Raw genomic sequence first — 288,358 nt, forward strand, 5'->3', positions numbered from 1 at the left:
TCAATTTCTTTTTCTGAGATGGGATTATTTTAGTATTCTATTACCTCTTTTGTTAATATGAGCAATTTATATTTTTGCAAATATCCATTTCATCTAGATTGTCAGAGTTATTGGCATATAATTAGGCAAAATAGCTCCTAATGACTGCTTTAATTTCCTCTTCATTGGTGGTGAATTCACCCTTTTCATTTTTGATACTGGTTATTTTATGTTCTTCTTTCCTTTTTTTTTTAAATCAAATTAACCACACTCTATTTTATTTGTGTTTTTTTCATAAAACCAACTCCTTGACTTATTTATTAGTTCAATGGTTCTCTTACTTTCAGTGTTATTAATTTCTCCTCTGATTTTTAGGATTTGCAATTTAGTTTTAATTAAGGATTTAAAATTTTTCTTTTTCTAGTTTTTCTTAGTTGCATGCTCAATTCACCAATCTGCTTTTTATCTATTTTATTGATGTTTCCCCTAAGTATTGCTTTTGCTATGTCCCATAATAAAACTTTATTCAGAGATATAAAGTTTCCCCTAAGTATTGCTTTTGCTATGTCCCATAAATTTTGATAGGTTGTCTCCCCATTGCCATTTTCTTTAATGAAATTATTGTTTCTATAATTTGTTCTTTGACCTACCCCTTTTTGTAGAATTAGATTATTTAGTTTCCATTAATTTTTGTCTTTCTATGCACCATTATTGATAATAATTTTTATTGCATTATGATATTAAAAGGATGTATTCATTATTTCTTTTTTCTATATTTGGATGGTTTTTATGCCTTAGTACTTGGTCAATTTTTGTGTATGTACCATGTGCTGCTGAAAAGAAGGTATTTTCCTTTTTAGCTCCATTCAATTTTCTCCAGACATCTATCTATTAATTCCAACTTTTCTAAAATTTCATTCACTTCTTTTACTTCTTTCTTGTTAATTTTTTGTTAGATTTATCTAGTTCTGAAAGGGATGGATTTGAGAGGACTCTTAGATAGATTCCAGCTTTCCATGCTGCTACTCTGCCATCTTGCCCCCCTCCTGTCAAATTTGAACCCAAGTCCTCTTGTCTCCAGGCCTAGTGTTTTATTCACTGTGCTACCTAGACTGCCAGTTCCTCTTTATGGGTTTGTGTCTCTCTGAGTTCTTGATCTTGGGAAAGTGCCCCCTGATAAAACCCACAGTCACATAGATACTTCCCAGCTTGTCCATTTACAGAGACATCATCTCTCATGGTCCTCTAGAAAGGTGTTGCAGATGTGGCAGACATCAGCTGCTGGATGGCTGCTTCCATGAGATAGCTGCAGCATCTCCCTTCTTCCCTCCTTGTTCTCATTCCTACTCCTCACACTCCCAAAGCCATAACCATGCTTTAGTTTCTTCTCTTCCCAATCCAAAAAGAACTACAAATCCCAGGGAGGAGGGAAAGTTCAGACCAGCCAACCACTCTCCAGGGATTGTTACCCTTAAATTATCTCTCCTTCACCCATTTTCTAGATTAGTTCCTTTTTATACAAAACATTAAATTTTCCTCTATTTTTTCAATCCTTTTATTTTTCTTTTACTATTTCTTGCTGTCTTACAGAGTCAGTGATTTATACTGTGACCTCCATTGGATGAGGGTACCTAGGGCAGCTCTATCTTCATTTCCCACCTGGCTATTCTCCTTTGGGTTCCTCTAAAATGTCCCTGTAGGAGGCAGCTGGGTGGCTCAGTGGATTGAGACCCAGGACTAGAGATGGGTGGTCCTGGGTTCAAATCTGACTTCAGATACTTCCTAGTTGTGTGACCCTTGATAAGTCACTTAACACCCATCACTCAGCCCTTACCACTCTTCTGTCTTGGAACACAAGAGTGATTCTAAGATGGAAGGCATGGGTTAAAAAATAAAATAAAATAAAATGCTCCTGTGCCAGGTATAGGGCTGTGCTGAGGCAGTTAGTATCACTGTAGATAGACCACAGAGCTTGGAATCAGGATAGATCTGAGTTCAAATCTGGTTTCAACCTACTAGCTATGTGTACCTGGGCTGGGGTTAAAAACATGGTGAGGTAACTATAGAAGGATAGACAGGAAGGTGCTTCTGCAAGCTGGGCCTGTAAAGCTGGCCCAAAATCCCCAGGTGGTAAAGGGATTTAGGTTGAGTGGGACAGTGGTGCCTGTGTAGCCACCAAAATGTGCTGGTGACCACCAGGGCTTATGGACAATCAACTCAACTAAGCACCTGACCCCACTAACAGTGCCCAAACCAAAGTTATTGAGGGAGAAGCTGTATATGTTGTTCAGTAGCTCCTCTGGTTCCTTGGCTTGGAGTTAGGTTAATTGATAAAGATTGGTAATGGGCTAGTTATTGGCTAACTGACTGGGATGCTGGTAATCCCTTTCCCCTTCTGCTGTGGCTATTCTCTTGCCCCTGGGAATGAATGCCAGCCTTCACTTGTATCAAGTTTGAAATAGGGTTTAATGCTTTGGCTCAAAGGGGTTAGGAATCAGGATGAGAAAGAGGTGTTGGGAATGGCTATGCTATATCTATAGAGAGTTAAAGAAATCTAAATCAATGAGCATCAGGTTGGTGTTTGGCTAGAGTTTCTTCTCCCCCTCACAGACTCTGGTCAGACCCGGCCGTGGTCTAGACCAAAGGAAAGGAAGGGGTCGGTGATGTTCTTCTTGGCGGCTGTGCTGCTGTTATCTCTCAGCTCTATTAGTAATAGATGAATGAACTTCTAATGGCAATAGGTATGGATGCTGGACCTGCGGGTCTATTGGCCTACCCACCCATCACCACCCACTGCTCCCAGAAATTCCCTTCTCAAGACTGAGGCCAAGAATGGCTGAGTCCCTGGGCTTTTATAGAGGTGGTCCCAACTGTCTTTTGTCCTTGGCTCATGCCATCTGGGTAAATTCCAAGTTCTATAACCAATGATCTGTCACTCAAGCTGTTCTCCATCTTTGTCCAGAAGTTATGGATATCACTAGTCACTTATTTGTTGCTTGCCTCCATTTCCTCAACTATAAAATGAGGATAATAAGAGTATCTAACTCTGAGAATTGTAAGAATCAAATGAGATATATAGGCCTGGTACATAGTAGGTACTAAATAAATGCTTATTCTTTCCCTCACCCCAGTCTTTTTTAGCTTCCTTTTGTGTGTTATCTTCTCCCATTAATTTATAAGCTCCATGAGGGCAGCAACCATTTTTCTAGTATTTGTATTTCCAGCACAGTATATGTATTAATTACTTAATAAATGTTTATTGACTATTTAGTCTGTATATATATATATATATGTGTGTGTGTGTGTGTGTGTGTGTGTGTGTGTGTGTGTGTGTGTGTGTGTGTTTATGCCTATTTGTTTGTTGTCTCTCTCAATTGATCATTATTAGTTTTTTGGGGGCAGGGACTGTTTGTTTGTTTTAAAACTCTTACCTACCTACCATCTTAAAATCAGTACCAAATATTGGTTCCAAGGCAGAAGAGTATTAAGGTCTAGGCAGTGGGTGGGGGAGGTTAAGTGACTTGCCCAGGGTCACACATCTAGGAAGTGTCTGAGGTCAAATTTGAACCCAGGACCTCCCATCTCTAGGCCTGCCTTTCTATCCAGTGAACCACCTAGCCATCTTCCCAGGGCCTGTTGTTTGCCTTATTTTTATGTTCTATTATATATATGGAAAATGTTTAATTTAATATCTGTTAAATTCAGAATGAAAATAAAATAAAATTTAAAAGTCTGCAAACAGAGAAAAAAGGGGGGAAAGAGAGAGACAAGAGAGAGAGAGAGAGAGAGAGAGAGAATGAGAATGCTTTCCTCTTGGCTTTATTTGTGCCCAAGTGAATCACCAGATGAGTGTAGCATCACTTTGGGAAGTTCTCTGCCATGTGTTGGGTGGATGTCCTAGGAAGTTAACAAACTTCTGTATTGTTGCTGTCAGATCTGCAAAAACTTGCCTAGGTAGCTCTCAGCAAGGAATCACATCAACCAGGTGTCACCTTCTCTTTAAGAATCTCATATCTGCCTTAGAACCAATACACAGTATTTGATTCTTAGATGGAAGAATCAAATAATAAAAAAAAAAATAAATAAAATAAATAGATGGAAGGTAAGGGGTTTTAAAAAAATCTCATATCTGTTATTTGCCTCCAAACACTTAGGAATCATTCTTCCCTTTCTTCTCTGTGTCATATTCTTCTTCCCTCCAACTTCCTACATGGGTTAGCATTGTCTCTTAGATCATTTTTCTTTTTTGTTTTCCCCTTGAAAGCTGCCGCCCTGGGGGCAGCTGGGTAGCGCAGTGGATTGAAAGCCAGGCCTAGAGATGGGAGGTCCTAGGTTCAAATCTGGCCTCAGACACATCCTAGCTGTGTGACCCTGGGCAAGTCACTTGACCCCCATTGCCTACCCTTACCACTCTTCTGCCTTGGAGCCAATACACAGTATTGACTCCAAGATTGACTCCAAGATGGAAGGTAAGGGTTTAAAAAAAAAAAAAGCTGCCGCCTCTTGAGTATATTTTTCCTCTAAAGTAACACTTTATTCTTCCCTATAACTGGAGAGTAGAGAACTATTCTGTGAGCCCCTTTTACATTCTTTTCTCAGAGAGAGACCAGCCATTGTTCTGAGCATAGTTGACTTTTGGAAGAATATGATGAACAGAGAATACATGATCTTTTCCAAGACCTTTTGGAGCTTCTTTTTAGAAAATTTTGTCCAGAGGGATGTCCAATTATCACCTCGAACCAGATATATTTGACACGAAATTGCTCTCCAGTTCACTTCCCTCCTTAATCTACCTGCCCCCCTTTTCCCTTCAAAAGTGCTGTTGTTGATCCAGGACAATGTTGAGGGGCTTATGACAAAGAATATGCTATCTACCTCTAGAGAAAGAACTGTTGGAGTCAGAATGCAGATCAAAGCACACTATTTTCACTTTAGTTTATTTGAGTTTTATTTTGGATTTTGGTTTTATATGAGTATTCACTTACCATAATGGATATAGAAAAATGTTTTGCATGATAATACATAAATAACTCAGATCAAATTGCTACCATCTCCTGGAAGGGGGAGAAGAGAGAGGGAGATGATTTGGATCTTATAATTTCAGAAAACTTAGGTGGAAAATTATCACATATAATTGGTAAAATAAAATATCTTTACCAAAAAAGTGTTATTGTTCTCCCAGTCATAGAGGACCCTTTAAAACATTTCCGCCTCTCCCCATTTCTTGTACCCAATTGTCAACAAAGGTTGTCAGATTTTTGAAGAGTCTGGTCCTTTCCTCTCCATTTTTGTTTTGCCATTTCTCAGTTTAAGCCCTTATCACCCAATGTTACAGCAATTAATTCTTGTCTCCTCTCTCCACCTGACCCAACAAAATTCCACCAAATTAATATTTTTTCTACTCTGTGCAGTGGGGGAAGGAGTAGCCTCTCCCAATGTAATTAAAGAAAGTAAGGGATGGGGAAAAGAGGGGAAAAAAATCTGTTAATGTGTTAACGACTTCTTCCCCCCCAAGGGTCTTATAATTTCTTGAAGTCTTTCTTCAAAATTCTTTTCAACTTACTTATCTGTCATCTCCATGTCATTTCCTCTCCACTTAGGCCATCATCTCATCCCTAGTAGAAATATGAATTGTCAGATGCTGACCTTATTTTGGCAGGATCCAACCCTCTACCTCACTTCCCAGACATCTGTACCTCCTCCTGTTCCATCCAGTTTCCTTTTCTGTATTATCCTTCCCCATATGAATGTAACCTAATTGAAGCTAGATATGGACTTGTTTGTTTGCAGTATATGGATTCTTAGCACTTAGAACATTTCCTGTCACAAAGTAAGTACTTGAGAAATTCTTTTCCTGTCTCCATCTCTATCTCTCCTTAACCCCCATCATTCCCTTATAATACTTGTTGATTTTCCTTCTTTTAGAAGTTCTTGGGCCTTCCACCACTGGTGAAGGTGTAGAAAGACTGATGCATTTTTTTCCCCTTTGATTTTCTTCTTTTTTTTTCTGGAAAATAGCTAATTATGTAGATATGTTTTATATGATTTCACATGCATAATTGATATCACATTTCTTGCCTTTTTAATAGTTTGAGGAGGGGCAGGAAGAAGGGTGAGAATTTGGAACTGGAAAATGTTTTTAAAAAAAGAATGCTAAAAATAAATACACAATAAACTTATGGGGGAAAGAGAATAAGTCTGGAAACTAATCATGGAAAAGATAATGAAGTGTTAAATCAACTATAAAATTATGACCACAATAAATGATCCATTTAGGAGGTGCAAATAAAATTCCCTGAGTAAATCATCTCTAATGGCTTTAGAAGACACAATATAATTAGTCTGAGGCAGAAGTCAGGTTTCATGAGGAACTGGGACCTTGAGGCAGTGAGTGAGGTGCTCAGAAGATGGATAGAGCTGAAGGAGAGGCCAAAGGAAAAGGCATATAGAGCTAAGAGAGTGAGAAAGCATGGGTAAATGTGGCTGTCACAAAAGGGGCCAGAATTCTGGAACTGTGAGGACTGATAGATAGGACAGGAAGAATGCTGGGTCTGATGCATTGTTGCTAAAACTTCCTCTGGGACCCAAGTTGGTGGTCCTGTGTTGCCTTTTTCCCCTTGTTGGGCTCTCTTGTTGAAGCCTGAAGTCTTTCCTTCAAGGCACTGGAGAGTCTATTTGCCTTTCTTTTGTTTTGAATGTTTACTTTGTCTTTATAAGCAGTGTTAACCACAGACCTTTGCCAGACATAGCGTACTTATTGGAAATAAGAGGCAATTGAATTGGGAGTTTCCTCAGAGAGAAGAGAGAACCAGATCTTCTACTGAAGAGTTTTGGCAGATTGTTGTCTCTTACTGAGGACTAAAAAAAGATGGTATTGTTGATCTTTCCATAGAACTTCCCAGAACAGATGAGACATACTTCTATTAATTTGTACAATAAATCAATGTTAGCCTGAAGGGGGTAACTAGGAGTGGTTGAAGACCCTTCTCACCCATCCATACCATCACTGCTACAAAAGCATAGATTTTGAGCTAAAAAGGACTTCATAAATTATCTTCTATAATACCTTCATTTTGCAGAAGAGGAAGAGGAGGCTCTAAAAGGTAAGATAACTACAAGTAGCAGACCTAGGACTTAAACCTTTAGCATGTTGTAATTTCTCCTTTTCTGAATTCATATCTATCCTATTAAATTTGCAAATAATCATGTTGTAATTGAACTAATAATTGCTTTGTGGTTAATTGCTTCTAATATTTTAATTTTTTTAAAAATTCTGTTATTAACTGATTGTTGAGAGGCAACATGGGTTAGTGGATGGAAAGAACATTAGATCTAGATCCAGAAAACCTCTACTCAGATCCTGCCTCTGATACATCTTACCTTGGAATTTTACTCAAGTCATTTGACATCTCTAAGCTTCAGTTTCTTCACATAGGAAATAAGGATAGAGCCAATGAGATTAAAGATAGAAGGGAAAGTCCCAGGAAAACCAAAATAGTCATAGTAGCACTTTTTGTTGTAGGGAAGAACTGGAAGTAAAGTAGATATTGAGCAACTGGGGAATTAATCAATGAATCAATATTTATTAAGCACCTATTTTGTGTTGGGCACTATGCTAAGCACTGGGAATAGAAGCTTATAATCTAGTCAGGGAGAAAACATGCAAATATATTGAAAGCAAACTAGGGGCAGCTGGGTAGCTCAGTGGATTGAGAGTCAGGCCTAGAGATGGGAGGTCCTAGGTTCAAATCTGGCCTCAGACACTTCCCAGCTGTGTGACTCTGGGCAAGTCACTTGACCCCCATTGCCTACCCTTACCATTCTTCCACCTAGGAGCCAATACACAGAAGTTAAGGGTTTTTTTAAAAAAAGAAAGCAAACTATATATGGGAGAAATAGCAAATTATTAACAGAGGGAAGACACTAGAATTACAAAGGGTTGGGGAAGGCTTCCTATGGAAGGTGGGGTTTTAGTTTAGTTTGCCTGTCACTGGTGTAGTTGGTATAAAACAATCCCCTAAAGTTTGTGATACTTTGAAAAGTAATCCCATAAATTCATATTGTCTTGAGGAAAGTAGGTCCAAACCTAGAGCTCATGTGGCAAAGGATATAACTCATAGCTCCTTGAAGTCCTTATGATGGAGTCTCCAAGAAATTCTCCTAAGGTACGATTTTGTTTTTCTGATATAGAATCTTAAACTTGTCATTTCTTATTTCATTCATTTTGTCTTTGGCCCCTGTTGGAGACACCATTGTCACCTGCTGCTGTCTTAGGGACACTGCTAAGGATGCTGATGAAAAAGCCAAGTCTTCTAGTTCTTCAAAATTCATGAGGTCCTCCTCAAGCCAAAGGGAGAAGGAGAGAGAGAGAAGATTGGGACTGAGACCAAGGCTGAGTCCAGGCCTAGATCCTTCTCCTTCTCAGTGACTCGGCTGGAAGTCTTCCACCCTAAGATACCAAATGCTCAAAGTCCGTGGTTCCGAACTAGCTCAATAGTGTAATTCATAAAGTGTGACCAAGCTTCCTTAACCAATCTGATTATACTTCCTGTGCAATATCACTCCAATTTACCTAGTGGTTTTCAAAGACATTTAAAACTGATCTAAGAATTTTTTGTGCTTAGCCTGAAGACTGCAACTGATTTATTCAAGGAGATTTCTAGCTTTTCTTTCTTAGCTAGTTCATACCCAAAACAGTCATTGATTCAACTGAGATAAATTTTCAACAGATAAAAGTTTGACTCAATCCATTTACCCTCAAATATATTTGAAAATGAAAGTGATTAAAAAACCAAAGACATTCATAATTTTTTAATTAAAAATTCAGTAATTGGTCTAGGAAGACTCTAGATTATCTTTCTCTGCTAAATCTTATGATGTTTTGCCTCCCTAAATAGATTATATCCTCCATGCTGGAAGGATCCTGTATTGTACTTCTTTCTATGTATTTTCCATGGCAGCTAGTACAGTACTTTGCATTTAGTGGCACTCAACAAAATTAATTTTATTTGAGTGGATAATATTTGTTAAATATATTATAGCACTTAATTTGAGATTCTTTACTGAGATTGTTAGTTATGGATTCAAAAGTTTTGAATTCACAATAGATCTAGGTATTTGTAAAATTTAGGGATGGTAAGGGGAAAAGTTCCTTATCTTTGTCATTCCTTTAAAAAATCAATTTAATATAATTAAACAGATATTTAGAGGTTGTTTGGAATGTTCCATATCCCAGTTCAAACAGAATTTTACAATGGGCTCAATTATTGGCCCAGGACTGTCACTAGAGGAAAATGTTTACATTTATAAACATGAATGTTGTTATTGAATGTTACCATTGTTCACACTGAAAGTCACTGTAATTTTAAACTGGGGCATAGTTGAAACCCATGTTTACTTAGAAAATGGAAGAACTAGTCCTTTTAAAACCAGTGCCCTCTAAAAACAAACATTAATTATTTATAAATTCCCTTTCAATCAAAAGCAGGACATCACTGTATTCATTCCAACTTTAGGATTTTACTAAAAACTGTATTTCTGCCCTCTTAGTGATTTACAACTTTTTGGTGGTTGTAATACTACCAAACCGTCTGCCCAGTTTTTTAGTCCTTGTTTCTTTCCTACTGCTGTGGCAAATTTACTTTTTTTGCATGGAATTAAATTAGGTTTTGCATTGTGACTTTTGTGAGAATTTCATAGCAGCCCTTGAAATAACCAGAGATATTCTAGGACATTTCAAAACGAGGATTGGGAATAACATTTTCTGGTCAGCAGAAAAGGACAAAAGAGAACATTGTTAACTACTCCTTTTAAAGATTTATATAAATAGTTCTCAACATAGGAATGAAATTTTCTTTATATCACTCAATATTTATATTGTAGAACTGGCGCCTGAGTATGCCTCTTGATGTATGAGTTTTATTTTAAGAGCACCTTATAGAAAATCTCTTTAGCTTGTGTTCCCTTCAAGGGAAACCTTGGAACCTTCAGCTCCTGGATGATGTTGCTCTTCACAAGAGTTTTTAGTTTCCTTATGAACAGACTAACAAAGGCATTTAAATAAACAAAGGATTTAATTATTCAAAAAAATGTAGAAAGTTCTCAAACTCAAGCCCACCAATAGTCAAGCAAATCCTCATCTTTCCATAGGATAAAGTCCTTCTGATTTCTAATACTGCCTTCATGGTTCTAGAGTACTAGACCCTCTATTGCACTGCCTCCACTATCTGTAGGTCAGAGCCTGCACAATCCACACCACACTTTATGGTAGTAGCTCCTTCTCTTCCCTGTTAAGGGGCTGTGTGGATACAACAGCCTTTGTTTGATGCATGCTTCTTTCTAGGTTCACATGGCACAATTCTCTTCACCTATGTCTTGATCAGCTCTCCTCTTATCTCCAGGTTCATCTGATTTGTCCTTGTTAGTATTTATGAAAGACATGGAGATGAGGATGATATGTGTAAGGTGTGGCAAGAAGGCCAATTTGGTTTGATCACAGAGTATAGGAAGGGTAGTATGTATTTTAAATTTGGAAAAATACACAATTTTTTAGGGTTTGGGGGGCTTTTTAGCCATAATGACACATTCAGTGTATTGTCCCATCTAGGTTTAGCATTAGAGAACTAGAAATGTTGATGTGTGACAAAGAGGATCATACAAGATGAAATGGATAACTTTGATTTTGCAAACTTAAATGGTTTTATATAAACAAAATTTAGGGGAAAAATCTTTGCCACAAGTTTCTCTGACAGATACATAAGGATAAATACAGAAAAATAAAGAACTGACTCAAATTTGTAAGGAATAAGTCATTCCCCAATAGATAAATGGTCAAAGGATATAAACAGGCAGTTCTTGAAGGAAGTATTTCAAGATATGAACAATCATATTAAAAATGCTCTAAATTGTTAATTATTAGAGAAATGTAAATTCCAGCAACTTTGAGGTTCTGCCTGACACCTAACAAACTGGCAAAGATTACTAAAGAGGAAAAGGATAAATGCTAGAAGGACTATGGGAAAATAGATACACTGGTGGAGTATTGGTTAAGCTATGAATTTGTCCAGCAATCACTTGGAACTATGCTTAGACAGTTACTAAACTGTAACCAAAGAAAGAGAAAAAGAATCTAAATACAAAAATATATTTTTAGTAATTCTTTTTTGTGGTAGTCAAAAATTGGAAATGAATAGGCCCCAAACTAGAAACCAACAGAATGTGTTATCAGGAATAATCAAACCAATTGTGGCATATAAATGTAATGGAATATTATTTTACCATAAGAAATGATGAAATGGACAATGTAACAGGAAATTGGCAGGAACTTTGTAAACTAATTAGAAGAAAGTTAACGGGCTTAGGACAAGAAATTATATAAAAAGAACAATATTATAGAGGAAAAAAAAAGAAAGACTTTAGGACTCTGATCAATGCAATGATAAACCATAAATTTAGAAGATAAAACATGTCACTCACCTTCTGACAGAGAGGCAACAAATGTAAAATTCAAAAAAAAGAGATATTCATTTTTGGACATGGATAATGTGGGAATTTGTTCAGACTATAGTTAGTTACTAAAAGATTTATTTTTTGATCTTGTTTGTTTTTAAATTTTCTTGGGGGTGGAAGGAAAGAGGAATTGAGAAGGACAGATTAATTTTTTTAAAAGCATTTTATTTCTTGAAGAACAAAAATAATTAAATTTTTTAAAGATAAGAAAAATGATAGTATTAAGAAAAAAGGAACTGCTGACCTGCAGAGGGCAGTGGATAGAAGGAGATCTGGATGGCAAGGAGAGCAGAGCACAGCTCCAGCAGTGAAATGACAGGTAACACTGAATGAAGGCTGAAATGTTACAATTGAAATTTGGAAAAGGAGAGCAATCAAGAATAGTCTCACCAGCTCTCTCTGCTTATAGCAAGGGTAAACAAAAGCTTCTGGAAACGAGCAACACTGAAGTCTGAGGGAGAAAGAAGGTGAGCACTGATACAGGAGAATAGACTCTGACAGTCCCCAGCTAGAGGACTAACCTATTTTTTTTTTTTTTTTTTTTTGCTGTTTATAATTCATCTCTTTTTCCTTTCATTTATTTTGCTTTTCGGTTAACAAGCATTTCTTTTCTCTCCCTCCCACTCATTCTTAGTTTCAAAGGAAAAAAGCCCCAGAAACAAATATACATAAACAAAACAAATTTCTGCATTGTCTATGTTGAAAAATGTGTCTCTTGGGGCAGCTGGGTAGCTCAGTGGATTGAGAGTCAGGCCTAGAGATGGGAGGTCTTAGGTTGAAATCTGGCCTTGGACACTTCCCAGCTGTGTGACCCTGGGCAAGTCACTTGACCCCCATTGCCCACCCTTACCACTCTTCCACCTAAGAGCCAATACACAGAAGTTAAGGGTTTAAAAAAAATGTGTCTCTTTCTGCATCTTGGATCCATTACCTTTCTGTCAAAGAAGTAGGTAGTCTATATCACTAGTTCTCTGGTGTGGAATCATAGTTGGTCATTGCAATGATTAGAGTTCTTAAGTCTTTAAAAATATGTTATTGTTATTATTGTATAAATTGTCCTCTGGTTCTGTTCATGCTTTCTGCCTCTGCTCATAGAAGTCTTCTTTGGTTTCTCTGAAGCCATCAGACTCAAAACCTAGGGGTCATACCCAAGTCTTCTCTCACTCATCCTCTCCCATATCCAAGTGTTGCCAAGTCCTATTAATGGTACCTTTGTAGCATCATATATATATATATATATATATATCCTTTTTTTTAGGTCTATCCCTTTTTTTCAGTTATATATAGAAATAATTTTCAACAATTGTTTTCTGACATTTTGTGATCCAAATTCTCTCCCTCCCTCCCTTTTCTCCTCCCTGACACAATAAATAATCTGATATAGGTTATACCAGTGCTATCATGCAATATATATTTCCATACACACACACACACACACACACACACACACACACACTGTGAACTGAAAGATTTGGCATCACCCACTATATGGATCAGACTCTTGAGACTTAAGACTTGATTCTTTTAAAGTTAGGGGCAAGGGGAGAATTAAAAGCTTGGACTCTCTGGCTTTAGTTCTCCATATTTTCTCTTTCTCTTCCTCCTTCTTCCTCTTATTATGGAATAATAATAATGATACTACTAGTCTACTTTCACCCACAACATGAGGAAGCCTAGTTTCCACCTCCTGCAGTAATCTTTAGAAATGGGCTTTCCCTAAAAGTAGACAAAATTGTCCCCAGAACTGAACTGGCTCAGGCTCCCATCAAGATCAATACAGATAGCAAAGCCCTGTGCTGATTCTTGTGGCCTAAAAATCGGGCCACAGGATGGATGGTTTACCCAATCTGATCCCTCTGTGTGATTCCCTTCTGATCAACACTTTTTATTATTGAAAGTATTATAATCTAGATTTTTAGGATAGCCTTAAGTCCTATAGAAATCTTCTAAGTACTCTATAGTAAACCCCTTTCCCTCAGCAGAAAATAGCAGAAGCTGCTTGTATCTTTTTCTCTCTGCTTCAAATGTCCCAAGGACACTGCATGGCAGGTCCAAGCAAATTCCACTCTCACTTAGTACCTTCCCACACCAAGCTGCACACCATAATCTTAGAGTCTCATTCTTTAACATACCTTTTGAAGTATGGGAAAGATTTTACTAAAATAAAACTTAGATAAAAAAAGGCTTTGGTAACCTTGAGCACTGTCTGATCTGAGTATAATCTACATGAGAAAAAAATTTGTGTGTTATATTGCCAACTACTATATAATCCTTATATCCTTGAGTTTCTATACAGCTTTGATTTCAAATGTACTTTGTAGAAAAAAACTGCTCTTGAAAAAAGTATAAAATAAAGCACAAGCTCAGGGGCTGGTGGAACAGTCATGAGCTAATGTGTGAGACTGACAGTTTCCAGTTTCTGCTTCGTTCTTTTTCACCTAAACCGTACATCTTTCCAGACCCCTGGAGCTGCTGGCTGGCTTCCAGCATCCTTATCCTAACAGTGCCTAGCATAGAGTAAAAGTTTGTTGACTTGGCCTGACTTTATCACTTCTTATGTCACAGTAGTATTCCATGGCATTCCTATATTTGTTTAGCCATTTCTCAAGTGATAGTTATCTCCTTAGTTTCCTTCTACAAGAGGGCAATGACCTACATCATGGAGATTATACAGATCTTGGAGGGGAGGCATTGTCTACTAAAGGCAATTGCTCATTTCTATGGATTTGGATTTATTAACTTGATTTTTAAAAATTAATCTTTAAATGTATATTTTATTTTTGAAACATTGCCAAAAAGCTGTAAAACCTTTCTCCCTGAAGATTCTTCTCATAAAAAACCAATTATTCCAATAGTCTGCATTAGACTGATTACAATAGAAAATACGTGCTTTAGTTCATTTGGAAAGAAAACTACTTATACTTTGAGCCTTGTGAACCGAATTGCTTGTAAAGGGAATGTCAAATGCTCCACTTTACTAGTCATATGGTTAGGGACAATGGAACAGAAAAGTTAGAGGTCCACAGAATAGGCATGGGCTATTTTATGCAAGGGAGGAACTTTTATGTAAGGGCTACAGTCTTTATAGTTCTTTGACCTACTCATTCTTTAGAATAAGTTTAGTTTCCAATTAATTTTTAGACTTCCTGTTGCCCTTTGTTGAATTTAATTTTTATTGCTTTATGGTCTGAAAAGGATTCATTTAATATTTCTCCTTTTCTACATTTGGTGGTGAGGTTTTTATGCCCTGTTATATTTTTGTGAAGGTGCCATATACTGCTGAGAAAAAGGTAAATTCCTTTCTATTCTCATTCAGTTTTCTACAGAGGTCTATCATTTCAAACTTTTCTAAAGTTCTATTTACTTCCTTAACTTCTTTCTTACTAATTTTTTGGTTGCATTTATCTAATCTAATTCCAAAAGGGAAAGGGAAAGGTCTCCCACTAGTATAGTTTTACTGTTTCCATGTGTAACTTATATAACTTCTCCTTTGTGAATTTGGATATTATACCATTTGGTGCATATATATTTAATATTGATATTGCTTCATTGTCTGTGGTGCCTTTTATCAAGATGTAATTTCCTTCCTTATGTATTTTGATTAGATCAATGTTTATTTTTACTTTGTCTGACATCATGATTGCTATCCTTGTGTTTTTGTTTTGTTTTGTTTTTGTTTTTTTACTTTAGGTGAAGCACAATATATTTTAGTCCAGCCCCTATTTTTACTCTGTGTGTGTCTCCCTGCTTTAAATGTGTTTCTTGGAGAGAGCATCTTGTGTGATTCTGGTTTTTAATCCACTCTGCTATCCTCTTCCATTTTTTATGGATGAGTTCATCCCTTTCACACCCTCAGTTATGACTACTAATTGTATGTTTCCCTCAATCTTATTTTACCTCTGTTTATCCCTCTCTCTTTCTCCTTCAGCTGTTTTGCTTCTGACCACTGCCTTCCCTAATTCACTCTCCCTTATGTCTGCCCCCCTCTTCTATTATTCCTCCTCCCATCCTACTTCTCTATAAGGTAAAGCAGGTTTCTATAGCTCAGTATGGGTATTATTCCTGCGTTGAGCTAATTCTGATGAGAGTAAGGTTTAAGCATTATCTGCCATCCTCTCCCAACTTCTCCACTGTACTGACTATTATGAGCATCTTCAGGTGAGATAATTTATCTCCTTCTTTCTTTCTTTTTCTCTTCTCTCAGTGTGTTCCTGTTATTCATCCTTTGCTTTTTTTTTGGATATCATCCCATCCTACTTAACTTATTCTTTTCCATCTTTCTATGTATACTCCTTCTTACTGCCTTGATAGTAACAAAGTATCTCAAATATCTTGAGTATTTTAAGTATGATAAATATCTTTAGTATTTTGTCACCTTTCTATGTAGGAATGTAATCAGTTGAACTTTATTGAAACCGTTATGTTTTCATTTTTTATGTTTTACCTTTCACTTTACCTTTTTATACTTCTTTTGTGTGTTGAATTTATTGAAATTTCTCATCTTTGTTGTTGTTTTGGTTGTTGTTTTGGTCAGGAATGCCTGGATGTTCTTTATTCTGTTAAACATCAATTTTTCCCCCTGAAGGATTAGACTCAGTTTCTCTGAGTAGGTGAGTTTTGGTTGTAATCCTAGATCCTTCACCTTTTGGAATATCATATTCCATGCCCCAAATATAGAAGCTGCTTCATCCTGTACACACTTGTTTGTGGCTCTGTGATATTTGAATTATTTCCTTCTGGCTGCTTGCAGTACTTTTTCCTTTGCTGGGAGTTCTGGAATTTATATCAGACTTTTTCCTTTGCTGGGAGTTCTGGAATTTATATCATAGACCTAGGATGTTTTATTTTGAGGTCTTTTTCAGGTGGTGATCAATGAATTCTTTCAATTTCTATTTTCTTCTCTTGTTCAAGGATATCAGTATAGTTTTCCTTGATGATTTCTTATAATATGGTGGTGTCCAGGCTTATTTTTTTTATGATCATGTTTTTCAGGAATTTCAATGATTCTTAAATGATCTCTCCAAATCTATTTTCCATGTCAGTTGTTTTCCCAGTGAAGAATTTCATATTTTTTTCTATTTTTTTCATTCTTTTGATTTTGTATTATTTTTTCTTGATGTCCTGTGGAGTCATTAGCTTCCACTTACCCTCTAATTTTTTGGAAGTTATTTTCCTCCTTGACCATTTGTGTTTCTGTTTTTCCTTGGCTCCTTATAGTCTTAAGGGAATTGTTTTCTTCAGTGAGAATTGTTCCCAAGCTGTTAACTCTTTCTATCAATTCTCTTGCTATTTGATTTTTTAAACTTCTTTTCAAGCTTTTCCAGTTCTATTTGGGGGTCTCACAGTCTTTCACACTTTCCTTTCAGGCTTTACCTGTTCCTTTTTTGGCACTGTTATTCTCTTCTGAATTTGTATTTTGATCTTTTCTGTTACTGAATTAATTTTCTAAGGTCAGTTTTTCTTTTTCTTTTGCTTACTTTTCTAGGTCCCCCTGCACCATTACCTTGCCTATCTGTTGAGGTTCTACTTTATTCCTGGAAAAGAGGGAGTACTGTTCCAAGTTTGTAGTGTATTCTTCTGTGGTGCTTGGGGTAGGCTCAGTTACCTTTGGACCCCACAATGTACACTTTGAGGGGGATGCCCTGGCTGGCTTGCTGTGGGAAGGCTTATAGCTGTTTTATCCAGCTGGATTCCACTCCCATGCTGCCAGTTCCCCTGTTGTCTTGTGGGCTGGGCTGGTCCCTGTTCGGGGACCAAAATTTAAAACTATGTCATTATTATGGAAATTTTGTCACTTTTGACAATGGCCAGTCATTCAGTCAAAAAACATTTTTTAAAGTGCTTCCTAAGTGAAAGGCACTGTGCCAAGGGCAGGGAGTACAACTACAAGCAAAACAGAAAAACAGCCCCTGCCCTTAAAGAGCTTACATTCTAGTGAAGGAAGACAACATATAAAAGCAGGTAAGACAGAGGTGGCATGGAGGAGTCTAGATTGCAGCCTGGTGAAAAATGAGGAGACCCTTGGCTGAAGAGCTTTCCAGCAATAGAAGAACAGATGATACTTCTGGTCAAGGGTTCTTCAGAGCTGTGAATTCTAGGGCTGAAGAGTTTCTTCCATGATGAAGAGGTTTCTGGGGCATTGTGGAGAAGTCCAGAGTTTAGTCCAGTGAGAAATGAGGAGATAGTTGGACTGGTGTCCCTCCTTAATCCTTAAATGATGACATGAAGGAGAAGTAAAATTTGCTAATTAAGTAAAAGTATTTAATGGCTCTCCTTTGCCTATAGGATTAAGTATATTTTCCTAGTCTCATATTCAAGATCTCCCATCAATTTCTTTATAACCTTATCTTCCATCATGGCCTAATACAAACTCTCCAGTATGAGTGGCCCCATATAACCCGGTTATAATTCCTTACAACTATATGGGTAAGGAGAGGCATGCTAGGTGCTTAGATGGCAGAGTAAAATGCTACAACACTATCTTCCTACTGTCCATTAAATAAATCATACTTGGAGTCATTTTAGTGATCTTTAGTCTCCTGCACCAATTAAGTCTGGAGAATGGCTTTGATATCTTTTTTCTTTTTGAAACCCTTACCTTCTATCCTAGAATCAATACTAAGAATCAGTTCTAGGGCAGAAGGGAGATAAGGGTTAGACAATTGGGGTTAAGTGACTTATCTAGGGTCCTACAACTAGGAAGCTTCTGGGGCCAGACTCTGATGTCTTTCAAGGAAAAATTAGCCTATGTGGCAAGGTATTAGGATATATTATTTCCATTATAACTGTTAGGATTAAAATTAATATTCAAATACTCCAAGTATTATATTTAATAAGATTTATTACTAATAACTCAAAGTAAAATAAACAAGCCTGAGTAAAACCAGCCTCCCCAGCCGCGCAGGGGGGAAAAGAGAGAGAGAGGCAGAGTTACACATAACTATATACAAAAAGTGACCACACAAGGTGATGGAGAGATTAAGAGGAATTCTGGGGAATACTAAAGGAATTATGGGAAATGTAGTTCAAAGGTACAAAATTTCCACTTATATACATTATACTTAATTAGGTGTTACTTGGTAATATTAATTTTTAATATGTATCTTTCTTGATTGACTAACTAGATTATTAGGGCATGGGGGTAGGGAGATCAGAATCATAAGACTATAGATTTCTAATGGGATTATAGATTTCTATTAGGAAGAATTTTATTTTATTTTTTAAAAGGAGGGGAGAGTAAGAACATGAATCATGTAACCATGGAAAATTTTTCTAAAAAATATTCAAAATCATAAAGGCAAAAAAATTTCTTTATTTTATTACAGTAACAAATCTACACATAAGTTTTCCAAGGTTACATAATTCATGTTTTCTCCCTCCCCCCCCCTTCCCCTCCTCTCTCTTTTAGGAAGAATTTTAGAGATCACCTAGTCTGACACTCTCAATTTACAGGAAATGAAAGAACCAATTTAACCAAGAAAGGTTAAGTGATTTCTCCATAGATAACAAGGGGCAAAGTCAAGACTCAAAAACAGGTCCTCTGTTAGCATTCTTTGCCCTATAACAATGGTTTACATCTTGTGTTTCTTGGCATTGACTATATTGCATCTCTAATTATTTGCTGAATAAAGCATAAGGGTTCAGGGTTTTTTTAATTAATTTTTTTTTACTGATTAATGTAATAAAAAATTTCCACAAGTTTTCCAAAGTTATATGATCCAAATTGTTTCCCTCTCTTCTTCCCTCCCCTCTCCCAAAGCTAGCAAGCAATTCAATCTGGGTCATAATATAATATCATGCAAAAGGGTTCAGGATTCTAGGGAGTGAGATAGTTAAAATAGAGTCAGGGCACAGTTTATGAAGGGAGCACCATCAATCTATCCTGGCCCTTCTCCACATACTATTCCTTCCTTAGCTCTCAATGCTGTCCATCTACCTTAAAGTTACTAAATATTTGTCTTCTTCCATTTTGGGATCAGAGCTGTGATTTTAACAGCTGGGAAGTGATGGTAGTTAAAGTGCTGTTGTGGACAAATCTCTCAGCCTTATTTTCCTTATCTATAAAGGGGGGGGGACAATAATAACACCCACCTGATAGGGCTGTCGTGAGACAAGCTAGGTGGCACAATGGATAGGGTGCTGTACCCAGAGTCTGGAGGACCCGAGTTCAAATTCAGTCTGAGATGCTTACTAACTGTGTAGTCCCTGGGCAAGCCATTTAACCCTGTTTGCCTCAGTTTCCTCACCTGTCAAATGAGCTAGAGCAGGAAATGGCAAACCACTCCAGTATCTTTGCCAAGAAAACCAAATTGGGCCATAAAGAGTGGGATATGATCAAACTGACAAACAACGAAAAGACTCACAAGAAAATCGATATGTATATTCACATGTGTATATCTATAATGGCACAATAGTATTCCATTCTATTTACATGACATTATTTGTTTAGCCATTCCTCCATTGATGGCCTATTCCTTTCGGCAAGAGGACAAGAATCATGTGTATGTGTATTTGTGTATCTATAGCTCTCTCTGTATATATGAATAATAACACTGCAAATCCTGCAGGCACCATATAAACAGTAACTATTATTATCAGTACCTACTTTCCAACTTCTATCTTAGAGTTGCTGAGAGCACACGGAGTTTAAGTGACTTGCCACAGTTTGTGCCAAAGGAAGCTTTTGGCATCCATCTCTATACCTGCAATTCCCCATTCTCCATCCATCCTTCCCAAACCTAATGGATTTGAAATACATTTGTCTTCCAAGCACTTTGTCCCGGGTCTCCGAGAGTATACACTTCACCTGGGTGAAGCCAAAGAGGCTACAGTGACATCTTCTGGCCACCGCCGGCCCTGGACAAGTCGGAAAACCTGACTCATCTCCCGCCTCTTCTTCCCCTCACTCTCCTGGCCTCCTTTCAAGGGAAGCTTTTCTTTTTAAGACAGTTTGATGTTCCTCCAGTAATTATTAAATAAGTTGTAATAATAACCATTTCGATTTTTGTGGATTTAAAGGTATAAAAAACAAGCAGATCCTTATGTCTTGTCAACCTAGTGTTTTTCTCAGTCTTTTCTCCTGCTTAAAAAAACAAAAACAAAACAGCATCAAACCCCCAAAGTCCTTCAGGGAGTATGCCTATGAATATCATATAACAAAGATGTGCTTGAGACACATTAAAGGCAAATATAATGTTATATGAGCCATGTTTTCCCAGTGTATAAATTCTATGGGAATAAGTTTGGCTTGGTTGGAATCTACCTTATATCCTTGGGCACCTCTTAAAACACTAAATGGTACTCTAGTGGTCCCAAAGTATTACTGCAGCACCTTTCCAGAAAGCGCCTAATTTACTCCTCGGGATTACTTTAAATGCACAGAGAAGAATCTGGCTCACAGAGCATTTCCACTCGCAGTGTGCTTTTCAGTCATTAATCACAGCTTTGTTATTTGATATCCATGTGAATACTCCTAAGTAAAAGCAGTTCTTGCTCAAAGTATATTGAAATAAAGCACCGATTATCTGATTGAGTGATTCTTAGCCCTGGGTCTGTGCCACTCCAGTATGTCTCTAGTCATCCAAAGGATATCAAAGAACTGTAAAAGTAACAAAAAGTCAATACGAAATTATTTTTTGTCAACTCTAATTTTTTTTTTTGTAAAGTAGGCTATTTATATAGCACTTTTTGGAGTGTGTGTGTGTGTGTGTGTGTGTGTGTGTGTGTGTAATGGACTCAATGAGATGTTGCAGCTCCAGGAAGACTGTGAACCACAGGTTTATTTAAAAGGCTCTCACGTTGTCAGGTGTATAATCATTGAATTATGATTATTTAAAACGTATTATTTACCTTTGCTCCATAAAGCCCAGTCATTTAGGAAATCTTAGCTTGAGGTTTTACATTACAAACAGCAGCGGTTTGAGAAGTTTGTACAGGTTACCCCATGTGAGAATTCGAACAGGAAACTAACATGTTTGGGTGTATGTTTGAGAAACTTACATTTTAGACTTGGCTACCCTATGTTGTACGGTGTGTTTTCTTAAACTTCCTTTGAGTTAATGAGCCGACAGAAAATCCCCTGGGAAAACAGGAATGGTTTTGAGGATGAGGTAAGGAAGAGATTTATGGAACAGCCATCCATCCATCCTATCAAGATCTGTTATGGGGGAAGAGCAGGGGAGGGAAGAAGGGCTACGGGGCTAAGAAGAGTGCCGGGATGGAAAGAAGGAGAGGAAAGAGGGAGTGGAGAGAGGAAGAGAGGGAGGAGGGAAGAAAAAAAAAGAAAGAAAGAGGCGGGAACTAGAGGGAGAAAGAAGGAAGGAGTGAGGAGCGACTTATTTGAATAGCGCCTCATTGTGCAGCCAAGCTCCTCCCAGTTGCCGCTTCGGAACCTACTTGTGAATCAGTCGAATGCAAGGAGGGAGAACGTAATTCTATGCCTGGCGCAGATGACAGAGAGGAGAAGAAACACTGTACTATTAAGCACGGAACATTAGACCTAATAAAAGCCGGGTTCGGGTCACTGGGATGGAGGAGCTGGAGCCGCTGTCTCCTCACCCTGGCTCTCTTCTCTCCCACTCTGCTCTCTTCCTCTGCCTGTCTCCTCCTTTCCCCGGGGCTCTGCTGAGTTCATTCACTGGGATTGGTTTCAAATGACGCCATCGCTTTATTTTTAAACCAATGACCTCATCCTAGCTTGAAGTTTCCTGACCAGCGACTCTTTCTCTTTTCCCCCCCGACCTTCCCCCCTCCCCCCTGTCTTTCCCCCTACTTCTGTCTATCTGTTGTGTTTTTTTTTTGAGGGGGGGGGAGATTTAATTATTTTAGAAAAACAACTTTATTATTCACACACATATATACACCGCCCCCCCTCCACTTTCTCTACTAGTCCCCTCTTTTCTTCCCGAAGTTTTTCATCCTTTTTGACTTTTTTTTTTTTAACTCAAGGCAGGTTGGGGGTGGGAGAAGAAGAGTTGCAAATTTCCTCTCTTCCTAACCCTCCCATCGCCAACCCTTGAAGAAGGAGAAGATAATAGAGAAGAGAAAGAGGAGGAGGAGGAAGAGGGGAGGAGGAGGAGGAGAGAAGCCGGGCCAGCGTTGGCGGCGGCGGCTCCTCGGAAGGGGAAGAGCCCCCGGGAGACGGACGCGGGTGACAACTTTCGTTTCTTCCCGAGAGAGCGAGGGAAGCGCAAGAGAGAGATTGGGGGAAAGTAAGTGGGGTGCTGAGTCGGGTTGGCTTTTCCATGAAGCGGGCGGCTGAGGGGGTGAGCGAAGGCGCCGCAGGGGGCCCTGGCCCAGGGACGGCACCCCGCTAGGACAGGGGACCCCGGGAACCGCGGTGCGCCCCGGCTCGCTGCGCGGGCCCAACCTACGCAGCGCAGGGCAGCGCAGCGTGGACACCTCGGGGCTGGCGGGCTGCGCGGCTGCGCCTCTCGGGGTTTTCATTCACTTTTTCCCTCCCCCCGCCCCCGCTTTTAAAAGGGAGGGGGTGGGGATGTTGGGCCGGGGGTGGTCTCGGGACCGGGAGGGATCTGTAGGCCTCGCTGGGGGGTCCGCGGGGAGCTCCGGTCGGGGGGAGAAGTAGCTCCCGGAGTTGGGGCAGGGGCCGACGCGCGGGGCAAGGAGGAACCGAGGGGCGCACCCGCGATCCCCTCGGAACCCGCTGCTCGCGCCTAGCCGGGAGGCGCCGCTACCCCTCGGGGGGCGGCCGGGGCGGCGCTGCTCATTTCCAGGCACGCCTGTTTGCCCCGCGCTCCTGCCTGGAGAACGTGCTCTGGCTGCCGGGAGGATCCTGGTGTTGTAAACGCGTCTCTGGTCCACAGGCGAGTCACGCGCGGGTTTGGCGGGTGTGAGGATAGGAGGCAGGGCAGTGTCATTGCCAATTCTGGAGAGGTGGTCGCGACGGTCGCGCTTTGGAGGGGCCGGAGCTTCAGGTGGCGAGCCTCCTGGGCTCCGTTGATCTGCTTGGGGTTTATGTAACAATAACAGTGACTCACATTTCTATAACCCTCCGGAGATCCACCGAGCTCCTTACCCCCCCCCCCCCCAAACTAATCCAGACTTTAACCAATCCGTCAACCAGCCTAGATTGAGGGCCTACTGTGCGCCAGGCACCAGACTAGACTCTGGGGGGCGCCACGACCCAAAACAAGCCGAGCCACCCTCGTGGATTTCGTGTTCCTAGGGGGTGGGGGACACTATGAATACCTGAAAGAAAATCACAAAATATTTACAAAGTAAACACAAAGTAATGGGCGGGTGGGGGCAGGAACAGCTGCGGAAATCCAGGTAAGAGGCCTGTAATGGGGGGTGGGGGGTAGCAGTAGCGGCTTGTGGGCATCACAGGCCGTTGGAGGAGGTGGCATTTAAAGATTTAAAGTTAAACTTTGAAGGAAAGGGGGGAGGGACTCCGAGGCAGCAAGAGTGCTTTTCAGCTTATAGGGGTCAGAGAGCGTGTGCAAAGGCACGGAGATGGGAAACAGTATTTTGGTCGGAGCAAAGACTGCCGGAAAAGAAGTAACGTACTCATTCAGGAAAAATATCCTGGACCCAGGTGTTTGGAAGAACTTTAGATGCTAAGAAGAGAAATTTGTATTGTAGAGGTCTTTTTGTATCCGGAGCAATGAAGAAGCAAAGGAGTGTAGCTTTAGGCGTTTGGTTTCTTTCTAAAGGAAACTAGAAACTCCGGGAAAATAAAATTGAGTATTTTTAAAAGGATAAACGTAATCGGTTGTACCAAAATGAATGGCTAATGTAAAATCTTAATTAAAAAAAAATCTCTCTAGCCTAGTCTTGTGAGTTAGTCGGGGTATTATTCCATTAAAATTTTTTTTTAATTGCTAGGGGCTAACATCTTTGTGTTGTGAACTTATCAGATGTGACACCCCCTCCCCCAATTTTTTCTTTTTAAGAAATATCAAAGAAGTGGAGAAAAGATGGGAACAACCTGTTGTATAACCTGGTTTGAAGAGAGTTAGTTCTGGACCACTCTTTACAACAGAGATCTCTTGAACCCAAAGGGGAGAAGAAAATGCAGGACATAACTTTTGAAACCTTTTATTTCTCCAAGATTCATCCCTCAACCACTTTTTCTCCCTGGGCCCTTAAGAATGTAGAAAACTCTTTGAAAAAAATGGTCAGACATTTTGTCCGAGTAGAACTTCATTTTTCTAAAGGCACTTGGGCTTGGAGGACATTCTGGGAGAAGAATACTCCATTATGTGGGAATTTATAGGGCTAATTTTATGTATCCTGTTAATATAACCATTTCTTTGAAAGTATGTACCAGTGCCTCATCTCTGCTCAAGAAAACAATCATTTTTTCCTTATTTCAAGTTTTAACTGAATTAACCACATCAGCAAATGGACACAGATCCAGATAGATAAATCACTGGGTTACCTATGTTTGTTTGTTTCTTTGTTTTTTAATCTCCCAAGAGGTGTGTGGATGCACAATTTAGCCCCAATTAAGAAAAATTTGCTGACTTTGTAAATGGCAGCGGTGGCTGTGAGAAGGCAATTAAATTTCTTTGTAAAGAGACTGTTTGGTAGGATGGTGAATATACATTTTTATATTTTTCATAAAAAACATTTTTCCAAATGGGCAAAAATGCTCACGTACAAGGATTTTTAAATATGGAATAACCGTATTTTTAAATTTCAATATAATTTTGAGTTGTTGCAAACTTAAAATATTAATCCTAAATAGGGTTTACTGTTTTCTCCACTTCTTTGATATTTCTTAAAAAGAAAAAATTGGGGGAGGGGGTGTCACATCTGATAAGTACACAATACAAGTACTGTAACACAGATAAACTATGGTTAGTGCTTACTGCATTAACTAAAAGTTCATAAAGCAACAAATAATTTGAAACTGAGGTCTGTGTTTCTGTCAGGAATAATATGACTACTGTACATTGAAAAAAAATCAATCCAAGTACTATCTATGTAAATTCAGAGCTTAACTTGCAATCATCTTAATAATATAACATAGAAAAATCTTCAAACTGTGGATTTATGGGACAGTAACCGAAAGGTAAGTATGTGTTATCTGTGATCTTGAAAATATACATCTTTTATTTGAGTGTTTCTATTCTGATTATTGGGATGTTACATATTATTGTGTAGAAAAGAGATCATGAAAAGTTAAAGTTTCACAGTTCCATCCTCCTGACCTGAACCTTTGCAGATCCTTGTCTTTTGGTATCAAGAATCAATTGGATTCAATTATGGCATATTAAACATCTGTTAAGTCATTATGCTAAGTGATTGGGGTTCCCTGGACAAAACCGAAGTAGACCTTGTCTTCAGGGAGTTTATATTCTTGATAGGGGGCTCAGAATATAGAGATAAGTCCAGATAAGTAAATGCCAGATAATTTCAGGTAGTACCTGACCTGAGGCTTGAAGGAATTCTAGGAATTCTAAGAGTTGGAGGTCAGGAGTGAGTGCATTTTAGACATGGAGTCTAGCTGGTAGGAAGAATGGAGTCATAATGCCTATTAAATTTATCTTGCGTAAAACCAGAAGTTTGAGACTTTGTCCTTTCATAGTCTTCCTGGAAGTAACTGGGGAAAGGATCTAGAGCCTTCTTGGCCATTAACTTTCTCTCCTTGGTCATTTTGACTCTCCTTTTTTCCTACCTATTAAATTCTAAAACTGTGTCTAAACTACAATATTGGGTTTGAGTTGATGCCAAGGTCAGGGTTTAAGAACAGGACTCAGAGTTGCTGCTGGCCTTGGTTAGTCACTGGGAGCAGAGCCAGGACTGGTGTTGTGGGTTTGTTTTGCTTTGGTGATATCTTCCTCTTCTCTCCTCCCAATTTTTTTAAATTGCTTATGCTGAGAATTTAATTGAGCTGAGCAGGTGTGTGATATGGGATGGTCTTGATCAAATAAACTAAAGGGGATATCCAGCATTCAACTTATTCAACCAGTAATGATTTTAGCTCAGGGTTATATAATTGATCATTGATAAAGTATAATAAAACCACATTTTCCTGGGTTATTTGGTAAAATTGTTTTTCCCCCCTAATTCAAGTTAGCCAGACTATTTCATTGTAGACCAGATATTCCAGAAATATAATTTTTAGGCTTGGATGAAAGGTTATTGACAATAAAACTATAAACCAATATGGCATAAAATGATTATGATAAAAACGCCCAGAAAAGGAGTTTAAAATGTCAAGCCAAGAAAAATGCCACTTTAAAAGAGATTTATAAAATGACAAGATTGTCTTCCGTTTCTTCCACTCAGGCTTCCTCTGATTATATAAAACAGATGGTGAGAACTAGCAGGAAGACTCTTTATGATGTAAAGATTATAGTCGGCTCTTCTTTTCCACTTATTTGATTATGTAGAAGAAAGTCTTAATCTTGTGATATGTTCTCTCACCGAACAGGCTTCTGGACAGCCTGCTTCTTTTGTTAACTTGAACACCTGTTAATGGTAACTTAATTAAAGGAATAGGTAAATATTTTATGGCGAAAAATACTCAACTTCAAATCCATTCCATGAGTAAGGAGATTGTAAGAGAGCCTCTAGCTGCCTTTTATGAATTCAAGACTGTCCAGGCCCAGATGAACTACAGACAGTTCTTGCTTTATGTACGTGAACTCTTTTACACAATGTGAATTTACCCTCCCACTTGAGAAAGGGAGGAAGGGGGAGTTTGGTTCAAGGACACCTGGAGGAGAAAGAACAGGCAGGGCCTGGAGGAAGAAGGATGGGGAGACACCCAGGCACAGACTGGAGAGGATGGGTGATCCTTGGGGACTGAGGATGGACGTGTGAAGGGGACTGCCTGGAGATAGACGCCAAACTATAGGGTGGGTGAGCAGAGCAGGTTGAGGGAGGTCTCAAAGCCAAGCCCTCCATCCTGGCACGGGGACAGCTCTTCCTCTCTGTCTCCTTTCTTCCCGCTTTTTTTTTTTTTTTGATGGATTATATTTTTTAGAGGTTTTTTTTGTTTTGTTTTGTTTTGGTGGAGGGAGAGAGCGAGCACCATCTTGTACAGTGAAGTTAACATGGGTGTTTTTTGGGAAGGCAGATTTCTTTCAGAATTCTTTATGTGAAATCAAATTTGTGTAATATGAACTTATGTAAAGAGAACTGTACATCCCAGTGTGCTGAAGGAACTGATACATGTAATGTCCTAGCCATTGTCAGTGATCTTTGAAAGCTCCTGGAGAAGGAGGAAGAAAAGAGTTGAACATGGATCAACAATATAGCATGATGACCAGAACAGCTAATGTGATTGTTGGCTCCATTTGGAGGGAAAATGATGATAGCTCAGTAGTTAGTTACTAGTAGACAGGTGGGTTCTTGGGAACTGAACTGTCTCTTACCTTTTTTTTTTTTTTAAGTATTAAATCAATCAGTTAATATTGTTAAATTCATACTAAGTGCCAGGCCCTGTGCTAGGCACACAAAAAGAGGCAAATGTAGTCTCTGCCCTCAAGGAGCTCACAATCTAATGGGGGAAACAACATTCAGACAAATAGGTATAAAGCAAGCTAGATATAGGATTAAAAGGAAATTATTCTTTTTTCCCAATTCCCTCATTTTATTTTATTATTTTAATTCTTATTTTTTTAAATATTAAAAAAGAAAATTATTAACAGAAGGAAGTCACTAGAATTAAGAGAGATTGGTAGAGACTTCCAGGAAAAGTTAGGATTTTGGTTGAGACTTTAAGGAACTGGAGAGGTCAGAAGATGGAAGGAAGGAGGGAGGATGTTCCAGGCATGGGAGGCAGCCAGAGAAGATAATCATCTTGTTCATGGAATGTCCAGGAGGCCAGGCAGTCCAGCACTTAGCATAGAGCCTGGCACACAGTAGGGGCTTAATAAATTCTTGTTGAATTGACTGAACAATATCCCGTATTTAGAGTACTGTAAATGAATGAATGAATGAGTGAGTGAGTGAATGAATGAATGGATAAGTATGAATTAAGTGCTTATCCCATGCCAGGCACTCCTTAGAGGTACAAATACAACAGTGAGCCAGGCCCTACCCTCCAGGAGCTTATCTTCTAATAGAGTAGATACTCTATCTAGTGGAGTGATGGCCAGGAAAGAGTGCTTTGGGCTGGGAAGACACAGGAATGGTAAGTGGATTAATTGGGCAGTCAGGTGTTACTCTATCCGTAGAGCCCAGCACCGGGGCAGGATTTCCGCAGCCCAGTCTGGGACTGTCCGGTGGGACGGTGCAGTAGAGAAATGCCTACAGTGGAGGAGTGTGGCCACCTCTGGGCTCAGCAGAGGAGTTAATGTTTACAGGCAGACTCAAAAACAGTGTCATTTTTAAGAGCCTTTGCCCCCCCTTTCGGCTATCTGTCACCATCATGGCAGAATCAGAAAGAGACTCCTGAGGGCAGAGACCTTTTCTGTTTTTCTTTGTTTCCTGAATTTCCCTGTTCAAAGAATTCATCACTAAGTGACCAGCCTGCTTGGGATGAGCCTCTGGGTACTCAGCCAGGCTGGTCCTTGGAAAGCAGACACGCTCTGTTGCCAGGGCCATACTTGAAATTTTTCCTTTGAGGACTATTGCAATAGCCTAATTGGCCTCTTTCCTTCAAGTTTCTCCCTGCTCTGAGCAAGCCTTTACATAGATGTCAAAGAGATTTTCCTAAAGCACAGGTCTCCCATTTCCTTCCCCCCCAACACCGTACTTCATGCTACCTCCAGGATCAAAGGGAAACTCTTCTTTGGGCCTTTTTGGCTCTTTGTGGCTCAATGTAGCTTATTCCACTCCTCGTGCTATACTGTACAGTTTGTTCAGGGTGTCTTATTGGCTGTAACTCACCCACAGAGCTCCTTCTACTATTTCACTGCCTTTGCATTGTCTGTGCCCCTTGTCTGGAATGCTTTCCCTCTCTCCCTTTGCTTTTTAGAGTCTCTGTTTTCCTTTAAGAATCAACTCAAGGGAGGCAGCTCAGTGGATGGAGAGTCAGGCCCAGAGACGGTAGGGCCTGGTTTCAAATCTGGCCTCAGACACTTCCCAGATGTGTGACTCTGGGCAAGTCACTTGACCCCCATTGTCTAGCCCTTACCACTCTTCTGCCTTGGAACCAATACACAGTATTGATATTAAGGTGGAAGGTGAGGGTTTTTAAAAAAAGAATCAATTCAAGTGTCACTTTCTGCAAGAGGCCTTTTCTAGTCTTCTACCTCCTGCCCTTAGTGTTTTCTTTTTACCAATATCTACTTTATATGTCTCTCGAATATACCAATTTCTGTACAGATTGTTTCTTCCCTTAGAAAGTAAGCTTGAGGGCAGGGATTCCCCCCCCCCAACTTTATCTTTGTATCCTCAAAATTTAGTTCAATGCCTGGCACATAGTAAGTTTCTAAATACTTGCTTGTTTGAGAACTCAAGGCCAAACACTTGACATAATAAAGCACTGGAGACTAAGACTTTGTAGAGAATCTGTAGCTAAATGGAAGGATGGTTCACTTCCTCTTGGAAAGGGGAGTTGGCTTTATCACACATCCAAATGCAACAAGAAATAATATTTTCTGGAACACTCAGTCATCTCATACTGCAGTGCTTGTTATATGCTTTTTCAAAGTGATCACAATGAAGATAATTAAAGCTGATAGATCAGCACAAGTGTCGGAGGATGATGAGGTAGAGAAATTTTTTTTAAAGCTCTAGAAGACCTTAAAGATTAAATCATCTTATTCTTTTATACTTAATGGACATAGGGCAATGTAGACATAGGAGAGGATGATTAAAATATATTGTTCAAGCGTGGTTAAAGAATAAGAAACAAGAGATTCTTTCATCCTGTGTCTTGTGATACAAGAGATTAGAGGGCTTAGAGATAACATACAGAAACTTTCTTCCTATTATGAATGATTTCTTCTAGAAGAATTGGGAGTTGTTAGACTAGCCAAAATGATTGATTACTAATGGAGTCTTGTCTGAGTCAGCTGTCTGTATATAGGAAGGACACCAGCCTGTTAGAGAAAAGAAGAAAATACTAAATTAGGAGAAAGAATAAAAAATGAGAAAATATTCTATGCAATTGAGGTTTTCCCATCCTGACCTATTTAAATGAGTGGTTGATATTGAAGAATAGGAAGTAGATAAATGAACAGGTATTGACAAACTCAGTATTTCATAAGGAAGTTTATTTAATGTAAATTAAATGCCATAGTAAGGAGAGCAAAAGAACTGAGAAACTACCTTAATCAACAAACACTTGATCTCTTTGCTAAACAGAGAGAGTTGTCAGTCAAGGGCAAGAATAGTTTAGAATGTAAACTCATTGGTAAAATATCATGGATAGGGATAAGGGAAAGATTATAACCTATGGAAGGAGGAAAGTTTGCTGACATTGTGACAAGATCCAGTTAATTCAGATCATCTCCAAGATGTTTAAGGATAGAATTATTAGAGATATTGACAAAAAGTGGAAAAGTTTTAATAATAATTTTTGTAACTAACTCTTTTCTCCATCGGTGACAGTAGAACTAGTACATTTGGATACTCAGCATCCCCCACATGAGAAATCAATGAATATGGATTGAGATTGCATCTGGACTAGACTAATATGTGTATTGAAGTGTGTATGGAAGCAAAATGTTGAGAGTATTGAGGAACATATTCTCAAGACATCTGAAAGAGGAGAGGATGCTAAGTGTGGGAAAAACATTGAACTTTATTATTAAAAATTATTACCAAAAAATACACCAGACAAAATAAGTTTTTACTAATGAGCCATGGCTGCTTTGCTGTCTCAACAAGATTTTAATTAGCATAATCAAGCAATCAATTAAGAAGTATTTATTAAGCCTTCTATTTACCAGGCATTATGCTAGGACATACATGTAAGTCAAGTCATGTCATGTCAACAAGATTAATGGAAAAAGTAATTAATAAGACCCAATTTTTTTTTTTTACTATATATTTTTTTTAAATCCTTGTACTTCGGTGTATTGTCTCATAGGTGGAAGATTGGTAAGGGTGGGCAATGGGGGTCAAGTGACTTGCCCAGGGTCACACAGCTGGGAAGTGGCTGAGGCCGGGTTTGAACCTAGGACCTCCTGTCTCTAGGTCTGACTCTCAGTCCACTGAGCTACCCAGCTGCCCCCAGACCCAATTTTTAAAAAGTGTCTACTATGTGCTAGGCACCAAAGAGATTTTTTTTTTTCATATATAGAGGGGGTGGGAAATCAGACCTACTCCCAAGCAGATCAGAGTTTAATGGTGGAGACAAGATGCAAACAATTTTGTAACAAAATAAGATCAATTGTAGATATTCTTAGACGGAAGACACTAATATAAGGAGCATTGGTAAGGGCTTCTTGTAGAAGGTGGGATTTTAAATGGGACTTTAAGGAAGATAAAGGAGTTTAGGAGACTGATAAAGAGGGAGAGAATCTGATAGGTAGGGAGCAATCTATGAAAATGTAGTGAGGGAAGATAGAATATCTTATACAAGGAACAGTAAGGAGGTCAGTAGAAAATATGTAGGAATAAAGTATAAGACTGGAAAGGTAGGAAAGAGGAGACCAGGTTATGAAGGACTTAAAACACTGCACAGAAGTGATAGAGAGTCATTGGAATTTATTGAGTGGGATAGTGTGTAGAAGATCACTTTGACAGCAAAATGGCAGACAGACTGGAGGGAGGAGAGATGCGAGTCAGGAAGATCAGTCTTGAAGACTACTGACTACTGCAATTTATAGTCTAGGTGCGAAGTGATGGGGACCTGCACCAGGGTTGAAGCTGTGTCAGAGGGTAGAAGAGGATGTATAAGAGAGATGTTGCTGAGAATGAAGCCCCAGATTGGATACAGGGAATGAGTGAGCATGACAAGGAGAGAATGACACCTAGTTTGTGAGCCTAGATGTCTGGGGGGCTGGCAGTGCCCTCGGGAAGTTTGGAAGAGAGACGAGTTTGGATGGAGAAAGATAATGAGTTCAGTTTTGGACAAGTTCAGTTTAAGATATCTCTGAGACATCCAGTTCAAGATGTCCAGTAGACCATTGGACTGGAGATCAGGAGAGAGATCATGGCTGGACAAATAGAGATGAGAATCATCTGCTTTCCTGGGAGCTGTTGAGATCACCAAGTGAGATAGTTGAGAGGGAGAAGTCAAGAGGGTCCATCACCTACCCTTAGAGGACATCTAGTGTGAGCTGGAGGAGAGTCTTCCTGAACAGGAAGAGGTCAGCAGGTAAGAGAGAGAGAGAGAGAACTAGGAAGACATAGAGAGAAGACAAAATTGAGAAGAGAATGATTGAGTGTGTCCCAGATTGCAGAGAAGCCAAGGAGGTTGGGAACTGAGAAAAGGCTGTCAGTCTGGCCTTTAAGAAATCATTTCAACTTTGGAGAGAGCAAGTTTAGGTGGATGGGATTGGAAGCCAAATGGCACTGCTGACACTTTCTGGTCCCTCTCCCTCCATCTATTGCTGTACAGCTATCCTCAGGCTCTTCCGACATGGTGAGATTTGGGGACTTGGTCCAGGTCTCCGCCTTGGGAAAGCACTAGGGGGAAAGGTCTGGTGCCAGCTGGGTGTAAGTCCTTTTCTTTGGGCATGATCATGCCTCCCTGAGGGTTTTTCATTATTCTTTTTCTATTCTTTATTGCCCTCTTCCCTGCCTTTTTTTTTCCCCACATGGCTTTGTAGAATTAGTATCGATGCTGCCTCTTGTGGAATGTGGTGGTGGGAGTCAGCCTGATGTACTGCCATGGGAGTACTAAAAAGGAGTCCCCGCAGCTGGACCTAAAGCTTGGACTATTGAGGCTGCTTGCATTAGCTGTACCCACTGGTGCAGCATGGTTTGGAGGTTAGGGATGCTGAGTGGGAGATGGACTTATTACTGTTAATTGTCTCATGATGCTTTGTGAGATTCCTACCCTGTGTGGTACTTTTGTCTTGTGAACTATTTACATCTTCTTATCTTGTGGATTTAGCTTTAGTTGCCCCTATACCTGGTACTTAATGACCTTTTCTGAGGTTTCTGGGTTGGAGACATTTGCAGAAAACAGCTTGAATTCAGGCAGTTCCTAATCCCTGATTTTATAAGAAATGGCACCTAGAAACCCACGATACAAATGAACTCATTGTTCAGTTATTTCCAATTATGCTTCTTCATGCATTTAGACCTCAACAAGTCTTTGTTAACTGCTCAGTGTATTCATAGTACTGTAGTAGACTATGGGAATACAAAGAAAAATAATCTGTTCCCTCAACTAGGTGTTATCCTGGAGTCAGAAATACTGGAGTTCAAATCCAGCCTCTGACACTTATTTACCTCAAACAGCTCACTTAACTTCTGTTTGCCTTGGTTCCTCATCTGTAAAGTGGGAATAATAATAGCACCTTCCTCTCACAGTTGTTGTGTGGATCAAATGAGATAATAATTGTAAAGTGCTTAGCATAGTGCCTGGGGCAAAATAGATATTTAATAAATGATGATTCCCTCTCCTCTCTCCTCAAGTAGTAGATACCTTCTATTGGTGGGATTCCACTTGTATACACTTGAGTAAATGCAAGGTAATCTGAGGGGAGGAAAAGGGAACAGAGAGAGAGAGAGAGATGGAGACGGAGATGGAGAGAGAAAGAGAGAGAGATGGAGGCGGAGATGGAGAGAGAGAGATGGAGGCGGAGAGAGAGAGAAGGAGAGGGGGAGAGAGACAAGAGACAGAAAGGGAAGGAATCAGAGAGAGGTAGGAGGGGAGGCAGAGACAGAGAGAGAGGTGGGAGAGGGAAAGACAGAGAAAGGAGGGAGAGAAAGCTTACATTCTGGGCATTCTGAGATTCTGAGACTTGAGTGAATACCCAGAGACAAGAGATGGCATGTCGGGTTTGGAGAACAGTTAGTTGTCTGTTTGACTACAATGCAGAGCTCTTGTGAAATAAGGCTGGAAAGGTAGATTGGAGCCAGATTGTAGAGGGCCTTCAATGCCAGGCTGAGGAATCTATTTTATCTCAGAGGCAATAGGAAGCCACTTAAAGTTTTGACCTGGTTAAGCTTGCGCCTTAGGAATATCATGTCGGTGGTTGTGCGGAGGCTGGATTGGGGGAGGACAGGGATCCTAGGAGGGGACGCGGGGGCTGAAAACTTGAATTCTGTTGACAGGACAGATGTGAGATGTTGCAGAAATGGTCCCGAGAGGAGCCTCGGCCGCCTCGTGGCTTGCTCTGTGGGGTGAGAGTGAATTCGGGAGGATGAGTCTGAGGCTCTGAGCCTGGACGGTCGGGAGGGACCGTGGTGCCTTGAAAAGACAGAGGGAGATTCAGGGGTTGGACAGGTTTAGAGGCAAAGATGACGAATCCTGTTTGGCTAGGTTGAGTTGACATAAAAAGAGAATGAATGTGGAATCGGAGGATGTGGGTTCAAATCCAGCCTCCGTGATTAACAGTTTCTTAATCTGTCAAATGAGTGTGGGAAGCAGTTATACAAAGACAGTGCTTGATGTCTCCGGATCTGTTCTGTGAACCTGCGATTTATTTCATACACACATGCATGTGTAAACCCTTACTTCTTAGTATCGATACCATGTATTGGTTCCAAGGCAGAAGAGTTATAAGGGCTAGGCAAGGGAGAGTTACATGACTTGCCCAGGGTCACACAGTTAGGAAGTGTCTGAGGCCGGATGGGAGCTTAGGACCTCCCATCTGTAGGCCTGACTCTCAGTGTTCCGGCTGCCCCAGACTTATTTCATATTAATACTCTTCATGATCTCCTTGGAGGCAGCATTTACTAAGTCAGGCACTTCTGGGGTCTGGCCATAGAAACACAAAAACCAAAAAGCTTTTGACCTTAATAATCTTAACATTTTGTCAGAAGAAACAATGTGTACACCCCGAAGGAAATGCAAAATGTATTTTTAAAAATGGAACCTGCCAGAGCGGGGTAGAGGATGGCCTCAGAGTCAAGAAGACAGAGGTCCAAAGTCTGCCTCCCACTTCATCCTGGCTTTGTGACCCTGGGTAAGTCATTGAACTTCGAAGGGCTCTCAGTGACTGTCTCCGGATAAATGGAAGAGAAACGTGACCTGTGTTGGTAGGAGGGAGCTCCCAGGCCTAGCCCGCAGACTTCCTATTCCAGCGGCCCTGGTCTGCTGACTCTTCCAGAACACTTCCTTTGCTCGGGTTATCTCCTCTCCAAGCCTACCCTGGGCTCCCTCCCAAACTCCCCTCCAGCCCCCTGTGGCTCCCCTCCCCACTCCCCAAATGGCCACGTCCTTAAAAAAGAGAGAAGTGGAACAGAACAAACGGGCACTGGGCCCTCCTCCACTTGGGGAGTCCCTGGTGAGGAACTCTCAGAGATGGGACACCGTCTATAACTTCAGTCCGAGAGGTTTGCCCACTGCTACCGGCAAGTTCAGTGACTTGCCCAGGGTCACCAGGACTTCATACTCTGTGTGTGTGTGTCTGTCCTGGAAATAAATAAGTGCCCATCAGTTGGAGAGAAATAGAAAGAACAAGAAAAACAGAATGCTGTGTAATTATAAGGGTCTTGGCCTCAAAGAAGAGATGAGAATGAATTATCATATTATAATATGTAATATATTATTTTATAATATATAAGTTAATATGCTATAACACATCAAATTAATGTAGGAACGTATTATTATACTATTGATAACATAATTGATGTATTAATTATATTATAGAATATATCATATAGTTACATGAATTAAAATGAATAATATTAATAGGTTACTAGGTCTCTATCCCAAAGAGAGCCAAAAAAAGAGAAAAAGACCTATTTGTAATATATATATATATATATATATACACATATATATATATGTACTTATTGCAGCTCTTTTTGTTGTGGCAAAGTACTGGGAATGGAAAGGTTATTCATCAATTGAAGAATGGCTGAACAAATTGTGATATATGATAGCTATAGAATACTATTGTGCTATTAAGAAATGATAAGCAGAGTGATTGGAGAAAATCTGGAAGGAGTTACATGAACTGATGCAAAGGGAACTAAACATAACCAAAAGAACATTTCTTTTTTAACCCTTACCTTCTGTTTTAGAATTGATACTGTGTATTGGTTCCAGGCAGAAGAGTGATAAGGGCTAGGCAATGGGGGTTAAGTGACTTGTCCAGGATCACATAGCTAGGAAGTGTCTGAGGCCAGATTTGAACTCTGGAGGAAGAATCTTCCCAACTCCAGGCCTGGCTCTCTTATCTGTTGCTTCCCTCCTTCAATATTGCCATCATTTTTTTAGTCATCTAGCACATATTTTGCTTTTGGCTTTCTGTTACCATGAATAATGCCATTATGAACATTTTCCTACATATTAGATCAGTTAAGTTCCTTGGGATACAGTCCCAGTAGTGGAATCTCTGGGTCAAAGAATATAAACAATTTTACCAACTTTTTAATATAATTGCAAATTACTTTCCACAGTGGTTGAAAGAATTCACAGCTCTATCAAAAAAAAATTTCATGTCTATTTTCCTATCTATAGCTAGCTCAATGGGTATCGAGTGTTTTTTGTGGGTTTTGTTAGGATTGTTTTAATTTTCATTATTCTGTTAATTAGTGCTTTTGAGAATCTTTTCTTAGGTCAGTCCCCTCATTTTGCTGATGTGGTAATTGAAGAGTCTGTTGCTCTCCCAATGTCAGGTAGACACATCAGTAATAGTCAGAATTTGAACCCAGGTCCACTTTCTCCATCTTTAGGGGGTGTCTTTCCACTTTTTAATTTCAGCATTCATCATGGCTGTGATTACTTCATCTTCGTGGTATAATTAATAGAAGACACTGGCTCTGATTCTTTGTTCTCGATTCAGGGTGTTGTCCCAAAGTAAGCCACTCTTAGGAGAATTGTAAGGAATAAAATTTAGGTATTATAGATATATTTTAAAAATATGTGGCCGCCAGGAATCAACAATTTAGGTTGATTCCGTAATTAAATCAGACCCAAGTCAGCATCGGGTTGAAGAGTTTATTTACAATCGGTAGGTAAAAGTAGGAATAAAGAGAAAAGTAGAGGCTAGTCCAGCCTGGACTGAGAGAGAAGAAGGTTACAAAGCTTAATAATGAAGCTGTAAGCCACAAGGCCCAACAGCCAGATAGGCAGAGTTTAGAATTGGCCCAGCTAGGCCAAGGAAGCCAGCCTAACTTACCCACGTGACAATACAGAGTGTAAGCTGTCTGTGGTCTCAGGAGATGCTTCTTCCTCTAGTTCCAGACGGCAACTGCCCTCACAGGAAGTTCACTAACTTACTTAAAGAGATCGTGTCTTTCATCACTTCCTGTGGTCCACCTCTAATTCAAATGGACAAATGGCAGTTTCTACATTGATTTGGACTGCCCAAAGGGCAGTCCCTTATTCTTGATTTGTTACTTATTGTCACGTGTGGGTAACTCGTCTCCCCTCCCCACTAAGGGAGGTGGGAGTGACATCATTAGCACGCCTGGGTTGAGTAGATTTTTGACTATTAATGGGATCTGGCTAATTCTATTTACACAATCCCCCCTGATGATCATATTGGGTGCCTAGTCACCCCAAGTGATCATGTTACACAAACATCTTCTACCACAAAGGTCCTTCTAACTACAATAGTTAGAGATAAGAGGGAAGTGGAAAAGAGAGAAAGCAAAACCAATGTTTTGCTAAGCGCGTTGACAAGAAACCAATTGGGGGCAGTCCCCAATCGGCATATCATGTACAATTAAAGTAGCTGTTCAGAACCCCAGTCCATTCATTAGTACCCAAAGTTCGTTCTGGATCACTTGATGCAACAAAACCCCATCAGTTCAATCAATTGCAACCCAAAGTTCATTCTGGATCTCTTGATTAAATGTAGGTTCTTCAGGCATCTCTCTGCAAACAGTTCATTCTCTGGATTAAGGAATTAGCAAGTTTCTTTCCCTGAGAATTTTTCTCAAACAAAACCAAAATTAAATCTTGAATATAATAAAATACCCAAGACGTGGCAGCAAGAGGTGGTGCTGGCCTTTAAGCAACCACCAGGAGAGTTCTAGACCCGGAGATGTTCCTGGAGAGGCGGCGCCATAATGGCTCAGTCCAAGAGACCTCTCCGCTACAAAGAGGGGAACCAGGGAGCAAAGGGGTAGGAGTTTTTGAGCCCCAGCTTTCTAGAGGAATTTTCCAGGATCTCCCATAATGTCCACGTGCTGCTCAGTTTCAGGTCACGGAGTTTTAGAGCTCTTGACCCTGGTCCTGTAGAGTGAGGTGGGATAGTTCCTGGCTAATGGCAGCTGGCGATGGAGGCAGAGGGCCATGGGGCCCCAGAGGCGAAGGGCTGCCATGCTGTGTAAGAGCAAAGACTTGATTCACCTTTTACTACTGCGGTGAGTTATTTGGATGATGTACATTGAGTAGGTAAGAGAGTCACTCCTCTCACAAGTTCATTTTCTTCTGTGAGGAGTCTAAACCATCTGGAAAATCCTAAATCCAAATCAATTGTTTTGGGGTTGTCTTCCCCACACCTCTGATGATTCTGTTCTGAGATAAGTCCAAACCACAGGGTGGCACTACGAGTCTGGATAATTATGTGAGTCCTGGGGGGGAGGGTTGGAGAGGGAAGAGACTTGTATTGATTATTTATGGGTTCCATTCTCTTTATTCTGTCTGGAGGGTAAAATAAAGGCAATCTTCTACTTGATATGAATTGTTGCTTTGAGGGCTTACACTGGCAACCTCTTTATCCACGTCTTGGGGACCTGTAATCTGAGTGTCCCCGAGGAAACTGCCTGGGGTCAAAATGAGCCAGAGAACCCCTGCTATTGAACCTGGACTGTGTAAAGCCAGAGCGTTTGAGGAGCTAGGAAGTAGGTTTTAAAAAATATTGATTCAGGATTGGATAGAGCCTTAGGGCTTACCTAGGCTAATGTCCTTATTGTACAGGTGAGGAAATGGCACAAGGAGAGTTAAAGTGATATCCCAGAAATCTTTCCAATTTAACTTGATTCAATTCAACAAATATTTATTAATCATTTAACATGTATGGGCAGGTAGTGTAGGATACAAATATAAAACCAGAAACTGTCCCTAACTTGAGGCAGTTTCTTTTATGTATGTATTTATTTATTTATTAAACCCATACCTTCTGAATGAGAATCTATAGTAAGTCTTTGCTCCAAGGCAGAAGAGTGGTATGGGCCAGTCATTTGAGGTTAAATGACTTGTCCAGGAAGTGTCTGAGGCTAGACTTAAACCCAAATCCTCCTGATTCCAGGCCTGGCTCTCTGTCCATTGAGCCACCTGGCGGCCCCTGGCCTACCAGCTTTAGTCAAATTCACCTACTTGCCATTCCATCAGTAGTTTCTTTGCCTTTCACAGACTCCGATGTTTGGGGTGAATTTCCTTCTTACCGTGCTAAGGAACCATTCCTGATGCTCCTTGTGGTTAGTACTTTCTCCCTTAGATACAAATGCATTCCATCCTCCCTTTTGGGTCCCCTGCCTTTGAGGTCAAGAACTTTAGCTTGTACCCTTTCATACATAATGTTGGCTTGTTAGATTGCATTGAATTGATGTCAAGAAGGGAATCTACCAACTGTCTTATTCTTACTTTTTATTTAGGCAGTAATTTTCCAGTTGTGTTCAACTCTTCATGACTCCATTTGGGGTTTTCTTGGCAAAGATGTTGGCGTAATTTGCCATTTCCAGCTCTTTTTACTGAGGAGGAAACTGAGGATCACATAGCTAGTAAGTGTCTGAGATCAGATTTTGAACTCAGACCTTCCTGACTCCATGCCCAGCAATCTAGCTGCTGCCCACCTCGTGGAAGGTGTATTCTTCAGACACCTCTAGCTAAAAGTGAAGTCCTATAGTTGGAAGACTAAATATGGTGCATGCTGTCAGGGTGTTTTTGTTCAGTTCTGCTTAACAGTTTTTCTTTGTTCCACGGAGGGGTTTGATGATGGGGTGTTTATCTGGAAATGAGTGTGATGTAAAAAACAAAAGGCATCAATAAAAAACTTATTTTAAGTGGTTCAGGAAGCAACCACTGCTTTGGAGACAGGAAGACCAAGCAGAGCTGCTATTGCAGAAAGACTCTTGGGAAATGGAATTAGCCATGATATCTCTGATTTTCCTACAGCTGCCAGAAAAGATAGGCAGGTGTATCAGGAAAGAAGAGATTGCAGGTGCCTGGAGTTGAGAAGTGCCATTGTAAGTTCCATGGGCAGGACAGTGAGGAAGGAAGGGTAGTGGAGTGGTACCTTTATTGGATGTAAAATCAGAGGGCCTACAGTACATTCCCAGCCCTGAAACTTATTCTGAATGACCTTGGATAAGTAATTTATCCTTTCTAAGCCTCATCAGTTTCCTCATAGATAAAATGAATAGTTTAGACTAGATAATCTCTAAGATTCCTTCATGCTATAAATTCCATGCCCCCTCAGTCCTTTCCAGTTCTTAAATGATAACTTTGTTGGTTGTTTTTTCCCTTCAACCTCTTTCCTTGAATCTTGGTATCAATTCTAAAACAGAAGAGCATTTAGAGCTAGGTGACCAGAGTGAAATGACTTGCCCAGGATCACCCAGCTAGGAAGTATCTGAACAGATAGTCAGATTTGAACCCTGGGTCTCTTGACTTCCTAGCTGCCTCAGTGATAATGTTTTACAGACCTTTATTTTTGTCATCTTTATCACTGTTTAGGCCTGGACCAGAGCAAGGTCTCATCAAATCTCATGGTATTTCTGTAATCTCTGATTCAGAAATTGGAGTAAGGTATTATTTTAATTATCTGTTGGGTTTTTAAATTCTCCTGTAGTACAATATAGTAATGTGACCTCACCTTGAGCACACAGTTCATTTGTTTTAACTCTTGTTAGAGATGAGTCACTTTGGAAGGTGTGCTGTAAAGCTAAAGAGCCCTGTACTTTACCCCAGAGATGAACAGATTGATTTTTTTTTCTTTTGGCCTACTTACAGGCTGATGAAGTAAAAGCCAAAGTCCATCATGTTGTGTTAGACAGGTTGGTGTGCTGGTTTTCATTTGATTTTAAAAAGTAATGTAGAACAATTGGTTTAGAGTTTATAGTCCTCTTAAACTAACCATTTTATGTTCCTAATTCTTAAAATAAACTTTTAAAGACAATTTTAAAATTTTCATTGATTCTTTAAAAATTTGGTTTCACCGGTTCCTGATATAGTTCCTCCCCTACTTTGTCCCAGGTGAGCCAGACCTTGATACAGTAAGTGAAAAAAGAAAAGAAAAATACTGGTATTTATCCAATATTCTATACCCATTATCCCCCACCCCTGTGAAGAAGTGAAGAAGAATACATTTTCACATCTTTGGGACTAGTTTTGGTTATTATAATTACAGAGCACGTTGCTTTGGGGTTTTGTTTGTCTGTTCTTGCTGCAGACGTTGTTTAGTCATTGTGTATATTGTTTTCCTGGTATTGTTGACTCACTCTACATTGGTTCACATAGTAAGCTTTCCCATGATTCTCTTAATTCTTCATTTTCTTCATATTGTTTCTTATGATACAGTAATATTCTATTACATTCACGTACCATAATTTGTTCAGTTATTCCCCAGTCAATGAACATCTCCTTAGTTTCCAATTCTTTGCTGCCATATTGGATTTACGTGGTGCCTTTCTGTGTTTGAATTCCTTGAGACAGACAGCTAACTGTTGGATTTCTAGATTAAAGTATAGACATTTTGGGCTTATTTTTAGTACAATTCCAAATTGCTTTGGAAAATTATTGAACCAGTTCACAGTGAGACCAACAATATATTACTTAAAATCAACTTTTAAGTATTTCTAAACAAGTTTATCTCTTTTCTATGACATTTTTCTAGACACACACACATATAGTGCCTAGAGAAAATGCTGAATACTCTGGAATGATTTAAGTACTTTAGTACATCAAAGTACACTTAGAATGATTTTTAATTATTGAGATTTAGAATTTAGTTTTACTTTTTCAATGGAATTTCTACCCCAGATCTCTCCAAGGAACCCAGACTAACATGGACCAGGTCCAGTCTAGGGGGATGACCCCAAGTGGTTCCATTTTCTTTTCCTGAGCTCATTGTCCCCACTTGGAGTTAAACTTCAGGAAAATCTCCTAATATACTTAATGTTACTCTTCTTGAGGTTTTCCTCAATGTGAATAAAATGGTCCTTAGCTCCTAGGCCAGCATTCAAGGTCCAGCATAGGTATTGGGTATGACACAGCCTTTATTTCACTGCTATAGAAAATATCCTTAAGGAGCAGAGGACATAAACACAGAACACCAAGCACCCGGCTCTCCTTAAAATGGAACTAAACCTGGAGTTGCTCTCAGGCAGCCCTTCCTGAGATCCTGGTGAGTCTCTTTCCCAGAAAGCCCTACACAGCCTCCCTCAGACTCATAGTATCTCTGTGTGGTTTAGCCTCCTCCCGGAAGGTAAACATGCTTTGAGGGCTGCTAAATAAGCAATTCCCTTCCCATGAGGCTCATGTTCTTTAAATAATTCACTGGCTTTCATCTCCAAGTAGGATGACACTATAGTTACTATATGGACTGTCGGGTTCTTATCTCTCCTATCAGGAAATTCCTTTCCTCCCCCACTAGGTGCGATCCCTGGCCTGGACCTTGGATACAGGTGTATCTGCCTCAGCAGAATTCCGCCATGGCTTAGATTGGAAAGTCTCTTCTCATTTCTCCTTTCTCAGCCTTGTATTCTTATAAAGATGAGCCCTTTCTAAATTTCAAGAAAGTCAAAGGTTGAACTCGCATCATTTTTTTTTAACTCTTTCCCTCTGTGGATGTTAAGTGGCAATTGCAAAGCAGAAGAGAGATAAGGGTTAGACAACTGGGGTTCAGTGACTTGCCCAGAGTCACACAGCTAGGAAGTGTCTGAGGCTAGATTTGAAACCAGGTCCTCCTGACACCAGCTCTGGCGTTCTTCCATGGTGCTTGAATTTTCATCATTTTAAAAAGCTACCCTGTATTCTCGGCATTCCCCATCTCGTCGCCCTCAACTTCGTAGAGAGGTAACAGCTCTTTAGGTAGGGGATGTCTAGTAGAATGTGTCACGGTATAGATATCCAGAAAGTCTCCAGTGCCCATAATATCCAGCATGTCTACACAGAGGAGGAAGAAGGGGGGAGGCCCCTCTCTGTCAAGTGCCCCTGAGTGCAGATCAGTGGGGGGACAGAACAGTTTGACTATTTTGGCTACCCATATGGTAGAGAGGGAAAGCAACTCCTCTCTCCAAGTTCAGAAGCCAGAGAAAATCCATGCTAGCTAAAAAGGCATCAGGCAGTGGGTATATCAGTGATTCCAACTTTGGTTTCACTCATGGCCACAAAATTATAAAGAAGAAAAAAGAATTGTAGAACTAGAAGGGACCTTAGTGGTCATCTAGGCTAACCCTTTCACAAAATGGGGATAATAATAATTAACACCTTACAGGCAGGATAAAATTATTGAGAGGCAAAAATGAATGAACACATGAAGTTTTTTGAAAATCTTAAAGCATCATATAAATAAATGCTAACCATCATCATTGTTATCACCATCCACAAACATTTCTTTAGTGGCTTCTAGGATGGATGTCTTTTTCTTTGACTTCTTTGTCATTAAATCGTCTTAGTGATTCTTCTGTTGATGACTTTGAGAGCAGGGACTGTCTTTTTGCACACCGAGATAGTGCGGCATAATAGATAGAGTATTGCTTTAGATACAGCAAAATCTGGGTTCATATCCCATCTCCAGTATATACTTGTGTGGTAACCCTGGACCTCCATGACCCAATGTAATGGGAGGAACCAATGGAGGAACCAGTGTACTTCTGTGTGGACTAAAATCATAGATTGTCCCTGCTTTGGTAAAGGGAATCCCTGTATCAGTAATGTCAGCTCCTTTGCGTGTTCATCTAGCATCTCTTATCCTTGTCTTTTTATCAGAATGAAGATGGTGAATTTTATTCAAGCACAGAATAGTGTTGGTTTGGGGATGAGATTCCCAATGTGTGGGAGGAAAGAGAAGAGAGGCAGGACTATAGATCTGAGCGCCTCTATGACTAAACACTCATTCTATGATAGCTTGGGAGCACTGGGCAGTTATTACCACTTGGACAAAAGAAATAATCAAGTTGGTTTCTCCCCCTTACCCACTCCCAAACCTATTTCTCTTCTCCTGTGCTGGATCTGGTAGCTAAGACTGTTGTGAATCAAAGCTCATTGATCTGAAAGACCTTAAGAGGAGAGGTGTTTTGCTCTAGTGAAATGACTGATGATCAGGAAACTTTGAGAACCATGCAGACCCCAAAGCTGGCCATCTTCCCCACTTATCTGTAATTTCCTTTTGCCTTCTTTACTGGGATTTCTGTTTAGGAAGTGTCTTGGTTATTAGTTTTGTCGAGCTGGAAAATTAATTCGGAAATATGAGTTCTCTGAACTGATCGCTATATTTGGGTTGATGGTGCCATTACTCAGTTTTGTTTTCTCTTTTGTTTGGGGGAATATTTGTTAACCTGGCCACAGAGGGATGATAAACTTACTTTCTCCCTTGGAGATTCTCATGGATGTTGGACAGGTGAAGAAACAAATGAGCTCACTGTTTCCTGAAACTTTGCTGTATTTTTCCTGATAGGAGATGGTCTTAAGTGATTGCCTTGATTTAGTAGGTATGCTCCCAATTCAGTTCAATTCAACAGGCATTAAAAGTGCCCACCCTATGCAGTAGGTCCTTGGCATACAAATATGGAAAGACAGGAAGATAGATAGTTCTTTCCCTCAAGGAACCTACATTCTAATAAAGAGGATATATAAATCATGAACAATTATACATAATAAAAGGTGGAATAGAATTATAGTTGAGAAGATTGTGGGAGGGGGGCAGCTAGGTAGCTCAGTGGATAGAGAGCCAAGCCTACAGATGAGAGGTCCTGGGTTCAAATCAGACATTTCCTGGCTGGGTGACCATGTAATCCCCATTGCCTAGCCCTTACTTCTTTTCAGCCTTGAAATACACTGTATTGATTCTAAGATGGAAAGTAAGGGATTTTGTTATTGTTGTGGGGGGGGGGGTGTTGTTTGTTTGTTTTGAGAGGGAGAGTGAAGATTGAAGGAAAGTGCTACAGGAAAATTTGAAAAGGGAGCTAACATTTTTTAAATACTTACTTTCTATCCTAGTAACAACACTAAGACAGAAGGGCAAGGGCTAGGGAATTGGGATTAAGTGACTTGCTCAGGGTCACAAGCTAGGAAGTGTCTGAAGCCAGATTTGAAAGTAGGACCTCCCAACTCCAGAGCTGGTGCTCCTTCCTCTGAGCCTACTAGCTACACCAGGAAGATAACATTTCCAAGTGCAATTATTTCCACAAGGTTCTGAAAAGTTTTGTGGAGGATTTTGGACCTAAGCTGGTTCCTTAAAAGAAGACTTGTTTCTAAAACAAAACAATACCTTAGATTTAACACTTTGAGCTTTACGATTCTCTGCAACTACCCTCTGGGATAGAAGGTGCAAGTACTGAGTGAAGGTCCCAGGATCCTAGGTGAGGGTCTGAGCCTCAGACAGGGGTCTCAAGTCACCATGAAGAGCTAGGAATTAAATCTAGGTTTTCTGACCCCAAGCCCAACCCTTTCTTCGATTTACCAGTCTCCTGTCTTCAAGTGCTTTTCAGACATCTCCCACTGGATGTCCTGTAGACATCTTAAACTCAAAATGTACAAAACCAAACTCATTCTCTTGGCCCCGACACCCTTCCCTCATCCTCCCCACTTCCTAGACCTGGGGGACAGCCACCCTGCTCCCCGTCTCTCCAGTCTGATCCCTTAGGCATCTTCTTCCCCTCTCTCGCTCCTCACTCCTTTCACTCCTCACGTCTAGTCTGTTGTCAGGGTCTGGGGATTTGGCTTTAGTAACACCTCTTTTTTTTTATTTATTTAAAGGTATTTTATTAATTATGTGTAATAACAATTTTTAACATACATTTTCTAGTTATAGGATCCAAATTGTCTCCCTTACTCCTTCCTCCCTCCCCTTCCCGAGCTGGCAAACAATTCATTCTGAGTTATTCATGTATTAGCACGCAAAAACCATTCCATATTGTTCAATTTGTAAGAGACTAATCCTACAAAACCAACCCCCACCCCCCAAAATCCCCAGTAAATGAACATGAAAGATCGCAGGCTTTCCTCTGCATTCCGACTCCCCCAGTTCTTTCTCTGGAGGGGGCTGGCCTTCTTTGTCCCAAGTCCCTCAGCCCAGGCTCTCACAGCGGACCGTTGCACAGTATTGCAGTCACCGTGTACCATGCTCTCTTGGTTCTGCCTCTTCCACTCTGTATCAGTTCCCACAGGTCTCCCCAGCTCTTTCTGAAATCCTCCTGCACCCTTTCCTCAGAGCACAATAGCATCCCATCACCACCTTCTAGGAGACGACTTTTCCACCTCCTCTTAATTCTTGTGTTGTCCCTCCTTTAATGATTGCCTTTTCATCCTGTAGCTAGCTTGTTTGTACATATTTATTGACCTTGTATCTTCCCCCATTAGATCCTGAACTCCTCCAGGGCAGAGACTTGTCTTTTGCCTTTCTGTATCCCTGGCATGGAGTACATATTGTTGTTCTAACGGGTTTCCCGTCCTAGGAAAGTACAGTGGCCTGTGCAAATGCACAAAGGTGGGATGGGATACAGAAAGCACTCAGGGACCAATCCAACATCCCACCGGTGCCGCTGGAAGTGTGTGCTGGCCCGCTTCTCGCCTCCTATCCAGGGCCTTTTCTATGGCCTGAAAGTATTTATTCCCTTCAGATTTAGCACGAGAGTGAATCTTAGGGATCATGTGCTGCGACCTCTTCATGTTTCACTTGGGGGAAAAGGAGGCCTTCATGCAGTGAAATGATTTTCACAAGCTCGGAGGGTACAGAGGTAGGATTCAAATCAAGGGCTTTTTCCATCCTGCCCCTCTGTTTGGAAATGAAGAGACCCGATGACCAGACCAGGAATAGAAGTGAAGTGATTGTCTCTGTCACAGATATTAGAACTGTTATATATAAATATAAATTATTAGTAATACAATTATATTATGCATATCTATAAATGTATTTTTATATATTCAGCCTGCCCCTCTATTTGGGGATGAAGAGACCAGATTACCATGAATAAATATATTGGAACTGTTATTTAGAAATATAAATGCATTTTTACATGTTTATATAACAGTTTGTATATTTTACATAATTATGCATCATTAGATATCAAGATTTTTTATTTATATGTATATAAAATATATTAGAACTGTTTTCTGACATCAAACCTTTCCTGATGATTCTCCACTAGCCAGAATTGATTTCTTTCCCCTAATTTCCTAGAGCACTTGGTAGCTAGTCTTGTTGGGATATTGACTTCTTGTTATTATAGTTATTTCCGCAAATGTCTTCCCTCTGCTTAGAGATGTGAGATCCTCAAGCTTAGCGACTGTCTTTTATATGCTTTATTATCCTGGCAGGTCTTGGGGCCAGCTTCAGTTGGCTCATTTGTTATGTTTTCAATATGAGTAGTTACTACTCGGAAATCAGCAGACCCAACAAATCAGGGCTTGATTTATTGCTTTGCTGATTGTCTAGTCTTAAAAAAAGGGATGAGGAAAATGTTAATAATGCTGATTGAATTTAGAAGTGTCTCACAAATGCAAGTTCTCCACCCAGAGCTGGTTGTTATTAGACATTTACCCTGTTATTATTTCTTACACATAGCAGGCACTCAACAAATTTTTGCATAAATGAGACACAAACACACATACACACATTCTCATGTATTGGAACAATTGAGCTTAATAAGCATTTTCTATTTTGATGCTTCTAAATAAATCTTCAAGATGAGAAAATGCTTGGCTCTTAGAATGCTATCTTTTATATTTATAGCCCTAAGATTGGCCTGAGGCCCAGTTTTATTTTCCATTACTACCTATCTTTGAGGTTTTAGACAATTGGTTTTGAGGGAGAAATTCTAAAGGAACTGTATGCTGTTTGGATGGTAATTCATCCTTACAAAAATTAAATCCTTGGCCAGTGGCTTGCTTTTGCTATACCCTAATCTAAAATCTATAATAATAATAAGGTTAATAAAATAAACGTAATATGATAACAAGGATCATTTATTCACGAGGTGAATGATTAGTTCTCTGTCTTGAATTTGCCCAACATTTTCCTCTCTGTACAGTTTCATCTTCCTCCTAGATTCTGTTTTTGGCAATAATAGACACGAATTGGTATAGAACCTTAAAGAATCTTACAATAAGTACTTTCAAGGTTCGTGACCTTGGATTGTTGAAGAAGGAAATTCTGATATTTTCAGGTTTTTTTTTCATCCCTGACTATTCTTGGATTATATTATGGCCAAGATTCATAGTATTACACTTGCATATTTTTAGGAACTAGAGGTTAAGGGTACAACGAATAAAAGTTATTTAGATGTTTGTTATATCCACTTAAAAAAGAAAAAGGTTTCTCAAGAACTCTCCTGTTCTATTAAACAGCAATAAAAAAAAAATGAATCCCTATTAGTACATTCTGGCTGTGAGCAGTTGTCCAAAGAATTTTCCAATGCTTTCTTCTACCTGAAATGAAAATTCTGACAGGAATTTTTCTTTTATCCGCTCTTTCAAAAATGTTACCCTGTTGGCTGACAGGTATAGGGCTACAAGATTTTTGACTAAGTAATACAAATGCTACAGTGTGTGAATTTTTATCATTGTCTAAAATGCTTTTAGACTTGGAGTCTGTTTTGTACACTTGGCAGCAAGGTCAAATGTATGGAATCCTCAGAATAATGTGTTGGGATTTTTTGTGGTACATTTTTAATGAAAGAAAAAGAGGAATTTCAGTGAGAGTTCAATGAAAATAAATATGTAATTTGCCCTTTTTAAGTTCATGGACCCTTGGTGATTTGTGGACCTCAAGCAAAGAACCTCTGGTTTAGAATTTTATAATAGTGGGTGCTCGGTATAGGGAAAGGTAGAAACTCACTATTTTCAGATATTCTTGGAATATATTTGAAGGAAGGAAGGAAATGGGCTTTTATTTGACAGTTGTTCTATGGCCAGCACATTCAACTACGAGCAAAAAGAAAGGCATCCCCTACCCTCGATGGAGGAAGATGAAAAGGAGCGGAAATGGGAGGGAGGAAGGATAAAGGTTACAGAGTTATGAGGAAGTCTGACTTGGGCCTCTCTACAAGATGGAAACCTGGGGAGGGACTCCCCAGAGGGAGAAGGGAGCAGGTTTTGCAGAGGGATATTCCAGGGGCAGAAGACCCCTGGGAGTAACTGGACATTCCTGCTGCTGGGGAAGGTTCTAGAACGAGGCTGTCTTTGGTGGCCTGGAGTAGATGAAGGGGCTGATTTCCATGTCTCTTGGCATCAGCTTCAGATTTGTTCAGATAATTCTTTTCTCCTCCCCTCCCCTCCCCATAGATGGGGCTTCTCCTCTTCTTTCCTTTTGTTTTTATTTTGTACAACTGAAATGGAGATAATTTTTCATTTTCGTGGTTGGTTTTGGCCATCTTTTCTTCACACCAATTCATAGTAGCCTCTTGGTTCAGTATCTGTGATGGGTTTCTAAATGTTAAGGTTTGCTTTCTGCTCTTTTGTTTTTATGTGTGGCTCAGCCTCCCAATACAGTTGCTAGTGTTTCTGCTCAAGAAATACAAACTCTTTTAAAAAAAATATAGCGCCATTTAGGAATGTAATGCTTTTCCTTCCAAAGTCATAGGATGTAGGCCCCATCTATGGATGACATATCAGACGACCACACACACACACACACAATAGCTGTCCCACTACTCATCTTGAAAAGTGATATTTGGGGAAAGTATGAATAGACCCACATTTGTAGGGAAGAAAGTTTATATTTACAAAATGACAGATCATCCAGGGAGCTTTCATCCATTTTACATGATATCTTTATGACTAACTATATAACATTTTCTTTAAATGATGCTTCTTTGGGTCCCCCCGGAAGCCCTTGCCTCCTCCTTCCTATCTTGTCCCTTCCTGGCTTCAATGCTTGCCATACTCTGACTTCACTTGTTATTTTTTCATCTGGTTTGAAAATACTGTCAGGCTCTTTATCCAGCTTCCTTTCTTATCTCTAAACATTCTCAAAAGAGAGAGCCAATACTCCAGCAATGCAGTGATCTGAAAGGCTCGTGACAGGGAACGCTATCCACGTCCAGAGCAAGGACTGTTAGAGTTGGATGGATGCGGATCAAAGCACGGTCTCTTTCTCAAAATCAATGTATTTACCATTTCCTTTTGGGGTTCTGGTTTTGTGTGAGTGTGCTCTCACAGCACTGACCAATATGGAAATGTGTTTTGCATGATAATAAAAATAATTTTTTAAAAAAAAGAGAGAGCCAAGACTGCCAGTCCTTCATACTCTTCTTGTTTTTATCTTTTTTTTTTTTTTAATACTTCTTAGAATCCTTTCTGAGCATTCAGAATTTTTATCTATCTGTCCTTCCATTCATCTGCTGGCTTGTAATGGCAGCGTCATATTCAGTTCTTCATTCCCAATCACCCTACATATCTAATCTATTGACAAATATTGTCATTCCTACCTTTTCCACTTACAGAATCCATTCCCTAGTCCAAGCCCACTCACCTCTCAACTAGACAAAGAAGCCTTTTTTTTAAGTTCCTGCCAATAGCTCTTCCTTCTTTCATTTTTTTTTTTAACCCTTAACTTCTGTGTATTGGCTCCTTGGTGGAAGAGTGGTAAGGGTGGGCAATGGGGATCAAGTGACTTGCCCAGGGTCACACAGCTGGGAAGTGGCTGAGGCCGGGTTTGAACCTAGGACCTCCCGTCTCTAGGCCTGACTCTCAATCCACTGAGCTACCCAGTTGCCCCCCCCCTTCTTTCATTCTTGCACAATCTTTGCTGCTTTCTTTTTCTTTCTTTTTTTTTTTTTTTTTGTCTCCTCCACTGTACACTCGAAAAATCATCTTTGGACCCCACCACTACCACAACAAATGCCACCTCTGCTCAGAATCTGACGAAAGCCATCCAGGTTAGGGCAACCACAAGTACTGAAGACCCAAAAGGGAGAATTCTTACCACAAGAACTGGCACTATCCAGTGGTTTAACATTAGAAAATAACATTTTCTTCCAGTGGAAATGACATCAAAGAAGAGGCATTAATATCTGTTTTGCTGATGTGTCCTAAGGCCTAAGAAACCTGTCCATCTGATTTTCAGCTAAAATCTTCCATCTCTATTGTCTCCCCATTAGAATGTGAGCTGCTGGAGAGCCGGGGGTCTCCTGCCTTTCAGTCTGTGTTCCCAGCACTTAGCATAGGGCTTTGCACATAGAGTGCAATAAATGCTTCATTCATTCACTCAGTTTGGTGACATTTTTAGTCAGCAAACACAAAGTTGGGTCAATTTTCATTCCAATTCAGACAAGGTCTCTAGGAGCGGCAATCTGAAGATCCTCCTACGATATAAAAAGGGGTATGATCATGGAGGGAAAATGGGCTCACTGGTGAGTTTCCCTTTGTTATTTTTGGAGACAATTCCAGGTCTATCCTCCTAACTCCTGACCATCTTCATCGCTCCTTTTAGAATATTAGTACCAGCTCTTCAAAGATGATTAATTTTGCAACTAGACTTGTTGACACCAAGGCCTTCATAGAATAATTCGAGTTCTAAAGTAAAATCCTGAAGTTCTCTTTACTATACACTCACAAATAATTTCAGTATTACTATTTAGGCTGAATAGAAATTGGGATAAGAGTTCTCTCTGCATCTGTACATTGCAAAGAGCTGTTCATTCTGTTTCTTATCCTGACTCTCTTCCACCAAATCCTTCGTATTCTCTAACATCAGAATACTCCATATTCGTGATTTCTGTGGAAGTAAGTAATCGGTAGGCCAAGACTGAGGACAAGGCACATAGCTTAGTCTCAGGCATGACTGCTGCGCCGATCAGCATGGCAGCCCTCAAAATAGCTTTTCAAGAACAAGCCACAAAAAGGCACCTGTTTGACTCATTTGAACATTTCTGTAGTTCTTGGAATGTCTGTAGGAAATTCATCTATCATGCTGCTTTCACAAAATCTTTAATGTTCTTGCTGAGAACAAGTTTGTAAATCTTGGCATCGGCACACCAAACTGATAATAGCCTTCCTTTCCAATTCATTTTTGGATGGGATGACACCAACTCCAGGAATAGTTTTTACTACCGTTGACTTTGCATGCACTCCCCGAACAATACACATATTGTATGTGGTTCATTTGCTGATAACTTCATATAAAATAAAAACACTTCGTATAAAATCTGAGGCAACCGGGTATCATAAGTTGATGAGATCTCATAAAGACAGATTTAGCTTGGAGTCACTCATCCTACAATGATTTTTATTTCCAACCCCCATACAATTCAGATTTCAGTTTTAATTTTGTTTGGCTTCTCTTCCCTTTCTTCTCCCTCAGTTGTTCTCCTTTTCAACCTCTTCTCAGTTTAATGTTCTTAAATTCATTACTGATGCTTTGAATTACTTGTCCTTTAGGTGCGATCTGTTTCTTTTTTCCTGTTAGGCGTCCTTTGCTTTCATGTATATCTCATTCATGGCAGGTACTCATTAAATATCTCTCTTTTGAATGAGTGAGCAAAAGAATGCCTGTTTCCTTTTACTAGCTTAATTTTATTTTTCTTGTTATGCAAGTTAGTAAGGTCCTGTATTTCTAGGGCTTGGAAGAATAAACACCCCAGCACTTAAAAACCAAATGTTTCCCATTAAATGAATTCTGTAGGTACTTTCTGTTATGATAGGGTCAAAAGAAATCTGCCATGCTTTCCTGTATTAAAAACCTGTGCTATATTGCTGGAGAACTTTGCTACGGCAGCCTTGAGTGTTGAAGGGACCATCATCTTTCTAGAGGCCCACTTTGGCCACCTCGGAATCATCTTCAACACTTCATTCTCCTTGTCCCCAGGCTCTGTAGTCAGTCATCAGATCTTGTTGCTTCTTCCTTCTCAGTATCCCCTGTCCATCTCCACCTCTACACATCCATGGTCGTCATCCAGAATGTGGTCTCCCTCTGTCCAATCTCCCCCTCCAGATCATTCTTCTGTGAAACTGCCTGAACAGCTCCTTTCAGGCCCCTGTCGGGCCTTCTCACTCTCTTCTTTGTCCTCAGCTTACACTTCCAGATTTCCTGAGCATCCTTCTCCTCTCCTGGCATAGCTTCTCTCCACCTCGGCCTCATACAGTCCTGAGCATCCTTCAAAACAGAAAGCAAAGACCAAAGCTTGTCCTGACCCACCTAGGAGCCAGGCTCCATTTTGTGTTTTTATTTTATTTTCTAACTGCTTGTTCCTCAAATAAAAAGCTCCTGGAGGGGTGGATGATTTGCTTCTTGTTTTGGGGATTTTTTTGGTTCCCCCAGCACCTGAGAGACAGTGTGGTACTGGATAGAAAGCTGCCCTTAGAGTCAGGAAGATCCAGCTCCTGGGCCTGCCTCTAACACAGAATACCGGAGGCAGGAAGACCAAGCTGAGGACCTGCTGGAGGCGAAGGTGCTCCTTAAGTCAACAAACTTGTGTGAAGTGGCTGTTGTTTACAGAGGACCGAGGGTTAGGCTTCAAGATGAAAAGATGTGTGTTTGAGGCAGCTGAATGGCTCAATGGATAGAGAGCCCCAGGCCTGGAGATGGGAGGCTCTGGATTCAAATGTGGCCTCAGATGCTTTCTAGCTGGGTGACCCTGGTCAAGTCACTTAAGCCCCATTGCCCAGCCTTTATGATCCTTCTTCCTTGGAATCAATACTTAGGATTGATTCTAAAATGGAAGGTATGGGTTTAAAAAAGAAAAGAAAAGAACGATATATGTTCAAATCAAGCTCCTGACTAGATGCTAGTTGTGTGACTGACTCTGGGTAACTCGTCAATGTCTCTATGCCAGATTTGATAAGAATCCAAGTTATCTAGGAATTGTAGATTTATAAAGGGAGCTCCCCCTCCAGGAGTTCTCCATACAAATGAAGTCAGAGGACTGGACCAAGGACAGCGGGGAGAGGGAGGGAGGGAGGTAGAGACTGGAGACAGAGAGAGGAGGAGAGAGAGAGAAAGAGAGACACGCAGACAGACAGAGACAGCGAGCGAGCGACAGACAGAGAGAACTAGGGGGCCCAGTTATAGCAAAATTATGATATGTTATAAAAAAGAAAATACTTGGAATAGGAGAATAACTAGATACCAGGCAAACTGGGGACACTCTCACACCTCACAAGGGAAGGACTGACAGCACAGGGAAACCAAATGGGGACATGAGGTTTGGGAATGACCGCTGGTCAGCTAACTGCCAACCTGCCAACCAGGGAAAGCCAGTGAAGTAGGAAACTTCAAGACGTGGATTCTTAATGGCTTAGAGGAGACAGGAAGTCCAGACAAACTGGGTTTATTGGTATTAAATGAGGGAAGTGGGAGTGAGGGGTTTTCTAGACTAAGGAATGGCCCTAATGATTTAATAAGTTCTACACGAAGCCAAACCTCTGCCTAGAATCGGAGGGGCTGGCGAGGAGGGCTTCTCGCTGCACTGGTTCATAGATGTCCCAGTGTAAGAATTAAAATTTAGTTATTATAGCTATATATTAAAAATATGTGGCCGCCAGGAATCAACAATTCAGGTTGATTCCGTAATTAAATCAGACCCAAGTCAGCATCGGGTTGAGGAGTTTATTTACAATCAGGTAGGTAAAGTTAGGGATAAAGAGAAAAGGGAGGTTAGAAGTCTAAATAAATGAAGCTGTAAGCCACAGGGCCCAACAGCCAGATAGGCAGAGTTTAGAATTGGCCCAGCTAGGCCAAGGAAGCCAGCCTAACTTACCCACGTGACAATACAGAGTGTAAGCTGTCTGTGGTCTCAGGAGATGCTTCTTCCTCCAGTTCCAGACAGCAACTGCCCCTCACAGGAAGTTCACTAACTTACTTAAAGAGATCCTGTCTTTCATCACTTCCTGTGGTCCACCTCTAATTCAAATGGACAAATGGCAGTTTCTACATTGATTTGGACTGCCCAAAGGGCAGTCCCTTATTCTTGATTTGTTACTTATTGTCACGTGTGGGTAACTCGTCTCCCCTCCCCACTAAGGGAGGTGGGAGTGACATCATTAGCACGCCTGGGTTGAGTAGATTTTTGACTATTAATGGGATCTGGCTAATTCTATTTACACACCAGGAACCAGGAACCAGTCCAGTATACAGCCAGTCAATCCAAAAACTGCTCTAGGGAGCGAGGTAGGTAAATCTGCTGCCCGCCCACAGGTCATCCAGACCTTTCCTCAAGGGAGGCCACCAGAGATGCTTGACACTGTCAGCTCCTTGGATATTTGGCAAAGCTGGACCCCACAGCCAAGACGCCCTTCCCTTCAGCCTGGCCAAACAAGCCGCCCCTTTCAAACCCCGGCTTCATTCCATGATAGAATGTCCAGGACGTCCAAGATTTGCTCGAGCTGTCATCTGTGCTCCTCCTTAGAACAGTGCTGAGCCCAGACCTTCCATTTTTATCGCTGGGCAGGTACTATATGGTAGACAGAAAGCTCTCCTTGGGTCAGCCGTAGCAGTGACAGGAGTTGGTAAAAAGAGAGAGGAACACACAAGAGGGCTAGTTCAAGAGCACGCTTAAAATCAGTAAATAAGATTTTCTAATACACTCTTCACCTTCTGTCTTATGAGTGATACTGTGTATGTTTGCAAGGCAGAAGAGCAGGAAGGGATGGGCGTTAAGTGACTTATGCAGGGTCACCCAGCTAGGAAGTGTCTGAGGCCACATTTGAACCCAGGTCTCAATTCGATTTTTGCCGGCCATCTTTTCCCGGGTGCAGCCACTCACTCTAATGTGGCTGCTGCAGAGCTGGGTTGTAAGGCGGTTGGATTCATCGGGCGCCTCCCCTTGTGCTGGGTGACGTCACACTCCCGGTGAGCTGTGGCTGCTGTTTTGACGCGCCCCGCACCCCGGGGGTTCGGGCTGCTCTTCGCGGGCAGCGTGCTTTGTTTAGCCGGTCTTAAGAGGAGAGGCCAGGCGATGCCCACCCCGCCTGACGCCTGGATCGCGTGAATAGCGCGGGAAGGGGAGGCCGGTTCAGGAACGTGCTTGGGAGTCGGGGCCCTCCGCCATTCTCCAAGCCTCGGATTCCTTCATCCTCTTCAGATATCACCTCCATTGAGACGGTCCCTAGACAGCCGGAGCCATCTATGGCCTAAGGCCTGTTTTCTTAACTCTTCTTTTCCTTTTATAATTTGTCTTTAAAAATACTTATCTTCCAACTTGGTATCAACGCTAAGACAAGAAAGAGGATTAAGGGGGGGGAGGATTGTCAAGTGACTTGCCCAGGGTCACCCAAGTAGGAAGTGGCTTCGGTCACATTTGGAACCCAGGACCTCCGGTCTCTAGGCCTATCTACGGAGCCACCCAGCTGCCCCCTAGTTCTTTTTCTGTAGAACCAGTAGTATATTTTGCCTCCAACATGGCTTTTCTGTTTATCTTCTGGGCAGGAACCTGCAGGGCCTCCCTTAGCTTCCTTACCTGACACTTATCAGCCCCTCTGCAGCCTGCCCCACCCCCCCGCCGAGCCCCACCCCCGCCGGCCCCCTCCTCTGCGCTTCCCTCCAGCTGCCCAGTCAGGCCTTCCATTAGCAGCACCCAGGAATCGGCTGCTCTTTGCACTGGCTGTGTTTGGTGTTCTGCAAACAAAAATAAAATCAAACAATCTCGGCACTTAAGAAATATAGATTCTCTCAGAATTTCCGAAGAGGCAGTAGATGGAGAGTCGGGTCCAGAGATGGGAGGTCCTGGGTTCAAATAGGACATCAGACACTTCCCAGCTATGTGACCCTGGACAAGTCACTTGACCCCCATTGCCCAGCTCTTACCACTCCTCTACCTTAGAACCAATGTACAGTTTTGATTCTTAAGATGGAAGGTAAGGGTAAAAAAAAAAAAAGATTTTCTGAGGAGGTGTATGGTATAACATATACATACACACATACATGCATGTATACATATAGTCTTTTTAAAACCCTGAAACTCCTTTTTATGGAAATCTTCCATAGTAACCTGTCTAATCCTTTTTTTAACCCATTTTGTTCATTTTGCTTATTATTATTTTTAGGTAGTATATAATACAAAATATATAAGTACATAACAGATTTAAATTTCATCTAATCAAAATATGTATTATTTCTATTATATAGTGCATCGTATCAATATAAGTAAGTATATACTATAAATAGATATTATATCTATCTTTGGAATATATATATATTTTTAAACCCTTAACTTTTGTGTATTGATTTATAGACAGAAGAGTGGTAAGGGTAGGCAATGGGGGTCAAGTGACTTGCTCAGGGTCACACAGCTGGGAAGTGTCTGAGGCCGGATTTGAACCTAGGACCTCCCATCTCTAGGACTGGCTCTCAATCCACTGAGCTACCCAGCTGCCCCCTGGAATATATTTTTATTCCTTCCTAATTGAGTCTCTAATTTATTTTCCATAATAACTGTTCCAGATCTTTTCTTCTTTCCTTAAACGCAATGTAGTAGAGCTCCCCCTCCCATTCTCTTAGCTCTGGACTCCTTGTTTTATACCTTACTGGACAAAAAAGAAATTGTTGCCATTGGATAAGAACTTGCCCTTCCCTCCTCATCTCCCCTTGATGTGACCCTTCCCCATGTCCTCCTTTATTCAGACTCTGTCTGAAGGAACCTGTCCCTTTCCATGTAGCCTTGATTCCATCCTGAACTTCCCCTGGTACATGCTCTGGCAGCTTACCTCCACTATCATCCTCTCTTTCTAATCCCCAGTTTCTTTCTTTTCTTCTTTTATGAAACTTTTGCCTTCTATCTTAGAATCAATATTATGTATTAGTTCCAAAGCAGAAGAGAGGTAAGGGCTAGGCAATGGGGGTTATGTGACTTACCCAGGGTCACTCAGCTAGGAAATGTCTGAAGCCAGATTTGAATTGAAGACCTCCTGCCTCTCAATCCACAGATCCACCCAGCTGCTCCCTAATCACCAATTTCTACCTATCTACTGGCTCCTTCCTTGGCATTTACAAATGTGTCCAAGTTTCCCCCTCTTTAAAAAATCCTGACTATATTCCTCAGTCCCTAATTGCTAGAATTTTATATTTATTTTTCCATCAGTAAAACTTGGAAAAAACAAATGTCCACATGATGCTTCCCAAAAAGCAGGCACATTGGTGTTAGAGTGGATGGAATGTTGGACTTAGAAAGTCTCAGATAAAGTACTAGAATTGTGCCACCCCGGACAAGTCACTCTACCACTATCTGCCTCAGTTTCCTCAGAATTTTCCATCTTTGTAAAATTAGAGCCACCTAGAATACAAGCTAGAAGCTTGTATCTCCCAGGACTTTTGTAAAGATAACATGAGATGATATTTGCAAGATGCTATATAAATTCTAGCTATTATTTCCCTTCCCTTCTTGTTCTCTTCTGGACCCAACGGAAGCTGCTCTCTCCAAAGATACAAATGATTTTTTTTAATGGCCAACTCTAATCACTCAGTACAGTTTGACCAGAAATGTCAAAATTACCATGTTCCTTGGTAAATGCTCCCTCGTTTTTTTAATTATAAAAAGGTAGCCTTTTGTCTCCCCCCCTTTTCTCACACCCCTTCATTCTCTTTGTCTCCCCCTCAAAAACTCCCACAACTTCTTATGGCAGAGGAAATAGTCTTTGGGGAATGATAATTTCCACCTATCTTAACTGCCTATAAATTAAGCAGTGGATTAACTTTAAAAGATCTTTCTCCCCACCCCCTCTAATTTCCTTTTGATGTTTCTGGTTTGATCTTATTCTCAGCTAAGGAGGTAAATAATAACCCCGGGAGCCCCAAGGGTGGAAGGATGAACATTGTAAAAGCTGTTGAGCTTCTTGCTTCCCTTCCTTCTTGGCCTGGGTGGAATTTTCAGCTCTCCAAAATACTTAGAGGGAAGAAATCAGATTTTTGATGAAGCCAGCTTTCGCCACATCCATCCTTTCTGTTTCAGAAAATCTGTACATTCAAATGTAAGCTTCTCAGCAAAAGGAAATAGCATGAAAAAGATTGAAAAATTATTCCTTTGCCCATGGAGGCGAAAAGCTGAGGAGGAGCCTGGTAAGACAGGTCTGCAATCCTTCTGATGTTTGAGATTCAGGTTAATTACTTGTTAATAAGGTCATCCTGATCTTAAAGATGTCTCTTTTAAAGTGTTATCCTTGATTTTTTTTAAATAATTTTTTATTGATATCTTTTGGTTTTATTTCGTCTGAATTTCATAATGTGGTCCTCCCCATTCACCTCCCTAGAGAATCTTTCTTTATAAGAAATAATAAAGGAAGGAGGGGGGAAAAAAGTTTAGCAAAACCAAATTAACATCCAAGGCTGCTGGGTGGCTCAGTGAATCGAGAGCCAGGCCCCAAAATGGGAGGTCTGGGGTTCAGATGTGGCTTCAGTCACTTAAACCCTGTTGCCAACCCCTTACCAGTATTCCACCTGGGAACCAATACATAATATTGATTCTAAGACAGAAGTAGAGTTGTTGGGTTCTTTTGTTGTTTGTTTGTTTGTTTTTTTCCAACAGTTGATTCAACAATGTTTTATTAAAATGCTTCCTATGTGCCAGGCAGTGGGAATATGTATACAAAGATGAAGACTGTCCCTGCCTTCAAAGAGCTGACATTATAACAGAGGAAGGCAACAAGGAAAAGTAGCTGAAAAGTTGGAGACTGTGACATGAGGTCCTTGGAGCAGAAGTCTGGAGAGTAGGAATAATCATAGGACTGCCTTTCAAAATGGCGGGTCCAGGAGAAACTCCCCTTTAAAATGGTAGATCCAGGAGAAACCATCCCCTTCAAAATGGCAGGTCCAGTGAAAGCGGGGGTGGATCTGGTGAGTCCAGAGGAAAGCTGGGAGAGGAGAGGCCTGGTCTGTAAATAACTCCTTGGGGAAGGATTGGGGAGTTCAAAGTGGGTGTAGAGCCGAAGACTCGGGATTCTTCAGTAAGGAACACACCACCTCCTGGGTGTTTGTGAGCGCTGAGGGCTGGTTTTTAGCCAGCAGGAGCTCAGAGTCTGGAACGGGAATGAGGGTTGGGGTGAAGCCGGAGATCACTGGTAGTTTCCTGACTTTTTTTACAAGTGTAAAGACTTGTTGCTTTTACATGTCCGTGTAGTAGAGGGAAAGCCTGTTGCCACCTTCCTGGCTGGCCGGGGCCCACGGCTTAAACCCAGGGCTATTGTGGGCTCCCTGGCCTTGGAAGCAGCTGTGGTCCTCACATGTAGGCCACAGTGGATGGGATTCAGGTCTTGCTGTTGCACGTTTGGGTTGGAGTTAGAATGAGAGGAGTCCCTTGCATATATGCTTTTTAAAAGCCCCACAAAACTCCCTAATAACAACTCTAAAACAGAAGGACAAGGGCGAGGCACACAGAGTTAAGTGACATCCGATGTTTGATTTGAACCCAGATCCTCCTGATTCTGGGCCTGGTGCTCTGTCCACCAAGCCACCTAGCTGCACCTCTTGCATATGTACTTGAAACAACTTGGTCTCTTCCTCTGTTTGGGCCTGGGACAGGGGAACTGAGGCAGGGCCCAAGTGCTCCACAGAGAGCATTACTTTTATTTGCTGAACACACTCTTTTTTGCTTTTTGTAGCAGATATATTTCTGAAAAGTTGTAACTTGAGTTTTAAAAAATTGAAATCTTATTTTAAATGTAGTAGTAATTTCCTTCTAAAGAAATATAGCCACTTGGCACTGGATCTTTTTTTCTTTTTTAAGGATTCCTTTGCAGTATGAATAGTCACACCTTCATTGATCTGTTTTGTAAGTGTACACATAGATAGCCAGGTGTGCCTTTCTATGGCAGGACACACCTTTCTATAGTGGCACACACGTTATCAACACTGGACTGGGAGAAGGCTAATGTTTGTAAATATAATCACACTTCACCCTCGCTAGGATACCTTATACTTAAAGGAGTACAGCTATCAGCTTTTTTGTGATTGCTAGAATTTAGGTAGCATTTTAAGATCTTATATATCTGTAAAACAAACATTTATGTATACATACATTCATTTAGCTATTTGTAAATATATATTAATATATGAATACGTATTCATATTTATGTATATATTTATATTATTTATAAGCATGTGATGTACAAATATATAGATGGCTATATAAAATATATTTAGATTTAGATAGATTTCATACATTTATACATAATATTATATATTTATATTATACATATTCATATATCCATATATTTATAAATATATTATGCATGAATGTATTTCTGTATTTATATTATAAACAAATATATTTATGTAGATATATTTCTATATACATATTTTTTCTATTTAGAGATACATTTTCATATTTATATATAATATTTTATATATTTATAAATATAGTATATACAGATATATGTCTGTATGAATATATATTTATATTTATACAAATTTTACATATTTATATGCTTATAAATTTGTATTGTACATAAATAGATTTCTATATTTATAAGCATATATAAATAGATTTCTGTATAGATATAGGTCAATAGAAATATATTTTATATAAATATTTCATATATTTATACATAATATTTTACGCATTTATATATAAACACTTAATATATTTGTATATAAATTTTTATATATATAAATAAAATATATTTGTGTGTATATTATATAATATAGAAAATATTTACATGTTATATATTTTATAATGTGTATATTATAGAATAGATTTAAATATATTTCAGATTTTTAAAGCACTTTCCATGGATTATCTCATTGGACCCTCACAACAACCTTGAGAAATTAGTGCTGTTGTTATCCCTATCCCTGAGATGAGGAAATGAGGCTGAGAGAACTTAAATCTCTTGTCCAGGGTCACCCAGCCAATTAAGAATCTGAGGTGGGATTCCAACCCAGCTGCCTCTGAACCAAAATGACCTTCTGTATAATTTCAGGATAAATCTAGATGTTTAGCCAACCAGAATTTGCCTAAAGTATACCCACACTAGATTTCCTGTCAAGGCGTAGGCCTGCCTTTATTGGGGAATTTCTGTCTGTGCTTCTTAAAACAAAGAGAATAAAGTCAGTTCTCCTGGTTTTTGTTCTGTAGAGCCATGGTTCACGGGGTGGATTCTGGGCCTCTTCCCCATCCTCCCACACTCCCCAGCCTCAGGTGGAAAGTTTTCTGCGCCTTTCAGTCTCTCCCTGGGCCCCAGGAACTGTGACAACCACCCACATGCCTTCCCTGCTGGCTCTGGGTTTTTTGTTTGGTTTTCAGTGTGGTGCTCATGGGGAGGGCCATGGAAACAAATACGAGCCTCAAGGAGGAACTGGACGGGGACTTTATGCCTTTCATTTCCTTCTCAGCAATGAGACTGGGCCCCTTCTGAGGAAGCCTTCTGAGGAAGACGGCCTCCAGGAGTTACAAGTCCTCTAAAGATTCCTGTGGAGAGGCACAAGCTGTCCTGGTCAGAGGCCCGAGTTCAGGTTTTCCCTTTGGCCTGTGCTGGCCTGTGATCCTCAGTGATAAGTCACTTAGGCCTCAGATTCCCCCCAGAAAACTCTGGAAGACCATAAAGTGCTGAGCGGCCTTAGTGGAGAGGGCATCTGGGGGCAGAGTGGATAGTGCTGAGCCTAGAAGACTCAGACTGCCCAGTCCAAACCTGACCTCGGATGCTAGCCATGGGTCACTTAAACCCCATGTGCCTTAGTTTCTCCATCTGTAAAGTGAGCTGGAGAAGGAAATGGCAAACCCCACTCTGTTATCTTTACCAAGAAAACCCCAAATTGAGTCACAAAGAGTCAGACATGACTAAAACAATTGAAAACAAGAAAAAGTTAAAAGAATATATTTTTTTAATTTGTCTGGGCAGAGATTTAGTAATAAAATGAGCTTAAAGGGCCAGAGGCTCACTTATCTTTTAAATGCCTGTATTTTGTAACCAGCTCAGCCTTCCAGAGAGGCAGCTCCTGGAACTTAATCTCTTGCCATCTCTCCTGTTGGCAGAGATATATTAGGATGAGGCACTTTGTCTCTGGTACAAAATACCGATGTATAATTTAAGTTACCTTTTTCATTTTTTTAATGGATGCTCTCCAGTGTTACTGTGGCACAGGTATCATGCCAGCATTTGGGGAAATCGGGAAAGAGGATTTCTCATCTGCTTTCTCTGAGAAGCAGGAAAGTGTGTGATATAGATGTTTTAATATAGGAACTTATATGTGTCTTGTGACAAGCTTGGGAAGCTGAGATAGAAGCAAGTTTTGTTTTTCTTCTTTAGGAAGAGGCAGCAAAGGATGGGATGATGGCTCTGGGGTCAGAGGACCTGTTGGATGCTTGGCACACTGTTTGTGTGTCCTTGGACAAGTCACTTGATTGACTCAGTTTCTTCAGCTGTAAATTGAGTTGGTTTCGATGATGAAGGTTTCTTGCAGCCCTAGCACTGTGGTGTTGTGATCTTTTGATAATTCTATTTCTCGTGTGATAGAAACAACATGTTCCTTGGACCTTTCACTGTTTTCAGGGAAATAAGAAGGGTGAAAGTTACCAGTAGAGTTTCAAGTTTTGGAGGGGAAACCCAAAAGTGAACTCTTTGTAAGAAACGAGGCTCTCCCTCGCACTGTGAGACCATACAGTATGCATGGCTTACACACACACACACACACACACACACACACACAGAGTTCAGGTGCTAAGATAAGAAAACCTGTTTTTCATCTTGCTATCCATGAGCGTGATAATAGCATTGTCTCTGAATGGAGATGTTTTCAAAATACATTTTAACCTCATTCCCAGTCACCACACACTTTAAGAGTTGGTGTTTTTAAAAACAAAACAAAACATTTCCACTTGGATTTTATGTCTATTTTTAAAATTTTACTTTTAAAATAGGTTAAATTTTTTCATGAGGTTTAAGTAAATTTTGGGGGGGGGTTATTTAGTTGTTTTAAATAGTATCTGACTTTTCAGGACTCCATTTGGGGTTTTCTTGGCAAAGGTACTGGAGTGGTTTGCCATTTCCTTCTCTGGCTCATTTGACAGATGAGGAACTGAGGCAAACAGGGTTGATTGTCTTGTAACTAGTATCTAAGGCCAGATTTGAATTAAAAAAAAAAAAATGAGTCTTCCTGGCTTCAGATCCAGCCCCTTATCTACTGCATCTTCTAGATTCAGGAAAGACCAAGTTTAAATCCATCATTTTACACTTACTACTACTCTGGTGATTCTGAGCAAGTCAACCTAACCTCTGTCTGCTTCTGTTTTCATGTATTTGGAATAAGGGTAATAATAGCACCTACCTCCCAGGGTTGTGGGGAGGATTAAATGACAGAGTATTTGTAAATCACTTAGCACAGTGGCACATTGTAGCTACTTAATAAATCTTCTTTCTCTCCTTCCCTTTCTGCTACCGTTCCTCCTTCCCTCCCTCCCTCCCTCCATCCCTCCATCCTTCCCTGTCTCCTACCCTTCCTCCTTCTCTCCCTCTATCCTTTCTCCTTCCATCCCTCCTTCTTTCCCTTTCTCTATGCCTCCTTCCCTCCCTCCCTCCATTCTTCCCTTCCCCCTTCCCCCTCTCCATCCCTTCCTCTTTCCCTCCTTCCATACCCTCTTCTCTCCCTCCCTCCCTCCCCCCATATAAATGCAAGCTCTTGGGGGAGGCAGAGTAATTTTTAAGACTGTAAATGGGTCCAAAGGCCAAAATGTTTGAGAACTCTTGGTGTATCCCATTGTGTGATGCTGCCTCAATCTTATGTTATTACTCATTCTATAATATATGCACTTAGGATTTCATCTGGATGGAAATTCCTCTCATGTACATGCCAGGCGTTCACGCGCCACCCCCCACAGATGATCTTCACAAAATGCTGTGACTGAAAAAAAAAGATTCCCCCGAGTGCCAGCACTTTGGTCATGAGCTTCTTGGGGTGATCTTAATCGGCTCTTAACACTAAGCTGGTTTCCAAATACATTCATTTAAAAGATTAGTGGAAATCTGGTTCTTTAGGTGCATTTTATTACTAAATCTCTGCCAAAAGACACTTTTAAAAATGTTCTTTAGCTATTACTAATAAAAGAGCTTATAGCAATCAATCAATAAAACGTTTTTTAAACCCTCACCTTCCACTTTAGAATCAATACTGTGTATTGGTTCCAAGGCACAAGAGCAGTTAGAGCTAGACAATGAGGGTTAAGTGACTTGCCCAGGGTCACACAGCTAGGAAGTTTCTGAGTGCAGATTTGAACCCAGGACCTGGCACTCTGCTGAGCCACCTACCTATCCCCCAATAAACATTCGTTAAGATTATTCACTTATAAAAATTAACAATATGGAAATGTGTTTTGCATGATAATACATATATAATCCAGACTGAATGACTGCCAGCTCTGGAGAGGGAAGGAGGGAGACAATTTGGATCATATGACTTTGGAAAACTTATGTGGAAATTTGTTACTACATGTAACTGGTAAAGTAAATAAATAAATAAATAAACATTCATTGAGTGCCTGCCTTGTGCCAGCCACTGTACTAAATGCTAGATACTAATTCGATTCCCAGTTTTCTCTTCTCTTTTCTATTCTCTGATTTCCCTTGCCACCCCCAGCTTGTTTCAGCAGTTCAAGCTTGTGAGTTTAGCCAAAGCCAAGTGGATTTGACAGACAGTTTTATATAATTCACCTCTTATAAACGGACGTTCTTCTTCCTCTTTGTATTTCCTTGATCTGCTAACCCAATGGAAGATGTTATCTTATCCTGATTCTCAGCATCAGTGGTTTAGAGTCAAAGTTTAGGACCTGTGGAGGTAGCACCATCTTGTTTTTGTTCTTAAATTCCTACTGCCTTTGCCACCTGGATGCTAATGGACTAATTGTCATCCTTATCAGCCAGCAGCATTTATTTAGTACCTTAAGGTTTACACTTGACACTTTATAGATATCTTACTTTCACAGTAACCCAGAGAAGTACAGGTTTGTTATATTATTCCCATTTTACAGATGAGGAGACTGAAATAGCAATTAAATCACTTGTCCAAGGTCATACAACTAGTAAGGGTCTGTGGTCAGATTTGAACCTTCAATCCAGTGCTTTGGTCTACTTCACCATCTAGTCCCATGTGCTGTTTTCAGTCTGGTTCCCTTCCCAGTACAATTACTCTGAGAACAACATATCCCTTTAGAAAGAGCCTTGCTTTTGAGACACTTCCTAGCGGGGTGACCCTGGACAAGTCACTTAACCCCCATTGCCTAGCCCTTATCTCTCTTCTGCCTTGGAACCAATATTTGAAGGTTTAGAAAGAAAGAATGGAAGAAAGCAAGCATTGGTCTTCTATCTTTGAACTGATACTAAGACTGAAGGTAAGGGGAAAGGAAGAAAGGAAGGAAGGAAGGAAGGAAGGAAGGAAGGAAGGAAGGAAGGAAGGAAACATTGGTTTCCTATCTTAGAAATGATACTAAAATTGAAGGTAGGGGTTAAGAAAGAAAGAAAAAGCAAGCAAACATTGGTCTTCTATCTTAGAAATGATACTGAGACAGAAGGTAGGGGTTAAGAAAGGGGGGAGAGCTAGAGCCAGGCTTAAAGTTGGGAATTCCTGGGTTCAGATGTGGCCTGAGACACTTCCTAGTAGTGACCCTGGGCAAGTCACTTAACCCCAATTTCCTAGCCCTTACTGATCTTCTTTCTTAGAATTGATGCTAGGACAGAAATTAAAAGTTACTTAAAAAGCAAGCAAGTGAGCCTTGGTTTGGGAGGAGGACATCCTTGTTGTCATTGCTATTTAGTCATGCCTGACTCTTGGTGACCCCGTGCGCCATACTGTCCGTGTGGCTTTCTTGGCAAAGATACGGGAGCGGTTGAGACGGGCCGAGCACCAGTTGCTACGCCCGAGGCCCAGAACAGTGCTGCAGCATGATTGACTGGATGAAACAATTGTTTTGCCCCCATTTCACCACCTTCCCCTTCTTGCTCCTCTGAGATTCTAAAAACATGAGATAACACAGGTTTAGTTTCTCAGAAGTCAAGAAATATGTCCGTAATGAATTGTTCTTTAAGCTCTATCTGAGAAAAGCTTGGCTGTGAGAGTCCTGAAGGATTAGGCGCTTTTGTGTGGGAGCATTCAGATGTCTTTGAGACGCTAGACATGCCAATTTTCATGCCGGTGTTAAACTTCAGCATCTTAAAAGGATTTTACTGTGGAGATGAGTCTGGACCTGTCATTTCCTCAGTGTGGGAAGCATTAGGTGTGGAAGCTCCGTCTCCCAGAGCCCATCTTTGTAGGGGAGGATGTTAGAGGCGCTGATAGGTTAAAGGACGCTTGTCCTGGCTCACTGAGCCCGAATGTGAAGATGCTCATCATTGGGGAGGCCTGAACTTGAACCCCACTTCTGACCCTTATTAAATGGTGGGGAACTCAGCTTCCCTTTTGTCAGCCTCAGGATACTTAGCTGTAAAATGGGGATAACAGCACTCACCTCCCAGAGTTATTGGCAGAATTGAGTAGATAGTATCTGCAAGTTACTTTGCTGACCTTTGAATACTTTGTAAATATTTGGGCTATCATGTGTCAGAAAGGGACTTCTCTTTCTAGGGACTCGTTCATTATACTGCTTTGTTTCCTTTCATATTTTCTTACAATTTTTTAAATTTTACAATTATTTCTATTTGAAGGGGCAGCTGGGGTGACTCAGTGGATAGAAAGCCTAGATTGGGAAGATCCTGGGTTCAAATTTAACCTCAGACACTTCCTAGCCATATGATCCTGGGCAAGTCATTTAACTCCCATTGCCCAACCTTTACTGCGCTTCTGCCTTGGAACCAATATACAATTCCAAGATAGAAGGTAAGGGTTTAAAACAACTCTTAAAAATAAATAAAATGTTAAAAGATTCTATTTTAGAAATTTGATGTTCCCCTTGTCCTCCTCTGTGTGAAGTATCATAGTTTTTTGTTGTTTTTTTAAATTTCTGATACTGGAGCTAATGCATTGTGGCAAAAATTGGCTTACATTTACTACTTTAAAATGTATAAAGCCTCCGTGCATTCAAGTAGCATTTAAGAAATGGACCAGGTAGGCTTGTGAAGCAGCCCTCCAGCTGCCTCACTTGGTGCCTAGAAAGGAGAAAGTGCTGGATGGGGAGTCACAAAGGCCTAAATTTGAATCCTGCTTTGAAGATGACTAGCTGGATGATCCTGTAGAAGTCACTTAGTTTCTTTCATCCTCAGTTCCCTGATTTGTAAAATGGGAATAATAACAGCACCTTCTTTACAAGGGTTGATTTGAGGATAAAATAACATATGGCAAGTGATTTGCAAAACTTCTGGTAGTTGTTATTTCATCTAATTCTCACAACAACCACATGAAGTAGAGAGGGTAAGCATCATCCAATTTGAAAAAAAGAGGAAATAAAGACCTTTTAGTGGAATCAAAATCAATATGTTGCTCCAGAAAATGCCTCAAGACAAAGTCATTAAGTTATATTTAGGTCTCCTAATTTATTGTTGTTCAGTTCTGCCTAACTCATTAGGACCCCTTTTGGGGTTTTCTTGGGAGAAATACTGGTTTGTCATTTCCTTCTCCAGTTCATTTTACAGATGAGGAAGCTGAGACAAATAGGGTTATGTGACTTGTCCAGGGTCACACAGCTAGTAAATGTCTGAGGCCAGCACTCCATCTGCCATACCACTTAGCAGGCTGATCCTCCTAATAGCTAAATGGCAAAAGTAATTTAAAACCCTGGAGTTTGCCTGCCTGTCTTTCTTATCCTCCTCCCCCCATTTAATGAGACTACTACTGGTTTATTCTTCACTTTGTACTCTCTTATGGATATTGTCAGCCTTAGTCTCTGTCTGTGAATTTCTGTTTTTCTGTCTCTGTAACTGTCTTTTTTTTTGACACTGTTTCTCTTTGTTTCTGTATGTCTTCCTCTGTCCATCCCATCTGTCTTCCTCTTTTTTGTCTCTGTTTCTTTTTGTGTCTGTATGTCTGTCTCTTTTTGTCTCTGTCTCTGTCAGTTTCTCTTTGTCTCTGTATGTCTGTCTCTTTGTCTATCTCTGTCTCTTTTTCGGTCTGTCTCTGCCTTCCTCTTTCCAGGTATAGAATATTTCCTCTTCCTGCTCTAGAGAACTCTCTGTCCTGGAACTACCTGGTCATTCTTAAGGATTTTGCCAAATAAAAGCAAATATAATGGAGGTATTTCCCCTTTCCAAAGTCATTTAGTCACTCTCTTCCGGACATCAGCATTCATGGTGCTACCTTTATGGGCCCACATTGACATTTGACCATTTTGAGTTCCCCATAAATCTCCACTGCTACCTGTGCTTTTTTTTGGGGGGGGGGGCAGGTTTTAAGCCCATTCACTTTCTTTTTGCCTAAATGAAACATGTGCCAAATGTAATTATGTAAATATTATGAATTTCCTAGACAGCAGTAATCTAATGTTCCTTCTTTGTTTTCTTTCCTGTCTCCCATGTTTTTGCTCATCACATAGGCTCTCGGTCTCTGGTAAAGCTGCTGGTGAGAGGGTGCCGAGGTAAAAAAAGGATGAGGTAATGCAGGGGTAGCCCCAAAGCATCTTTTGTTGGAGTCGTGAAATGGTTACTCCAGTCATCTCTTTATGAATCAAATGTGAGGGGCCGCTTTGTGGAATGAGCCTTTTGTGACAGCATATCCACGGGAAAGAGAAAGAGACATTCACTTGGAGGACTCTTGCTGAAAATGGGTTTAAGTTTCATTTTGCCAGTCGCTACCAGGCTGACCTCATACTTCTTGGGCACAATGGAGTGGCTAAGCCTTTGAGTACACAACCATTACATCATCGGGGCAAATTAAAACGGAGGTAATAAAAGAGGACTTATTGTTGACATGGCTGATGAGATGACTGGGACTCAAATTGTTACCGAGAGGTTGGTGGCTCTGCTCGAAAGTGGAACCGAGAAAGTCCTCCTAATTGATAGCCGGCCCTTTGTGGAATACAATACGTCCCACATTTTGGAAGCCATTAATATCAACTGCTCCAAGCTGATGAAGCGCAGGCTCCAGCAGGACAAAGTGTTCATTACGGAGCTCATCCAGCACTCTGCCAAACACAAGGTAACTTCTCTCTTTTCCTCCTAGACGGAGACTCTGAATGAGGAACGATTTGAACTAAATTGTTTCTCCGACCTGCCGGAAAAAGTAATTTGTGAAAGTTGAAAATGCTTCTAGCTTTGGTACATCGAGTCCTTGGAATCTGTGAAGAAGCATTATTGTTATTGTTCTGGTCAAGGATATTTCTCAATTAAAAACAAGTTTGCATTCTGGAAAATAAGCTTCTTGTTATTTTCTCTCTACCACCATGCCCGTTGAGTAACTTTTATTGATTTCATTTATACATCATTCATGATATTTTACACATTGTCTAATTCACTCCCTGTCCTGCCCCAATTTATATAAGAAAACGGACACCCAGAGAACTTAAATGACTTGCCCAAGGTCACACAAGTAGTAAGCGGCAGGATTTGGATTCAAACCCAGCATTCTTTCTACATTCCTACTGCCTCTTCCTTAAACACCATTTTTCATTTTTCAAAGTACTGTGAGGGGGGAAAAAAGTGAAACAATATACAAATTAAAGGGACAAATAAAACATCAGTTTTGTAGATTGAGACAAAAAACTTGGCCTCGTTTCAGCCTTACAGTTAAAAAGTCATTCTTTTTTCTTATAAATTTTTTCATTAAATCTGAGTTGAAAAGTTGCCCCTGAAATATTTTACAAAATAATTTCCTGCTGATAGCTACCTTCCTATAGGAAACATTTAAAAAAAATAACTTTAGATCTTTAGAGTTCGTGTTGTGTCAGTTCTCTGTATATTCTGGTTTTCTGCTGCTGCTCTCTCTCTCTGTGGGTACTTTTACAAGGAGATTTCCAATGATCAAGGTGAGCTGAATTCAGACGGAAATAGCATCATATTTTCCCCTCTAAATTGTCCTTTATGAATAGAATGAATATTGGTGAGATTCTCTATCTAATCATTTGGCCTTTTTATTCTAACCACAAACAAAGTGGGAAACATCAAAGACCCTGAAAGAGATGAAACTCAATATGGGTTATAGATGCAAACAGTAACAAAAATAATGGCTAGCATTTATAGAGTGCGGACTATGTGCCAGACACTTTACAGTTATTATTTCATTTTGTCCTCATAACCCGAGGAGGTAGGTGGTGTTATTATCCCCATTTTACAGATGAGGAAACAGGCAAATTGAAGTCAGGTGACTTGCCCAAGGTCATAACATCTAATAAATGTCTATGGCCACATTTGTACTCAGGTCTTCCTGACTCCAGACCTAGCATGCCACCTACCTACCTCCTTACCAAGACAACTGTTTTAGGATTATGAATTGCTAACCGGTGGAGTTTGGGGTGTGCTCTCATTTTGTTCTTCCACATATAGCCCATTTATTTGTATTTCAGGTTGACATTGATGGCAATCCAAAGGTGGTGGTATATGATCAAAGCTCTAAAGATGTCGCCTCTCTCGCTTCTGACTCTTTTCTGACTGTACTCCTGGGTAAACTGGAGAAGAGCTTCACCTCTGTGCACCTCCTTGCAGGTAAGATTAGGGATAAGTCCCAGAGGACACTGAATCTTCTTCTATGGTCACACCTACTACAAAAAGCTGCGTAAACATTTATTTTGTTTAACTAATTTTTTAAAACCTTTACCTTCCATCTTAGAAGCAATACTGTATATTGGTTCCAATACAGTAAGGACTAGGCAATGGGGGGACTTACTCAGGAACACATAGCCAGGAAGTATCTGAGGCCAGAATTGATCATCTTTTTTTCTAATCTTTTAAAAATGTATCATTTGTGCCTTTTTATGATGTATATAAATATTAGTACTATAGCATATGTCTCTAATACAAGTAAATAAACATTGGGGATTTTGCAGAGAATATTATTGCTATTAGGAGTGCAGAGTCAAAAACATTTGGAAATAACTGGTTTAAACAAAAAAATATTCTTCATCTACTTTTTCTCTTTGCAGATATTTATTATTAGACCAAAAGGTCTTTAGGGTGATTACAAATGTGATTAAGAAGCCTCTGTACCATTTTAGGATTTGATGCAGTCAGCCCAGTGCTATGTACTGCCTGGAGGACCTACAAATCTATTATAGAGAATCATTCTCTTTGGACTTTGTTCAAGGTTGCCTCCATGACATCTTCCAGAATATATTGGCTCAACCTACCCATGAACAATTAATGTTCTCCCCAGTTGTTTAGATCTGACCGTATCCGTGTGACATGTTGTTTAATTGCATTTATATATTTCTTGGATTTGTCTTGGCAGATAGACTCTCAAGTATTTTATATTGTCTTCAGTTATTATAAATGCAACTTTTTTTTCTTTCTTATGTTTTGTTGATCTTTGTGGGTAATACATTAAAGTGCTAATGGTTTCAATGAATTTGTTTCATATCCTGCAACTTTGCTAAAGTTGTTAATTATTTCAACTAGTTTTTTAGTTAATTTTCTAGGATTTTCTAAGTATTACCATCATATCTACAAAAAAAACCCATTTTTTAAGATCTTACCAAAGACAATGGAAAAACATGGTGGGTTAGGTATAAACAAGCTTTAGTATGTTTCCAGTGACAACTTGGAAGCAAAAAGGGATGTAAAAGATACCATTCAAGAGATGAATGGTTGGAAATGAAGGTCATGGAGTGAGAGAGCAGGGCCCACCGATGAAGAGTAGCCCAAGACTTGCATTGGTGCCCCAGGAGGATCAGAGACCAAGAGATAGAAAGTGAGGGATGGGTTGTGATCAACACATATTGGGGAGAAGGTTGCTCAAATTGGTGATAGCAATAATAGCATTTGTTCAAGGTCTGAAGGCTTACAAAATGGCTTAGGTTTGTTACCTTATTTGATCCTTGACAACTCTGTGAGGTAGGTGCTCTTATTATCTCTGTTTTGCAGTTGAGAAAACAGAGGCTGGAAAAGTAGGTGATTTTTCCAGGGTCACAAAGCTCCTAAGTATTTGAGGGAGGATTTGAATTCAGGTCTCTCTGATGTCAAGTCCAGCATTTCATCACTGCCTTTCCTAATTGCCTCATCCATGGAATATTGTCATATATAACTGATATATATATATATATATATATAACTTTTGGGAGAATCTTAGTTTTAAACTTTTCAAAAAAGTTTTTTAGAGGCAGCCAAGCTATTCTTAGTAAGGAGCGAGTGTTGAAGCCAGAAGGATCTGGATCTGCATCCCAGATCTGACACAATACTGACTATCTAATCCTGGGCAAATCTCTTCACCTCTCAGTATTTTAGGCAACTTTTTAGGATTATTAGTTACAGAAAAGGTGCATTTAAAGTGAGTTTCTCTACATGGAGTACCCTGTATTAAATGATATCACAGGTTCAATCCTATTAGAAAATGGGAATTTAAAGCCAATGCTTTTATTTATTGATTCCTAAGTGTTCAGTTCTTTAATTTTTGAAGAAAGGCAAGATCTGTTCCAACTCCTGACTTCCCTGGTTTCCTTTTAAGTCTTGCCTAAAATCCCACCTGCACCAGAAGTCTTCCCTGACCCCTCTTCATTCCAGGGCTTTCCCTCTTTGAATTAGGCCCTGTTTTTCTCATGTATAGCTTGTTTAGTTTCCTCTCTCTGATAGATTATAAGCTCCTTGAAGGCAGGACTGTCTTTTGTCTCTTTTCTTATCCCCAGTGCTTAGCACGAGGCCCGGCATAGAGTAGACACTTAATAAACGTTTACTGAATAGAATTGGTCCGTTGGCTCCTTTTCATATGATTGCAGAGTGTTTATGGGCCCTTTTCTGTGGACTGTGGGAAAATGTGGGTGTTGTCTGTCTGTTCTGTACTGGATGGAATTATAGCCTGCAGTTTTTCACCCTGAGTTAGAGGTGGGTCTCTGTTCTCAAGGAGGCCCTGCAAATTTGAAATCATCAGCCAAAAGAGGAAGCAAAAGAAGCCAGAGAAGAGGGCAGTGGAACCAAGACAGAGTAAAATAGGAGGAAGGAGCTTCTGCTTCCAGCTAAGATATCTCACAGAAAATGTCTCCAGCTGCTTTGCGAGGGAGTTCCGCTGATTGGGAGAGAGGCATTGCCCTGCCTTCAGCTATTGGCTGAAGGAGACTTCATTGCTCTTTGGTGCCATCTATAGCTTGAAAGAGGCATTGCACTTTTAAAAGGGAATGAGAAGAGGAGACTTTGCAACTGTTTTGCTGGGAGTTTTGCTGATGGGAAACATCACTGCTGGGAGCTGGTGGGAGACAGCAGAGACCTGCTTCAGGAAGAGCTTGCTGGGCCAATCTTTATTGATTTTCAGTGCTCCACAGAGGAACAGATCTAGAAATTTGCAGGCCCCAGCTTTGGACTGCCATGTTTCTGAAAAAGTTGTAATGCTGATATGTTTTGGGTGAGAGAGGATAACCCTTCCCCAGAGTCCTGCCAAGGGTGGCTGTGTTCCAAAAGAATCTGACACTGCTTGAGCAGCCCAAGAGGAGATGAAAAGAATCTTTGGCCACCAGGTGAAACATGTACCAACCTACATTTACTGATTTAACTCCTGTGCCTCCTTTATTCAGTCATCCACTCCAGCCATACTGGATTTTGCTTTTGTTCTTTCCATTTAATACCAGATGATCTCACTTTCATCCTGGGGATGAATACCTTCACTGTCTAAATCTTGATCATCCCAAATGTTCCCATGCTACCTGTTCCTTCAAACCTTACCTGACCAACACTCAAAAACGCAACTAAACACTAAGCTAAAAATACTTAGAATTGATTTGGCAGATATTCACGTACCGACTTGTAATGTCCTATATGTCACTTTCCTGAACTATCATTTCAGTCTTTCATTGTTATATGTCTATAACTTGATTCTGTCTTGTTTTCTTTATTAAATCATAAACTCCTTGAGGTCAGGAACCTTGTTTCAGGCATCTTTGTATCTCTCAGAAACCCCTGGAATAGACTCTTAACACATAATACGGGCTCAAATAACTTTCATATTTTTGCAGTAGTTTTCTTTTGTAGGGTAAGGCATTTCTGTTTCACATTAATTCCATTATGTAATTCCAAAAGTGTAGATCTAACCATGTAACTTCCCTATTTTATGAACTTCTGTGGCTCCCTATTACTTCTAGGGTATTGTCATTTAAAGTGCTTCACAATCTTACCCCAAGGGTCAGTTACATAGCAGTGTGTAGAGCACCAAGCCTGGAGGTGAGAGGTTCTGGGTTCAAATTTGGCTTCAGACACTTCCTAGTTGTATGACCCTGGGCAGGTTCATTTTGCCCTGATTGCCGAACCCTTATTGCTCCTCTGTCTTATAAGGGATACTAAGACAGAAGGTAAACATTTGTTTCAAACAAACAAGCAAACCTTTACTCAGCCTTTGAAGCTCTGTAGGCTTATTATACACATCTACTCTCCTACTCTAAGGCCACTAAGACATAGCTTCTAATTCTTCTTTATACAGTATATTCCATCTCCTGTCTCAGGCCCTTCATGCAAGCAGGTTCCCCATGTCCAGGACTCACTCCCTTTTCATTCCTGCTGCTTAGAATCAGCCCTGGATTCCTTCAAAACTCAGTTTAAATGCCTTCTCCTACTTGAGATTTTTCCTAATTTTTGAACACCCTATCCACTACCAATGCCAGTGCTTCCTCCCCAAATTAATTAGTTTTTACTCTATTCTTTTTCTTTTCTATTTCCTTACATATGTATGTATTGAGTCTCTGAATAGAATATAAATTCTTTGAGGTTAGAGACTGGTTCATCTTTGGTTTTTGTTCCCATCACTTAGCATGATGACTGGTACATAATAGGCACTTATTAAATGCCTTTTGGTTGGCTGATTAATTGGTGGATTGGCTATCCCGTTCTTCTGGATATTCTCCTAACTGGCTTTTCCTGTTATGGTTCTGTTTGTACTTGTTTGGCAAGTAGGATCTCTATGCAAATAACTTCCAAATCTATATATCTAGCCTTATCTCTAGTCTCACATTACCATATCTACACTTGGATATCCTACAGACATCTTAAACTTGGTATATCTAAAACTGCAGTCATTATATTTTCCTCTAGAATAGGCTCACTCCTTCCTTCCTTTCCTTTTTCCTTTCTTTCTTTCTTCCTTCCTTTCTTCTTTTTCTTTCTTCCTTTCTTCCTCTCTTTCTCTTTCTCTCTTCCTCTCTCTCTCTCCCTCCCTGCCTTCCTGCTTTCCTTTCTCCTTCCCCCCCTCCCTTTTTTTTCCTCCCTTCTTTTCTTCCTTCTCTCCCTCCCTTCCAGGGACAGCTTTGTGGCTTAGTGACTATATAGCAGGCCTGGAGATGAGAGGTCTTTTGGATGCAAGATTCTTCCTAGCTGTATGACCCTGGGCAAGTCACTTGACCCCTCATTGCCTAGCCCTTACTGTTCTTCTGCCTTGGAACCAATACATAGTATTGATCCTAAGACAGATGAATGGGGGTCACATAGTTAGGAAGTGTCTGAGACCAGATTTAAACCCAGAATCTCCATCTCCTCCTCATCCACTGAGCCACCTAGCTGGCCCTGTATAGGCTTCTAACCAGGAGATGTTCTCAGTTCTTCACTCTTCCTCTTCCTTCTCCCTCAATAAATCAGTCACCAAGTCTTATAGATTCTGCCTCTTTCCATATCTCTATTTGCCCCTTTCTTGTTTCTTGCACCTAAACTACCCTATTTCAGGCCCTCCTCTTACGTAGTCTCCTCACATCCTGTTTCTCCCTTGTCTAATCTGTTTTCCCATAGCTGTCAGATTTGATGTGAACTAACCAATCAGCAAACATTTATTAGTATCTATTATGTGCCAGGCACTGATAATTAGTATTATTATTGCTAAGCATGGGGATACTCGGATATTAAAAAGAAAGATAATCTATGGCTTCAATTAGTTTTCATTCTCCAATAGGGGAAGAAAGACCCTAAAAGGAAATAGAAAATCAGTCGTGGGGCAGGGGTAGGGGTCATGTTTGGAATTCATGGCACAATGCCCATCAAAGAGGAAGAGGGTAGTGTTGAGGGGGAGTACCAAGAAAGTCTTACAGGATGATGAGGTTACCCCAGAAATGGGCTTCCTTGGATAGACTGGAGAGTCCCAAAGTAGTGTGGCCAGATGAAAAACGAGAAGTTCCAGTGGCTTCCTATTCTCTGTCAAAAAATACAGGCTCTTCCGCTTGGCAATTAGAATCTTTGCATTTCTAGGCTGATTATAATTACTCCCCTAGGCTGCAGCCAAATTGGCTTAATTACAGTTCCCAGGACACCGCTTTCCCCAGCCTAGAATGCCCTCCCTCTTCACCTTTGCCATGCAGAGCCCCTGACTCCATTCAAGGCTCAGTTCACAGGCTCCTTAGTTCAAGAGGCCTTTCCTCATTTCCCCAGTTAATAGTCCTTTGTCCATTACCTTTCTCTCTCCCACCAAAGCACTCTGTATTGACTTGATATTTCCTTATTGGTGCCTGACACATAGTAGGCATCTAAGAATTACTTATTGATTGGCAGAATGACGTCACAGATCCATAAAGATAGGGACCATAATAATTTATTTTGATGAGTTTAGCGAATAGGAAATCTTATTACAGTATCAACAAGACTAATCTTCTGAAGAGTTAAAAGATAGGAGAAGCTGGGACTTTTTCAATTGATCAAGGCTTGGAAGTTTCTTTTGTATAAAAAGAGCAAACATGATGTCTTATGGGAAAGTAGCCAATTCCAAAATGTTCTTTTCTGTTTATTTAAACTTCATTACAGCAGTATTAAAATACAATGAAGTAGATGCCCTGAAGAGATTTAATATTAGCTCATATGGGTCTTAAAACAGTCAATTTGAGCAAAAAAGTGGGGAGGGCATAAAACATCTGGAAACTAATAGCTTCGTATTCAAGATCTGATAAAAAGGATTTGAATATATGCATGTAGCATGAAGCCCAAATAAATTGCAGCAAGAAGAACTTGTTTTTCAATGGCAAGGAAAAAAAGAATTCCATTTAGTCATCAGTCGTTCACTCTGTACGCAAAGTATTCCATTAGAGTAAACAGCCTGTACTTCTTCCCAGAGGATAGTTGATATAATTATCTATACAATGCCATCGTAATGAGGAAGAATAAATTTAGTTCTGCTTGGAAACTTTTCTTTAACGCTGTAGTGTACTGCCAAACTTTTTTTAAAAATTGTAATTAATTAGCAACCCATGAGGTCAATTCCTGTCCCATTTTTATTGTGCCTCAAGAACCAACTCATAAAGAAGAGCAATTTGGCGAAATTAGTCTTTTCAACTTCAGTGTAAACTTATGTAATGGAAAAAATGGCAAAGGTCTTTGGTTAAAGAGGGATGCCTGAATTGTAAGGACCTTAGAACTATTTATTCACTTAATCAGTGAATATATAATGGAACTCTTGTGAGCTGGAGTCAGAAATATTTATGTACTTATTTTAAATTGGAAGATACAATGTGACTGAGCTGGAGAAGAAAATATAAACTCCTTGAGAATATAGAAATTATTTCATTCTGTCTTTGTATCTGCTCTTGGCACATAGTAGACTCTTTTTCTTTTTTACTCTCACCTTCCATCTTAGAATCCACACTGTGTATTGGTTCCAAGGCAGAAATTGTAAAGGGGTTAAGTGACTTTACCAGGATCACACAGCTAGGAAGTGTCTACAGTTACCCTGCCCTTATTCTCTCTACTTGGTAAACTCCAATGGGCTCTTTTTTAACCTCTAGGATCTAATAGAAGTTCCTGTCTTGGTCCCATTCTGCCTTTCCAGTTTACCTAAAGCTCCCCTCCAGGTCCTTTTTGGGCCAGCCTCTGCCTCTGGTTGCTTCCTGTCTGGGAATGCTCTCCCTTCTTTCTCTGACTCTTGGAATGTGTCCTTTCCTTTAAACCTGGGCTCCAGTGCTCGTGCCTCCCCTTCCAGCCTCTCTTTATGTCAGACTTGTATGAACTTCATGTCTGTACCCAAGCCTGTGGCTACCGCCCCCTCTATTAGAATCTAAATTACTGGAATTCAGTATTTTGCTATTGTACATGTTGTCATCAAGTTATTTCATAACCCAGGATCCTGGAGCACTTGACTAGATAGAGCCCCATCACGCATCGATCTGACCCACTATAAGATTGGCCCATCAGCTTCTCAAGGGTTGGGCATTTCTCTTCCCTGCCCCCAAGCAGGGGCTTTTATTAGCAGGGAATCCCAGAATCACCCTCTCATCCTACTCCCACCTGCCCAGATGTAGTGTTCCATCTCCCCCCAAAGGCTTTGCTTGAAGGCCTTCAGGGAGGAGGAATCCACCATCCCTGAGGCCACCCTTTCAGCTTTGGGGTGGAAAGACGATGAAACTCCTTTGCTGTCTCCTCTCGTTCTGCTTCCTTGGGCCAAGCAGAACCAGTCTAACCCCTCTTCCTTGTAGAATCCCCTCAGTTCTTCTCTTTTACAGTCTTAATAACCCCAGGTATTTCAACCAGTTGTCATATTTTCTAGTCTTCTATCCATCTTGGTTGATATCTTCTCCATATTTTCCACTTTATCATCTTTCTTTAAAAAAAATCCTAAGATTTCTTTTTTAAAGGGTATATTAAATTTAACATAATACCTAGAGTAGTGCCCTGCTTGCCTCTGTCCCCTTCTAAAACATTCTTTTCTGTGCTTTTCTGGGTATTTTATTATGTTTTATTGATAGTCCTTTTGGGGGGGTGGTTGGGACATCACTTTCACCACCACCCACTCTGCCTCCCCAACCCAAATAAAAGTCTTCCCTTGTAACAAAAAAGTACGGTCAGGCAAAACAAATTCACACATTGGCTGTGTCTGAAAATGCCTTATTCTGCTAAGAATAGAAGGCATGTTTCATCGTTCATTTTCTGGAGTCAAGATCAGTCATTAAAGTTGTTTTCCTTCACATTTTTGTAGCCATTGAATTCTGGTTCTGCTCACTTTTCAGGCTTCCAAGACTCCTTTGAATCTTTCCCTTTCATCATTTCTTATGGAACAAAAATGTTCCATTACATTTGAATACAATCATTTGTTCGGCCATTTCCCAGTTGATGGGTGTCCACATTGTTTCCAGGTGCTTGTTGCAACAGAAAATGCTGTTACAAATATTTTTGGTTCTTATGCAGTTCCCCAAACTGAACACAGTCAGTACTCAAGAAGTGGCCTGGCCAGAGCAAATTATACGAGAACCTTCCTTCTTCTGGACAGAGTACAGGCGACGGTCAGTGTTGTATCATTTGGAGTCAAAGGACCTGAGTTCAGCATTCTGACTCTGCAGCAATGTGGATGAATCAGAGAAGCCAGTAAACCTCTCACCCTGTGCAGTCAAGATGGCCTTTGGGGGTCCTCCAGCTGTAAATCTAAGCATTTGTGATTCATCCAGACTTGAACAATACATTTTTAAAAATACTTATCTTCTTAGTCTCAATTCCAGCTATTGGTCTCAAGGCAGAAGAGCTGTAAGGTCTAGGCAGAGGGGGCCAAGTGACATTCCCAGGGTCACACAAGTAGAAAATATTTGAGACCAGAGTTGAAACTAGGACCTGACGCTGTACTCCTTAAGCCACCCAACTGCCCCACTTTTTTTTTTGGCTGCCATGTTATACCATTGGCTCGTACTGCACTTGTTGTTATTGTTCATTTTTCAGCCCCATCTGATTCTTCATGACCTCATCTGGAGTTTTCTTAGTAGAGATCTTGGAGTGGTTTGCCATTTCCTTCTCCAGCTTAATTTATAGATAAGGAAACTGAGGCAAACAGGTTTAAATGACTTGCCCAGAGTCATGTAGCTAGCAAGTGCCTGAGGCCAGATTCGAACTCAAGAAGATGAGTCTTCCTGACTTTCAAGCCTGGTGTCCTATCCACTGTGGCTGCCTAGATGCTTGTAGTCCATTATAAACAATTACTGATAATGCAGTGGGCCTAGAGTCAGGAAGACCTGAGTCAAATCCAGCCTCAGATACTTACTACCTGTATGACCCTGGATAAATCACTTAACCCTGTTTACCTCAGTTTTCCCAACTGTAAAATGGGGGTTCAGAGTCACACTTATCTTTCAGGGTTGTAGTAAGCTTCAAATGAAATATTTGTAAAAGCACTTACATGTGCGGCACATAGTAGGTGCTGTATGAATGTTTATTCCCTTTCCTTCCTCCTCAGATCCCCAGATCTTACTCCACTGTTGACAATTTATTATTTTAGCATTTCTTATATTACAAAGTTGATATTTGACCAAAGTTTGTAGTTATCCGAAATTGCTAAAGTATTTGATGGAAGATACTCAGTTTCCTGAGAAAAAGCTTTTCGGAGCTTTATTTTCTTTTGATACGTGGCACATAACAGGTGCTTTAAAATGCTTTTTAATGGAATTGAATGAATAAATGGCCAAAGTATTAAGCACTTATCATGTGCCAGATACCATGCCAAGGATTAGCAATACATATCCTTAAGGAGAACTTCTTTCCCTTCTCTTCCTTTTTTTCTCTTGCCTTTAAAAACCCTTCCCTTCTTTTTTTTGAATCAATACAAGTATCAATTCCTTACCTTCCATCTTAGAATCAATATTATGTATTGGTTCCAAGGCAGAAGAGTAGTAAGGGCTAGGCAATGGGAGTTAAGTGACTTGCCCAGGGTCACACAGCTGGGAAGTGTCTGAGGCTAGATTTGACCTTAGGAACTCCCATCTCTAGGCCTGACTCTCAATCCACTGAGCCACCCAGCTGCCCTGAGAATTTTCTAATAAGGGGAAGCAACCTCTAGAAGGGAGGCCAGGGAAGACTGTTTTGGTTTGGGATCATCACAAGAATGGTGAGTGGGGCAATGAGACAGTTGACATATCCTTTATAGAAACAATGAGTGTGTTGATTCCGTGAAGAGTTCCCTGAGCAAGAGGTGGAACATGGCTGCAGGGTGGGAAGGTAGATTGGGAAGTGGCCGGGTGCATGTGCCAGCTTCTGGATAGGAGGGCCGGGGTGCCAGGCTCAGATTTTGTCTAGATACAAGGAACGCCAGACAGCACCTGTGTGTAAATGGAATTAGCTCACCCTTTATCATTCTTTAGACTCTAGCCACCAGGAATATGTCACCCCACCCAACTTAGAATTAAATGGCGAGGGGGGAGGTCTGTGACCCACACGTGCTAGTGAGTGACAAATCAAAAACAAGTGGCTGCCCCTGGGCAGACCGAAACAAGATTGAGGCTGCCATTTGTCCTTGTAGAGCTGAAGGGTTGACGCAGGAAGTGACAAAACAAACTATCTTTTAAATATGATGGTAACTTCCTGTGAGGGGAGTTTGGCCTTTTGAGCCTGGCCTTAAAGGAGCTCAGGTGAGACCTCAGACTGCTTCCTTTTGAACTGCCACGTGGGTAAGTTAGGCTGACTAACTTTTCCTTTTCCTTGGTGTTTCTGGAGGCCCTGGCCTCAAAAGGCCTCTCTTCTTTGAGGAGGCCTCATGGCTAGAAGCCTTGTTTAATTAACCTCTGTGCTCCCTTTGTTGGGGCCCCTGTAGCTTTGCCTGGTTTGGGCCTCCAGACCAGGCCAGAGTTACTCTCTCTCTCTCTCTCTTTCATTTTTCCTACCTTCCCTATTCCTCTTTGTAAATAAACCACCATAAAAGTCATCCTGGCTTGGGTCTTTTATTTTGGAATTTGCCAATTCACTTCCTGGCGGCCACACCTTTAATATTAATATCCAGCCCAAACATAACCCCTTTTCCCCTCTTATGCCTGCCCTTCCCCGACATCCTCTGGGAAGAGTTCTAAACAGACTCCCTGACAGGAGGACAGCACGGACTGTACTTGTAGCTTTCCAGGTTGCTGTTTGCTGATGACTGAGAGGGCACCAGGAAGGATGCGTGCTTTCCCTCTGATTCTGTCCTCTAATCATTGTCCCTCCTACTGACCTCTGCCTCACTTTGGTGGCTCTTCTAGAGCTGTTTCTCAGGGGCTATTTTCTGTCTGTGCCTCCTGGTTGTATTTGTGAAGCTGAATTTTGAAAGCACATATAGAACTTTACATTTATCCACGTTAGAAGATTTAGACGAAGGGGCAGCAGGTCTGGAGACGGGAGGTCCTGGGCTCAAATCTAGCCCTGGATGCTTCCCAGCTGGGTGATGATCACTTAGCCCCCCTGGCCTAGCCCTGACCGCTCTTCTGCCTTGGATCCCACACAGGATTGATTCTAAGACAGAAGGTAAAAGGGTTTTTAAAGGAAGAAGAAGATTTAGACTAACGGATGAAAAGTGAAGTAAGCAGCCCAGAAAACAATATAGATGATTTGGGGAGAATAGTAACGATGGAACCGAAATGGAATGCATCTGACCCTGGAGCCAGAGAAGAGGCAGGAGAAGGGGCGTCCCTCTGCTCCTGCTGCCCATCGGGACAGATCTTTTTGATATGGTGCCTGGTTTTGGTGAATGTCTTTTCCCCCCGCTTTTATAAGGGATCTTTCTCTGGGAGGCAGGAGGAGGATGTATTGGGAGCTGTAGGTGATGGTAAAAGCTTGACTTGTAGTTAAGATGGTCATGGGAAAGCTTAGAGAGAACCCTATTTTATCCCCCTATCAACCCAAGTAAATATTAGGGGAAGACTCTAGAAAGACCCAAGACAAAGAAAACCTAAAAGAACTGGATGTGCCTATATCTAGTCCAGAGGGGGGGGCACAAAAGCAGCCAGGAACCAGCAGAGGGGTCTCCCCAGGGAAGCTGGGGTGAGCACAGACACCCCTGGAAGCTGGCAGGGGTTGGGGGGGAGGTGAAGTCAGCCTGAACTCTGGGAGCACAGAAGTCTCCACAAGCCGGGTCAGAGCTGTTGGAGGTGGTTGTCCCAGAGAGGCTCAAACAAATGGATCTGAGACTAGTGAGTGCTCTATCTGCGCAAAGGCTTCAGTCCTGGGGTCCCTAAGGTCGGATCCTGGCGCTGGCTGGGAGAATTTAAGCAGAGGCAGAATCCCTCCTGAAGGGTTAGTGCCCAGGGAGACAGGGCTCAGCTATGCTTTCCCAGAGCACAGGAAACCACAGTTTAAGGGTCGTTGTGGGAGAATCGGGCTTCTCTATGACCTTTCCTATTGCCATCTTAACCAGAAGTCAAGCACTCTGCTCCTTCAACCACCTACAGTCCTCGGTGTAGCCCTCCTCCTTGTGTCTCCCAGAGAGTTGCCCCTTAGTATAAAGATTTTTAAAGGGGAAAAATAGCATTCAGTAAAACAAATCAATATATATCAGAAAGGTCTGACGTTACATGTAGTCCATTGGGCATCTAGCAAGGGAAATAACACAAAAATCTGGCCAGCAATGCAACAACCTACAATGGACAACTGTCCACTCAGAACAGAAGCCAGAAATTGAGCCAGAGGATGGGGCCTCATACCAGCCACTCCATCCAGACTGGCAGTATCTAATCTACAGAGGGGACATGATCAAACAAAGCTGGCCTATCCAGTTGATCCAAGACTGCCAGATGGAATGGACTTATACACAAAATTCTAATCCAAGAATGAAGCTAAAAAATATGAAGAGGAAGAACACCAAATACAATAAAAAAATATTATAAATGAGAAATTCAAGAGGTAATCCAGAAGAAGACTATATCTCCATAGAACTACAAATAGAAAATAAGGGGAAAATATGGCCTGATCATAAGAGCTGGGAGATGTGAAGTAAGAGAGAAAAAAGAAAATTATAAATGAAATGAAAATTTAGGGAAAAAAATATTTTAAGACAAACGAATGGTTCAGAAAGGAAGGTAGGAAGCCATACCCTGATTGTGGACTCCCTGAAAGATAGACAACAAAGACTATTAGAACAAAATCAAATTTTAAAAATTGAAGGAAAAAAATAATCAAATGTGAGGCAGAGGTGTCAAATTTGCAGGAATAAAATTCCCCAAATGCTCCTTAGATTAGAATGCAGTTGGGAAATGTTTAAGAAAAATAAATGAAAATATAGTACAGCATGATAATATTAGCTTGTGGTTTCCTAAGTCAATATGTGCCCAGCAGGGATCTGTTTCTTTTTGAGTTGACACCACTGATGTAAGGTATATTCTTTTAAAAATAATTGACCTGGAAAACAGATCAAGGAGAGATCATCTGATTAAGTGAAAGCCACAATCAAACAAAAAACCTGAACACAAATTGTAAACAAATCCTGCCCAGATTTATTAGAATCAGAAGGCAAAGTGAAAATAGAAAAAAAAAATCACCAATCACCTTTTGAAAGAAAACCCCCAAAGGAGAATACGTAGGAATGCCATAGCCAAGATCCAAAAACAGGCAAAGAGAGTATACTGTAAACAACCAGAATGAGTTCCACTACCAAGAAATTGCAGTTAGAATTCTATAAAACTTGGGAGCAGCTGGGTAGCTCAGTGGATTGAGAGCCAGGCCTAGAGACAGGAGGTCCTAGGTTCAAATCTGGCCTCAGACACTTCCTAGCTGTGTGACCCTGGGCAAGTCACTTGACCCCCATTGCCTACCCTTACCACTCTTCTGCCTTGGAGCCAATACACATTATTGACTCCAAGATGGAAGGTAAGGGTTTAAAAAAAAAAAAAGAATTCTATAAAACTTGCAGCAACTACTATAAAGGAGAGGAGATCTTAGAATATGATATTACAAAAGACAAGGAATACTTAATTTGTAAAATTAAGTTTCCCACCATCAAATCTCCTTTGTTGTCTCCATCTATTGTTTCCTATTTGTAAAATTAAGTATAATCCTTTGAGAGAAAATAAAAATGTAATAAAATAGAGACTTTTTGAGGATTCTTGGTAAAAATACTTGAGCTAGGTAAAAACTTTGAAATGCAAAGATAATAGTAAAAATAAATCTAGAAAGCTTTGAGCAATGGAAAGGAGGGGAAAAGAGACATTTCCCTTCAGAATCCTACTATTCTCAAAAGTTAGAGAGGGAGTTAAGAAAGACCAACATTTGCCTGTTTTGTTGATTGATTGATTTTGTTGGTTTTGTGAAAGGAAAGAAAAATAATAATTAGGAAATGAGGAAGAAGAGAGGAGAACATATTTCATATGCATGGGATAGGCTGGAAGAGTGGTGGTTCATTTCCTACGTTACTCCCTAAATATCATTTTCTGCAGCCTTGTCACACAGAGAGAGAAATCATATCCTAGAGTTGTTTGGTTTTTTGTTTTTTTTTTTTAATTTTTCTTTCTTTAACAAACGCTTTTATTTCCAGAATTTCCTCCCTGGGGTTCCTAGGTCCCGATTGATCAATTCCATGGATCCTCTATTTCAGGCAACCTCAGCCTTAATTTATTTCCTTCTTTACTCATTTACCATTTTCTGAATCGCTTCACCAGGAGCCTTGCTGCTATAAACATGCCTCTTTTCATACCCTCTATTTCTGGAACTCTTATCAAATCAACTCTGCCATTGTTCCTGGAAAAGGTGTTATCAATCTGCTTCTGTAAGGGTCCCACTATTCTGTAACATTTTGGAATTTGTGTGTGTGTGTGTCTGTCTGTCCACCCCCATTTCCCACCATCAGGTCTCCTCTGTTGTCTCCTTTTATTGGAATGTAAAATCCTTGAAACTATGGTTTTGCCTTTCCTTTTATCCCTACCATTCAGCACATTGCCTGTCACAGATGTGTTTAATAAAATGACTTGTTGATTGACTGACTAGCAGGAACTGCCTTTGCTTTGTTTTCTGTCTATAGTATTTGGTCTTTGTATATAGTAAATAAAGGCTTTTTCTTTCATTTCTCCAAGGATATACAAATAGAGAAACATAACTAAGAGAAGGTTGTTACACGGCTTCTCTTCCATTTGTAACCTTCTTCTGCCTTTCCTTTTATTGAATTTTAAAGAGATTGTCTTGTGAAATTTTTTGGAGCCAACTAGGAAATAATGAAAAAATGTGGTGAGAGAAGACATCAGTGCCACAGAATTTGAAAAGTTAAATTCCAGACAAACTAAATCAAGTTATAATTGAAAGAACTGAAGTTTGACTGTGGGGTTTATTAAAAGGGCCATACAGAAGTTGGGAAGTTTTGCTCATTCTAATTGATCCTAAAAGAGCTAGTGCCCAGGAAGGCATCTTATACTTTACCACAGAAAATCAGCTTTATAAACAAAAGCATGGTTGGATAGCTATTTATCTGAAAAAAAGATTTGGGGATTTTAGTGTATTAAAAGTTAAATTAACATTGTGATAGTTAGCGTTTATGTAATAATAGCATCTATATGGTACATGAAGGTTTACAAAGTGCATTTCATATATCATATGTGATCCTTATAATAGTCCTTTGAAGCAAGTGCTATTATTATTTCCATCGTACATATGAAGAAACTGAGGCTAAGAAGCATAAAGTAACTTGCCTTCATTCACACAGCTATTAGTGATTGAGGCAAGCTTTGAACTCTTTGTCTTCCTAACTCCCAAGCCCCATCCTCTATTTACTGTTGTCTAGTTGTCCATAAACACGGCAGCCTGGAAAGCTCATGCAAACTTGTGCGGCTTTAAGAGAAGAATCAGGATGTGGTAGCCCCTCTGTACTCTGTCCTCATCAAAATAGATTTGGGTGCTGTAGTTTTAGAACAGTGATTCCCAAAGTGGGCACTACCGCCCCCTGGTGAGTGCTGCAGTGATCTAGGGAGCGGTGATGGCCACAGGTGCATTTATCTTTCCTAGTAATTGCTATTAAAATTTTTTTTTAAATTAATTTCCAGGGACGCTAAGTAATATTTTTTCTGGAAAGGGGGGCGGTAGGCCAAAAAAGTTTGGGAACCACTGTTTTAGAAGGACATGTTATATGATAATCAATGTACTGTCTCTATCCTATTACCTGCTTTCTTAGGAGGGAGAGAAAAAAAGAATGAGAGATTTTGGGAAATAACTCATGCAAGAGTTATTTCTCTTGGATAAACATTTATTATAATTTATTAAATATTTATAACAAATCACATATTATTTTACAGTCATGTTATATATTATATTGCTGTATATTTTTAAAATAACTTAAAAAAAGGATGTGAAGATGCTTTAGAGTATTCATAAAGTGGCAACTAGGATGGATGATGGAGGATCTAGAATAGATATCCTTGGAGAACCCTTGGAAGGAACTGGCGATGTTCAGTCTGGGGGAACAGAAGAGCTGTTTGGGTACTAGAAGGCCCATCATGAGAAAGAGAAATCAGATTTGTTCAGTTTGACTTTAGAGGCCATTTTGGGCTTGAGGTTAGGAAGAAAATTCCTGAGGACAGTTAGATCTGTCCTCAAGTGGCACGGGCTGCTCCCCAGAAGGGCTGGGTTCCCCCTTCCTAGAAGTTGTTGGGCACAGGTTGGAAGACCCTTGTGGAGTATGTGATAGTGGTGATTCCTTTTACGTACATGGTTTGGACTAGATGGCCACGAAGAGCCCCTTCGCATTCTGGGACTATGCAGGCTGCTCCCTTTAGAGACCGAGGATCAGACCCTTCTTTGAGCATTTGTTAAATGCTTGTGTTCGCAGCACTGTGATGGGCACGGGGGTAAGTAGTGCTTTAGATAAAACTCATTATTTAGGGACTAAGACCCAGATATAGATGACTCAAATACAAAAGACTCCATTTGTAAGATTTGGAGCTGGGCAAGACCTCTGGTATCCTCTCATCCAACCCTCTCATTTCATAGATAAAGAAACCCAGGCATAGAAAGCTGAAGATGACATAAGAAAGGCCATTCATGCACCTAGCTAGGATTTGAACTCAGCTCCACATGCTGAGTGAATTCCAAGAGAGAAAAGATCTCTATTGATAGAGGTGGGATGGCACTGATTTTGAGTGTTTTATGGGGAGAGGTTTCATAGAAGAGGCAGCATTGAAAGAATTCTTAGAAGGATGAGAAGGAATTTATTAGGGACAAGGAAGATTTCTAAGTATGGAGACTATAAAATCTGTTTGAGGCTATCAGGAATTCATTTGGGCTCCATCTGATGAAGTCTCAGTTCCTGAATGTTCATTAAAAAGAGAACCTAGCCGGCTGCTTAACAAAATGATTGTTCATTTCAATCAGTCAACAACTTTTATTTTTACATTTATTTTATTCTTATTTTATGTTTATTAGACAACTGCTCTGTACTAAGAATTGTACCAGGTGCTGGAGATAGAAAGACAAAAAGAAACTGTACCTCCCCTCAAGGAACTTCTGCTCTTTTAGTTATTATATTATATGTGATTCATATATAATAGAACTTATATTCTCATATTCTTTTTTTGCTATAAATAAGGTTCTACAAAATAAAAGATCATTTGGGGGAAGGTTTCCCCTTTACAAACTGATGCTCTAGAACTCCCTAGTCAGAATGGATACTTGGCTTTTGTACTTGGAAGAGAATCTAAGAATCTCCGAGATGACACCATTTGTCAGTAGGATGGTACACTCTGTAACTGTACACAGAATAGCTCGTGTGTATCTGCAAAGCCACTTTCATTGCCACCCTCTGAGGCCAGAGTACAAAATGGTATTCCTGTTTAAAAGATGGGGAAACTGAGGCTTTAACAGGTGATGTGACTTACCTGGCTGATAAGTATATGAAGCCAGATCTGGACCCAGGTTTCCTACAAGTTTAGAGCTGTGGCTCTCAGAGAACATTGCCACTGGAGAGGAAGAGAAAACCTTTTTCTGTATGCCCTTCAGTTCCACCAGAGCTAATAATCCAGGCTTGGGTAATGTAGCCGAACTGCCAGACTCATATTAGCTTCTGTGGCATCTGCCCCATGGGTGCAGATTCGTAGGTGTACATTAATAATGCAGCTGGTGCCGTCCCACGTCTCTAGGACCCTGAATGGAATGCTGTGTTATTTAGGACGGTAAGTGTAGTCCAGGGCTAACAGGGGACGAATCTAGCAAAGGACAGCTCTCGGGGAAGAGAAGATCCAATTAGTGATGGGAACGAGCCCTTTAGAGCTCCTGCTGAGGACCACTTAAACAACACAGATGAAAAGGCGTTGCTTTGCTCATCTGGTGCTGTAGAATTCGCATTTTTGTGGGTCAGACTTTTCTGACATCCAGAAACTCAAAGAAGACCTGGCCCACCCGCTTCCTTTATCATCTGATTATTATCGAGAATGCTTCTGAAATTGAATTTGATTGATTTTCACAACAGTCAGGCCTGCTATTTAGTCGACACAGGTCATTCTCTGTTCTTGGTAGATGCCCCAGAATACTCCCTCACGAAGGTCATGCAGCCAATCATTCTGCAGACAGAATTAGAAAGAATTCCGTTTTCCTGATTTCTGGTCCACAAACCTTCCCACAAGGCTACGGTGTACTCTAGGCAAGTCGGACCTGTCAACACTCCTCTGGAGTATCTTGCCATGGGAACTGGGGAGCAGCGGGTGTATCCGTGGTGATTATGGGAATCCTGAAGGACTGCCAGGGGAATCCCAAATACTTGACTTTCCATTTTCTTCTAAACCCACTGTCTCTAGATTTGAGGGTGGAGACAAGTTTATGGAAGGAGGACCAAAATACGTCTGCTGCAACTGAAATAGGAAATTTAATGTTATAATAGGAAGACTTTCATTGTCCTTCCAGAACTAGATTTTATTCAAATTTTTCCAAAGAGGCAACGGAATTGGCAATAAATTAAGTTTACAGCACCTTTTTTGTGCTGAAAGATTTTGGCGGGATTACTTGCTTTTAATTTTTAACTTTACTTTGAGTTTCTTCTTTATCTCATCAACAAATGCTTATTGGAAGGGGATGGGGGGATGGGGAGTGGGAAGCAGTGAATGCAAGATGAGTATTATAAAGGGACTTTGTGCCAAGATTGCCCCAGAAATGGAGGCAGGCTGTGCAGTTCCTCTCTGCTCACTCTAGTAAAACCTTAAAGTTCTCAGCAGACCAAATACCCAACAAGTAGTCCATTGAGGAACTTTAGGGAGCTCCATTTTCAATCCTAGACCTACACAAAAAGTCAGTCAGGAGCTCAACGGCAATAGGAGAGGTTCCATTTCCTTGCCCTCCCCCCATCCCTTTCCCTCAGGAGCTAGTAGTAGTAGTACCAGTTACCCTGATGATAAAGTACTCAGATCTGTGGACAACCCAGACCCGAGGACTCTGAGGCCCCTAATGTTGGGTCCCAAAGTGCCAGAGAGAGCCCCGAGGGTCCAGCACTCCAAACCTCAAAGAACCAGGGAAGCCTAATCCCAAGGGATGAAACCAGCCCAGGAATCTAAAGGACCCAGAGTAAGGCCATGCAGGGCCTGCCATTCCCCCCTAAAGTTCTGAGGTATGCGGAGAATTGCCCTGGCCCAAAGCCCCAATTCAGGCTCTAAAGATCAAAGAAAACACCAACCAATATAAAAAAGAATTTCACATCTACCTCTGTAATAGCTTCAGACTCAAAAGGAAAAAAAAGAAGAAAACCCTATATTTCCTACAAGAACTACATGAATACCTAGAATAAATGTAGCAAGGCATTTAAAAAAATGAAATAAAAGATTTTGAGGAAAAATGGGAAGGAGAATAAGTATATTAAAGTGAAAATGGTAAACATTACTTCAAGAAATGAACTCCCTGAAAACTAAAATTAGACCAAACTAAAATCATTGACTTCTTGAGACAAATAAGAAAATTAGAACAAAATCAAAAGATTGAGAAAAGTATAAGAAAATTTAAGATAACTGATATTTTTTAAAAATTGACCTAGAAAATGAATCAAGGAGAGATCATTTAAAAATCATTGGACTCAGGGGGCAGCTGGGTGGCTCAGTGAATTGAGAACCAGGCCTAGAGATGAGAGGTCCTGTGTTCAAAGGTCTCAGACACTTCCTAGCTGTGGGGGCCTGAGCAAGTCACTTAACACCCCACCCCTCCACTGCCTAGCCCTTACTGCTCTTCTCCCTTGCAACCAATATACAGTATTGATTCTAAGACAGAAGTAAGGAGAGAGAGAGAGAGAGAGAGAGAGAGAGAGAGAGAGAGAGAGAGAGAGAGAGAGAGAGAGAATAAGAGAGAATCATTGGACTCCCAGAAAACCATTTTTTTAAAAGTCCAGACACTATATTTCAAATAATCAAAAAATACAAATTATCCAAAAGAATTAACAACAGAAAGAATCCAGAACTCTTATATCAAATAAAAAATACTGCAGGTATTTTTTTCTGGGAATTAATAGGATGGCTCATACAGGGAAATGAATAGTCACAGCAGAAATAAACTTCCTAATTATGTGGGTAAAGAGGAAGAACTGAAATTTAAGAGGCTGCCTTGGGGAGTCTCAATTGGAGAATGGCTGAACAAATAGTGGCTTGTGGATACAGAATATTGTTGTGCTATAAAATAATAGCACGAAGATTTTAGGGACTCTTGGATAAAGTGAAGAGAGCAGAAGTAGGAGAAGACTGTTTTTTAACAGAGAAAACATTTTAAAGAAAAACAAGTTTGAAAGACTTCAGAACTCTGAATAAAGTGTTAGCCAGCCATGTCTTCAGAGGACCTTTCCTGAAGCACATTACCCGCCTCCTGACAGAGAGGTGACATGCTCAGTCCAGAGACACACATTTTTTTGACAAGTCCACTAAACAGATTCTGTCTTTGACTTTGCTAATTTGTTACAAGGGGGTTTCCCCCTCACTTCTTTCCTTTTTTTTTTTAATCTATGGGAATAATTTATTTGATTTCACAAAGCTGCCACTTTTAATAAAGAAATTTTTAAAAAATTTTTCATCCTCCCTCTAACACCTCCCTACCTTTTTTTCTTGGTTAATAAGGGCAAGAGGGGAGATATAGAAATGGTCAAAAAAAAAGTTCCATAGGAACATTTTTTAGTACTAAGAGAACCAGAATTTAAAAGTACCTCAAAGAACCAAGCTGGGTTAAATGATAAAGAAAAGGGATAATAGGATGAAAGTTTTATTTGAGTTAAAATTTTTGCATCAATAGAGAACCAAAGAATAAAGAAATTCAGAAAAAAAGGCTGGACAGTTTTGAAATGTATACTTAGAATCTTCTCTTTTTGTATTTTGCTGTGTGTATGGAAATGCTTTGGAGTGTGAGATGGGGTTTCTTCCTAGGCATCAAAAAGGATGCCAGACCCACTGCTAGGTTACCGTGTAGATTTAGCAGTATTCAGCTATATTAACTCGAATCCATGTGATTTTTAAAAACAATTTCAGTGTGATGGTTCTCAGAAGACGGACTTCCTCTTTGTGGGTGGCATGACCATTGTATGACAAAACAAATGTTTGTTCCCAGGTGGGTTTGATGAGTTCTCCCGTTGCTTCCCTGGCCTCTGTGAAGGAAAATCTTCGTTAGTCCCTACCTGCATTTCTCAGCCCTGCCTACCCGTCACCAACACTGGGCCAACCCGAATTCTACCGAATCTTTATCTCGGCTGCCAGCGAGATGTCCTCAACAAGGTGGGTACTTGAGAGCATCCTTGGGTAGCTGGGGGTTACTGTTAGCTGTTAGAAACAATTTTTGGTCATCGACTTATTCCTGTTGTAGGCAGGTAGGTGGCACCATAGTGCATAGCGCACTGGGCCTGAACCAGGAAGACTGGGTTCAAATGCTGCTTATTAGTTGTGTGACCCTGTGCAAGGCACTTAACCACTGCTGCCTCAGTTTCCTCATTTGTAAAATGGAGCTAATAATAGCACCAACTTCCCAGGGTTGCTGTGGGAGTCAAATGAGGTAATCATTGTGAAACAGTTGGCACAATGTCTGGCATTTAGTAAATTCTATATAAATGTTAGTTATTGTTGATTAAATTTATTGATTGATTAAAATTTCATGGAGTTTCAAAATGCAGATTTGAAACCCACAGAGGAAATGCAGTTGCTCATGGTTATTTTGCATGATTTTGATGTGATGTTGGATCATTTTGATGTCCTGATATAGGAGAAGTCTGCTCTTTAAAGGATAGCCAAGTTCTTTTACTCCATTTTCTCCCCAAAAGTAAATTGTGCACCCTTAACTGCTTTTTTAAGAGGGAAGAGGACAGAAGGAAAGCCAGCGCATTTAGCTGTTTTGCTGGAAGCTATACTGTTATATTTTTATATTTTTTAAACCCTTACCTTCTGTCTCAGAATCAATATTAAATATTATTTCCAAGGTAAAAGACCAATAAAGGCTAGGCAGTTGGGGTTAAGTGACTTGCCCAGGGTGATGCAGCTAGGAAGGCTGTTATATTTTTCTTAAAAAGTGTGACATTTTCTTGACACCCTCCTGAGGATGTCTTTGTGCAAGAAAGAACTCGACCCTGTTTTAGCCACCTGAGAGTAGTTGAAAAGCAGAGGACGAGCAGAACAGCAGTGAGGACCGAAATGGGAGCAGCTATAGCAGTTTTCCTCAGTAGTTAGTGCATGATACAAACTATTTCTATAAAAAGACCAAGGCTATCAGAGCCTACAGTCCAGAGCACTCACTTCTGGAGATGTGGCTTTCCTGATAAATCTGTCTGCCTGCCAGTATTTTTGTGTGACCCAGCTTTATAGGTGGGCTCTATAGGTTTTTGCTTCTGCTTTCCATTGAATCAATGTTATGATTATTTTTGTTTATGGATTTACATTTAGTAAATATTTCATGTTTACAGACCAGTAGCGTCATTTGTGACTGATTTGTGTAAATGGGATAGAGGACCTCCAGTGGGGAGGGGTATGTTACCCCCACCCCAATCTGAGAATTGCATAGCAGCCCCGTGGCCATGGCTCTGTGGACACCATTCCAACCAAGAGAAGTGGGTCCGGGCAGGATAAGCAGAGCAGCCCGAGCTTATGGGATAAAGAAGGCCTGGGGAGAGCTGGCGCCCTGCAAGGGCTCTAGTTTGCTTTCTTATTGGGTCATCCCTGGTGACAGTACCAGGAACCTGCATTTGCCCCCATTCTGGAGGCATGGTGAGGTGTCTGCATAAGACCAATTTTTTCTCCCCCCCAAATTTAGAAAAGACTTAATCGAGGCTCTTTCTTTTTTATCCTATTAGTTTGCTTGGAAATCTCCCTCTTCAGAGAGATGAACTAGCACAAATACTAATCACTGAGTATGGAAAAGACACCCAGAGATACTATTTCCAGGGAATGCTGCTGAAGCGGCCAAGGGGGCAGGTTATCTTAGCTTGAACTGGGCCCTCCCTGCTACCCTTCCAAGCCTCCTCCTCATCTGGGACTGACTCAGAATCTGAATTAGAAGAAGAAACCACAGAGGCCAGTTTGTCCCATCTCTCTGGACCTCAGCATGATTCCCTTTCCTCTATGTTCTACTCGAAAAGAGACAGTTCAGGCTTTTCTGGAGGACCTCCAGGCAGGGGGGATCCACTGAGGCAGTCCCTTCCCTCCTGGAGAGCTCGTGTTGCTGGGTCCTTTTTCCTTTGCATCAAACCTCAGTGTATTTGTTTCTGCCCGCTGGACGGGCCTGTCCTCCTCCTCCCCTTCACCCTCTCCCCATCCCTGCTAGCAGAGGCCTCAGCCTCTTACCTTATGAGCCAGGGGAGGCCTCTGCGATCTACGTCCCCGGGTGTCCCACTCCTCCCCCTTTCCTCTTCGGTTCCTGACGCCCGCTGGGACGTGGCCCTTCTCTTAGCCGAGGAAAGGAAACGTGGCTCTGCCCTGGGTCCTCGCCCCCACCTCCCGGCTTGCCCTCTGGGTCATTGCGGAGCCCTTGTCGTCCACCTTGCCTTGTCTGCTGCTCACTTCTTTTCCTGCAAACCTCTTTGGCCTTCCCTGTGTCTTCCCTTGACCCTGTCATTCTTCCCTCTGCCATCTTGTATCTGGCCTTTTAAAAATCCCCAGTGTTATCAGCATTCTGGGCACGTCAAGAGAATGGGCTGTTCCTATACGTACTTCTGTATGTGCATAAAAGGCTATGCTCAAGGGGAGCAGCTCGGTGGCTCAGTGGATGGAGACCCAGGGCCAGAGACAGGAGGTCCTGGGTTCAAATCTGGCCTCAGACACTTCCTAGCTGTGTGACCCTGGTTAGGTCCCTTATCTGCCATGGCCTAGCCCCTTCTGCCCTTCTGCCTCGGAACCAATGCACAGTACTGATTCTGAGACAGGAGGTGGTGAGGGTCTTTAAAAGGGCTTTGCTCGTGCAAATGTCATGTGCTTCCATATTCATAGATGTGAATATGAATGTTCATCTATATATGAATTAAGTGTCTTCCTGTAGGAAGAGCTTGGTAATGTCCATTTATGAGGAAGGCTTATGAAAACTATTGTGGAGTAGCCAGTGGAATGTTGGCCTTGGATTCAGGAAGCCCAAGATGCTGCTGACTGACACACATACTAGCAGAGGCAAATTCATGATTAACTAATGAGTTTATTATTATTATTACTATTAATTTCAGAGCCGGGTCTTCATTTTTTCTTTCAGTCTGAGGTTAGGGGGAGGGAGAGAATATAGATTTCATTCATCAAAAAAATTAAATGAAAAAAGAGCACTGATAACTTCAAAAAGAGCCATTTCAGTTGAATGATAGTCATTTGCTAAGTATTTCCTGTCCTTAGGTCACAGCTTAAGTACTAAAGGGGCAGCTCCTGGCCCCCCCTTTTTGGAAGGACACGGAGAGCCCGGAGAGGGGCCGGAGGAGGCGGCCTGGGAGCCGGAGCCCGGGCTTCCATGTTCAGTAGAAGCATTTGCACCTCCGAGCTCGCAGACGCTACGTATCTGGCCTCCATTCATTGTCTTGTTCACCAAACTTCAGAAAGTCATGGAGAAACGTGAGCGAGGCAGATTCCATTTGAGGCCGCCCTATTTGGGGGGAAGCCGGTGGAGACTCGGGGAAGAGGGGCAAGACGGCTGTCCTCGAGCATTTGGAGCTCTGCCACGGGGAAGGTTTAGACGTTTCCTGCCTAGAAGACAGGCGCGAGGCGAGCATGTGTAGACAAGGAGAGGGGGTTCTCTCTGCTCTGCTCGTTTGAGCGATGGACGGGGCCTTCCTTCTCCCACACTAGCTGGCCACGTGGCCTCGTAGGCTCCTGCCAACAGGGGCATTTTAGTATTTTGAAAATCTGGATAGGTTTTGGTCTGCACGAGTGTTAAAAAAGAGGGGCATCTCCGCTGTTCTCCTTCCCACACCTCCCAGGCACCCTGAACATTTACCAACTATAATATCTATGCGATAATCAAATTCAACTTAAAATAGTTCAACTCTTCTAGGAAAAGAATAATAACTGATATTTGTATGTCCGTTTTCAAAGCATTTTGTATCTGTTGCCTCATAAGAAGTTTTCAGTGCGAAGGCTGCCTGGCGTCTCTTGACTAGGCAGTAATTCTTTCCTCGAGGGTATATCGTGGTGCCTCCACCTACTAAGCACTTGGTATCCGCTTGCTGATCCCCTCCTAACTCCTCGATGTCTTATGGATCAGTTTAAGACCTTCAAACATTTCTGCTAGTTCCTAGGACGCGGGCCTTTATGGTATCAGGAGAACGGCAGGTACCCTACTTCCGTTTAACTCCCAAGAACTGTTTGGCTTCATTTTTTTTCCTCTGCCCCGATAGTTCTGGGTTATCAGTTTCTGTGTCTTATTTTGCCTTTTCACATTATACAACAACAACAACAACAATATATAGATACAATAATAACAACTAATGTTTATATAGTAATTACTGTATCCTTGGCACTGTGCCAGAAACTTTACAAATATCTTACTTTATCCTTAACAACACTGAAAGGTAGATTCTATTATTATCCCCATTTTACAGTTAAGGAAATTGAGGCAAACAGGTTAAGTAACTTGCCCATATGGAGTCAGGAAGATTTTTGTTCAGTGCAACTTCCAGCACTTACTATTGTAATCCTGGTTAAAGTCACTTCACCCCTGTCAGTCCCAAGTTTTCTCATGTTTAATAGGGATAATAATCCTCCCAAGATAAAATTTTTGTTAAGCACCTTCCTCAACCTTAAAGGGCCATAGAAATGCTAGCTAGCATTGATGATGATAACGATGATAACATCAGTAGAATCTGATGAGCTGATCTCAATCCATGCCAAAGCAGCAGTACTTTTAGGGCAGTACAATAGCTTTCTCATTTTGTTTTTTTAAAAAAATTTAACAAGTTATTTATTGAATCTCCTTTCTCTCTCCCCATTAAATGAAGAAAAGAAAAAAGAAAAATCTCTTCTACTAAATATGCATGCTTAAGTAAAACAAATTCATGCATTGGCCATGTCCAAAAATGTACGTCTCATTCTGATCTTGAGTCCGTTGTTTGTCTTCCAGGAGTTGGGTATCCTCCTTCACCACTGGCCCTCTGGAATCATGGTTGGGCATTGTATTGATCGGAGTTCTTGAGTCTTTCAAAGTTGTTGGTCTGCAGTGGTTCTTGTTTTTGTGCTTTATATCGTTTCATAAAGGTCTTTCCAGGTTTCTCTGAAAGCATCCCTTTCATCATGTCTTATGGCACTATAGTATTCTACTCTGTTCATCAACTATAATTTGTTTGGGTTATAATGGACACCTCCTTAGCTTCCAGTTCTTTGCCACTACAAAATTGCTATAAAATTTTTTTTCTCCATATGGGTCCTTTTACTCTTCCTTTAATCTCTTTGGGTATAGTAGTGATTTCCAGCTTTCAAATATCATACACAGAAGGAATGATTCTAAACTGGCTATTGGCTGTGTCCACAATTGAAAGTCATTAATATAAACCTCCAAAATTGGGTTTCAAAAAGCAGTTGCCAGAAGCAACAATGTACCTACCTTTCCAATTTAACCAACTTAGTAATTGTCTGTATCATTAAAGACATTGTGCCAGGCATCCGGCATACAAAGGCAAAAGGAGACACATTCTCTGCCCTCAGGCAGATTACATTACCGGGGAAAATAAATATAAAGTCAAATTTGAGAATTAGAAAACATTGACAACTGGGAATGATAGAAAAGACCTCCTGTGCTGGGTTTTGAAGTTGGGGTTTTCCAGAGTTAGAGGTGGGGAGGAAATGTGTTCCAGACACCGGGGAGGTAGACTTCCCATGCATATTTGGAGGTTATATTTTGTATGGAGAAGAGCTAGTAGGCCAGTTTGATCAGAATGGAGAGTATCTGAAGGCAATATGAAATAAAATTGGGAAGTCAGGTGGGAGCCATTTTGTGGAGAGCTACAGTAAATGCCAGCTTGAGGATTTTTATATTTTTTCCTAAAGAAAATAGAGAGCAAATTGAGTAAGGTAAATGACATGATCAGATTTATACTTTGGGGGGGGGGGTGTCTCTATGGAAGATGGTTTGAAGGACTCAAAAACTTGAAATAACCTATAAGATCTTGTTAAAAATCCAAGCCAGGGGACATAGAAAGATCACTCTGAGTTGGAAAGTTTCATGGAAACTGAGGGTAAAGCTCCTACTTTGATATTTGGCCTGAATCTTTCCACCCCTGGAAGCATCTCCCCACCCAGCCTGCCAACAGTATGGTCAGGCTGGGAGCAGGAGATAGAAAAGAATGTCTAATTTAAGATATATGAGCTTACCTGTCTGAATATAATTTAGTAATTTGAGAACACATTGAAAGGATTTTTTTCAGAGAGAGAGAGAGAGAGTGTGTATGTGTGTGTGTGTGTGTCCTCAGTGAAAATATACTCTAAAAATGGTGTTTAATTTTGAAAAATGACATTTCGCCCCATTGCCTTGCCCTTGCACTCTTGTGCCTTAGAACCCATTTACAGTATTGATTCTGAGACAGAATAAGGGTGTAAAAAAAAAAAAGAAAGAAAGAAAAGAAAACTCCATTTCAACCCATAGACAGATCTTTTAAGTACCATATTTTCAGGTTTGAGATGTCACTAATTGAATGAATTCTGATTCAATTATAGAATACAGATAATTATATTTTAACACTTTTTCTAAAGATAATTGTAATTATTGCTTTAAACAACTCTCTTGAACTGATCACGTCAGTGAATATCTTTAATTGACGTTCTTGTGTAGGAGCTGATGCAACAGAATGGGATTGGTTATGTATTAAATGCCAGCAATACCTGCCCAAAGCCTGACTTCATCCCTGAGTCTCACTTCCTGCGAGTGCCTGTGAATGACAGCTTTTGTGAGAAAATTTTGCCATGGTTAGACAAATCAGTTGATTTCATTGGTAAGTAGCTCAGCTAATATCAACAGACTCTTTGGCATATTTTCTAAATGGTGGTTGTCTTTCAAAGGGAAAACAAGAGGGAAAAGCAGCCTATTCTAGAGGTTCACAAAGCCTAAGAACCACATGATGCTGCTTACCTCATTTTTGGTCAAAGGTTAAATGTGTGTGTGCCACACAAATCCTGGGGGATTGGCCTTGTGATGCGATAGCTAGCTTGACGCTCCCATCAGTGAGAACACACTGATACCATTTTTCCAACTATTTGAAAGTCAGGCTTTAGGGATTGAGGTGTTTGTTTTGGTTTGGTTTTTTTGATATGCTAAAAATTATCTATGGGAACTTTAAAAAGGTGAATAAAATTAATATGTTTAATAATGACAGAAAATGAGCTTTTCTTCAGGACAGGGTCAGATCCTAACAAATCATTACAACAGAAATCACTGCATTCCAGCCCCTGGTTTTTTCTAGCAGTTTCAGAAACAATCAAATTCCAGTTCAATCAAAGAATGTAATTGGAGCCTTTCAGAGTTTTTTTTTTTTACCTGTACCATATTCTTTCCCACTGAGATCAGTTTAGTTTCAGAACTTTTATTGTCTGTGGACTTCTCTTTCTGATATGACATTTCTAGAATCGTACTTAGCCTGAGGGGTCTAGTTGTTAACAGGCTTGGTGAGTCATGTCTGGAACTTGGCCTGGGAGTTCTTCAACCTCTTAACCATCACAAATCAGTTAGAATTCATTTCTGAAGATTGAGAATTATTTTCAAAAAAATACAACTTTTTAAAAACTCCAAATTTTAAGGTCTTTTGAGGAATTTTTGAGACATTTTGCCCTTCCCCCCCTTTTTAAATTCTGAAATTGCCACAAATCTTAATATCCATTTAAATCAGGAACTCTTAACCTTTTTTATGTTATAAAACCATTCTGCAGTCTGGGGAAAGCCTATGGACTTCTCTCAGAATGGTGTTTTTAAATGCATAAAATAAAATGTAGAGGATTACTAAAGAAATCAATTTTATTGAAACTCACTTATCAAGATATTTTTTTAAAAACGAGTTCAAGGGTCTCTGATTTAGGGATAGATCAGTTCCTTGAACTGAACCCTAACAAAATAGATCACTTTCTGACCATTTAAAAGCAAAAACAAGCAAATTACAGCAATATTATTGATTTTTTTTTTGGTTACTTTTAAAAAAGCAACTACCTAACATGGTTGATGATCCCATTTCATAGAGTTTGACTCAATTTCTATTTTAGTTCTGGTTTTATAATTCCCCTTTGAGGATGCATTAATAAATTCCACATAAATACCAGCATCTTTTAAGCTTAAACAATATTATACAAAATATTCCTTCCCACCACTCCAATGTTTTTCCCCCTCAGACTTTTATTTCTTTCTTCTTTATATTTCTTCAAAGAGAAATTTGTATTCTTGTTATAAGGAAGTTGTTATTTTAAGCTCTGCGCCAAAAAATACCCATCAACGAATAACAAAAGATTTTTGGATTTTTTAAGCACCTACTTTGTATTCTGTTAGGTGGCTTAGTGGATAGAGTGTGTCTGGGCTTGGAATCAGAAAGACTGCTCTTCCTCGAGTTCAAATCCAGCCTCAGAGACTTCCTAGCTGTGTGATCCTGGACAAATCACTTAACTCTGCCTCAGTTTCTCATCTGTAAAATAAGCTGAAGAAGAAAATGGCAAACCACTCCAGCACCTTTGCCAAGAGAACCAGAAAGAGGACCATAAAGAGTAACAACAATGTTTTATGCAGTGTTATACCCTAAGGATTCAGATAACAGAAATAAACCATACTATTTGTTGGTACATTTTCACCATTTTAGTGATGCTGATCTTATCTCGCCCATTACACGACCAAAAAAAACAAACAAACTCCAGCCTCCTTTTTAAAATGCAGCCTGAATTCACTGAATAATTGTTCCCCCTCTTCTCCAATTTATGTGGCTGGTCCTGTCCGCCAAATGAGTGTATACTAGCTCCAGGGAGGGGCCACCCATGCAGGGCCTCTGATAGGAAGCCCATCCCTCGTGCTCCTTGTATGGATGTCCTGTTTGTGGAGGGGAAACCTGGGTCTGGCTCGTGTTTGCTGATGGTCTTAAAGCCAAAGGACTTTGCACACTTAATGGAAAGCTCTATTCAGTGGGTTGGGGGCCCTGTTTATTTTTCATTCTGCCTCCTCGGGAGGTGCAAAGAACCTGGGCAGGAGGCGACCCAGATTCCAAGCCCACGTCAGCCACAGCTAGCTAAGTCACTTAGCCTCCCCGGAGGCAGCTTTTCTCATCTCTCAAATGATAGGCTTGAGCTAGATTTTCTTTGAGATAACGAATGTGCAGCTAGAATTCTGATTCTAGAACCTAGATCATAATCTGTGTGTGTATGTCTCAGGATACATATGTGGCTTTACATACTGACAGATAGACACATACCTAGATGGAGACATAAATCTATAAATGCATGGATCTAGATACGCAGGGAATAGAGAGCCAGACCTGGGGGCAGGAAGACCTGAGTTCAAATGCAGCCTCCGACATTTATTAGCTGTGTGATCTTACACAAGTCACTTAATCCTGTTTGCCTCAGTTTCCTCATCTGTAAAATGAGCCAGAGAAAGAAATGGCACAAAACACTTCAATAGCTTTGACAAAGAAACCCCAAATGGGGTCATGAAGAGTCAGACAATAAAACAGACAGTATTACAACCAACTACATAAATATATAGAAAGTATATTTTCTTAAATATATTTTAATATAGGAATATATGAAATTAACATATTAATATAACATATTTTTGTCTGGAGTTCTCCAATGAGTTTTCTCCTCTTTCATTTCTTTCCCTTTTATGTTCATCCAAAAAGGAGAAAACTTGAGAACTTCCACTGGCTCCCTATTACCTGTCATATAGAATCTATAAAGTTTTCAGTTTGACATTGAGTCTTTTAGCAGCTGCTCTTCACCTTTGCAAATTGTTCTCTTCCCAACATAGACTTTCTGCCCCAGTCAAAGCTGTATCCTCCCTCCCAAGGTCCTGCAGCTGCTCCTCCTCCGGTGGAGCACTGACTGCTCCCTGCTCGGCTAGTGGGTGGTGACCACTGCTACTGAGACCTCTTTTAAAACTCTCTAAGAAACCTTTCTTGAAAAACCCCCTCATTCTGATTTCCAGCATATATCAACCAGTTAATCAGTAGCTATTTATTACTGCACATCTTGACTAATTCCTAGGCCTTCATTACAAGAGAAAGTACAAGAAACAGCCCTTAATCCATAAGGAATTTGCAGTCTGGATGGTGGAATCATAGACCTCAGAGCTAAAAAGGGACCGTAGAGATCTGCTTTTTAAAATGAATTATTTCACAGATGAGAAGGTCTCAAGAAATGAAGTCATTTGCCCATGGTCATAGAAGTTGGAAAGATGAGAGTTAAACATGAGAAATAAGGAAAGAATAAGATAAAATAAGATTTAATCAAGTGCCAAACTGCATGTGATATAGACAAATCTAATATGGGTGCTGAGTGTTGCAAAGGAAAAGAGAAGTATTACATGGAAGAGTATGAGAAGGTGTCATGGTGGTAGGCTAATGGGGGAGGGATGTTTCTAAATATACATATATTATCTTGTACTTGCCTTATGTTGCCTTATCATCATTTTCTAGTTTTATAGGTATAAGCTTGGTCTCCTCAGTCAAACTGTAAGCTTCTTAAATATCTTGTTTCTTCACACCACCCAGATCTAATACCATATTTACTGCCCATTAAGGACTCAATAAAAGCGACTTGTTGAATTATGAATGAAAATCCATTAAATGTAAATATTGCTTTAAGTTTGAACAGCAAAGCTGAGTCATTCTTAACCTCCATAGTTACACCTTCCTCATGAAAGCATGGCTTAATGTTCATCATTCATGTGGAGAAATGCTTTAAGTCTTGTACAGTCCAGAAACAACAACAGAGTTCACACTTCTTGCCCTTGACACTACAAATACAAATTTAAGAGTGTTGTGTGAAGATAATAACTTTACTTTTTGGCTAAAAACTCAATGTGGGAAATTCCTTTACCTTCCACTTATTGTTATGGGTAAATAGGTATTATTTTTCTTTTTTGTTAAGACTTTAGGACAGCATTTTTAAAATCCTGTAGAAAAGGAGACAAACTGACTTAGTGATAATGGATTCTTTAAGTTTTCAAGCATTTTCTACTTAGTCTAATGAAAGGATTCTCAAATCAGTCTTTTTAGGGTTGTGATCACATATTCAATTCATTTACCTTAATTTCAAGGCATAAATACAATGTGTGTTTCCTTGAAATGAAAGGATATTTCGATGGATTTGGGGAGAATTTCATAATGTTCCTTTGAGACAGGGACAAAATATGATTGAGAACCATTGGGCAAAAGCACTAAAAATTGGGACTGAGGTAACCTGGATTGTAAACCAAATCACTTAACTCTCATGAGATCTTCTATTTTCCTATTAAAATGATGCTTGCCTATTGCAAACAGTCTTTCAGAGTGACGTTTCTTGAATGTGATTCTTGTCTAGAGAAAGCAAAAGCTTCCAATGGATGCGTGTTGGTACATTGCTTAGCTGGAATTTCTCGATCGGCCACAATTGCTATTGCCTACATCATGAAGAGGATGGATATGTCCTTAGATGAAGCCTATAGGTAAGGATTTAGAAGTGACTTGTCTTTGGGGGTGCTGGGGCTGGATAAGCATTCATGAAGTGCCTGCTAAGTACTATACAAATATTATCTCGTTTGATCCTGACAACAGCCCTGGGAGAAGAGAGGCTGTTAGCGCACCCTTTTTACGTTTGAAGAAACTGAGGCAAACAGAAGTGAAGTGATTCATCCAGGGTCACACAGTGAATAAAAGTCTCTGGCTAGATGGGAATGCAGATGTTCCTGATTCCAGATCCAGAGCGCTCTCTGAACCACCAGCTGCCTCTCTTATGGATTCTTGTGGTGGTCTTGAGGCTTTAGCACGCAGCGGCTGCCTCACGGGCTGATGTGAGGATCGGTGCTTTGTAAACAGAAAAGCGCTATACAGATGGGGGTTATTGAACAGAAAGTGAAAAAGAAATGTTTGTATATGAGCAGGACCTAATGGGGTCTGTGCTCTCAGAGTGGGCATATTAGTACAGAGCAACCACACCTTCTGGATCTCGGGTACAACTCTTGTCCTTGGCCTTCTGGCCTTCCTCCACAGGCCACTATCCAACATGGCGGGGGCCTTCCTGCGTATCACTTTACAGCGGCAACGAATGGGCTCCAATTAGCTTAATAGGAGCAGGGACCCTTTCAACAGTGGGATTTAAATGTGGTCCTTCAATAACTGGGAAAGATTTAATCAAGTAATTTTTGTTACTTCGTATTTATTCATTCAACATTAACCCATTTCCAGTGAAATTTAATAAATTTCAGACACACTATCTAAGCATAACTACCTCTCTGCTGTTGTTTCTCTTTATTTCTTTCTCAAATCAAGGGGAAGATAATCATGCTTTTTTCAGTCATTAAAATCATCATCTGGCATATATGTATGTGATAGACTGCTCACAATAAGCCCCTTTTTTGCTGTCTAACATAACTCCTTTCTAAAAGGGATGAGAAAGCAACTTTTGGGCAATGTTAATTTAGGGAACAAATGAATGATATACTTGAGTAGTGAACTCTATAGTTATCACTGAAGGAAATGCACTGGCCCCAATCTTTGCCAGCACCCCAGTAGTTGTTCAAAGTTTGTTTACCGATAAATTGTCTTTTGGTCTGCTTCTCTGCTATTTCACTCAAGATGTAGGGCAAGGAAATGCAGACAGCACCAGTCTCAGATTAGAGGCTGGGCAGGCTGGCAGGGTTGGCAGGTGTGAGCCCAAGAGAACCTTCCTGGGGACTGTGGTTGGTGTTTGGGTTTTTAAGGACTTTCCAGGAGAACAGTCCATGTGACAGATAGCAAGGAAAATAGCAGAGGTGGGGATGGCAGCTCAAGTCTTTCCTGACATATTGGCAAATATGAAGGTGGGAATTTTGGTATTTCAATACCACCAAAGGAGAAAACACAGTGTGAATGTCTCTCATTTATTTCTGCCAACTTCCTATATCCTCCATCTGACTTTGAAGCTCATTTGTGAAAGAGAACAAAATAAATTCTGGTACCCCACTAAGGTTACTCAATTATTTGAATTCCTCCACTCATACTTAAGTTAATGTTCAATGTCCAACCAATCATTGGCCCTTTTCTTTTGTTTTAAACTATTTTATTTCAATGTGGTTGTTTTTCCTTAGTTTCCTTTCTTAAGAAAACAAACTTAGTTCTATATATTGTCTTTTGAAGAAACAACACCTCCTCTAACATAAAAAGACCATAGAGAAATTTTAGGACCTTCTCAGAGTCTTTTACTGCTGTGAATGTTTCTCTTGCCTTCCCTGTTACTAGTTTTATCCTTTTGATGAATTTGCTATTAGTGAGGACTCCCTGTATAAAGGCAAGTTACTTTGAGTACCAAGATGCATTGGGAAATGTGCCCTTTGATGCCTTGGCCATTGAATGCCTTATTTTCTTTCATTAAAATCGTGAACATCGAAATGCCTTGAAGACATGATTATAAGCACCTTGATGAGTCACACGGGAAATGGAAGGACCAGTGAGCCATTCCCACAGCACAGTGTCTCAGCAGCACGTAGGCTCTCTGAACCCTCCTTAGTGCTCCTAATCATGGCGGGAAAGCCTTGTCATTGAAACTGATTTCTCCATCTCTCACATCAGTTACAACATTAAGCTACCATTCCTTGAAAAGAATTCTTTTAGGGGGCAGCTGGGTAGCTCAGTGGATGGAGAGCCAGGCCTAGAGACAGGAGGTCCTAGGTTCAAATCAGGCCTCAGACACTTCCCAGCTGTGTGACCCTGGGCAAGTCACTTGACCCCCATTGCCTAGCCTTTACCACTCTTCTGCCTAGGAGCCAATACACAGTATTGACTCCAAGACAGAAGGTAAGGGTTTAAAAATAAATAAATAAATGAAATTTTTTAAAAAAAAATGTTTTAGCGTATTCACTTTAAGGGACTGAGGTACTCTTTTCCCATTGCATAGGAAGGCCATGATGTCCAGGATCACCCACTGGTGTTCATCCAAAGGCCCTCCTATTATCTATTAGTGTATGAAGAGGAACATTGTTTTATGTTATGGTTTCTCCATTAATGTTTTATATATTTTAGCTTCCAAAGAGTACCATGTTGATTTGGCCTTTTCCAATATTTCCGTCCTTGGTTCAAAAAAAATGTTCAAATTATGTATACTTCAGGTTTTTAACATTTTTCCTTCTACCCATCAGATTTGTGAAAGAGAAAAGGCCAACTATTTCTCCAAACTTCAATTTTCTGGGCCAACTGCTGGACTATGAGAAAAAGATTAAGAGCCAGACTGGAGCCCTGGGTACAAAAAGCAAGCTTAAACTTCTGCACCTAGAGAAAGCAAGTGACTTTGTGGCCCCGGCTTCAGAGGGCGCACAGAAGAGTGAAACCTCCATTGGTACCCACTGTGCTCCCTCCGATCCCACGGGGCAGAGGTCTGTGCACCCTGCGAGTCTCCCAGGCGTGCAGCTAGCGGCATTTGAGGACAGCCCTCTGGTACAGGGGATCAACGGACTCCACATGTCTTCAGATAGCCTAGAAGACAGCAACAAACTCAAGCGTTCCTTCTCCCTAGATATCAAGTCCATTTCGTACTCCTCCAGCATGGCGGCCTCTTTGCACAGTTTCTCCTCATCGGAGGAGACCCTGGAATACTACAAGCCCTCCGGCGCTTTGGACGGAAGCAGCAAGCTGTGCCAGTTCTCTCCAGTTCAGGAAGTGTCCGAACAGACCCCCGAGAGCAGCCCGGACAAGGAGGAAGCCTCCGTCCCCGAAAAGACCCAGGCTCCTTGGCCGTCGGAGAGCCAGAACAAGAGGCTGCACCCTGGAAGAAGCAACACTCCCCAGAGGCCCCCGCCGTCTCCCCTGCACCGAAGCGGGAGCGTGGAGGACAACTACCGCACCAATTTTGTGTTCGGCCTTTCTACGAGCCAGCAGCACCTGGCCAAGTCCGCCGCCGGCCTGGGCCTCAAGGGCTGGCACTCGGACATTTTGGCTCCCCAGGCTTCCGCCCCTTCCTTGCCCAATAGCTGGTACTTTGCCGCCGAGTCCTCTCACTTCTACTCGACGTCGGCTGTGTACGGGGGCAGCGCCAGGTACTCCGCCTACAGCTGTAGCCAGCTGCCCACGTGCAGCGACCAGGCCTTCCTGGTGCGCCGGCGGCAGAAGCCCAGCGACCGGGCCGACTCGAGGCGCAGCTGGCACGAGGAGAGCCCTTTCGAAAAGCAGCTCAAACGCAGGAGCTGCCAGATGGAGTTCGGAGGGAGCATGATGTCAGAAAACAGGTCCCGAGAGGAGCTGGGGAAAGTGGGCAGCCAGTCGAGCTTTTCGGGGAGCATGGAGATTATCGAAGTCTCCTGAGACGCCGGGGCCCTGGGCGTGCGGACTGCTTTGGAAGATGTTTATCTTCCTCTTTATGAAAAAGAAATTCCCTGTAAATCTGAAATACATGTATGGACCTATATATTTTTGGAAAGTGGGGCTTTGGTGTAAAGGCTGTTTTCTCTTCCTGGAACGTCTCCCCGGGGGAAGAGCAGCTCCTTTTTCTCCCTGTTAAAAGCGGAAGGGCACACGTCAAAGCTTTTCCCCTGGACAGACGAAGCCTTCGTATGCGATAAATTGCACATCTTCTTGTTCTTATCAAAGAAAGCTTTATTGGTGGTAGAAGACAGCACCGTCTCCAAGTCGTGCTACTAATAATTCTCAGCAATGAGTCCTTCCCCGATTCCTTCACCGTGCACCTTAGCCCTGAACCTGAGCCAGCATTGGGGTCAGCCGGGCAGACCCTGCTAGGGACAGAGACGCCGTAGGGAATCCACCTGAGCGCCGGAGCACGGCCGTGACTCGACACGGCCTTCTCGTGGACGGGCCAGGAGAGCTTGACCGAGAGCTGCTTGATAAAGGCAAAAACCCCAGTACCTCACCTAGTACAATTAGGGCTTGTACCACTACCGCCCCTGGCAGCCGGGCCTGTAAGCGCTGTGAAGAGGTAGTTAGCTAGTCGTATCTGTAAGGGCAATTTAAGCTGTCTATGCACAAATTTCCAGTTGGGCCGAGATTGTAAGTGAGTTTTTAAAAAAGGTTTTATTCTCTGGTTTGGGAAGGAAAAGTCTGAAAACCGTTTCCTTGTCACTTAAATCGCTAGACCTCAGGCACTTAGGCAGGTCTGTTTCCATTCAAGTTGGAATTTCTAAAAGTGAGATCACAAACCATTGTGTTTTCTTTAAGGCCGAATGTGTTTGGGGGCAATGGCAAGGGCTCCGGCGCTCTCGGGCAGCAGTGCGTGGCTTCCCGCTCGTTGCTGAAGTTTAGTCCCGTGCCAGCTGAAGGCATGGCGGTGTTTTTGTACAAGGGGAGAAAACCCATGGGGGGATTTGTGGGGAAGAAAGAGCTTAGGGAAAGGGCCATGTGTGGCCTTCCCTGGCGGCGTTTCTTGTTTGGGTCTAGGCTTCCAACGGTGGTGTCTACACTTTCCACAATTAGACTCTCAGATGTACCGGTCATGGAAGCGAGGTCCAAACATCAGTAGAGGAAGGGCTGGGGAGCGTCATCGTCGTCGTGGTCTCTTCACGGCAGCTCTCCAGAAGGGAAAAGCCATGTTTTCTGGGTAGCTGGAGCAAGAAGAATGAGCCCTTGGTCCTGAGCGGTAATCACTGGATGGCCAATCACTCCAGGCAGCTGAAAATAGAACGTGATTATGGCAAGTAGGGAAGGGATATCACTTAGTTCCTTTTCAACGTTAGACTTTCTAAGCTTGAGTCTCGTCAACTACAATGTGGTCTTCATTTGAAGCCTTAATTCATGTCAGCAACTTGGTTTTTGTTTTGTTTTGTCTATTTGTTTTTTAATTCCTCTTCAAGGGTAGCTAGTTGCTGACTCCAATCTCAGGTTTTTTTTATATGGTGAGAAATGGACAGGTCTTTTCGACCAGGATGTGACTTACACGTGCTGTGGTGACTGCAAAAATCCAGCCCAGACAAGCGCACTTACTCCCGATGAGTGTGAGGGCTTGGCCGGCACGAGGGCCCCCCCCCCTCCCCCGGCTGTCTGGGCGTGGCGGGGAGGGAGGGGAAAGATGGCCTGAGACTGCTGCTGGGTGTGTCTGCACATGGAGAGTGGACACAGACCCATTCTCAAGGTGTCCCCTGGACAGGCATCTCTCGAGACACATGCACTCCTCAACGGCTCAGTATTCAAGTCAGTGAATGGACCCGAGGAATCATCTGTACACGGACAATCGGGCGCCCTCATCCCAGTCTCGACGGTCTGACTTCTTCCGCCGTCATTTCAGCCTCGTGGACTTTTCACGCAGGTCAGCAGGACTCGATCTTTTCTGACGGCGACCACCACGGAAGTCTGTTGGCAGAAACCCAAATCACAAAGCTCTCCCTGGCTTTTTGTTCCATGCAGCTCTCAGCCGGTGTCACCCCAGAACCGTCGTGGACTCTGCGGGGGTGAGGGAGGCCCTCCAGACCCCTGGACAGTGATGGGGGCATGCATGGTCCTCACACGCAAGAATCCAGGCTTAGGGGAGACTGTAGAGCCAATGTAGTGGTAGACAGGAGGGTGATTCAAAACAAAACAAAATCAAAACAAAAAACTACCGATAGAGTTCTTCGAGAAATGCAGGAAACGGTTTTAGGACGTATGTCAAAGTTAGGGGCTGATTCTGTAAATGTTGAATATGAATATAATGTTCTTTGGGTGTAAGGCAAACTGCAGACATGGTTGAAAATTGTGCATTTCTCACTTCGTGTCATGAACATTCTTGTATGTTTAATATGAGGAATAAAATCAGAATTGGTACCTGTTTATATGGAAAGTCCAAGAAAGTCGTGTTTTTTCTTATAGCAGTATTTTCTGTGTGTGTCCACCAGGGCTGGGTCACAAACAGCCTCAAACCAGAGCCTTCAGGATTGGTCTTTCAACTCTTGTTCTCTACTATTGATTTCCATGTGAATGGGATTTTTTTTTTTCAATTATTTTTTAAAGGGACAAGAGTTTTAAAAAAAAATGATTGGCACTACAAGGTAAGGTCAGGCTTGGGAGTTAGAAGGGAGGACCCGGATTCAAATTTGGCCTCACATTTCCTAGCTTTGTTAGGTAGAGAGCTGAGCTTGGCGTTGGAAAGGCTGGGATGGAAGCCCTTCCTCAGACATATGCAGGCTGTGTGATCCTGGGCAAGTCACCATCTCATGGACCCAGGCAGTTCTCAAAATTGTAGAGCAAGAAGCATTAACCTGTAGATTCTGTTAGAATATATCTCTATCCTGGCCTTGCCATCCTGAAGAGATTGCTGGGGTGCACCCCTGTGGACCAGTATTCTTGACCCTGTACCATACTGCTTCTTGGGTAGGGCTAGGAAGGAAGCCCGCAGAGGTGAGGCTAGAGGTGAGGACAGTGAGGGGCACATCAGTCAGTACCTGCACCTCCCCCCCTCCCTGCACTTTCTGCTCCTTCAGACCCTTGTGAGGGAGCCTCCGACCAGCCCTGAGGGCGGCCCTATTTTCAGTCCCAGCACTTTGGGCCCGAGTTCATCCACTGCCAGCTGCGGGGGGCTCATCTGCATTGGGAGGGGGAAACGCTGTGCCTCGCTGACCCCTGGGTTGTCGGCGCTGGCAATCTTGCCATTCTCTTGTCCCAGCCCTCCAGACTGTGCTTTGGGTACAGATTTGAACCCAGGACTTCAGGTCTCCAGACCTGACTATCCACCTAGCTACCCAGCTGTCCCTCCCACATGTATCTTCCCCCTAAGAATATAAGCTCTTTGAGAGCAAAGATGGTTTCGTTTGTGCACTTATAATCCCCAGAATTTAAGCGCCACCTAGTCCAGAGGAAATGCTTTTTCACTCATTCATTAGCAGAAGAAAAATGTTTTCCAGCTACTTTTCTCTGGAAGTTAAAACTCACGGCTGTTTCTAAAATTTAAAGAATTCTCTGAATCTCATCCATCTGCCTACCTTTAGGTTAAATGTGTGCGTAGAATAATTACATGGGTTTAAATATTTAAAGCGACACAAAAAGACAAAAATGATGGGAGCTGATCTCGAGGACAGTTTTGTCATTCTATTGGGTCTGCCTCTTCGTGGCCCCATGGTCAGTGTGTGTGTGGGGGGGGGCGGGGTATCGGCAAGGATACTCTGGCGGGTTGCTATTTCCTTCTCCAGTATCCCCATTTTACAGATGGAGAAGTGAGGCTCTTCCTGTCCCAGGCTCCCCGCTATCTCCACAGAACATGCCCCTCCCCCCCCAAGTTCTAAAAAGAGGGCCCTCCAGCAAAAAGACGTTCCATTTGGTTAGGAGAAGGTTTGGTTTACTCTGTGGGTTCCCCAGACAATGGGGCCGTGCAGACAGGCGAGGAGAAGTCACCCTGGCGGAGTCGGGGGCTAGACTTGGAGGTGGGATTTGAAGCCAAGCCAGCCTTGGGTTCACTAAATGTAAGGTGACCAAAGGCTCTCCCTCGCCGCAGCCCCAGGAAGTTGGGAGGGCAGGCAGGAGGAGGCGCCTCCCAAAAGGAGGTCCGGGGCATTATGGGATGCGCACGTGCCGCTGCAGATTTCCGGCTGGGATTATAACCCGAGGCCTCCGGACCTAAGAGCAGGATCTTTCCCAGCCCTCCTGGCTGGCTGGGAAGTAGCCCAGCGCTGGTTTCGGTTCTCTGCTCAGAGGAGGGAGGCCATTCCATGGGGGAAGGGGAGGGTCCGAGTCCCGGGACCGCAAAGGCTTTCACTGTCATGGGGAGAAAAAGGAGCGGGGACGTGTTTTCCCCCCAATGTGTCTCTGGCATGGGAGAGCCTCGAGGACCGGCCCAGCCGAGGGAAAGAGAAGGCCACCATCCCGTCAGGAAAGTTAACTTGGGAAACCCGATGCGGCCCATTGAGAGGTCGGGGCTAGGTCGAGAGGTGCCCTGGAGGTAGGGGGCAGCGCTGAGCCATTCGGCCCCATTCTAAAAAGGAAGCCCTTATAGGGCCTGGACTAGAGAGAGGAAGCTGGCCCCAGCAGCCGCCGGCCTGCCCTCCCTTTGCCCTACCTAGGAGGAAGATCGCCTGACCGGGCCTGTGAGCGCTCCCAGGCCAGCGCAGGAGAAACCAGGCCGGGGCGGGGGGTGGGGGAGGCTCAGAAAGCCTGGAGAAGAGAATGAGAGGCCAGCTAAAGGCAGAGGGGCGCCGGCGCGCTCCATGGCTCCCCTCAGCTCCGTTACAGGCAGCCAGCCTTACTGCCAACCCGCATGGATTTAGAGATAACGGGGATAGAGGATCCGCCCTGAGACCTGGACGTCCGCGGACCTAGGTTCAAATCCTGCCTCGACTCACTCTATAGGATCCTCAGGGAATTATCTAGCTGCTCTTTGCCTCGGTTTCCTCATCTGCAACATTAGGATGATAATAGCTCTTCCCTCTCCCTGGGGGTTGTGGGGGGCCACTGAGAGTATTTGTTGTGTTTTATGGGCCAGCGAGGTAGTGTGGTGGAAGGTGCCAAGTTAGGAAGACTCCAGTTCAAATCCAGTATTAGACACGCCCAAGCGGAGTAAGTTATCTTCTGCTTCAGTTTCCTCATCTGTAAAAATGAGATTCTTTCGCCTTTAGTGGTGTAACTTCCACCAGGAAGGGAGGAAGCTAAGAAACATTTATTAAAGTGCCCATTAAGTGCTGTGCACTTCACCATCCAACCACTTTACAAATATCTTGTATGATCCTCACAACCACCTAGTCCGGTGGTTCTCCCCATTTTACAGAGGAGGAAACTGAGGCAGAAGGGGTTAAATGACTTGCCACAGGCCATACAGTGCATAGCTTATCTGAAGATGAATTTGAACTCCTGTCTTCCTGACTTTTCATTTCACTTAATTCAAGGAATCCTCCATCTAAATTCAGAATGAAAGGAGCTAGAAAGAATGTCTGAAATGGGGCCATGAGATGGCTTGGTGGTGAGAGCCAGGCCTAGAGATGGGAGATCTGGGCTTCAGACACTTCCCAGCTGTGTGACCCTGGGCAAGTCACTCAACCCCCATTGCTTAGCCCTTACAGCTCTTTTGCCTTGGAACTGATACCTAGTATTGATTCTAAGATGGATGATAAGGGTTTAAAAAAAAAAAAGCAGCTGAAGTGTCCAAGCGTCTCCTCCCGGTTTTCTGTTCTCTCTCTACACCATGAGTACAAGATGGGAGGGACAGGGTTGACTGAAGAAATGGGGTCAATATTTTCTGGGCCACCCAATGCTTTTGTTGGCCATTTTCCCAAGGGTAACCTCCGGATCCATTACACTGGAGCCACCCTGGCTTCTCCCACCAGAATCCGAGGCACCGGGGCGTAATGGATGGAATTTGCCTGCGAGTGACAAAAATCCTTCCTCTCTATCCCCCAGCACTGGAGGGGTGACCCTGGCCAAGTCCTCATGTTCCAGGCAACTCCCTAAAGCCATAAAGCAGGTGCCAAACAGTACTATTAGGGGATCTTTACACGGGTGAAATCCCAGGTTCAGACCAAAACAAAACCAAAAAATAGAGTCTGTCAGCAGCCTTCAAGTCCCCTGTAGACTAGGGCTGGCTCGTCCCCGGGGTAGACCCTTGTCAGCTGAAGAGGCAACATCTTTCTGTAAAAACGCACCCTGTCTCTTCAGTCATCCTCCCAAGCTCCGAGGGAGAGTGAAGACGTAGGATGAGGTCCTGGCTCTGCCAAAGACTATCTGTGTGACTGTAAACAAGTCACCTCGTGCCAGGGCCCTCTCCATTTTTTTTTTTTTTTTTTTGGAGTAACTTCTAAATGAGTGGATCCTGGCTTTAGAACGAGATGGGGAAATGCATCCAGTTCCATTCTCTCATCTTCATTTTACAGAGGAAGATGCTGCAGCCCAGGGAGGGAAGTGAGCCGTCAATAATCACCCCCTAGCAAGGAACTGACTTCACAACTGAACAATGGTCTTCTGGCCCCAATTCTGGAGTGCTTAATAATAGGACAGACTACCTGCCATGTTCCCTCATAGGCACAATGAGGCGGCTGGACTAGATCATCTCTGGGTGTCTCTACATCCCTCTCTCATTGTGGCATTCTTTGCTCGGTCACAGGGTCATCCATTGAGAACTTGAAGGTTTCAAACCTCCCTCCCCATTTTACAGATGAGGAAAGCAGACCCAGAGAGGGTAAGATCTTTTGACTTGCCCAAGATCACGGAGCTCATAAATGGCGGCCAGAATTAGAATCCAAGATCTCAGACACCAAATCCAGCATTTTTTAAAGCATCATCTTGGTGCCTCCATGGGACTACTTTCAAGCTAAAACATTAAGTGATAGTTCAATAATGTTTATTTTTAACAAGGTAGAAGATGCTTATGGCTTGTCTGGGATATGTCTTTTCAAAATTAAACTATTTTTTAATTTTGAATTTCTTTTCTTAGACTTTGATGGGAAAAAAACCAATTCAAAACCTCCAGATTTCTCACCAGTAAAACTACTCATTCAGACTACAGACAGAAAATGGGATGCTCCCTTACATCCTTAAGAAGCCCTCCTCAAGCCAGGCCTAGAGACAGGAGGTCCTGGGTACAAATTTGACCTCACACACTTGCTGTGTGGTGCTGGGCAAGTCACTTAACCCCCACTGCCTAGCCCTTACTGCTCTTCTGCCTTGGAACCAATACATAGTATTAATTCCAAGACAGAAGGTAAGGGTTTGGGGTGGGGGGGAAGCAGCCTTCTTTACGGGGAATTCACTTATTTCAAAACTAATAAAAGAAGGTTCTTTCCCAACATTTTTTTTCCTTGGGGGCTCAAAATTTAAATTTATTGGACAGGTACATGATTGTCAGACTTCCTGTCTATAGGCTTTTTTCATAAACACAATTTGGGAATGATTTCTTGTTACTGGGTAACAAAGCAGACTTGACATTTCCTAAAATAACTAAACCTATGACAACCAGGGATAAGGAGACCTACCCAGATGAACTCTTGGCATGCCAGGATTATCCAGTTTCTACAGACATAGCAGAAAAAAACCTAGATTATCTAGAGGGCTGGGGAGGTTTGCAACCTCCATAAGATTAACACTGCACGGGCATTTGGCAAGCCAAAATTATTTCTAACTGTGTGGCCTTGGGTCATAACTTTTCTAAACCTCTTTTTCTTTTTTTATCAGTGCTATAAAATGAAAGAATTAAATTACATGGGCTCCAAGGACCCTTCTAGCATAAAACTCTGAATTCTCTAAGAAAGGAGAGTTGAATTAATTCTCCCCACAAAAGGCATCAAGTAGAATTTGTTTGTCCATTTCTTTGAACATGCCTAAATCTAGCCCTACCTAGAACAGGCTGCTTGTTCATCAGATCATAGATTTTGAGCTAGGAGTTTCTAGTAACTTTAGTTCAGTTTACTTTATATACACTTCTGGGAATAAACACAGTTAAAGAGATTTTTTTTTTTTGATACTTGGCCAGACAGAGCTATGTTAGGTAGGTCTAACCTTCCCCTTGCCCCAGACCATTAAGCTATTGAAATCAAATGAAAAAACCCAGTTCATGTTGCTCTGCTGGTATAACAGACATCCTACTTCCTATATTTGTAGGATCTCACTTGGCCTTAGTTTCCTCATTCGTATAATGAGGTGATTTGATTAGATGACTTCTGGGGTCCCTTCTAGCTCTTTTTCTATAATCCTCCACACCTATGTCAGAATCCCTGGCACGATTCGTGTGCTGAGGAGGCTGAGGCTGGTAATCTCTTGAGTTTGGGAGTCAGCACTCGCAGTAGCTGCAGAAAGGCTAAAATCAATTGGGCGTCCACATGAAGTTGGCACCCACATAGTAAGCCTCTGAGAGAGGAAGGGAGCAGGCTGAAGTTTCACTATCTGCCAATCTGCAGCGGGGTCAGGTCTAGCCTGAGCAAGACAGGAAAACCTACTGTCCCTTTTCCCCAGAAAAGAATCAAACCCATACCACAGTTAGATCGATGAAACCAGTCACCATATTTACAAAATATACATGGTAGAGTGAAGATATCGTTTGACCCACATAACCATTTTCAACCTTCTGTGGCTCTTAATAGAGGGAAAAATACAGCGGTTTGATTTCATAGTGAAACAAAAAGGAAATGATGGTTGAGGTTCAAAAGTTCTAATTAATTCATCTGTCTTACCCTTGGAGTCAGGCTACTGAATCAGAGAACTTGCTTCAAGAAAGAATATGCTAAGGGAAGCTGGATGGCTCAGTGGATTGAAAGCCAAACCTAGAGACAGGAGGTTCTGGGTTCAAATTTGACCTCAGACACTTCCCAGCTGTGTGACCCTGGGCAAGTCACTTCACCCCCATTGTCTAGCCCTTACTGCTCTTCTGCCTTGGAGCCAATACACAGTATTGATTCTAAGTTGGAAGGTAAGGGTGCAACACACACACACACACACACATTTTTTGACTCATCAAGGGGTTGTTATATTCATTTCTGGGTCTAGTATGGTATCAAAGCAAATAAGAAAATTTGACTCCCAAGTAGGTTACTTTTCCTCTCTGGATCTAAATGAAGGGGTTGGACTTCATGATAGTGGAAAGACTGACAAATTTGGAGTGAGAGGACCTAGGCTCAAATCCTGCCTCCATTTACTGCCTATATGACCTGGAGCAAATCCCAACCTCTTTGGACCTCAATTTCCTCATCTGTAGAATTAGCTGGTTGGACTAAATGAGGTGCTTCTAACTGTATCTGGAATCCCCATCAATAAATCTATGATCTCAATAATGGGACCTATACCGTAGTGAGGTCAAAGATACTGTCCAGCTAGATCAGGGGTCAGCAACGTATGGCTCTCGAGCCATATCTGGCTCTTTTGAGGGCCAGATATGGCTCTTTCTGCAGGAGCCATAAAGTCCATTTTTTTTTTCAGGCGCTGTTACAGGAGCGCACACTGTGAGCACTGTACGGCTCTCACGAAATTACATTTTAAAAAATGTGGCATTTATGGCTCTCACGGCCAAAAAGGTTGCCAACCCCTAAGCTAGATGATGGTGCCCAACGCATGTTCTTTGCACATTGGTCCCCATAAGCAAATGGATATAACGTTCCCCAACCAAAACGTATCCAGATTCAGCCAAAGTAGGAAGAAGGCCCCCCAAACAAAGGACTTGATGTGGCTGCTATAGGAACAGGAAGAACACAGACACGTGTGAATTCAAGTTTTTAATTTATAGCCCTATAAATCCAAGGGCCTGTTAGAAGTTATTTACTGACAAATACCGAGAGTCATGAAAATAACCTCTCCAGTTCTCTTCCTGTTTTAACTGAATCAGCTTCTCTGGAAATTAGCTGTACACGCTTAACTCAAATGATGACAATAACAGCAACAAAGAATTTCTAGGGCAGAGTTCTTTGAAGAATGGACAAAGACTAAATGGTTTATGTTTTAGCAACATTGTTGATGCTGGCCTTCAAAAGATTTCAGACTGGTGAGATGAAAGAATCTGGTTCACACTTGACTCCAGACTGGGGAGTCCTATTCCTCGCTGGATTGCTTCTCTTCCCATCACAGACAGCTGAAAACCAAACCAAAAGCCAAGCCTTGCCCAATAGTGGTATGATTGCTCCAAATATTCTCTGAGAATTACTGGTCTCTATCCCTCTGTGGAGAAAATCTCTTTGGCCAGGCCTGGGAAAGGGTTCAGAAGCAGCTAGGACTTGAGCTCACGATCTGGTTTCATGCTAAAGGGCTCCAGCCTCTCACTCTCGGGAAGCAGGTTGTTCAGTCTCTCCATCAGAGGTACAGTCTGGTCAATGCCCATCTGTATGCGGCGCAGAATGGAGGATATTTCATTGACCTTTTGGATCTGTTCAGCATACTTTGAGTACCTTTTCTGTCGCTCCTGCATGAAGCCAAAGAGTGTCTCCACAGTAAGGTCCATCTAATGGAAGGGAAAATCAACAAACTCATTAGACATCTGCATCATCTTAAAAAGTCATTGAATGTAGGATGGGGAAACCAATCTGCTGCACAGTTGTAGAAAGAAATCAATTTTAAAACAAGGAACGGGGGTGGGGTGAGGTGGAGGGGAGGGAAGAAAACCTTCCACAATGAGTCTTGTAGGCAGTACAGTTTAGTAGAAAGAGCACTGATTTGGAAACAAAGGACCCGGATTTTAATCCAAATTCTGCCACTTGCTACCTGTATCTATGATCAGACACTATTACCCTAGGTAAGACACAACATTTTCTGGACATCTCCTTCCTCAACTATAAAATGTAAGGATTAAACCAGAAGATCTCTAAGGTCCCCTTTGGGGGTCCTAGTAAGCTTCAGGCACCACAATAGTACACATGGACAGTAAGTCAGGAAAATAAGAAACAACAGAAAAGACCTGCATTTCATAGCCACATAGTTGGTCTATCATCAATAAAACAAAATGGATGGAATTTCCCCTTTCTTTTTGCTCACATATCCCTCAGGCTACATGCTGCCTACTATAGGAGAGAAGTAGCCCCTGGACCTGGGACTTCACTAGTAGAAGAAATTCCCAGATGGCAGAGCTCTTGAGAATCCCAGGAGGTACCCTTTCTGCAACTAAGACTCTCAGAGAATTGCCTAAAAGACTGAGAAGTTAAAGGTCACCTAGACCATATCCAAGGTGGTATCTGAACTCAGCTCCATACTGACTCTGTTTCTCCTTCAAGCCTGCCCCGAGGTTAATTTCCAATAACATAAAAATGTATAGGAACTTTACAGAGAATGGATCTACCTCATACTCCTTGGAATGGCCCTGAAACTTATTATATTAATTTAGTCCTAGAAATAACACTTTTATCCCCTGGCACTTAGGTTTGACTTAATTCTTTATAAAGTTGAGAAATTAGATCTTTACCAGATACATTTTGTAAAAAAATTTCCCAGTTTGTTGTTTCCCTCTAATCTTGGTTCCATTAGTTCTGTTTGCACAAAAGCCTTTTAATTTAATATAATCCACATTATTCATTTTACATCTTAAAATGCTCTCTATCTTTCGCTTGGTCATAAATTCTTCCCTTCTTCAAAGATCTGTCAGGTAAACTATTCTGGGTTCCCCTAATTTAGTTATGGTACCATTCTTTAAATCTAAACCAAATATCCATTTTGGCCTTATCTTGGTATATGGTGTGAGACACTGGTCTACAGCTAGCTTCTGCCACAGTGTTTAACAACTTTCTCAGCATTTTTTGTTAAAGAGTGAGTTCTTATTCCAAAAGCTGGGGTCTTTTCCCCTGGCACTTAGGAAGATGCTTAACAAGTATTTGTTGAACTGAACCAAAACCACAACACTCTGTGTGTGTATGTGTGAAAAAGATTAAATCAAACATGACTCATGACCTTATGGAGCATATGGTCCAGCAGGGGAATGACATTTAACACCATAATAATACAAAATGTTATGCCATACAGGAGGAGCACCAAAAAAGTACCTTTTAAGGCCTAAGGAAGTATTTTGATTCTACCTTAATAATTCAGCACTTCCAGGGTAAATCGCAGGATTCATGAAATAGGTTGCCCCCAAGTCTGGAGAAGATAAAAAAGATTTCAAGCAACAGCCAGAGACAGACTAATGAGTCAGTGACAGTGCGGGAGCTGCTTTGGAATCCTCAAAGCATGCTTAATAAAGAAAACATTCAGAAGTCACATATGTGCGGTTAGCTTATTCAAATTCAAGGATATGATGTGACATGAGAGAGGGAGAAGATAATCAGGAGGAGCTGGGCTCAAATCTGGCCCCAGACACTTCCTAGCTGTGGGACCGTGGACAAGTCACTTGACTCCCTTTGCTTAGGCCTTACTGCTCTTATGCCTTGGAACAAATTCTTAGTACTGATTCTAACACAGAAGGTAAAGGTTTTAGGGGCAGCTAGGTGCCTCCAGAGAGAGAAACCCAGACCTAAAGTAGGGAGGACCTCCCCCTTCCAACTGCCTTCATTCACAATCAATCCTCTCTCCAACATTCCAAACCCTTTCTGTGCAATTTTTCCACACTATAAATCTGGACTCAGACATTCCCTAGCTGTGTGACCCTGGGCAAGGCACTTAACCCTGTTTGCCTAGCCCTTATCTTTCTGTCTTAGAATTGTTAGTAGAAAAGAAAGTAAGAGCTTTTTAAAAAGGAGATAATGTAAGATAATATATTTTTTAAAATCAGGGCAGCAAAGTGGCTCAATGGATTTGAGAGCCAGGCTTAGGGATGTGAGGGTCCTGTGTTCAAATATGACCTCAGATAGGCCCTATCTGTGTGTCCTTAGGCAAGTCACTTAACCCTCACTGCCCTTGCCCTTACCACCCTTCTGCTTTGGAACCAGCACACAGTATAGGGGGAAACAAAAAAAAGATTCCGGCTGCCATTCTATTCCATGCATGTGCTAAAGTAAGTAGGAGATATGCAAATTAGAGCTATTTCCGCAGCAATCTGAATTCAAGGAATTTAAAAAAAATCTCCTTCTTAGGATCAGTTTCTCCTCCTCATTTCAGTTCTTTCATTTGATACTAAATACCTTTCCAAATGACCAAACTAGGGAGGGGTAGATAAAAACCTATGAACAAGACATAGATGCCCAAAGGCAGTCTGTTAAAGAATGTTCTTTACAGCGAGGTGGCATGGAAGTAGGATGCTGAAGGCCTCCGAATCTGCACTGAGACTGGGGCAATGTTGAAGAACATGGTGTCAGAGTCAAGCAAATGACTCTCTGCAGATTACATCATTGAAAAACACAAACGAACACAATCTACATGAGGCCATATTATTATTCATTTTGTTCGACATTTCCCCAAATGACTTTAATCTGGTTTGAGCTAAACTTCAAAGTTTTGGGGGCCACAAGTTTGACACCTCTCATGCAGCAGATTGGGATGGTGGTCCCAGCCCCAAAGATGGGGAAAACCTCAGTTTTCCTTTTTGTATAGGAAAAGCCCTGCCACTGATGTGTTGGCCACACTCCCAAGTTACAGGATCGTGATTACTGGGAAGCAAGATGTTATCCACCACCCTCTGACCTGAGATTTATGCACTGAGAGCTTTGACTTAGCAACTGGTTAAGAGGGATGAGGCCTCGGAATAGAATATTTCCTGATTTACTCAAGGTTAGAAAACAAAGGGAAAATATGCAGGGTCTTTTCTATGATGCTGGGTGCTACAGGCCTGCCCTAGAAGGGATATTTTATGATGTCAAAAGAGGGAGACACTTTACCTTCTTAACTGATTTTAGGGGTAAAATTAAAAAGCAGGGGACAACATACAGGATACGTGCCAGTTATCTGGCAAGTAATGACACTGGTCTTGAGTTATTTTCTAGGATGAGGAGTCAAAGGCCTTAAAGAGTCTGTTTATATCACCTTTTCTCCTCAACACTGGGATTCCTCATGGAAATCATAACTCAAATTCCACAGAGGAGAGAGAATCAGTTTCCATGACCAGATTTTAACAAAGCTTTATTGTCATTAAGACAATGTAGTAGATGACAGATATATGTGGGTGATGTATACACACACTGTTATATTCACATCCTGAGAAATGATGGATGCCACCTTTGAATGACAGGGGAGGCAGCTGGAAGGCATAGAATGTTCCCAGATGCCGTGAGCCAGGGGCAAATGTCAATTGGCCTGGCAGTATAAAATCCCTTGACAGCCACTTGAAGGGGCTTTTTGGTCTTTTGGGTTTTGGTCCTTTAGATCTTTAGGTCTCTGAATCTTCCTAGCTTTTTAGGTCTCTGGGTCTCTGGGTGGTGAAGGGAGGCTGGGAGGTCTATGAAGAAGAGGGTAGGATAATCTGAATATAGTTCCTGAAGACTATGAGAGCTAGTGCATCATCAGACACTGATAGTGAAAAGCTGAGAGTATAACATCACCAACACAGCTGCATCAATAGCAGTTCCTATTCTCTGGCTTGGCTGTGGCCAGGCTTGGCCAGAGGTGTAGTGGAGAATAAAGCTCCAGCTTTTACTAGATCAATAGCCTCCAGTCCTGATTGTCAACTAGTTAGAGGTATTAGATTGACAGGGTCTCCAATCCCCATTTCTTATCCTGTTTATCCTTTCCCTGATTATAGATTAAAGATAAAGATAGTTTAACAAGTACCTTCCTGAGTGGTCTTTATATCACTTTATATACCTTTTTTGGGGGGAGGGGAAGCTAACGCAGTCAGATACCAAACGTGATCCAAGGCGAATCAGAAGCCCTATAATAATTTATCCAACCCCAGGTGGGACCTGAAAGGGTTACCCATCCACCTAACCTTTTGGGGTCCTCCCTGGGCAACTGTTAGAGAAAAGGGAAATTATAAAAACCATCAAGGGTGATCAGGGCTGGTGTTCCTCCATCATCTGCAACTAGGGAGAATACATAGATACATTCATATCACTGTACCTATATCTCTCTAGGCCCTTTTTGTAAAAACAAAACACACACACACACACACACACATTCATATTCTAAAGCAAGGAGTATTAATTCCATCCCTCAATGACAAAGGTTTGGATTTGCCATTATAAGATTCAAAGAATAAACTATATCATTATAAACAAAATAAGAAAAAGACAATTACAGTTAAGAGACAAGATGGAAAGCATTAAGGCCATAAAAGTTGACCCTGGCACAATGGAAAACATGAATTTTCCATTCCCTAAGTTGGTCTCCATTCCCAAGTCCCTCTCATAATGGGAGCAGTGACCAAGCTCAATGGGATTCTAGAATTTCATTATCCCTAAAGATAGTCTACTCGTTCAACTTAGGCTGGCAGAGTTCATGAGAAGGCTGGCCTTCCGAGAAGTCCTGGTCACCTAGAAGCTCAAATCACAACAGCAATTCAACAAGCATTTGTGAATGGCCTACCGTGGATGGGGTGGGGGCGGAGTGCAATGAAAGGCAAACTTAATCCCTGCCCTCAAGGAGCTCCCAGTCTAATGGGGAGTGACAACATACAGACAATTGTGTACAAACAAAATATATTTTGAATAAATTGGAGGTCATCTGAGAGGGAAGACACTTACTTTAGAAGTATCTGAAGACTCCTTACCAAAGGTGAGATTTTCACTGAAATCTGAAGGAAGCTGGGAGCCAAAGATAAGGAGAGAGAGAATTCTAAGCTGATGATTCTAAGTCAGGAGGGAGGCTTCTCTCTCCTGGTTCTCACTGAACTGTATGTAGAGGAAAGTATAAGAACACTGGAAAGGTAGCAAGAGGCAGGTCAGGAAGAGCTTCAAAAGCCAAACAAAAGCTTTTTGTAGGTGATGGAGAGTCACACAGGTTGGAATTCACCACACAGGATCAGACTCTGTTTTTTAGAAAGCTTACTTTGCCAACTGAGTGGAGGATGGACTGGGGATGGGGAAGGGGGGTGGGGGGGAGGGACTTGAGGTAGTGAAACCAATCAGAAGGCAGATTCAATAGTCCAGGTAAGAGATGATGGGGGGGGGGGGTAGCTCCTCTAGCCTCAAAATGGAACAGGAAGAAAAAAAGTTATATTTGATTAACTGATCACTTGACACTGAATTTAAAAGTTGGAAAGGACCGTAGCAACTATCAAGTTTAACCCACACACCAAAGGAATCCCTGCTATAACTTAAGACATGACCATCTCACTTGTTCCTCAAAATTTATATCTCTTGGGGATCCCACTACCCCTTTACACAGCTCCAACCTTCTTCTGGTTGTTCTGTTTCCTGGTATTTAGCTAAAATTTGTCTCTTTGCAACTTCTACCCACTGCTCCTGGTCTCACTCTTTGGGACCAAACTCAAGTCTGAACCCTCCACATGTCAGTCCTTCAAATATTTAGATAGTTTTCATTGCCATCCCCATCCCCCAACCTCTCCCATCCAAGCCCTAAATGTCCAATTCTTTCAACCAATTCTTATATGAGATGAACTCAAGATCTTTCTCTGTTCTAGTTGCTCTCTGGACACTACAGTTTCTTAAACTGTCATCCCAGAATGGATCACAATGCTCCTATTGAGGTCTAAGGAAGATAGAATACAGAGGGACTATCTCCACTCTATTCCCTGAAGCTATATTTCTCTTAAGGCAGTCTGAAATTGTTTTAGATTTTTTACCTGCCATATCATACCCTTGACTCACATTGAATTTGCTGTCTACTAAAATTCCAGATGTTTTCCAGAGCTCTGTCTAATCTTGCCTTCTCCATCTTGTTCTTGTGCAGTTCATTTCTTGTACTTGAATGCACATTACATTATCCCTTTGGAATTTCATCTTATTAGATTCAGTCTAATGCTCCAATCTGTGAAGATTATTTTTAATCCTAATTTTATTGTCCATTCTGTTTACTATCCCAGCTTTGTGTCATCTACTCATTTAATGAGCGTGCCATCTTGGCTTTAATGAAAAATATTGATAAAAATATTAAAAAGCACAGAACCAAACACAAACCTCTAGGGTACTCCCCTGGAGAGCCTCTGCCACACTGAAAGTGAATCATAAACAAATACTCTCTGGGTCTGGCCATCCAATTAGTTCTGAATATGTCAAATTATATTATCATCTAGCCAATATCTTTTTTTTTAAACCCTTACCTTCCATCTTAGAATCAATACTGTGTATTGGCTCCAAGGCAGAAGAGTGGTATGGGCTAGACAATGGGGGTCAAGTGACTTGCCTAGGGTCATGCAGCTGGGAAGTGTCTGAGGCTAGATCTACCATTCTTCAGGACCCAAGCATATAATTCATCTGGATTGGGTGACTTGAATTCACTAAATGTAACCATGGCCTCTCTTATCTCCTTGTTTATCTCATATGTCAACCTCCTGACAGTCATTTCTAGTTCAGAATTTGATCTTCGTGAAGGAGGAAAATAAAAGAAGAATTAAGCAGTTCTCCCCACTGTTGCTGTCAGTCACTTCTGTCCCATCTCCCCAAGCAAAGTCTGTGTCCTTTCTCTGATCTTCCTTTTGTTTCTGCTATGGCTGAAACAACCAAATAAACTACCCCCTTTTTTGTTATTTTGGTTTGCCCTGGCTCACTGGGACTTTTAGTGCTTCTGACAAGCATGCCACACTTTAGTGTTCATCCTCGGTTATCTGGCCATTATGTCTGCATGGAAGGTACACTGTCTGTTTAAGGCCCTTTTCACATGATGGAGGTGGATAGTGAAAAAAGCCGGGGCTGAGGAGTATTTTTGTGAAAAGGAAAGAGATCCATATTTATTTTCAAAGGATGTAAGATATTGCTACTGCTACATATGTTTTTATACATTACATGAGCAGAAAAAGAACTCTGAATTAATATGCACTGCTAAAACATGAGTATCATGCAACTGAGCTTTCAGATAGGAATTTAAAGAGAAATGATCTGGAGTACAGCCTGGAGGACGTCGCTCTCTTCATTATGATGATGTGGAGTCATCCCTTGTGGGAAAGCAGTTTAATGTTATAAAGAAGCCGAAAAGGCTAAAGGGACCAGGAAAGTCCTTCAACAGAAATTCTGCTTGATCAGTCTTGAAGGAAACCAGGGACTCCAAGAAGTGAAGAAGAGAAAGGAAAACAGGGAGAGGCTGCCAGAGATGGGGGATGGAGGTGTGTGTGTGTGTGTGTGTGTGTGTGTGTGTGTGTGTGTGTGTGTAACACAAAGTACGGATGGACCCTGAGAACCCTGAGAAAGAGGAACCCAAGAAGAAGGGACTCATTGCAGTGACCTCAAGTGGGCCAAGCCAGCTGACCTCCCCTTCTAGTCCAATCACCTTTAATGCTAAGATGCTTCTATATAACAATAAAGGAGCCACATAATATACATATTAGTTGGATATTCTCATATTGGGTCTTATACAAGTGAAATGCATGTTTACCAATGTTTTCTTGATCTTTTAGTTTATCTCTGCATGAGTTGTTACCTTTGTTTGATGTGCCATATTTTGAATTTTTCGATTTGTAGCTTGTGACAGTTACCCTGTCCAACTGCAAAATGGAAATTAAAAAATAATACCTTTCATCTGAAGGAGTGAATTACCTTCAGCAGACACCAAACTACACCTGTGTTGATTGGAGAGAAAGAATTACTATTACAGATTGCTGCAGTATGAGCTTGATAGAATCGATTACTGTATATAAAATAGTTTTCCATATATAATGAAATGCATTCAGCTCAAGAAAAGAAAATAGCCAGAACAGCTGTTCAGAGAATGGACTTGAGGTGGGGAGACCAGTTAGGAGGCTTCACAGTCCAGGCAAGAGGTGATAAAGGCCTGTACCAGGACAGCAGCTATTTGAGTGGAAAGAAGGGCATGTATACATGAAAGATGTGAAGAAAGAAACGACAAAAATTGGCAACCAATTGGGCAAGTAGGATGAGAGTGAAGAGTAAAGGATGATACCAAATGGAACATTGGGTGACTACAAAAAGAGAATTTAAAGCTCTGAGATCACCTAGTCCAAACGCTATTTTAACATGAGGAAACTTGAGACCCAGAAAGATCATTGACTCACCTAAGGGAGAGGACCAGATTTTGATCCCAAGTCTTCTGAAGGCAAATGCAATATTCTTTCCACTATTCCAGAAGTATCAAACACAAGGCACACAAACTCCAGAGTATAGCCTGAACAATATTAAAATATACTTCCTGTATGATTTAAATGTGTTGATGTGTTAATAAGAAAAGAAATGCATAAATATATGTAATTTTCTAAGTCGACATGCAACCTGTAGGAATCCTCATGTACTATTTAGTGGCTCCCATTTCTATTTGAGTTTGACACCACTATACTATAGCAAGACTGTCTTGTTTTCCTCCAAGGGATAGCTTTGGCCCTTTCCATGAAACTGTCCAGTATCCTTGCATCTAGGTGGGCAAAAACGCCATAGCCTAAGCTATAAGTGGCACATTTATAGATTGGGCCATTTCATTACTAATCAGATGCCTGAATCCCTTTATCCATTTCCACATTACACCCATATGAGAAGCACATTCAAGTCTTCATAACAAGCTTCTTCTCTCATAAAAGAGGAAGGATCATGCTAATTATACTAAATCACAGGAATGTAGGAAGGACAAACTCCTTAATATTCAGAGAGGCAATTTTTTTAAAAATAGGATGCCTATTAATCCTAGTGATTGTCTTATAAGTGGAAGTTCAAACAGAATAACAAATAAAATTAAAAAGTCAGGCAGTATGAGAGAAAGTTGGTCCCACCTGAGAGTCTGTTCCAAGGTCAGCTTCTCCTCATAGATGCTTTTCTTACTCTACTTTTGAACTAAAAAGATTCTCTAAAGACTTACAAGCTTTTCCACAAAGGATTCCATCCTTGGCAGCCATAGCAGGAGCTCCAGCTGCAGATGTGTGTGTGTAGGGTACAGGAAGAACAGCTGTTTCTAAGTATGGATCACGTTCAAGTGTTTGTAGATCATGGAACAACTTTCAGTAGGCTTAGAGCATCTTTGATAAGTCTTGTGTCAGCTGCACTCTCAGACCATAATATACTCAGGTGGCTCTTTCATTTCTTTGGATCACCAGATAATCTGAAAACTTCTACCACACAATGGAGTGTTTTCCAATTCCCTGGCAAATACATGGTTCATGATTCACAATACTCAAAGGATGAATAGAAAACACAAACAGGGTTCATCTTACAGCCAATAAAAAACCCCTGTAATATCAGCCAGTTACCATCACCAAGACCAAGTGTGTTTTATGGGTATTAGTTCCAGCAGAGGGTGCTCACACTTGCTAATCTACACTGGTATTCTCTTCTATGGCTCTTTTACATGGGGAGGGTCCACCATTTCTGAAGCTTTCCTCTATACTACATTCTATCCATCTTGATCTGCTCAAAAATGTGCCCTCTGGTCAGGTAGCAAACCCCTCACACCCCATTCTGGGTCTGTGCCATGAATAGCATGCTGAATTTACCACTTCCCACAGATCTGGCTGCTCAAGAGAACACCCCTCACTATCCCAAATTCTCTCTGGGGAAGCTATGTGGGATTGTTTAAATTATTTGATGCTGCTTCCCAAAATATGGAAGGAAGATTAGGGGAAATGGGCATTGTTGAGTGACCCGTAGAGCCAAAAAAAGTTCTGTCTTTTGAAATTACACTAAATAGATATTTACACACACTGTCACAGATTATAACAATTATATGATACAAAACAAGCAATGGTCAATGCATAACAGACGTACATGAATCTGACCTTACAAGCATGCTCTCTAGAATATATTATGTAGTCCTATAGGTAAGTAATATCTTTGCTCATTATCTCCAGGTAACTTAACTACTGGCTGAAGAATCCAGGAACCTCTGCTGTGAATTGTCACCATGGATTGCTCTGGTAATCTATCCTCTGGGGAGGAAGAATGTACCTAGAGGTATCAAAAATCTTCAGTGGCTTCAAATTATATAAAATATACATCAAATATTGAGATATGCTGGCAAAAATTGTGTAAGGTATACAGTGATGGCAAACCTTTTAGAGATCCTGTGCCCAAACTGCACCCTTACGCTGCCTGCCCGTAAGCCCCCTGCATTACCCTAGCTTATCAGCATAGAAACTTAAGCTCATTAGAATTAATGAGGTAACCAAGAGAAAAGAGTAGTGAGAGGAAAATAGGGAGCTTGTGATAGGTCCTTAGGAAAATTCAATTAAGGGAGTAGGATATAGACAATGGAGTTTAAGTAGGAATGGCAAGACAAACAAAAACTACAGAAAAAGTAATATTGCAGGAGAAGAAGGTTATCAATAGTGTTGAGAGGGATGAGAACTGAAAAAAGACTATCATATTGGAAATTCAGAGATCATTTATAAATTGAGAGAGAAAAGTTCAGGCAAGTGATGAGATAAGAAGCCAGATTCCAAAGGCTTGAAAAAAGAATAAGAAAAGTAGAGGTAAGGACAACTTTTTCTAGAAGTCTGACTGGAAAAGAGAGGAGCTACAGATATCTTGAGGGGATGATAGTTTTTAAGGATGAGAAGAAAGGAAGATTTGAAGGAGATAAGGAAAAAACAGAGATAAAGGATTATTGAGTTTGCAATATGCTAGAAAAGATGAGAGAAGATGAGATCAAAGGCATATATGAGGAGTTGGCAGCAAGAACACTGCCAAAGATTAGAGGAAAATAAAAGGAGGGGGGAGATATGTGATGTCAAGGAACTTTGACAGGAAGAGATGAGGAGAAAAAGTAGCTAATATCAAATAGTCTCCATTTTCTCAATGAAGAGAATTCCTCAACTTGTGGAGTAATGAAGGTAGAGTAGAAATGTGGGAGACCTAAAGGCTTAGAAAAGCTTTTGTGGGGAATGAGATAGGGAATTAGGGAAGAATAAAAGGACTGCTTTGTTGCAGTTAGACTCAACTGAAGTTGTACAGTGTGAAGTTTTGTTTATTTCTTGTTTCTGTTTAGCATTCTTTTTTAAAAATTAAATAAAGTTTCATTTATGTTATTAAATACTTTCCAATTACATTAAAATTTTTTAAACTTTATTTTTTTAACAATTTGAGTTCCAAATTCTCTTCCTCTTTCCCACCCTTCCCCCATCCCTTGAGAAAGCAATACATTATCAATCAGACATGTGAAGTCATGCAAAACATATTACCATATTAGTCATGTTGGCAAAAGAAAACACATACACATACGTGAAAAATAAACAAAATGAAAAATGTATGCTTCAATCTGCACTCAATTCATCAGTTCTCTTTCTGGAGAGGGGATAACATTTTTTTCATGGGTTCTTTAGAACTGTCTTAAATATCATTGCAATGTTGCTGTTAGTATGTAAAATGTTCTCTTAGTTCTGCTCACTTCACTTAACATCAGTTCACGTAAAACTTCTCAAATTTTTCGGAAACTTTCCTGTTTGTTATTTCCTATAGCATAATCACATTCCATCACAATCATGTGCCACAATTTGTTCAGCCATTCCCCAATTGACTGATAACCCCTTAATTTCCATACTTTGCTGCCACAGAAAGAGCTGTATATAGTTATAATGGACTTCCTCCAACTTCGTTTAGCAGTACATAAATAAGAGCTGAGAAGACAGATATTGGAAGAAATCCAGGCCTAAATTTTGGCAAGGGATGAACAGCAATAGGATAAAGAGGTAAGGATTTGAGAGGAGCAGACAGTGTAGAGTTAAATTGGGAAGAAGGGAAGTCAGAGCAGGAGGGAATGGCCTGAACAAATGCTGAGAGATTAGAATGTTCTCCCTTCTAACCTTTGCCTCTAAGAATCCCTAGCTTTCTCCAACATTTAGCTCAAGAAACATTCCCCAACTGAAGAGTTTCCTGAGCTCCCCAATTGTCAGTGTTCCCTTCCCCTAAAATTACTGTGTATATTTTTTCTATTTATTTAGCCGTGAATATGTTTCCCCCCAGCAGTAAGTAAATTCCTTGCAGACAGACACTGTTTTCATTGTTGTCTTTGTATCTTCAATGCTTATCACAGTAATAGATAGAAGATAGGCAATAAAAAAGCTTATTACATTGAACTGAATGAAGGCAGTAATAATAGAAAAAGAAGTATGGTGTGAGGGAGAGGGGAAACGAACATATAAAGTGTAACAAATAATGACAGTACATCTTTAAAAAAAAAGACAGGAAGTTTAGGGTTATGTCATGTTAGATGTGCTTATCTAACCAAAAAATTTCCAGGATTGCACAATCACTCAAGTAACGATTTATCATAATGTTTTTTGCTGACCATATTTCATTTTTGTGCTTAACTTCAACTATTAAAAATTTAAAGAAGAGTTACATTACTCATTCCAAAATTCCCCTGTTGGGCTCTTCTACCCATACATCTGAAATCATTGTTTCTATACATGCCCTTCTTATTTCCTCTTGACTTATGTTTTTTCAACATATATGAAGATTAGTTACCTCTGGAAACATCATTCCTATCACTTGGAATCAATTAAACTTTTAACTTAATGAAACTAAGTAATAGTAATTAATGTAAGTCATTAAAGTAATGTAAGTAAAATCATAATTAATGAAATAAGTAATTTAAATAGCAAAGTTGTATTTTGTTTTAGTTTTATTTTTTCTAAGTTGTATTTTTTTGTTGTAGTGGATGGTCGATTTTATCTGCAAAGTTCCAATTTTAAAATCTTACTTCACTAGATGGACAGCCCGGATATACATAAAGTAGAAGAATTGAAGAGCCAAGGGCATGAGGATTCTGCATGTGGAAAAGGAAAGAGAGGAAAGAGAATTCAAGGCCACTGTCTTGACTGGTTGTCTGAATCAGGTGGAGGCATGGGGGCTTGCCCAACATCCATATGCCCCCATAAGCAGATGGCCTGTGATGATGCTTATAAGGCAAAGTAACCAGGGAATAACTACCACAAAAGGACAAAGCATTTGGGAAGCAGATTTCAGACAGCCATTTCATCAGAACTCCTAGAAGAAAGCCTGTTGATCCCATGAAAATCTCCTTGGCTTACTGACTTTTCTATCTTCATCTCAGCTGCCTGGATTGTTGGAATACTAAATATGGCTTTTGAATAAATCTAGTCTCTGGATTATACTAATGTGAATTATGATTTAAACCTAACCTTTTTCTTTCTCCCACAGAAGGAAAGTTTTCCCTACACCCCTATAATTGTACTAATCCCTAAGCACAGATTGGCTTTCCTCCCCAGGATGCAACAATATCCTCTAATGGGAATTAAACTTCTTCCCTTATAACTCAGTTCAGTCAGTGGTATAACTGCTTCTGCTATTGAAGTTATTGCTATTTGGTCTATTGACTTTAAGCTCATCAAGGGCAGGTAATGTTTCATTTTTGTCTTTTCATCCCCAGTGTCTAGTGCAGTTCCTGGCACTGAAATAAATGCTTGTGAAATTGATTGATTGATTGCCCTGATGGCCTCCCAGCAGGGGGCTCCAGAGACCTTTATTTGTGGCAACAACTGGAACAAATCTTGGGAAACTACACTTCAAGGGGGATTTGCAACTAGGTGAGAAGCAAACTCTTGGCTCTACCCATTGCCCTGCTTATTGACAACACTGTAAATCATCCCCTTTTTCCTTTCTTTCAGGAGATGAGATAATCAATTTCTACAGCTCCTGGCCTAATAAGTTGTAATCACAGAGACTTCTCAGGCCAAAATGGTCTTCGTCGTGTTCTACTTAGAAGGGTTAGCTGCCCACTGGTTATGATAGAAAAGTTTCCTAATTAATAAGCAAGGGGTTTCCTGTAAGAAGGGATAATTCCTGTTAACATCTTACATTGGCAACCAAAAGACAGAACAGATTCTCTCCAGGTATAAGATTAGTTGATAGAATATGCCACCTATTCTGGAACACTAAATCAGAATTTTGGCATGGAATATTCCTGTTTCGATGGAGAAGTTTTTGGAAGGATAGGCTGTATTCGTCTGCAATAAATGAATAGGCCTGGGTGGACCTAGCTACCAAACTACCCAAGCTCATCTAGCAGCGTATGTATATCGAATTACACCTTTGGTTATAGCCAAAGTTATAGCAAGCATGCCTGTGGTCTCTCAGCCCACCTACAGAGGGACTATTGGAAGAGAAGGAAGAAGAGGAGGAGCAATTCAAAGTTCAGCAAACAAAAAAATAGGAAGTTGCCTGTGGGATGAGGACAGAGAACAATTCCAGACATGAAGATCAGCAAGGTAGATGAGCAGGCCTGTTCACGATAGAAAGTTTGGCACAGAAATTCATCCTGAAAGTTCGCCAGATGAGGTACTAACTGAAGATATTGCTTCCAGCAGATAGGGAAAGCACAAATTTTCAAATGATTTGCACAGTGTGGGGTTTGTGTTTCTCTGCCACAGCCAAGTAAGTACTCAAAGTACAGGCAGGTGTCTCTAAAAGAAGGACCAAAAGGCAGATGCTTCCGCTCTCCTGCTGCTTGGATCCATCTTCCATATAGATGCCAAAGCAATTTTCCTAAAACCACATACTCTCCAGAGCAGCTAAATGGGGTTTTTGCTGTTTCCCTCCCAAGACACTCCCATCTGTTTGGGCAATGTGCTTCATTTCCCAATCACTTAACCTAGGGTGAATTGTTCTACTTTCCTTTCTTTATTTACCTTGCTGACTACCTCCTCCTTCCCTTTCTTTGGTCTTCCTCCTCAGGTTCTACCCTCTAATCTTCTTGGATCATTCTCGATCCTTTTATCCCTCTTTTGCTTAGGCTTCTGCTTCTTTTTCCATCTGAAAATAGAATCTGGCCCAGTAGCTGGGCCTACAGACTGTGCTCCTTCAAATTTCCTCAAAATTTACCAAATTTCTCCCCAGAATTCAGAATTAACTTCTAACCCACTTTAGTAGGCCAAACATTCCAAAAAATCTACACAAATGATTTCCTTTTTATTTGGTTCAAGCCCTTTTTTCTCCTGCTTTTCCCACAACCTCCCACAGAAGCTAAAAGACTATAAAACATCACTCTAAAAGCCAATTTTGGGAAGAAGAGAACCTTTGAAGATATGTATGTAATTAAGATAGGACTTTTGAATGGATGTTTTTTATAGCCAGCAATACCTTAGCTATAGATAGCACAGCTATGGTTCAGAGAGTGTAAGAGATAAACGTTAGGGATGTTTTTTTTTTTAAGAGAAGCAAAAGAAAGGAGAGAATATGGGATTTGGCATCCCAGAAGAAAATAGCTCAAAGGCAAAATATAAGAAAATCTAGACGATGTGACAAGTGAAAATTAGGAGATGGCACAAAGGTGTTTTTTTTTAATAGGAAGAATAGTTGTTGAGTTAAGTGGGACCTATAGAGAGTGAAAGGTCTACAAGAAAATTAAAGATTTTTAGTAGAACAGGAATAAGGGAGGCAGGACTCAACTTAAGGAGGGAGAAAACACAGGGATCAATGGCAGCTAAATCAGTTGAAAGGTGGGAGTTTGGGTATATCCTCTGAGGAAATGGGGATTGTCAAGAGTATAAGTCAGCTCAGTTAATTTTATCAAGAGTTTGAAGGGAATGGATTAAATAATTAGTTATAAATATAAAAGATAAATTTTCATTTTTTAGAGGTATTGCTCGTCCATTTCATAACCACAACTACATAAACTAGCTACTATATCTGTTTATACCAGTGGTTCCCAAACTTTTTTGGCCTACCACCCCTTTTCCAGAAAAAATATTACTTAGCGCCCCCTGGAAATTATGAAATTATTTATTGAACTTAGAATAGAATGTAATACAAAAAAAAAAAAGTATGGCCATCACCACCTCCTGGATCGCTGCAGCACCCACCAGGGGGCGGGAGCACCTACTTTGGGAATCACTGGTTTATACAGTATTTAAAGAGTTCTTGAGCTACAACATTGTCATCACTTAAAAAGCTTTTAAAATGTCTAGCTTGCTTTCCAATGTGACTATATAGCCAAATGTACTTTAATTTGTTTTGTATATGAGAATTAAATCAAGCAAAATATCCAATAGGATGTGAATGTTATTGGGAGCTGGTAAAATCAGGTTTTATTGGTTTGGTCTCAGCCTCTGCTCTGCAAGCCTGCTATAGCCTGCTCTGATGGCTCCTCTGTCCCAGCCATTTTTATGCTGCAGAACACATAAGTGTTAAATTTTCTGGCTCCTGGCCCCTCATTCCTTATTAGATGGTTCAGGTTACCCCATAGCCTTGCCTCACTGCGGAAAGGGCAGTTTCCTTTTAGTGCCACATCATCTTTGTCTAAAAATTCTATACACATTTGGGCCATGTGGCTTTGGGTCTCTGATTACAATCAGAACCCTGCTGCATGTCTAAGCTACCCGTCTAACCTATGGCATGAGAGACAACTGGAGTATCACATCTATACTTTCTCACTAACATCTGTTCTAACAGAACTGGCATCCTTGGAGGGCAATGTCACACTATTCAAGAGCAATTCTCTCCCTTTTTGAATTGCTGTTTATCAGCATTAAGTTCAATGGTTCTTTTGGTATCCCAAAAGCCTTAGTGGAGTTTTAAGCTTTAACAGCTTAAGCTTTTAGGCTTTTGGAACTCTCTAAGTGTAATGGAAGGTAACCAAGAAAGATTCCCTGATCTGTGGGATCCCAGGCCAGCGTGAAAAGAAAGACAGCTTCTACTCTTGCTTTCCATTTCTTCTTCCACTCCCCTGAATGTATAGCTCAGAATTCCCTTTCTCCAAGATTTCCTATAAGGGGTAAAGAAGGTGCACTATCTTTAACACAGGCATTATTGGTCAGTCAGTCAACAAGCATTTCTGAAACCCTTACTACATGTTAGTCACCGTGCTAAATGATGGGGATACAAGAAAAGGCAAAAAGAAGGCCTTTGCTCTCAAGAAGTTCACGAAGCACTTGGCCACTAAAGAAGATAATCATTAACAAGGGGATGCACAAGCCCCCTGTCCTGACCTACCAGAAGACAGTTGTTCTGAGTACAGACCCAAGGAGAAGGTGAAGTGCCTTATTTAATGGTTCCTCTAAATGTTTCATGTCTTAATATTTTAAATATCAACCTCAAAGGAGAGTCTAATAGTAATTTTAAGTTGCCTTTTTGTATTTAAATTTGTCAACATACTCTTGTTTCTGTGTTAAACATTTCTTTTGTCTGGATGAAATATATAGCAGTCCTGTATCTAATCTACATTATACAGTGAGTGTTTCTCTATTATCTTGTGGGGAGACCCTGGAGAGGAGCCAAACCCAAGTTTTAAGTGATTCTCCCAGAGGCTCTGGGACAGATAGGGTTATAAAGAGACAGAGAGGAGATAAGGAAATCAAACTGACTCCTCTCTTCTAGGCTCCACCAAGACTGAGCCCAGGCCATGTGTTTGGGTCCAGGGCATTAGTGTGAGAAAAAGAGCACCCCAACCCCATCCCCCCTCAACCAGTAAGAGGTTTACAGAGTTACATCTGGATTTAGCAAAAAAGTGGGTTGTAGGGCTACTTTTTTTTTTTTTTTAAACCCTTGTACTTCGGTGTATTGTCTCATAGGTGGAAGATTGGTAAGGGTGGGCAATGGGGGTCAAGTGACTTGCCCAGGGTCACACAGCTGGGAAGTGGCTGAGGCCGGGTTTGAACCTAGGACCTCCTGTCTCTAGGCCTGACTCTCAATCCACTGAGCTACCCAGCTGCCCCTTGTAGGGCTACTTTTAAAAGATTTACAAGGACACAGATTAAGGGACGATACAGATTTTCAAAATGAGGGGCAGCGTTCTTCCAAAAACAAGTTGTTATATAATGGAATAAATATACTGAGTTAGTTGGTGATAATACTGAAAAAAAAAACCAGTGTGTTTGTGTTTCTAAAATAAACTATTTTGAAGCTAGACTTAAATTGACTTTAATCATTGGCTCCTTCACAGTGAAGAACATGGCAGCAGTCATCATCTTGGCATGCCCTCCCCCTAGCCTGCTTGACCGTCCATGGTAGCTTACCTGAGCAGGCCAGTGGCACAGACCTTGCAGCAGCCCTGCTTTGGCAGGAACAGAGGAACAGAGATAAGGCAAGGGAAAAACCCTTTGGAAACAAATTCTGAGAGGACAGTGATTACAGAGTCAGGCAGTGACTATAAGCTGAGTAAGGTGGAGCTTGGGAAGCAGGGGAGCCAGCAAGGGGTATTCCAGGGCAGGAGGATTAGAAGGGGAAAGGTACTGTTATTTATAACTGCTGAGATGTATGTGCCCAAACCCTAGAGGGAACAAAATCCCACAGCAGTCTAACAGGGAAGGAGGTAGGGGGCATGCTCACACTCAGCCAATAATCACAAACGTAAATTCGCAACAAACAGGTAATAAACTAGGCTGACCCTCTTCTAGGATTTCAGTCTCTCCGGCAAAACAGAGCTACTGTAGAGGAAGTATGAGGTCAGAATTCAGAAGGCACACAATAAGTCTCACAGCCAGACAGATTTAACTGAGCCTAACTCTACCTGTGCATGCTAATGGATGAGGCACTGGTTGGGTTGCTTACTTACCATACTTTACCAAACAAGGGCAAAGCAAAGAGAAAAAGATACATTACATGCAGTAATGAGCCAATCTGAAATTTCTACCAAGGAAACACATATATGTCAGTAATTGGCAACACAAAGTAAAATCTACTAGACAAATAAAATGCAACTGTGCATCACTGAAAATGAGTCCAGCACTTTTTGGGTGGATATTAAATAAGCACCTCCTTTCATATTTTAAAGTATTTCAAGAAAGTTGAGAATGAATTGCCAATATAATAATAACCAAATAAGCAGCCCTATACCTTGCCCACCTGCTGAAGTTTATCCACTGGACATATAAAACTTCATCAGACTTAAGTAAGAGTTGCTAGGTGTGGTGACAGGCATGCAATCCCTATTCCCACGGAGGCTAAGATCAGTGGATTACTGGAGTTCAGGAGTTCTGAGCTGCAGTAGGGTTCTCCCAACTGTTTGACATTAATATGATGCTGATAGCCTCTTCACTGTCAAACCTTACAGCTTTTTCTCAAATTTCATGTCTCAACATCTCTGTAGTATATGACACTACTCTCTTCCTGACAATGCTCCCCTCAAGGTTTTCATGATACTACTCTCCTATGATTTTCTTCCTATTAGTCTGATCATTCTTCAGTCTCTTTTGATGATTCTTCTTCCATGCTCACTAACCACAGGCATTCCCCAAGGCTGTCTCCTGGGTGCTCTTCTCTTTTCCCTGTCTCACTTGCTCCCATGAGTTCAACTATCATGTCTGTGCAGATGGTTTCCAGAACCAAATATCTAGCCCTAACCTCTCTCTGAAGCTTCAGTCAAAAACATCAACTGCCTTTAGAAATATTAAACTGGATGATCTAAGAATACCTCAAGCTCAACATATTCAAAATAGAACTTAATCTCGGTTTTGCCCTCACTGAAAACTCTCTCCTCTTCTAAACTTCTCAATTACTGTGCCCAGGCCTGAAGTCTTAGTGTGATCCTCAACTCTTCACTATCATTCACTCTCTATATCAATTCTGTTGCCAAATCCTGTAATTTATATTTTTACAACATCTTTCATATGTGCCCCTATGTCTCCATTCACAAACTGCTACCTTCGTTGCTTTTTACCTAACCTACTGCAATAACTTTGGTTTTTGGTGCCCTAGCCTTATGTCTTTCTCCACTCCAATTCATCCTCCATTCAGCTACCAAGATGATTTTTCTAAAGCATAGGCCTAACCATGTCTTCTTGATGCTCAATAATCTTCCAGTGGCTCCCTATTACTTTTGGAATCAAAGACAAATTTCTATTTAACATTTAGAGCTCTTTATAACCTGAATACTTTTTTGTTTTCCTTGGTATCTGAATTCTTTCTTTCTTTCTGGCTATAACCCTTCTTTAACTTAGAAGCTCTGGAATTCAACAATGACATTCCTGAATATTTTTAATTTGAGTTTCTTTCAGGAGGTAAATGGTAACTTCTTTTTATTTTTACTTTGCTCCATAGTTCTAAAAGATCTCAGTAGTTTTCCTTTATGACTTCTTGAAATATGGTACCTAGATTTCTTTTAGTCATAGTCATCAGGGAGTCTAGTGACTTTTAAATTATCTCCTTTCAACCTGTTTTCCAAAGTCGGTTTTAAAAGTTCTCGTTTAAAAATAATTCTGAACTTAACAAACACTAAATAAATGTTTTGAGATACAAAGAACAGAAAAGTAGGATTATACATGAAACTAATACTATTAAGCACAATGTACTTTTAATTACATAATAAATTCAATAAGCTAATTGAAAACCTATCCTGTACTTTCAGAAAAACTTGGGAAAACTTATATAAACTAATGCAAAGTGAAGTGAACAGAACCTGAAGAACACTGTATATAGTAATTGCAATATTATATAATGATCAAATGTGAAAGACTTAGCTACTTTGATCAATACAATAATTCAAGACAATTCAAAAAGACTCAAGATGAAAAATGCTATCCACCTCCAGAGGGAAAACTTAAGGATTCTGAGTGCAGATTGAAGCATAATTTTTTTCACTTTAAATTCGTTTGTTTGTTTTGTAACATGACTAATAGGAATATATTTTGCATGATTTCATGTGTATAACTGACATATTGCTTGCCCGCTCAGTGGGCTGTGGAGTGGAAAGGAAGGAGAGAATTTGGAAACAAAAAAAAATTTTTTTAATGCTAAAAATAAACCAATGAATGAATAAATAGATAAATAGGGGGAATAAAAACTATCCTGCTTGTTTGCATTTCTTCTGACTTCCCATCTGTTTTTTCTCGTGAATTTTTTAAAAATGCTTTAATGATCCTCTTTTCCTTTCTTTCTTGGGGAAGAGGGCAACCCCATTACTCTATTCAATTCCCTCTCAATCCCAGCCCACACAGAAAAAAAAAAAAAGGAAAAAACCTCACACTAAATCTTCATTGTCAAGCAAAAAACTTGTGTCTCTAATCCATCACCTGTGTATTGTTATAATGAATTTCTGGGACAAAATGGACACCAATTTGAGTGACAAGACCGTCAGTTGAAGACCTCAGAATGTACCCAGGTGCCATGAGCCAGGACCAAAAGTCAGTTGGAGCCAACCCTATAAATACCCATCATGCACAGCACAAGACGGCTCAGTCTGGAGCAATCTTGGGAGGTGGGAGGTCAAGAGGGAGGGTAGGTCCTATACCTGCAATCCATCTGTATTGCTTGAGAGAGTTAGAGAGCTATTACAACCATCATCAATAGAGCTGTGAGAGAACACTACTGTCATCCAAGAAAATCATCAATAGCCTTCCCTAATCTTTGGCTTGGCTCTGGCCAAGTCAAGTCAGAGTTAGCAAAAAGGTAAAGAATCTCCAGTCTCTACCTGATCTAGCAATCACTGTAGCCTTGATGATTTATTTAGACAATTAGCTATAAGGTTCCCAAATCCTCCATCCTTTCCCTTGTTCCTAACCCTATTAAGCTAGAACCAAATATAGTTATTTGTTACAAAATACCTTTCCTGAGTAGTGAATATATCTAAAGCCCTTGGGAAGGGGAGATAACCACGAAGTCAGATCCACTATTCAATCAGCGCACCAATAGCCCTTATCAATATCCATTCCAACCCCTGGTTGAGGAACTAGAGAAGTTGATTACACCTACAACTTCTCAGTGGTTCCCTGCCTGGGCAGCTGTTAAAAAGAGACAACTGACAGGCTCAGCCCAGCAAAGCCTGTCAGGTGGGGGGAGGCATAATAATCCTTGTGCCAGCAGCTTCCACAGTGGCCTGTGGGTGAGAGTGTATGTGTGAGTGTCTCTATCCCCCCAAGTCAATTCATCCTCTTCCATCCTCATTTCTTTTTAACAGTATCAGGAAGCAATAGAATACTTCCTTATTGACCTTCTAAAATCATGGCTATTCAGTTATCTAGAGTTGTTTGTTTTTGTAATGTTGTTGTTCCTAATTGAATTGTTCTCCCAGTTCTGCCAACTTCAAACACTCATACTTATATCATTTTATATGCAGAAATACATCTCCTTGAATCTTTTATAATTTCTTATAGGACTAGAATAGAATATTCCATTATATTCAAGTACCACAATTTGTCACCCATTCTTTAATTGAAGGGCACCTTCTTAGTTTCCATTTCTTTTATCACCAAAAAAGAGCTGCTATATTATAGCCCAGAAGGGTCTTTGTCCTTTTTCTTTGAGTACAGGCTTAGTAGTACTATTACTGGGTCAAATCATTATTTAGTGACATTTTGAGCCTAGTTCAAAATTGCTCTCTACCTCCATTAACTGATATGGAGTGAAAAATGCAAAACCAGGAGAACACTATATCTGAACAGAATCCATAGTACCAGAAATATTGTGGGACACTCAAATGTGATTGACTTAGCTACTAAAAGCAATGCAATGATCCAGGACAACTCTGAGAGATTTATGAGAAAGAATGCTAGCCACATTGAGAGAAAGAACCGTGGGAGTAGAAATCAAGAAAAAAAAAGATTTGTCACTTTTTAAAAAGGTATGTGATTTGGGGGTTTTGGTATTAAAAGATTATTACAAAAATGAATAATGTGGAAAGAGGATTTGAGTGATAATATATGTATAACCAAGTGAAACTGCTTGTCAACTCTGGGAGGGAGACAACAAGAATCATGTAACCATGGAAAGAAAATTAAAAAATAAAATTTAATTTTAAAAAGTTGTTAGATTCTCAAAATTGCTCTCCAAAATGGTTGGAATAATTCATGGCTTCACCAGTTCATTAATGTATCTGTTTTCTAAGAGTCCTNAAACAGCCCACAGAAATTTGATGGATGATCTCCACGATAAAGATATCTTCATGTTTAAGCTTTTTTTTAATAAAATGATTTGAAATTCATGCTACTGAATACACTTTTTTCTCTAGGAATAGCTTCAACTATAGTGTAATAAATTTAGTATGTTGGTTTTCTAATATAAGATAATTTGAAGATGTTGTTTGACATTTTCTTTCTTTTTTGCATATTATAACAATGAAGAAATGTTTAAAGATTCAACATGTTTTTTTGTTTTGAAGATTCCAGCAAAGAGCACTTTATCCAAAAAGATTGCTGCAATAAAGTAAGTTAACTATTGAGGGAAAAGTCTATAAGTTAAAGTCTTTTTCCCATATTTTAATTTGTTACTAAATCTTTTTTGTGTATTGCTATATAATGTTGATAATATTTCATTGTCTCGTAATAATAATGACATTTATTATTGAGATCCTTTAAAGCTTTTTTTAACCCTTACCTTCCAACTTAGAATCAATACTATGTATTGATACTATGTTTTGGTTCTAAGGCAGAAGAGTGGGAAGGGCTAGGCAATGGGAGTTAAGTGACTTGCCCAGGGTCACACAGCTAGGAAGTGTCTGAGGTCAGATTCGAACCCAAGACCTTCCATCTCTGGGCCTGGCTCCCAATCCACTGAGCCACCCAGCTGCCCCACAAAGTTACTTTCCTTATATTCCTCATATTAGTAGTGATTTGAGCCTTTTTTCATATGGTTCTTGAGAATTTTGATGAATATTATAACCCCTAGATAGATATAATACCCAATTAACCAGAATACTCATTGTTCAGCCATTCTCCATATATATTAGTTGGCTCTACATATGTACTCTTCTTTAAAAAGCCTTTACTTTCTATTCTAGAAACAACTCTAAGGCAGAAAGGCATAAACAATATAGGAGAAAGAGAGAGAGATTGTGTGTGTGTGTGTGTGTGTGTGTGTGTGTGTGTGTACGTAGATAAAATTAATATGGATGAGAAGAGTTATTTGAACCTAAATCTCCAAGATTGTCAAAATAATCAGACTAATTTCTTCAGTCTCCAGAATATCCCAGGCTAATTCCTACCTCCAGACCTTTACTTATTTCTTTCTCTTGGTTAGAAGGTCCTCCTTTCTATTCATCTTCTACCCCTTTCCTGCCTACTCTTCACAGGCCTGATTTAATTGCCATACCTTCTTCAGATGTCTAATGCCTATCACACCCTGAACCACACAAATTAGCCAGTCAGTCAATAAACACTTATTAAGTGCCTACTATGAGCCAGGTACTATGCTAATAATCACTGGGGATACAATGAAAGGCAAAAGATAGTGCCTGCCCTCAAAGAGGAAGTCAATATCCAGGGAAATATGTATAAACAAGTTACATACAGGATAAATACTTGCCAAAATATTTTTTATTTGCTTCATATATTAATCTTTTTTTTTTAACCCTTACCTTCCACCTTAGAATCAATACTGTGCATTGGTTCCAAGGCAGAAGAGTAAGGGCTAGGCAATGAGGGTTAAGTGACTTGCCCAGGAAAGCTAGGAAAGGTTTGAGGCCAGATTTGAACCTAAGACCTCCAATCTCTGGGCCTGGCCCTCAATCCACTGAGCCACCCAGCTGCCCCCTTTATATATTAATCTTATCTCCCCAACTCAATTTATTAACTTCCTAAGGAGAAAGACTTTTGTCTTATTCCTCCTTTCTCCTCTGCAATGCCTAGTGATGGGCTGGTGTTCAACAATGACTGGGCATCCTAGAGGACCTATGAAAACTAATTATCACTGTCAATTGACTCTGAAGGGAATAAATATGAAAATTCACAAATCTGAAAATACTAATGTGGGAGGAATTCTAAAGTTTTCCTCAGAAGCAAGAGACTAACAACCACAAAAAAGTTTATCTAATACCTTGAATCTTTATTTTCATCAGTAAATATACCGGTCCTGTTTCCTTTAGATCTGAATGTAGGCACTATAACTTTATGTGCTTTCATTTGTCCACATATTGAACTTCTTGAATACATATTCTCTTTGGTAATTCATTTCCTCCCCCTTTTCAACACATGTAGCATTAAGTTACTTCCTTGCACCTCTTTAACCAAATTGCCAGGAAACATCTGGAAAAATGGAGTGAGCTAATGTTTGATCAAAGTTATGCCTTCTGCTCTGTTCATTTTGGAAGTGACTAATTTCAACACTTGGTTTTGGAATGAGAAGAAACAGGCACGTGCTTTTATGTATACATTTCAGGAGTTTGCTTATGCATAAGGAAACAGGAAAAATAAATCACCATGGGGGAAAAAACTCTAAAACAATGTATACTTTTTTTGCCTTCCCAGAGCTATTCCAGAAATGACTTCGAACCTTGGTTTTGCAACAACCTAGGGTAACCTGACTTATTTCAAGGAGTGCCACAAAACTCTCAAAATAAAGATAATTTTAAACTCAGTTAAATTTCAGTAATGACTATTAACAGGGCATATGCCGGGCTGCTCTGGCAGCTTTTCTAGCCAACTTACTGTGTTAGCTCAGAGCTTGGGTACTTTGGGGATGATGAAATCCCTAGGCACTTGTAGGCTAGCCACATATGACTCAGCACTGAAGGATTTGGTTGTGAGGAGATAACTTCAGAGAGAAAAAGACAAGTAGGTTATAAGAGTGGTGAGGAGCCCCAGGAACATGCAATCTTGGTAAGTAAGGAGCTACAGTGGTTTCCCTCTGAAGCAGTGGCTTTCAGAAACTCAGGTATATTTCCTCCCAGTTATTGTCCCATTTCCTCTACTTGAGAGTTTAAATTCTGCTTTGTTTCCTTTTTTCCGATTTTTTTAAAGAAGAATTTTCCTTTACTTAATTAGTGCTACAGAAACAGAGACATGTATACTTTGAAATTCTTATTTTGCTATAGTTTTGACATATAGATTTGTTCTTTTTGAACTATACTTTCCTTTCCTTCTTATCCAATTTTCTTTTCTTTTTTTCTCTCACTCATTTCCCAGTTTGATGTTGTTTTCAATAGTTTCTAATTTAGTATTTCATTTGTTTTATTTCTGCTTTTTATCTTCTTCCTGGCTATGTGCTCGGTGTCTCATTGCACCTGTTCTATTGAACCCTTGTGGTTTTTTTGCATATGAATTGCCTGTCATTTGATGGTGCTAACTGTAACACTCTTTTTCTCCTACATGGGGATGTGCAAATGGAATGCTCTTGTTCCTAATTTGCATATGCTTTGCTGTTTCTAACTAAACATCAATTACTTAGAATATGGTTTTAAATTCTCATTGTGGCAAAAGACTTCATAGTCAGTTCAATTACATGCTTTGATCAGTCAAATACTGTCATTATCAATCAACATTATGCAAAGAGGGATGCTGCAGTGAAATAAATATACTGTTGTTTGCTGGTTAATGATGGCAGCAGGGAATTAATAATCTTTGGAGATGGTTGTGAGTATGAAGCTCTGGATACTATAAACGTATCAAAAGACCCAATAAGAGAGTTTGGGAGACTAACACATACGCATTTCACACTGTGTTGTCTTCCTCAAGGTAAATGTCTTCTGGTAAGCTAGATCAAGGAATGAACTCGCCTGACGCAGGAAAGGTCCCAAGTTCTCCATCCCCTCCAACTCCTAAAGTTGTTTCCAAGACTAGACACATCCATCTCTGAGTCACTGTCCAATCATCTATGATGGAGCAAAGAAAGGCAAAACAGAAGAGGTAGCCAGAGGCCCAACGCTCTAGCTGCCGCATGGGAACAGTGACCGTTTGACTATGGGAAAATCTAAGCCTCCTTCCCTACCTTGTCTGGTAGCCCTGACATAATCCATCCTCAGACTGGAGGAGAAGAGGCTGAAAAGCAGGGTCACTCTTTTTTTAAAGGTCCACTAAGTTAGTGGCTCTTCCTGCGTGGCAGCTAATTAGAGAATGGCTTTATCATCCCCCAAATGCCTTAGTCTTTCAGTACTGCATCACGCATGGTTGGCCAGCAGCAGCCAGGAGCTTAATCATTCCCAAAGTGCCCAGGCTCTGAGTTAGCACACATAGATGGCCAGAAACAGACAGAGTGGCTCTGCTCATGCCCTGTAACAAATGCACTACTGTCCAAGGAGGGATCCATGCCACAGGTCCAAATAATAAAGTGTATATACATCTTAGGTCCATCCAGCAAGAAACTCTTTAAATATCTTTATACATCAGGCAAGCACTCTCCTCAAATTTTACCTTGAACTTTGCTTGTACCTCCTTCATACAGTATGTTCCATTTTATATTTTACTTACTTGTAGCTGTATTATAGAGCTTACCAACTCTTGAGTTCCATGAAGGCATTTTGGTATACATTAGGGTAATAATCATTATTATGTAATATATATATAATATGATAAATGTATAATTATATAGTGATAATAATTACATTATGGTAATAATAACAATAATAGGACTCACTATTTATATAGTACTTTAAGGTTTGTAAAGGTACCCTAGAAATATTACTTTATTCTCACAACAATTCTAGAAGATGAGTACTATTATTATCCTCGTTTTACAGATGAAGAAACTGAAGCAGACTTGCCTAAAGTCATATAGACAGTGTGTGTGAGGCTGGATTTGAATTTAGGTCTTCCTGACTACAAGTCCAGTGCTGTGATACGCAGATGCCCAACACACAGTAGGCACTTAATAAAGTTTTGTTGAAATAAAATAATTAAAGTAATGACCTTATAGGACAGATTTTAGAGCAAAACAAAGGAAAGTCAGCCAATTTTCAAACCAAAAAAGGGATGTATATTATATTTGATACCTATATACTTCATATTATATTTTATTTTTTTAACCCTTACCTTCCGTCTTAGAATCAATACTGTGTATTAGTTCTAAGGCAGAAGAGTGGTACAGGCTAGGCACGTTAAGTGACTTGTTCAGAGTCACATAGCTAGGAAGAATCTGAGGCCAGATTTGAACCTAGAATCTTCTATCTCTGGACCTGGCTCTCAATCCATTGAGCCACCCAGCGGCCCCCTTCATATTTTAGAAGAAAACAAAGCGCCAGTATTGAAATTTTCTCCCTGGACATTTAGTTAAAACATGCAGAACACATCAGGTTTCCTAGAATACGGTAAGGGATACATAGTCCAGGACTCTTTAAGCTCCCTAAGTACCTAAATGTGGCACTTTCTAGGAAAAATCAATCAATCGATCCATGACCATTAAGACTCCATTAGATGGCTCAGAGGATAGAGAGCTGGGCCTAGAGATGGAAGGTCCTGGATTCCAATCAGGCCTAGCTGGGTGACCCTGGGCAAGTCATTTAACCCCAATTGCCTAGACTTTATTAATATTCTGCCTTGGAACCAATATTTAGCATGAATTCTAAGGCAGATGATAAGAGTTTTTTAAAAAGCCTATTATAAGCAAGGCACTGTGCTACTCTCTAAGGATAAAAACCAAACACCAAAAATTAAGACAGTTTCTGCCCTCAGGGAACTTCTAAGGAGATAATAATATGTTCATATGGCAGTAAATTCAAGATATATATGTAGCACCTCATACCAATTTCCCTTTTTTATAAGAAAAAAACACACGCCATTGCATTTAAGGGAAAGCACGTCCCAGGATTTTGAGGGGATATTGTCCTTTAATAAATATTTCTTTGTCAGAGTTGATGATGCTAATTAGCTTGTTGATACTGGGGAGCTATTGACTACTTAATCTATACTGGGGGAGAGGGAGAAAATTTCAATGCAAATTCTATGTTTTCTTCTAAAATATCAAATGTGCATGCACCAAATAGATTTGTAATATACATCTCCCTGAATACTTAATCAAAACCTGCAGAACACATCAGGTTTCCTAGAATACAGTTAGGAAACATTTGCCTAAGTCAAGATTCTTCAGACTCTCTAAGGATCTAACTGTGGTTCTTTGTAGGAAAAATATATAAACTTACATAAGAAACCAATGATGTTGGAATATAATTATTTTTAAAAAACAAACACAAGTGCATGCACAGTAGGTTAAAAACTCTCTTTTCTAATTGAATGCCTGATGGTTGAACTGCCAATTACTGATGTCAGTCTTATAAAACTGAGGAGAACACACTAAATGGATCCCACCAAGCAGTGTCTTGTTTTTGGATTTTAGTTTTTATCCCTAGAGAGTAGCATAGTGCCTCCTTATTTATAAAGGACTTTATACAACTGAAGAACAACTAAAAAAATAAGGTAAGGGGAAGCAGTAAATGAAGGATGAACTTAATTTTGTAAAATCCTATTGATTAAAATGTTTAAAGCCACAAAGATATTTTGTGTGGCTTTCTTATTGATCTTCCATTAGGAGTGGCTTCTAAAACCTTACTCTGAGCTGTGGCAATGAGAACTCCTACAAATCAATGCACCAACAAGCATAAACGGAGCACTTACAGTGAGCATTAGCTGTAATAGAGAAAATAAGAGGATAAAGGGTGGTATTTTCTTTAAAGGGGCTTCCATCTAAATGGGCATAGACAAAATAGATGGGCATAGACACCCATGGGGGGGGTCCCTGAGACGCTTTTAGGGAATCTGGGAGGTCAAAACAATTTTCCTAATAATACTTAGATGTAATTTGTTTATTAAAATACTTCTTTTCCAACATTATATCTACATAAGGCCAGATTCTCTTCAAACAAAACAATAGATTATAACAGATTGAAAGCAGAAACAGATACAATATGGACAGCACCCAGCCCAATTACTTCATTTCACAAATGAGGAACCGATAACAGAGAGGAGTGAAGTAACTTGCCCCTAGTCACAGAGTAACCAGATGGAGCCACTGTTTTTGTTTGTTTGTTTTTTCTTAGCAGAAGACACTATTTACCAAGAATGGGGGCAAAATATAAGGGACTCAAGTACATTTAGATGCATATTCATGGTGACAGATACAACCATAACAATTAATTGGCTTTCTCTGTTCAGTAATCATGGAAAAAGTGGATGAGAGGCCTGACTCCCAGTTCAGTGTTCTGTCCACTATGTCACTCTGCTATATATCCACAGACTGTACACAAATACTACATAATAAATAAGAGGGAAATGGTCTATCCAAAACCAACTGAAATTCAAGAGGGGCATAGAAATTCTTATGAAGAAAAAACAAATACCAGTCCTGGAATCCCACGATCACAGGTTAAGGTTCCAAAGAAAACGACCAAGAATTCATAGTGAACCGTGACCAAAATGAGTCAGTAATTTCCCTTTAAGAGAGAAAAGAAAAGCATTGTAATTACCTCTTTGATTCGCTTGACCAAAGCATTCTGATCAAAGGAAACAGCTTCTGCACACTGATGAAGGTGATCTTGATATCGAAGACAGAGTTGGAGAACTTGTTGAGAGTCTAGCTTCTCCAGTTTGGTATTTGTGGGAGATGTCTGGCCACTCAAAAGCCCTAAAAGAAACGAGGAAAGAATGAATTACACCAGTGATAGGTTGTTAGATAATCTGTAAAGGTAGAAAAAGTATTATCTGTCATTGCATCTAGATTTAGACAAATCAATTAAATTACTTCTGGATTCAAAACCAAAAGTTTTGGCAATTACAGATTTGTTGGTTTTCTTGCTTTTGATTTAATTTTTTAATAACAAAATGGCTATCTTAGCTAATAAAGATGAATATATTATACAAGAAATAGGAAGGTGATGCTAAAAAACAAATTAGTAAAGGAATAAAAAACATTTCAGAGTTCCATCGCAGAATTTCCAGGAGTGGGAAGGGACCTCAGCATCCTCACTATAATATAATCACCAAGGGTTGGTCCAATCTGCTTGAAGTATACGAGTTTCCTTTTTAGATCTTTTAATCAAGTCTATTTTTATTATCAAGATCATGATCCCTACCTCTGTGTTAGACCTGGGATCTTCAGAGCTTCCCAGGTCTATTCCTGTGGGTAGGTGCTAAGGTAGCATAAGGCATGTGGGCTCAGGGACATAGGAAGGTGGCACAGTAGATAGAGGATAGGGCCTAGCATCAGGAAGACCTAAGTTTATATCCAGCATCAGACACTTAGTACCTATGTGACCCTAAGCAAGTCACTTAACCCTATTTACCTCAGTTTCCTCCTCAGAAAAATGAGCGAGAGAAGGAAATGGCAAAATGCTCCAGTATCTTCACCAAGAAAACCTCAAAAAGAGTCATGAAGTCACCAAAAGGTGGCAAAACACTACTTCTGTGAAAAGCAGTCTTTTTAAGTCTTGGATCTGCAAAGCTCTTCAGGTCTGTTCTTATGGGTTTTGAGAGGTTTTCCTCTCTTCTAGTCACACAGGTTAGTAAAGAATAACCCAGGTCAGACTGTGAGGGACTTCTCTCAAACTGTAAATGATGCTATTGAGCAAGTCAGCCTTTCTCTAGCCTTCTCTTTACAGAGCACAGGCTTTCTCCTGTTAGCTTCCAGCATTAAAGCTTTCCTCCAATCAGATCAGCCTCCACATCAACTGCAGAGCCTCATCTCTAGTTGTTTAATGCCAGCTAAACTCTGCTCCTTCTCAGATCCACTAACACTCCTGCTTTTCTCAGGTTTTCTGTCACCTTTTCTCAGCTGCTCTGCTGTTGACTTCTGGGTTCTGCTTTCTGTAATCAGCTTCTCTTGTCAATCTCTCCGAATTGTCTTGGCTGATTTCTGGTCTTACTTTTAAAAGCCTTGAATCATGGCCTCTTTATGTGTAGGGATCCACTTCCATCTTTAAGTGAGAAAGCCATAATCCACATTTCTATCACATGATACAAATAATTACTATAAATAGGCCCAAAGACTTAAAATATTTCTTTGATTGAGTTTCCATATAATAAATTTCAAAGACCTAAAAACAGTCAAGTAAATTCGCTCCTGAGAAACAATAAATTATAGCCAACTTTACAATCAGTATTTTTGCCTCTGAGGGCCATGCTTTAACTCTATGCTTCTCATAACTTTGAACCTGTATACATTTTTTCCTCAGAATTGTCTCAAGCTGCATTTTTTCTGGGTCTTACACAAATTATTCCTTTTTTCCTGCCTCTGTCAACAAATAAAATGACCACATAACAAAGGGATAATTCTCTCCACATCAATGCAGGTACTTTTTTGGCTGTCAGACCACACCAAAAGGAGAACAATGAAGGGAGGTACAGGAAAAGACATATATGTAACAAAACTTGAGAGGAATAACTAATATATTGGAGGACAACATCAGGAAACAAATAGAACTTGATAGCCTAGAGTACAAGACTGTGTCTGATAAGATTCCATAGAATAGGAATAAATGTAAAGATCCCCAGTTGGGTTCAAAAAGTTAACTTCAAGTGTACAAGAAGAAGGAGGCATTGATAGGCAACAGTTTCTTAGAAAAAGATCTGGGGGTTTTAGTAGCCTGCAAGCTCAAAGTATCAGCAGAGTAGGATGGCTACAAAAACAAAAACAAAAAAAAACCCTAACATGATCTTGGACTTCATTAAGAGACACAGTTTCCACTCTGCCATGCTCTGTCCACATACTGTATGAGAGGACAGTGAATTATTAGACTAGGACGGGTTAAGAATTCCTGTGTTCTCATTTGGGCTCTGCTACTCACTATTTTGCATGACCCTGAGTAAGTCACTAACTTTTGGGACTTAGCTTCACTATCTGTAAAGTAGAACTACTATGAGTACCAGGGACAGGGTTATAGTGTAGGATGAAAGGAAATTACGTATGCTAAAAATTCTCTATTAATTGTAGAGCATGTTTTTCTTTTGTAATGATTTTCAATTTCTGCAAAAAAGTTATCTCCTCTTAACTATATTGTAAACTCCTAGAGAAGAGGGAAAACGTCTTCAACTTCTATCCTTTTTATCCTCTTAGAATAATAAAGACTATGGAAAATGTAGGCATTCAAATATTTGTACAGTTTTGGATTCAAAGACTGATCTAATAGATCCTGAATGTTTAGGATGAGAATCTTCTATTCTGTATGTTGGAAACATTTCCTAATAAAAACCTGCAGAAAACCCTCATGTTTATAAGAGGAACAGGGAGGTAGGGGGCCAGAGATAAAGTATTGAACTAAAGATAAATATTTTATAGTCAATAAGCTACAATTTAATTTGTACCTACCTCTTTGTGTAGTGTTGGATGGAAAAATCATCAGTTAGCCAGATATTGGAAAATATTTTTTGCTGACCAATTCTTCCCTTCTGAAATGTCAGGTAGAAAAAACCCTACAGTTGTTCTAATACAAAGTACAGAGCCATATGAGTGCTAAGCCTAGTTCATACTGAGCGGTTCCTTAACTCTAGGAGGCCTATCCAATTTCTAGGCTGGGCCTATATTTTAAAAGTAGTAAGACTTACATTTTGCAGTACAATATGTATCACTTCTTTCTAAAATATAATCAATCCTTGAGTATATGATTGAGGGTTTGAGCTTTAAATGATCACTCTATTGCAAACATTAATAATATAGAAATAGGATTTGAACAATGAAACATGTATAACCCAGTGGAATTGCTCATCAGCTCTGGGAGAGGGTAGGGAAGAGGAAGGGAAAGAACATGAATCATGTAACCATAGAAAAATATTCTAAATAAGTAAATAAATTTAATAAAAATTAAAATAAATAAAAGAATAAAATATAATCAATCTTTTTTTGGAAAAAAAAAGCTATTATAAAGATACAGACAAAAGAATTTGTACAAACATACTCTGGCCTGACTTCCCTCATAGAAATGATCTGAAGAGCAATTAAGTGGTTTCCTTCATTTGACTAATACTTACTGAGCACCCACTAAGTGTAATGTGCCACTCCATGGTCAATTTTACTTAAAAAAAGAAACATACATACACATACATTCTGCATGCTCATGCCTTGGGAGGGGAGGGGGAATAAGAGGAAGAGGATTTGGGGACTGTGATTTCCTCTTTGTAAGAAAACTCCCTCTACCAAGGCGGATCAACAACTGTTCTGGTCCTTGGAGCCATAGACTTGTCAAAGGCAATAAGAAGGTTAAACGACTTGATCAGGGTCATAAAGCCAGTATAAGTCAGAGGCAGGGCTTGCACCCAGTTACTCCACAGCTAGTCTTCATTCTCTACATCATGCTGCCTCTCCTACTTACTTCAGAGATATCATGCCATTTGAGCTACACCTTTTTTTTATTTTTTTTAAACCCTTACCTTCCATCTTGGAGTCAATGCTGCTCCAAGGCAGAAGAGTAGTAAGGGCTAGGCAATGGGGGTCAAGTGACTTGCCCAGGGTCACAGAGTCACACAACTGGGAAGTGTCTGAGGTCAGATTTGAACCTAGGACCTCCTGTCTCTAGGCCTGGCTCTCAATCCACTGAGCTACCCAGCTGCCCCCTGAGCTACATCTTAGAAGTCATAATTGTTCTTGAAACTTTACGGGACGTCCAACGCTCTGAGTCTAGACAGACAGAATTCATACCCCAACAGAAAGAGTAACAACTAACTCTCAGTCTTCAACTTGGGTATCTTATGGGGAAAACCACTTCCTGGCCCTATGATGATGAAGTCACTAACACAGCTATGGGAATATCAGCTAAGAAGTAGCCTTTATTTGTAGATTACTCATCTGTTCTAGTAACCACCAATGATTGAGTCAAAAAATAGATGGGCTCCCTCAGAGGACCTGGGAGAGAAAGTTGGGGCCAGAAAGCATAAGTTAGCTCATGAAATACTTTATCCCCAAGATATGGAAGACTCCTGTGCCATTGCTACCATCTTACTTTAAGAGTGGCTGAAGTAATCAGAAAAGAATATGATAGGAAAAATTAAATAGAAAATAAATCTTTCTTTTACAAAGTTGATCAAGTATCTTCAGTGGCGTGTCTAAGCATTTTTTTTAGTAAATACTACACATGGGCTGCGTTAGTACATTAAAAAAAACCATTATTATATTATGAAAAAAATCTATGCCAATCAATCCTCAATATGACAAACATCAATTTGTCACTCTAATAGCATTTAATTATCGTAAGTTTAGATGGCTTTCATGTTCTCTCTTTTCCTTCCCAACAATATACATAAATGTCTATAATGATCCTTGGATAACCCTCCTTCTCTGTTCAAGACTTCCACAGTGTATATCATCAGGACTGTGAATATAACACACAATTCCATCACCAATAACACTTCTTGTCCCCAAATTTTACCTGACATAAGGAAATCCCATAATAAGGCAAAATGCCTAAAATTATTGTTTCCCCTCAAAGTATAAAATGCTATCACCATTCCCCACACCCCATTCTTCTCTTTTTACCAGGATTCATAAAGTCATAAGCTCAGATTGAAATATTAACAATTCCCTGGAAAAACAGTTCATCAGGAGATGAACTGATGTCTCTGAAGTCTATGATGAAACAATATTCTATCAGAGTCCACCTAAACTGGTGAACTGATAGCAAAATCCAGTCAAATTTAAAGTAAAAATTTTATATAAAGTTATAATCTGTCGTCCAGACGACAAGCTCCCAACTAGCTTCCCAAAAAGAAGACAAAAGGGGCAGATAACTGAGGATTACAATGGGCAGTCTCTGCTATGTTGGAGCAGAGAGCATATTCTTGTTGAATGCCATTAAAAGAAATGCTAACATGCTGAAATGAGATATTCTACCTTTTACTGAATCTCTGGTGATTAGAATTAAATTGATAATAACTAAACCCAACTTTAAGAAAATTCAATGAACAAAAAACCTAGTCTTTTAAATCAGATAAATCAAGGGATAATTATTCAGATTACAAAAGAATCTTTCACTTTGCCTAAAAAAGACACACCAAAGGGTATCTCTAAATTATAATTAAAAGTCCCAATTAAGATGTAGCATGAATAAGCTCTCTTCTCAAACTCCACAGTAAAGATGTAGAAGGGTATCAGATGGACCAATGATCAAGAAACCAAAGAGAAATATATGTCAGTAAATTCTTCCATTCATTACAAGAATGAAGATGTCCAGAAGCCTTAGGGCACTTGGAAAAGAGATATGCTGAGAACTTGAAAACTTAGCACAAGATCAAGTTATCAGAAACATAAACCTCTAGGCACTCTGAGCAAGGAACCATCAATGAATGGGAAGGCAGCTCCATCTCCAGCAAAAAGAGACCAAAGGCTATCGTAACACTGCAATAAATAGAAACTGCCAGCACAACTTTAAAAAGGGCTTGAAACCAGAATGGCAAGGGGAACACAGAATAGGAATGAGGATAATCTGGCCTTAACAATGAACGATAATCATGACAGAAGCAAGAGGGAGGACATGCAATGATTCACACTGCATGCTTCAATTTAACATTCTTCAAGATGACAGTAGAAAACAGGAGGCAAAGCATAAGATTTATAGATGCAAATAATGTAGAAATGGGATAGAAAAGGGAATTCAGGTGAAAAAGTAAGGGTATAGTCCCTGAATTCAAGAAAATAGAAGAGAAAAGGTAAGAAATAATCAGGTGACAAAGTGAAGGAAAAACTGGAAAAGGAAGTCACAAAATTGTGTTACTTAACATGAGAAGTTAGAGGGGAGAAAGGAGACGAAAGATATTGATTAGTGTAGCTCTGGACTTATTCTCCCAAACCCTAAGCACTCAAGGCTAACTCTGTACCTAAGAAGACAAGTGGCAATTGAGTTCTGGGGACTCAACCTGCCAATTCAATTGGGATTTGTAACTTATAAAAGAAACACACACACACACACACACACACACACACACACACACACACACGCACGCATGCACGCATGCACGCTACATAACTGCAATCTAAAAGAAGAGGGAAAAAATCTAGTAAAAGAGTCCTGGGTGCAGAATCTCTCCAGTGGGCTCTCACATATGTGAAGCATCCACTGTTTATTCTGGACTAGCCCAGATAGGCTCTGGATACTATCCCAACTGCCACTTGAACTATGAGTCAAATCCCCAGAGTGTGGCTATTAGTTTTCTAGGGTTAGCTCTGTGAGGCTGGATGGTATCCTTCTAGTACTATAAATCATGAGGCCTTACCATGATTGTCAGTAATATCAACTAGTCATCCAGGCTTAATTAGCTTTTAGAAATGGGTATTTACTATGGTAGTATAGTTGGTGTAAAACATTACCTCCAAAAGTATATGACCTATTCTTTAATTGGTACATACAGAATTCAGGGTAAAGTGGGTTCAAGCTTAGAGAGCATATGTAACAAAGGGGTAACTCACAGCTCCCAGAAGTCTTTTTTCTGGAATCCTCAAGATGGTCCCTTAGATGTAGTATAGCATTTCTCCTGAGCTCTTTGTAGATCCTTGAATCTGCTTTTTTTCTCATCTGTGTAGTCTGTCCTTGGCTCCTGATGCAGACACTTCCAGCAACCATCAGTGTTCTGAGGACACTGCTAGGACACCAAAGGAAAAGTTCAAATCCTTTGGACTTTTTGAAGCTCATATGGTACTCTTCTGGAGATAGAAAGCCAAGGTAGAATCTAGGAGACCAAGGCTAAGGTCAAGGAGCTTTCCCTCCCTCAAGTGGTTCCTTCTTAGAGGTTTGGCTGGAACGTTCTCTACTTCCTGGTTGCTTATTAAAACAGCCTGAGCTCTGAGCTAAAGCTCCAGAGGATATGACCAAGTCCTTCATCTAATCCAAATAGACCTTCCATGACACCTAAAGAGCTATCCAGGCCTCATTCACAGCTGGTGAACAGTCAAGCTATGTTCTTACCTGATGAATATATCTGGACATAGCATCTTATCACTTTATTCCATCAATCCATAACATTACGGAAAAATAAGTAAAAAAGAAAGTCAAATGAACAATTCAAGTAAATTCAGGGAACTTTTTTTTATTTAGAATATTTTTCCATGGTTACATGATTCATAATCCCCCCTCCCAAAGCAGATAAGCAGTTCCATGTATTATTGTTCAAAACATATTTCTAGGGGGCAGCTGGGTAGCTCAGTGGATTGAGAGCCAGGCCTAGAGACGGGAGGTCCTAGGTTCAAATCTGGCCTCAGACACTTCCCAGCTGTGTGACCTTGGGCAAGTCACTTGACCCCCATTGCCTACCATTACCACTCTTCCACCAAGGAACTAATACACAGAAGTTAAGGGTTTAAAAATATAAAAAACAAAACAAAAAAAAACATATTTCTATGTTACTTGCATTTTCAATAGAGTGATCCTTTAATATCAAAACCCTAATCACATTCCTATTGCACTATGTGATTAAGCATATATTTTTCTAATGCATTTCTGGTTCTACAGTTCTTTTTCTGGATATAGAAATTCGGGGAACTTAAGTAAGAGCAAGTAAACAAGAATTTAGGAGAGCCTTATGAACACATGATTATTAAGTATTATAAACAAGACTAATCACAAGGACAAAGCACACACTTAAAAGAAAGTAACAAAAATCAATACAAAAGAAATAAATGGAGGAAAGCAAAAGCCTAAAGAATCATAACCTTAAATGTGAGATTAACTAAGTCAACCAAATGAAAGTGGCAGAACTATTTAAAAGAAAAAATGCAACTCAACAAATTGCTGCATATAACAAGCATATAAAAAGTAAGGACTCATGAAGAATGCAAATGAAAAAATGGAATAAAATTTACTATTTGTCAAGTGATTTCAAGGCAGCAGGAGTTACAATCACGCTATCAGACACAGCAAAAACAAAATCCTATATTTCAAGAGCTAGAAATACCACAATCATATGTGGTGCAGAGAAGTATCACAAAGAGGTAAAAAAGAACTGGAAGCAAAGTAGATGCCATCTGTTCCCCAAGTCCAAAGAGAATAAGTTTAATTCCCCTCCATAAAATAGACCTGAAAGGATGAGCAGCTATCACAACCAAGAAAAAAGCATCTCTTCTTCTTTAAGCTAAAGGTCCCCAATCCTTCCAAACAATGCTCACAGTGTATGACCTTAAGGTCTGTCACCAACCTAACTGCAAGATCTCAGCTTAATAATAAGACTTTCTAAATGCAACACCAAGAACTAAACTCAAAACTCCAGTTTAATATTTATGTTCTAAGATCAAATTAGCTTCTTTGGATGTCACATCACACTATTGATTCATATTGGCCTTGTAATTCACTAAAATCCTTGTCTTTTTAAAAGATTAACTACTATCAAGCCACAATTATACCATACTGTGCTTATAAGACTAATTTTTTCTAACTCAAGTGTAAAATTTTACATTTATTCCTATTAGATTGCATGTTATTCTATTTGATTGATTTTAAGAACTTTTTGAATTCTTATTGTCATCAAATATGTAAACTATCCATCACAACTTCATGTCATCTGCAAATCTGATGAATCTAGTCTAGGCCTTTATGGGTAAAATTGTCAAGCAAGCATATGGCCAATCACACATTCCAGGGGCATTCCACTACTTATTTCCAAGCTGATACTCATCTATTCTTTGGGCCCAGTCATTCAACCAGCTAAAAAATCCATGTAACTGTACAGCACAATGCTCACATCTCTACATTTTGTCCATGAGAATAACATAATAAGAGACTTTATCAAATGCTTAGCTGAAATATAGGCAATCTATATGTCATTCACTCCTGAGTTGCCAATCTAGCAAATCTATTATAAAAAGAATTCAGAGCAGAGTAGTCAGCCTAACATTTTTATAAAGCCATGTAACCCTTTGTGATCAACCTTTTTTGGTATATGATATGGCTGGATCATTTTGAAGAGAAGGAAAGAAGGAAGAGTAGGGGGATGATTTAAGTGAATTTTGAAATGAAAAAAAGGAATTAATGGGAGTTCATGTTAAATGGCCTTAAGTTTCTCAGGAAAGTAAGAGGCAAACCCTCAGATGAGCCAGTTGGAGGAGGAAGAGGTAAGGAAGAGGCCTGAAGAGGGAAAGGAAAACTTGGAATAGATTCTATTAGGAGTGAGATAGGGAATTAATTAAGAAGAAATAAAAAGATGGCCTTGTGGAGCTTAAGAGCCCAGGTAAAGTTAGATAACGAATTTATAATGTCCCTAGTCAGCATTGATGATTTAATCATTCTGATATCTGTTGTGGCTTTGCTGGAAATTTTTACTACTCTTTAATTTTTTTTTCAATTCACCTAAAATGATAATCCTCATCTGACCCCTATTAAAAAAAAAAGATTATTCTTAATAGTAACTCTTTGTTTCTACAAAGCCTTTTTGAGTTTCTGTGGCAGTTTTTTGAATTATGTTCATGTTACCCTTCTGGTCAAAATACTGCAATCATTTCTAAAAGAAATGTTTCCTTCTAAAAGAAGGTTTCCGCAGTAGGACTGCATCTTATTTTAACATATTCACTATCTCCTTATTAATATTCTAATTAATTCTAAGATTATGTCAGGATTCATGGTGTTTGGGCCCTTCTACATAATCTTTTAAAGAATGCCAACAGTGGCTCAGCAACACAGCCACCAGCTCTTTCTGGAAGCTAAGATATGGTTCTTCCTTGTCTACAGATTGGAATGCATCAAGGGAAGATAAGTGCTTGATTACACAGTCCCTAATTTTCTTAGCTATCAAATCTCTAACCATTCTTGTTCGCATTCCTCTTTCTCCCAGCAAAGCTTTTTTAAAAACATAGTTTTTGCTATTCTTAGTTTTCATTCCCAGCTTTAGCTCATTCTGACCTTAAGTCATCCTGATACTATTCTTAGAGCATCAGGTCATGTTTTTGTATTTATTCTCCATTTTCTGTACATATCACTTATCACTGTCTTCCCTGTACTCACACATGGATATAGGAATGCTGTCTTTTTTCCTCATCAGAATTGTTTCACTTTATTTCAGAATTTCATTCTTAAAAGGCTTCCTGTCTCTCCTAGTTTAAGTTATTCAGTAGAACTTGTCACTGGGCTCCTACCTATTCTTTTTCTGATCCCTTTAAAATCTGTCTCTCCATAAATTTATGGTACATTTTCTACTGTCCCACACTTTCTTCCCCATCCCTATAACCAATTCTAAAATGGAATAGTTAATTTCTCCCAAGATTTCCATCATTTCTATCCCAAACCAGATCATTTGTTGGTAAGAAGAGGCGAAATAGAGAGGAAAACAAAGTCCTCCACATTTTAAGGATAAAATGATCTACAGAAACTAGATTATTAGCTGTTCTGCTTTTGGAAGAAAAAGTGTACCAGTAGATGCCTGGATAACTGAAAGTTCCCATGGCTACCATATGCCTATTACAGAATCTTTCTCTTCCTTTAATATGTACTCAAGCATCACTTTCTACATAAAGCCTTTCCTGATTTCCTCAACTTCAAGTTATCCTCCCTACAAACTATCTGGTATTTAAATATTTTGTATGTATCTGTATTTAACTTTATATTTGTAATGTATATATACTTTTATATTTACTTGGTGCCATCTCTATTAACATGTAAATTGCTTACAAGTTGAACCTGAGATTCTTTCCTTTTTTGTACTTGTATCCCCTAAGCTTACCAGAACGCCTGGCAAGTAGTAAATGCTAAATAAATACCTACTGATTCTTAACTAAGCTACTCTGTTCTACTCCTTCCCCTCTTACCTTTTACCCATCTATTCCTTGTGTATAAGGTACACCTTTCCAGAATCATATACCAGTCAGAAGTCTCACCATACCTGATTCTGGTGGCATCAAGTTATAAGAACAAATTTGCCTCTGAGTCCCGAGATCTGGTTTTATAGGTAAATGTTATCTTGTAAAATTGAACTTAAGTTTTGTAACTAATTTTAGGGCATTGTCAGGCTTGGAGTCAAGAAGATCCTCTTCCAGAGTTCAAATCTGATCTCAGATGAGTCCTAGCTCTGTGACCCTGGGCAAGTCACTTAACCCTGTTTGCCTCAGTCTCCTCATCTATAGAAGGAAATGGCAAACTACTCCTGTATCTTTGCCAAGAAAACCCCAAATGTGGTCACAAAGATTCAAACATGCCTAAAAATGAATGAAGAACAACAACAAACTGATTTTAACTATAACTCTTCAACTGATTTACATTAAGGACAGAGCTTCTTTCAAAGTTTTATCGATAGTCTTTTTTTCTTTTACATTGATGTCACTTCCCAATGACCACTTCCCCCCTATAGAACTCTCCCTTGTAGGAAAGAAGTATAATTAAACAAAGCAATCAGTACACTGGCCATATCTAATAATGTCCACCATTAACATCCACCATGACTAACAAAGTCCATCACAGTCTATCACCTCTTTGTGGCAGGAGGCATTCTTTAAAATCAGTCCTCTCAAATCATGGATAATATCACTAATTGAGTAAAGTTCCAAATGTTGTTGTCACCACTGAGGTCACCACAGTTCTTCCTTCAAAGGCAGTTTACATGGAAACTCTGGAATCTGTGAGCTACTGGTGAACTGTGATGTCTCACTAAACCTTCTGTGTTCCATTCAATCCCTCTGTTTTCTTCCCTCTCCTCTCTATCATATAACTCCATCTTGAAGGCTAACTTTTCATTTTTTTCTTTGTTCTTTCCTGTTCCCATCCCCATGTCTCTGTCTTCACCATCTTCCTCTCCCTTCTCTCATGTTCCATTCTTTACCCCTGAAATATATGCTGTCTGACTAAAAAGATAATCTGTGGAACTGGGGGTACTAAAAGATGTCAGGATGACACCAAAAATTGAATATAAAGACATTCTTCTCCTCAACTTTCTCCACCCTTCAGTCATTTGTGTCTTCCCAAATGTCTCAGCAGGTCATCATGACACTCCATCTTGGTCAGAATGTTCATTACCACCTTTTCTCAAAACTTCAAGGTCTTCAGAACAAAGATGTTTCTAAATATAGTTCATCTAAGTTGTTAAAATTAGACAGATCTCTCTGGATAACTTCAGCATTCACCAAAGTTCTTGACATAAGCTAAAGCTTCAGACACAAAGTATATTCTTCAATTTGCCCAACAAATTCCCAGTGCTGAAGAGAAAACTAGATATAAAAATGGGAAAAAGACAGAAAGGAAAGCAGACTACTTGGGAACAAAAAGATAAAAATGTCAATACTCCTACCCTCAAGTTCATGTTCAATTACAAAAATGATACATATGTCTATAAAGATTATTAATTTAATACAAGATCATTTCAGGGGTGGGATCAAGATAGGCCTTAATATTGAAGTTGGTCTTGAGCTAAATTTTGAAGGAAGCTATTACAGCTAGGTGACTCAGTGGATAGAGTATACACCTGTAGTCAGGAAGACTAGAGTTCAAATGTGGCTTCAGACACTCACTAGCTGTATAACCCTGGGCAAGTCACTTAACCTCTTTCTGCCTTAATCCATTAGAGAAGGAAATGGCAAACCACTCCAGTATCTTTGCCAAGAAAATCCCTTGGACATAAGGAATCAACAACAGTAACAAAAACGAGAATTCTAAAGCCTGTGTAAGACTAAAACAGACAGAGATTAGATTCTAAAGTACATATTTAACACAATACATAATTAATATGTAATATGTTTAGAAAAATAGACTGAACCCTGACTGTGAAATTTTTGAATGACAGAATGATTTGTATTTTACCCTAGAGGCAATATAGAGCCACTAGAGGTTTTTTTTTCTTTTTAAATCAATCGACCAACAAGCATTTATTAAGAACCTACTTAAGATTACACTCTAAGCAAGACAAACAACATACTCATATCTAAGTCAATATAAAATGTATAAAAAATAAATGCAAGATAATTTCAGAGGTGATGATATACTAGTTGAGAAAAAAGGAAAAGTCTCATGGAGGGGATAACATCTAAGTTGAACACTGAAGGAAGTTAAGGATTCCAAGAGATGGAGGTGAGGAAGGAATAGGTACTCCAGGGATACTGAGAGCCTATGTGGAGGCCCAGAGAGCAAAGAAGGAATGTCATGAGAGAGTAACAAGGCAAATCTGGCTAGACTTCAGAGCACAGAATGGGAAGTCAGGTGTAGTCAATCAGGAAAGGAAGGCTGGAGCCAGGTTACGAAGGAATATTTTCACATGTCAAACAATGTAATTTGAAAGTGATCCTCAAGGCAATAGGGGGCCTCTAGAGTTTCCTGAGCAGAAGCAAGAGTGGGGAACACAATCAGATTTGTGCTTTAGTAATATGACTTTGGCAGCTATACAGAAGATGGTTTGAGGCAAAACTCAATTAGGAGCCTACTGCAATAGTGCAAAATAAAAGTGAGGAGGGCCTGCGCTAGCCAACATGGCAGCCACATCAGAGAGAAGATGGAGGTAAGATATGCTCTAGCAGTAGAATCTACAAATTTTGGTAACTGAATGGATATAGGGAATGACGGGGAGTGGGGAGTCAGTGAAAACACTCAGATTGTGAACCTGAGTGACGGGAAGAATAGGGATGCCTTTCACGGAAATAGGTAGGAGTCTAAGGAGATGGATGAATTTTGTTTTGGATATACCCAGTTTGGAATGCCACAGGGCCCATCCAGTTGAAAATGTCCAATGAGCAATTGGAGGCTGATGCAGGACTGGAGAAATATTAGGGCCAGATATAAATCTAGAAGCCACATGCATAGGAAAGTGCATTAAACCCTACAGGTGCTGATGAAATAAATGGTCAAGAAAAGAAGTATAGAGATAGAGAAGAAGGCTTAGGCCAGAGCATTGGGGTTCACCATAATAAGAGGATGAGACATGGCATGGATAATGATCCAACAAAGGAGACTGAAAAGGAACAGGTAGACACGTAAGAGGCTAGCCTTCTGAATTCTGATTTTCTATAGCTAAGATCTCTTTAGAGTTTGTCCCTCCATCCTTCCCATGCAACAGTAAAACAAAGTGGCTAAATCAACCCTGTTCTTGTTCTTTGTCCTGTGTGTTCCCTGAGATTGAATCCAAATTTATGCAGCCCCCCACTAGGGCAAGCATAAATAGCCCTTCAAGGCAGGACTGGTGTAATGTTGTAAACATCTCTGTTCTTCATCACTTTCTATCCTAAAATTAAAGCATCTTCTAACAAATGTGACTTTTGTATTTTGACTAAATCTATTTATAGAGAGCAACTTTTGTTCACATTCCTTTCTCTGCCCATTTTTCTCCCCTTGATTTTCTGCCCTTTGCCTTTCACCACCACGCCAACACTCAGCCGGTCCCCAGAGATGTTATACTGTTTATATGGGGAAAAATGTAAGTTTCTTCTTGCCAAGTATGACATCAACTCATTCTTATTAAGTGATATCCAACAGGATCTTGCTCTCAGAAATGTTTGCTCAGTTTTGAAGCAACAATGTTACAAGCTGCATTTTGGTTTTTCTATTCCATCTTTTTTGGCACATTAGTTTTTCTTTTGAAATATAGAATACTATACAAGACCTTGTTTCTGGGTCTCCAGGCACCATAAAATGTTATAGAGATGTCTTTCTGCTTATTTCTACAACAACAAAATGATTAGTAACAATGGAGGAAAGATGTGGCAAAAAGGCACTTAAAAAATTTCTAACCTCTCAGAAAGATTGTTCTGGTTTTGAAAACAAGAAAGGGCAACAAGGTGGGAAAAAATTTAACACCCAAAGGTTTTTTTCTGGATAAAGAACCTCTTTTGGTTTAGTTTTTTTATTTAATTTTTTTTTCACTTAAGAACAATATTTTTTTCTCTCCCTTTATACAAAACCTTTGTGACGAACATGCATAGTTAAGCAAAACAAATTTTCACACTGGTTGTGTCCAAAAAAAAAATACAGTTCATTCATTCTATCAAAAGGTAGGTAGTATTGTTAAAAGAAATCTTGGTCCAGGTCTCACCTGATGAATAAGAGAGACTCAGGAAAAGAAAGGTAAAAACATTTTAGTAGTACATCAAATCAACAAGCATTTGGGTGTCACTGTCCTGGATTTCAAACTAGCTGCTTTTATAAACAGTAATAAACAATTTCTCTAAAGGGGCAAATTTATCTTTTTATGTTTTATCTTTATTTTATTTTAATAATGGGTCTTCACATAAGTTTTCCAAAGTTATATGATTCATGTTGTCTCCTTCTTCCCTCCCCACTCCCAGAGCTGACAAGCAATTTAATCTGGGTTATACATGTATTATCATACAAAACATATTTCCATATTATTCATTTTTGTTAAGTGAATAATCTTATAAAACCAAAACCCCAAAATATATAACTAAACAAGTGATAAATTATATGTTTTCATTATTTCTACTCCAGCAGTTCTTTCTCTGGAGGTGGATAGCATTCTTTGTCATAAGTCCCTCAGAATTGTTCTGGATCACTGCATTGCTGAGAGCAGCAAAGTCTATCATATTTTTGATCATTCCACAGTATTGCTGTTACTGTGTATGATGTTCTGCTGGTTCTGTTCATTTCACTCTGCATCAGTTCACACAGGTCTTTCCAGCTCTTTCTGAAATCATCATTTCTTATAGCACAATAGACTCATCTCCCTGATTTCAAATCTGGGCTCAGGCACCTACTAGCAGTGTGATCCTGGACAAGTCACATAATCCTGTTTGCTTCAGTTTTCTCATCTGAAAAACAAGCTAGAACTAGGAAATGGCAAACTACTCCCCAAATGGGATCACAAAGAATTAGATATGACTGATATGAATCAACAACAACAATAAGGAGACTTGATTTGTGCCACTTCAGCTACTCCCTATGTGTAAGGTTGCATATAAAAGGATATTTCCAGACCATTACCTCCTGCAGGCTGGTTGCCCACACCCAAAGTTTAAACAGAGTACTGGTGTGTTTTTAAAACTTTACTTTCTGTCTTAGAATCAATACTAGGTGTCAATTCCAAGAGAATGGCTAGGCAATTGGAGTCAAATGACTTGCCCAGGGTCACAACTGCTGGAAGTATTTAAGGTCAGATTTACACTCTCAGACCAACGCTGCACAAGTGGCTGACTTTGCACATTATATTGCGCCATGGGCCCTCTGGAATTATGGTTGATCATTGTGTTGTTCAGAGTTCACAAGTTTTTCAATGCTGTTTATATTCGTACGGTTGTTGTTACTATATAAACTATTCTCCTGGATCTGCTTACTTCACTCTAAATCTGCACATATATTCTCTTCTACATAATAATTCTGAAACTGTCTCTTTGATCATTTCTTGGGATAAAATATTATTCTATTAAATGTATATACCATAATTTGTTCAGTCATTCTCCAGTTGATGGGCATGACCACCCCCTGAGTTCCCAGTTTTTTGCCACTATAAAAAGAACTGCTATAAATATTTTTGTTTCATATGAGTTCTTGCCTTCCTCTCATCTCTGGGGCATGGGGCTAGTGGTGGTATTGCTGGATCAAAGACTATGCACAGTTTAATAACTTCTGGGGTACAGCTTTAAATTGACTTCCAGAATAGCTATCCCAATTCATAGATCTAAACCAAGCTATATTAATGTGCTGATTTTCTTACATTCTTCCAACATTAGTCACTTTCTTTTCTATCGACCCCATGGGCCATAGTTTGCCCATCACTGCTCTAGACGACTCTCTAAGGCTAAAAACTGCAGAGAAAGTGCCAACTTGCATTAGTAGGGGGAGTTTCCTACCCCAGAAGTTACATAATCCAAGGAAATCCTTGATCTAGGCCTTTTATCCATATAATGTATATGCACACTAATGTGCATCCTTTTTTGGATTTTTATATATGATTACTCAAAACAGATATATCTGTCAATCAGTCTACAGTATTAATACCTACTATGTGCCAGGCACTGTACTCAGCATGAGTTGGTAGTCTAGGCTTCCAGGGTAGATGTAGGGTCTCCAGAATCACCCTGAGAACATGATCCAAATCCAGATCAAGAGCCCAGAGATAATTCTAGTCAAGAAACAGACTAAGAAGCTCACACTAGGCTCAGAGGAGCCTGAGGCATCTCTATTCTAGGGGTACCAAATGGCACTGGAATAGAGAGGACTATGAGAAGGGTCAAGAATAGACCTATCTTTCCAGGGATTTCCTAAGACCATGGATAGACTGGAACTAACAATAATCTTTAGGAGCAGCCATAGGCAAAAACCAATGCTCTGAGTCTGACTGTTCACAACTTTAACTCTAGGGAAGGCTCAAGAATTCTGGGTATTAGATGAGCAGGCCCCAAGCCTTTCCTGGCTTTACTTTGTTCAAAACAATGGCATCTCTGTATGGGTAGAAAATTATTGTGCCACCAATGTGATTAGATATATTGTACTTTTTCTTCTCCAATACCTAATAGACTCGAAGGGACTTGGTGAAGAAGTGAAGGGAGAACCGACTTTTAACCACTCACTCTAGAGAGAACTATTTGCTTAAAACATTTTATAGATTCTTCTCTTATCTCAAGAAGTACATTTGTGGTGAGAGGTTTTGTATTTTTAAGAGTTCTAAGAAGTCCTTAGAAAGAATAAAAAGGAAGGGAGAAAAATTAACACAAAGAGTATGGCCTATGAAAAGCTGTTTCCAAATACCATGGAAGTATTTTGTGATATTTACCATGATTCATCGCTAGTTTAACATACCATCACAAGAAGAGAGCAAAAAGGTACTTATAATTATCTCCCCACTTCAAGAAGGAGCAGTTCTGAATAGAAGCATCACAAGCTTGTACCAAAGGGAATTTGAAAAGTACAAAATTAGCAGTGAATAAGGAAAGGGAAAACTCCTGAAAGTTGTAATTACAATAAATTATTCAGGTGACTTCATCCCACCCACATGCCTGTAATTTCCCAGAGTATGTGATATGTGCCCTTCTGGTTAGGTATTCAGGAATAAGCTACAGCTGTTCAGCATAAATTCTGTTTCCTTAAGAAAAAGAATCCCATTTTTTTATTATTTGTTATTGGTCTATAGCATAGAAAAGAATGAATTTTTAAATAAGGTTAGTACTTTTATACATGCTAAATATTCATACTGTAAAGGTTTCTTCTTATTTAAAGAGATCTTTAGTTCTGGAAGGATGCTCTGATTTTTTATCATTAACATTTAAATAACATTGGCACTGAGAGTTCTTATTGCTTTTCCCCTTTATTTCCATGCTGCCTACACAAAGTCCTACACCACTGCCAGGATGTAGAAGGGACTCTCTTAATGCTCAGGGAAAATGAGTAAAGCCTAAGTCTCTAATGAGGTGTACCATGCTCCAAAGGTTTTGAGTACAATCCCAATGATAGTTTGTGTCTGCTTTCCAAGGACAGCTTGTCTAACTATAAAAAGGCTCACCACCAAAAGGCTGATGAGTAGATAAAGCATTCTTTAGCTATGGCGACTCAAGAAACAAAGAAAAATACAAAATCACCCTCAATTCTGTTCATCCTTCTTTGGTTCCTGCAGTAAAAGAGAAAAGAGAAGCAGTGCTAAGGAGTGCATACTTCACAATTTAAAAAAATTAAGAACTAGTTCAAAAACTGTGAGATCCTGATCTAACATTAAAAAATTCAACAAGTAAGATAAAAATAAGTTGCAGCAAAATAGAAGAATGGCTCACAAGTTCTAGGAAAGGAAAATAAAAAGTGGGGGAGGAGTTTATAATGGGGCCAGAGGAAACCTGAATCTGCATTTCTGAAGCCACTTGGCTGTCTTACCTAATAAACAAAAGAAAAAGAAATCATCATGAAGATAATTGACATATATTCACCAACAACCACTCCAGAGAATGAGGTAACAGGAATTCTAGGAGGAGCTTCTGACAGGGCCCTCGAAAGTTAAATTAGCATATGCTTTGAAATTCAGTGGCTTCAGTGCAAAGGTAGGCTGCCCAGGCCAACAAAATAGTGGAAAATAGGGCTTCAGAGTAATAATATAAAAAGTGGGTAGCCTTGAAAAATATATGTATCATAGGTATGCCATGAAGAAGATCAGGAAGCACTGAACACAGAGAACACCATATAACATCACTGAAAAATAAAATGGATTCTCTCCTAATGAAGAATAAATTACTGGTACCACTACTAGGTCTGTATCAGAAAGAGATTTTTAAAAATAGGAAAGGACCTGCTTGTACAATAATACTCATAGCTGCACTTTTTTGTGGTAGCAAAGAATTGGAAACTAAAGGGATGTCCATCCATTAGGAAATGGCTGAACAAATTGTGGCATATGATGGTGATAGAATACTATTGTGCTATAAAGAAAGATGAACTGGATGATTTCAGAAAGAGCTGAAAAGACCTGCATTAACTGATGCAGAGTGAAATAAGCAGAACCAGGAGAACATTATACACAGTAATGGCAATATTGTGGAATGATCATATGTGATAGACTTTCCTACTAATAGCAATACAATGATCCAGGACAATTCTGAGGGACTTATGAAAAAGAATGCTATCCACCTCCAGAGAAAGAACTGTTGGCATGTAAATGCAGAAGAAAACATATGATCTATCACTTGTTTAGGTATATATTTTGGAGTTTTGGTTTTATACAATTATTCATTTATTAAAGTGAATAATATGGAAATGTGTTTTACATGATAATATACATATAACCCAGATTGAATTGCTTGTCAGCTCCAGGAGTGGGAAGGGAAGAAGGGAGGGAGACAATATAGATCATATTACTTCAGAGAACTTAATTTGTTATTAAAATTTTTAAACCTATTAATTATGAAAAAAATAAATTACTGGTTACCAGTGTGGTAGTTATTTATAAATCACTTATATACATACCTTCAACTGGCATGGGCATGGAAGGGAGATGGCATGGGCATTGAACAGAGATGCCATGGACATTGTATCCCTTAACTCAGGCAAACTGTAAACAGGGAAATTCCCTTGGTCCTTTCTGTCCTTGTGTCCTAACCCAAGAACATCTGATAGCGTCTATAAGACTCTGAGATTGCTATCATCCTTGGATGTCCTTTACGTTAAGATGGACAAAGAGATACACCTCCAGGTTACACTTTGATACCATCAGGCTGTATCTCAGGCATCTATCTGTTCTCTAAACCATGAGGGTCTTGAGGAAGACCCCACACCCCACCGAATACCTAAGCACTTACCACTCTAGAGTCACATCCACATCATGCTATAACCCCATGTACTCACTGTGGTAAAGGGTATAAAAACCCCTGAACTGAGGCATTCTGGAAGCAACCCCTAGGGTTGTTCCACTCATGTTGGCTTGCTGGCCAATAATCCTATCTTACTAATAAAACTTTCCTTTTTACTTTTAAGCTAAGTTTCAGAGTCTTGCATTCTTGTAAAAGGTATCCTTCCCGAACCCAGGGGTTCACCACTGTACCCCACAGTACCCAGTTGTAACCCCATAACACAACTAGTTAGAACAATGAAAATCAATACCAAGTTTATGGGAGGAAAAGATAAATAATTGAATGTAGTTAAGTCAGGTCCAACGTGACCTATTTCAGCCTAATTAATGTCAAAAAGTGGGAAATAGATAAGAAAATAAACATTAATCATCACCACTTCTGAGAGAGGTTCCACTGACATAATCAATCACCACCACAACAAAACCAAAAGAGCCTAGAAACTGGCTTAGCCAAACACTTCATCTTCTTCCCAAGAAGAGAAATGTAACAGCCAAAGGAAACCTTGGTAAAAGAATATAACCTTGTTTGCAAAAATCACACAATTTAAAGGAAGATTATGATCCTTTATCACTTCATAAAATACATAGACAGCAGAGGGAAAAATGAATTCAAAGAAAGTTCGGTGAGAGATACTACCAGCCCATATCACCTTAAGAACATATAAGTACTAAGAAGGACAAAAAAAGTCCAAAAAATTGAAAAGTCTATAAAGATTTGTTTGAAATAAACTTTTCTCCATCAGTTATTGTGCAGCCACCATATCTAGCCTCCAATATCACAGGTCCTGGTGTGCTATATGAAAAAGTATAAACGGCACTAAACAAAAATGAGAAGAGCCAACTAGACTAATCCCTGTACACAGAAATCAGACGTCACTTCTGGAGGTAAAGTAATTTTAAGGTCATTGTGGAATAAATTCTCAACCTATCTCAGAGACAAACATATACTAAATCCTTGAGGGACTAAGGGGGAGCATCCAAATGTTACTAATAGTGAAAAAGTGACTTAAAAATCAGTCATCACAGAATCTCAATGCTGTCTTCGCAAAGATGATCTAGTTCAACAAATATCTGAACAAGAACCCTTTCCAAAACCCAAATGACAAATGACACTGATCTCCTTGCTGTTCCTTGCAAAAGATGTCTTAGCTAAAATCTTTCAATATATGGCTAGTCTCGCCTTCTCCTTTCTTTGTCTATCCCAATGATTCCCAAAGTGGGCACTACCGCCCCCTAGTGGGTGCTGCAGCGATCCAGGAAGGTGGTGATGGTCACAAGTGCATTTATCTTTCCTGTTAATTGCTATTAAAATTTTTTAAAAATTAATTTCCAGGGGGCTAGGTAATATTTTTTCTGGAAAGGGGAAGGTAGGTCAAAAAAAAGTTTGGGAACCACTGGTCTATCCTATCACTGGGGCCTTCCTTCTGAGATTACTTCCAATCTATATCTTATGTATAAGTTGTGTATGTGCCCAGATATTTACATATTGTTGCCTCCATTAGAAGGGGAGCTCCTGGAGGGCAGGCTATGTTTTTTGTCTTTCATTTTAAATGGCACGGTGGAGAGAACCCTGAGTCTGAAGTCAAGAAGAAGGAGTTCAAAGCCAATTCCAGACACTTACCAGCTAGTGGCCCTGGGCAAGTCGCTTAATCTCTATCTGCCTTGGTTTTATCAACCATAAGATAGAGATAATATAACTCTTTTCTCACAGGTGTAAAATTTAAATTTAGTAACAATAACTCCAAGTGTTATTTTTTTATAAAGTTTACTAATAATCACTTGAAGTAGAAAAAAATAAAAAAGGATAGAAGTATAAAGCCTAATCTAAGCTAACTGACCACCGCCTGGCTCTCAGCCATGGTCCCACCAGGCTGCCTCCAAGGGAATAAATAGAAAGGGTGGGTGTGCCTCACCCCACACCTTTATCCTTTCTCTTGAACCCCTGACCATAACCTTCAGTTCTGGGCTATGTTCTTAGGGCTTTTCACCTGTGACCTCTGTTTGGAGCATTCACATGACATCCTGCCACACAGCAAGGTGAGGATGAGCTGGGGGGGAGGAAAGCGGATTCTATCTACACACAGGGGCAGTTATAAGATCCAATGAGCTAATACTTCTAAAGCATTAAGCACAATGCTTGGCACATAGTAGGGTTTAGTAATGCTTATATCCTTCCTTCCTTTATATTCCTACTACTTAGCACAGTGGCTGGCACACAGAGCTTATTGATTGCCTAACTACACAATATTCCATAATATTCACATAGCCCAGGTTTTCATATGTGTTATCTCTTTTAAGTCCTTTCTGCTTCCTTCTTTCATCCTTTATGCTGCTCTTTCTGTTTTTCTTTTCTAACAGATCTTACCAAATTTGAATATCTACTTATCAACAAAGTGAAAATTAAATTTATGTTTAAGAAACCAGCCTACCAACTTTTTTAGTCTAATGACATCTAGTGGTACAACTTTATAAACACAATAGCAATACAAATTTAAATAAATAGGTCACTTTGCTAGGCCAGTCCTCGGAAGGAAAGCACAATATATTATTATATTTGTACTCAAAGTCTTTCGAACTTCACAGAATTTTCTATTTCTTGTGCTCAAAGATGTGAGACCCAAAGGCCACCTCCACTCCACAATGAGGCATCACTATGTTAGTTTAAAGGCAGGTTTTTAAAAACCAACTTATTTTTTCTAAATAGCATATAGCTAGCTTGTATGATAGCTCATGGGTAACCAATAGCAAATCCCTTACTATTTCAGGGAAGAGGGAGGGGAGGGAAGAAGGGAGAGAACGTATAACTCAAATGTTAAAAAATGAATGCCAAAAATTGTTTTTACATGTAAGTGGGGCAAAAATGAAGCATTATTAAAAGGGGAAAATAGTCATATAACTTTGAGAGTCATTTCTCAGAAATACCAAATTTTCATTAAGACATGCTAGAATTCTTAATCCCTTTTGAAAGCAATTTTAACACATTAATAAAACAATCTTAACACATTGCTTTTCAAATATCCTCTCTTCAAATTATAATGTGATCACCAAAATAAATTTAAAAAAAGATCTGGAGATCATCTAGTCCAATCCCTCATAATACAACAAAGGAAGTTTTAAAAGGTTAAGACTTGCCCAAAGATCTACTGTAAATGTACTCAATACGTAGACTGAAACATTATTTTTGGAAATAAACAAAGTAGGAATTTGTTTTGAATATTTGGTTATAAAAGTTTTGGTTTGCTCTTTTTTCTCAAAGGTGGGTGGAGGGGGCAGAGAGATGGGGAACAAAAGAATACTTGCTAATTTGGTGGGGAAAAAAGGAAATTAAAAAAAATTTACGTTCTAAAAGTCAGACTGTTTTAGTCCTGATGTTGTTTTCCTAACTGCTAGTCAATACATTAACTGGAAAACTCACACAGTTGGAGTTTATTTTAATGTGTGAGTTCATTCCCCCTCCCCCATGCCCATTTGTGTGTGACTATGGTAAGCTAGAAGAGTAGATGATGGGAGGTAAGGAGGCGGATGAACTGAATGATTAAAATATTTATGAATGCTAAAGTCTCCCTAGAATAAGGGCAGTAGTTGGGGAGAAGAGAAAAACTGTAAGCCAACAGAACTCATTGGGGGAAGACAACCCACTGCTGGCAGGCCCTTTATTATGCTACTTCAGAATACGCTGAAATCTAGAAAATTGCTGTCAGAATATTAATATGGACATAGAATCACATTACAATTCAAAATCAGTTCAATCCAATTAAACAAGCAATTACAAAGTGCCTACTAAGTACTAGGCACTGAGAATAAAAAGATAGAAATTAGACAGCACCCACCTCAAAGGAGCTCATATTCTTTGGAGGAGCCAAGGGTATAACATGCACAGACATAAACAAATATAAAACAAATACAAATCATTTGGGGCAAGCAGCACTAACAACTGAAAGAATCGAGAAAGGTCTCTAGTAAGAAGTGGCATTTTAATTGAGCCTTGAAATAAGCTATAGCAATAATAAGCTATAGATGCCAAGACAGGTGAAAATGAAGAACGTTCCAGCCATGGGGAACAAGCCTGTGCATGGGCACTGAGGTGGGTGATGGAATTTCATTTATGGGGAATTGCAATTAGGCTGTGCAATCTGGAGTACTAAAATAATATGATGTCAGTAAGGAAAGAAAGACTGGAGAGATTATGAAAGGTTTTAAATGTCAGAGTCAACGCAAATCAGCAAGTATTTATTATCTTTCCTGTGTTCCTGGAACAACGCTAAGAGCTAGAGGTACAAAGAAAAGTGGAAAAAATAGTTCCTGCTCCGAAGAAGCTCAGTCTAACTGGGGGGGAGACACCATGCAAACTATGTTCAAAGATATCCTATGCAAAGAAAAATTAAAGATCATCTCAGAGGGAAGACACTAAAATTAAGGAGGACTGGACAAGGCTTCTTATAGAAGATAGAAGTTGGGTTAGAACCTGAAAAAGCCAGGGAAGTCAGGAGGCAGAGATGAGGAAGGAGATTGTTCTAGACATAGGGGTCAGCCAGTGAAAATGTCCAGGAGTTGGGAGATGGAATCATGAGTGAGGAATAACCAGTGTTACTGGATCAAAGAGTACATGGAGGGGAGTAAGGTGTAAGAAGACTGGAAAGGTAGGGGCCAGGTCATAAAGGGCTTTAAAAAACCAGAGGATTGTATATTTGATTCTGGAGGCATTAGGGAGTCACTGGAATTGACTGAATTGGGAAGATGGAAACGTAATATGGTCAGGGAAACTATTATTTTAATCTAGAGGAAATAAGAAACCATTGAAGCTTCTTAAATAGCTAAATACTTTTTAAACTAATGTTAAAAATAGGCTAAGAGGAAAGGAACACTGTTCAAGAAAAAAGAAAAATACTTCTAATAAACAATAAGTTATGGACCTCCTATGAAATTTATTGCCTGTTTGGTGGTATTAGTCTCAGCAGAGGCAATAGGATCTAATTCAAGGGTAGACAATGTCTTAATGACATTAAGAGATATTATTTGTAAGTTTTAAAAAATATGCCTTTTTGAAGCACTGAATTTATGCATCTCGTTGTCAACTGATGTCAGAAGTTTTGCACCAAGATCATCTGTATCAATTGATTCAATTCATCTATGCAAGGCCAGTGGCAAGACTTGAGAAAACAAAGACATATGAAACACTCCCTTCTATTAGGAGTTTACATTTTAGTAGGTAAAAATACATGTGAACAAAGAAAATACAAAGAAAACTGAGGCAGAAGAGAGACTAACAACTGGAAGATCATGAAAGTGTTTACAGAGAATATGGTATGCCTAAACTGAATCTCAAAGGAAGTTAAAGATTCTATGAGAATGAAGGCATACATTCAGAGTGTAACACATTTGTGAGTAGGCCTCACTCCTACCAACTGTCTGGGTTGGTGTTATCACTTCAACCTGCTTTCACAGTTTCCATAGAAGAAACTCCACCTTAGGGATTGACTCTTGAGTCTTCACTGGTACACTTCCATTTCTAGAAATCAGCCAATCACAATACAGACACTCTTAGATCTTTACCAAAAGCATGAAAGAACAAAGACTAACAGTATCATAGGTACTTAAATATTAAAGGCAAGAAAAATACAACACAATCTATTTATAAATATGTATCATAGTCTCCCACTGATGTCCTCAGTATTGGTTGGGTAAAGTAAACACCAAATGAGTCCTTTATGAAAAAGACAATGCCTTATACAACCCTTTACCAAATTCTTTCTGTATAAGAAGTACTTTTCCTACCACATTCAGCACAAAACTGCCCCCTAGGAAAGAGTAGTACTTTAAAAGAACCATACTTTACACTAGAGTGGGGAATAGTTTACACAAATCCATGCACAAGGGATTTATCTTATTGAGCTCAGGAATTTAGCTCCGATTTAGCCAAGGTGTGAATGATGTGAAATAAGAACCAAAATAGGGAGGATTTAAAAAGTCAGGCTAAAGGAAACTATATTTTACCATATAGAGTTGCTGAGGGTTTTTGAGAAAGGCAGAAACAAAGTTAGACTTGAATTTAGAACAATGATTTTGGTAATTGTTTGAAAGACAGACTGGAGGAAGGGGAGCCTGGGAGCAGGGCCTGGTGAGGATTTTTTTTTTTTAAAGATGCTCATTAAGTTAGTAGGCTGTGAGGAAAGAGTCAATATATAGAAACTAATTGTGGTGGGGAGAGAGAAAGAATAGAGTAAGTGCCAAGAAAAGATGATTAAGGAGGAAAGGACAGGTAAAGATACAGAGGAATTTTAGGATATGGAGTGGGGAAGAAGAGTAAGCATATATTGGACACCTACAGTTTTCTCAGAAACAAGGCTAGATCATGTGTCCTAAGAGAGAAGGGAGAAGAAAAAGCATTGAGGGCTTGAGAAGATTTGGAAGAGCAGCTGAGGAGAATGAGAAAGAAGTTAACAAGTTTTTCAATGGGGGGTGGGGGTGGGGAAGGGATTGCAATTAAAGTAAAATGACATGAATTTATTTTTAAAACATTTTATTGATATTTTTTATCTCTACAGTACAGTCATTCTCCATCCTCTCTACAGCGAATCCTCCCTAATGACAAAGAAAAACCATAAAGTCAAAACATCTCCTAAGTGGCTGAATACAATAGTCATTTCCTACTTCTGTGCCTTTTAAGTAGAGGCATATTTCATTATCTGTTCTCCATGAAGTTATTCAGAACTCAACTTTCTTCAGAGCTTTCAACTTACATCATTGTATATATATCAGTTTGGCTTATTACAATCTACATTAGTTCATATAAATCTTTTTTCTCTGAATTCCTTATACTCCCACTTTCTTATCATACAATATTATACTACATTCACATCCATAGGGTCTGGTTGTTTTTTTGTTTGTTTGTTTGTTTGTTTTTTGTCTTTTTGGAGAGGAAACAAGGTATAGGGGACAGAATGCTGATTTGGAATTAGGAGGACCTGAGTTCAGATACCACCTTTAAAACATACTAGCTATATTTTGGGGGGCACAGCACTTAACGTCTCTTTGACTCAGTTTCCTTATCTGTGAAATGAAGGGGTTAGAAGAAATGGCCTACAAGGTCCCTTCTAGTTCTAGACCTATATATGGCCTCAGTTATTTCTTGGGAGGGGCACAGAATTTCAGGGTATAACTTCTCTGAATTATATTTATTATTCTGCTTGGATAAATGGATTTACTCACAAAAAGAGGTACAGTATGGGAACTCAACAAGACAGAAGTTATTTACTTCAATATTTCAAAAAACAAAATTCTAAGGTCATCTCCCTCCCTACTATAAAAGACAAGGCTTGCAAACCCTGGCAACTGGAAAAAAAAAAAAAAAAAGCTTCATCCTGAGGCCAACTGAATAATAAACTTCTCTGGACTGGCCTAAGCTAGTCCTTGGACAATCAAGAGAATGCTCGGATAATGAGGCCTGCACTTTCCAATTTTCTGAGATCCATCAGAGCCCCAGACTTTCAGAAGCCCAGGTCACATCTACACCGCAATCCTGTCATAAAGAGTCACATCAGCTTTCCTGCCAGCTGATATCTATCTAGTCTAGTCTAATCTGCCAGCTGAGGTTACCGAGAGGCCAATGTGGCAAGAAAGAGAAGTCCCAGGGGCAGCCAGGTAGCACAGTATCCTGACACCGGCACCCAGGCACTCAAAGTCCATCCCAGCTTTGTGCTGAATGAAGATTTGATGAGCACGCCATCTTTGCCTTTATCCTAGTCATTGATTAAAAAAAAAAAAATGCTAAACAGTACTGGGCCAAGGAACGATCCCTGGGGACACTTCACGGGAGACTTCCTTGCAAAGAAATGTTGAGACATTAATGATTATTTTTTGAGTCGAGGCACTCGATCAGTTCTTTTATTTCACTATTAGTAAATTTAGAATGGATCAGAAGACCGTCAGGAGCCTCTGATCATACCATACAAAGGTCATGTTAAGAAACAAAAGAGGTTACCTTAGAGAAAAGGGGAATGGGAGGATGATGGAACGTGATACCTGACTTCAAGGATGTGAAGTGTTAGCTTATAGAAAAAGATAATAGGATCACAGATATAGATTTGGAAGGAATCTAAGAAGGCTGACTCCACATTTTAAAGAAACTGTGGACCAAGAGAGTTTAAGAGGTGATGCAATGAATAGAGCACAGGATTTGTAATCTCTGAGTTCAAATCTTGTTTCAGATACTCACTAGTTGTGTGGCCCTGGGCAAATCACTGTCTCAGTTTCCTCATTTGTAAAATGAGGATAATAATAACACCCACCTCCCAGGGTTGCTGAGAGGATCAAATGAGATATCACAATAAAACAACTTATAAACTTAAAACACTAAATAAATGCTAGTTATTATTATTGTTAGAGGCAGCAACAGTGCACAGTAGATAGATCACTGGTCTTGAAACGAGGAAGACTCATTTTCATGAGTTCAAATCCAACTTCGGACACTTATTAGCTGTGTGACCTTGGGCAAGACATTTAACCTTTTGCCATAGTTCTTCATCCTTAAAAATAAGTTGGAGGGGGCAGATGGGTAGTTCAGTGGATTGAGAACCAGGCCTAGAGACAGGAGGTCCTAGGTTCAAATCTGGCCTCAGACACTTCCCAGCTGTGTGACCTTGGGCAAGTCACTTGACCCCCATTGCCCACCCTTACCACTCTTCTGCCTAGGAGCCAATTACACAGATGTTAAAGGTTTAAAAATGTAAAAAAAAATAATAAAAAAAAAATAAGCTGGAGAAGGAATGACAAACTACTTTAGTATCTGTGCCAATAAAATCCCAAAATAAGGATCACAAAGAGTCAAGTACAACTGAAATAACTCAGCAACAACAAAAGATTATTACTGTTATTATTATAAGGAATTTGTCCAAAGTTACATAATATCAAAGGCAAGATTCAAGGACAGGCCATGGATTCTGGTGTTGGGATTAGGGTTAGATTATTTCTCTTTCTCCCATATTATGTTAGTCTGTATAGACCCACATGGCAGAACTGGGAAGCGGTGACTGGAAGTTGTAGAGAACCAAATTTCAACTTGATTTAAGGTTGAAGTTCCTAACAATTAGATCTGTCCAAAAGTGGAGTAAGCTGCCTTGAACAGGTAGTGCGTTCCCTTCCACTAGAGGTATTCTAATGCCAATAAGCTTAGATCCACATATATTATAGAGAGAATTCTCAGATATAAATTGGATGAGATGGCCTCTGAGAGCCCCTTCCCACCTTGGAATTCTGAGATTCTCCCAGGAGAAATCTGGGATTACATATCTATAACCAGAAGGGACCTCAAAGGTCATCTACTCCAACCTCTTCATTTCAAAGATGAGGGACCTGAGTCAAAGAGAGACTAAGTGCCTTGAACAAAATCACAGAGCTGGTAAGATTCAAAGGTAAAGATTTAAACTCAGATCTTCCTGACTCCAAGGATGAATTCTATCCCTTACACTATGCTTTTCCTTCAGGAACACAAGGGGAAACAAAAACTCTTACCTTTCAAAAGGGGCTGAAAGGTTGGAATCTCTTGTAATTTGATGACATCTGGGTCACTGCTGATACTCCTCGAAGCCTGAGTTCCTTGGGCAACCACAACAATATCATCCATCTTGGCTTTCTGCTTGGTGGGAGGAGTCACTGAAAAAACAAAGATACATTGCTAAGATGCTGCAGACAAGTCACCTCTGTGGTACTAAAGATATATTTATAGACTTGTAGACATGGGAAGGATTCTAGAGACAGATGGGTTTACAGAAAAAGAACAGGTCTTAAAGTTAGAAGATTTGAAGTCGAGTCCTAGTTCACGGATGAAAGTCATCAAGTTGCTTGATTTTTCTGAGTCTTTTTTTTTTTTAATCCACAAAGCATACTGCCTCACTGCACTGTTATGAGTAGAGTATATTAAGGCCAAAAGGGACTAAGTGATCCACAAGCTCAAGGACAAGAGGATGGTAGCAACAGGACTCACATCCAAGTCTCCTGACTTCCAAGATTAGACACTTTCATATTACTACCCTCAGCTTAGTAATAATGAAAATCTTATTTGCTGCTCAAAGCACCACGTTCTGTTCTTTATTTTCTCTTTATGTTCTTATGGCAAATTGATTTGTTTATTTATATATTTACAAAGGCCTTATTTTTCAAGTATAATAGGTAACTGAGTCAAACTTACAAGAATACAAAGCATTCCCCAATTGATAAAAGGTTAAAACTATCTATAATCGTGTGAAAAAATGCTCTAAATCACTCTTGATTCGAAAAATTCAAATTAAAACAATTCTGAAATACAACCTCATAACTATCAGATTGGCTAATCTGACCAAAAAGGAAAATGGTAAATGTGGGCAAGGATATGGGAAAACTGAGACACCAATACACTGTTGGTGGAACTGTGAACTAATACAACCATTCTGGAGAGCAATATGGAACCAGGCTCAAAGGGCCACAAAACTATGCATACCCTTTGACCCAGCAATACCACTACTGGGACTGTATCCCAAAGATATCAGAAATAAGAGGAAAGGACCTATCTGTATCAAAATATTTTTATCTGCTTTTTTTATAGTAGCAAAAAACTGGAATCTAAGGGGATGCTCATCAATTGGGAAAAGGTTGAACAAGTTGTGGCATATGGTTATAATGGGATACTATAGTGCTATAAGAAATGATGAATATGATGAGCTCAGAAAAACCTAGAACGAGTAAAATGAACTGATGCAAAGTGAAGTGAGTAGAATCAGGAGAATAGTATATATAGTAAAAGAGATATTGTATAATGATCAATTGTGAAGAACTAAATTATTATCAGCAAAGCAAGTTTCTAAAATAGTTTTTTATTGCATGTGTGATGTGTCTTCTGTCATAGCATGAGCAATATGGAAATATGTATTGCATGAAAGCATTGGTATGACCTATACAAGGGATTTACCTAACAACAGGGAGGGAGGAAGAAAATCTGAATTGTAAAATGTCAGAAAATAACTGTCAAAAATTGTTTTTACACTTAATTGAAAAAAATTTCAATTAAAAAATAAAATCTCATATGCTTCAAATTCCAAGACATATAGTAGTTAAAATTGATAATTTTGACAACAAATTATATAACTGACCAAGAGAAAGACCATATATAAAAGAGAAGGAAATTCAAATAGCATAAGCCATCTACATCCACCATTAACCACAGAAGGGGTAGAATAACATATTCCAAAAAGCAAAGGAACTCAAGCTAGAACCCAAAATGACATGCTCTATGGGCTTGTGCCTAATCGTCAATGGAAAAAAAAAGAGGCACATTGAGTAAAAGAGAGTGATTTGAAGCACTTTTGAAGGAAAAAAAAAAAAAGATAAGATCAGCTTATCTGACTTGAAAACACCCCAAACAATAGAAATACAAAAATGGTAAGGAAACCATTCTCATGGAAAGTACAAATGAGTAAATACAGTATTTCATCTCTATAGTTTATTAAAAGAAAAGACTAGAAAGGGAAAAACACCTATGGGGTTAAAAATAAATATAGAGGTTTCTTTCAAACAGTTCACAAAGTGGTAAAAATAGGAACAGAATTTTAAAGAAAGAAATGTGATGGTAGAGAAGTACCATGGCCCAAATCCCACAATCCTTATTACAGACCCAATGAATGTATTTTGTGGGACTAAACTAAAGGAGAGGGAATATAAAAGGAGAAGGAAGGTAAAGTATAAGAAGACTATTTGTGATATACCTAATCTAATCCATGGTCATCATAGAAGAAGACAACTTTCATCGAGAAAAGGGGTCCAGAAGAATAAATGAGGTAACAAAGGGAACAAAAGAAATGGGAAAAAGGGGGAGATCTTGTCTCTGTGGGGGAGAGGTCCCACTAAAGAACATTTGCATGAGGAGAGATACATATTCTCTAATGGGAGATGGGGACCTTACAAAGGATCTTATCTGTAGGGATTTGATATGTGGGGAGATCACTCCCTCTGACAGAATGTTCTATCTCCATGGATAACATCCTGCCTTAGAGGAAAAGAAATCCATGCTCCAAGGAGCTTCCAGAATGACTGGGAGTGGGGGAGGGGAAAGGGAGGAGGTCATAGACCCAGAAAGGAGACTGCATGGCAAAGAGAAGATAAAATGATTATGGAGAGGGCAAGGAACAGAATTAGATCCAATGATTTGCGCATAAGGAAGTTTCTCTAATGGGCCAACCCTTTTTTCCTGCTTCAGGAACTGATACTTCTAAGAATGAGCCACAATGGATAAAAAATGGGGGGTGGGAGGGAATAGTGGTAAAGGGACAAGATCTATAAGGCAATATATGGGAAATGCTTAGAAGAGAGGCCTCAGATTTGGTACTGTAGAAGCTCAAATTCCACATGGAACACAAAGATTAAAGAAGGAACACAATGTGTGAAAGAATATACAAAAAGGGAAGAAAATTAATAAAGATACCAAGGTAAAGAAATCTTTTAGATACGAGCATAGAAAAAGAAATCGAAGGGAAGAAGAAGTGAGTAGTTTGAATGAGTTGTTTTAACAACCAGGCAAAAAACAATGTGGAAGAATTAGATAAACAAAATTTTTTTGAAAAGGAACTGATGAATTGACTGGGGCAAAACTAGGGAGAGTTGACACAGGGTGGTGAGGGTTGATTGTGAGGGCAAGAGGGCCTGTGGGAATGGAGTTTGTTAAAAGAAGATTAAGGAAAGTAATCATAAGGACAGCATATTCTCTTTAAAAAGGGAACAAGAAAGCTGATGGGAGGAAGTTGAGCAGATGAGAATGAGCTGGAAGTGAAGTGAGCACTATGGGTAGCCTCTTTAAGATATAGCAGCTCTGGGCAAGGAGTCACCAATTATGGAAAATATAAATCTAATTCAAAACCTTAAATGTAAGCAGATTAAATAGCCTGACAAAATAAGAGTGAATAATAAACAAAATTGTACAGTCTTTTGCTTACAAAAATACATGTTAAAAGCAAAAACATACAGAAAGTAAAAATGAGAACTAAAACAAAATTTACTATGCATCAGGGAATCCAAAGCCAGGAGTTACAATCATGCTATTAATCAAAGCTAAACTCAAAATTCACAATATAAACAAAGATAAAGAAGAAAACTGCATCATGCTAAAAAGATCCATAGACAAAATACCAATATCAATATTAAGCTGATATACTCCAAATACCATAATCTAAAAATTCATAAGGGAAAACTAACTTAATTGCAAGAAACATACAATTTTGTTATTCAGTCATGTCCAACTTTTTGTGACCTCCATTTAGGGTTTTCTTAGCAAAGATACTGGAGTGGTTTTTCATTTCCTTCTCCATTTCATCTGACAGATGAAGAAACTGAGACAAACAGGGTCACATAGGTCATACTGAGGCAGATTTGAACTCAGGTCTTCTAAACTCCAGGTACAGAGTTCTATTTTCTCCTGTACCACTTAACTGCTTCCAGTTATATAAAAACAAGTTATATACAGGATAAATTAGAACTAATTGGCAAAGGGAAGGCATCAGAATTGTGTATTTTACATTATTTCCTTCACACAATATACTCTAATCAAATTGTGATCCACTTGACACTCCCCATCGATGATCCCATAATTCTCATCTCTATAGCTTTGTGCAGCTGTTCCTTGTGACTGGAATGCTCCCTCTCCTCATCCTACCTTTTAGGATTCTTATTTCTACTCAAAGAACAGATAAAAGCCACCTCCTATATGAGGCCTTTGGTGATCTCCCAAGTTTTTAGTGTATCTTTATCCCAAAATTACTTTGATTTACCATGTCTCTGCTTTGTATTTAAGATACAGCATGGCCTAGTAAAAAGAGATGGCCCTACAGCCAGAAAAAAAATTTTTAATTAATAAATTTATTTAGAATATTTTTCCATGGTTACATGATTCATGATTTTTCCCTCCTCCTCCTGGAGTTGACAAACAGTTCCACTGGGTTATACATGTATCATTGTTCAAAACCCATTTCCATATTATTCATATTAGCAATAGAGTGATCTTTTAACACTCAAACCTCAATCATATCCCCATTGATCATCCAGTGATCGATCATTTGTTTCCGAAAAACTTTCAATCAAGTCCCACCTCTGGTACCTCCTGGCTTTGTGACTCTGGGCAACTCCATGATCTAAAATGCTCTCCAAGATGGTAAGTTGTAAGAAACATGCCAACCTTCATCAGTAGGTCCTGACCTAGGAGTTCCCCACACTAGTGAAAATGTAGGTCTATAGTCTCAATCTCAACATTTTGTATTTATTTTCAAAACATTTTTTGTAATATGTTTACAAAATATATTTATCTGTATACATGTCAACCTCCCTCCAAAAAAATGTAAGCTCCCGGCAGACAGGAGTTATTTCTTTTCTCTTGTGAAGATGGGATCAAGTCTCCTCTTACCTACTTTTAAATTTAATCAACCAAAACCGGAAGATGCCCCTACTTAACATTAAGTAAGAGAGGTTCACAAAACACTTACTAAAATGAGTAACACCTCCAGAAGCGACTGACTGCTCTCTAGGCAGTGCTAAGCAAATTTAAAGACTGCAACTGGTCCCCGTAAAGTGGAGGAAGGGACAGAAAGGGACAGAAAGAAAGGTCTATAAAAAGGGCCTAAACTTCCTGTCAGGAACTCTTTAGAGGTGTTTGGAGGGTCTTCAGTCTTTGGCCTGAATCTTCAACATGCAGGACCTGGGGCTGGTGACTTGAATTGTTTCTGGTAAGACAGATCTTGGATCTTCCCCTTTGGACTGGGTCTGCAGCTTTGAGCTACTGATTGGTTAAGTGAAAAACTGACCCTCCTTTTCCTGGCTTCTGGAAAGATTAGCACCAGAGAGGCTTCCCTCTCGGAGGAGACCATCTGGGTGAAACCCTTGCTTAATTGACCACCAAGTCCTCTGGCTGAGGAATTAACTAGCCCTACTGGAGCAAATATTTAGTGTGTTAGGCTAGATATCTTCTTTACCCTCCTTTTACATTTCTCTATTTTCACTCTTTCTTTCTTTTTGTAAATAAAGCTGCTAAAAAGTCATTTTTACTTGAGCTGTATTAATTTTTTTATCAGTGACCACATTCTCTTATGTTTAGTCCAACTCTTAAAATTTAATTCCTTACACTCTTTTTTTGTCTTTGCATCCCCTGAGCACAAAGAACAGTACAGGGAATTGAATGCATGCTTACAAAACTATAATCAGTAGTCAACTATTCCCAAATCTTCTAGCCAGGGATCTAAGGAGAATTCCAAACTAATGAGGGTCTCCCGAGCCTATCCTTATTTTGAAACACGATCCAAAGGAAATGTGGAGACCAAAGGATTGGTCAAGGTCAAAATCCATAGTCCCTTAGGACCATTCTCCATTTCAGGTCAAGATGACACTTTTTTTTAAGCTTTTCAACAGGAAGCATTGAAAGATAGTGAGAGGTAATAAAGAATGTACTGGGCTCAGAGCTATGAGTCACACAAACTTATTAGGCTGTATTATCTGGGTAAGTCATTGTGAAGAACGTGACTTGTTAATCTGAAAAGCTTAAAGACAGGGTGCCTTGAACAGAGTAACACAATAAATATTAATTGAATAAATGGGAGAGATAATTCACTCAAAGTTCAACACACTATACCAGCAATTATTTCCTATCTTAGCTAAATATTTCATATTGCTGTTCAAGTCTGTTTCTCTTTTGTTCCTGCCTCATTGTAAATGGAAAACAGCTATTACATTTATTATAACTGGATCAGACAGGAAATACTCCTAAGGAATTATTTTTGCATCTGTAGTAGAAGCCTTGATCTTTGGCAGTAGCTATTCCTAAGAAAATGTAATAAGGTTTGCCCATATCTTAGTCATTCAATCAGATTCCAGGACAACAATCAAGGTACAGTGACCCACTTTAGTCCAGAGAAGCTCCAGATTGATCTTAGCCACAGAAGATGCTTGATACAGTGGAAAGTTGTAGATTGGTTGTAGAATCATAAGACTTAGGTTTGAGTTCCAAATTCTAACTTACTAGCTGTAAGACTATGGCCAAGTCAATCAATCTCTCAAAGCCTCAGTTTCATCTTTAAAATAGGCACCTTAATATACTTCCTATTGTACAGGGTTGTAATGAAAGCACTTTTGCAAACATCAAAATGCCATATAAACGGTATTTTTTTTTAATGATTTATAAGCCGCCCTTGGCCATGACAGACTAAGGAAAAAAGGACAATTTCAGGACTAGGTATTTTTCATGCCCCTGGCCCTATTCCAAAGTATATACCAAACCTTCAGGCTTAGCAAGAATGCTTCAGTCTCCACAAGCTAAAAAATGACAAATGATTAACCCTCATTCAGCATCAGTTATAGGTAATACCTTCTAGACCCCAAGAATAAGTAATACCTCCCTTTCTCCATCATAAGCATCCCAGAGGAAATAATCCAGACATATGGAACAAAAGAAAGTACCATGGTTAAGCTATTCATCAGGAACCTACAGAATGAAAAAGCAATAATATAATGCAAAGTCGGGGCTAGGTGACCTTAGTTACTTAATCTGGATGAAACTCAGTTATTAAGTAGGATAAACCACACTACTTACTTCACAGAGTTTTTATGAGCCAAGTATTTGTAAACTGAAAACTGCTGAGAAGCACTTGTGGTACAGACCAGTGATGTCAAACAAACAGAAATGGGAGCCATTAGGATTCCTGCAGGTAATATATTGACTTAGTTTTTAAATGTAATATTATATATGTATTTTTGTGCATTTTTATTGTGCTAAAAATTACCAATTACATTTTAACCTGGTTCTGGCCATATCATAGGTCAAATATTTGATATGTCTGGTGTAGTGGATAGCTACTTTTTCTAAGAAAAAACTTTAGTTCAAGTCTGGCCTCTGGCAAATACTGAGTTGTTACCTCTGCCAGTCACCTTCTCTGAAATTTAGATTTTGAATCTAAGTGTAAAATTACTCAATTACATTGGAAGAGGGTGTTTCCTCATTGCATCAAAGAAAATTCCCCCCAAAAGTTCTCTATGGATGTAAATCACCGTTATTACTACAAGTGCCTGAGAAAAATTGGCTGTTAGGGACATGCTACGTTTCTGCAAGAGAAAAGGAACACACTGGCAATCATCAAGTGATTGCTAGAATTTCCAATTCTCTTTCTGAACTGGTAGGCTGGTTTTAGCGGTCTCATTTACAAACTCACCTCATAGAATTTCAGGGTAGAAAGGGTCCTCCAAAGCCACTTCTCTAATCAATACTTAAACAGATATCTCTTCTGAAACATCTAGAAGTGGGGTTCTTAACCTGGTTCTAGGGATCAATTCAAGAGATCCCTTAAGGTGGACAAAAATAAAATACATCTTTGTTTTCATTAATCTCTAATTTAAATTTACCATTTTCTATAAATATGAACTTAAAGGGGGGGAAATAAAATTCTGAGAAGAGTCTACTTTACAGGCTTCACCGGACTGCCAAAGAGGTCCATAACACAAAAAAAGGTTAAGAATTCCCGATCTGATTGATACCCATCGGTCATGAAAACTGGTAGTATAAAAGGTAGATTTGGCCATGTAAAAGAAATCAAGATATTAGGGGGGGGGGGAAGGAAAAAAAATAGTTTATCTAGGAGCCACAGCACCAGGAATCCGTGTTGTAATGGTAAAAGTACAGGATCTGAAGTCAAAGGGCTTGGATTCAAATCCCAGCTCTGCCACTGTTTCCCCAAGAAAGCAATTCGCCGTTCCCTCTCTCTGATGGAGCTTCTCTATAAAAAGAAGAGGGTTGGGCCAGATGATCGGTCCATTCCCAGTGCTCCTCCTAGGATCTATTGGCACTCCTGCCAAGGGCGCTCGATTGCACCTGACAAGTCCCTGGGACAAAACTCGTTCGCGAACCTCCTAAAACCCCACTAAGGTAGCTGAAGGGATGCTCCACAGGGTTACCTAGCAACCCCCTCTCCGCCCCCGCCCGAGGAGCTGGGAATGGGGAGGGAGAAAGCGGTGACAAGCGCGAGGACACCGACCTGAGGCGCTCAGGTCGTGGGGTCTGCTCTCGGCTTCTGTGCTCTGTTCATTTCCCATGGCGGCCTCGGAAGCCGGGAGAATAGGCAACCGGCACGTGCGGGGGCAGCGGGGCCCTAGCTCCCCGGGGCTGGACCGGGAGCCGGGCCCGCCCTCAAACTGGGCGGGGGCGGCAGGAAAGAAGGGCCCCGGCTTCCAAAACCGAGGCTCCAACCGGAGCCCCCCCGCGTCACTCAGCGGTTAGGATCGGGTAAGGCAACAGTGCGTCCCCAAACCCTCTGCAAGGTGCGGCAGCAGCCGAGGCTAACTGAGGGGGCGGAGGCGGGCGCGGGAACACCCCCACAAGGCAGCCCAGGCAGGGGCATGCGCCCGATTTCGCTCCAGCTCTCGCTCGCTCCTTCCGGGTTGAGAGGCAGCAGCACCGGCTTTAGGAACGGGTCAGTTCCGGCGGCTTAAGGAAGAACTGCGGCAGACTGGAGACAGAAAGCCCGGCACGGCTGAAGCCACCTTAAAAGACCAGCATTGCCTTTAAGGGCCAGAGCGGTCTTAAAGGAACAGAGCCTCTTCAGAGGGCAACGACCGTGGAACCTGAACTGCTTTAAAAGCTCAGCGCCGCCTCCTAGGGCAAGGGCCACCTTAAAGGACCCAACTGGCTGAGGGCCGTCTTAAATGCTGGAGGCTTCAAGCGTTCGAGATTGAGCCGGAGAGCTCAAAGGAAAACTCTCTCTGCAAAAGCCGAATGAGTAAAACATGTAGGAAGTTGAAACGTGGGTTATGGAACTTTGGGAGAAGTATCTCAGAAACCACGTTTTGCACCTCGTAGATGAAAAAGTATCCTTTCTGCTAAGTCCCGGACTGCGGTGGTCCAGCCATTGCTAGAAAGCCGCTAGTTAGAGGGAACTCATTGGGTCCTGAGGCAGCCTTTTGCCTTCTTGCCTCATTTTGCCTTTTTTTCATTTTCTACATATTTCCTATAAAAATCCAAACGTATTCTTGTTAGGCTTTTAAGGTCTTTGGATGGCTTTTAGTTTAAAACGTATTTTTTTGATACATGCCCCAGATTTTCATTTGTTATTTTTTAAAAGGGTAGTATAATAGGTAAGAATATAGATCCAGTTGGGTAGATTATGGAAGGAAGGGGATGAAACAGCTCAATTAATCTATATCTGATTTGTATCTGCTGATTATTTAATCCACTTTAGATCTTTAAACACAATTAATTCTGGTTTTATATTTCATCTCACATCCCTCACATAACTTTTTCTTGCTTTTTTTCCCTTTAATTACATGTAGAAATAAGTTTTGACAATTGTTATCTAACATTTTTCGATTCAGATTCTCTCCCTCCCTCCTTGAGGCATTAAATAGTCTGATATAGGTTATACCCGAGTTGTCATGGATTACATATTTCCATATTCCTCAGGCTGTGAAAGAAAACACATATCACAGAAAAACTACTCCTGAAATAAAGCGGAAAGTGGCATGCTTTGATCTACATTCAGACTCTGATAGTTCTTCCTCTGGCTATGGACAGCATTTTCCTCCAAGAGTCCCTTGGGATTATCTTGGGATCTTGCTTCACAGCTGATCATTGAACAATGTTTCTATTACTGTATACAGCCTCATCTATCTTTCCACAACTCTCCTGTAACATGCCATTTAAAAAAAATACCACAGTACAGAGCGCAGAAAAAGATTAATAGTAGTAATAAGACCAACTTGTATTCATATAACACTATAATTTCTGAAGCATTTTTTCACACACCTTTAAATGTTACTCCATGGTAAATATAGGATATGTATGTATGTACCCTATACATATAACCCTAATCAGTTACAGCCACTCACTTCATTTCCCTTCTTTTGAGCAATTCCTTACCAAACTACCCTTATTTCACAGATTCACAGAATTTTAGAGCTGGAAACCACCCTTTGAGCAGGGACATGCTAGAAGCCACCCTGAACAGACAACAAGAGAACAGACTCAAATTTTTAGGATGAACATTTATACCTCAGAAACTGGCAAACACTACAGAGGAGGGCTTGATTTATTGTTTTGTTGATTGTCTCACTTTAAGGGAGTGAAGGAGGAAATGCAGATTAAACTTAAAAATGTGTCCTAGGGGGCAGCTGGGTAGCTCAGTGGATTGAGAGCCAGGCCTAGAGACTGGAGGTCCTAGGTTCAAATCTGACCTCAGACACTTCCCAGCTGTGTGACCCTGGGCAAGGCACTTGACCCCCATTGCCCACCCTTACCACTCTTCTGCCTTGGAACCAATACACAGTATTGACTCCAAGACGGAAGGTAAGGGTTTTAAAAAAAAATGTGTCCTATATTCATTTTCCCCCCCTGAGAGTCAGTTGTTAAACATTAACCAGAACACATCTGCATTAGAGCCCATTCAATTTAAATCTCTCATTTTTACAAAAGGAAGCACTTGTGGTTTGTCCTATGTTTTCAAAGAGGACCAGTGACATCATGGGGTGATGTTTTGACGTGTCTGTGAATTGGATTTAAGTAAGACAGAACTGAACAAAATCATCAATTTCACTCTTTCTCCCAGATTATCAAAATCCAGTGGTAAGACAAAAGTCAAGGCAACTATCCATGGCCTGGAATGCAATGAATGGTGTATTTGATGTCTGACTAAGGTCTAAACTTTAGACTCTAAACCATCCACAGGGCCTGCTTTCACCACCTTCACGGATATTAGAACAAATTTTTCTCATCTGCTCATTCTGCTGGGGAAAATCTTTACAAGCTTGGGGTAGACATCTTCCCCAAAAGGCCTGCCTGTTATTCTCAACCTGATTTAGTCCACCTTTCAAGATTGTTTACTGGGGTATGATTAGTCACTAGTAGCACATAATACAGCTTCTTGGAGCCATTTGTGAGAGCTGGGTGGAAGGTGGACACCAAAGGACAAAAGAAACCCTGAAAAGGTTTCTGCAAGCCCAGGTGTCTTTCCTGAACACTCCATCCATCCTAAAGAATGCTAGAGGACACTAAAAGAACAGAAATAAGAAGGTATTCACTCAAATTCACACATCTATGAAACCAGATTACTTATAACTTTTATTCAGAATCACAATGCTATATTTAGAGAGTCTAACTCAAGACAGTTGGTCCAATATAATGGAGGGAGGATTGGATCTTGAGTATTATGCCTGTCACTCTTATGATTCAATACTTGTATGGCTTTGGGTAAGACACAAACTCTGGGCTTCATTTCTTTCTCTGTAAAATGAGGAAGTTGGCTTAGATGTTCTCACAGGTCCTGTCCACCTCTTAATGCTACTATCCTAGAACTCTGTGTCCAATAGCTCTCTACCTGTATAAAAGAAGTAAAAATGCTTGCCTTTACCTTACCTCCTATTTAAAGAGACAAGAACTAAAGATAGAGTGTTTCAAAAGTCTCCAAGCTATTAATGCTTAAAACTCCCATAAAACTTTTGGGACACTCTGTACATGAGTCACTGGTTAAATCAGTGTTTTTCCTTTGGGATAATCCTTTCAAGTGCTTTCCTTACTGTCCTATAATAAGAATATTCTTATACCCATTGTACAGATGAAGAAACTGAGACTCAGATTAAATGTCAGAACTGGAACCTAACCCTAGACCTTCTACTTCTTTGCATTGCACCACAATGTAATACAGTATGGAACTTAATAGGGCAGAAGCCCCTTAGGCAAGCTGAAAAGAAGCTGGAATAATAGGGAACGGGTGGACCCTGACCTCTGCTTGCCGTAGGGCCAGAGAAGCCACCTCCACACACTTTGGGGCTCCTTGCTCAGTCTTTCCCAATGAGTCAGAATCCTACTGGAAAAGAGATGGTTGGCCATTCTGCTGGTGCTGGAGGGAACGGGCTAAAGGAAGGCGTACCATCCCCATTTCCCAGCTGCATCGACTCAGGGGTAGCCGAGCCTTCTCCGTGGTCAGGACTGTTCTGTATGCGACATTTAGACGCAATGCTGTTTCCTGCGTCCATACTGGGAGACGGCTCTCCGCCAGCTTGGGGTTAATTGTCCAACCCCAGGGAGTGTAAAAGAGCTTTGGGTGCAATGTCTGACTTGGCCACCAGGTGGCAAGCTGCAGGAGCTTTTCTTTTAGTCTCGCCCGGAACGTGAGCTGACTTTTGAGTGTCGCGACCCTGAACAAGCCTGATTGGTCCCTGCCCCCAACTTGTCAAACAGTATTTCGTCCTGTTTGGCTTGGGCACAGCCCTAGCCAGCCGGCTTCCAACTTAAACGACATGAAAAGAAATTCTGATGAAACGCTTAAATATGAACTCTCCTACTTATTCCTCAGAGCCCTCGGCCCTAGGGTAGCCCATTCTCTCGGGACACTTCAGTGATTCTCAGAAATTAGCAAATTGCCAACAAATAGTTTTTAACAATAAAATAAAATGCAAAAGAAATACATATGCTTTCTCCTTTACTGCCACTCCTCCCAGTCTTCAGTATAAATGGGAATGCTCCTAATCGAATTCATCCAAAACTCTTCTGAGAAGTCATGAGGGATGGGAGAATGGCCACTCCACCCATCTGAGGCTCTTGGTTTAAAAGCAAAACAGAAAAGGTGACATTTCCCTAAATTCACCAGACAGCAGACAAACAAAAGGAATGGGAGTTACTGAATCTCCTTGCTTGCCCCCAATCTGGAAGGCTGCTAGTCATAGCTCTGGATCTCAAGGCACATTTCAGCCCATTCCAAAATCCTGCTTATACTAGCCACGCATAACAGCACTGCCATTTCATGAGAAAAAGAAAGAAAGAAAGAAAGAAAGAAAGAAAGAAAGAAAGAAAGAAAGAAAGAAAGAAAGAAAGAAAGAAAGAAAGAAAGAAAGAAAGAAAGAAAGAAGGAAAAGAAAGTCCCTATTTTCCTATTGTGCTACCTACTGGAGAGACAGAGAAAGAGAGAGGAGAGAGCATCCTAATTTCATATGGGAAGATGGGAAATCCTTTTTTACATATTTGGATATCAAAAATTGCTCTTCCAGGCTCTCCCTCTCTTTGAATCATTTCCTCAGACCCAAAGGAAAGTAGTAATTTCAATGAAATAAATAGGCAAGCAAATTCTCTTGAGTTACATGCATAAATATTGCCTGTTTAAATGTTGAATAGGAGCTTTGGTTGCTTAGAGGGGAGTTGGCTTGAATACCCTAGAAATGAGCCAGATCTAGATGTTGCCAAATTTATGTGGTAAAACATGAGCTATCTGGTATTAATATTACTAATGGCTCTGAAGTTGAACCCATCTGTCCTTAGTCAATACAAAAATCATAATTATTTATTTCAATAAGTTATTCCTATAGAATTCTATTTGAGTCTTTGCTAAAGCAAACAATGTTTAACTTCCAAACTCTTTTCTTTACTCAGGAGGATATTTCTAATTATTTTAACGAATTTGTCATTTTATTCTCTCTACCAGTATAAATCACAATCCTTCAATGCCTTAGCCTATGTATTTCTTGTCCTCATTTTCCCTTCCGAGCAGTGTGCTAGAGGCCCTCCTCCTTTTCTTTCATTATGTGAGTGTATCACTCCACTTGCTCATCTTTTGTCTTTCATTATATAGCCAGTCCTTCTTTCTCTCCAGTCATATATGTTCTTAATGATGTCTTTCAGCCCATTTCCCATGCATGTTATTATTGGTGACATACTACAATACATTTAGACTCCCTGTCATATTTTTTCTATTGCCTTTGGATTAATTTTACTTCTTCTGAAATCCTAATGATATATGGTGCAGAGGCATAACAGCCCTGAGAGAATGTTTGTGTTAAATGTTTAACCAAGGTGGCTGCTTAAACAGAGGCAGGTACCCACATTCCCATACACCTATTCCAGCCACAAACAAAAAATAACACCAGACCTAATGATAATCAAGAAATCCAGTGAGAAACTACGAGTGACTTTGTCATCCTACAACTCGGGAAAAGTCAACCAGAAGCCCATAGGTAATAAAGGGGATCAGAAAGAAAAGCCAGTGCCAGGATAAGTGAACAAGATGAAAGCCTCCCCACATGTCCACTGGCAGGCCACAAATACCTGTAGCCTATCAATCTCTATCTGGAGCCAACAAGAGTAGAAGTCCCTTTACTAGAAGTCTTTTTCTCCCCTTAATAGAGGCCTCATGAGGTTTTCCATATAGAGTATAACTTTCTGCTAGGTTCACTGTAGGATCCTGAAGCCAGATTTCCTTACTGTTTCTAATTGTCCTCAGCTCCTGATATAGGCACTGTTTTCAACTAGTTGGTTCCAGGGACTCCACTAGGTTCCCCACGGAGAGTTCAAAATCTTCCAGATTTTTAAAGAAAGTCTTCCCGTGGTCAATGATGGGAGGGCAGAAAGGAGTAGACAGAGACTCTCTTCTCCTTTTCTTATTCTTTTGCATGGGCATGGATATTGATTTTTGTGGCTTTATCTTGTAACTTGCAATTTTGGGGACGCAATTAATTGTCTCATTTAGAATCTTTTCTGATTCCTTAAGATTTTCTAAGTCAACCATTATGTCATGAGCAAATGGGGAGATTTTTATCTCCACTTTACCAACTTTTTGACTTTAAATACTCTCTTGTCTTATTGTGATTGCTATTGTTTCTGCATCTATATAAAATAATAATAAAGAAAGTGGGTTAACTTGAAAAAGCTTCTAATGTTGAGCTTCTTAACTTAAGGTTTATACATTTCAGGAAGACTGGGAACTTGGATGGGGAAAAAAATTGCATCTTTATATTTACTAATCTCTAACTGAAATACAACATTTCCTTCAAGTCTGAATATAGACAACAAATATTATTCTGAGAAGGGATTCAGAGACTTCTGTAGGCTTCCATGACACACAAAAAGTGAAGAACCCCTGTTCTACCACATTTCTATTGCATACGATGCTTTCTTTGGTCCTTTAATATGATTTTTAAAAGCTAGAATACCAATGGAAGTAATGGAAAAAAACATAGGAATGGAGGGGGAACAACATTTCCAGACCTTAGATCATACTATAATCTAATAAAGGGGAAATTGTCAAAATCATTTCATACTGTTTAAAAATAGAAAAGATAAATCAGTGAAAAAGACTAGAGAAGGGAGACTCAGAGATAAAGGATCTCAGTGATTGAGTACTATGTAAACCCAAAGCATGAGTTTCTTATGAAAGAACCCTCCATTTGATAAGAACTATTAGGGAAAACTGGAAAACAGTCTGGAAGAAATTGGGTTTAGACCAACATTTTGTACATATTTCACAATAAATTCAAAATGGATATATGATCTGAATATTAAAAATCACAGAAAAATATTTTCTATCAAATATCTCTGACCAGGGTCTAATATCCAAGATACATAGATAACTAACAAAAAATACTAAATTTCATTTGCTAGTAAATAAATGGTCAGAAGATAAAAAACAAACAGTTCTCAAATTAGGAATCCTAAAGAATGATCTGTCACTAATAATGAGAGAAACACATTTTTTTTTTAATTCTGAGGTTTCACTCCCAGCAAATTGACTAAGGTGACAAAAGATGGGAATAGTTGACAATGGAGGGGTCAAGGGAAAATGGCATAAATAACTATTCTGGAAAGTAAATTGGAATTATACAAATAGAGTGGTTAAAACAGCCACAATTTTTGGCCCAAAGATTCCATTGCTAGGCAAATACCCAAGGAGGCTCCATATATACTCAAATAATTGTTGCAGCACTGTTTGTGGTGGCAGAGAACAAGTAGATGGTGATCGATTGAACTTTATGTGTGATATGGGGTAGCTAAGGTGGCACAATACATAGAGTGCTGAGAATGTAGTCAAGAAGACCTGAATTCAAACCCAGTTTCATTTACTAGCTGTGTGTTCCTGGGAAAGTCACTTCACCTCTGTTTGCTTCAGTTTCTTCATTGGTAAAATGTAGATAATAATAGCATTTACCTCTCAGGGTTGTTGGAAGGATCAGTTGAAATGATCATTGTAAAACATTTAGCATAGTGCCTGGCTCATAGTAAAGGCTACATAAAGTTTAGATATCATGATTTTTATTATATACTTACTTAATAAAATGTTACTACAATAAACATAATGAATACAGTGAAGCCTGTAATGCTTACATCAAATAATGAAAAGTAGAGTAAGCCAAGCAAGGAACACAATATATCCAAAGCCTATAGCAATGTAAATGGAAAGAACAACACAAAAATGCTTGGAAAGGAATGTTTTGAAATGACAAAATCAGAAGACTTTTCTCTTTTCTAAAAGAAAGGGTAACATGGAAGTGGAACATTGCATTTAACATCAATTTTTTATGTATTGGTAAGTTTTCCAGAATTTTTTATTTTGTCCCTCTTTTTTTATGAGTAGAATAGGGATACGGTTAAAATCTGGTATATAAAGAAAAACCATCAATAAAAATATTTTTAATAGAAGGGAAATGAAAACAAGAAAAATCAACTGATCATTTCCTGAAAGAATTCTTCAAAAGAAAAGTCTCAAGACATTATAACCAAAACCCAGATCTTCTAGATCAGGGGTCGGCAACGTATGGCTCTTTCTGCAGGAGCCATAAAGTCCATTTTTTTTCAGGCGCTGTTACAGGAGCAGCACTGTGAGCACTGTACGGCTCTCATGAAATTACATTTTAAAAAATGTGGCGTTTATGGCCCTCACGGCCAAAAAGGTTGCTGACCCCTGTTCTAGATCAAAGAATATGTAAAAATATATACTGTAGTCAGGCAGAAAAAAAGAGTTCAAGTTCTAAGGAACTTCAGTCAGAATTGCCCAAGACCTAGCAACTTTAACTATAGATCTTGGGATACAAAATTCTGAAAGGCACAAGGCATAGAGTAATAAACAAAACTAACTTACCCTGAAAAGTTAAAAATAATCTGACAGAGATATCAGAGGATATATGATAATGCATTTTACACCTCTGGAATGAGTAATATTAGACCCAATCTCAAAAAAAAAGCCATTAAAAATTATTTTCCATGGTTACATGATTTTTGTTGTCTCCCTCCAATCTTCCCTCCCTTCTCCCAGAGTTGACAAGCAATTTCACTGGGTTATACATTATTATCACTAAAATCCCATTTCCCAATTCCTATTTCCATATTATTCATTAGCCATACATTTTTAAACATAGCCACCGTGTGTATTTATTTTGCTTGTCAATGCTTATTTGCTACAATGGGTCCCCCCATCACCATCCTTTTTAATTGGCCAGGGAGGACTTTGGGGGAGGAATCTAACCATCCTAATGTCAAAAATAAAAAAGAACCACCAAAACATTTCAAAAAAACAAACAAGAACAGAAGAAATTTCAGAGAGAAGCACAGACATGCAGGACAGTTTTGAAAATAACATGAAATGTTGAATTTATTCATATTTTTAAAAGCAATATATATGATATATATATGTATATTTAAAAAAAAAAAAGAAATGGATTTGTAAAGCAGTAAGTAGTTTGAGAACATGAGTCTCTTTCTTGTGCCCTTTTATCTTTTTACCTCTTTCTTTCAGGGTTCTCAACTGCTTCTAGAGATTCACTTATTATCCCTATGCAGATAATACCCCAATCTACATATCTAGATCTCATCTCTTTCTTAACTCCAGTCTCACACTTTCAAATGCCTGCTTTCTCTTTTCACATGGATGTTTCATCAGCATCTCAATATTCAGAATTCACTATCTTTCTCCTCAATACTCTCCCCTCTCTAAATGTACTTATTTCTATTGATGGCTCCACTATAATCCATCTTTCTCACCCACATATTCATTCAGTTGCCCTGCCCTTTCAGTTCTATCTTCACAACTCTTACTTCTGTCTCCTTTTCAGTCATACTAATAAATATAAAGAAAAAAAAAACACATATAAATACTAGATCAGGCCCACACCACCTCTCACCTACATACTATAGTAACTTCTAAAACTAGTCTCTCCTTTCTTCATTCCATACTCCACAAACCTGCCAAAATATTCTTCTTTAGGAACAGGTTTAATCAAGTCATTTCCTGCTCAAAAATCTTACGGAACTCCCTATTGACTTTAAGATAAAAAAAAAAACAACAATAACAAAAACTCCTCAGCTTATATTTTAAGGCCTTCCACAAACTGATTTGCATCTACCTTTTCAGCCCTATTTCATACTTTTCACTGTCTGGCTCACTGTATTTGTTATATTCTGGCCTCGAGCCCCAAGAGTCTGGTTAGGCTACATGGAATTAGTGATTTAAAACTATTCCTGAGTCTTGGATACCTGAACTGGGATAGGCTAAATGCACAAACCCACTTAGGGTAATGGTAGGAATGGGGATCTTATATGAAAAACTCTTTGAACTTGAAAATTTTTATTTTTCACAAAATTTATTGTTGTTATTGGCTTGAGTTCATCTGGATAGGAGAGAGATCTGAAAATTCAAACCTATATATTCTTTTTTTTTTTTTTATAAACCCTTAATTTCGGTGTATTGTCTCATAGGTGGAAGAGTGGTAAGGGTGGGCAATGGGGGTCAAGTGACTTGCCCAGGGTCACACAGCTGGGAAGTGGCTGAGGCCGAAACCTATATATTCTTGCTGGATGTATGTTTATGTATCTTTGTTAGATATTTATTTCTATATTTAGCAAAAGGTTGCGGTTTCTTTATTTTGTTTTTTAAATCTGCATCCTTGATTCAAATGCTTCAGGTTGAGAATTTAGTATTTGATTATTTGTATTTGAATTGATTATTTGATTGATTATTAGTATTTGAAATCAACATGTACCTATCCTAAGATATTATCCTTCATGCAGTGCAAGACCTAATATTGTTAGCATTCTTTCATAGACATTTGCTTCTCTCATATGAATTTTTTAAACATTATCAACTTGGAATATTTGAGTTTTGCTAATAGTACATCTTGGCAGATTTTCTCCAACAACTTACTATAACAATTCTCATTTATTAAATGACTACTATGTGCCAGGCACTATGTAACATGTTGGAGATAAAAACATATATCTTGAAACAATCTCTATTTGCAGGAAGCTTGCATTCTAAAAGGAAAGACAACAAATACCCATATAATTATCTATAGGTTAAATATGAAGAGAAAAAACACAAATAAATACAAAATAGTTAGATACAAGGAAATGTGGGAGAGAGGATATTCACAGTTAGGGTTGTCAGGAAAGGCTTCATTTACAGAGAAGGTAGTGCTTGATCTGGGTCTTGAAAGACAAGAAGAATTCACTGAGGTCAGGAGGAATACAAAGGTCCAGAGACAGGTGAAAAAGTGTCACCAACAACAAGCATTTATTAAGTGCTTTGTCTGTTGATTATTTCCTGTTTATACTGTATGTAGCATATTTGTACATAACTACTTGCATTTTCTCTCCCATTAGACTGAGTACTTTGAAATCAGAGACTTTTACCTCTCTTTATGTCCCCCCAGTGCTTAGCACAGTGCCTGACACATAGTAGGTGCTTAATAAATGTCTTTTGAAACCTTTATGAACTGATGAAGAGTGACATGCAGAACCAGGAAAACACTGTACACAGTAACAACAATATTGTGGGATGATCAACTGTAAAAGACTTAACTATTCTCAGCAATACAGTGATCTAACACAATTCTGATCTAAGGGACTTATGAAAAAGAATGCTATCTACCTCCAGAGAAAGAACTGTTGAAGTCAGAATGCAGACAAAAACTATGATTTTTCAATTATTTATTTGGGTTTATGTTTTGAAGTTTTAGTTTTAGACGATTACTCTTTTACAAAAATGAATAATATGGAGGGGGCAGCTGGGTAGCTCAGTGGATTGAGAGCCAGGCCTAGAGACAGGAGGTCCTAGGTTGAAATCTGGCCTCAGACACTTCCCAGCTGTGTGACCCTGGGCAAGTCACTTGACCCCCATTGCCTACCCTTACCAATCTTCCACCTATAAGTCAATACACAGAAATTAAGAGTTTAAAATTTTTTAAAAAAATGAATAATATGGAAATATGTTTTGCATGATAATACATGTATAACCCAGATCAAATCACCTGCCAACACAAGGAAAGGGAAGGGAGGGAGGGACATGGGTTCAATCATATAACTTGGGAAAACTTGTGTGGAAATTTATTACATGTAGTTGGTAAAAAATTTAAATTTAAAAAAAAAATTTAAATAAATGTTGGTACTTGCTTTCTGGCTTTAACACCTATAAAACTGGCTTGTGAGTACCCATTCTCATGAGGATCAAGTAAAAGAGCCTTTGCCACATTAAAGTTCAAGATTCTTTTGAGATCTTTGAGAGGTTGTTCCTCCCAGCTGTAAGGAGGAAAAGGGTTTTTTGATCGTATATATTAAAAGGTACTCACCAGGGGAAATTTCTCCAATTAAGGAATAACCTCAAGTCAAAATTGACTTTTATGGGAATTTATTTACAACTGAGAAGAGGTAGAAGAAATAAGGAAATAGGACTCTAACACAGTAGGTAAATTGCTATGATCCCCTAGGTAAATCTAATTAACCCTCAGCTGAGAGTCAGAGGGTCAGAGGGCCAGAGGTGAATGAAGGTTTGAGTCTCTATTAAAGGGAAGTTCCTTAAGAGAAGTTCAAGAAGATTCAGTCTTTAAACTCATCATGTGGAATTCCAAAGAACATATTGAGAGCAGTCTCACCAAGGTCTCAGTGTCTCCATGAACCAGGAAAGCTAGAAGACTCAGCCAGAAGATTTCCTTCTCCAGAAGCCTTCACCAGCCTTTCACCAGCCTTTTTTCACCAGACTGCCTTCATGGCTTTTATGGTGGTTTCCTGTCCCTGCCCCCATTTAACAGGGGCCAATCACAGCTTCCAAATTGTCTAGCACTGTCCAGGGGATGGTCTTTGTGGGAACTAGTTCACACCTTCTGGAGGTGTGAATGCACATCAAAAGGTTCACACTTTCTGAGGGTATGAACAAGTTTCTGACTGTTTGAGTTAGAAAAAAGAGTGGAACTCTCCAAGTACTTGGTTGGCTTCTCACCTAGCACTAGGTAGGGTGTGAATTCACTAAGTGATTTTCAAGCTTCTCCTATCTAGTTCAAACTTGTGTCAATTCAAAGTTATTGCCAACCAAAGTGCTAACTCCAACTAGGCAAAGAGAACAAAGGATTCCCTTTTCACAAGTGTGAACTCAAAGATAACCAAGAATTCCCTTTTACGCAGTGTAAGTTCTAACATGAATTTATTAGATTTACTAGTACTTTATTTTATTTTTTTCAAAGTACCATCTCCTGGTCTTATTTATTAATTCAATAGTTCTTTTACTTTCAATTTTATTGATTTCTCCTTTAATTTTTAGGATTTCCAATTTAGTTTTTATCTGAGGGTTTTTAATTTGTTTCTTTTTTTCTAATTTTTAAGTTGCAAGACCAATTCATTGATCTCCCTTTCAATTTTGTTGATATAGACACTCAGATATAAATTTTCCACTGAGTACTGCTTTAGCTGTATCCCATAGATTTTGATATGTTGTATCCTCATTGTCATTCTCTTTAATGAAATCAATAATTGTTTCTATGATCTGTGTCCAATATATATTTTTCTTTTGGACTTTGCATGTGCTTGCTTTGCTTTCACTGTCCCATTCTCTGTTTGGACCTTGCTCTTTGTCTCCATAAAAATTCTTTAGAGTTAGGTGCTTTTTTTTGGTCATTTGTTCATTTTTCCTACATAATTATAGGTAGGCTCTGTTTTCTGAGAGATTGGGGTACCCTCTTAAACTTCAGTCCTTCATTGATGCTATTCTCAGCTTATTTTCTGGATTTTTATCAGTTTCAGTTCTTTGAAGATGGTGTGATGGCCTAAGGGTTGAGAGCTCTCAGAACCCTTCTCCCCCTGATGATTCAATTAATTCTTGAGATCCTGATAGCTCAAAGACTTGCCTTAGGCTTGGTTGTAAGCTTTTGGTCTTACTTTAATCTTGATCAGGTCAGGAACTACTTAAATTGTAGCCTCAGGCTTAGGTGTAAGTTTTTGGTCTTACTGTATACTTGTTCTAATTAGGCACACCTTGATCACCCAGTCCCAGAGCTCTGCCCTGAGTTTTAGGCAAAAAGATCCAGGTTCCACTTAGTACTATCAGCTATTCCATCTATGTTCTATGTTCTCATCTTAAACCCAAACTGGGACTCCTGGCTTCTCTCTGGGATCACACAAATCAGCCTACTTCTGCACAGAGAGCCCTGGGCTTAGACCCTGGAGTTCTCCACAGGTGTGAAATTTCAAGGGGTATGGGTTGGTTTGGACCGCTTTTTGCCCAGGCAGGATCTCAGGGTCTGAATGTTGGCTTGAGTTAGGTTCAGAATCTGGGACAGCAGATGTAGGGTAGAGATGTATGGCTTGCTCTTCATTCCTTGCTATAATCTTTCTGACTCTACTCCCTTCTCACCCCAGTGCCCCAGATGTTCTCTGCCTACCTTTTGGGTTTTTCTTTTCTTGAAAATTATTTTACTCTGTCTCCTTGTTGGTTCTTTCACTCCTGTATTTGTTTTGTGGCAATATTTTAATATTGGTTAGAGAGGATTCTCATGGTGACTCTGAGATTCTCTGTTCTACTCCAACATCTTTAACATGAGTTTATCATTAAAAAGAAGAGAAGAAAACTGAATGAAATCTCTTAAATGCAGCAGAAACATCTATGAAATCTCTGCAAGTAACTTGGAACCAAAGAATCAATCTATTAGGAGGAGACCTATCCCTGGAGGGCCAAAGAGAAGATTTTTTTGAAGATAATACAACCAACCATACAAGACATTTGAGACCCAAGATGAAATTTCTGGATATTGAGAATGGGCTTTTTAAATGCTAAAAGACTTGATGTTGGTTAATGTTTAATATTCATTTTTTATTGCATTGGCCTTTTGTTTTCCTGTATTTGTATGAGTTCTTTTTCTTAATGTTTTCATGGATATTATGTCAAGAAACTCACTATGGATTGGGACCAAAAATTATATCCCACTAAATTTTTTCTTATTTTTTTGGCCAATGGACAAATAGCCCTTTCAATGTGTCCTGAAGAGTGTTCATGGTTTCCCTTTATCTTATCTGATCCTCATCCTGAAGTATATTCCAGAGGATTAACAGTATATTCCTAGTGCTAGGTAGAAATTTCTCACATTACCTAATCCTAAAAGAGTCCCCTCTCCTTTTTCTTGAAACACTATATAAGCCTGTACCTTCCTCCACTCTCTTTGAGAGAAGGGGTTGGGTCTATCTAACCCTCTTCACACTTGTGTTTTTTAATTCTCTCGGTGAAAATAAACATCTTTGCTACAAATCTGAAAAAAAAATGTTAACTTTAAAAAAATACACAAATGTTTTTGTGTATTAACTGAAGATTCAACCAATAAACATTTATCAAGAACCTACTATGTGCCAATCATTCTGCTACATGCTGGGGGTGCACAAAAATACTCTGTCCTCAAAGAGTTCACATTCTAATGGAAGAGACAACATAAAAACACCTGTGTATGTACAATAGTGCAGATATAATGTAAATGGCGAACTCAGAGGAAAGGGCTCTAGCAATGGAAGGTTTGTACCATCTTGAAGGGAATTAAGGAAAACAGGCTGTGGAGATGCAGAGGAAGAGCATTCCTGGGTTGGGGGGGGGGCAACCATCAAAAAGGCACAGTAAGAAGGATGGCATTGTCACTTTGTAAGATCAGTTTGGCAACTGAATAGAGAGATGGAGTGGAATAGAGAAGAAATTTGAGGCAGGAAGACCAAGCAGATGTCTTTCACAATAACACAGTCATGGGATTATGCAGGTCTGCACCAGAGTGAAAGGAGAGAAAATGAATATGGGAAATTTGAAGGTAAACTAGAGGAGAATTGGCAAATATGTACAATAAGCGAAAGGGAAGAGTGAAGATGGCACTGAGGTTGCTAGCCTGGTTACCAGGAGGATTGGAGTGCCCTCAACATTAATATTGAAGTTGAAAAAAGAAAATACTGGAGGAAAAGATGATCTGCATTGGATGAAAAATTTTAATTAAATGAACTTTAAAGCAGGAGGTCTTCTAATAGTCTCTCTTCCGAATTACCTGGTAACTAACTAGTTTGCATTTATTTGCGGTTTTTTTCTCTTCACATTTATTCTATAGATAATTATAGAGGTATTCGTTGTCTTTCCTGTTAGAATGTAAGCAAAGTTATTGGGATAAAGGGAATGTGGTGGAAAGTAATAATATTTCAACTCTCTCTCCAGAACCAGTATGTCAGGGGAATGTGAGTGCTGAAGAGTATACCTATTGATGATGCAGTTTCATCAGGTGGGAAATGGATCTTATTGAAAGCTAGTAGATGAAAGAAGTATGAGAAAAAGAGGTTCAGGACTTTGCTTACTATGCAACAGGATTTCTAGTCTATGGTAAAAGGAGTGGATTGGACTAAGATATTTTGCAGAAGGGTTAATGAGGAAGGGGATGAGAGAATAGGAGTCGGGGACTGAAAATAATTTGCTCTTACATATCTTTTTGTTGTTCAGTGATTTTAATCAAATTTTTCTCCTTTGTGGCCCCCATTTGTGGTTTTCTTGGCAAAAAAAAAAACCCAACTCAAATGGTTTGTCATTTCCTTCTCCTCCTCATTTTATACACAAGGAACTGAGACAAACAGAAGTAACTGAGGCCAGAAGATGAGTCTTCCTTACTCCAAGCCTGATGTTCTATCCATTGCTACCTAGCTGCCCCTCTTATGGTGTCCAGTCAATAATATAGGATTGGGAAAGAAGCAAGTAATGGAAAAGTATTGGCTATAAGGTAGAGAAGTAAGCAGCAGATGAATAATAAAGCAAGTACCTAAGAGATTAAAAAAAAAAAAAGTCTAAGAGTAAGAGCTATGGTGTACCAAGTTGGAGAATGTCCTTTCCAAGAGATCTCTAGAAAAATCTTGTCATTGCCTTCAAGAGGTCATTTCTCCAAGCCTTCCCACTGCACCTCCACATTCACTGAACAAGTCAATATTTAGTTATGCCACTCATAGTCATGATGAGGTCTTTAGTGTGTCTTTGCTGAGTCCTTGGGTAAGTAGGCTGCTAGCAAAGTTCCAGGAGAACTAGCCTCTCCTCCAACCGAGCATTCTGCTTTCTAGCTCTGCATTTGCCCAGACCTGGGATTTACTCTCTAGATGTTTTCAGGATCTTTGTTTTAATTGCAGTTCCACCTCCTGTCTGTGAAGAAGAGCTGAGAGAATTCTGGTCCTTTGGGGGTATATGAATGAGTGTCAGTAGTTTGATGTGTTGTTTAGTTTTGCTAAACTGCTTTTCCTCTCTGTTTTATTCTCTGCTACAAAGGATGGATTGGCTGAGCAGAATTGGAGAGAGATATTCAGAAACGAGGATGATGTAAAAACAAATAAATGAATAAAATAAGTTTTAAAAAATGAAATAGTTGGAGTAGAAGATTTCTAAAATCTTTTCCATCTCTAAATCCTATGAATCCATGATTGCGAGAGGGGAACTGGAGGGGTGGAATTATATAATCACGATGATGATGATGATGATGATGATGATGATGATAATAATAATAATGACTTTTCATTGCTTCCAGATTGGCTAGAAATCACTGGAATTCAAACCTTCAGCACGAGCTGGGAGGTGGAAGGGACAGAAGGGAAATTACACTTTCTGTCGCAGGAGCCCGAGGCTGAACAAAAGGGAAATCCGGCATCCCGCCCATTCTCTGAATACCACCTTTCTGTCTCCATGATTCCCGGGCGGTGATTAACAGCCCGCAGTCTCCAGGGGGTTACCTAAACCTCTGTCTTGGCTCTCGCCCAGCATCTCCCCAAGTCTTCTGCGGGCTCCTGAGTGACAGATGTGAGGCAAGTGACCCTTTTCGCAAGGACTCCAAGGGCTGGGTTCAGGCTGCCGGACCAAGTTCCAGAGTCAGCTTCGGGGCGGGTAGGGAGGAAGGGGCTAGATTTTGCGGAGAAGCAGCTCCGGGTTGCAGGGCTAATCTTCCAGCTTTCGCCCTTCCCCCATGCAAACTTTCGACGCTCGTGACGGAAGCAGGAACTTACTAACCGCAGAATCCTCCCAGAGCAATTACGTAAGATACAGGACCCCCCCTTTCCCTCCCCCCCGACTTTGCAGGCAATCTTCCGCAGGGAAATGCTTTTGGGACTTTGCCACCCTTCTCAGTGACCGTGGGTATCCCTGCAACTAAGTTCTTCCTGCCCCGGGCTGCGGGCGGCACCAGGCTTTTCTCTGGAATCCTTGGGCAAAGGTAATTGCGTTTCCATTCCTCGGCTTTATAAAACCGAGCCTTCCCCCACCCTAATTCCCAATGACACCCCCTGGGATCTGAGAAAGTAGCACCGCTCTCCTTCTCTGGTACTTCCTTCCTAGAGCAGGTACTGTCGTTTCCAGGGGATCTACCACCACCCTCTGTTAATTATTGATATTCTTAAGAGTTTTCCTGCGGGGCCAGATGGAGGTGGTGTAAGTATGTGTGGGGGGGAGGCTGGATGCGGATTTGTTCTAGAAGTGGTGTCCAGAGGGCAGAACTAGGAGTGGAAGTTGTTAAAAGGTTGATTCCTGCTCCATATAAGGAAAACCTTTTAAAAAAATTGTCAGATAAAGGCTTGGAAGATGGGAATTGCCAATCACTGGCAGGCTGCCAGCAGAAGTTGGAGATCACTTGTTGGGGATGTTGTAGGGAGGATTCTGGCTCCAATGTGATTTGTACTAGAAAGTCTCTGATGTCCTTCCAATTCTGAGATGCTGGGATCTGCAGGCTACTCCAGTGAGCCACTTCAGGAGCAGCAGGAGGAGTGCCAGGATCAGGGGGTGGAACATTATGATCTGGAAGAGACACCTAATCCAATGTCCAGAATGGTTGTGACCTTCTTAAGGTCATACAGGTTGCAGCCTGTCAATGTGCATTTATTAAGCACTTGCTGTGTGCTAGTCTGTGCTGTGCAATGTACTATGTAAAGAAAAGCAAAAGACAGTTCCTGCTCTCAAGGAGCTCCCAGTCTCCAGGGGGAAGCAACATGCAAATAACTATAGCCAATTAAGATACAGCTAGGATAGACTGGAGATAAATCAGCAGAAGGAAGGTAGAAGAATTAAGGGGGATGGGATAGGTTTCATGTAGAAGGTGGACTTTAAAGAAGTGAGAAGATGAAGAGGGGGAGAGAAAGAAGTCCAGGTATGGGGATAATCATGAAAATTGGATGGAATCTGGAAAGGGGATGGCTTGTTGGAGATCTAGCAAAGAGGCCAGTGTCGCTGAATTGAACAGTATGGGGGGGGGGGAGGAATAAGATGTAAAGAAGACTGGAAAGGTAGGGGACCGCCAGCCTGTGAAGGACCTCAAATGCCACTTTTCCTCTATGGGTAATGGAGAGGCACAGAAATTACTGAGTGAGGGAAGGGTAACGTGGTGAGACTCATGCTTTCGGAAGATCAGTTTGACAGCTAAGTGCAAGAATGATTAACGTGTAGAGAGGCAATGAATGCAGGGAGACCAACCAACAGGCTACTGCAGTAGTCTAGGCATGAGATGATGAGGGCCTGCCACAGGATGATGGCTTGGTCAGAGGACAGAAGGAGACATATATCTAGCAAAGAAAATGGACCCTTCTTGTAAAAAGAGTAAGGTCTGTAGTGTGGCTAGAAGGGAGGCAAATTAGCCTCTTCTTCCACTACCCTTCTCCAAAGGAAACTTTCATTCTTGCCAGGAAGGGAAGCAGGAGGCTAAGGCTGAAGGCCATTCCACACTCCTCAGAGAGAAGTGAGTACCGGACTAGAATTATATCTATTTACTCCCTTAAATATTATTTTTCTAGGGAATATAATCAGGTCCCATCTACCTTCTGATCATGTTGTCATTTGGAGGGGAAGAAGGACCCCAGGCTCTATATTCAAAGGTTGATCCCTTTCCTACCTAATACTAGTTCCATAATGTACATTCACAGTGAATAGCATAGAGGCCCATTTAGCCAAATTGTGTAGTAAAACAGAAATCAGAGGATTTATACATAGGAGACTATATACCAGGCAATAAGAGTAAAGGAGTTCTTCCACTGGGAACAAGATAATTCAACTCAACCAAGAGAAACAATAATGGTTCTTCCTCAAGGGGAAAATTCCCAAAAGTCTCTAGTATAGCAAGTTGGTAATAAGGACATAATGGAAACTGCTAGCTCCTTTTACATCTTCCCAGAGTTCTTTTCCTTCAGCAACCTGAAGTGAGGCTGGGTTCTTCCATCTCTTAAAACTAGAAATGCCTGAAGTGACTGGACCCTTGAAGAAGGCTTGACCAGTCCCCACAGGGCCTGGCCACTTGAAGAGTCCTAAAGGGGGACTAGTAAGTGCTGAAGCTCTTTGCCTCTCATCAACTCTACCCTACCTGGCGTGCTCTCTCTCTCTCTCTCTCTCTCTCTCTCTCTCTCTCTCTCTCTCTCTCACACACACACACACACACACACAGCAGGGCATTCATTTCTATCAATAAGGAGAGAGTCCCATACATATAGACCTAGGGACAGAAGATGAATTCAGAAGAGATGTAATGAAAATAAATTCAACCAGACTTGGCAAAAAATTTGATATGGGGGTGTGGGGTGGGGAGAGAATATGAGAGAGAATGAAGAATTGAGTATGACATTTGCCCAGGATTTAAACCCAGTTCCTCTAAATCAGGGGTAGGCAACGTATGGCTCTTTCTGCAGGAGCCATAAAGTCAATTTTTTTTTCAGGCGCTGTTACAGGAGCGCACTGTGGGCACTGTACGGCTCTCACGAAATTACATTTTAAAAAATGTGGCATTTATGGCTCTCACGGCCAAAAAGTTGCCGACCCCTGCTCTAAATCTATTCCACTTTGCATTCCACTTCCTTCTTCCAGGGATTTTTCTTAAACTTTATAGTGTTTCATTGGTGCCTATCTTTCCCCCAATACAAGGAGATACAAAAAGAGACTTTCTGGCTCCTCTTGGTGCCTTGTCATCAAAGAGTAAAAAGGCTATATGAGGGCCTGAGGTTAGCAGGAAAAATTTAGTAACCATGTTTTTTTTAATCTAATTTTTAGCCTACTCCATCCATATAGAAGCTAATAACTGGGTTATTATCTATAAAATGCTTATTAAAAACATTTTTATATACCATGGATTCTTCTACTGTGGGTCTAGTCATACATCTCACACCCTATTATATTGTGGTGCATAATGCATTCCAACAATTTAAATTGCCAAACATTATTAAGCACATTTTGCACAAGGCCCTGTGTAGAATCCAATGGGAAAGAGAACAAGTACACAAATATCTATGAACTACTACAACCTTCCTTTTGGCTTGAGTTTTTTTTTTAAACGCCTACCTTCCCTCTTAGAATCAAAACTGTGTATTGGTTCCAAGAAAGAAGAGTGTTAAGGGCTAGGAATGGGGGTTAAGTGACTTTTGACTTGAGTTTTAACCTGCTAGTAAAAGGCGAGATTTTTTGTAAGAAAAATTTAAAACTAACCTATTCTAAGGTATAAATAAAGATTCTTGGATCTTTTGTAACTACGGTTCTGATGGAAATGATAACAAAGAGGAAGATATTAAGGGAGACACTATGGAATCATATTAGATGATCAATCTGGTTTGAATCCTCATTCTATTGCCTATATCAGTGGTTCCCAAACTTTTTTGGCCTACCTCCCCCTTTCCAGAAAAAATATTACTTAGCCCCCTGGAAATTAATTTTTTTATTTTAATAGCAATTAATAGGAAAGATAAATGCACCTGTGGCCATCATTGTTCCCCTGGATCGCTGCATCACCCACCAGGGGGCAGTGGCACCCACTTTGAGAATCACTGGCTTATATGATCTTGGGCTAGTGACCTAGCCTCTTAGAGTTTCAATTTCTTGGAATGGAAAATGGATCTCTATGGTCCTTTCCCAAGCAAAACTCTATGATTTGTGAAGGGGACATAGAAATCAGAGCTTGGGGCACCCAAAACTGGTGATTTTTTCACCTACCTCAAAGGTTTCTTCAGGTCAGTTTCTACCTCTTAGTTCACTAATGCTTGCCTTATGATAAAATAATAACCAAGTATTATCACTGGCAAAAGGAAAACAAAGGAGACAAAACAAAAGGTTCAGACCCCTGTTAGAAAAAGGTAATAATGTATAAGCTAGCACAAGGAATATGTAGCATAATCTTGATAAAGGAGAATGGCCAAAATAGGAAACTTTACCTCCTCACCTCTAGAATGCAATCATCATCATCATCATCATCATCATCATCATCAATCATCATCATCATCATCATCACTCTTATATAGCACTCTCTATATGCCAAGCAGTGTGCTTTTTAGCACTTGAATGAAGACAGATATTCTTATCTTCTGCTCTCTCCTCTGGTGAGGTGGTAGTAGACACCAGAAAGAAGTGTTTCCCAAAATCAGATTAAATAAATATATTTTCTAATGCCTTTCTGCAGTGCTTTGTTTGGTTTAAGTATTAGTGAGATGTTACCATGCATTATGAGAGACAGTATAGCATAAAGAATAGAAAGCCAGCCTTAGCAGTCAAGAAGATGTTCAAGCTACCCTATCTTGAATAACATATTTATCTCTCATTGCCTCCAGCCTACTTTCCTTATAGAAGTTACAGACAAGTTGCCAGTTTGTAAGGGTAAAGGAAGTTTTCCCACTGGAAGTAATCTCTTATTTAAAAGATAGATAGATATAGATAGATATAGATATGTATATATGTATGTATTTTTTACCAATTACATGTAATAACAATTTTCCACATAAGTTTTCTAAAGTCATATGATCCAAATTGTCTCCCTCCTTCACTTCCTTCCCCCTTCCTGGAGATGGTAAACGATTTGATTTACATTATACATATTTCCATATTGTTCATTTTTGTAAGAGAATAATCATATAAAGCCAAATCCCCAAAATAAAAATCCAAATGAACTAAAGTAAAAAATAGTCTGCTTTGATCTGCATTCTGAATACAATAGTTCTTATTCTGGATGTGGATAGTCTTTGTCACAAGTCCTTTGGCATTTTCCTAGGTCATTGTATTGTTGACAGCAGCTGTCTTTCACAGTTGATCATTCTACAATATTGTTACTGGGTACAATTTTCTCCTGGTTCTCCTTATTTCACTCTGCATCAGTTCATGTAGGTCTTTCCCGATCTTTTTGAAATCATCCTGTTCATTGTTCCTTATAGCACAATAGTACTCCATGACTATCATATACCACAATTTGTTCAGCTATTCCCCAGTTGAGGGACATTCCCTTACTTTCCAATTCTTTACCACCACAAAAGTAGACTACTGTAGATGTTTTTGTACAAATAGGTCCTTTCCCTCCTTTTTTTTTTTAAATCTCTTTGGGATACAGGCCTAGTAGTGGCATTACTGGATCAAAGGGTATGCACTGTTTTATAACCCTTTAGGCATTGTTCCAAATTGCCCTCCAGAATGGCTAGATCAATCATAACTCCATCAACAGTGCATTAGTACACTGGGAATTCTTTCAACTGAAATATTAAAATAACAATTAGATCTATGATCTCATTGATTTAGATTTTTTTCCTCCAAAGATATTGAAACCCATTCATACCCACCCATTTCCTTTCCTTATTTTTATAAATAATATATGTAATACTGGAATTAATTGTTCCTTGAATATTTGAAAGGAGTTTCTTCTAAACCCATCTTCTCCTGTTCCCCCCCCCCCCCTTGGGAAATTCCTTTATGGCATATTCAATTTCTTTTTTGAGGTTGGGTTATTTAAATCTTTTCTCTCTTGTTTTATCAATCTTGGTATTTTACATTTTAAAAAAAATTTCCATTCTTTTATGTTATTAGTTTTATTAGTATATGATTACAAAATATTTCTAATAATTTTCTTTGTTTCCTTTTCACTTGTGACTTTTTTTTCATTTTTAAACTGGTAACTTGGTTTTCTTCTTTTTAAAATTAAATTAGATTGAAGCTTAGTAGCTTCTAGTTTGACTTGCCAATTTGACATTTTTACTTTCTCAATTTTATCTCTTCTTACATTTTCAGATTTTGTAGCTTTTTATTTAATTGAGCTTCTCGATTTGTTGATTTTTTAGTTTTTAAAATTACACACCCAGTTCATTGATGAGATAGATTTTCTCCTCAAGGAATTCTTTGGTTGCATCTCAAAAGTTTTAGTATGTTGATATTTTCTTGGATGAAATTATCATTTTTTATGATATATTATTTGACCTACCATCAAGTTTTAATCTTTTCTTCAAGTTCTCTTTATTATTATTTTTTTTATTTTGGTCAGTAAATTATCTATTCAATATCTTTGTTTTTCTGCATCTATTTTATTTATGAGGCTTTTATGCCCAAGGATAGTTTTTTTAATGTCATATAGAACATATTTGTGTGTGTTCAAATCATTTGTTTTTAATTCAGTAATCACTAGAGATCTATTTACTAAATCTAGTTTTTTCTGAAATTCTATTCAAATCCTTAATTCCTTTCATGTTTATCTTTTTGTTAGATTTGTTGAGGCATACTGAGATGCCCAACTATTTTAGTTTTGCTGTCTATTTCTCCCAGTAATTTAATAGTTTTCCTTTAAATATTTAGTTGTTGTGCCATTCATTGTACATATGGTATCATTGTTGTTCAGTTGTCCAGCTCTATCAGACTTGTTGTGACCTCGTATAGGATATTCTTTTTTTTTTTTTAAACCCTTAACTTCTGTGTATTGGCTCCTAGGTGGAAGAGTGGTAAGGGTGGGCAATGGGGGTCAAGTGACTTGCCTAGGGTCACACAACTTGGAAGTGTCTGAGGCTGGCTTTGAACCTAGGACCTCCTGTCTCTAGGCCTGACTCTCAATCCACTGAGCTACCCAGCTGCCCCCCCCCCCCCTTACAGGATATTCTTGACAAAGATTAGAATGGTTTGCCATTTCTTCTCCAGTGGCTTAAGGTAAACAGAGGTTAAGTGACTTGCCTAGGGTCATACAGCTAGAGTCTGAGGCCAGCCAGGTTTGAACACTAATCTTCCTGACTTCCTGATGCCATCACTTTATCCACTGAGCCACCTACCTGCCTTCCTTCTGGGTATGTGTAAAGAATTTATATTATTTCATTATCTATGGTGCTTTCATGCATAATGTAGTTTTCCTGCTAATCTTTAAAAAAACAAAACCAAACTTTAGCAGCTTTTTACTGCTACTTTGCCTGGGATCATGATTGTCACATCTGCTTTTTCAAATTTGCCTAAGGCATAAATTCTGTCCCTCATATTAACTGTGTGAATCTTTATGTTTCTGGTATATGTCTTACTAACAACATCTCAGTGGAGTCAGTTTTCTAATCCATTCTCCTTCCTTCAGTTTTATGGGTGTATATTCATCTCATTCAAGTTCACAGTTATAACTACTTATTATGAGTATTTGCTGCCATCAAATTCTCTTTTATTTTACTCTCTCTTTGTTTCTCCATTCTTTACAATGAAGAAGGTGGTAAAAGAAAAGGAATGTGATGGACACTAGTGATCTCTGATTGAAGTGGTCTGCTCCTACTCCTCTGACCTTCCTTTCTTCTTAGTCAAAACTATTGGGAATGACTCTTGTACCTTTTCTCATTTTAAGCCTCCCTTTGAAGTTGAAGTTTGTTTTCCCTGTGACTCTTCCCTCCCACCCTCTGCATTCACTCTCTTGGTGAGGGCGAGCCCTTTCTGGTTCTGTCCCTTCTATAGTCTGGTTGTCTCTGATGCTACACTACCATAATTCCAGAGGAGGTAACTGTGACCAGATCTGGCTCTCTGTTGCAACTCCTGTCTTTTGTCTTCTTTCCTGTCAGCTCAGTACAGATAGTTGACCAAGCCCTTCTCTATATCCTTCTCCTTGTATAATTTCCAGTTGGAAGTTCTTTTCATCCTCAACAGGTTCTACTTGGATGTTGATCTCAGACCTCCTATGAGGTCCTGGACAGTATGCCTAGTTAAGTTGGCATTTTCTCCTAAATACTCTTGCTGAGGGCCTCACCCTAACTCCCAGGGCAGTGACCTGTAAGGCCTGGCTCTGCCTCACCCTGCATCTCCAACTTTTTAGGGCTAAGGCCTCATTAGTTTCAAGCCCCAGTTACTGGAGCTCACATTGACTTCCTTCTCTCTTGGAGTAGTGCCAGGATCAGGACATTTTGGGCCCTGTGACATTGGGCTAGATTCCGACCTCCTGGAAGTTTCTTACACAGAGTACCTGCAGGTTTCATGCCATGTACCAAAGCTGTGTTCTGCCTCTCCTGTGCGACCCCTGGTCATCTTCTTGTGAGGTCCTGGACTGGATAGAGGGGTTTACTTCTTTTTCTTCCTAGTCTTCTTGATCATTGATATTTCTGGTCTCCTTTTGTTGGAGTGCATGTGGCTGGGCTCCTCTGTGACCCTTCACATTACCATATTAACCAGAAGTTCTCTTAATAATCATATGTTGCATCCTGCTCATTCCCACCATGAGCCTTTCCATTGCCTTCCATGTGATATTAATGTCCTATCATTAATAGAATATTGGATTCATTGTTTCATAGCCATGAAGAAACACGAGTAGAATGTTGATATTCAAACATATAGACCAACATCTTGTACCATATATCAGGATAAAGTCAAAATGTATACTTGATCTAGAAATCAAAGGTGACACCGTAAACATATAAGGGGAAGATGAAAAAGTTTACCTTTTAGAATTATGGAGATGGGAACAACTTATGATCCAACAAGACATAGAGAACATTACAAAAAATGAAATGGATAATTTTGATTATAGTAAATTAATTATATGTATAAAACCAATGCAATCAAGATTAGAAGGGAACAACGTATTGGGGGAGGGATTTTATAGCAGGTGTTTTTGAGAAAGGCCTACTCTCTCAAATATATAAAGAACTGACTCAAATTTCAAAGAATACAGAACATTCCACATTTCAGCTGAAAAAGTCATCAAAGGATATGAATAGATAGTTCTCAGGGATCTGTAGTCATATGAAAAAATGCTCCAAATCAAACAACTTTGAAATACTACCCTACATCTATCAGATTGGGTGACATGACTGAAAATATTGGAGGGGATGTGGGAAAAATTGGGACACTAATACATTGTTGACAGAACTGAGAACTGATACAACCAAATGAAACCATACTCAAAGGGCTATAAAATTATGCATACCTTCTGACCCAGCAATACCACTACTGGTTTGTATCCCAAAGAGATAAGGGAAAAGGATCTACCTGTACCAAAATATTTTTAGCTGCTCTTTTTTCCTCAAATGGGAAATGGCTGAACAAAATATAGTATGTGGTTGTAATGGAACACTATAGTGCCATAAGAAATGGTGGATAGGATCAGTTCAGAAAAACCTGGAAAGACTTATACGAGCTGATGCAAGTGAAGTGAGCAGAACCAGGAGAACAAATATATAGATTAATAGAAATATATTGTACAATGACCAGGTATGAAAGACTAAACTATTATCAGCAAAACATGTTTCCATTTTGTTCACAAGGGAGCCATGTCAAAAAAAAAAAAGCTATCCTCAGCTAAAAAAGAAACTGTTGGAGTCTGACTACAGATCAAAGCATGTCATCTTGCATTTTATTTCTTTCATGTATTTTTTATTATATGTATGATTTGTGTGTTCTGTCAAGGCATGAGCAATATGGAAATATGTATTGCATGAAAGCACTGGTATAATATATATCAGACTATTTACCATTACCATACCAGGGAGAAGAAGAAGAGATGGAGGGAGAAAATTTGAACCTGAAAATGTCGAAATTTGTCAAATTTTTCAAAATTTGTTTCTACATGTAACTGAAAATATTTTTTAAAAAAGACAGAATTTAATTTCCATGAGAATTTTGGGGTCATTAAATTTCCAACTTTTTGAAGGTAATCCAGCCCTTTCTTCTCTTTTTTTGGACTCAATTTGTGATTTGTACTACCAATTCCAAATATACGTGAAACTAAAAGAGGGAGGTTTGTATGTCAATAGGGTCAAACTCAAATAGAAATGGATCCCTGCTACTCCATATTGACTTAGAAAACTACAAATTAACATTATTATATTATATCTTGAAATTTATTTTGTTAAACATTTTTCAATTATGTTTTAATCTGGTTAGGGCAGCACTTGAGAGTTTTGTAGAGACATGCAGCCTCAGCCAAGGGTTGGGCCTTCTACTTTAACAATGATGAAATGCTAGATCTAAAACAAGAATAATATCAGCGACTAGTGGTAAACCTCTGTTGGTTTTTATGATTAGTTTGTTTCAAATACATTTCTCACCAGCTAATAATCAAAATAGATGAACTTACTATTTGGGGTGTTTTATATTTTATGTACTTTCTGTATCATACATTATCATGACCACTAATAAACTAATAATGTTATCAAGTGTGAATTAAATGGAATTTTTCTTAGCTTTATGTGCTGAAGGAAGCCCTTTCTTATTCTTTTTTTTCTTCCATTTGTTCCAGATCAACAGAGTTCCAAAGAGTTCTATTGTATGGAAATTACTTCTGAAGCAATAAAAAAAATAGAGAGAATCACTTTTTAATTTTGAAAACTAAGTCTTTGTTAAAATCATAAATGTCCTTCAGAGTAAAGTTGGGTCTGACTTACGCTTTTGCAATGATTTGTGCTCTGCTGCCAGCACAATCAATCAGTCTGAATTGCCCTACTGAGAGCCTCGAAGATATGGTGATTGACATTCAGTCATCTCTTGCTAATGGAATTCGAGGTATTGAGCCCATACATACAGAAACTCACGAAGACTGTATTAATTCTGGCTGTCTGACCAAAAACATAACAGGTAAAAAAAAGTTTTTCTTTGTTTTTGTTTCCTTTTTCCCCTTAGGTTTTGTACATATATTGTTTGATATGAATAAATATTTGGGATGATGAGAACTAAATTCTCTTACCCTGAATGAGCAATTTTCAATAGAGAATTTTTAAAGCAGTTCTTTGGATCACAAAGAAAAGTCTGTGATACAAAAAAACAAACTGTGAACAATATCCTGAAGTGGACAAAAATATCTCTGAGTTTTAAGTTTAAAAAAGAAGAGGCATTGTTTCTTAAGGAGGTACTTGAGGAAATAATCCAAAGCAAATAACACCTTTACTACAACCATTTAAATCAAAATAAAGCCAAAGGTTATGAAACTTTAGAGAGGCTTAGGAGAAGACAAAAGAAGAAGAAAGCCCTTTAAAAAATATCCTTGTGTCTCAAGTTGTACAATGTGCACAATGGGGACCAGTGATCCTGGCAATTTAGGATTTGGAGAAGTCTCAATTTTCGTAGTTACCAAAACCAGAACAGATTTGCAGAATTTTCAATCTGTTGAGAAGAAGGAAATAAGAATATTATCTTGCATTTGTTTGACTGAGGAATGGGGAGATGGAGAATCATGTGATCATGTGACATAAGGCAATAAACCTCATGTTTGTTAAGGGATGGTTGAGCACTAAGCATTGCCTGATAAGTGGAAACCTGACTGCCTATGTAATGTCAGAAACATTTAGTCGATTCAAGATGTATTTATTTATATATGTATACTTTGTATAGAACCCAGGGTAAAAAGTCCAAGATGTAGCAACCTCTACTATGAAGGAGTTTGCATTTTACTGGGGTACAAAGAGGTATCCAAAGAGATTCAAAGTAACTTGAGGAAAAGAAGTAAATCCACTCTAGTATCACAGTAGCAATTGGGGGTGTCACAGAAGGCTTTGCACAGAGGAGGTAGCATATAGAGATGAGGTCCCCGTGCATTTAAGTCATTGTGGACAGTTTATACAAGGGAATACAAGAGAATGGAGGTGGAATATTGAGCTTGGTGTGCAGCTGGCAGATTAGTTTGGCTGAACTCTAGGATACAAAAAGGAGAGTAATGTAACGTTGGAAAGTTCAATGGTAGAAATGCAGGTGGAAGAGTTTCTATTTTATCTTAGTGATGATAGGGAGTCACTATAGTAGAGAAATAACATGGTCAGGGTAAGAGCAGATGGACAAATTCTTGTTCTCTCCACCTTTTCCTCCAGGCTGGTTGGAGATATTAGAGCAAAGTCAAACGACCAGAAGATGGCAATGATCAGGTCTTTAGTTAGCCCCACCTGTTCTTCCAAGTTAGCCCCACCTGTTCTTCCAGTCTTTATAGATGGGGCCAGAGTGAGGGGTGTTATATTTAAGGTCCAGCCAGCACAGGGCACCTTATGGAATACAGGAGGTGAGGAAGAGAAATGAGTGGAGAATGATTCAAAGTTACAGGTTTGAGTGGGGTTAGGACTTTTATTTCAATTGAGATAATTTCTCATTAAGGGGAAAGGGAGGCTTCCCTCAGCATTTGTTTGGTCCAGGAAACCTGAGTGTTTGGCTTCTTTGCCCTTTTATGAAGCATAAAATCTCCAGCCTATGGATAATTGGGGCTCTGGAGGTTTTAGTAAAATTCCTGTTGATTGCCCTATGAGGATGGATGCCTTCTTAAATAAGTATTATCAGTTGCTATGGAGAGATAAAGAAGAGTAGTGTTTCATTTAAATTTAATTAGGAATCATATTCTTTTTAGTCTTATCACATTTTAATGTTTTTGTATTGCATTTTATTCTCCACAGATGCTCATCCTCATCCTGAGCCTGAATCGGTGGACTAGACTAAGCTAGATTTGGGCCAGAATACAGAGTAACTGGGATGATGGGATGTTCTCAACAGAAATAGGAAGGTTTTGACATGTTGGGTTTGAGAGGTTGATGGGACAAACAGGTGGAAATGCCCAGCAGGCAATAGGTGACACAATTTCATAAGTGTGAAATTCAAGAGAGAGATTAGGGAATAAAATTTAGGAGTAATTTGCATAGAAATAATAATGAAATCTGTGGGAGCTGATGAGACAACTTAGAGAAGAAGAGAACCCTGGACAAAGCCTGGGGGAGATAACCATACTCAGTGCATGTATCTAAAACAGAAAACTGAAAGAAGCAGACAGGAGAAAAAAATGACAGTAATAATAATTAAGGAATATTTTGCTGGGGGGCAGCTGGATAGCTCAGTGGGTTGAGAACCAGGCCTAGAGATGGAAGGTCCTAGGTTCAAATCCACCCTCAGACACTTCCTAGCTGTGTGACCCCGGGCAAGTCCCTTAACCCCCATTGCCTAGCCTTTACTGCTCTTCTGCCTTGGAATCAATGCACCGAGAGGCAGAGGGTAAGGATTAAAAAAAAAGAAGAAATATTTGACCCTATGAATAGCATATTTAATTATTTAATTGAATAGTAGATGTCTTAATTCCCAGTTAAAGTATTAAAAAGAAGAGTATTATTAACATGTGTTCTATTATCATAATATACTAATTTCAAAAAGTAATAAAGAAATTACAGATCTAAATTGCTTGTTTTTAAAACTGCAAATAAGATACAGAGAGAATTAAATGGGATAAAAGAAAACATTCTTTTTAAGTACATGTAGAACCTACATGAACCTAATCAAATAAGCCTGTTGCAAGTTCATGAAGTCAGGAATTATGCATGCTACATTTCCATACCACAGAGTAATAAAATTAGAAATAAATAACAATTATATGAGTATACTATATAAAACTACACAGAAACCAAAAGTAATTTTTAAAAGACTGTATTAAAGAAAAAAATTAAAATGATTGAACATTTAAAAGAAAATGTCTTCAATAGTTTCACATTTCAAAATCTATGGAATACTGGCAAAGCAGTTCTTAGAAGTATAGTTTTATGCTTGAATGCCTATTTTAATAAGAGGAAAAGGAAAAAATAAGTTAAACATGTGCCTAGAAAAGGAACCAAGGAATATTCTACAGAGAAGTTAAAAAAGACAGAGAATGAAGTTAAAACCCAAAGTGAATAAAATAGGAAATTAAAGAATAATTATGATGATAAATATAATAAACTTTTATAAAGAAAACAAGTAAAACTGACAAATTTTTAACAAATTTAATTTTTCAAAAAGGAGAGAGAAAACAAGGTTAGGGAGAAACTGCAAAGAGGCAGATTTAGGCTTCATATAAGGAAAAGCTTAACAATTAAAGCTAAAGAAAAGTATGAGGCATTACTTCAGGAAGTAGTGAGTTCCTTCTCGTTGAAGCTCTTCAAGTAAAGACCGGATGGCCACTTGTAGGGGATTTTGTAGAGAGAATTGTTTCAGCTATAGGTTGTACAAGATGTTCATTGAGGTCTCTTCCAACTCTGAAATTTGATGATTCTCTACAGAGAAAGGCAATGAAGTGTCATAGAAAGATATAAGATTCAGAGTCCAAAGACCTCAATTCAAATTCTGGCTATGAAACTTACTAATATGACCTTTGACAAATTACTTAACATCCCAGTTTCCTCATTTGTAAAATTAAGTGGCTAAATGTATCTATCTCCAAAATATTTAGGCCACAGAATGGATCTGGTTGCTCCTGCTCCATTCCGTTCCTTGGGATGTCTTTTAATGGTCATGGACTTGGTCCTTCCAGCTACTCTGTTCTTGTAGGAAATTAGACAAGGCCTCTCAAGAACTTGGGATGAGCACATCCTTGTCAACTATAGTCCTTCCAGTAAAATGGAAGATCAGAAGGCTTTAAAGGGTGGGTGATAAGCATTTATTAAGTGCCTGCATTGCCAAACACTGAAGTAAGTGCTTTACAAATATTTCACTTGATCTTCACAACAACCTTGTGAGGTAGGTGCTGTTATGATTCTCATTTTATAGTTTTGGAAATTGAAACAATCAGAGGTTATATAAGTTGCTGGTAAGTTGTCTGAAGCTGGATTTGGACTGAGGTCTTCCTGACTCTAAGATCTATCCATTTAAACACTATAGAGGTCCTCTGTGGAGCATTTATAGGATGCCATGAACAAGATGAGAAAGTTTAAATGCAATATGAACTTCAGGGAGTGCCCATATTTATGAGATCCCAGATTCTAGCCATGAGGAATGAGATGTTTTCTTGTGTATTCCTCAGAAACATCAGTGTTTGCTTTTTCAGTCATTCAGGCTGGTTTCCATTCATAGGTATCTTCATTTATATTATTTATATTCATTGTATATATTCTTTGTTTGGTTGTATATATTTCAATTTGTTTCAGTTCTTGAAAAATCTTCCCATGTTACCTCCATATATAGTAACACCGTTTGTTCAGTCACTTGCCATTCATTAAGTACTCACTTTGTTTCCAATTTTTTGTAACCACAAGTGAATAAAACATATTAGCATAATCCTATATCATAAATCAATTAAGATAGGTTAGTGTAAGAAGAATAAACAAATATAGAAAGATCATTAAGAATCAGTACAAAGGGGGTCAGGTAGGTGGCTCAGTGGATTGAGAGCCAGGTCCAGAGATGAGAGGTCCTGGGTTCAAATATGGTCTCAGACACTTCCTCGCTGTGTGACCCTGGGCAAGTCACTTAACCCCCATTGCCTAGCCCTTACCACTCTTCTGCCTTAGAACCAATATATGTATTGATTCCAAGATGGAAAATAAGGGTTAAAAAAAAAGAATCAGTACAGAGAAAAATTATATCATAAGAACAGAGTACACACAAATTACAGCCATATAAAAGTACTAAGTGAGAGTGAATAGATAAGCAAAGCTGATGGAGACTTAGAGGAAATTACTTATATGATTATGGACATTTTATGTGTTGTAATTAATTATACAAAACTAAGTAGTGATAAAGGTTAAGTTTTATGTATATTTAGTTCTAAATTTACAATAAATAAACTATGATTCAAATACACAATAAAATTCACTTTACTTTTATAAAAGGAAAGGAAATGATTTAACTATTTTGGTTGCAAACAAAGGTGAATATTGTAAACAAAGATGATGTTGTATGACGAGAGGATATAAAATACATTTGCTTCTCAGTGTGTAGACTGTCATAGTAACACATAAGAAATTGCATGGTTCTTTTAACTTTGTAAAATGTCTAATTTGAAGCATTTCTTTGTAGGGAGAAAAGAATGTAATTTAATCATCTTTGATACTCGGAAGGCAACAAAACAACCAAATTGCTACTTGTTCTATTGCCCCAGTGAAGAAGCTTGTCCTCTGAAACCAACAAAGGGAGTTATGACTTTTAGGATTCTGAAAGGTAATATAACTTAAAAAAATTTAAATAAGCGGTTCATGTCTATCATTTTTTTACTATTTCTCTTTTTTATTTTATTTCCATATTTTGATAATGGAGTGTTTAAATTCCCAGCTATATGAATTTAACTGTCAAGTTGCTTGATTCTCATGAGTGTTATATTGGACCTCTGGGAGCTTGAAGATCACTTTTGATTGACAAATAAGTCAGTTGGATGGAATGTTCCCAGGGAGTCATTCGAGAGGCAGGAGGAGGAGCAGTTAAGAATCCTGAAAGGGTTCTGGGTCTTGGACCTGTGCTGAGGCTGGAGATCGGTGGATCCTGGTCTTGGAGTGAGAGGTGCAAACATCTCTCTCTGAAAACTCTTTCTGTACTTGAGATACCGTGCCAACCTGTACCTGACCACCACCTTGGTGTCTACTGCCCCTAGATATTAGGAATTACATCATCTAGATATCTAGGTTTCCCAGGGCCCAGGAGGGATCCGGGAAGTGGGCAGGAGACGAAGAAGAGGGTGGAAATAACTCAACTGTAAGGCTGAAGATCTAGTGAAGAAGAAGTCAAAATATCCCAACAGTTTACCTACTCTGGTTTAGTCCTGGCCAGGCTGAACCAGAGGAAGTTACATTGATTCTTCATCTGCCAGCAGTTGAGATTTCATTAGCAACCAGTGGAGTAGGGTCTCCTATACCACAGTCCTTTACTCTTATCCTTCTTATTAATATAAAGTTTAAAGTACTTTCCTAAAGCAGTGTCAAACTTGTTTTGGGAAGGGAGAAATCGCAGTCAGAATACAAGGCGTTATCCTAGCTAAAGAGCCCAAATCAATATATCAACTAACCCCAGGTGGGTCCTGAAGGGATATACCTCCTAGACCTGAAGGATCCTGCCTGGGCAACTGTTATAAGGGAGAAGGGTCATCTTATTCTCTCTGTACACCAATTTACAATCTCAAACATATCAAGAGACTCCCAATTATTATAACATAAGATGTGGTACATATTTATCAAATTTTTTTACCCATTCATCAGTATGCAATATTCTTCTCTTTCTCTTTCAATGTTTTCTAGTTTGAATTGCACTTTATAGGATACTATCAGTGTAATAAGGAACTTCTGGGACAAGATGGAGGACATCTTGAGTGACAGGAACGTCAGTTGAAGACTTTGGAATGTGCCCAGGGTGGCATGAGCCAGGGCCAAAAGACAGTTGGAACCACCCCTATAAATACCCTGGGATAGCAGCACACTTGGTCTCATTTTTGAGAAATCTTGGGAGGAGGGTGAATTGGAGGGAGGGGAGGCCCTAGACCTGCAATCCAGCATCCATATCTGAGTGCCAGAGGAAATCAGTTACCTGCTACTAATAGAGTTGAGAGAGAACAACACCACAGCCAACAAGAAGATCATCACTAACCTTCCTTATCCTTTGGTTTGTGCCACGGCCGGGTCCAGCCAGGGATTGAGAGAGGGAGAAGAGAGCTCCAGCCTATTATCAAATCCATCATCCATTTGATTTAGACCACCTTTATTCATTTAGATTTAGCTTAGCATTCCCAAGACCTCTATCCTCACTTCCTTGTTCCTAACCCTTTTAGATAGCAAATAAATCCTGTTGCAGTTCAACCAAAGAAGAGAGGTGTTCCTTTCCTAATTGATGAATCATCTATAGCTGATTAGGGAAGGGATTTGTAAACCTCCTTCAGAATAGCGTTTATCCAGCGAGCACATCTATACCAGCCTGAACCAGCCCTTTACCATCAAATCCAACCCCAAGCCAGGGCTAGAGGAATTGTTAAACAGCTCCCATTAGGTTCCTGATTTGGGCACTGTTGTAGAGGCAGAGGCTTGGCTGAACTGATCTTCATAAGCTCTGGGGCTACTGGCACATTGGATAACCACCTGGCAAACACTTCACTCACTAGTCCAGATTCATCCAGTGCCTGTGAATTCAGAGCCTGCTTGGCAGACTCAGCCAACAGAGCCTGTCAGGCCTAAATGAGGCTTAGCAGCCTTCTTATTACCAACCTGCCTCCTGTTTACGAACAACAGTTTTCCAACTGTCTTCTCTCCCTGGCTCACGCCACCTGGGCACATTCCAAAGTCTTTAACCGACGTTCCTGTCACTCAAGATGTCCTCCATCTTGTCCCAGAAGTTCCTTAATCACATTTGTACTTTTTTTGAACTTGCATTCATATATTCTATTTTAGATCAAACTTCTACATTTCAGTTTAGCTATATCCTTCCTATAACTTTTTCTTTTAAAGGGATAATTCAGAACATTCACATTTATTGCTATCAGCAAAACCAATTTGTCTTCTGGCATTATCTTATTGTTCTTGATATTTTTGGATATATTAAAATCTATCTTAGTGTCCTATGTTTCAAATATTACTAGTTAATGAAATACATTATATTTATTTGCTTTTTAAGAATTTATTTATTCGATTAATTGATTTAGAATATTTTCCCTTGGTTACATGAATCATATTCTTTCCTTCCTCTCTTCCCTACCTGTTCCCATAGCCAACAAGCAATTCCACTGGGTTTTACATGTATCATTATATTTTATTTTTTTGATAATTATAATTCCATGAAATTTGACCCCCATTTTTTAAATTATACATAGGAGTTCAGTCTTTGAGACTTTTAGCATTCTCTTTTTCCACTTCTTTTTTTGTTATTATTTTTCTCATTTGTGTTAAATTCCTTTTAGTAAATGTAAATATATTTTAGTGTGTTTTATATTTTTGTGCTAATAATTCTTAATTTGATTATTTCTATTATAATTAAAAGGTCATTTCCCTTATTGTATATGTAGATATATAATATGTGATATGCACATATAAAATATTAATTATCTGTAGAAAAATCTCAGATAATTTTATTATGTCATAGATATATATCTGGAACTCTTCACTGATAGCTTTTGAAGATTTCTAAGTTGTAGATTTTTGTTGGTAAAATTTTCTAAGTCTTATTTTTCTATGAAATATATTCTTTTTTTTCACAAGATGTCATAATACTTGTAGGCTATATGCTTTAGTGATTAAACCTTCTTTTTAATATGATTTCTGTATATTTTTGCTCAAGCTTCATAATTTTTGTTTATTTTTAATTAAGCAAGCAAAATTTATTATTTATTTAATTTTTGGGTTTTGGGTTAAATAATTAATTATAAAATGTAATTTCTTTTTTGATATTTGGGTTTTTTCATTACTTTGTAATTCTGAAATCTAAAAATTACATATATACATATATATGTATTCTAATTGTAGTGTTCTCTGATCTTGTTTACCTGGAAAACTTTCTCTAATTAATGATAGTATTTATATAGTTCTTTTTTAAAAAATTAAATTCAAATTTTTAAGCTCTTACCTTTTTTTAAAAATTTTAAACATTTATTAATATTCATTTTTAACATGGTTACATGATTCATGCTCCTTCTTTCCCCTTCACTCCCCGCATTCCCCCCACCCATGGCCGACTCACATTTCCACTGGTTTTATCATGTGTCCTTGATCAAGACCAATTTCCAAATTGTTGGTAGTTGCATTGGTGTGGTAGTTTCGAGTCCACATCCTCAATCATATCCACCCAAGCTCTTACCTTTTGTCTGAGAATCAATAGTAGTGTTGTTCCAAGTATTGGTTCCAAAGTAGAAGAGTGGCAAGCAATAGGCAAATGGGGATAAGTGGTTTGCCCAGGGTCACACAGCTAGGAAATGTCTGAAGTCAAATTTGTACCCAAGTCCTCGACTCCAGGCCTGGTATCCACTAAACCATGTAGTTGCTCCTTTTAACACTATTTTAACATTTTTAATTCCTGAATCTCTATTTTCTTCTTTCCCTGTTTCTACTTATTGGAAAGTCAAGACTTATAATATCAGTTATGCATATGAAGACATGCAATACATATTTCCACATTAGTTATGTTCAAAAAAAGAAATTCAAAAGAATGTCAGCCTTCGAAAGAAAGTTCAATTTATACTTAATTCATCAGTTCTCTATTTGTAAGTGAAAAGCATTTTTTTTTTCATTATGAATCCTCTGGAATTATGGTGGACCATTGTATTGTTCAAAGTGACTAAGTCTTTCACAGTTGACTATATTATACTGTTACTATGTAAACTGTTCTCCTGGTTCTGATCACCTCACTCTGCATCAGTTCTTATATATCAGGTCCTCTCAGGTTTTCATCATTTCATATCATTCCCCGCTTGATGGACATCTTCTCAGTTTCAAATTCTTTGCTGCCCCAAAAGGAGCTACTATAAATATTTTTGTACTGAATCCTTTTCCTTTTCCTTGGGTTTCTTTGGTAGTAAAGACCTAGAAGAGGTATGCACAGTTTTATAGCCCTTTGGGCATAGTTCCAAATGATTCTCCAGAACTAGCTCAAACTAGCTCAAAGTTCTACCAATAGTATATTGAATGTACCTATTTTACCACATTGTTTGTCATCTTCCTTTTCTGTTCTGTTAGCCAAAGTAATAGTGTGAAGTGGCACCTCCAAATTATTTTCATTTGTATTTCTCTAAGTATTAGTCATTTGAAACATTTTTCATATGATTATTTGTAGCTTTTGTTTTTTCCTTTGAAAACTGCCTTTTCATATCCTTTGTACAATTTATCAATTGGAGCATCTATAACTCTATAAAGTTTGCCAGGCACTTTACATATATTATCTCATTCAGTCCTCACAACAACCCTGAGAGTAGGTGTTATTTTTATCCCTTTTCCACAGATTTTACAGATACAGGAAACCAAGGCATTAAATAACTTGCCCATGATCACTTAACTAGTAAATGTCTGAGACTACATTTGAACTCAGATATTTTTGGCTCTAGGCTTGCCTAGCTACCCATTAGATAAGAATTAGAATGTCTGGCATTCCAACTAATTTGATATTTGCATTTTTCCCAAATTGATTACATTATTCTCCATATCTATACTTAATTTTTCAGTATTATTACATCTAAATTTGTTCTTAAGTTTTATTTTTATATATTACTCTTTGCCTGATTTTATTCATTCTGTTATTTCCACATACATTGATGTTTTTTAGTTCTTAGATGTCATTTTATAGTTTCTATTATTATTCTTTCATTTCTTGTACTGTTTCTTTTATTGAATTAGTCCTCCTTTAATTTATTCTACATTTGTGATCTAGTTTGCTGAATTATATAGCATTTCTTCCATCTTTCCACTGAAGGTCTGGAAATTTTACCCCTAGGATCTTTCATTTGGTAGAATGTATTTGTTGTGTTACAATTTAAAATTTTACTATTAAATCTTTCTGTCCAGAGACAAAAAGGGCAGAAGGAGTAGAAAGGTAAAATTCTATTACTTAAGGGGCAGCTGGGTAGCTCAGTGGAGTGAGAGTCAGGCCTAGAGACAGGAGGTCCTAGGTTCAAACCCGGCCTCAGCCACTTCCCAGCTGTGTGACCCTGGGCAAGTCACTTGACCCCCATTGCCCACCCTTACCAATCTTCCACCTATGAGACAATACACCGAAAGTACAAGGGTTTAAAAAAAATTCTATTACTTAAGCATAAGCTAGATATGATATTGAAGGACAATATGACTTAGGGTAGGGAGCAGGGAATCCTTTCATCATTAATAGTAGGGGATGTACTTTATGTTTACAATAGGATAGGAAAATTATAACAGGAAATTTATCTTTGCCCCTTTCCCCCCGTTGGACAGGGAATCCTTTCAGCATTAGGAGAGGCAAGAAATTCTCTTCAATTTATGTAGTGGCAACAAGGTAAAGAGTAAAAAGTTGCATGCTGGGAGCCATGATGATGAAGAAAAGTATGTTCTACTCCCCCATCCCTCCACACTCACACACACAAAGGAAATAAATCACCTCAAAACAAGGGAAAACTAGCAGGGCATATTTCATTGGGGTAAGAAGAGAGTAAGCAAGGCACCTAAGCATCTGTGAGAACCAGAAGAACTTGAAGCAGCCCAATATGCCACAACTCCATCACAGGGAATGAAGCTGCAATTGCCCAGCCTCAGCCCCCCTGTATAGGTAGAGAAAGCAGAGAAGGCAAGGAGACTCCACACTCCCAGATGGCAGCAGAATCCTGAGGCCACAAGGAAACAGAGAGGGAAACCAGCTAAACCACAGGAAACCTCTTATTCCCACTAAATCTCACACTCTCACATGGCAATGGAGCTCTAAGGTCACAAGGGTGCAGAGACTGGACCAGCTAAATTGCAGGAAATCTACACTCCCACATGGCAGCAGAGGGCCTGAGGCAGCAGAGCTCAAAGTAGGGTACCTGCCCCTTCCAAGCCACTTGGCAAGGGCAGGGAAGCAGCAAAGTGGGGGACCAGGCAAGCTCATGAAACAACAGGGATACAGCTAATACAAGGGGCTGAACATAGCTAGACAAAACAGCTACAAACCTCCTTGACAGACATGAGATACAAAGGCAGCTGAGCCTACCCCAAGAACCAGAGAAGAGTACTCTGCAAGCTTAGAGCAATGCACCCTCTACACCAGGAACAGAGAAGTACTTCAATAGATAGAAAAAGTAACAGGAAAAAAAAAACTAGAAAAATGAGCAAAAGACAATGAAAAAAGATCAGAGGTGATGAAAATTAGTCTGCTGGATGCATAAAGAGTAGAAGCATATCGGAACTGTGCGGCAGTACAATATAGTTCCAAAAGATGGCATTATCATCAAGAAGCTAGGTAGCACAATGTATAGAATGTGGAACTCACAGTCAGAAAGATCTAAATTCAAATTTAACTCCAGACACTTAATAGTTGGGGGAACCTTAACTTCTTTTTCCCTCTGTTTTCCCAGCTATAAAATGGGTATAAATATCACATCTATCCACCAGGGTTGTTTTGAGGAGAAAAATGAAATAATATTTGTAAAGAATTTTAAAACCTTAAAACTCTATATAAGAACCAGCTATTATTATCATTAGAATATTCCTCCTCCAGGCAATTTCTACTTTTTTTCTGTTTTCCTCTCTCTTTTCTTCTCTCTTTTTTGTCTTTATTCCTCCTTCCCTCTTTCTTCTCCCCTCTGCATTATAGGGATGTAGTTATTTGATACATCTATTCCCTTTATAGGAATACATTTATCTTATTATTATCCAACCATCTTACAGGAATTTTTTTCAGGTTACTCTTTTTGTATGCATATAAAATATGTTTTCATAAGGTTAAGTTTTGTAAAGATTTCTATAAAAATTCAGAAAAGTAGAGAACAGAATAATCCTGTTAGTTGAAATTCAAGTAAGTTGGGAAGCCATAGAAAATAATTTTCTCTCACAAGCTCTTTGAATGATGTTTTAACTTTCCAAAAATGTATATACATACACACACACACACACACACACACACACACACACACACCAATTCCTTGTGGAAATTCTTTAATGTAAACATTTTTGGAACTCCTTTTTAAAAAGTAGAATTTTATTTTTTCCTTAGTTACATGTAAAAATGTTTTTAACATTCTTTTTTAAAATTTTAATTCCCAAAATCTTTCTCTCTTTCTCTTATTCCTTTCCCCTCCTTGAGATAGTAAGCAATCTGATTTAGATTTTACAAGTATAATCGTACAAAACCTTTTTCCATTTTAGTCGTTTTGTGCAAGAAAACTAAAAAAAATGAAAAAAGAAAGGGAAATATAGTGTTCTTTGGTCTACATTCACACTCTATTAATTCTTTACTTGAAGGTTAATGGCATTTTTTTTATCATGAGTCCTTTGGGATTATCTTAGGTCACTTTATTACTAAGAATAACTAAGTCATTCATGGTTGTTCATCATATAATATTGTTATTACTCTATACAATATTCTCCTGGTTCTGCTCACTTCACTGCATCAGTTCATGTAAGTTTTTCCAGATTTTTCTGAAATCATCCTGCTCATAATTTCTTATAGTACAATAGTATTCCATTGTAATCATATGCCACAACTTGTTCAGCTATTCCCCAGTTGATGAGTAGCCTCTCAATTTCCAATTCCAGTTTCCAATTCTCAAATTCCAATTCTACCACAAAAAGAACTTCTATAAATATTTTTGTACAAATAGGTCCTTTCTCCCTTTCTTTGATCTTGTTAGTATAAAAGCCTAGTAGCAGTAATAGTATTGGATCAAAGGGTATGGACAATTTTAAAGTCCTTTGGACATGGAACTCCTTTTTTTTGAACAATAACAGAATAATTAGAATCATTTTATAGCCTTCTCACACATTTGAATACATATAATATGTTTGATTCCTAGTACTACACTTTGAATTGTCCTAATATCAAATTAACAAAAGAACATCCAGAGGCTTCTACTTATAGTGAATATTTACTATATAGCTTTTTAATTTTTTTTAATCCTGATTTTTACATCCTGCAAATTTACCACCTCCAACCTACTCCCACCTACTCCCCCACAAAATTGGTTGTTTTTGTTTTATTTCAAAAGGAATTGAAATCAGATATAACTTCTCTTGTTAACTTCACTACTCTCTGACCACTACTAAAGTATAGTCAGGAATCCGAGATTAGTATATGAAGTTTCTAATATACAAACAAGCTTTGTCAAGGAATTTATTTTAAAGTCAGAAATCTATGGTTTATAACTTCATATACAATTTCCATTAGAAACAATACTACAAATCATAGTTAGATTACCAGGCTAACTTGAAATAGCCTAGTTAACCTGAACATAAACAAATACTGTATATCTTTATTTTTTGAGAAATGAAAAATGTTATTGCAACTTGAGCAATTGAGGAAAAAACAATTAAGTTGAGAAATAAAGTATTATTTTTTAATCCTGGATCCTGGTGCTTGAGGAAAAATCTTTAATTGTTATTCAGTCATTTTTTAGTCAGTCCAGCTCTTCTGAGCCTACTTGCGGTTTTCTTGGCAAAGATATTAAGAAATAACTCAAGACTTTTATGAAGGTCCTAAAGGGAGACTTAGTCCTTTTAAAGAACTATATTCCTTTATGGTACTAGTTAATATATCCAACTTTATTTCCTAACTTATGACCTTCCCTATTCTTCATACATGATTACTACTCTTCTTGAACAAAGATAGACAGAAGTCATTGTGGGAATAATGACGTCTGTACTATTATCTCACAAGATGGTTACAAGAATCATCTGATATAATGAATGTAAAGTGCTTTGTAAGCTTTAAATTATAATATATTATTTATTATTTGGATCCAGTCAGAAAACAGAAAGGAGGAAGGTATTAGTGAGGATATATATGCAAAGATATAAATGCAAGAAAGAGGCAAGGGTGATAGTATGCCATATGTATGATCCTTCTGAAAAAGAAAAAAGGAGATGATGGGGAAGAAATGTGGCAGCATATATATCTCTTTGTTGGCTGTTGAGTGGTGTGGTCATCTGAAAGCAGTGTTGTTGTTCACACTATTTTGGAGAGAACAGAGGTGCAAATGGACACAAGGTAGAAGGATGGCAGGGAAGTTTTTCCTTTTTCAGAACACATCTTAAGTACTGTATTCAGTTCTGGATGATACATTTTAGGAAGGAGGAAAGCTGGAGAACACTCAGAAGAAGATGACTAAAATGGTGAAGGGCCTCAAGTACATGGGAATAATTTGAAGGAATGTTTAACCTGAAGGAAGGGAGACGTAGAGGGGATATAATACCTGCCTTTAGGTATTCCTCCATGCCAGGTGGAAGAGGGATTATATTTCATCTGCTTGGCCCTATAAGGTAGAATTATAAAAAATGAGTGGAAGTTATAGAAAGGTAGCTATAGATTTAATATAAGGGAAAACTTTATAGCAATTAGGGCTATCTAGAACTGGAATATGCTTCTTTAAGTAGGGTGACTTTTTCTTCAGTAATGGTCTTCAAAGAATTCTTGTTTACATATGGGTTGTACTAGCTGGCCTCTGACTTCCATTCTAATTTCAGGATTGAACAAGAACTGTTTCTGCTTTCTCTTTGCATCTCTAGCACTTAGCAGTTCCCGGCACACATTGAGCACTTAATAAATGATTGATTGACTATTTGTTGAAAGAAATGTGCCACCAATTGGTTGTATCTATGGGCTATTTGCAAATCGGGTCTAAAAAGAATTCTGGGAAATCGTATCCCTGATTGAAGGAAAGGGGACTGAATATCACTATTCATACCTTATTTAGGATTGATTACTCTTCTCTTCATGGCCCATCCATATCTACCATACAAATATTCAATAGCTTTTTAAAAAAATTTAAAACATTTAAAAAATAAGTATAATTAATTATGAATATTTTTCCATGACTACATGATTTATGTTCTTTCCCCCCGCCTCCCCTTTCCTGGAGCCAACGAGCAATTCCACTGGATTAAACTTAAAACATTTTGATGAAGTTAAAAAATTGATTCATAGCCAAAGTGTCACCAAATTTTAAAGACTCTCCTATCATTTAACAATGGATTTTAATTACATATTGGGTCAATAATTCCTCTTGCTGACATTAGTGAAACATTTCCTTATCCTTTCTTGCAGTACAGAGCTAGACTCTTTTCATTCCCATGAAGTCTCAGTGTAATTTACCATTTTCATAGACTGATATTTCATAGACTGATAAATAGTTAACTTGCTAAGCCCCTTTCACAAGAACATTCTTAAATATTCTTTTCTTTTCTGTATACTTTCAGGTTTTCCTCCTTTGAACAAAGCTGATTTACCACATCCAGATGCAACCCCAAAAAGTTACTACTTGACTGGAAAATCTTCACAAGCAGTCATGGACCCCGTACAGCTGACAGCTCAATTGAACCAGACTAATGTTTTACTGAAAGCCACAGTAAATACGAGTGATGAACGGAGTACCCAGCTTCCTGGAATCAAAAGTAAAGACCATCTTCAGAGCTCAGAGCTTTCCCTGAAACAAAAAGAAGCTGATGTGTTGTCTGAAAATGTAATTGTATTTCAGTCTAAGGCAGAGGCTACATCTCAGTCCACTGTCTCCACTACTCCTGTACCTGATGCTTTGCAGTCTACAATCCCTCCTCTGATACAGCAATTAATTGCTCCTTTAAAAATTACCACTGAGCCTCATCCTACAGTATTCACTATTTCTCAATCTATTTCTGCTACTACTACTACTACTACTACTACTACCCCACAGCCTCCCACTCCCACAATTTCTACAGGCTTTACAGCTACTATAAACCAGCCTACCATAACTACAAAAACAGCTTCAACTACAATGTCCAACGCAACAACAAGCGTGAAAGTCACCTTAGAAACAGGGCAATTTAAAGAAACTACCATTTACCCTTCAACATTTCCATCATCAACTGTGGATTTCTTTGCTATAAAGAAAATTGCTTCCCAAGAAATTGGGAGGCTTGGTTTAAGCAACTCCCCTCTTGATAATGTTCCAAGAAATAGATTCCACCTTCAGTTTGAAAAGTGGACACTCATAGGCACATTGTTCTGTGGACTGTTGTTTTTGGTAATAGGTCTCATCCTGCTGGGAAGAAAGCTTTCTGAGTCCCTTCAGAGAAAAAAATATTCCAGACTAGATTATTTGATTAATGGAATCTATGTTGATATTTAAAGAGAAAGAGAGATGCCTTTGATTCTTAGCAATTAGAAAACCCAAATTATTCCTTATTTATTAGCTTATAGAAAATTATATTTTAGAGACTAGCCCTTAGTTGTGCCATCAAATAAAAAGAACAGAAATTTGACTAAAATAGTAAATAGATATAAAGCTCCTCTAAAATATCACAGAATTATTAGTACACTAAAAAAAAAACAAATGAGGTTATAGTAGGAAAAAATGTTGTGACTTGGGGTCCTAATTAAAGTATATTTCTGATTCTAGATAAAATCAATTTTGTCATGAAGGCTCTTTGAATATAATGTTTTGTATTAGCTTTTAAACACTATATAAACAAATTTAAAAATTATACCACTTAGGTTTGTATCTAATCAGGAACTGAATAAATCTGTTGGCTCTGAGACATGTAACATCATTTACTTTCCTGTAGCTTTAAAATTATCCCTATCAGCAAAGTTTTTAATTGATAAAAATTTGTATTATGTTTTAATGACAAATATATCTAATTATACAGTGTGGTATGCAATTTGTAGGCTAGCTCAGTTTTATTACTTGCAGAAGAGCTTTTGGGGACATTTTAATGTATGATAGTCAATGGACTACATAAATTACTTCTATCCTATTTGGACATATTATTTCATTGGGAAAATAAATTGATTTCCACATTTGTATACAATCTAAAATGAAACTTGTTCACTTTGTTGTTAAATTTTTAATGTAATCTTCACCAGTTGTCATAAAATGATAGAATCAGACCTGAAAGTGACTTTATAAATCTGGTCCAAACCCCTAAATTCATAGATGAGGAAAAAATAGGTGTAGAGACCTTAACTGACTTGGCCAAAGTAACATATCCAGTAAGTGGCAGAGCTATTATTAAAATAGAGACCTGACTCCAAATCCACTTCTCTTTAACTTTTAACATTTCTCCTCCATGCTGTCTCTCAATTTAAGTTTTTAGAGAATTATTTGTTAATAGTTAACTGTGTGATCTCAGAAATGTAACTTCATTTCTCTGGATCTCTTTTGTAGGTAGGCCAGTTGGACTATACAAGGGGTTTCAAATTCACAATGGTGGTCCTCAATTCATATCATAGCTCTTTATTCAGAAAAAATTTGATTAACAAATCTTTGTTTGGGAAAACAAAGGTTTAGATAAAAATACTTAAAATAGTTGGTGAAAAAATATGAAGTAAATATGGAATTTGAATTTGAAACTGGTAGACTAGATAACTTCCAAGTTCCTTTCTAGCTCTTATTTCAAATTAGAAATAATGCTTATTATTTGTTGGCTTGTTTTGATTCTTACAAATAAAAGAGCATATATTTCTGTTTATGTAAAATGCTTTATCAAAAAAATTTCCACGTATTTTAGTTAATTGTTTTGCCTGTTTAAAAAAATGTAAATATAGATTTAAACTTTCAACTATGAACACTAGAGGACAGTAGTATAATAAGTACAGTTAAGAGCACAGGGAGAAAATCAACTGATTCCTATTCCTTTTCTTCTGTATATGGAACTCATACAGCCTATTGGAAGGAAAGCTTGTTTACAGCTACGACCCAATTTGTGTGAATAATGAATCCCATGAAGTGGTTACATTATTTGCATTCATACTATATTTTAAACAAAACTTTCAGACTATTTTTCAGCTTGAAGGCTTGACACAAATATTCACTGGCTTTTTTGTAAACTTAAAGCTTTCATGAAATAAAAAGTTGAGTAAGAACCAAAATAACATTAATTTTAAGTCTCTTGTGATTTGTTTCTGGATTTGAAGAATGTAATAAATGTATAATAAGTCCTGCTGATGACAAGAATGAAAAATTTCCCCCCGTTTCCTGCAACATCCTGGCCTTCCTGATCAGTTCTATACCAGTGAAAGAAAGGGCAACATAATAGCTCTTATGATTTTCCCTCCTTGTCATCACCACTATAGAGGATGAGGTAGTAGTCCTCACTACCCCTTAGGGCAAGAGTTCTATAAAGAGATTCCAGAGATTTTGTAAACTAAATGGGGAAAAAATACTTCTTCAATTCAACTTGATTGTTTTTCTTTGTAATTCTATGTGGATAGAGTGCTAGATCTGTAATCAGGTAAGACCTAAATTCAGATGCTATTTCAGACATCTACTAGCTGTATGTCCTTGGACAAGTCACTTAATCTCTCTTTTCCTCAGTTTCCTCAACTATAAAATGGAGGTAATAATAGCTCCTACCTTCCAGGATTCTTGTGAGGATCAAATAAGATAATATTTATAGAGCACTTAACACAAGCCCTGGCACATAGAAATGCTGGATATTATTAAAAATTATTCTGAGGAATCCTGTTTCACCAGACTGCTTAAGGGGTCAATGATGTACTGAAAAAATATTAAGAATCCCTGCTTTAGAGATAGATGAAATAGGAAGTTGCTTTTACTTTAAAAAAAAAATGCACTGGGACTACATCCCCTTATATTTTCAATGTGATTTGATTTATGTAACAAAAAATTTTACAGGATTGCATTATTAAAACAAAAGAAAACAAACTTTTCTCCAGCTCTCATCTATACCAGAGAGCAGTGGAAAGGATTTGAAGGCAGAAGACCTTTGGATTCAGATGCTAACTCTGCTACTTATTACCTATGTTAAATTGTTTTATTTTTCTAAGTGTCAATTTTCTTATACATAAAATGAGAGGGTTGTAGGACTTCCAATAAAAGAAAGAGTGAAAGTCACAAGCATGGCTCCCAAACATCCTCTCAGAAATAGGAACAGAAAAAAAACAAAGATTAACAAAAAAATCTTTCTAAGAAATCATATCGCAGAAAACAAAATAGATTTCAAGAAAATGGATGAGCAAGATAAATACACAAATAAAAAATCTTCTGCATATTACAAATTAAAGAAACCTAAGTGAAAACACCAAAGAAAAATAGTTGAACACCAATAAAATCTCAAGAAATAAAATAGGATCTACCTCATGACAACTCAACATAGATAAAACTTGGAAAAATCTGACATTGGCAAAGACAAAATCGGAATAGATGAGCAATTTAGTAAATGCTTACTATATACTAAGATAGTGTGCTATGTTCTAAGAGTATAAATACAAGCAAAAAGGAATATAATCCCTGCTTTCAAGGAGCTTACATTCTAGAGGGGGATGACAACACATAAAAAGGGAGCTGAAAAGCAGGGAGGACTACTTACCTGCATAGGAAAAGACCAGAAATGGTTTGGAGAGTCTTGGACTGAGGCAGGGCTCAGATTCTAGAGGTAGAAGGATCACCACCATGAGAAGTCAATTAAGAAGGAACAAAAAATATAGCAGTGAAACTCAATAACTTCAAAACATCAGTGGAGAATATTAATAGAATTATGAATCATTGAAAAATAGAGTCATTATGATAGAGGACAGATTGACTTATGAAAAAGAATGCTATCCACATCCAGAGAAAGAACTGTGGGAGTAGAAACACAGAAGAAAGACATTTCCTTGATCAAATGGTTCAATGGTGTTATGATTGTAGATATAGACTCTAAATGATCACTCTATTACAAACATTAATAATATGGAAATAGGTCTTGATCAATGATACTTGTAAAACCCAGTTGAACTGCATTTTGACTATGGGAGGGTTGAGAAAGGAGGGGAGGGAAAGAACATGAATCATGTAATCGCAGAAAAATATTCTAAATTAATCAATTAAATTTAAAAAAGAAATAAAAGGAAAAAAAGTATAATTTGGGAAAAATGATAAAGGACAAAAAAAAGCAACAGAGCAAATAGCAAACCAAATTCAGCAATTAACACAACTAAAAAAACTGATAATTATATAAGTAAAGATAAAAGAAAAAGAATAAGATAAAACTTGAAGAAATAACTTATGAGTTATTTGTCTCCCTCTCCCACCTCTATCCCTGCAAAAAGTGAAAAAAAGGAGAATTATGATTTCAATATTTCAGTAAATCCTCTAATAAAATTTCCCAGAATTTTTGAAATCAATGACCATGGAATAGACTGACAAAAACTACAGAACACCAATAGAGATGAATCTTAGTTTCAACTTATCCAGACATATCATCAAAATCTAAAATTAAAGTAAAGGAAGAATGATTAAGCAAGCAAATAGGAAAAGAAATATCATCTCAAAAAAAGCACCATTGATCAAAATTGCACAGTATTGTCATCCAAAGTGAAAAACAACTGAGAGTTCAGGGAAATTGTATTTCTTTTCTAAATATCTTAACCTAATAAAAATGAGTATATCTTTTTGCCAGAAAAGGTTTTTTTTTTTTTTGACATTTCAATAAAAATAAGTTCCAGGGAGTTCTACCCAAGAAAGAGAGCCTACCTAGGACCTTCGATATGCAAATCAACCATGAAGCAAAATTTTAATAAGGTAAAACAATTTCAATAAAAGTGTAATAAGAATTGACTGAAAGTCAATGTCATCCAAGTAAAATAGGAGTAATCAGGGGATCTCTCCCATTTCCTGGACTGGAGCATTTCCTATGGATCTATCTGTGCCCAGACCTCTTTGGGTGGGCCTACATTCCAGTGGCATATGTGCTTTCTTAAAGGGTATGCACAGAGGTTCTTGGTTGGTTTCTTGGTCCCCATGACCAAGAGGGGTGAGTTTGTGTTAAAGAGGATTACTGAGCCAGATAGAATTGGTAGAATTGATAGGTCAGTGAAATTTAAAAGGAGAAACAACTTCTCTCACTCTCTTTTCCCATCTAGCCATGTGTTTTCCTGGGATTCTGCCATTTCTCACTTAGTCTTCCATAAGATGGAGAGAAGGGTATCTTTTCCTCCTCCTCCCTAAAAGCATCTATGGTATCAATAAGCACATATCAGTAAGAACAGGTATATATTTAGGTGAGCCTGAGACTGAATCTCAAGTTCCTATTTTCCTCTTCTGCTTTGTGTTTCTTTTCCTAAACAAACAGCAACTCTGAGATGAATGCTCCCAGTTTGGTAGCTACTTCTTGATCCCAAAAGTTATATAGTCATTGAGAGGACCAAATGTTGGTTGCTCAGTTAGAGGTATTTCCTACAACTAAACCCTTCTCAGGGGAGGTCACCCTCTTTATGAAAATGATCCATGCAAGTTGTTGCTAGATAAGGAGATATGGATGTTGGGTCAGATGGGGCAGACTAAAATGAAAGAGAAATCTGTCCAGCAGTCACAATCATTACTTCCCAGGAAAGTATTTCTAAGGTGATATGCCTCTTTAAGTGCCTCATTTCTTTTCTGTCTATATTGATGAACTCTTACAATTCCTTTGTTATAAGTTCCTGATTCATGTTTTAAATAACTATCAATGTGTATTTATTAGTCCTTTGTGTTTTTAATATTTCTTTTGTAGCGTAATAAACAGCTGCCCTATGATTGATATCTACTGCTTAGTGTATTAAAACTTTTCCAGAAGGGATTCTGTTGATATCTCTTAGAGAAACCCTTGGTTAGTCAAACCCAAGTTGGGTCTAAAGAGCTTTTTCAAAGTAATTCCAAGTGGGTTTGAAGTGAACCAGAGTGTAAACACCTCACAGGGCAAGGAAAGAGGGGCATCATTCTCCTCCAGGACCAAACTTGACCTGTCTGAGTTGGAAGCTGGTAACAAAGAGATTAAAAAACCCAAAGCAGTGGAAATATAATTGACAAATAATGGAGAGAGCCAGAATAATGAAAAAAGTTGGACTGAATGACTGTATTCATATTACAATCAACAAAAGAGTGCAACATGACAGTAACAGAAATTGGATTGTAATTATTATGAGGAGATACTCTATCTACCAGGTGTTTTCAATGATTAGCCCCCATTCCCCAATTCTGTCCTTTCTCATTTCTAGTCTTGGCTTCCCTGGCTTACTTCAACTCCCAGCTAAAATTCCACTTTCTATAGGAAGCATTTCCTGACCCCCTTAAGATAAGTGCTTTTCTTTTGTTGATTATCTTACATTTATGTTATGTACATATCAAATATACATAGTCATTTCCATATTGTCTCCCCTATTATTAGAATGAGACCTCCTTGAGAACAAAGTGTTTTCATTTGTTTTCTTTTTATCCCCAATTCTTAGCACAGTGCCTAGAATAGTGATGGCAAATCTTTAAGAGAGATCATGTGCCATGCTTCCCCCCTCACTGAGCCTGTCCCCCACCCTTACCTCACACAGGGAAGGGAGAAAGCACTCCCATTGGGCTCTGAGTGGAGAAGTGGGTGAAGTAATGAATGTTCTCAACCAGTGTAGAAAAGGGGAGGGGAATGGCCTGAGCACTCTGCTCCCCTCTAGCTCTGCCACCTATTAGCCGCCCACCTTGCCCCCCTGTGCACTCCTATTGGTCTGCTGGGTGGAGTGGGGAGGTGATGTGAAAAAAGGTCTAGGGGCATGGTGGAGAGGGGGAAGGGAATAGCTCCACATGAGTCCCTCTGCCTTTCTAGTAACAAACTGGGGGTGGGGGAAACGGGTGGTACATGTGCCCACAGAGAGTGCACTGTGTACCATCTTTGGCACCCATACCGTAGGTACAAAATAGGTGACCTTTCTTCAATCCTCTTTTACCTCAGTCTTAATCCCAGTAACAATCTTCTGGTTTGCTTTAAGAAAAACTAGTGCTAAGGGTTGGTAATACACACTTAAAATGTTAAATTACATTTTTAATTGGAAAAGAAAATGCCATCAAAATATTACTGCATTGTAAAGTTAATAGGGTCCATATGTTGTCTGCTAAAACTTGCAAAACAGTCAAAACAATGCATTAGTGCCTGCCAGTCTGAAATGTGATCTATTCCTTAATATTCCCTCAGACGATGAAAAAAATGCTTGAGAATGGTAACATGTCTAAAATGCAGCTGGCTCACTGGATGAACCACAGATCCCCAACCCTGGGGACTTAATGATCTAATCCTAACTCCAGGCAAGTCACTTAACCTCTTCCTACTTTCTCAGATTTTCTTAGCTCTCCATGAAGTGGTTATGAGACGTGAGACACAACAAAAAAGATTGCATACCTTCTGTACCCTCCCTCCCCAAAATGTAGCATGAGGTCCACCCAGGGGCACTATGGGAGACCTGGGATGAGGGGATTAAGGAAGAAGCTTAAAACTGAAGTCCTGCCAGGTAGTATGTGCTAATGGGCAGAGTTCTCACTGGGTTGGGACTGCCTGGGTATCTGGGTGTGGGTAACATGGTGACCAGTTTATAGAACTCTTTCTTCTCTCATCCCACAGACAAGGGTTAGGGATGTTAACATTTTTTTCAGTTTAAAGTGTCTCAACAGCAGCAGCAGCACCAGTTTCCCAGCTCTCTCCCTGCATGAGGCTTATTCTCTCCTCAGTAATTTGCTAGGACAATGATTGATTGTGATTTGAATGCCCTCTTTGTTTCCTTAGGAAAAAAAATAAGGCAGAAACTTTGACTAACTCTCCTGCTCAGTTCTTGCCAAGGGGAGACAAAGGTTTCTGTTTCTTAAAGTGTAAAGAGAGCTCCGTAGCCCAAATCTTACTTGGCTGGCATCATTAATCATACCAGACAAGGATTTGGTGGCCGTTTGCATTTTCCATTTGTATTAAAGGGGAATGGATTTGTAAGTAACAGCAACAAGGCTAAGTAATTGAACAAATCATTTGTAAGAAAACAGGGAAAAAGCTGCGCAAGCTACATGTGATGAGAAATAGAATTGGCTCCTTCCCCTGCTCTCTGTCTCTCTCCAGGAGGGAAGAATAGGAATTGGATAGGTTTGACAGTTAATGGAAGGCTGCTTTCCAGCCAGGGAATGGAGGAGGGGAAAATGAAGTTGTTAGGGGCTCAGTGCATGTGTCATTCGCACCAGCCCACATGCTGAGCTTTTTGAAAAACTTTTTGGCTCCCCAGTTAGCTCCAATTGCCACCAATCTTCAGCATCTGCCCACAAAAATCCCAAAGCAAGGGCCCTGAAATGTGCTTTCCAACCGAAAGATTGTTCAAACCACTTTCAGTCTACCCCTCCTATTTTTGCATGAGTTTGCAAAATGGAAGAACTTCCTCTTTCCTTCCCAGAAGTCTCTTCCAAAACTGAAAAATATTAGAGTGAAGTCTGATATTTTTTCAAGTGCTTAAAAATAAATTCTTTATTTTTTTTTTTTATCATTTTGGTTTTATATTCTTTTCTTTTTTTAATTCAGGGGAAATTATGGCCTTCATGTCAGTGAAATATGCAAAATTTCACACTACCAGGAATCAATAAAATATCTACTATCAAAAGATATGAACAGAGGGGGCAGCTGGGTAGCTCAGTGGAATGAGAGTCAGGCCTAGAGACAGGAGGTCCTAGGTTCAAATCTGGCCTCAGCCACTTCTCAGTTGTGTGACCCTGGGCAAGTCACTTGACCCCCATTGCCTAGCCCTTACCACTCTTCTGCCTTGGAGCCAATACACAGTATTGACTCCAAGATGGAAGGTAAGGGTTAAAAAAAAAAAAAGATATGAAGGGGGTGGGGGGAGAGCTGGGTAGCTCAGTGGATTGAGAGTCAGGCCTAGAGATGGGAGGTCCTAGGTTCAAATCTGGCCTCAGACACTTCCCAGCTGTGTGACCCTGGGCAAGTCACTTGACCCCCATTGCCCACCTTTACCACTCTTCCACCTAAGAACCAATACACAGAAGTTAAGGGTTTAAACAAACAAAAAAAAAGATATGAACGAATAGTTTTTAGAGGAAGACATCAAAGCTATTATGTAACTATATCAAAAGGCTTTAAATCATTATTGATTAGAAAAATGCAAATCAAAACACTTTTGATATATCATATCCATTAGATCAGATAAAATGAGAAAAGGGCAAAATGACAAATGTTGGAAGGGATGTGGAAAAGTGGGGACACTAATACATTGTTGGTGGAACTGTGAGCTGAAGCAACCATTTTGGAGAGCAATCTGAAATTATGTTTAAAGTGTTATAAAACTGTGTATACCTTTTGATCCAACAATACTATTATTAGATTTATTTCCTAAGGTGATCAGAAAAAAGAAAATGAACCTATATGTTATAAAATATTTTTAGCAGTTCCCTTTGTGTTGGCAAAGAACTGGAAATTGAAGGGATACCTATCAATTGGGATGGCTAAACAAGTTGTGGCATATGATTGTGATGGAATACTACTTTGCCATAAGAGATAAAGAACAAGTTTATTTTGGAAAAATATGGAAAGACTTAAGTGAAATTATAAAAAGTGAAATGTACAGAACCAATAATGTTCTCATTAAATACTGCAACAAAAATATTGTTTGAAGAATGACTAGTTTATGTTCATCTCCAGAAAAAGAACTGATATGTAGAAATAAGTAAGACATAGTTTTATATAGACATACATGTTTTTGTAAAATGATGCCTTCTATAATGGGAAGAAGGGAGGGAATGAAGGAGTTAACTGGGTATTTAATAGTAACAGACAAACAAATAAATAAATAATTTGAAATATATCTACCTACTGGTCTATGAGGTAACTGAAACTTTTTATTGTTGTTCCTATTGGAGTCACAGATGGAGGGTGACACAGTTAAGGAGACAGCAAAGGCATTCTTTCCTGGGATTCCTTAAGGACTCCTGAAACCAGTTTGTTCTCTAGGATCTATTCTGGACCTGCCAAGATGAGAGGAAAAGACAGAGTCAACCAACAGCTGTTGGTTGTATGTGAAAGAAGAGACTGAATCAAGGTCAGTATCTATGCTGAGCCACCAGAAATTAGAAGAAAAAGCTAAGGGAGGGTCCTGATCCCAACACTCCTCCCCAACCCAAATTAAAACTATAGCAAGGTAGATAAAGTATTATCCAGACATGAGCACAAATAGAAGGGGAAGAATCAGGCAGTATCTGCAAAACACATTCAAGAGTGTGGGAGGGATTAAAGTCTGGCCTAGGCATAAAATTCCAGTGCAGGAAAAAAGCCTAGAAATTTAAGTAAACAGATTAAAGTTCTGAACACAATGGAGAAATACTGTATATTTAAAAGAAACTCAAAAAATTAACCCAGTACTCCACAAGTACCAACAGAACCTCAGAAGAAAAAAAAAAGATGGCTTGGCTATTAGGTCTCCAAGAGTGGATGGGAGCACTGAAGCAAGAGATAAAAATTAAAATGAGAGCTCTTGAGTAAATAATTGGAAAGAAAACAAAGAGTTTAAAACAGAAGTTGAACTATATATATAACTTCACACTTTTTAACATGCTAACTAGTGTTGTGGCACTTTTTCTTCTTTTCTTCTTTACTATTATGGGTATCATTATAGAAGCTCAATAGAAATACAGTAGGAAATGTAGATGTAAAAATAAAATCTATCGATAATATTTTATGCAAAAACTAAATACAAGAAAATAAAACTCAATAAGTTGGAAAGTCTTACTTTGGTAGAGAACTTCCTGAAAAATAGAATGAAGCAAACGACCTAATGATTCTGTAAGAGAATAAGAAGTATTAGCATAAAGTCAAAAGACTGAAAAAATTATAACATTTATCATATTCAAATAGAAATCAATTTGTCTGGAAAACAAATTAAGGAGAGATCACTTAAGATGCATCAGATTTCCTGAAAATAGTAACCAAAGTATCCAGGAATCATAGTTAAGATTATATACAACTATGACATAGCTATGAAAGAAGATGAAATCTCAGTATGTAATATTCCAAATCCTAGAAACAAAAAAATTAAAAGAAAGACTCATATATCTTGAAACTCTGAATATACATGAGAAAAAATTTAGACTTTAACAAAATTTGGAAGGGAGAGGCCAAGGGAATAAGCATTATATAGCATCTACTATGATGAGGAAAGGGGAAGAGGGTATGATCAATTCTCTGTTCCCCCTCCTTAGCCATCACACTTTATAGAATGCTCTGGGTCTGGACCAGTTCAAGCTGCCTGACTGCCAACTATTGTCAGTCTTGGTTATGTAAAGCTTCCAAAGGCATGCCCGATTTTCAGCCCCATTCCTTCTTCTAAACAGTTTCTATATTGTTGTTTTGTAGATCTTACCTTAGTCCTCTTTTTTTCTGTTCACTCTTAAAATATCATGTCCAGCAGAAAAGATAGTGTTCCACGTTGGGAATTTTCCTGTGTCTGTGACCGTGAAGTTTATTGTTGACCTTTGTTTTCCTTGTGGACATTTTTCCTATTTTCCTTGAAATCTCCCTGACTCCATGCCCTCCTATTGGGGGGGGGATCCCCAGGAGCTCTGACTTCCCTTCTCTTGAGGCAACATTAATGGTAACTCTAAGCACCAAATGCTTGCAGATATATGTTATATTTTTATTGTACTGATTTTAAGGTTTCCATCTCACTTTATATAATATCTCTCCTTTGCCATGGTAGAACTCTCATCACTCTTAATCAGAGTGAACATGAAAGGACTACTGACTATAATTAGCAGATGGATTTGCTCAAGCTTCCATTATTTCCAGGGTTCTCTGATACTCTGGAATTTTGCCATAAGAACAATGATTTGATTAGGATACATTACATATTTCCCTCTATCTTTTCCCTTCCTATTTCCCTTGAGGTTCCCTTCCATGATTTATTGTAATCTCACAATAACAATGCAATTGTAGGGATTTTTTGAGATTTACTCCATGATGTTTAAGGTCTGTTTCTCCACTATCAGTTTTATTGACTTCTGCTTTCCCATTTGTGTCTTTGGGTATATTTAGAAAAAAATCTCTTACTGGTCATTCCTTTGTTATTTTGCTGGTGTTGTCTTTGGTTACCATATTTCTTTATGCTGCTTATACATCCATTGTTTGAGGTACTGGAAAAGCAAATAATTTTTTCAGGTCTGATTTTCTTTCTTATAATGTTTCAGGGCATAGCTGGGTAGCTCAGTGGATTGAGAGCCAGACCTAGAGATGGGAGGTCCTAGGTTCAAATCTGGCCTCAGATACTTCACAGCTGTGTGACCCTGGGCAAGTCACTTGACCCCATTGCCTAATCCTTACCACTCTTCTGCCTTGGAGCCAATACCTAGTATTGACTCCAAGATGGAAGGTAAGGGTTTAAAAAAAAAAGAATGTTTCAAAGGCCTCTTTTTACCTGAATATCCCTTTTTTTCTTTTTTCCCTTTTTTTTTTTTTTTTGTTTTTAAAACCCTTACTTTCTATGTTAGAATCCATACTAAGTATCACTTCCAAAGCAGAAAAGCAGTAAGGATTAGGTAATTTGGGTTAAGTGACTTGCTCAGGATCACCTGGCTACAAAGTGCCTGAGGTCAAATTTGAACCCAGGACCTCCTATCCTCAGGCCTGGCTCTCTCTCTCCACTGAACCACCTAGCTTCCTTCATCCATCTTTTCTTCATTAATGGTTAGATTATCTTGGGCAGCATCTTGAACTCCTTTTCTTTTTTTTTTTGGAGCATTCTAGTTCTTGCAATTTCTAGTTTCTGGTCTTATGTTATTCAAATTTCTTTTAATCTATTTTTGAAGGTCTTCCTCCAGATCACTTGCAGAATTTGTTTTCTGAGAGACCATGAGGTGGCCCAATGAATAGAGAGCCAAGACTGAAAATGGGAGATCTTGGGTTCAAATATGACCTCAAATACTTCCTAGGTATGTGACCCTGGACAAACCCCAATTGTCTAGCCCTTATTGATCTTCTGCCTTTGAAATGATATTTAGTATCAATTTTAAAACAGAAAGTAAGGGTGTAAAAAAAAAAGGAAATTGTTTTTTGTCATTGGTATCATTAAATTTAACCACTATATATCTTGGAGTTTGCAGCATAGGGCATTTTTCCTGTGGATTCTTTTGATTGACACTGTTTTCTCTGTTTAGAAGTTCTGAGCAGTTTTGTTTTATTATTTCTTGCATTATGGTGTTTATGGTTTGTTTTTGTTTTTGCTATTGTTTTTTTCCTGAGAAAGAGGAAGGGAAGGAGGATGGGTATAAGCATTCATATAACATCTACTAATTTTCTAGGCACTGTGCTAAATGATTATTAATCCTTATGTTGCCTCTATACATCCTGTCTTCAAGATCAACATGTTTAGTGTCTGTCAAGATCATGCTTTCTTTTAATAGGTTTTTGCTCCTCTTCTTCCAGATTATCCTTTACTTCTGCGTTTTTGCATTTTTAGTTATTCCCTCTTTTGTCTTAGGTAAAATGCCATTATGGATTAAAATTTTTTCTATTCTGCCAATTATTTTGCTTTGTAGGCCACAAATTCTGCTTTCACAAATTCTAATTTCTCTTTTAAACTATTCAGAGGAATTCTGTGGTTTCATACTCTCTTGAGTATCCACATGATACTCAGCATAATCATGTATGAATCCATTCTTCTTTGTCTTTAAATATTTATTCATATATCCTTGGATTCTTTTACCTAATCTGAAGGATCTTCTTCTTCTTTTTTTTTTTTAAACCCTTGTACTTCGGTGTATTGTCTCATAGGTGGAAGATTGGTAAGGGTGGGCAATGGGGGTCAAGTGACTTGCCCAGGGTCACAGACCTGGGAAGTGGCTGAGGCCGGGTTTGAACCTAGGACCTCCTGTCTCTACACCTGACTCTCACTCCACTGAGCTACCCAGCTGCCCTCTGAAGGATCTTCTGTTAGTTACATCTTTCCTTTTGATTTACTTGGTTAGACTCAAGGTCTTTAATTTGATTTTTTTATTCCTGAGATCTCTGGTAATTTTAGGTTTTTTCTCTTCTTCTTAAATATCCCTTTTGCTCACTTTTTGACTCCTTGCCCTTTGATGGTAGTTTTCCTGGGGACTGAAACTCAAAGTCATTTCAGCCTCTTTCCACACTAGACAAATTCATATTTCATAGGCCTTATGGGCTAAGGGGTACAGAACTGGCTCCAGATGGACAGTTGATTCTTCCTTCAGATTTAGTGAAGTACCATAACAAACATATTCTGCCACAGTTTCCTATGTTTGCAAATTCTCTGACTGATCTCTTTAATGATATAGAGAGCTTGTGTGCTTCTGTCCCAGCCCAGGCAAGTTTCTATCACTTGGATTTCCAAAGCATTGTATCAGGAGTTGAGTTTTGTTGTAAGCCTGTGGATCCATTTGTACAGCATTGCTAGAATATGGGGAGCAGTGAGAAAAGCAGTGTTGGGTATAAAGAATTATGGATTATTAGGCTTTTGTGTTCTTAGTTCAGTTTTTTACTTTGTTTGGTTTCTTAGTGTCCAACACCATGGAGACAGAAGAAATTGCTTTATTTCTTGTACCTAATTCCTATTTTGAAGATGATTGACAGGTTATGAGGATCAGAAAAAGTCTAGTTTTAGATTATTTGTCAATCAATATGTTTTATAAAAATTTCTTGGGAGGGCAGTCTTTTTTGGGAAGCAATAGAATAAAAGCTTCTTATTAAAACCTAGGCAATCATAGGCAAGTCATAACACTCCTGTGCCTCAGTTCTCTTGCCTATAAAATAAGGGATTTGGACTAGCTGATCTTTAAAGTTATTTTTGGCTTTATGATTTGGCAATGGCTTTTTTCTTGCCCAGCCACAATCTCTATTCCATTTTTCCTACCCAAGGTTTGTTCATCTGGATCCCCACTACTGACTCTTTTTTTTAAAAAATCCCTACCTTTTGCCTAAGTAACAACCTTAAGACATAAGGACAAGGATTAAGAAATAGGGTTGAGTGACTTGCCCAGAGTCATGCAGATAGAAAGCATCTGAATTTGAACCTTCTAATTCTTCCAATTCAAGGTCTGGTGCTCTATTCACTGTGCCAACTAGCTGTACCCTCATCATCGATTCTTGAACACTCCTTAAATGGGGTATAAAGCCTTTCATTACACAATTATAAAATTTAAGCAATCTTGGGAGAATAGAAAGAAGAGTACAGAAAAGATAAGTTAGAACCAATGTAAATATGATTTATCCTTATTTTACAATATTGCCTATGACCTATTCTCTTAAAAGCACTAAAAAATACCTAGGATTTCCAGTAGGTCATCCATCTGGGAATTCCAAGAAATGTACTAAAATGGAGGCAGATATTGGCTCAATAGAAGGAAAAACTTCCTAAAAATAGAACTATTCATGATTGAAATGATTTGCCTCTGGGGACAGTAAGATTTCCATTGCAGGAAGCTTTTCCTAAGAGTCTAAATAACCATTTGATGGTGGTATTTTAGATATAATTTATAATCTGGATATGAGTTGGATTATATGACCTGTGAGCTCCCTTCCAATTTTTAAGTTTAATATTTTATAATATAGTATATATAGCCAGGACCCACAAAGACAGCTGTAGCAAAGAATTTGAGAGGGTTTGGGAAGCAAACTTTTTTTAACTTATGACGTAAGAGAGCTCCTAAGCACAGAAGAAAAATTCAGGTTTCTTATGATTGTCTGGTAATTATTCCTTAGTAGCTAAAGTTAACCTTTCTCAACCCTATTAAATTTATTATACATATATATATATAAAGTTTGATTATTAAACTCGGTTGGAGAAGCTAGTTAGAAAAGTTGGAAAGAAAATTAATTTCTTCCACGTATTCACCAACATTTAGTTTTTCCTTTTAAAAATTTTAATTTTTACCAAATTGACAAACAATTCTCTCTCATACCTTTTTCCCCATTGAAAAAAGAAAAGAAAATCAAATCCTTAAAATAAAACCTATATAGTCAAGCAAAACAAAAGCCATAACCCAAAATACATGCCTCATATTGCATTTTGAATCTATTACCTCTCTGTTAGGAAGTGGGTTGCAGTTTTCATTATTCATCAGTCCTCTGAAATAGGAAAAATAATGACAAATAATAACTTGTCATGGCATTGATCAGAGATTCTAAGTCTTTCATAGTTATCTCCAAAATATTGTTGCCATTGTATAAATTGTTCACCTGATTTAGCTCTGTATCAGTTCATACAAATCTTTCCAGATTTTTTGATACTATTCCTTTTATAATTTATCACATAATAGAATTCCATTACATTCATGTGCCATAATTGGTTCAACCATTTCTCATTTGATAGGCATCCCTTTAGTTTCCAGCTCTTTGCCATTACAAAAAGAGTTGCCACAAATATTTTTGTACATATGATTTCTTTTCCTCTTTCTTTGATCTCTTTGGGGTCAGTAGAGATATCACTGGGCAAAATAATATGGTCAATTTAGCAACTTCCTAGACATAGTTCTAAGTTGTTTTCTTGAATGGTTGTACCAATTTGCAGCTTCAGCAATAGTAATTAATGTGCCTGTTTTCTCAAAGCTCCTCCAACAATTGTAATTTTCCTTTTTTTTCCCCCAACTTTACCAAACTGATAGTTATGAGATAGAGCCTGAGTTGCTTTCATTTGCATTTCTCCAATTAGTAATACTTTTGAGAATGTTTTTGTGACCTAGGCTTTCAGTTCAACCTGGAGTGTTTTATTTTCCTAGTTGGTGGAGAGAATGATTTAATGCTAAGTGTCTATGTGATGGTTGGAGTTGGTAGAAAAGCTTGAAGTGGACAAATGCAGTTCTGAACTCTAGACTAATACTAGGAAAGAGAGAAGACAGACATGTAAGAGAAGCCATATCATGTCTCTGATTCAAGACAGTTAATAAACATTTACTAAGCTCCTACTATGTGCCAGACATTGTGCTATATAAGGAAAGGCAAAAGACAGACCTTATTCCCAAGGAAGACTCTTACAGTCTTCAGATTAAATTGGAGATAATCTCAGAGGGAAGGCACTAAGGAAGAATCAGGAGAGACTTCTTTTAGAAGGTAGTATTGTAGCTAGGTCCTGAAGGAAGTCAAGGAAGCAGGGAGGCAGAGATGGGGAGCAAGTGTTACAGGCTAGGAAAAAAAAGTAGAAAAAGTGCTCTGGAAACTAGAGATGGAGAATTCCTTGTTTCAGGAATAGCAAGGAGGCTCCAGTGTCTCTGGATCACAGAGTAAATGGGGAGGGGGGATTTCTCCTTGAATAAAATTGCTGCTTCTCTCTTGGTTGAGAGAGATTTCAGCTTGTTGCTTTCTAACATATTAATTCACTCCTGTGTATTTTCTGGCATATTTGAATGTGAAAACTCTATTATCTTCTTGATTTTTGATTGGATAAATGGACTATTTGCTATTCACTATTTTGGTGATCTGTTATATAACTGGCATTTTGTGGAAAAAAGTCAAATCTGTAGGTATAAGTTTGGATTACTTTCCTTCTTTAAGAGTTATTGCCAAGGAAGGGGCTTGAACCTAGAAACTGTTTTTCTAGACATTATTTGGAGTAGCATGGAAGGCAATTAAGAACTATTCCCAAAGGGCTTTAAAAGACTGCCTGCCCTTTGATCCAGCCATACCACTGCTGGGTTTGTGCCCCAAAGAGATGATAAGGAAAAAGACTTGTACAAAAATATTTATAGCCACACTCTTTGTGGTGGCAAAAAATTGGAAAATGAGGGGATGCTCTTCAATTGGAGAATGGCTGAACAAATTGTGGTATCTGATGGTGATAATCACTACATCTGGATGTGGGGGGCATAGTGATTAGAGAATTACTTAAGGCAGTGATGGGCAAACTACGGCCTGGATCTGGCCCTCAGGGAATAGTTTGCCCATCACTGGTCTAGAGTACATTCCTTTCCTGGCATTTGGAGAGACTGGCTCCAGAGATTCCTTCCTAGAGTTTGGAGTAGGTGGCTGAGATCCCTGCCTTGGCTTTGGAAAAGGCTGCTTTGGCGGAACTCTAGCTGAAGACACCACTGGGACTTCTGGCTGAGTATTACAGGGGAATCCATGTGGAGACAAGGGACTTGGGGAAGCCCCTGCCAGGACTGAGCCTGACTTCACCAGAGAAGGGCTGGGCAGGCTTGTTAGAATCTGTCTCTTTATCTACATTTTTCCACTTTCATTCTTTCCACCTCTTTGTAAATAAAACTGCTAAAAGTCATTTTGACTTGTTATAGTTTAAAATTGGTGACCACGATATTACTTTATAACTCTCCTATGTAGTATAAAACCTAAATTTAAATCTTACAGTAGCTATCTTTGTAGTCCCTTCACCTGCTTCCCTCAAGGTAGAAAACCAAGTATTCCTTGGAAGGAAATGGACAGGCTTTCAGAGACAATTTTCTATGACTCCTTTTGTGATATCTGTTTAGAAATCACAATTTAAATCAATTATATATCTTTGAAATAGGACCTTTCTCAGTCAAACTTCCTGCAAATTTTTTTTTCAGTTAACTTCTAATTTTAGTTAACTTGGCATTGAGCTAATCTTAATATTGATTTTGTTTCTGCAAAAACTTAAATTTTATATAAACAAAATTGTCCATTTTGTCTTCTGAGATCCTCTTCATCTTTTGTTTGGTGATAAATTATTTTCCTGCCCATAATCCAAAAAGAAATTTATCTTTCCTATAATTTGTTAATGATGTGACCTTTTATATCTGCCATATATTATTTGGAATTTACCTTTGTATATGGTGTATATGGTAAAATTTGCTCATCTAAATCTAATTTCTGCCAAAATGCTTTTAAGTATTCATAACTGCTTTTGTTAAATATTGACTTTTTCTTTACTTTTAAAAGTAAAGAATCTTTTTTTTCAGTTGAATTTCATTATTTCTTTTTATTTCTATAAAGTAATCCTTTGGTAGTTTGATTTGTATGACACTAAATAATTAATTTGGGTAGCATGGCCATTTTTTTATACAGGTTTAGCTTACCCAGGAACACACCATTTCTCTTATTATTTATGTCTTTTTTATTTGTCTTAAGAAATATTTTGCAATTATATCTGTCTCTATCATCCAACAATGTTTAACAGCAAATATTCTCTAAATGGATAGTTACTGGTAAGTATTATTCACTGTGCCATTAAAAGGTAAAAGAAAAACTCAAAGCATGACTTACATATAATATGGAAGGGTTTACTAAATAATATACTACAGCACTCATCACTTATTCTCTTGTTGTTGGACATCTCTATCCAGGAACTTCATAGTAGGAGCGCCTCCCTCAGGGCATGTAGCACTAACAGAGAAACTCCAGATCTTCCTGGGTAGCAAATTCCTTTCCCAGGCTTGCTATTTGGTCCTTGTGCTTATGAGAGAAAAAAAAAGCAGAAGAAGCTGCTAAGACCTTTAAAGCTAATCTTAGTCTCACATAGATGAACAAATACAGTTATTGTTTTGTAAGATCAGTTGCTATTGATGCTGGAGGAAGAGAAGAGAATTCATCTCTCCATCCTTCCAAAAGAAGACTGTCGGAGTTCCAAGCTACATGTTTAGACAAGATTGGGAGTGGAAGTTGTCTTTCCCTTTAAATTAAATCCCTACTGAATTGTCAGCTCTCAGTGCTCAAAAGCCTACCCTCTTTCATGCAGCAACCCATTATGGTGTAGGAAGAAGTAGTGTAAGGGGACCAACAAGGACTCTCTTTTGTGCATTCCTTTTATTAAAGGGTTTGTCTGCCAGGAGGACTATGGTTCAGTACTATCCCCAGATTTTCTCCATAGGATGATCACTGCTTAAAAAAAAAGTAAAAGATATAATAATAATGTTATAATAATAACTAATGTTAATGTTTCATTTAGCATACACAGTAAGTAAAAGATTTTATACCAATTTAATCAAATATTAATTTAGGTAACCAATGGTGATTCAGATTGTAGGATAGATAGCTTTCACTCCCAGTTTCTTGGTATTTTCATCTACAATTTACAATTATTCCTTTAGGAAATTATATAACAGGCAAGAAGAAATTGCTGAGAGAGAGAGAGAGAGAGAGAGAGAGAGAGAGAGAGATTATAGCTAGAATCTTGCCTAATCATATAGTTTAGTGCACTATAATAAGGTCCCAGTGAATATGTAATCTACATATAAAAACTCAGATGAAAATAGTAAAGGCAGCTTGGTGGCACAGTATATAAAGTGCTAGATCTGGAAGACCTAACTTTAAATCTAACCTCAGAAACTTCCTAGTTACATGACCCTAGACAAGTCATGAATCATTTTCAGCCCCAGTTATCTCATTTGTAAAATGGAGATAATAATAGCACTTACCCTCTGGGATTGCTGTAGAGATAAAATAAGGTGGTATATGTGTGTATGTGCATGTGCACATGTATAAAAGCTCTTTGTAAATCTTAAAGTGATTGTCATCATTGTCATTTAATAGTCAGGCATGTCTTATTTTTGGACCGCATTTGGAGTTTTCTTGGCAGAGATATTAAAGTGGTTTGCCATTTGCTTCTCCAGCTCATTTTACAGATGAGGAAACTGAGGCAAACAGGGTTAAGTGACCTGCCCAGGGTCACATAGCTAGTAAGAATCTGAGACTGGATTTGAATTTAGGAAGATGAGTCTTCCTAACTCCAGACCTGGCAATCTATCTGCCTACTACCAATTTATCTATTGTACCACCTAGCTGTCTATAAAAATGCCATCATTAGCATCATCATGGAAGATGTAAGGAGGTGCCTTAGCCTATAACTAAAGCTAGAGGAGGAATTCTTAACTAAATATGGGAAGAGATCATAATAAATGACAAACCTGATCTTTTCAATTGTAAAAAATTGTATGGCTTTTGCCTGAATGTCAGTACTGCTATAATAAGAAGAGAAGCCACTGAAATTTATTGAGTAGAGGAGTGACAAGGTCAGGCCTATGCTTTAGGAAAATCACTTTGTTGCTTTAATGGAAAATGGACTGGAGAGGGAAGAGACTTGAGGCAGGCAGACCCCTCAGGAGGCTATTGCAATAGTCCAAGTGTGAGGTAATGAGGACCCACACCAAGGTGGTGGGAATATCAGACAGAGATGTGTTGCAAAGATTAAATGGACAGGCCTCGATAACAGATTGGATGCAGACGTGTGTGTGTGTGTGTGTGTGTGTGTGTGTGTGTGAGAGAGAGAGAGAGAGAGAGAGAGAGAGAGAGAGAGAGAGAGAGAGAGAGAGAGACAGAGACAGAGACAGAGACAGAGGCAGAGAAACAGAGAGACAGAAACAGAGAAAGAGTCAGGGATAGAGATAGAGACAGAGAAAGAGAAAGAGACAGAGAGTGAGACAGAGAAAGAGAAAGAGACAGAGAGTGAGACAGAGAGACAGAGGAAGATGGGAGAGAGAGAGAGTGAGAGAGAGAGAGAGAGAGAGAGAGAGAGAGAGAGAGAGAGATGAGGAGGGAAAGAAGGATGAAGAGAAGGGGAGGGAGAGAGAAGAGAAGAGGAGAGGAAAGGAGAGGAGAGGAGAGGAAAGAATGAGGAGCTGAAAATGATACCAGGTTGATGATGACATCCAGGTTGTGAGCCTGAGGGACTGAGAGGATGATGTTCCCACAGACAGTAAGAATGAAGTTAGGAAGGGGAAAAAATAATGAGTTCAGTTTTGGACACATTTAATTCAGTTTAGGAGTTCAGTTCAAGATATTTAAAAGTCAGTTAGAGGGGGGCAGCTGGGTAGCTCAGTGGATTGAGAGCCAGGCCTAGAGACAGGAGGTCCTAGGTTCAAACCCGGCCTCAGCCACTTCCCAGCTGTGTGACCCTGGACAAGTCACTTGATCCCCATTGCCTACCCTTACCACTCTTCCACCTATAAGTCAATACACAAAAGTTAAGGGTTTAAAATAAAAAAAAAATTTTAAAAAAGTCAGTTAGAGATGTTAGATTGGAAGCCAGCAAAAAGGCTAGGGAAGAATAGACAGACTTGATAATCATAGAGATGCTCATTAAATCTATGGGAGTTGCTAAGATTATCAAGAGAACTGCTATAGAAGGAGAAGAGAAGAAGACCCAGGACAGAACCCTATAGGACACCTACAGAGTGTGACCTGGATGAGGACTTAGTAAAGGAGACTGGGAAGGGTCAGGAGAAAACTAGGAGGAGTGGTGTTTCCAAAACTTAGAGAGAAGAGTGTCAAGAAAAAAGGACAACCAAGTGTAAAAGGCTATAGAGAGAGATTTTAGAAAAAGGAGTATTGAGACCCCCCCAGACTACCACTTCTATTTTGCCAAAACCTGGGATAGAGCTGCATTTATTTATTATAAAGGATGAGAAGGACAGCTCTCCTCTGGCTTGCAAACTCTCTCCTCCTTTTCTCAGAATTGTTGTTACAGACCTCATCATCTATCTCCTGGACTATGTCAATAGATTCCTAATTGGTCTGACTCAAATTTCTTCCTACTCTAATCCTTTCTCTACATAGAGCCAAAGAAGTAAGTCACAGAGGCAGCTGGGTGGCTCAGTGAATGAAGACTCAGGCTCAGAGATGGTAGGTCCTGGGTTCAAATTTGACCTCAGATCCTTCCTAGCTGTGGGACCCTGGGCAAGTCAGTTAACTCCCATTGCCTAGTCCTTACCACTTTTCTGCCTTCGAACTGATATTTGGTATTCTAAGTTAGAATTCTAAGATTAAAAGTAAAGGTTTTTAAAAACAAATGAAGGCATAGCAGTTGTCATAGAACCTGAGAGAAGTCTTGGAAGGTATGAAAGAGTGCTCTCTCACACAGGACAGATGAGATGAATGCATGATTAACAGTAAAAATCATGGGACTTATTACTGAATGGGATCAAATTTTATCCACAATAACTCCTCTCCCTTCTCCTCTGCCCTTTATAAATATTGATTAAATTTAATTTCTGGGCAGTTCCCAACATTTTCCTATCATAGATTCTCTGTAGTGTCTCTTTTCCTCATCTGTCCTTGCTTTTCCAAAGAAGCATTCTTTAGTTCTCCTAACTACCCATTAAAGTGATGGCGAACCTATGGCACAGGTGCCAAAGATGGCGCCCGGAGCGCTCTCTGTGGGCATGCCGTCGCCCCCACCCCAGAGTTTGTGACTAGAAGGGCAGAGGGAGGGCCTCAGCCAGAGCTGTTCCCCTCCCCCTGTCCACCACACCTGATGACATTTTTCCCATCCCCCACTTCTGCCCCGCAGTCAATGGGAGCTCAGAGGGGGGGAAGGTGGGAGCTCACAGGCAGCAGATCTGGGGAGGAGCAGAGCTTTCCAGCCATTCCCTCCCCCTCTCTATACTAGCTGAGGACATTCTTTACTTTACCTGCTCCTCCGCCCAGCAACCAATGAGAGGGCTTCCTCCCCTGTGTGGGGGTGGGGTACACCTGGCACTCTGTGGGGGGAGGGGCACAGCCCTCTTTCTCTAAAAGGTTTGCCATCACTGACCTATCACATACCATCTGTGACCTATCACAGCTCAATACTCCTTTTCTACCTAGCATTTTCCTCAGAGCCATCTTTGTAATAACTTCTTTTAGATATACACAATAATCAGTTGTGTGCATCTAAATTTAACCTTCATATCCTTATCTTACCAGGAGAAGTCTCCAGTGACTTACATATATAATAATAGTACATATATAATAATACATACATACATGACTTCCATATATAGTAAGACATATATTATAATACATATACAACAATACAATAAATATTATACATAATACACATAAAATACGTACATATAACAATACATATATAATAATACACAGGTGTTATTATACACACATATGTAAACATATATATATTTAAACCCTTACCTTCTATCTTAGACTTAATACTATGCATTGGTTCCAAGGAAGAAGAGCGGTAAGGGCTAGACAATGGGGGTTAAGTGACTTGCCCAGGGTCACACAGCTAGGAAGTGTCTGAAGCTAAATTTGAACCTCCCATTTTTAGACCTGGCTCTCAATCCACTGAATCACCTTGCTGGCCCCCTATATATTTTGATAAAGCAATTACAGATTTTAAATTCATAGAGCATTTAAGTATCCAATCTTTTTTCTAAGATAAAATATTCTTTATGTGTCATGATCAGGGCTCAAGCAGAAGCAGGATGACTAGACCATCTAAGGATGAGATTGTAAATCTAGGGAGACCTGTTGAATCAGTCAGGGAAATCTATTCTAGACACAGATCTGTGGTCTTTGGAATCTAGGGATAGTCACGCAAAAACATCAGGCTAGAAAATGTCACCCGGAGATCAATCTGAGGGACAAGCACAAGTAGAGGCTGTTGGGTAATTCCTCAACCCAGAGGTTAAGGAATTATTCTCACAAGGAGGAGTAATTCCTTTTACCTTCGTCTCTTTGACTGGAAGTCAATAAAACAGGAGTCAAGGCTAGAAGATAATAAAAAGTTTTTTAATAATCACCAACTGAATAGCAATGGTAAAAAACAACAACAGTTTTTAGATAGTTACATAGACCAGATATAGTCAGAGGTATAGGCAAAAGAGTACAAAAAGGATAAGTTCAAATTAGCCTCTTAGATGACTAAGTTCTGGCATTTCCCTTAGTTGGAAGATGGAGTAATAGGAACCAGACACAAGATAATTTTTTTGGGGGGGAAGAATATCTTGTCTTTGGAACAGCTTATTAACCCTGTGGTCTCATGACTACAAGGTCCTACAGTGGTCTCATTACTACCCTAAAGTTTTTTTCTGGTAGAAATGTTCTCTTTGTAGTTAATCACATCATACCATCTTGGTGAGACAGAAAATGTCTAGGTGGGACCAGCTTTTTTAAATAATGGAGGCTTCTCTTAGAGATGGAATCAGCATAGCTCTGTAGGCTCCATATCTTTGTCCCACAAAGTTATTGTTAAATTTTGCAAGTGGGGAGAAAATAATTTCCCAGCATATGGGTTCTGTAAGATACTGTATCTTAAGCAGATACTGTAAAGCAAAATTAAAACAGAATCCAAGATTGGGATATCAATTCAAGCTGGAATATGACAGGTGATCTCTGACATTTCAAACACTAATAGTTATTACTTTCCAAAAGAAGGCAATTAGCTTTAGAGAAATCTGATATCCTATGTCTAAAATCCAAATCCAGTGAGCCAGGGTTCAAGGACAGGACTTCAGCCACTGGGAAATTGGTTGGGGGGAGTCACCAAGGTCATAATAATCAGTAATATGACTAGTTCCGGATAAAAAGAAATGCTACATAAAAGCTACCTGTGGCCCCTGCCTAAGACCAACATTAACTCAAATATGGAGTAGGCCTGAGTTTTTAGGTGTGAAGAAGAGAGGAATGCAGGAGTTGGCAGCAAAACAGTGCATAATTAGTTGTGCGTGAGTGTGTATGTCTGTGAAGTGGAGAGAAAATAAAAGAGAAAAAATGTACTTCTTGATGGCAAAAATATAAAATTAAGAAAAGAAGAGAATGTTTAGTAGTTAAAATATTCCTATGCCCAATTTTCCTACTGGATTAGTTCCACTAAAGAGACACCAAATTGAATTAGAGCTGTTTCTCTGAGTTCTTAATTTTTTTCTTAAAATGAAAAGAACTGATCAAGTTTTTCCACCTATTTTAATTTCTTCATTTGGAGGAGAATTCCTTTCTATATCAGTAATAATGTGGTAGACAGCATTCATACTAGGAAAGGAAAAGAAAAAGCACATAAAATTTACATATCCAAATGAGATTTTTAAAAAGTATATACTATATAGAGAGAACAGAAATGTGTATGTGTGTTATGGGGGTGGAGGCTGTGCAATGTAATGCTGTGAATTCCCAAGTCTGTGCCATGTGCAATGAGTGTGAGTGATGATTGGGATCATGGGATGGTCACCCATGACCCCAATCAACTCCTGGAATGTGGGAGGTGATGGCTAGACCAATATACACTACAAGGAAGGGAGCAGCTCTAATGGGACAGTTAGAATTTCAAGGCAGGAGTCCCTAAGCTATGGAGCAGATAGAATTTCAATTCACTAGGGAAGCAGGGAATACTGCTAAAGAATAGGCCTTGCCCACAGGCAGCTAGAGAACAAATGTTTCTTTGTTTTAAGCAAAGCAGAAGGCTTTGTATTGTAACGTAGCACCTGGTAGACTCCCAGACATTTTAAACAACCCACCTTGGTGGGGATGGTGGTAATGGGGAACTCTTAACCTCCTCCTAATTGATGGGATCCTCAGTTTGCATGGGCTGCACTAGACCCTGGGAAGGGCTGGTCTCTATAGAAAACTAGGAGACAATGGCAGATCAGGAATCGCCAAGATTATCAGCAAACATTCTAGACCTACTATTATATTCTTTTTCTCTATTAGAACAGTAATTTATTTATTGATATTTGCAGTTAGGATGGCTTGGTGGTAACCTCTCTCGACATTCTCATCATAGTAAACACTTTAGAGAGAATGAATCCCTGATTTAAGCAAGTACCGATAGAAGGTAAGGACTTGGTTTCCCGCCTTCAGGGATGGCCTGATAGTTGCCCTCGACATCTGATGACACAAGAGTGGTGGGAAGTTTTGCAGAAAACCCACCAGTAGGAAATGATTGAATTTTCAAGAAGTGGTAGAGTAGGTGGTGGTGAAAAAAAGGGAGGACTTCAGATCAACAAGCAGGATTTTCAGGATTGAGAAAAGCCTTTAAGGAAAACTGAAACTTGACCCTTCAGCTTCACATCATTATTCAATTATTATTTTCGCATTTATTGTTGTTATTATCTCATTTTATTCTCCGAGCAGCCTCGGAAGGTAAAAGTGCTATTATTATCCTCATTTTATAGATGAGGAAACTGAGGCAAACATAGGTTAACTGATTTGTCTAGGGTCACCAGGGATACATGAGACAGAAGAGCTATTTTCTTCTATCTGTAGAGATTTATGGCATCGAAAGCAAAAAATAATCTATAATCAGGTCTCGAGATAAGTCAAGTATAATTCCAAATTGTGATATATTTAACTTAGAGATTTTGTGAGAATGCATCTAAAGGTTCTCGAGTACATAAAAGAAGAGTATATAAACATGAAGGAAGGAATGGAAGGAGGAGGTATCAGATGGGTCTCTTGTTTGACACAGAAAAGAAAGGGATGAATTCACAAAGTTTGGTGCAGAAATATGTCCAATTCAATAGGGAAATGATTAGAGATAGAGGGAGAGAGGGATAGCATCAGAAAAGGAATAGTCACAAGCAAAACAAATTTTCCAGTCTTGAATGGGGAATTAAAAAGGGAGGAAAAGCCCAAAACTAGAACTAGAGCTTAACTATATGCCCATCGATTGAGGAATGGCTAAAAAATATGTGGTATATGAATGTTGTGGAATATTGTTGCATAATAAGAAAAAAACAAAGACAGTTTTAGAGTTTAAAAGGTAGTATGAATTAGCATAGAATGAAGAGAACCAGGAGAACAAACTCCAAAGGGGAACAATATTGCAAAGAAAGAATTCTGAAATGCTTAAGAACGGATCAATGTAAAGTTTCCCAACTCTCAATAGGTGCTAGACAAGAATTCCAGAAGCAAATGGGTATTTTAGACACAGATATTTTGTGTGGCTATGCTTATTTATTATGGATGTGTTTTTCCTTTTTTTTTTTTTTCCAGTTTTTAATTAATGGAATGAGGAGGAGAGTCAGTAATAGTGACAGGGAAAAAAAGGAGCCATTGAGGTACCTTTAAAAATGTACAGATGAGACCAGAGAAAAGTTTAGAAAGAAGCACAGTGATTTTGAAAGTAATATGAAAAATGATTATATGTGTTTCTTCTTTCTTTTTATATTTAAACCCTTCTCTTCTGTCTTAGAATCCATACTAAGTATCCGTTCTAAGGCAGAAGAATAGTGACGGGTAGGCAATTGGGGTTTTAAGTGACTTGACACATAACTATGAAGTATCTGAGGTCAGATTTGAATCTAGGACCTCTTGTCTCCAGGCCTGGTTCTCTGTCCACTGTAGCCTTAGTGCTCCTCTCTTTTCCCTTTCAAAGGTTTCAAGATCTTTTCAATAATTAAACTTCCATAGAAATATTTTTTGAGTAACTCTGAAAACATTGATATGTGGATACCACTTGCTCATTAAATGCTAGTTCTAAGTCCAAATCATTGTGATGGCCTGAGGTAGGCCTGGCCTAGAATATTTAGCGTTAGCAAATTTGGATTACAATGATTTACTGGTTCTGAAGGTTGAAGTGGGGAGAAATTATGAAAAATCTTAAGAATATGTCATATCAGGATTGGTTGAAAAAAGCTAGAAACATTCTTCATATTGAAGAGAAGACTGGTGGGGAAGGGGGACATGATAGCTGTCTTCAAGTATTTCAGGGTTTATCTAGTGGAGGAGGGATTATACTTTTCTTTGGTTTTAGGAGTAACAGGGAAAACAACACAAGGGAAACCAATTCCACTTATTCAGTCTGGATTTGGGGCAGGCACCCAATGGTGCAAGTTTAAATTTTGTTCCCTCTAGCAAAAACTTCTCAAGGGATCTCATAAATCCTTTTATTGAATTAAAAAACAACTCCAGTATTTGAAGCCCCCTTTCCTCTATTAAATCTACTTTAAAGATATGAGGGCTATTTAGATAGCATTTACAATTGTATCTGCATAATTTTGATACAATAGTGTTTAGCTAACCTTTTTATATCTGTGGAGTCACTGATTCTTTGCTAGTTTAGGAAACAGAAGATAATAGGCATACTAAATTCCATATGGGGGTGGAGAGAGAAAACATTTCAGTGTGTCCTAACTTACATTTGGTCCATTTACAGTTTAACTAAGGTAGTTCAAGTCCACAACAAGGAAAATCTAGGGAATTTCACTCTAATGTTCCTCCAAAGAAATTTTTGGGAGGGCTTCAGCCATCTTTTATCTTCCTGCCCCCAAAATTAGGGTAGCTAGGTGACAATAGTGGATAGAGCACTGGACTTTGAATCAGGAAGACATCTTCATGAATTCAAATACAGCTCCAGATTCTTATTACTTGTGTGACCCTGAGCAAATCACTTATCCCTGTTAGCCTTAATTTCCTCATTTCTAAGATGAATTGGAGAAGAAAACAGCAAACCACTCCAGTATCTTTGCCAAGAAAACCCCAAATGGGGTAGATACACCTGAATAACAACAAACTGAAGTTGTTTCTATCTTATAGTGGAGGTAAAGAGGTAATTGGTTTTTTTTTTTTTTTTTTAAGTAAACCCTTACCTTCCATTTTGGAGTCAATACTAGGTATTGGCTCCAAGGCAGAAGAGTGGTAAGGGTAGGCAATGGGAGTCAAGTGACTTGCCCAGGGTCACACAGCTGGGAAGTGTCTGAGGCCAGATTTGAACCTAGGACCTCCTGCTTCTAGGCCTGGCTCTCAATCCACTGAGCTACCCAGCTGCCCCCAAGAGGTAATTGTATTTTCATAGTGAGTATAAATTGCATAGGTCAATACATATTATTTTTATAGTGAAGGCATATAGAGGAAGTCAGGATATCAAAGCCAAGTGAATAGTCAGGAAAAAATATCAAGTACTGGGCTGAAGAGAGATGAATGAAGAAGTCAAACCAAAGACAGTAATAATAACCAGGTTTGGAGCCAATAGTCAGAGAAGTAAGAGACAGTCAGAAGTGCATGACATTCAGGAAGAGATTATACAGGCTCATAGCTTTAAATTTGAAAGGGATTGCAGAGACTATTTCATCTAATATCATTTTAAAGATGTGGAAAATGAGGTGCAGAGAAATTAATGTACTTGCTTAAGGTCATACAAACAGAAAATGGTAAAGTCAGGTTTGAAACCTGTGTCCTACTCTGACTTTGAATTATGTGCTCTTTCTACTGTACTCATAACTTTGCATGCTAACTTTTTGATGTAAAGTTGGGGAATATAGTTTTCTGAGAGTAAAGAAAAAGGCTGGGAGAACAAAACTTTCTCAAGTACATTGGTTATAATATGAGGTGTACAAATCATACAAAGTCAATAGGTTTGCAGGCATATCCAATTTGGTTTGAGATCCCCAGCACAGCATCAAGACTTTAATGGGGGAAAAGAGAACAAGTTGGGGATTATATCAAAGAATGCAAAAACAAATTGAGGAATAGACATCAAGGAGAGTTTTCCCAATACAGGAGATCTGTAATTTTTCATGTAGGGGCAGATCAAGGAAAGTTTACGGAAGGGTTATTGACAATTCTAACACTGTATTTGATTGGAGCACATGTCCATCATGTGGTTATTTTGTTTTGAAAGGGTGTTTTAATAGTTCCATAGAATAGAAGATCTAAAGTCATGGTGAATCAGGGAATCTCCTTCCCCTGGCTGATTTGGGGTTGGTTTGTAAAGAGACCAGACAAGGAAGGGTATTTTGGAAGGGAGGGGTTGAAACAGCAAACAATGATTTGACAGCAGGAGATTATGACATGCAACCACTTTCATATCTAACTGACCAATCTTCTTATATTTGTATATTATACCTAAATGACTGGCTTACTATTAATCTCAAGTTTTAAAGTTGACTTGACTCAGTTTTTAAGTCTATTAATAGCTGAGACTATTGCTTACTGTAAAATCACATCAGTCAAAAGTAGTGTCATCTTAACAATTGTGCTTAATCAGTAACAATTCCTAATCAATAATAAAACTTGTCATGAGTTTGAGGACCTTTTTTTTTTATCCTGGGAAGATATGTATCTAGACTCAGATTTTTGGGATAATATATTTAGGGTCTTGGTTTCATGCTAGGATATAGGAACATAGCTACTGATTGGTCCTCTGGACACATCCAATTAGGAACATGTTCTGTTGGGCCAATGGGCTTTCTAGTTTAAGAGACTTCTGCAAATTCCACCAGTGTAGATACCAACAGCTGGATGGAGGTCCATAAAGAAAGTAGTAGCTCAAAGATGGGAGTTTCCTTATGTATCAAAGAAATCTCAAATCCTCACTTGGGTTTTCCCCATGTTTTCATCCATCTGTATCCTTTCCATCACTTAAACTAGAAGAGAAACATGACATTATTTCTTGCCTCTGTTCTGAAACTCTTGTTTTAGGATATTTAAGCATGATGATTGATTGAGGGAACAAAGGAGAGAAATGAGAAAGGCTGGAAATTTTGCTTACAATATGCCTGGTCTTGCAAATTTAACATTTTGCATAAAGAGTTGGGAGCTGTTTTCATAGCTTTGGTGTGGGGTTTGTGAGGCATTTTTATTTGTATGCTCCTAGAGCCAATGACAGTAAGTGGGTAAAAATAAATAATTAAGTTTTTTCATAATCGGAATACATGACAATTCTTAACTCTGCTGAGGTTGTCTCCAAAATTTAAAGCATGTTCTATTGGTGTAGTAAATAGGTTAATATTTACTCAGGGATTTTGTTTAGTACTTTATATATACTAGGTTTCATGTCTATTAAATTGAATTGCAGGGAAATACGAGATACTAGAAAATGTTTATATTACACTTGCTTAAAGGGAGTTAGGGTTTAGGATTTGGAGACTGAGCAAAGCCAAGTTTCTTTGATACTCAAGGATTTCTCTCATCAGAGTAGAATATATATTGAGAAAAAGAGAGATGTAGAGAGGAGTCAGGTTGCCCCTTATCTTTGAATTCTTTCACATTCTAACTTCCAAAGAATAAGAAATTTGATGTGTGGGTGTGGGTGCAGAGAGGTTTTCTTGCTCCAATTTACAAAGACACTTAGAGGTAGAGGTAGAGCTTGGGTTCAAATTCAGGTCCTGTGACTCCAAGTTCATTGATCTTTCCATTTTACCACAATGCCTCTCATTTTCCTGAGTCTTTTCTAGGCTAAACATACCCAGTTAATTCAAACCATCTTCATGTGACGTGGTCTCAAAACTTTTAATTTCTCTGGTTGTCTTTGTATACTCTTCAGTCTATTAAGGTCTTTCATAGACTGTGGTGCACATAACTGAACACAATATTTAATATGAGAGCAGAGAACACTGGATTTATGGCCTCTTTATTCTTAGAAGTTATGCCCCGAATCACTAGTTTTGTTTTTTTTTTGACTGCTATATTCTTGACTTAAATTGAGCTTGCAGTCCACTAAAACTTCCAGATCTCTTTCAGAACAATGGCTATCTACACATGCCAACCCCATCTTGTACTTATGAAGGTGCTTTTTTTGTGCCCATGTAAGCCAATTTTATTTATTCCTATTGAATTTCATTTTATTAGATTTAGCTCACTATCATCTAGTGTTAGGTGTCCCTATAGCCTTTGAACTGGCATGCAATTTATACCTTTATCAAAGTCATTCATAAAAAAATATAAATATCACAGGGCCAAACATAGTTTTGATTGCTTTCAATCACTGGCAAAGGCTCTATAATCCTATCATATTGATTGAAGAGTTTTTTCAATTTGTTACTGGACCAGCTATGGTTCATATTCTATTATGTAAGCAGGTACTTTAGGAAAACTCTTGAGTTTGATGGGTCTCCTTATCTATTTCCTTTACACACCCTAATTCTGTAAAAGCCCTTCTTGCTGATTCCCCCACTCATCTAAAAAAGTTGTCTCTCTGCCGTTAAGGTCCTTCAGAACTGTCAAATATAAATTAAAGAATATGGATGAAGCATTACTGAGATACTACAAGAACTTTTTGATTCCTTATAGACCTCTGTACATTAATTTATCAAACTATTAAAAATGTCAGTGGAGAGCTAAAAACTAAGGTAAAGTTAAACTTTAACTGGGCTCCATAAACTTTTCCCCTCAATTTTAAAAATAACGATATCAATAAAATGTATTTCCTTTATAATCCTATGCATTTTATTTCATGTATTTAAAGACATTATTCTGAGGAATCCATAGACCTCACTAGGCAAAGGTCTTAGAGACTCCTTTCTCAGAATGTCTTTTTCCATGGGGGTGGAACCAATAACCATATTTACAAAATTATAACTCCGAAAAGTGCAAATTCCAATATGAATTTGAATATGTATGTTCTGAAGAGAAATCTACTCTTGAGAAAGTGACTGTGAAAGCCCCCATATTGGGAGGATGAAGTATCCTGTGTGAGGAACTGAGTCAAAGAGTAGATGGGAGGTAATGGAAAGTTAAGATCTAAAAAAGACAGTCAGGTTATGAAGAGTTTTGATCATCGCCAAACACAAGATAAACCGAAGTGGGCAAACAAAAAGGTTAAGGACTCTTTAAGTTAGAGGAACTGAGAAGAAATCCCAGCTTCTTGTGGCCTCGGGCAAGTCATTTGTTGTCTTTGCACCTTGATTTCCTCATCCATAAATGCTAGATTAGGTGGCCTCTAAGGTTCCCTTCCAACTTCGAGACTGTGATCATTTTCGATACCTTGGCAACTTAGATCTTGGAATCCTTCTCAGGCAGTGTGAAGCTCCCCTTTCTTTGGTGTGAAGCTGAACTCTCGGAGTCTCACGAATTTCTGGGAGCCCGGGACAACACAATCCAGTAGTTTGCCTTGCCTCTGTTCCCAGACCAGGCTCGGGCAACTTCGTTGAGACTAGTCTTTCAATCCTTCCTTCCTCTCAGAAAATGCTGAAGCTAGCTCTCAGCTGACCAGCCCCTCTGGAGCGGCGGTGGAAGCTTTTGGCGAGGGCGGTGTTAGTTGGCGAAGGCGCCGAAAAGGGGACTGGACACCAAGGGGTGTCAGTTAATAAATATTTGTTGCACGACTACTATATACCAGACACTGGGGTAAGTGTGCACCGGGGTAGAAGTCCCTGCTCTCAAGGAGCACATAGTCCAAATGGGGGGGTGGGGTGAGGGAACAACATGCAAACCAATCATGTACAAAGAAGGAATAGGTTGGAGAAACTACATGCAATCTCAGAAGGCAGTCATTAGGTTGCGTCCCCCGACGAACTCCGTTCTTCGGTCTAGTCCAGACCCCGCACCCTATGCTGGCGCCTTGACCCCTCCGTTCCAGAGGGTTCACCTGCAAGGAGAAGCAGCAGCACAAAGGATCACGGTTCTCACTCTCCACCGGGCTCCGAGCCCGGAGAAAGTAGTCCCGACCACGCCAGCGCCAAGGTTGATCCGAGGGTCGCTTCACACCCTCATTCCCAAGAGCGCCGAGCCCGAGAGGGAGCAAGAAAAAGAATCCCTTTGGAATGCGACAATGGCTCGTACTTAATTTTTTTCTTCTTCCCTACTTACACCGTCTCCCTTCCCCCCCATCTCTCTGGAAGCAGAATTAAAAAATAAACAATAAAACAAAAATCTCTCTTCTTTTTCCACGAGATGGGCTTTCTGCCTGGAGAGAGACCCAAAGAGATCTCTAGTGGTCCCAAACCTTGCCAGCTGATTCCTCCCGCCCCCTCGTTTGCATAGCTGCATAGGAATCGATGTCAGCAGAGGGGAGGCTCCCAGGGAGCATGGGGAGAAGGGAGGAGGAGAAGGAGACTGACTTGGGAGCGTGGGGAGAAAGGGAGGAGAGTCGAGGGGAGAGAAGGGAAAGGAGGAGGAGGAGGATTGACTGGCAGCATTGAGAAAGAAGGAGGAGGAGGAGGCTGACTGGGAGAGTTGGAGAAGAGAGAGGAGGAGGGGGGGCGGGGCGAGAAAGAGAAAGGCCGAGGAGAGGGGGAGTGGAGGAGGAGCGCGAGGGAGCGCTGGAGACAGAGCGCGGCCGGACGGGGCGCGGGGCTCGTTCTGCCTGCCTGTGTATCCTTGCGCCGCCTCCGCCGCCGCGCTGGGAGAAGGCGGAGGCTGAATGAGGAGCTGCGTGAAACCCGCGGAGGAGCCGCCGCCGCCGCCACCACCACCACCACCGTCACCGCAAAGGAGAATGGAACGAGGCGCTGGTCGCCGCCGCCGCCGAGGCGCCCCTGAGGGAGAAGTAGCTCTCTAGTGCGGACAGCGAAGGCGGCGCCAGGGAGCGGTGTGGGAGAGAGAGAGAGCGAGCGCTAGAGAAAGAAGGAGGGAGGGAGGAGGGCCGGCCACCGATTCTTTCTTCTCTTTCTGCAAAGCCTGGGCAGCATGACCGTGCGGGGCGGCCGCGGCGGCCCCGGCTCCTCTTCGCCGCCTCCCCCTCCTCGGGCTGCCTCGAGCCGGTGAGAGGAGAGAGAGAGAGAAAGCGAGGAGGAGGAGGAGGGGAAGATGGGGGCCGTCTTGAGGAGCCTCTTGGCCTGCAGCTTCTGCGTCCTCCTGAGAGGTGAGCAAACAGCGGAGGGAGAGGAAAAGGGGGGAGGGGGAGGAGGAGGACCGCGACGCCCAAGTTAATGAGATTTATGTTTTTTTGTTTGTGTGACTCTTGTGTGTTGGGGTCTGGAAGGAGGGGGAGGGGAGGGAAAGGGGAGGCGAGAAAGGGGGCTAGGAGGCGAGAGGCCGGGCCTGGCTTCGGGAGAAGGAGGAGAGAGAGAGAGAGAGAGAAAGAGAGAGAGAGAGAGAGAGAGAGAGAGAGAGAGAGAGAGAGAGAGAAGGGGCCCAGGAGAAGGGGCTGCGTTCTGTGCTGGAGTGACACAATGCAGGCTAACCCTTTGGGGGCTTTCTCCACCTCGAGTCCACGGGTCGACGTCCCTCATTTGGGGGAATCCCTGAATTCCTTGTCACTCTCTCCCTGCCCCTGATCTATTATTGCAGTGTGACCATCTGTGTTCGTGAGCATGTGTACGTGTGTATTGGGGCAAGAGGTTGAAGGGGGAATAATCATCATAGAAGAAAAGATTTCTTTGTGCTTATGTTTACTTTTTGAAAGTTTGCATCCAAGGTGTAGAGGCATCAGAGCTTCCCTCACCCCTACCCCCCACTCTTGTTTATTAGGGGGAGCTTTCATCTCCCATAACTATTTTTCACGACCTTTGTTACAGTTGATGTTTGACTCCTGTTTGGGATATAGGAATCGTGTTTTTCAGGCCCTAAAAGTTTTCTACTCTTTGGTTGGGAATCCATTGGATAGGTTTCCTGTTTAGCCTTTGACTAGTTCAGAACATGCAAGTATACGAGTTGGCATGAAGTGGGAAAGTCGTCTTTATGGAAACGGAGACTTGAGCTAATATTTCATAGACTCATTTATTGAGCACCCAGTGAGTGCTTGGCGTGTTGTTGGATGTCATGAACTGTCTTAGGTTCTTTGCCCTTAAAATAAATAATATTCCACGATTCTTTGGCATTTTTAACTGTTCTATGAAGCTGACACATACTTTGTGGTCTTTATCACCCTTCAGACATCTTTTGCAAAGTATTCACTCTCCTTTTTTAAAGTTAGCCATAAAATAGTGAGGATATAGCTGATGTCAGCTGCCATTAGTTGGCTGAAAAAGTACTGATAGTTTAGATTTATCTTCAGTTTTTGTTATTATTTTTGTTTGCACGACTCATTTTTTTTTCAGGCTTGAGGCCTTTGGTCCAATGCAAATTTGCAGAAGAAAAATGAAAACATAAAGTTTAAATACAAGTGAAATAAGTTTACTTTAGATTTATTGAATTTTCAGGGAACAGAAAGATAATGTGTTATGAATTTAACTGGGAATTTCTACTTGTAAAAATATTTTGGGCAGATAGTGATAATATTCTCTTGGGTAGATAAACATCCTTTGTTTTTCTTTGTGCAGTACTACTATTATTTAACTGAATAATTATGACTCATTAGACACATTTGCTTCTTCAAATGTAAGTTGTAGGAGGGCAGGGACCAATTAACAGGATGGACATAGTGCTTGGTGATTTGCTAAGTACAAGAAGGCATTTACTTAGATGGACCTTAAATTTTTTTTCTTTATTGAAACAGAAGAATTTTGGTGCACCTGGGAGAAGTAGTTATCTTTTTTGGCTTAAATCTATTCCATTTGAACAGAGTTAATAGTTAAAGTCCCATTTGTGATTTCATTGGGTTTAGGGAACTTCTGGTTTGGAAACTGTTCACCTATGCTGATATGCAACTTCTGTAATTTACAATTAGCGTCCTAGTACCTTGGGCACTAAGAAGTTAAGTGACTTGTCCATGGTCACCAGCTGTTATATTTTGGACATTATGTTTATGAAGACTTCCCTAATTCCATGGCCCTTTCCTAATTCATTGCCCTCTATCCACTAGGCCAGGTTGTAATTCTGTGTGTTTGCTTTAGGTTTAGTTTGATCAGTGTAACATAATACTGATTTTGATTTTTTTAATACCAAAATTGTGTTTTGATAAATTTATATCTCTTTATATCTAAATCTATTTATTTATCTACTCATCCTTATTCTAGTGTTTAAACTCTTGTGCCAAGACGGATATCTTGATCTTCTCTGATATAGTCACTCTTTCATAGACTTGGACTCCAATTGGAAAAAGTGTGATCAATCTCTGTTTACCTGTTTTTGTTTAAGGTGCTATCATCCTAGTGACCCTGATTCCTAGCTAGATTTTATTTGTAGCCCTCTTTTCGGAGAAGGAACTGGAGAGAAAATGTGAATGGATCTTTGCTGTCCCATAACCATGTTATGGGAATTTTTTGGTGTGACAATGTTTTTCATTATGAGTGTTAATGCTTTCCTTCATGGGTAGAGAGAATTAGAGATGGAAGATGTTATTTTTTCCCAACAACCTTGTTTTGCTAGTGAGGAAACAGTCTTTGAGAGATTAAGTGCCTTTTAAGGGCTCTTAATCGAGACAGAAGTTTCTTGGTTCTCTATCCAATGCATCATTACTGTAGCTGGAAGATTACTTTTAATTCCTTATTCATGTATGTTTGTCATATTTCATCAAGATTAGAGATGACCTCTATGCAGAAACATTTCTGATCAGAGCATTAATTTAGATAATGTATAATTTTTATTAATGGCAGCTAACTAAAGCAAATTCTTTACTTATTCTAAATGAAGTTGTTGAAAGTCAGCTAAGTAATCTATGTTTAAATAAGAATGATTTGTAGGTAGAAAGATAGTTATGAAGTAAGTCCAAGTTGATCTTAAGAAACAGCTAGTTTGGTTCATGAATTATAGAAGTGACTCAGAGTTGTTCTTTAAAATTAAGTATTAATTTGGATTGGGAATAAATTATGGACCAAAATTTTTCTTTCACATTAGTATCCAGACAAGTTGTAAAACAAGTTTTTTTTAAAACTTTTTAAATTTTTATTTTTTCCCTTTTTAATTTTTATTTTGAATATATTTTCCCATAGTTACATGTTTCATGTTCTTTTCCTCTCCCTCAAACACCCCCCCCCATTAGCCGACGCACTATTCCATTGGGGTTTACATGTATCATTGATTAAGACCTAATTCCATATTATTTATAGTTGGACTAGAATTACCGTTTAGCATCTATCTACATCACCAATAATATCCCCATCAGCCCATGTGTTCAAGCAGTTGTTTTTCTTCTGTAAAACTTAAGGGTTTTTTTGCATCAAATTGCTTGCCTTCTCAATGAGGGAGAAGAGAAAGATAGTGGGAGAGAATTTGGAACTCAACATTTTTTTTAAAGTTAAAAATTGTTTTTACATGTAATTTGAAAAAATAAAATTTTAAACTATTAAAAAGCAAAACTATCCTATGTTTTTAGCCCTTTCTTTTCTTTTTTTGAGGGGGGAGTGATATTAAAAAGTTTTATTGAGGCTTTTTGTTTTTAGGTCAATGTGGAACCTAGTAGTTTTCTCCTGCCCCCATTGGGTCCTCTCTTGCAACCAAGAAAAATAGTTAAACCAAAAACTAGGGGTTGGGTATGTTTTATCTGTTCTTTAGGCAAGCTTACTCATTAAATTTATCCTTACATCTTGTTAACTGCAGATTGCTATTGGCCAAGTTTTCAAAGTTGATTTCCCCCTCACCCCCCCCCCCCAATGGTTTAGACTAAAGAACTATGATTTATTGCCTAATATTTTCAGTTAACAAGCATTTATTTTCTTTTTTCCACCCTACCCCCACTTAAAAGGAAAGAAAAGAAAAAAAATCCTTGTGACAAATAGGGTTAGTTAAGCAAAATCAGTTCCCTCCATTAGTGTTTGTATAAAATCAATTCCCTCCACCTTTTATTAGTGTTTGTATAAATTTGTTTTTGCAGGTGCCTGACCCGTTGTATTGCCAAGGTGTAGACTGTATGTTATAAAAGCTTCAGTTATTTTCACAACAATAACCTTTCTTTGATACTATTGTATCAATGTTGAAAGTTAGCTTTAAAAATATTTTGGAATAAACCCCATGAAGGCAAGACCAAGAGAGTAAAATGAGGAGACTTTTTTTTTAAACCCTTGTACTTCGGTGTATTGTCTCATAGGTGGAAGATTGGTAAGGGTGGGCAATGGGGGTCAAGTGACTTGCCCAGGGTCACACAGCTGGGAAGTGGCTGAGGCTGGGTTTGAACCTAGGACCTCCTGTCTCTAGGCCTGACTCTCACTCCACTGAGCTACCCAGCTGCCCCAAAATGAGGAGACTTTTAAGTTGGAAACTAACTTAGAAGACAATTATATTAAAACATTGATAAACTAATAAGTAGATTGTGCATTAGTAATGTAAGTAGATAATTGAATTTGCAGTGATTTTATTTGATTAAGTTTTTTCAGGAAGTTGTGTTATTTACGACCAGCTTGTATAGGTAGAGAGAAATGTTGAACTGAATTTAACTTTGCCTAATGGTCATACACGTACACAAAACGTTAATATGGATGTATTTGTCTTTGTGATTTTATCATGATAGGGAATGTCTAATAAGGAAACTTTTTTTTACCTTTGATCTATAATTATTCAATAATTCATAGTCTTAGCAATTTGGCTAGGACATTGAGAGGTTAAGCTTGTATATATCAGAGATGGATCTGGAACCCTGACTGATGTTCTGGCGCTGTCTGCTATCTTAACCTTGGCTCTTATGTATATTTATGACCATTTTTTATCCTATGATATTTAGTGTAGGGCAGTGTAAATAATTTTGAAAAGCTGTCATATCAGTGGAAAGAATGGGGATAGGTTATTTTCTTCCTTGCAAAATTAATACACCTTTAGAATTAACTACTTTGTGAGTTCTTTTTGAAATTCTTTTTTTCAAAATTTTTTTTAAACCCTTAACTTCTGTGTATTGTTTCATAGGTGGAAGATTGGTAAGGGTGGGCAAGGGGGGGTCAAGTGACTTGCCCAGGGTCACACAGCTGGGAAGGGTCCGAGGCCAGATTTGAACCTAGGACCTCCTGTCTCTAGGCCTGGCTCTCAATCCACTGAGCTACCCAGCTGCCCCCTTTTTGAAATTATTAAAAAAAGAAAAACATTTTTAGCCTAGCATTTTTTTGTTTCTCATTTGGCTTATTTTTTTTTTTTTTGGATGTGGCATACTCACAATCATCGACGCCTCTCCCCTCTTTCCCCCAGTTACTTCAGTGTTTTCATTCCAATCAAAAGTACTATAAAGAATAATAATGAAAAGTAATAGGAGCAGCTAGATGGTTCTGTGGTTGGAGAGCCAGGCTTGGAGATAGGTCTGGAGTTCAGATGTGGCTTTAGAGACTTGCTAGCGGTGCAACTCCGGGCAAGTCACTTAACCCTAGTTGCCTAGCCCTGATTTTATGCTTTGGACCTGATACCTAGTATCCACTAAGACAGTAGGTAAGGGTTTAAAAAAAGCATCTTCATGAATTCTTTTTGGTCAGAAGTAATGGTATTGGGTAATATGATTCTCCTGGTTGTAGTACAGTCTGCTTTTTTGATGAGTGTTATACATTGCTTATAAGGATCATGAATGGTCATAGAGGTATCATATAATATATATCATGTAATTATGATAGACTCATAGATCTAGCAATCAACCAATCACTTATTAAGTGCTTACTACATACCAAGCACTGTGCTAAGCACTAAGAACAGCCTCTGTTCTCAAGGAACTTACAATCTAATGGCTGGAAAGGGCATGAAGTCTTTTTATAGATGAAGACTTAGTCCTAGAGAAGGGAAATGATTTGCCCAAGGTTACACTAGTAAGTTAGTTATGTAGACAGAATCCACTCCCCAGGCTCTTCCTCCCTAAGCTCCTCTTACGCCAATCCCATTTTGCATACCTATCTTGAGGGATGCAGAGCCCTGGGGTGGAACACTGGCTTGAGCCACAGCTCTGGTGCCTGCTGTGCTTTTTTGGGCTTTTGGTGGCTTGTTGGGCTGCGGATATCAGCTTCCTGATTCAGCTTGGGGTATTTTAGCTAGGTGATATTTTTTTGTCTCTCTACATTTCCCTCTTTTTACTTTATCTCCATTTTGGTTAAAACTTAATTGTTAAGAGCTACTAACAGACTCTGTGACCACAATCTTTTTTTTAATTAATATTACATTTAATATTTTACTTTCATTTCATTTATAGTGTGCAGCTGGGATTTGAACTGTGATTATAAATTCAGTGCTATATTAAATTAATTTTGGAAAGAGATTTGGATTGAGAGAAGCTGATACTCAAATGCTATCTTATACACTGTAAAAGAAATGTGAAGTCACGTGACATATTAATAAGAAATATGCAGCTTGGTGTTTTTGTGTTCTGGTAATGGTACCATCACTGATAATAGGTGAATAAATCATTAATTTGTAAGTTTTATTGAACACTTTCTTAATTTCACAAATTAGGTTTAGAAAATAGGGGGGCAGTTGGGTGGCTCAGTGTGGCTCAGTGGATTGAGAGTCAGACCCAGAGATGGGAGGTCCTAGGTTCAAATCCAGCCTCAGATACTTCCTAGCTGTGTAACCCTGGGCAAGTCATTTAACCCTCATTGCATAACTCTTAAAATTCTAATGCCTTAGAACCAACATAATATTGATTCTAAGGCAGAAGGTAAGGATTTAAAAAAAAATGATATTCTCTCAAATTGTAGTATAGCATCTTCATATATTATCTTCTTTTGCCATTCTTGTCCAGAAATTCCTATAGACCCTTCACAGGGAATCTGTCCAGTGTGCCTAGAGCTTTCATGATAGTCTCTTGGGATTGGGTGGATTCCTGGGGGGCATTGCAGCTTTTTCCTCAGTCTTGTTATAAGACCTTCTTTTATGTGCATGTTATCTTTTTGGCGATAGCCTTTTTTTGCTGCTGCTTCTGAATAGCTTTTCCTTATTGACATCTTGCTGCCTACTCATGCTCACCTCTCCATTGCTATTTGCAACTTGGAAGATTGTAGTATTCCATGACTAGAAGAATGTTGATGTTAACAAAATGAGCCTTCCTTTTGGGTGAAATCTTAGGTGTAAAATCCCTACATAATTTCCAAAATGTTATCCAGCTGTTCTTTTCTTCCTCTCTAATTCTGAGTCCAGTTCATTACCCATCTACAATGACTGGTCAAGACATATCTGTACTAGTAATGTAACCTTATGGGTTTTCTGACTCTGGACAATAGGCATTCTTCATCTGTTTAGTATTTTCTGTGTAGGTGGGCAAAACTCCCATGGTGATAAATATTATTTAGGAGACACTGTAGTCTTCCAGGACTTGAGGCATGGCAATCCACAAACAGGAGTATTTGGAGAATGTTACTATCCAAAGAGAATCCTTTTTTGGTTTGGATTTTGTGCTGGACCTTATTCAGAATAGTGACAAATACTTCCAGTAAGTATGCCTTTCTGTTTTATACTCAGTTAATATTAATCATAGGAAATAAAAAAAACAAAGTTGTCATTATTTAAGGAATCCTAAATCATAGTTTAAAACATGTATGGGAAGAGATTCCTAGTTGGAGGAAAGCCCAAAGGTGGTTTATTAGCTTTATTGAATCAAATGCTTTTTTGTAGTCAACAAATAATATACGTGGTGGAATTTTGTCTACTGTGCACCTTTAGTCAGTTATGATTGTAAAGATGTGGTTTGCTGTAGAATATCTTTTCTAAAACCCAGCTTGTTCTATTCTTTTACCTTTGTCAGTCAGACAGCAAGCATTTCAGTACATCTATTCTGTACTATTATGCCAAGTGGCTGGATCAGAGATGCACTTGATGCATGTATATATTATTCTCATAAAGATTTTGTTTTTGTCCCTCTGACACCTAGTTTAGTGCCTGGCACATAGCATGTACTTAATAAATACTCTGTTGATGGACAGGAAAATAGGTATATAGGCTAGAAATGTTTTTTGGCCTGTTTATTTATTCACTCATCCCTTTATTTATTCACGCATTTATTTATTTATTCATTTATTTATGGTAAAAAGGGAAGGTCTGATTTTTTTCTCAACATCTTTATGTTCTCCCTTTGTGGCACTGTCAATCTTCCTTTCATACTACTTACTTTTTTAAAAAAGTATATAAAAATTGGACGATGATTTAGTAAATAATGGCTTGCATTTCAGAGTTCCTACTTAGCTCTAGACTTTTCATCAGAAATGCTTGCACAATTGCAAGCCTTTCATTTTATTAAAAGTCTACTTTTCCTTTATAGGATCATGCTTAGCTTTGCAGGCTAAGTTCTTAGTTGTATTCCATGATTTTTTAAAATAGAGGATCTTATGTGATCCTGACTTGTTCCTTGGGACTTGAACTGCTTCTTTCTGGATTTTTGAAGAATTTTTTTTTTTTTTTAAGCTGGAAGGTCTGGATTTTGCTCTGACCTTCCTGTGACTTTTCCTTTTGAGGTTTCTTTCAGGAGATGATTATTGTTTTTATTGCCACAGTATTTTTGGATATTGGTTAATGTCGACTTATTTTTCCATCTTTAGTTATTGAATTGGCTTTTTTGCCTGACCTAGACCACCCACTCCTCTTGCTCATCTTTGGGTAGAGTGGCTGGCCCAGCTTGGTCTTGTTTTGGGTCCCCTAGGTACTAAACTTCCCCTCTTGGAGTTAGGATCTTTGAGGTCCAGAATGATGTTATCTTTAGGGTTTTTCTTCCTATCTAGAGATGTGGAGTGTTAGAAATTTCAGAGCCGGTGGTCCTGGGATGTCCCTATCTGAGTACAGAAGCACTTTGCTGGTCATTGTCCAATGTTGCTCACTGGGACTTCCACCTTCTCTACTGCTTTTGGATCTCCCCAGTCTCTATGAGTCCTCTGCTCTTGCTGCTTCCAAATAGCACTGAGTTTCTAGGCAATAAGTGTCTCTGGTCTTCACGTAGGGAGGCTACCTTGTGCTGGCTTTCCTACTATCCACTTTATCCCCTTTTCATCTTGTCCTACTGCAGTTTGAGGGTCTGAGAATTCACTGTAGTTTCTCATTGCATTTCTTGATCACTATTCAGTTTGAGAACTTCAGGGCTTTGCTAGAGAAGATATGTGAGATTTGGACAGTCAGAGTCCTCTTCCAAAGTGCCCTCAAAATTGTATTGTCTACTTTTATGCTTTTTTCCTGTGTACTAGGTCAACTGCCATAAGCTTCCTTAATGTAGCATACCTATAGCAAGGCTATATAGTGCTGGAGTTCAAATGCAGTACCTCCTTTGCCATTAATGGAGAAAATATGGTAGAGATTCTGATGCATTTTTTTTTCTTTTTAGTCAGCTTTGTAGTTTTATCCTTAAATAGGATGTTTTGGCTAAATTGATTTTCTTCCTAATAAGCTTGTTGTCAATTTCTTTTTCCCATCGCTGATTTTTTTTATGAGGTGATATTACTCATAATCTTTGGACATTTTACAAATGAGTTTATTTTCTAAACTTGTGTTTCCTTTGACAACAGTATCTTTCTGTTTGGCAAAAAGATAAAATATTTGTTAGCTATAATGGTTTTCAAGCCTTAAATGAATGAATGAATTAATTTTCCATGGTTCTGTGATCCATATTCTTTATTCATATTCATATTCATATTCATATTCTTTCCCTTCCCTCCCCCGCCCCCTGTAGCCAATAAGCAGTTCAACTGGGTTTTACTTGTATCATTGATCAAGACCTATTTCCATATTATTAATATTTGCAGTAGAGTGATTATTTAGAGTATACATCCCCAATCATATCCCTATGAAACCATGTGATCAAGGAGATGTTTTTCTTCTGCATTTCTATTCCCACAGTTCTTTCTCTGGATGTGGAAAGCATCTTTCTCATAAGTCCCTCAGAATTGTCCTGGGTCATTGCATTGCTGCTAGAAGAGAAATCCATTATGTTCGATTGTGCCACAGTGTATCAGTCTCTGTATAACATTCTCCTTGTTTTGCTCCTTTAGCTCTGCATCAATTCCTGGAGGTCTTTTCAGTTCACATGGAATTCCTCCAGTTCATTATTCCTTTCAGCACAATAGAATTTCATCACCATCAGATACCACAATTTGTTCAACCATTCCCCAATTGAAGGGCATCCCCTCATTTACCATTTTTTTGCCACCACAAAGAGCTCATTTAGCTTCTTTTTTGATGATTGATTTACCTTCTTAGGTAAATCTGCTTAGGAAATGGTGATGCTGTGTTGATCGTTTTGTTTCTTGCCTAGTTTTTCAATGTTAGCAAGTTTAATAGTACTTAAATGACATTTTATTTTTACTTTCCTAATTTGATATTTTGAGATAGTATTCTTAACAAATTGAGAATATGATTAAATGGAACTTTCGGAAATAACTCACATATGTAACCATTCATTCCTCATCTTCAAAATTAAAAAAAAATTAAACCCTTTTGTCTTAGAATCGATACTAAGTATTAGATTCAAGGCAGAAGAATGGTAAAAAACTAGGCAATTGGGGTTAAGTGACTTGCCCAGTGTCTGTGGCCACATTTGAACCCAGAACTTCTGGTTTCCAGGCCTGGTTCTCTAGCCACTGAGACACCTTGCTGCCCCAAATTTTGTTTTTAATGAGGAAAATTTTTACTTTCCATGTCAAATATCTCCTGAGTTTCTGAATGAAAATATTTATGATACAGACATAGGAGACTTCTTATAGTTTTTGAACCTTTGGCCTCTTGTTTTTTGCTTCTGTTAATTCTGCCTCCACTATGTCTTGCCATGTTTATTCTATCATCTCTATTTCTATTAGCGTTACAATAGTATACAGCTTTATTACCACTTTCTTGAACTATTTTGAGAACCTCTTAATAGGTCTCTTTCAGTTCTATTTAGCTTTCCTCCCAACCATCTTTCATATCTTATTCTATATAGGTGTGGTCATGTCATACCCCTGGTTAAAATTTTTTAGTTGTTTCTGATTGCCTTCTGAGTAAACTTCAGTTTCCTTTGGACCATGGAATAATAAATATGCCTAGTAATGAAAAGGCCCTATGTTCCATCTGGTCCAACCCCCTTATTTTATGGATGACAAAACTGAGGCCCAGAGAAGTGTAAGTTACTTACTACTCTGTCAGGATAAGTGGCCGATGGCAGAATCTTTGGTCTCCATTGGGCTGTGCTGCTTCTCTTTACATTTTTTTTTATTTTTTTTTATTTTTTAAACCCTTAACTTCTGTGTATTGACTTATAGGTGGAAGAGTGGTAAGGGTAGGCAATGGGGATCAAGTGACTTGCCCAGGGTCACACAGCTGGGAAGTGTCTGAGGCCGGATTTGAACCTAGGGCTTCCCGTCTCTAGGCCTGGCTCTCAATCCACTGAGCTACCCAGCTGCCCCCATTCTCTTTATATTTTTGCAGACATTCTTCTGTAGTTTAGTACTGTTTTCTTTCCAACTTTATCATATTATCCAGCCTTTCAGTACTCCTTTCTTTAACAAACTTGACACTCAGCATCTCCCATAAATACCCTGTGCCTGATGCCTGGAGTGTCTACATTTTTGTTCCTCCTTACCATTGGTATTCCTCTCCATCTTCAGATCCTACCTCCAATATGTCTACTCTAATCCTCTTGGTTGATAATGAGCTTTTCACCTTCCAACCTCATTCAATCCTCCTCTTGTTGCCTCTTATGCACTTCCCATGTGTTATTCTGAATCATAATCACAAAAGTACTGTGTTTATGGACAGTTCTGCAGACTTCATGAGTGCAGAGAGTCCGAAGTAGCAAAGGCTCTTTGTGTTTCCCAATCCTAGCATAGAGCTTTTGCGTTCAGGAGGGTCTACTTCTTTTTAATATTATGTGGAATGAGAAGTTAGCAAATTAGTAATGTTATTTCTAATCTTGATTAATCAATAGCTTGATAATTTAGAAGAATAGATTGATTCATTTTCAATAAATTGTAATAAAATTATATGATTTTATATAATAAAATATATAATAAAAAATAAAAAATCAGTTGTGATAAAACAATGGAAATAACAGCTATATTTGACAGTATTTTAAAATTGAGTCATCTACCAATGTTTTTTGACTGCCATTCTGGATGTGTGGAGTAGATTATGAAGGGATTTGAACTCCCAAACAGAGGTTTTATATTTCATTCTGCAGGTGATAGGGAGTTACTGAAATTTACTGAGTAGGGGTGGAGGGTGTGTGACAGCTCAAATCTGTTCATATGAAGTTTATTTGACAGCTTACTGGAGAATAACCTGGAGTGGGAAAAGATAAGAAAAGATAAAAAATCCACAGGCTTTGATGACAGATTGGATATGGGGGGGGTGAGAGATGACAGGTAGATTGTAAGTTGGGGTGACTGGGAGGTTGGTGGTACCATCAGTAGTAATGGAGAGGTTATAGGAAGAGAGAAGAATTTTAGGGAAAAGATGGGTTCAGTTTAAAATGTCTACTAGACATCCAGTTAGAGATTCTGGTTCTGTTTGCTCATTATCAATTTATAAAAGTATTATCTGATACACTGTCCTTTTTGTAATTTCTTACAGAATAATAATAATGTATTATAGTCATGTGCTTTAATTTGTTCAATCTATTTCCAGTTTATGAGCGGTCACTTTGTTTTCAGTTATTTTCTATAATAAAAATGTTGCTATGAATAATTTGTGCTTATGGGTTCCTTCACTTTTCTTTTGACCTCTTTGAGATATGTGCATAGGAGAAATATTACTCAAAGGGTACGATGTTTTGACTTTTGGTATATTGCAAATTGCTTTTCAGAATTGATTAGGTCAGTTGATAACTCCCTAAACAGTACATTGGTGAATCTTTTCTCCAGTAGTCCCTCCAGCAATTGCCATTTCTTTTTTTTGTCATGTTTGCTGGTCTGATTCCTAGAAGTTTTTAACCAGACCTCTGATTTCCATTTCTCTCATTATTAGTGATTTAGGGCATTTTTCATATGGATAATGATAGCTTGAATTTCTTCCTGTGAGAATTTTCTGTTCCCATTTTTCTTTCATTTATCTATTGGAGAATGCTTTTGTTTTTTTTTTTTTTTTTTTATAGCAATCCCTGTATTGGATATCAGATTTTTATTGGAGAACTTTTGAGGGGATTTTTATTTTGCTTATGCAAACACACTTTTCAGTATTAACCAATCAATGTCCATTTTATTTCTTCTTTATCCTTTGTTTGATTAAGTGTTTTCTCTTTCCATAGTTGAAAGATCTTTCATTTCTTTTTCAGGTCAGTTAGATATTTAATTTGAAGAAATAGATCAAATCCATCAAATCCACTTTTGTGAGTAATAAGATGAGAACAACTTCAGTAGTTACAGAAATATATTTATCTAATCTTCTGATTATTAATATAAAGTAAAATCTAAGACAGAGAGACGTATACTGACCAAAACTTTTGTAACTGAATCTGTGGAGTTGAAATTGAAGAAGGATTTACTTTTGAAGGTGAGAACCTTTGGATGATTGTGTGCCAAAATCTCTGAAGATTTTGTTAAGTTCCAGAACATTGTAGATCCTTTCCTCCTGTCCCCTCCCCGAATCAATACTGTGTATTGGTTCCAAGGCAGAAGAGTGGTAAGGGCTAGGCTGGTGATGGCAAACCTGACACGTGTGTCAGTGCCACTTTAGATGACACGCGGTTGCATACAGAGAAGTATGGGGCTGAATGCTGAGGATGAAGCATTTGCTGTAGTGTAGTGTAGACACTCAGTGCAATATAGATGACAATTCTACCTATATTAATTTACCTATTTTGGTTTATTAAATAGTTATATATTACGATTATGCATTTTTGTTATTTAAACTATAAATATTGTGAAATTATGTTTTTTTTTTCTTGAAGTAACACACCACCAGAGTTATGCTCAGTTTTTTGGCGAATTCTGACACACCAAGCTCAAAAGGTTGCCCATCTCTGGGCTAGGCTATGGGTGTTAAGTGACTTGCCCAGTCACACAGCTAGGAAGTGTCTTGAGTTCAAATTTGAACCCAGGACCTCCCATCTCTGGGCCTAACTCAATCCACTGAGCTACCTAGCTGTCCCCTAGATTCTTTTAAATAAGATTCATAATTATTCAAAAGTTTACCTTAACTAAAAGTAAAAACTATGTTAGTGAAAAAAAAACACCATTTTTTTTAGTTGTTTGGATAACCCAGTAGAGCTGGGTCTGTCAATACAGATATCTTGGAATCCCACTGGAAATGGAGAGTTGTCTGGGTTCCAAATTGAACAAGAAGAGGAAAGTAGGCAGAATTGTATTTAGTTCTTTTAATGACCTCAATTTTCACCCTAAAACTTTGGCTCATATTGTCATAACTCAATTGAGATATTTCTGAGCCATAAAATGCTACTCTGAAAGGAATTTAAATAGGTCATCCAAAGGGCAATGAAGAAGTGCACAATGGCTGTGAGCAGGCTGCAACATGCTACAAAAAAGGAATTATGTAGGAAAAATAGTGTAAAAGATAGAAATAAATGACCATATATTGAGAGTGAGAGAACTTATGGACAACCTTCTTGTTCCATTAGTATCCATGCATTGTCAAGAAAATGAGAGGAAGTCTTTCCAACACATTGAGTGGATCCCCTGAAGCAGATTTCTGAGAAAACAGGGACAGATTTCACAAAGGATGAACACACATGGACATGTTGTTATTTGTATTGTTTTGCATTGTTTTAAGGAATAGGAAAGAGAAGGGAGTATTTATTAAGTGCCTATGATATACCTGGGCACTGTGCTTAGCATTTTACAAACTATCTCATTTGATCTTTATAACATCCTTGTGAGGTAGGTGCTATTGTTATCCCTATTTTACATTTGGAGAAACTGAGACAGAAAAAAGTTAAGTGATTTGTTCCAGGTCAGATAGCTGGTAAGTGTCTGAGTATCCACATACACAGATAATTACCATCAGGCTTCAAACATGAAGGCTATATTAAAAAAATAAGGGTGTATTCCAACCTAGCCAGTTGAAAAACTTGTGTGCATGTATATCCAAATATACATGTTTTTGAACCTGTAAATACCCTTAGCAGATTCAAGATAGTAAACTAATTTCTATTCTAGTAGCTATTCACATTAATACTAGTTTGGACTTAGAAAACGTTAGTAATCTTGAGGTGATAGAGTCTCCCCTTCAAGGATAAAGTTTTACGCTTTGGTTTTGTGCATTACTTAATCTTTTCAGTAGTAGGAATGAGAATTTGATGGAATTATTGCAACATAGTTTTGGTCTTATCTATGGTGTTGATAACCCCTAATTATACTCTCTAAGTTTATGTTCTTGCTAATCACAGCTTTCAGATCAGTAAATGTCAGTGGTCTGGTAAGTTAAGATTTTTTTTTTTCAAACCAAAAAACTATTTAATGTATATTCTTTCAGTTTGATAAAGTATTTAGCAACTTTTATTTTTTTTAGTTGCATCTTTTTTGAAGGATTTATTTATTTTTTATTGTCATGCAAAACACAATTTCATATTGGTCAGTGTTGTAAGAGCAAATTAATACATAACAAAACCCCCCAAATAAAGCCATAAATACACTGATGTGAAAGATGACTCCAACAGTTCTTTTCTCTGGAGGTGGATAGCATTCCCCATCATGTCTTTCAGGATTGTCCCAGATCATTGCATAGTATACTGAGAATAGTAAAGTTTTCACAGATAATCATCTTCCTATATTGCTGTTACTGTGTACATTGTTCTCTCAGATCTGCTTGTTTCTCTCTGCATTGGTTCCCGCAGATCTCTCCAGGTTTTCTCCAAATCATCTGGCTTATTATTTCTTATAGCAAAATAGTATTCCATTATTAACATATACCACAATTTGTTTAGCCATTCCCCAATCGATGGACATCCCCTCAGTATCCAATTTTTTGCCACCACAAAAAGAGCAGCTATAAATATTTTTGTACAAGTAGGTTCTTTCCCCCTTTTTATTATCTCTTTGGGATATAGACCCAGTACTGGAACAAAGAGCAATACAGAGTTTTTATAGCCCTTTGGGTATATTTCCAAATTGTCCTCCAGAATGGTTGGATCAGTTCACAACTCTACCAACAATGCATTAATGTCCCAATTTTGTCACATCCCCTCCAACATGTACCACTTTCTTTTGCTGCCATATTGGCCAGTGTGTTAGGTGTGAGGTAGCACCTCAGCATTGTTTTAATTTGCATTTCTCTAATGAAAATATAAAATAATTTGTCTGAGTTAAATAAGCATTGATAAACTATTAATAAGTATTGAATAGGGTATTAATAGGTGGTATATACATTGGATGAATGATAACTGAATCTCTAGGTTCTTAAATATTCTTGGACCAGTAACTTGATCTGGGTAGGGATTTCAGGGAGAGACTGTTAAGGTGACAACAAGGTTTATTAAATTAACAGGGATAGGTAAGATAAGGGATTGGGATAACCTAACTTGGAACAGATCTGGATTCCCTCCCACCAAGGTCCAACTGGGTTTCTACACTGATCTCTCTAAATTACCCAGCTGCCTGAATCAATCCTATTCAGAGTTTCCCTATGATGATATTTAAAGTAAGGGAAAGCTGGAAGGTGAAACAGGTCCAACTGAGCTGATTGGGAGAGCTCATGTCTGTGGTTCTTCAAAAAGGAATCCAGGAGGTAACAGCAATTAATCCAAATTGGAGAGGGAGTAAGGCTTTTTGACTCCACTGTCCACAAGTGTGACTTAAAACTCAACTTCTTTCCAGTCAGTGAAATCTTGATGGTTGGTGGTCCACAGACAAGTTTTGAGAGAGCACCATCCAGGTGAAAGTCCAGGGACTAATTGCCAACTCAGCCAGTCACTCACCCAGTGTTTTAGAACCTTTACTCTCTGCTTTCTGCTTGTCACCTTAACTTTCCTAATTTACCTACAACAATAATCAAGATAGATTTAGAATGTTTTTTCATATGATTATTGATGGCTTTGATTTCTTCATCCGAAAATTGCTTGTTCATATCTTTTGACCATTTGCCATTTGGGGAATAGCTTGTATTCTTATAAATTTGACTTAGTTCTTTATAAATTAGACCTTTATTAGAGATATTTGTTATAAAAAATTTTCCCAGTTTTAACACTTCTTTTCAGTACATTTTCATTTCTTTTTGTTGGCTTTGTTGACGTTTAGTAGACCCTGTGTAAAGGCTAATGCAATAATAATACACAACGAAGTGGATAAAAAATGGAAAAAATGTGACCTTGTAGAAGAAATTAACAGCAAAAGACAATCTTAGATGTATTCTCCATCACATCAATCTCCCTGCTTCTTTCTTTTCCTCCAAGCCTCTCACATACATTAGAACTGTCCAAAAATTAAATGAGCTGTCTTGATATATAGATTGTGAGTTTTTTATGACTGGAGGTACTTGTGCAAATAATGAAATAACCATTTTCTAGTGGCTTGGTTGTTGCAGACAAGATAGGTAGAGATTTCGCTAGATAACCTCTAAGGTTGCATGATTTTCCACAGTAAACTTTTTAAATTGCCATTTCTATTTTTAATCAGTGGGTTCTAAATAATATTAACTTGTTATAGTGAATAAAAACTAAAAATATTTTAACTTTAGGTCTGAATCCCAATTCATCTAAGTTAATTAATCTTTCTTACCTGTATATTTCTTTTCTTTTATAGGGGCCCCCTTGTTGCTTTATGCAAATAGACGGGATTTAAGACTGGTGGATGCCACCAATGGCAAAGAGAATGCTACAATTGTGGTTGGAGGTTTGGAGGATGCAGCTGCAGTGGACTTCGTTTTTGACCATGGCTTAATATACTGGAGTGATGTAAGTGAAGAAGCCATTAAACGAACAGAATTTAACAAAACCGAGAGTGTACAGAATGTAGTCATTTCTGGATTATTATCCCCTGATGGGCTGGCCTGTGATTGGTTGGGAGAAAAATTATATTGGACAGATTCTGAAACTAATCGGATTGAAGTTTCCAATTTAGATGGAACTTTAAGAAAAGTATTATTTTGGCAAGAGTTGGATCAGCCAAGAGCTATTGCCTTGGATCCTGCAAATGGGTAAGTTTTTTGTTTTATTTACAAAATTAATTTTATCCCTTAAAAATACCTAATTTTAGTTACTTAGGAATTCTTGATGAATAGATTTGAACTAGCAAGTTAAATTCATAGGAAAAACTTATTAACAAGAGTATTTATGTGGTATGAATAATGGAATTTTTGGTTAGGACTATTTGTGTTTTTCTAGTTCTTTGTATATGTATTATATAAAGTGCTTCATGAACCTGATGTCCAATGTAAATGTAAAAATAAGTGTAAAAATAATTGATTTGGTTTTCTACCTTTTTTTGGATAAAGAAGTTGATGGAGAAAGGGAAAGAATTAATAATTGGGAATATTTGGAGGCAGAGTATGCCTATAGGATACTCTTTGTATCCTATAGGTTCTACTCTAGAACACATTCAATCTCTTTGCAAGACTTTGTATCTGTTTATAAGCTCTTAATGGCTGTTTGATATGATAGAGTCAGTACATTAAATCAAAAGCCATTGTTTGAATAATTCTTTTTGAGTTACCTGCTAATATACTTAGAAATAAATTACGATTTTGGGATTTATTTCCTCTAGAATTTAATATGTCATTAATAATTACTTGTTGATTGCTTTTCCTTTGAGTGTTGGTTATTACTGATGAGGGAATTTTATGTAGCTTTGGTTAGAGTGCATTATAAAATTTGAAAGATACTCTCTTATATATGGGACTCTGTCTTAAGGTGCCTTAGCCATGCCCTGAAATACCTTCTGGTAAACTTGTCAAAATTGAGTCATTTATTTCACAGTTATGCTAAATCTTCTCAAGATGGAAGGAGGGAAATAAAGATAGACCTGAGGCTATTTGCTGTACCTGGGTTTGAAGAGGTGTTTATCTGAATTTTGGTTATTTGTTCTCTTTTATTAGTTTTAATGTATTTGAGAATTTCTGGAAGTCAAGGTTTACTAATTTATAGACAAAATAAAAGAAACTTATATCTATGAGTTGGCTGTTTCCTTAAGTAGGTTATTGAGATGGAATAATGGATCACCTGAAGAGTTATTTCAGGTGAACTGGAGCTGTTTAACATTTAAATAATAAATGAGGGGAAAAATCAATGTAATTTTTCTTTTGCACTGGAAGGCCAAG

General features: G+C 39.1%; 4 protein-coding genes across 4 annotated transcripts in view; 3 read left to right on the forward strand and 1 right to left on the reverse strand.

Moving 5' to 3' along the window:
• Positions 1–22,354: 22,354 nt before the first annotated feature.
• Positions 22,355–109,055, forward strand: DUSP16 (dual specificity phosphatase 16). The gene is made up of 7 exons (XM_044678805.1): positions 22,355–22,697; positions 69,970–70,571; positions 71,935–72,073; positions 93,725–93,888; positions 100,391–100,550; positions 105,106–105,229; positions 107,897–109,055. Exons 2-7 carry the CDS (start codon positions 70,344–70,346, stop codon positions 109,053–109,055), a joined length of 1,974 nt encoding a protein of 657 aa, XP_044534740.1. The 5' UTR covers positions 22,355–22,697; positions 69,970–70,343.
• Positions 109,056–118,864: 9,809 nt separating this feature from the next.
• On the reverse strand, positions 118,865–189,126 carry BORCS5 (BLOC-1 related complex subunit 5). Its single transcript, XM_044678806.1, has 4 exons — positions 188,814–189,126; positions 180,295–180,435; positions 150,096–150,253; positions 118,865–119,574 (listed from the first exon to the last, which is right to left on the reverse strand). Exons 1-4 carry the CDS (start codon positions 188,869–188,871, stop codon positions 119,344–119,346), a joined length of 588 nt encoding a protein of 195 aa, XP_044534741.1. The 5' UTR covers positions 188,872–189,126; the 3' UTR covers positions 118,865–119,343.
• A 17,811-nt stretch (positions 189,127–206,937) lies between these two features.
• On the forward strand, positions 206,938–236,234 carry MANSC1 (MANSC domain containing 1). The gene is made up of 4 exons (XM_044677708.1): positions 206,938–207,045; positions 217,291–217,625; positions 222,780–222,920; positions 233,576–236,234. The coding sequence occupies exons 2-4, from the start codon at positions 217,403–217,405 to the stop codon at positions 234,481–234,483; spliced, it is 1,272 nt and encodes a 423-aa protein (XP_044533643.1). The 5' UTR covers positions 206,938–207,045; positions 217,291–217,402; the 3' UTR covers positions 234,484–236,234.
• A 32,555-nt stretch (positions 236,235–268,789) lies between these two features.
• LRP6 (LDL receptor related protein 6) overlaps positions 268,790–288,358 on the forward strand; it is a 137,199-nt gene continuing 117,630 nt past the window's right edge. The window contains exons 1-2 of the mRNA XM_044679784.1: positions 268,790–269,288; positions 286,846–287,239. Coding sequence (XP_044535719.1) covers positions 269,234–269,288; positions 286,846–287,239 — 449 coding nt within the window. The 5' untranslated portion in view covers positions 268,790–269,233. The remainder of the gene's footprint in view (positions 269,289–286,845; positions 287,240–288,358) is intronic.

This window comes from Gracilinanus agilis, chromosome 5, assembly GCF_016433145.1.
Source record: "Gracilinanus agilis isolate LMUSP501 chromosome 5, AgileGrace, whole genome shotgun sequence".
NCBI classification, from domain to species: domain Eukaryota; kingdom Metazoa; phylum Chordata; class Mammalia; order Didelphimorphia; family Didelphidae; genus Gracilinanus; species Gracilinanus agilis.

What these genes read in the sequence shown, in the direction of transcription:
- BORCS5 (XM_044678806.1), bottom strand. Translation starts at nt 188,871, where the DNA reads ATGGGAAATGAACAGAGCACAGAAGCCGAGAGCAGACCCCACGACCTG. An exon ending in CTTTCAGCCCCTTTTGAAAG is followed by an intron (nt 150,254 to 180,294) that starts GTAAGAGTTTTT and finishes CGTTTCTTTTAG; the next exon opens with GGCTTTTGAGTGGCCAGACA. An exon ending in TGGTCAAGCGAATCAAAGAG is followed by an intron (nt 119,575 to 150,095) that starts GTAATTACAATG and finishes CCCTTCCATTAG; the next exon opens with ATGGACCTTACTGTGGAGAC.
- DUSP16 (XM_044678805.1), top strand. Translation starts at nt 70,344, where the DNA reads ATGGCTGATGAGATGACTGGGACTCAAATTGTTACCGAGAGGTTGGTG. An exon ending in CTCTGTGCACCTCCTTGCAG is followed by an intron (nt 72,074 to 93,724) that starts GTAAGATTAGGG and finishes GTTTGTTCCCAG; the next exon opens with GTGGGTTTGATGAGTTCTCC. An exon ending in CAAATCAGTTGATTTCATTG is followed by an intron (nt 100,551 to 105,105) that starts GTAAGTAGCTCA and finishes ATTCTTGTCTAG; the next exon opens with AGAAAGCAAAAGCTTCCAAT.
- MANSC1 (XM_044677708.1), top strand. Translation starts at nt 217,403, where the DNA reads ATGTCCTTCAGAGTAAAGTTGGGTCTGACTTACGCTTTTGCAATGATT. An exon ending in TCTGACCAAAAACATAACAG is followed by an intron (nt 217,626 to 222,779) that starts GTAAAAAAAAGT and finishes ATTTCTTTGTAG; the next exon opens with GGAGAAAAGAATGTAATTTA. An exon ending in GACTTTTAGGATTCTGAAAG is followed by an intron (nt 222,921 to 233,575) that starts GTAATATAACTT and finishes GTATACTTTCAG; the next exon opens with GTTTTCCTCCTTTGAACAAA.